Below are 288,358 nucleotides of genomic sequence, written 5' to 3'. Positions count from 1 at the left end.
TTTATCAGAGTGACTGTAGAAGCTGAATAACCAGATTCTTTGAGATTATAAGGCCCTGGTTTTAACTTACAGCAATTCCTGGAGATCCAAAATGCCACTGTGGTCCAGTGTAGCCATAGTAGACATCTATAGAGATGAGATGATTTATGGTTTGGGGTAATTCCAAGGTAGGCCTATGTGCACCTGAACCCATCATGTGATTTTATCCCAGGTATACAATGCATAGTTGTGAGGGACATACTCAGCAACTTGTAGAATACCAAATTAATTCTTTGACCTGTGGGAAAAAACCCAAGAAAAGCCCCAGGACTCTCTTTACCTACCAATATAATAAACAAAATGTAATGCTACATCTCTACCACATCAATGATGTAAAAGATGAAGGAGTGGTACTTCTTACTAAAGATACATTTAGTTTGTCTATTTGGCTTATACACAATGCAGATGGGTATAAGAGAATAAGAGTAGATTATCAAAATTTTAATTAGGTAATGATTCCAATTGCAGCTGTTATCCCAAATTTGTTATTACTGGAGTTTCCAGAGTCTCTTGATACCTGATGCGTAGCAAACATTTCAGTGGTGAAACTCATTAGAAGTTTACTTTCAGAGGAGAGGGTCAGAATACACTGTTGCTGACTTACCTCAGGGCTAAATCAAACATCCAGCCAGTGACATAGTCTAGTCTAAATGGACCTTGACTATCTTTTTATTTTATGAGACATCATGCTTTTCCATTAAGTTGATGACACCATTCTGATTGGATCTGGTGGACAGGAAGGAGAAACTACTCTAGACACCTTGGTAAGACACACGCATACCAAAATGTGGGGAAAGAATTCCACAAAAATTCAGGGCCTTGTTTACACATTGATGAAATTACTAGGGGTTCAGTGACCTGGGTGTGGAGATATTCCTGTGAAGGTGAAGGAAGATTTGATGCATCCAGTCCTTCCTATCATTAAAGAAGGATCATAATGTCTCTTTGGATTGTAGAAACAACATATCCTTTATTTAGGTTTATTACTCCAACCTATTTACTGAGTAACCTTAAAGTCTGTTTTTTATTAGGGCTTTTATTATTTTTACTAGGCCTCAGAAAAAGAAAAAAACTGTGCAATAGGTTTAGACTACTGCATAAGAGCCTCTACCACTTGGGCCAAAAGAGAATACTAATCCAATTATGTTTGAAATGATTGTAGCATATAGGGATGCTGTATGGCACTTATGAACAGACTCCTGTTAATGAATCACAAAGAAGACTTTTAAAATTTTAGAGCAAAGCTGTCCCATCCTCTTCAGATTATTATTCTCCTTTTAAGAAATAGATTCTGGCTTGCCACAGGTCTCTAGTAGAGACTGAACACTTCACGTGAGCCACCAAGTTACCATACAACCTGAGTTACCCTTCATGAACTGGTATTGTTGGCATGGGCAGAAGTCCATAGTCAAATGATAGCAACACATATGTGATAAGGCTTGAGTGAGGCATAGACTGAGACACACAAGCAAATAGCTAAAAGGCCTATGGCCCTTACTCTAGCTCCTTTGCCCATCTCTCTCAGTCTTCACCTAGAGTCTCATTAGGAATTTCCTATGAGTAGTTAACAAGGTGAAAAAAAAAATCAGGCCCTATTTACAAATGATTCTGTAGACAAAAGTAGACAACTTCAGCTTACTCCAGGACCTCCGAATAAAGTGAAGAAAACTCCCAGTAGGCAGAACTTTGAGTAGTATAACTGTTTTGTTGAATTTTTTTTTTAAATGAGAGATTGTCAGAAGTAGAATCTTCATTGATTTATAGTCTGTGTCTAAAGGTCAGAGACTTGGAAGAGACACACTTGGAAAATTGGTGGCAAGAGAATGGGGAAGAGATATTTGAATAGACCTCTCTGAAGAAACACAGAATGTTGACATATTTTTCATTCCATCTATGATTCTCACCAAAGATAGCCTCACCAGAACAAGACCTTTGTGTTCAAGTGAACAAGATGATGTGCTGTGTGACTATCAGTTACCCTCTTTCTCCAGCCACCCATGTCCTTATAGACTGTCCTTTTACACGAAGTGATGAATGTTATACATAGAGTCAGTAATATAGATTCAGCAAGTATGGTCTGACATGGCAAATTTCCAGCCAGTCAATAACAGATACTAACACTTAGCTCCAAATGTGATACCATTGCACAAGGGCATTAATTAGCCACCTGATAGCAGGTGGATTGAATTGGACCCTTCCATGGATGCCATTTTCTTCTGAAAATTACCTGAGTTGTCAAGATTGGAGGTTGTGAGAAACACCCCAGTTTCTAGTTTTTCCTTGCTCTCTATCCCTTCACAGACAGCTTTCTTCCACAACTGCTACCCCTGCTGACCTATAGCCATTTATCACCAACCACCACCCATGAAATTCTATAGAAGTCTGACTCATTTTGAACAAAAGGGTGGTCTGAGAAAAGTCCAAATTACAAAGTCTCCAAGAATATTAATGTCTAAATTTGGGGGAATAAATATTGCCTAATGTGTTGATTCACAATGTAAAATGTATTTTTACATTAAATCTTTGTGGACAGATTCTACATATACACAATCATCATCAGATATTGACATCTATTTTTCTGTATTTCTACACTGTATATGTGTTCAATTTATAGCAATAAGTATTTTATATTATGGTGTTTGTCATAACACCATATGGCATACTCTCTGTAGCTGGTACTCTCTCTTTTGTCTTTGTGTCCCTAATAATACCTAGCTATAGTAGGTACACTGTAATTGTTGGATGAAAAAGAGTGAATTTGTGAATTATCTGTCAGTCAGTCTGTCTGTTTATCTATTTAGATAACTAGCTATAGAAATAAGACCAGCATTTAAGTCATGAAAACATAATCAAGAATTGAAGACTTGTCACAAATTTGGGTACACAGGATGGGATGTCAGGGTTAATATGGGGAGAGGTTTCTCAGCAGAAATTGAGATGGTGCAAGGATCTGTTGCAAGTTAATATTTGCTGATCAAAACAAGACTTATAAAGTTAATCAGGTAAATTATGTCATATCTCATGGGTAAAAGAGAGGAATATATTTGTCCGGATATCCAGGGTAGAACAGGAGTATGGACAATTAATCTTTGAAACAAATTATGAGGCAGAGAATTGAGGAATATAAAAACAACGTCAAATTCATATTAAAATATTTTACAAGTGGAATAGATGGAGAGGAGAAAGCATCTACAAATTTACACAACACATATGCATAATATTGTATTTCCCCAATACTAAGTATTTGATTAGTAGAGCTGATTCTTAAAAGTCTTTACAATATTAACCTCTGTCATATTTTCCCATCAGAAGAATTATGAACATCAGTATGCTATTCTCTGAAAACTGGATTTTATTTTAGAATTACAGTATTATTTCTTCAAAGTCAGTAGTTCACTTTGTAATGGTTCCTTCATTATTGCTAAAAACATCCATAAATTATTCTGCCCAGAACAAATGTTTGAAATGGTTATGAAGGCATGGAATTAACTGCTATGGTCTTTAGGAATAAATTTATCATCAGTAATTTGTTTTCATTGAGAAGAAGTTTAACTTAAAGAACATGTTAGATAATTTCATGTCTCTATAAACATTGAAAAGTAGTCCAGGACTTAGTAATTTTTGAACCATATTTCCAAACCAGGCTATTGAACAGAAAGGCCTAGTGGAGCCTTTAAAAATAGAAATTCTACCACCCTGTACAACCTGATTCAGAGTTTCAGTAGGTAAAATCCTGAAATTTGTATTTTTAACAAGCTTCTCAGGAGATGCTTAAACAAATGATATATAGACTTCCATTGAAACCACTGATACCATATACAACGGCAAAATTCAGTCAATACATATTTGCTCACTGAATATATGTGACCAGCTTTGCAGCTTTGCTAAACGTATCACATTCCAAGGAATGTTAAAATACTTCCAAGAACTTTACAAGTATTTATAAGACAACATAATGGTGATCCTTCTCTTAGGGTTTGATGACCTCTTAATGAAAAGATGAATTGGATTCATAGTCTTTGACCTCCATTTTACATGAATAATATACATGTTTTTTTCTGAGAAGAAGCTTCATCTCATTCTCATTGATTCAGCAAATATTTGACTATCTATAAGGGATTCTTTCTTCTCTCCCCCAAAGGTTAAGAACTATTGCCCTAAATTACTCGTATTGCTGTTGATTTGCATTCACGCTCTTTCCTCCAGGCTTACAACTAACATCATTTAAATTTTAAGCAAAGTGCAATTATCAAGAATCTATATACCCTTAGAATAAAAAGGAAGACGTGTGATCAGAAAAAAAGAAGCCAAATAATGTCATTTTTCCACATTAATATACATGTGGAATAGCCTCAGAGGCTTAATTTTTTTCATCTTGGAATTCAAGACAGATATTTTTGCTTTGAGATAACTTAATCAACCCTCTCAGTTGACTACATTGCAGGAACTTGCTGCCAACAGACATGGTGGAGGATCATAGCTTTGAAGTCCTTGGGGTCCATGTTGTTTCAGTCTGTTTAGTAGCTGTAGTCTGTGTGGATTTAAAGTTGGTTAGTCAACCAAACAAGGACAGAATAGATTTAGTTGATCAATGTCACCTTGAAAGAAAATTAAAAGGCATTTTTTTCAAGACTGAAAAATAGGAAGCTAGAAGAGAAGCTTACTTGTATGCTGGATGACAGAATTTAGCTTTGGGAAATCTTGACGCAGATAAAACCTAACAGGAATGAGTGTAAACAACATTGCTTATATCTCATGATTTTTGAGATATAATTTACAATTGGTAAAATTTACCCTGTTTAGGAATACTATTCCATAGGTTTTGACACTTGTCACTATGAAGATACAGAATATTTCTACTATCCGAAAATTTTCAACATACTTCTTTGTAGTCAATCCATCTCATACTCAGTCCTGGCAATCACTGTCTTGATATCTATCTCTGTTCTTTGCCTTTTCCAGAACATGATATAAACAGAATCATAAAGTATGCAATTTTGTGTTCTTGTGTCTTTCATTTAGCATAATAAATTTAAGATTCTGCTCTATTAGATGTTATCAATATTATGTTCCTTTTATTGGGAACAATATTTAATTGTATGGATGTACCAAGATTTATTTATCCATTCACCAGTTGACGTATCTTTTTCTTGCTTCCAGTTGGTACTATAAACCTTTGTATACAGTCTTTTGTGGAAATATGTCTTCATTCTCTTGGTTAGAAGGTTTTTAATTTTGATGAAGTACAGGTATCAATTTGGTTTCTTTCATGGTTTGTGCTTGGGATGATCTAAAAGCATTTTTCCTAATCCAAGCTTGGAAAGATTTTCTCTTATGACTTCTTCTAAAGTTTTGTAGTTGTATGTTTTGTGTTTAATTCTATGATCCAATTAGTGTTGATTTTTATGTATTGTGCAAAGTATGCATCAAAGTCTCCTTTTGTTCATGTAGATATCCAAATGGTGCATCACCATTTGTTGAGAAGACTATTCTTTCTCCATTGTATTACCTTGTCAACTTTTGTTGAAAATTAATTACTGTTATATATGTAAGCCTATTTTTGGACTCTATTCTGGTCCAATGATCCTTAGGCCAATATCACACTATCTGGATTAGTATAGATTTGTTGTAAGCCTTGAAATCAGAAATTGGGAGTTCTCATACTTTATTCTTTGTTTTCAAAATTGTTTTGACTACTTTAGGTTCTTTACATGCCCATAAGTACTTTCAAATAAACTTATTAATCTATAACAAAACAAAAAGCAAAAAAAAAAAGCGGCTGGGAGTGTGTCTGAAATTACTTTGGATGTACAAATCAATTTGGGAATAATTGATATTTTAATAATATTGAGTCTTCCAAATAAACTTTTCATTTAGTTAAATTTTCTTTGATTTCTCTCATTGATGTGTTAGTTTTCATCATATTCATCTTATACAGGCTTTGTTAGATTTTTCCCTAAGTGCTTCACATTTTTTGATCCTATTATAAATAAAATTTTTAAAATTTTGATTTTCAGTTGTTTACTGCAAGTATAATTTTTATTTCCCCATTTATTTAGTTTTTATTTTTTAAATTGACTATATTTTGTTAAAATTATTCCTATAGATGTCATTTTTCATACTGTTTTAAATAGTCTCTTAAAATTTAAATTAAAAGATTTTTTATCACTGGTATATATAAAAAATGATTTTAGTAGGCCTTGTATCCTGCAACCCTACTAAATACATTCATTGGTACTAGAGAAAATTTGTAAATTCTTTGGGATTTTTCTATGTAGACAATTATATCAAAGTATGAATAAAATAAATTTTAGTTATTTCTTTCTCATCTCTATACTTTTAGTGTTTTGTTTTGTTTTGTTTTGTTTTTTTGCCTTATTTTACTGGTTAAGACTTTTGTTATGATATGAGTAATAATGGTTAGAGAGGACATCACTGCCTTACTCTCCATCTTAGCAGGAATGCATTTGTCAATATTACTGTACACATATGAATATATATATATGATATCAGCTGCTTTTTTTTTTTTGGTAAGTGCCTTTAACCAGGTTGAGAATGTTCCCTTTTATTCCTCCTTTGCTGACAGTTTTTATCATAAGTGTCAAATTCTTTTTGGAAAAGACAAGGAATGAAGTGTTCCTAAAAGCCTCTGGAGAGAGTGCAGCTTTGCCAACTCATGATTACACCCACTTATACTGATTTCAGGCTTTTGGCCTCCAGAAATGTGAGAGAATAAATTTCTTTTGTTTTAATCCCCAGATTTGTAGTAATTTGTTATAGCAACTAGAAGAAACTAATACAATATTCTGGAGGGATATTTAGTAGGATTTGTCTTCCCCCTCATAAAATGAGTTGGAAATTCTCAACTTTCTTCTATTTCCTGGGAGAATTTGTGTATAACTGGTACATTCTTCCTTTAATGTTTGTTAGTATTTGCCAGTGAAGTTATCTGGGCATGGAGTTCTCTTTGTTTGGAGGTTTTTAACTAGAAACTCAATTCCTTTAATAGACACGTAATCAGCCCTGTTATCTATTTCTTCCTGAGTGAACAGTGGAAGTTTCTATATTTTGAGGAAATTGTACATTTTATTTAAATTACTAATTTAGTGACTTAAAATTGTTCATAATTTTGCCTTAATGTCCTTTTAACTGGGGTTTGGCAAACTATAGCCTGAGAGCCAAATCTGGCCCTGTTTTTATACACCCCACGAAGTGAAAATGTTTTTTACATTTTTAAACTGTCACAAAAAGAGTCAAACAAACAAGAATATGCTACAGAGGCTGTATTGTGGCATGGAAATTCTGAAGTATTTATTTTTGGTCCATATAAAGAAATTACCAATACTTGCTATGATGTCTGTAGTATCTAGAGATGTCACTTCTTTCATTGCTGATTTTGGTAATTTGTGTTTTTTTTTTTAATCAATTTTGTGATCAATCAGGCTGAGGATTATTAATTGTATTGATCTGCTCAAAGAACCACCTTTTTTGCTTCATTGGTGTTCTTTAGTGTCTTTCTGTTTTTAATTTAAATGATTTCTGTTCTTATCTTTATTTTTTTACTTCTTCTTTCCTTCTTTTTTTAGTTTTAATCTATATATACCTTTATAAATAAAGTAGTTTCTTTATAGATCATACGTAGCTCAGTCTTGTTTTTTATCCAATCTGATAAGCCCTTCATTTTATCTGGGGTGTTTAGACCATTTCAGTTTAAGTTGATCTGGGATATGATTAGTCAATCTATTATATTAATCCTTATTCTCTGTTTGTACCATCTATTCTTTGTACTTTTTTCATCCTTTTTCATGTCTTTTTTTTTTTTTTTTTTTTTTGCGGTACGCGGGCCTCTCACTGTTGTGGCCTCTCCCATTGCGGAGCTCAGGCTCCGGACGCACAGGCTCAGCGTCCATGGCTCACGGGCCCAGCCGCTCCGTGGCATGTGGGATCTTCCCAGACCGGGGCACGAACCCGTGTCTCCTGCATCGGCAGGCGGACTCTCAACCACTGCACCACCAGGGAAGCCCTTCATGTCTTTTTGTATTAATTATTTTCATGATTTCATTTATTTTCACTACTACTTCTACCTCTTTTTGAAGTTTATTTAGTAAATATTTAGTTTGAAATAATTTCAGACTTACAGAAAATAATGATAAAAAGAAATATAGGGACACCTTCTGTGATAGTCCCAACTGTAAAAATTTCCCCACACCTTTGATTATTTTTTCCGTATATACATATTCTTCTTCATAATATTGTTACTAATCATTATCATTATTATTGAACTATTTGAGGGTAAGTTGTAGACATGCTGTCTCTCAACTCTAAATACTTTTGTGTGTATTTCCTAGGAACAATGATCCAAATTAGGAATTTAAGATTTTTACAATACTACTATATAATTTATAGACATTATTCATATTTTGACATTTGTTCCAATAATGTTGTTTATAGTGAATCTATCTTTGTCTATTTTACCCTTGATATTTTCTAAGAGAGTAGACAAGTTATTTTGTAGAATGTTCCTCTGTCTGGAGTTTTCCGACATTTCCTTCTGACTAGATATAGGTTACATGATTTTGGCAAGAACACAAATGAAAAAATTTTGTGTCCTTCTCCAAGCATTATACCAGGAGGCACAGGTTATTTTTTTTTCACCCATTTCTCCCACAATGCCATTCCTCACCTCTAGCAACCACCAGTATGTTCGCTGTGTCTATGAGTTTGGTTTTGCTTTTTGTTTTCTTTTTTTTTAGATTCCACGTAAAAGAGAGATCATACAGTATTTGTCTTTCTCTGGCTTATTTCACTTAGCATAATACTGTCTAGGTCCATCCATGTTGTCACAAATGGTAGGATTTTATTTTTTTTTTATGCCTGAGTAATATACTTACAATTCGTATCACAATTTCTTTATCCATTCATCCATCGATGAACACTTAAATCGTTTTCATATCTTGGCTATTGTAAACAATGCTGCAATGAACATGTAGTTGTATATGTCTTTTTGAGTTAGTATTTTTATTTCTTTGTATAAGTGGATTTGCTGGATCATATGCTAGTTACATTTTTAGGAATTTCCATACTGTTTTCCAGAGTGACTGCAACAATTCACATTTCCATCAACAATGTACTCAAGTTCCCTCTTCTCACATCCTCACCAGCGCTTGTTGTTTTTTTGTAACAGCCATTCTGACAGGTGTGGGGTGGTATCTCATTGAGGTTTTGATTTGTATTTACTTGAAGATTAATGATGTAGAGCATCTTTTCATGTAACTATTGGACATCTGTATGTCTTCTTTGGAAAAATGTCTATTCAGATCTTCTGCCCATTTTTTAATCTGATTGTTTTGTTATTGAGTTGTATGTGTTCTTTATATATTTGGGATATTAGCTTCTTATCACATATATGATTTGCCAATATTTTCTCCCATTCATTGGGTTGCCTTTTTATTTTGTTGATGGTTCCCTTTGCTATACAGAAGTTTTTAGTTTGATGTAGTTCTACTTGTTTATTTTTGCTTTTGTTGCTCTTGCTTTTGGTGTCAGATTATAAAAGTCTTTGCCAAGACCTATGTCAAGATGCTTACTGCTTATATTTTATTGTAGGAGTTTTATGATTTTAGGTCTTATGTTCAAGGCTTTAATACAATTTGCATGTATGTTACTCATATTTCTTTTCCTTAGTAGTAGCCATAGGGCTTACAATATTCTTCTTTAACTTATCACATTTTACATTCAAATAACATTATACCAATTCACAAAGAGTTTAAGAAAATTATAACAGTATAATTCCAATTATGCACTCCCATCCATTCTACTATTGTTTTCATAATTTTACTTTTATATATGCTGTAAGGTCCACATTATATTTTCACATTTTTGCTTTAGAGAATCAAATATGTTTTAAAGTATTAAAAATAAGAAAATATGTAATTTCTATTTGCATCTTTTTTGTGTGTATTATTTCCCACATTCTTTTTTCTTTGCCTAGATTGAAGTTTCTATCTAGTATCATATTACTTAACATGGTCTGAAAAATTTCTTAACATGGCATGCTGTCAGTTAAAAATGTTCTTTATTTCATCTTAGTTTTCTGTAAGATATATTCTTTGGATGTACAATTCCACTTTGTTTTTATTTTTTGCCCAGTCCTTTGAAGATGTAAAAATCTTGTATTCTGGCTTGCATAATTTCCGATCAATAAGATTATTTTTATTTTTTCTTGGTGTGTAATGTTTTCTTTTCTTCTCTGATTGCATACAAAATTTTGAAAATCTTCTTCCCCCCACACATTTTGACTATGATGTATCTAAGTGGGTAGTTTTTTTATCTGTTTGTTTCTCTTTGTATATATACTGATTAAGATTCTATGGGCATTTTGATCATTATCTCTTCAAATATTTCTTCTGCACCCAAATTTTCTCTTCTCCTTCTGGGACCCCAATTACACATACACTTGACTGTTCCATGTTTTTTCTCTGCTCTTGGATTCTCTCTTTCTTCTTCTTTCTCTCTTTTATGTCCATCTACTAATAAATCCATTAAAGGAATTCTTTGTATCTGGTAGCATTTTAGAATGCTAGTATTCTTATTATTCTTCTTATGTTATCTATCATTTTACTAAACTTTCCTCACACATGTACGTTGTCCACTTTTTCCAGTAGATCCTCTAACATATTAATTTTAGTTATGTAAATGTCCCTATCTCATAATCCAAGACCAGGGCCATCTCTGAGTCTGATTTTGTTGATTACTTTATCTCTTGACAATAATTTTAATTTTTTGCCTTACATTTTTCAATGTCTTATAATTTTCTTGAGTATCAGGAATTGTATGTAAAATAATAAAGACTGAAGTAAATAGTTTTTATGCTCGTAAATGGTCATGCCTCTTTTGTTATGCTGTTAGTGTAGGGGGATGAGCTAATTTAGTTTGTAGTTGAACTCTATTTGGGTTTTGTTATTGCTATTAGTATCTTCAGGATACTATGATGGTTAATTTTCTGTGTCATCTTGACTAGACTAAGGGATACCAAGATAGCTGGTAAAAATAGCTTGTTTGTCTGTGAGGGTATTTCCAGAAGAGATTAGCATTTGAATTGGTAGATTTAGTAATGAAGATTGCCCTCACCAGTTCATCATTCAATCTGTTGAGGGCCTGATTAGAAGAAAGAGGCATAGGAAGGGCAAATCTACTTGCTCTTCTTGAATGGTGTTATCCATCTTCTCCTGCCCTAGGACAGCAGGGCTTCTGGTTCCTGGGTTTTTGGACTCAGACTGGAACACATATGTCTGGCCTCCTGGTTCTCAGTCATCTGGGTTTGGACAGGAACTACACCAGCTTTCCTGGGCTTCCAGTTAGAGATGGCTAATCATGGGACTTCTCAGCCTCCCTGATAACATGAGACAACCCCTTATAATAAATCTTTCTCTACACGTCTGTATGTATATATCCTATTGGTTTTATTTCTCTAAAGAACCTGACTCATACTGATACATATTCTTCAAATTCTTCTAGTAATGGGCTGTTGTTTCCTTGTGTAGAAAATAGGGAGTAGAGAAATAGACATTTTTTAGTGGCCCTCCTCCTCTTTCAACTTTAGTCATTTCTGCACACCTGCAACCATGGATAGGCTCTTTCTACATGACCTCGCCCTTCCTAATGCCAGGCTATTGCTGCCTGTTACTTGTTGCTTGAACTAAGTGGGATGTGGAGATAGTGGTTCACTATTGCCCTGGTCCAGCCTCAGTCAGAGACTAACCTGGTGTTATCAGACTTGGGAATAGGACTTTCTCTGCGTTTATTCTCTTCCTCCTCATGGCAGCCAAGCTCCTCTTTATGACTTCAGTTGGTCTTGGGTGAAAGCTTCTACAATATTCTAAATAAAAATCAGTTCAAATTAAGTATATTATTCTAAAATATTTGCATATGCAAAGTAATCTGTTAAAATTGAGAAATACATCAGCATATAAAATTGGTAATAGCTGCCATTAAATGAATAATTACTTTTTAGTAGGATCTGTGTTGTGTTTTTGCATATATTTAGTATTTCATTTAATCCCTGGAAGAAATCTTCCACTTTATATTATTATACTTATTTTATAGATAGAGTAATGAAAACTCAGAGAAGTTAAATAACTTGCCCAGGGTTACACAGCTACTAAATGGCAGAGCTGGTATTTACATCCCAGATCTTCCTAACTCCAAAACCCTGCTGCTTTCCACTATACTTCAAAAGAATTTAAGTAGCTACTTAAAGCTAAGAGCGTAATTGCTTCATTTAGCTAACATGATGCTAGCAAAACATCAAAGAAGGGAATTGCAAATTGGATACCAATGGTAAAAAAGCATTGATTTCTTTAATCATAAAAGAAACTTGGGACTTGAATATCTAAAATAACTAAAGTGACTTTTTCCACCTAAATTTAAAGATATCTTCTCAGTTTTTCTTTTCATCTTAATTTAGTAGATGCATGGGTTTATTGACAGTAATTTATGATTATAAATTAAACTCAGTGTATCAGAACCTATTAATGAAGAAATCAGTCTCAGAAGCCTCAGCTCAAGTGTCTTTGTTATAGCCTCTCATTAAAGAGATCATAAGCTTACTCAAAGACAAGATTAAATAATCATGATGTTATAGAAGTAAACATAATTTATCAGATATAGAAGTACAAGCAGTAAAGGTGACTACAGAGAAATACTAGAAAGTAAAAATCATTCATATAAGCAATAGGACCCATGATCTCTGAAGTTTAAAGTTACTCTCTGGTAATAAAATAGATGTTTGTTAGTATCCCAAATATATTTAAAGCTAGCATTATGTATAACACAAATCAGAGAAGAGTTCTGTCAACTTATGATATCATTTCCTGGTAAGACATTGTTTACAGTGAAGTCTGCAGCAAAGTCTGATACTTTAAGTTTCACAACTGAGCTTCATCTCATGCATGACCATGTGATATTGACAAGTAAATAAGTAAAGAGTTAGGTCCTGAGCTATTGTTGATGATGATTCACTGTATGTGTCATCAGTGCAAATGGAGGCTTTGTTTTAAGTTGAACAGAGGAAGGCTTATAGCCAAAGAAACTTAAAATACAACCTGTCTCTAGTTACCAGGCAGAAGGCCATTGATACTTTGGGAACACATGGATTCAATGTAGACTCCAGAGACACCATTACTCAGACTGGAGATGGAGGTGAGTTGTTGCAGTTGGGGTGGGGAGGGGAGGTGGAGAAAAAACTTTAGTAACGCGGAGAAAAAAACCTTCAGTTTATATTTCACTGAAGTGAAATATAAACATCCCAGAATTGACCAGACGATGTGGAAAAGAACAATATGGTGAATGCCAGGAAAAAACACAAACTGGATCACAGCTTCTCTTTTATAAAAAGGTTAAATATTATTACCTGTTACTTAATGAAGGGAAACTAGAAATTAATAATAAAAGCCACTCTCCTTTGGAATTCATTGTGTATAAGTATAGTTTAGGAAATTCTACATAGTTTTCATAAACGAGTGTAGATTTACTTATGCTCAATAAATCCTTTTGTCGACTTCAAAAATTTCTGAGTTAAATGAAAACACTTTAATATTGTTTCATACTGATATATGAAACATGTGAATATTTTCTGAATATTAGAATTAAGATTTTGGTACCCAGAATGAACAAAATCAGGAATAAAAGCCCTTTCTCAAACAATCCTGCATTAATGAGCCTTAATTTTATTTGGGTATGATACACCTCGTAGTAGCATTTACTCCTGTATTCTGAAATCTGTATGTACTCTTTGTCTCCTAAGTAAGCTGAGATTTTGGAGGGAAGGAAATCATGAATTATCCATCTTCATGTCTCCAGTGCCTAATATATGCATGGAATACAGGAGGGGCATAATATGTTTATTGAAATAAACTGAATTAAGTAGAATGAATAAAGACTAGGATAAAAGAAGCAATGTGTCATTGCCTAAAGAGGACTGGCATGTGGATTAGGAAGTGGTCTTAAATGGTGACTTTGGCATTAATCAAAGGATGTTTAAAGGATTGAGTTCCTTCATCTAACAATGCAAACCTTGAACTAGATCACTTGTTTTTAAATATTTGGTTTGGTTTTGGTTTGGTTTTGATTTTATTTATAGTCCTGTTCTCAGATTAAAAACTTACCACAAATCCCAATATACAAAAAAACTAAAAAAAGACCTGAACTGGATAAATCAGGGGCACAGGTTATAGAGCCCTGCTTGCTCCTTCCACTGCTGTTTGCTCTTATCCCATACCATCCAACAACAGCAATCCTTAATCAGTCTCCTCAGTAAGAGTTGGAAAGAGTAGAGTTTGAAAACCAGCATTCTACTATGTGATCTTCAAGCAATGAGTAGGTATAAAAAGCACTATATATATAAAATGTGTGTATGTGTAAATAATAAAATATATAAGAATACATCATATGTAAATAAAATATATAACATAATAAAATAGAAGTATAAATAAATAAAATAGAAAAATATAAATAAATAAAATATAAGAATAAAATATATAAAAATAATAAAATAGTGTTGTATAGTTAAGATAACATGCTATCACCATACCCTGCTCTTGCCATGCCTGCCTTGCTATGATTGAGTCAAGGTTTTCCTATATAAACAATTAAAATGATCATTTGTGCTTGTTCTTACAATTCTGTATGACTCCTTTTAATATATCTTCTTTTTAATATCTAATCTAGCTGTAATTGCTAAAGAAGTATATAAAACAAGAAAGGTGATTCAGTATTAAGGATTCTTCCTCAAGTGTGATTCATTTTGAATTCCATATTTTACTCCTCAGCTGCTTTGTAAAAATAATTTCCTTAATCTAAATTATTGCCATACTCATGAATTTAATGAGTACTAAATTATATAGTAAATATTTTCTATTAATTAAATGTTTGAAATATAAATGAAAACTTATTTTAAAATTGCTGTAACAGGTTTATCATAATTTAAAATGGTATATAGATTGTGTTTTACTTTGTAAATATCAAAGTAATTTGATAATTACTTTGTAATCTTGCTTTGATGTGATCATACATATTTCGCTTGTCTCCATCAGTGCCCTTTATACTAATAGTATTTCCTGATTAATATAGTTTAAAATATTGTCTAACTCTTATGAAAATGCAAGATAAAAATTCTTCCGAAGTTATTCACTGCCAAGGAAATAGAATAAATTCTCTGTTGTATGCTTCAAACCCACAATTTAAACCCATCATAGGTTTTATAATTTACACTTGTAGATAAAAACAATTATTTTGACTAGGATTTATATATTCTTTTTGTGCTTATGTATTCTGCAAGAGAACGTTTGTGTAGAAGATCAAGCCAAACACAAGCCCTTGCTTTTATGCAGGCTATGTATATAGTAAGCAAAAAGCAAAAATTCCATTAATAATAATACCCTAAGTTTCTCGAGTGTTTAACTTATGTCAGTCTCTGTTCTAATATTAAAGATGTTAAACAGAAAAGAATTTAGGAACAGACTCATGGCTAAGCCCCTTGGAAATGACTCCCTGAACCTGTCACATCAGGAAATTGAAGGATCAGAAAGCTGCCTCTGCAATTTTTAGCTACAAGAGCACATTGGCTTGCAGTTATAATCAGGAACTAGGAATTCCCCCTCCAGAATGTTGGATTCAGAGTCATATCACTAATCCCTCAGCAGTAGAAAATAATAATAATTTGAACACTTCTCACTCCACTTAACTCATTTCCAAATTCAAATCTTATACTAATTCATTAACTCCAAGATCCTAGCTCCTAAGAAATCTGGGAAACAGTTTCAGCATGCTTGAAGGAGATTGGAATAGGGATTCAAGTGGGCCAATCTACTAAATCCAACAACCACAAATACTACTTTTTTGTGTTAAGATTGTGAATTATTTTACAGATTGAGATTGGTTATTTTTAAAATTGGATCATGACAGAGGATCAAGAAAACCTATTTCTCTCCTCCAAACCTATCCATCATAATTTGGCATAAATGCTATTTTTGTTAAAGGAAAACCAATAGCCCTGGAAACCAAAACTGCACCATAAATAGGCCATGTATTTTGAAAAACTTCTAGGAGATAGACTAGAATTACAATGAGGAAGAAAGAAGATTGAAGAAAGCCCATCACAATGTAAAATACATATAAGAGCAAGTCACTGAAAGGTTATTGTAATTCCATGATATTCCTAAATTAGCGTCAAGAAATAAGTAATCAAGAGGGACTTCTTAGTCAATTCTCAGAGTTAATATTTAATTAATAATGCACCTTCCCCTGAAGTTAAATTTATTACAATAGCACAACTGTCTAAATAGGTTTATAATAGTACGTGTGGGAGGATGCTAAACCATGTACCTATATAAATAAATCTGCATTTTCATTCGGTAATACAATGAATTTTCTATAATTGGGGGGGATAAGTAACAGACCTAAGGAAAAGGCCCAAAGTGAGTGACCAAAATAACTGAACCCAAAAGAAACAGAATAAGTCAAAGAAAATTCCAAGACTGTCATACAGAGTGAAGTAAGTCAGGAAGAGAAAAACAAATATTTGTGGGACCTAGAAGATTGGTACAGATGAACTTATTGGCAAAGCAGAAATAGAGACACAGATGTAGAGAACAAACTTACGGATACCAAGGGGGGAAGGGAGAATGGGATGAACTGGGAGATTGGGATTGACATATATACACTACTATGTATAAATAGATAATTAATAAGAACCTACTGTATAGCACAGGGAACTCTACTCAGTGCTCTGTGGTGACCTAAATCAGAAGGAAATCTAAAAAAGAGGGGATATATGTATACATATAACTGATTCACTTTGCTGTACAGCAGAAATTAACACAACATTGTAAAGCAACTATACTCCAATAAAAATTAATTAGAAAAAGAAAATTCTGAGTATTTGAAATGCTAAGAGCAGTTTTTGGGAAAAATTAATCCTGAAAAAAAAGCCTGTTGTGAAAGAGGAGAAAATATTAAACAGCAAAACACACTTGTAATTTTTAAATACAAGCTAAGTAAGTTTGAATTTGGCTAAAAGTAAAATTCATTGTCTGAAAGGGAAAATCAGAGAAATCTTCCAGTACCTAGAGGATCAGTCTAAAGGAGATTTTTAGAACTCTGTCTAATGTGTTTTCCTTAAGATGAGAACAAAGAAAATGGAATAGGAGAAATGTTTGTTGCTTTTGTTGTTGCTTTTGCTTGTCCTTGTTAGGATTTTTAAGAGGATAATTTGTCTAAAACTAGTCCTTAGATTGCATCTATCAAATGCTGAGAAACAGTTCATTCTTTCCTTAACTTTGACCTATCAATAAGCTAGTAAAATTATAGAAATCTTAAGATAAAATAAAATTTAAAAGCTTCAAGAGGGAAAGAAAATAGTAACTTTAAAGGAATAATAAAATTTGCATTAAATTTCTCCTTTTCAATATTGGACACTAGAAACATAATAATTTCTTTAAATTTCTGAATGAAATTTATTTTCAACTCAGAGTTATATTCCCATTAATAATTAAAATCTGGAAAATGAAACAGATATATTTTTAGTAAAAATTTTACTCACCAAATAATAACTGGTACTTGGTCAGTTTGTCATTTGGAGAGATTTGAAAGAATTTTATAAGAATGTAAGGCAGAATTTTTTTACAAATGTATTTAAATAAAGAGATAGAATACAATAGACATTAGCTACAAAATAAAATGGTTAAAGTGATATTTAAAATCTAAATTATTTTTTACGCATACTGAAAGACATTAAGCTATGGATCACAGTTTGTATTTTTAAAAAGCTGAGAGGAGCTTCAAGATGGTGGAAGAGTAAGACAAGGAGATCACCTTCCTCCCCACAAATACATCAGAAATACATCTACATGTGGAACAACACCTACAGAACACCTACTGAATGCTGGCAGAAGACCTCAGACCTCCCAAAAGGCAAGAAACTCCCCACGTACCTGGGTAGGGCAAAAAAAAAAAAAAAAAGGAGGGAGCTGTGAAGGAGGACAGGTTTCCACACACTAGGAAGCCCCTTCGTGGATGGAGACTGCGGGTGGTGGATGGGGGAAGCTTCGGGGCCGCGGAGGAGAGCATAGCAACAGGGTTGCAGAGGGCAAAGCAGAGAGATTCCCGCACAGAGGATCGGTGCCGACCAGCACTCACCAGCCCCAGAGGCTTGTCTGCTTACCCGCGGGGACAGGCGGGGGCTGGGAGCTGAGGCTCCGGCTTTGGTCGGATCCCAGGGAGAGGACTGGGTTGGCTGCGTGAACACAGCCTGAAGGGGGCTAGTGCACCACAGCTAGCCCGGAGGGAGTCCGGGAAAAAGTCTGCAGCTGCCGAAGAGGCAAGAGACTTTTTCTTGCCTCTTTGTTTCCTGGTGCACGAGGAGAGGGGATTAAGAGCGCTGCTTAAAGGAGCTCCAGAGATGGGCGCAAGCCACGGCCATCAGTACAGACCCCAGAGGTGGGCATGAGATGCTAAGGCTGCTGCTGCCGCCACCAAGAAGCCTGTGTGCAAGCACAGGTCACTATCCACACCTCCCCACCCAGGAGCCTGTGCAGCCCGCCACTGCCAGGGTCCCGTGATCCAGGGACAACTTCCCCGGGAGAACGCATGGCGCGCCTCAGGCTGGTGCAATGTCATGCCGGCCTCTGCTGCCGCAGGCTCGCCTTGCACTCCGTAACCCCTCCCTCCCCCCGGCCTGAGTGAGCCAGAGACCCCGAAGCAGCTGCTCCTTTAACCCCGACCTGTCTGAGCCGGAACAGATGCCCTCAGGCGACCTATACGCAGAGGCTGGGCCAAATCCAAAGCTGAACCCCGGGAGCTGTGCGAACAAAGAAGAGAAAGGGAAATTTCTCCCAGCAGCCTCAGGAGCAGCGGATTAAATCTCCACAATCAACTTGATGTACCCTGCATCCGTGGAATACCTGAATAGACAATGAATCATCCCTAATTGGGGAGAGGTGGGCTTTGGGAGCAATGATATATTTTTTTTTTTTCCCTTTTTCTCTTTTTGTGAGTGTGTATGTGTATGCTTCTGTGTGTGATTTTGTTTGTACAGCTTTGCTTTTACCATTTGTCCTAGGGGTCTGTCTGTCTTTTTTTTTTATTATTACTTAAAAATTTTTTTTCTTAATTACTTTTTATTTTAATAATTTCTTTATTTTATTTTATCTTCTTTTTTTCTTTTTTTTTCTCCCTTTTATTCTGAGCCATGTGGAGGACAGGCTCTTGGTGCTCCAGCCAGGCATCAGGGCTGTGCCACTGAGGTGGGAGAGCCAAGTTCAGGACACGGGTCCACAAGAGACCTCCCAGCTCCACGTAATATCAAACGGCGAAAATCTCCCAGACATTTCCATCTCAACGCCAATACCCAGCTCCACTCAACAACCAGCAAGCTACAGTGCAGGACACCCTATGCCAAACAACTAGCAAGACAGGAGCACAGCCCCATCCATTAGCACAGAGGCTGCCTAAAATCATAATGCCACAGACCCCCCAAAACACACCACCAGGTGTGGACCTTCCCACCAGAAAGACAAGATCCAGCCTCATCCACCAGAACACAGGCACTAATCCCCTCCACCAGGAAGCCTACACAACCCACTGAACCAACCTTAGCCACTGGGGACAGACACCAAAAACAAAGGAAACTACGAACTTGCAGCCTGCAAAAAGGAGACCCCAAACATAGTAAGTTAAGCAAAATGAGAAGACAGAAAAACACACAGCAGACAAAGGAGCAAGGCAAAAATCCACCAGACCTAACAAATGAGGAGGAAATAGGCAGTCTACCTGAAAAAGAATTCAGAATAATGATAGTAAAGATGATCCAAAATCTTGGAAATAGAACAGAGAAAATAAAAGAAATGTTTAACAAGGATCTAGAAGAACTAAAGAGCAAACAAACAATGATGAACAACAAAATAAATGAAATTAAAAATTCTCTAGAAGGGATCAATAGCAGAATAACTGAGACAGAAGAACGGATAAGTGACCTGGAAGATAAAATAGTGGAAATAACTACTGCAGAGCAGAATAAAGAAAAAAGAATGAAAAGAACTGAGGACAGTCTCAGAGACCTCTGGGACAACATTAAACACACCAACATTCAATTTATAGGGGTCCAAGAAGAAGAAGAGAAAAAGAAAGGGACTGACAAAATATTTGAAGAGATTATAGTTGAAAACTTCCCTAATATGGGAAAAGAAACAGTTAATCAAGTCTAGGAAGCACAGAGAGTCCCATACAGGATAAATCCAAGGAGAAACATGCCAACACACATATTAATCAAACTATCAAAAATTAAATACAAAGAACAAATATTAAAAGTAGCAAGGGAAAAACAACAAATAACACATAAGGGAATTCCCATAAGGTGAAAAGCAGATCTTTCAGCAGAAACTCTGCAAGCCAGAAGGGAGTGGCAGGACATATTTAAAGTGTTGAAGGAGAAAAACCTAAAACCAAGATTGCTCTACCCAGCAAGGATCTCATTCAGATTTAAAAGACAAATTAAAAGCTTTACAGACAAGCAAAAGCTAAGAGAATTCAGCACCACCAAACCAGCTTTACAACGAATGCTAAAGGAACTTCTCTAGGCAGGAAACACAAGAGAAGGAAAAGACCTACAATAATAAACCCAAAACAATTAAGAAAATGGTAATAGGAACATACATATCGATAATTACCTTAAATGTAAATGGATTAAATGCTCCAACCAAAAGACATAGACTGGCTGAATGGATAAAAAACACAAGACCCATATATATGCTGTCTACAACAGTCCCAACAGACCTAGGGACACATACAGACTGAAAGTGAGGGTATGGAAAAAGATATTCCATGCAAATGGAAATAAAAAGAAAGCTGGAGTAGCAATTCTCATATCAGACAAAATAGACTTTAAAACAAAGACTATTACAAGAGACAAAGAAGGACACTACATAATGATCAAGGGATCGATCCAAGAAGAAATATAACAATTGTAAATATTTATGCACCCAACTGAATACATAAGGCAAACACTAACAGCCATAAAAGAGGAAATCAACATTAACACAATCATAGTAGGGGACATTAACACCCCACTTTCACCAATGGACAGATCATCCAAAATGAAAATAAATAAGTAAACACAAGCTTTAAATGATACATTAAACAAGATGGACTTAATTGATATTTATAGGACATTCCATCCCAAAACAACAAAATACACATTCTTCTCAAGTGCTCATGGAACATTCTCCAGGATAGATCATATCTTGGGACACAAATCAGGCCTTGGTAAATTTAAGAAAATTGAAATCGTATCAAGTATCTTTTCTGACCACAACGCTATGAGACTAGATATCAATTACAGGAAAAAATCTGTAAGAAATACACACACATAGAGGCTAAACAAGACACTACTTAATAACCAAGAGATCACTGAAGAAATCAAACAGGAAAACAAAAAATACCTAGAAACAAATGACACTGAACACACAACGACCTAAAACCTATGGGATGCAGCAAAAGCAGTTCTAAGAGGGAAGTTTATAGCACTACAATCCTACCTAAGAAACAAGAAACATCTCAAATAAACAACCTAACCTTACACCTAAAGCAGTTAGAGAAAGAAGAACAAAAACCCCCCAAAGTTAGCAAAAGGAAAGAAATCATAAAGATCAGATCAGAAATAAATGAAAAAGAAATGAAGGAAACGATAGCAAAGATCAATAAAAATAAAAGCTTCTTCTTTGAGGAGATAAACAAAATTGATAAACCATTAACCAGACGTATCAAGAAAAAAAGGGAGAAGACCCAAATCAATAGAAATGAAAAAGGAGAAGTAACAACTGACACTGCAGAAATAAAAAGGATCATGACAGATTACTGCAAGCAACTATATGGCAATAAAATGGACAACCTGGAAGAAATGGACAAATTCTTAGAAATGCACAACGTGCCGAGACTGAACCAGGGAGAAATAGAAAATATGAGCAGACCAATCACAAGCACTGAAATTGAAACTGTGATTAAAAATCTTCCAACAAACAAAAGCCCAGGACCAGATCACTTCACAGGCGAATTCTATCAAACATTTAGAGAAGAGCTAACACCTATCCTTCTCAAACTCTTCCAAAATATAGCAGAGGGAGGAACACTCCCAAACTCATTCTACAAGGCCACCATCACCCTGATACCAAAACCAGACAAAGATGTTCAAAAAAAGAAAACTACAAGCCAATATCCTTGAGGAACATAGAGGCAAAAATCCTCAACAAAATACTAGTAAACAGAATCCAACAGCACATTAAAAGGATCATACACCATGATCAAGTGGGGTTTATCCCAGGAATGCAAGGATTCTTAATATACGCAAATCAATCAACGTGAAACACCATATTAACAAATTAAAGGAGAAAAACCATATGGCCATCTCAATAGATGCATAGAAAGCTTTCGACAAAATTCAATGCTCATTTATGGTAAAAACCCTCCAGAAAGTAGGCATAGAGGGAACTTTCCTCAACATAATAAAGGCCATATATCACAAACCCACAGCCAATATCATCCTCAATGGTGAAAAACTGAAGCAATTTCCACTAAGGTCAGGAACAGGAAAAGGTTGCCCACTCTTACCACTATTATTCAATGTAGTTTTGGAAGTTTTAGCCACAGCAATCAGAGAAGGAAATGAAATAAAAGGAATCCAAATTGGAAAAGAAGAAGTAAAGCTGTCACTGTTTGCAGATGACATGATACTATACATAGAGAAACCTAAAGATGCCACCAGAAAACTACTAGAGCTAATCAATGAATTTGGTAAAGTAGCAGGATACAAAATGAATGCACAGAAATCTCTTGCATTCCTCTACACTAATGATGAAAAATCTGAAAGTAAAATTAAGAAAACACTCCCATTTACCATTGAAACAAAAAGAATAAAATATGTAGGAATAAACTTACCTAAGGAGACAAAAGACCTATATGCAGAAAATTATAAGACACTGATGAAAGAAATTAAATATGATACAAATAGATGGAGAGATATACCATGTTCTTGGATTGTGGATTGTGAAAATGACTCTACTACCCAAAGCAATCTACAGATTCAATGCAACCCCTATCAAACTACCACTGGCATTTTTCATAGAAGTAGAACAAAAAATTTCACAATTTGTATGGAAACACAATAGACCCTGAATAGCCAAAGCAATCTTGAGAAAGAAAACGGACCTGGAGGAATCAAGCTCCCTGACTTCAGACTATACTACAAAGCTACAGTAATCAAGACAGTATAGTACTGGCACAAAAACAGAAATATAGATCAATAGAAGATGATAGAAAGCCCAGAGATAATCCCACGCACATACGGTCACCTTATCTTTGATAAAGGAGGCAAGAATATACAGTGGAGAAAGGAGAGCCTCTTCAATAAGTGGTGCTTGGAAAACTGGACAGCTACATGCAAAAGAATGAAATTAGAACACTCCCTAACACCATACACAAAAATAAACTCAAAATGGATTAAAGACCTGAGTTTAAGGCAAGACACCATCAAACTCTTAGAGGAAAACATAGGTAGAACACTCTGTGACACAGCAAGATCCTTTTTAACCCACCTCCTAGAGAAATGGAAATAAAAACAAAAATAAACAAATGGGACCTAATGAAGCTGAAAACTTTTGCACAGCAAAATAAAACATAAATAAGACGAAAAGACAACACTCAGAGTGGGAGAAAATATTTGCAAATGAAGCAACTGACAAAGGATTAATCTCAAAAACATACGGGCAGCTCATGCAGCTCAATATCAAAAAAACAAACAACCCAATCCAAAAATGGACAGAAGACCTGAGTAGACATTTCTCCAAAGTAGATATACAGATTGCCAATAAACACTTGAAAGAATGCTCAACATCATTAATCATTAGAGAAATACAAATCAAAACTACAATGAGATATCATCTCACACCGTTTAGAATGGCCATCATGAAAACAGCTAGGGCTTCCCTGGTGGCACAGTGGTTGAGAGTCTGCCTGCCGATGCAGGGGACATAGGTTTGTGCCCCGGTCCGGGAAGATCCCACATGCCATGGAGCAGCTGGGCCCATGAGCCATGGCCACTGAGCCTGCACGTCCAGAGCCTGTGCTCTGCAACGGGAGAGGCCACAACAGTGAGAGGCCTGCATACTGCAAAAAAAAAAAAAAAAAAGAAATCTAGAAACAATAAATGCTGGAGAGGGTGTGGAGAAAAGGGAACCCTCTTGCACTGTTGGTGGGAATGTAAATTGATATAGCCACTATGGAGAACAGTATGGAGGTTCCTTAAATAACTAAAAATAGAATGACCTTACGACCCGGCAATCCCACTACTGGGCATATACGCTGAGAAAACCATAATTCAGAAAGAGTCATGTACCAAAATGTTCATAGCAGCTCTATTTACAATAGCCAGGACATGGAAGCAACCTAAGTGTCCATCAACAGATGAATGGGTAAAGAAGATGTGGCACATATATACAATGGAATATTACTCAGCCATAAAAAGGAACGAAACTGAGTTATTTGTAAGGAGGTGGATGGACCTAGAGACTTTCATACAGAGTGAAGTAAGTCATAAAGAGAAAAACAAATGCTGTATTCTAACATATATATATATATGGAATCTAAAAAAAAAAGAAAGAAAAAATGTTTAGAAGAACCTAGGGCCAAGACGGGAATAAAGATGCAGACCTACTAGAGAATGGACTTGAAGATACGGCGAGGGGGATGGGTAAGCTGGGACAAAGTGAGAGAGGGGCATGAACATATATACACTACCAAACGTAAAATAGATAGCTAGTGGGCAGCAGCCGCATAGCACAGGGAGATCAGCTCGGTGCTTTGTGACCCCCTAGAGGGGTGGGATAGGGAGGGTGGGAGGGAGGGAGATGGAAGAGAGAAGAGACATGGGGACATATGTATATGTATAACTGATTCACTTTGTTATAAAACAGAGACTAGCACGCCATTGTAAAGCAATTATACTCCAATAAAGATGTTAAAAAATAAAAAAATTAAAAAGAATAAATAAAAACATCACACGTATTATCTCATCTAATTCTTTAAAAAAAGTTGATAATTATAAGGTCTAGAACTGATTAAAGTGATAGTATACTATGACAATATGATTAATTACATGAACAAACTGTAGGATCAATTACCCTTATTTAATAAGGTGAAAAATCTCACCATAATCTTGATTGATAATGAAAAAGCATTCTAGAAAGTTTAACGTGCATTTGTGATTACAAAGAAAGAATAACAAATTTATATTTTACAACAAATTTTTAGTTAATATATATCAGAAATCTATCAAAAACTTCAAAGTTAATGGTGAAAGATTAGATACATTTTCTATTATGGTCAAGGACTGGACAAGAATGATGTTATTACTCAGTACTGTACTAGTCATTTTTTTATTGACTTTATTTTTTTGGAGTAATTTAAATTTCACACTAAACTGAGGGGAAACTGGAAGTATTTTGATAAACACTCACACATTATATCTTTTAAAAAGGAAGAGTTGTAACTGTCTTTAAATGCATCACATAAGCTGGATATGTAAACTCCATAAAAGCAAGGACTATTTTGTCCTCAGAGGCTAGAAATTGCGTTGCATATAGTGGGTACTTAATACATAAGTATTAAAGTAGCCAGACAAAATAATGATGTATAAATGTTGATAACCTTCTTATACAACATAGAAAAAATTAAACCAAAAAAAAAAGCAACAAAGTTATAGAAAATCTAGGAATAAAACTTATAAATGTGTCGAATCCATATAAAGTTATGCTGACATTTTAATTATGGATATAAAAGACAACTAGAATAAATTTAGAATATTTCATATTGTGGAATGGAAAATCTTTGTAATATAAATGTGTGAATACTTGTAAACTTAATGTTAAACTTCAAAAAAATGATAGACTATAAGAAAATAATTGAATATATGGAATGCATTAGTAGCAGAATGTATAAAGAGTTAAAGAATTTTTTTTAAATAAGTCATTGCAAATATGAAAGTTGCTAAGAAGGTAAATCTTCAAAGTTCTCATCACAAGAACAAGTTGTAATATTGTATGGTGACAGATGGTAACTAGACTTGTTGTGGGGATAACTTTGCAATGTATACAAATGTCAAATCATTATGTTGTACACCTGAAACTAAGTTGGGCCTTTAGCTGATCATCACCAAGATTCACCAGAGGTGAATCCTTTCCTTGGTTAATGCCAGCAGAAAGGGAGATGATAGAATTGCCTTATAATCCCTCTCGGAATGCATTTACTATGTATTAGATTTAGTTCGAAGTTTTCTGGGTTTGGTTTTGTTTCTTTTAAGAAACCAAATTTGTTTGTGTTATCCCTCCAAAAGTCTCAAAATCAGATCTTCCTGGTACCAAACATTCACAAATACTAATCTGAAATGATTTTTTCTTCCTTTCTTTTTAAAATTTTCTTGGAGTACAGTTGATTTATAGTGTTGTATTAGTTTCATGTGTGCAACAAAGTGATTCAGTTATACATATACATATATTCATTCTTTTTCAGATTCTTTTCTCATATAGGTTATCACAGAATATTGAGTAGAGTTTCCTGTGCTATACAGTAGGTCCTTGCTGGTTATCTATCTTACATGTAGTAGTGTGTGTATGTTCATCCCAAGCTCCTGATTTATCTCTCCCCGCAACATTTCCCCTTTGGTAACCATAAGTTTGTTTTCCATATCCGTAAGTCTGTTTCTGTTTTGTAAATAAGTTCATTTGTATCATTTTTAAAATTAGATTCCACATATGAGTGATATCATATGACATTTGTCTTTGTCTGACTTACTTCACTTAGTATGATAATCTCTAGGTCCATCCAAATTGCTGCAAATGGCATTATTTTATTCTTTTTTACGGCTAATATTCCATTGTATATATGTACCACAACTTCTTTATGCATTCCTCTGTCAATGGACATTTAGGTTGCTTCCATGTCTTGGCTATTATAAATAGTGCTGCAATGAACATTGGAGTGCATGTATCTTTTTGGATTATAGTTTTCTCCAAATACATGTCCAGGAGTGGGATTGCTGGATCATATGGTAGCTCTATGTTTAGCTTTTTAAGGAACTTCCATACTGTTCTCCGCAGTGGTTGTACCAATTTACATTCCCACCAACAGTGCAGAAGGGTTCCATTTTCTCCACAAAAAGTCATCAAAAAGTCTGAAATGATTATTTCTTAAAGGTGATCTGGAAGAAAGAAAGGAGCTATGAGGCCATTTGTAGGAGTCACCTTTTAATCTCTAGTACTGAAGCAAGATAATTATCTTTCTTCTTTCCACTGGTCTCCCAGATTCTTAGAGAAGTGAAGAAACTGACTTTCTGCTCATAAAACATTTTGGACTTTATAATTCTTAACTCTGCTGTTTTCTGTTCCCAGCTCTCTATAACCCATTGTGTGATTTTTAACTCCCCACACACTGGCAAAACTTTGACTTGAAATTCTGTTTATGTTCCTTGAATTTTATGAATTCCCCTTGTCTTTTTCAATATTTATTTTTTTGTCTAAGTTTACAACTACATCTCTCAATGTTTCATTAACATGAAAGTTCCATTTGCTCACTGACAAATGCAATCTTTCACCACTTTATCTTTTTCACTGCTGTGGCCTCTCCCGTTACGGAGCACAGGCTCCGGATGCGCAGGCTCAGCGGCCATGGCTCACGGGCCCAGCCGCTCCGCGGCATGTGGAATCTTCCCGGACCGGGGCACGAACCCGTGTCCCCTGCATCGGCAGGCGGACTCTCAACCACTGCGCCACCAGGGAAGCCCTACCACCACTTTATCTTTTGTTTGCTCTGAGAAAAGCAAACCTTCTTCTTCTTTTTTTTTTTTTTACCACATTTCTCTTCTAAAAGATATTTTTGATATGTTTAAAAAAATTTTTTTCCATCTTGGGATGATATTGTCATACTAAAATGGAAGTCACCTTGCTCCAATGATGCTTTATAAATGTCAAAAACTGAAGGCTGGGCATTGGAGAGGAAAGACCAATTAATTCTCTTATTAACTAGTTTTTCCAAAAGGAGATCTTGAAGACTACCAAAAGTTTCTGCATATTAGGAAATATAAAATCTTTGTTTTTTTTTTAAATCTCAGAATTTTTTTTTTAGTAATCTTGTTTCTCATTTTTGAGGTTAATTCTCTCTCTTTTTTTTTTTTTTTTTTTTTTTTTGCGGTATGCGGGCCTCTCACTGCCGTGGCCTCTCCCGTTGCGGAGCACAGGCTCCGGACGCGCAGGCTCAGCGGCCATGGCTCACGGGCCCAGCCGCTCCGCGGCATGTGGGATCTTCCCAGAGCGGGGCACGAACCCGCATCCCCTGCATCGGCAGGCGGACTCTCAACCACTGCGCCACCAGGGAAGCCCGAGGTTAATTCTCATATAAATCCTTACTAAGGTGACAATTTTCAATGCTCTTTTTTAAAAAAGTAAATTAAGTGTAAACATTTTTAGAATCAAACTGATAAATATCCATTAAATGTCATAGATATTTTGGGAGAAAACAAAACATGAGTATTCTCCACGAATTTAAAATTTAATTACAGAAATAACATGTGGACATAATACAAAGGAATTTACAATACTATGAAATGAATAATAAATACCAAATGAGGTTTATGGGATAAAAGTTATTCAAGGGTTTAGTGTGGGAACAAATTGCTTAAAATGGAACTTAATCTGCATTTGGAGAGACAAGCACTTGCTGAAATACTGGTCAGCAACTGACTGCTCTAGTGAAATAGGGATGTTTGGCTCATAATACTTGGATATAGAAATATGAAGGAGATTTGAAGGTACTCTTAAGAGTGCTGACTCCTGGTATTATTATGATTGTTTTGTTTTATTTGTACAGAGTAGAGACAGGAGGCTTACTCTAGTGATTTAATGCAGAATTAATAGAAGGAAGGAGGACTAGATGCAATAAGCCAGTTAAAAGTTGTTCTGGTCATTTCTGTGAAATGATAAAGGGCAAAATTAAAACGGTGGCTGGAGGAAATGTGGTAACAATTTGTCAGATTTGGGGTATTTCCTGGATATAAATGGCCACTTTCACCACAGGAAAATGTATACTATGCAAATGTTAAACCCAATCAGGTTCACTTGCTTCTTTCTGCCATTTCTATGTGTCAGACCCTATTTTGAACATTAAAATATACAACATTTTTAATGAAACCTCTTTTACAAATTCAGAAAATCGGAATGTAGAGGGAAAAAAAAAAAAGGCATTTCCAGAAGAGTAACAACTCTATCTGATCACAATATGTGGTACTTTATTAGGCACTCAGTGAATACATGTTAAACATCCTATGTATAAGCATGTAAATATTGGGAAACATGGCCTATATCACATATCAACACTGTCATACCAACATTTTATGACACATATACACATATGTTTCAGGATTTATATTAAGTTGTGACTGACCAATACATACAAACCCATTTAGTATGATTATTTTATAGTAGAGAAAGTAGATCACTGATTATTTGGGGCTTTATGCTTTGGTTAAAAACTATAACCCTGAATTTTTATTAATGCAATAATCTGAGAATTCAAAATTTCAAGTTTGCATGACTAATACTGATTTTAGTCAAATTCTGAATTCTTGTTTAAAATAAACTAGTTAATAGCCTTACCAGTTAAAAGCCAAAGAAAAAAGAAAACTATCTATAGAGTGCCTACTATGCCCCTATACTGTACTAGATGTATAATTATTGTCAGGTTGAATTCTCTCAGTGACTGTGAACTAGATTTTAATTAACATAGTCATAATTCACAAGTAATTATTTATTCCTAGGTAGTGTAGCACAATGCAACATATGTGTCTAGCTTTTTTTTAGATAAAACTATTTTATTATTTTAATGTGTGACTTTCTCTGTGGTTTCAAATATGCATGCACACCATTTGTATACATAAACAATATTATTCCAAATAATAATGTATCAGTCATAAGAGGCTAAATTATATTGCAGAAACAAACAAAAACAGAATTGGATAACAGATACATTTATCAGGTGTGTTCCAAGTGCAATAAAGATCAGCAGAGGAGCTCTGCTCATTTTAGTCAGAGACCTGGGTTGACAAAGACTCCACCTAGACTTGTTCTCAAGGTTACTGTAGCAGGAGAAATAAAATACGTGGAACCACACACTGGATTTTAAAGTTTCCTGTCAGAAAAAATACATCCTGTTAGCCAAATCAATGCACACAGCCACCTCAAACTTGGAAGGAGATTTACATTTATTTATTCACATTTATTTACATAAAAACTTAAATTTCTATGTTTTCTAGCTAGCAACGTAATAGTAAATTGTTTGTAATCAGGCTGAGAAACACTTTTAATCTAATGGATTCGTCTCTATTCTGAAAGATCTGTAATATTTTCACTATTGAAAAACTAAAGATGAATTAGTTTTCACTTTTGGCCCAGTATTTAGCCAAAAAAAAAAAAAAAAAAGACCTACAATCTCTTTCAGATGAACATGAATCACAATGAAGTATTTGAATTATTTATAAAGAATGAGTTCTGAAAATGATATATTGAGATATTTCCATATGTCTTACTAAGTAATGGACAATGTTAAGATGCATAAATTTTAGAAGAACATCTTCTATATGTCTTGATAAATACTTCCTCCAAGTACCCCTGAATTTCAAGTCATCATTTTTATGGATTTGTTTAACTACCATTTACGTACTGACCTCATTTTCTTAACATTCTAAAATCTCTGAACACCCATTCCTTTCCAAAAGTAATTTTATTCAAAGTCTGTGGGGAAAGGTTAGCACAATCAAAATGAATATATTACTTTAAATTTTGTATCTCCTTAGCTCTCCGATTCACTGTATCTGTCTTTTAAGCTCTTGGCCTTTTGACATCCCTAGACACAAATTCAAATAATGTGGAAAATATATTACATTGTAATTTGTGTGAAATACAGAGCAATGCCAGGTTTTTCATGGAAATGAATAAAGTTCTGAACAAGTGAGATGGCTATAATTTTTGAGACATAAAAGTCTGTTTCGGGGCTTCCCTGGTGGCGCAGTGGTTGAGAGTCCGTCTGCTGATGCAGGGGACGCGGGTTCGTGACCCGGTACTGGGAAGATCCCACATGCCGCGGAGTGGTTAGGCCCGTAGCCATCCATGCCCGCTGAGCCGGCGCGTCCGGAGCCTGTGCTCCGCAACAGGAGAAGCCACAACAGTGAGAGGCCCGCGTACCGGAAAAAAAAAAAAAAGTCTTTTTCTAAGTCATTGGGAAGAAAGCTAGACAAATTAATTATATAAATGAGAGAAAAGGAGAGGGAGAGAGAGAGAGAGAAAACAGAGAAAGTTTTGCTTTTTAACTCACCTTATGAGTTTATAGTATTATACAAAGCTAAATATTAGTTCATTCCAAGATTTTATTTAATCTTCATGTTAAATATAAGACCCTTAATAGGAGGAAAAGGAGATTAACATCTAATGAGCTTCCACGCTCTTCTAGACATGATGATAGGCATGTGGCCAAGTAGGTAAGAAATAAGATAGATGATAGATATATGTGTATGCACACACGTTTCATGTATATATATATATATATATATATAATATATATATATTATATACACATATATAATTTGAATATAATATATGTATATAAATACATATGTACTTTGGGTGAGATATTTTCTAGCTATGCTTTCATTTTCTCATTTATAAAATGAAGATATTAATACCTACCTTCCTGACTTATTGAGAGGATTAAATAAGGTAATTACTAAAAGCATATAAGTACTGTCTTCCTTCAATAAAGGTCCCATTTTATGGCCATTATTAATTCATTCATTCCACATTGCATTTTTCTTTTTAAGCACATGCCAGTTGCCAGGTACTGTGCAGGCCCTGGGAATTGCTTGTGCAATAACACACATACAAGATAACTGCTCTTGTGGAACTTGTATTCAACTGACTCCATAACACTTAAAAAGAAAGAAAACTTGCTTGGGAAACTTTTGATTTTATAGTTTTCACCCCCACTTTTGATACTAATTTTTGAAGGTAATGTCCAAATAAATAACCCTTCTAAATATTCTAAAACTGATTTATGGTGATGAATGCACAATGTGGTCAAATCAATAATTGTTGAATTTTTACACTTGAAATTGTGAATTTTATATGTAAAGTATATCTTAATAAAATTATAAAACAGTAATACTATGATGAAGTAATAATGTAATTATTATGAATTAATATATTATTAATGTAATATTATATATTAATATATTAATATTATATGAGCTAAACATCTAACTCAAGAAATTGGAAAATAAAAAACCCACAAAACCAGAATAATATTAAATATGAGCATAAATTAAGCAATTAGATATATAAAATCAGTAGGCAGAAGTTAATCTCAAGGGATATTTTTTTTTTTATTGCAGTACGCAGGCCTCACGGCCTAGGCCCGTGAGCCATGGCCGCTGAGCCTGTGCATCCGGAGCCTGTGCTCCGCATCGGGAGAGGCTGCAACAGTGAGAAGCCCGCGTACCGCAAAAAACAAACAAACAAAACACAAATATTTAGATGTGTCAAAGAATTAATGCACAAAAGGCAAAAAGAAAAAAAAATACAGGAAATAAAGCTGTAAAAGCACTTGAAAAAAAATACACTAACCATATATATTGTTCTCATATTATTAGAATCAGGAAAGCTTTATTAAACAAGGCACAAATCCAAAAGATTGAGAAAATTGAATTTACCTAAAATATTAGTATATCTTTAGAAAAACCTTCGTGAACAGACTCAAATGCAAACATTACACTGAGGAATCCTGGGTAAACAGAATTCTGAGATGGCTCCCATGATTCCCTGCTCCTGATAACCACACAGTTGTATAATTCCCACCCCTTAAGTGTGAGTGGAATTTGTGACTTGCTTTTAACCAGTAGAATGTAGCCAAGGTGAATTAATGTTACAGGTGTAATTAAGGTCCTAGATGACTGACTTTCATTAATCAAAAGGGAAATGAACCTGTCCTGATTTTAAAGGTGAGCTCTTTTATAAAAGATACAGAATTTCCCTGAACAAAAGAGACACAAAGCAGCAAAAATTCTCCTTCTCACCTTGAAGAATTAAGCTCTCAGGTTGTGAGAGGACCTGGGAGAGAGCCCTGTGGCAGGGACAATGGGCAGCCTCCAGGACCTGAGACTGAAAATTTTACTTTGGGAAATGGGACTGAGACTCTGAGCTATACTTAAAAATTATTTTAACCTGTTTGAAATGTTTATCATTGCATATATTACTTTCATAATGGATTTTAAGAAAACATACTTGAAGAGGAAATAACTAGAGTCAGTGCCTATGGACAACAGTGTGAGGAGACTGTGAAAAGAAGATATTAGATAAGGCAATAAGGCAATAATAAGATAGAGATGAGAAATTGAGGGTTTTCTTTATGAGATATTTAATGCTGTTAGAAAAGATACAGAAATTTAAAGAGTTTGAACATAAAAGAAAGTAGGAAATGATATAATGAGAGCTCCAAGAATGAAGAAAGTAGTGGGTATGAAAATACAGTTGACCCTCGAACAACTTGGGGTTTAAGGATGTTAACCCTTTGCACAGTCAAAAATCCCCTTGTGGGACTTCCCTGGTGGTCCTGTGGTTAAGAAGCCACCTTCCAATGCAGGGGATGTTGGTTCGGTCCCTGGTCGGGGAACTAAGATCCCACATGCCACGAGGCAACTAAGCCTGTGTGCTCTAGAGCCCGTGTGCCACAGTTAGAGGAAGCCCTTGCACCGCAACGAAGAGCTCATGTGCCACAATGAAAGATCCCGCATGCCGCGACTAAGATACGACGCAGCCAAGTAAATAAATAAATATTTTTTTAAAACCTCATCTGTTTTAAAAAAAAAAAAATCCACGGGCTTCCCTGGTGGCGCAGTGGTTGAGAGTCCTCCTGCAGGAGACACGGGTTCGTGCCCCGGTCCGGGAAGATCCCACATGCCGCAGAGCGGCTGGGTCCATGAGCCATGGCCCCTGAGCCTGCGCATCCGGAGCCTGTGCTCCACAACCGGAGAGGCCACAACAGTAAGAGGCCCGCGTACCCCAAAAAAAAAAAAAAAAAAAAAATCCACTTGTAACTTTTGATTCCCCTAAAACTTAACTACTAATAGCCTACCATTGACCAGAAGCCTTACCAATAACATAAACAGTGATTAACCCATATTTTGTATGTTATATTTACATGTAATTAACTATTCTTACAGTAAAATAAGCTAGAGAAAAAGTATTAAGAAAATAATAAGAAAGAGAAAATACATTTACAATACTGTACTGTCTTTATCATTACAGTAAGTTTATGTCATCTGTTTACAAGATGAATCACCTGTCAATACCTACATCAATATTGTCTTATATGATACAAAACACTGTAGATGTTATGCATATTACTAACACTAGACATTAAAAATTAAAAGACAATGTGAAAAATAAATTAATATTTATTTACAAGTATAACAATTCATGCATTTACAATATAATGAGGCAGCAATATGATTACTTCATGCCTGCCTAGTATAATTGATGTGATGGCTTCACTGTAGCCTAGCCTATACACTAATAAATAGGTCCTTATAAAATTTTTATGGCATACAGTATCACAGTCATATTCATAATAGAGTATTAGAAACATTACATTTTTAAAAAAATACTTATTTTGATGATAGACTGATATGCATTTTCTCTAATTACAAGACAGAGACACATACTGTACAGTAATGTAATTCTTTGAAAGCAGTTATAAAACAGTAAGAAAACTTACACTTTATTAATTTTATATTAAATATCACTCGCCTTATGCCTATGTAAGGATAGGCTCTCCACTTCAACATGAGTCTTGCACACGATGGTCTACATGGTAAATACTTTGATGATAATGATGATACCAAAACGTCTCATACAGTTCTTGCTGTACAGTTATTAGATTTTCACACAAAAACACATACGACACAACAGATAAGTTTATTAACTGTAGAGCATGATGACAATTTACTCTTCATTAGCTGAAAGTGGATCATCATAAAAGTCTTCATCCTCGTCGTCATCTTCACATTGTGTAGGCTAAGGAGGAGGGGAAAGAGGAGGGGTTGGTCTTGCTGTGTCAGGGGTGGAGGAGGTGGAGGGGGCGGAAGAGATTGAAGGGGAGGCAGGAGAGGCAGGCACACTCAGTGTAATGTTACTGAAATACATCATAATTTCTGTCTGGATTTTTTCACTTTTTTATTTCTCTAAAAATATTCCTATATGTTATCAGCCCCTCATCTAGAAGCAGAATTAGAGACATTGTGATTGGGGGCAAGTAGATCAGTTCAGTGTCTACAGGGTTGAATGCATGGGGTTCTGGGTGTCCAGGGGTGTTGTCCAATACCAAAAGAACTTCAAAAGGCAGTCCCTTACTGACAAAGTACTTCCTGACTTCAGGGGCAAAGCATCAATGGAACCAATGTAGAAAAAGGGTTCTGGTTGTCCAAGGCTTCTCATTGTACAACCAAAAGACTAGCAACTGGTGTTTATCTTTTCGCTTCAAAGCTCGGGGCTTAGCAGCCTTATGGATAAGGGCAGTCCTGATCATGAACCCGACTGCATTTGCACAAAACAGTAGAGTTAGCCTATCCCTTCCTGCCTCAGATCCTGATGGTTGCTTCTCTTCCTTTCTAATAAGTGTCCTTCGTGGCACTTTTTTCTAGAGTAGAGAACTTTTGTCTGCATTTAAAAACCTGTTCAGACAGATATCCTTTCTCTTCAATGATTTTCTTAATGGCATCTGGGAACTTGCCTGCTGTCTCTTGGTCTGGAGAAGCTGCTTTTCCTGTTAACGCTGACATTTTTTAAGCCAAATTTCTTTCTGAAATTATCAAACCATCCTTTGCTGACATTAAGTTCTCCAGCTTTAGATCCTTAACTTTCCTTTTGCTTTAAGTTGTCTTATAATGACTTTGCTTTTTTTCAAATAATATTAGAGTCTATAGGTATGCCTTTGTTATAGCAATCGTGTACCCATATAAAAGCTTCATTTTCATTGTGAGATAAAAAGGTATTTGAAAAAAATGTGCAAGGCTATTGCACCTGCTGGCATAGCTGCAGTGATGGCTTCTTGAATTTCCTTTTCTTTTTTTACAATGGTCCTTACACTGGATTCATTGATCTTGAAACAGCGGATAACCACAGCTACAGACCTGAATTTACGGTACATATCAAGCAACTTGACTTCTTCTTGTAATGTTGTGACTTTTCTCTGCTTCTTGGGAGCACTTCCAGCATCACTAGTGGCACTTCGTATGGGTCCCCTGGTGTCATTCAAGATTTACAAAGTTGCACTAAACGTGGTGAAAAACACGGGAAAACCTCGAGAGATGACTTTTTACCTTGATATGCGATTTACTAGAGAGAAACTGCTCAGGCAGAGATGATTACATGACGTTTTAAGCAGATACACACAGCACTTGTGTTCACCACAATAGCAACAGGAGGTGGCTACAAAACTATTACAGTAATACAGTATGTACTACAGTTAATTTTATGCAATTATGATTTAATACTGCATCTTTATGTTTGTTTACCTTTCTCTCAACTGTGACATGTATGGTCTGTGTGTGTGTAAGTTTTGATCAATTTAACTTTTTTATAATAGATTTGTGTGTATTTTATAGTAGTCAATGATAAGATAGACTAGTATCTACATATATTTTATGCATTCATGGCATAACCAACTTTTTCTTAATTTTTCTATATTTCTAGGCTACTTGGTTCATCTGTAAGTTTTTTTAAATTGTTACAAATCTCCAAAAAATTTTCCAATATTTTTATTAAACAAAATCCACACATAAGTGGACTCATGCTGTTGAAACTGGTATTGTTCAAAGGTCAACTGTAATTCAGTGCTTCATCATTGGGCAATCAATCTTACTACTCGGGGGAAATTCACAAGACTTGGAGAGATTAGACCAATGACACACTAAACCATCAGAAGACAATATCTTTAAACTATTTTCCAGCATTTTCCTGTATGCCTTTTTTCCCCTAACAACGTCATTAATTTCTTCCCAGAAATCATAGCACCGAATCAGAAAGTAGCCTAGAGAGTATGTAGTCCGGTGATTTCCATGCTGAGTTGAAGAAGAAGACAAAGAGACACAGTGATTCTCAAGTGAGAAGAAAGGTCAGAGGGCAGAGTAACAGAATATAGTTGTGGGGAAGTGCTCAGCAAGAGAGAAGATATTTCAAAGAGCTTTCACATTTATAATCTAATTTTATCCTTAAACGTCCCTGAAGCAAGTAAGCTAGGGCTTATTATTTTTATATTTCAAAGGAGGATCTGAGGTGCCAAAAGGTTAAGTGACCTTGCTATATGTCGTTTTCTGCACATAGTTTGGTGATTTCTATCTATAACACCACGTGAAGATGAAGGGGCTTCAATGGTTCTTCTGATGATCAAAACACCTTTTGATTGTTTTTGAGAGCTTAAAGGTTTTATACTCTCTAAACTTTCTTCTCTCTTACCATTAAGTGCAATTTTGTTTTGTGATCCAAAGGTTTCTTGACAGTAGTTATCTCAGAAAAGAAGGGATTATAAATGATTTTTTATTTTTCTCATCTTCATTTTACTACAATAAGCATGTATGAGATTTATAATCCCTAAATTATAATTGTTATACACTTTCAAAATTTATTTTAATGCATTTAAGAGACTTCCTGACTAGCCAACCATGTTTGATTTATCCTTAAAAATATATAATGCAACATGAAATAACTTTTTAAAAGAGTGATATATTTCTATTGAGGACTAGAGTAAACATTTAAAACCAGAGAGGATGTCGCTTAGAGTATGGGTTATAAGCACGGTCTCTGAAACCAGACTCTCTGGGCTCCTATTCAAGTTCTGTGTAACGTAACAAAACTCAGTAAACATTTGCTGCTGATGACAATTAGGTAAAATGGTTAAGGTGCACAAACTTTAGCATCAGTAAAATTTGTAGTGAAAAACTGGCCTCATCATTCTTGAATTTATTACCTTCTACAGAGTACTGAAGCTCAGTGTTAATTATGTGTAGAAGAGGAAATATAGCACTTTGTTTACAAAGTTCATTGAACCAATAATGATTGCTATTCATTATTAATTAGATTGTCGATAACAATAAATTATTGCTATCTTTAATAACTGCAAAGCCTAATTATTTTATGTAACATAATGATACTTATGTAGAATAACTTTCATTATGCTGACTAGGTGATTCTCTGAACCAGCATAATCAAAATCATTAGAGATGCCAGGGATATAAACATAATTCTACCAGGATCAACTAGATATTAGAGAGAGAGCAGTTTCCTTGGTGAGCCACATAGGTGCTTTACATATTTTTTTAGCTTTGATGAGAAGATCCACTGTCTTCCATCCAAAGGGTATTTCAGGGGAAATGTTGAGTTCATTGATCAATTTCAGAACTAGCTTACATACTAAGAAGGACAAATATCAGCTTCTCTCACCCACATATCATTACCCACTGTCTTTTTCATTCAACATATATTGACTGTATACTTACCATATTCCAGTCATTGTTGTTGGGTCTGGAAACACATCAATAAATGAGCAAGACAGACAAGCTCACTTTCCTTGTCAAGCGTAGAATACAGGGAGGAGAAAAAACAAATATGTAAATAAGATCATTTCAGATAGTTTAAGTACCATGAAGGGAAAAAAACCAAACAGATAAATTAATAAACCATAATTTGATAGAGAGTGACTCGGGCAGGGATGAAAAGCAAAATATTACATAGGATGGTCAGGAAAGACCTCTCTAATGCAATGACATTGGAGATGAGATCTGTATGACAGAAAGGAAAAATGCATGAACAGATCAGGGACAAAGAACCTTGCAAGCAGAAGGGAATACCATAAGCAGTGTAGTGAATGAGACTGAGAATGGTATACAGTGAGATTGTAGCAGTAAACAATGCCCAGATTCTGCACAGCCTTATGGAATTGGTCAGGCCCACAGGTACATTTTCCTTTGTTTCTGAGCAGCTTTGGGAAGAGTTTGCCTGTCAGTGGTGGTAACTAGCAGCTGGGGAATTCCACACTGGCTCTGATCAGCAGTGCTGTAGGGACAGGACTCAAATCAAGTACAACCACATGCATTTGTTTGAATCTCAGACTTTGATTTTTAACTGCTGCTATAACTAGTTTAAAGATGTCGGATATTTTGCACTGCTTACACTTTATTCTAAGCGTGTATTATTTTAAAATTCAATAAATAAGTAGCTAGTGATTCCTCTTAAACTAATTTTGTAGGTTAATGGCTTATTTTGAGTCTAAAAGAAGAAATTTTATTGTTTTTCTAAGAATCCCATGATCAAGTATACTCCAATATAAAATAAAAATGAAATTAATTTTAAAAAAAGAACCTCATATTTGTACAATAAATATAATATTAAAAATAATATACTGTCTCCTCCTATGTTAGGGATTTAAAATGTCTCCTTTAACAAGTACTAAATCTTAAATTTAACTCTTTAAGAAAGATAGATTTACCTGGAATGCCCCAGGAAAAAACAGAAGAATATGGGTATAGAATACCATCTCTTATTCTCTATTTTATGATCCATTCAGATGTGTCATTCAACGTAAGCACTAAGTATCATAGCACTAAGGCAAGGGACTATTCATTGAAATGTTGGGGGAAAACAAGGCAATAGCAGACTGATTCTTCCCCTCCCCACAGTTTCCCCAATCTCCCAAGGCAAGAGCCTCTTGAGGAAAAAACATCATCCCCTACAATGGTGTTTGCCAGCAGTAGATGCTGGGGCTCTAACTCATTTGAACCACATTTTGACTGCTGCTAATCTCTCATTAATGGAATGAGGCTTGCTGTATGTGGATAAGTTTTCTTCCTCTAGTTATAGTAGGAAAGCGTGGACTAATCCTATTCTAATTCTTTGCCCTTGACAGTTTACACTGTAATTTGAGTTCAAGAATGTGAGAGTGATTGGCAGTCTTACTTCTCTTTCCTTGCATACTTGTAGACTATCTTTCCTAGTTTACCTTGCAGATAGAGTTGGCAGTTTCACATATTGGTAGTCACGGAATGTAAGCAAAAGTGGTGTCTATCACTTTCTGAACTGACCTATAAACATCTCCTATGTGCAGCTGGCCACACTGTTGCAAATGTCAGATTGATGAAGGCAAGCACTGCAGACCTGAAAGCCATGTATTGAAGATGGTGCAGCCACAGGTGAAAAAGCCTCGACCCCAAATCATCTCATGGAGAGCCATTGCTGTTCTGGAGCTTCATGTGAGTCAGAAACATGTTCCTCTTGTGTCTGAGCTATTTCCTGATACATTGGTCTTGACAGTTATTGTTACCTTAGGGAAACAACAAGTATTTTAATTCAGAAAAAGAAGATATGGAGAAGTTAACTCTTTTCTGCAGCATCAAATGAAGTGGTGTAAACAAAATCAGAAAGTATTTCTAAGAGGATTTGAAACATCTAACATATCAGACACATAATCTTTCAATGAAAGCCTTCCTTTAGGAATAACAAATCTTCGACACTTGCTGGAAAGCCATCTTATAATTATCAGGCCACTGATTGTTGACAGATTTAACAAGAACAGATGAAATTGGGTTATCAGAAAAGTAAAATAAAATTATTAATAACATTTGTTTGACTAAATAAGAGAAATATGTTCACATTAACTAAAAAAATATATATGTTTTGCTTTTAACCTATGTCTAAATTCATGGAACCATGATTTTACATTTTGGGATAATAAGAGGAGTTTAAGTCATGTTTATCTCTAATTATATTCAATAAAAATATTGCATGTGATATTATAGGCTTTGCAAGGGGTGTTTGTGATATTCAGTGGAGCACATTATATAAGTGCTTACGTATTTGGCCTCTGAATTGAAATTTAGTCTTAATTTACAGCCACACACACTTCTATCTAAAAGCTGATATCTTATATAAAGGCAATGGAATAACATAAAAAATCAATAAAAAGAATGAGGGTTACAAGGGGATTAGAACCATAGACTCCAAATCAAGCTTTCTGGCAAATATACAGATGTAATATGGTTCTTCTTTTCTAACTAGCATGTCACAATTTCAAAAAATAGAAAATTAAATTAAAATTAAATTAAACAGTAATTCCACTACATCAACTCTATTCACACCACAAAGAGCATAATCGATTGACACAAGATTGTATTATTTTATTTGGGAGAAGGATTGGTGAGATAACAGAGCATAGCATAGTTATTAACAAAGTTTTGAAATTTGAATGGTCTAGATTTATTCTGTCCTTTAGCAATTTATTTCACATCTTTGGATTTTACTAACCTCATATGTAATATTGACTAGAAATGATACATATAATACCTGTGAGATTTAACAGATAAAATGCCTGCATGATACCTCACACAACATTTGGCACGTTGCAAGCTCTCAATAAATGTTAAACATATTTTCTAAATAATCTTTATTATTCTTTTTTTTCTAATTACAAAGTAATACAGAAAACTTCATACAAGATGGGGAGTACATAAAAACACAATACAATAATGGCAATGAATCTTTGTTGAACATTTTCAAATTACCATGTTCCTTTTAAAGAATTTCCCATGTTTAATTCATTTAATCTTTAAAAGGTATTCAATACAAATAGTATTCACTTTGCATCAATGAGAAAACTAAGGCTCAAGAAAGGTGAAGTACATTGAACAAAATCACAAAACTAGTATCCAAATAAATTTAAATAATTTTCAAGTGTAAGCTTTTAACCAACACACCACACAACTGTTCTCCATAATCCCAGTAACCAGAAATCTCACTGTCCATCTCTAAACCCTCTGACTAGAAATAAGCGCTAATATATTTGACATATGTCTTATTAGTATTTGTTTTGGTCAGATTGTTGATGATGATTTTTAACATACCCTTTGTACTAGTTTCCTAGGGCTGCCAGAACAAGGTACCGCAAACTGGATGTCTTAGAGCAATAGATATGTTTTTCTCTCAAGGTTTTGGAGGGTAGAAGTCTGAAATCAAGCTGTTTGGTGGGGCCGTGCTCCCTTGAAGCCTCTTGGGGATGGGGGATCCTTTCTTGCCTCTTCTAGCTCCTGGTAGCCTTAGGCATTCATTGCCTTATAGCAGCATAACTCCAAACTGCCTCAGTCTTTACATGGCTGTCTTCCCTCTGTACCTGCTTCTTCATATGGTGTTCTCTTTGTGTATTTCTTTCTTCTCTTCTTATAAGGACACTAGTCTATTGGATTAAGGGCCCACCTCAGTTCCTTATGACCTCATCTTAACTAATTACATCTGCAAAGACTCTTTCTCCAAATAATATCACTCTCTGAAAAACTGAGAATTAGGACCTCACCATATCATTTTGAGGAGCACAAGTCAACCCATAACACCTATAATAATAACAGAAAGTAAACTAGTTTCTTAATTTACATACTTTTAAAGTGCTATCAATCATGTATCTGTTAGGAGAGTGAAAAAGAAGATTCTAACGTTTAGGAGATTGTTTTAGACCAAAAATATGTTTTGTCCTAAAATATACCAGAAAACTGTAAACTGTATTAGTGTATGGATATTTTGATTTCCTATTTTCATGAGTTATCTGGATATATACTTTGTTTTCTCTTGGACTCTCCAGGCTACAGACTTTTGCTCATAGAATGGACTAGAAATGAAACCAAAACAAGGTTAATTTCTATCGCTTAGGGTATGAAATTAGATATTAATCAGATTAGAACATAAAAATCCTAGACACCTTTCTTCAGCCAAACCAAAAGTTGCTGAGGAAAGAGAAAATAATTTGAAAGTATTTTTACATTTGTGGAAGTAAGAGAAACAGGTGCTAAGGCTGTTCATTAAGTAAGAACTGGTGAGTCAGCGTTTTCAGATCAGGCACACTTCCTGCTCTATATTTCCTTTGTAACTTCGCTGAGATGCTTCCATATAATTGCTGTAGAACAGGAATATCACAGTAAGCATGGAACCTTGATTTTTATCAGGATATATATCTACAAACGATGAAGGATCAAGAGTGTCCTTCCATTCACTGTCAATGATTCATTAAAACCTATTAAGCATAGAGCATTATACTAGGTACAGGAGGTGATTCCAAAATGAAGAAACTTTCCTAGATCTTAATAATCTAGGAAACAAACTGAGTAAAATTTCAGTCTTGTATCCATGTAATTTCATAACTCTGTAGATTTGTTTAGTTTTATACCAAAAAAAGGATTTATGGAACTCTTAAAATACATATTGTGTAGTAATATTTAAAAAAAATAGTCTTTGGAAAAATAATCTAAAATGATAGAATTTGAATACATTTTAATGTATCACAAATATTCACATGTTAAATATTTCACAGATATTTTTGTTACAGGCTCTAGAGCATAGATTATCAAATGTCTTTCCACTAAAATACAGCCATGCATATTTTTTTCATTTCTAGAACAAATAATAGACCTGGAAGTGATTATGTTTTGAAAATTAACTAGTGCTTAGCATTAGAATATTTATTAAAATAAAACAGCCTACCAGTGATTTTAGCTTTGGTGAGCATTCATTACTGACTAATGGGAAAGCATATTTCTCAAAACTCATCAATTTTATCATTTTTACCTATCTTTAAAATAAGATCCATACATCCAAGATGTTGAATATGTATATGTATATTTCTTTAATGTAATTTTTTTTCTGAAGAAGAATATACATACAGAAAAGCACAAATCGCAAGTGTACAACTCAATAAATTTTCACAAGTTAAATACATCTATGTGACCAGTAGCTAAGTCACAGAGAAGACTATCAGATTCTTCATATCCTTTCTAATTTATAATCTCACAAGTGTAAATACTTTTAGCATAATGGGTTAGTTTAATCAGGTTTTAACTAATGAAATCGTATGTATTTATCCATAGTATAGGATGTAATTTTGTTATTCTCGATCTATATATTGCTATGTACTGTTATTCTCAATCTATATACTGCTACGTATGTATTTTGTATATATTTGCTATATGTACAAAACATATACATTATGATACTACAATTACTTTATCCACTCATATTTGGGTATTGAACATATTAGACTTAACTCTCACAGCTCTGATTTTTAAAATAGTTTTTAAAAGTTAAAGATATATATTTAATGAATACTCTTAAAAACCATGAAAAACTTCATGTATGATTTAAAATATACTCAGTAAACAAATCTATTGTAAATAGTGGAATGAATCTTGACAAATCAGTATTTTGACATGTGGAAATCAGAGTTCTGTTGTACAATCTTCTATTTCAAACTTTTAACAAATAATTGTAAAACTTCTCCAAGGTATTACAGCTTAGAAATTGCTTGACTGTTTGTTTGTTTTTAAACATCTTTATTGGGGTATAATTGCTTTATAATGGTGTGTTAGTTTCTGCTTTATAACAAAGTGAATCAGTTATACATATACATATGTTCCCATATCTCTTCCCTCTTGCGTCTCCCTCCCTCCCACCCTCCCTATCCCACCCCTCTAGGTGGTCACAAAGCACTGAGCTGATATCCCTGTGCCATGCAGCTGCTTCCCACTAGCTATCTACCTTATGTTTGGTGGTGTATATATGTCCACGCCTCTCTCTCGCTTTGTCACATCTCATCCTTCCCCCTCCCCATATCCTCAAGTCCGTTCTTCAGTAGGTCTGTGTCTTTATTCCTGTCTTACCCCTAGGTTCTTCATGACATTTTTTTTCTTAAATTCCATATATATGTGTTAGCATACGGTATTTGTCTTTCTCTTTCTGACTTACTTCACTCTGTATGACAGACTCTAGGTCTATCCACCTCATTACAAATAGCTTAATTTCGTTTCTTTTTATGGCTGAGTAATATTCCATTGTTTATATGTGCCACATCTTCTTTATCCATTCAGCCGATCATGGGCACTTAGGTTGACTCCATCTCCGGGCTATCGTAAATAGAGCTTCAATGAACATTTTGGTACATGACTCTTTTTGAATTATGGTTTTCTCAGGGTATATGCCCAGTAGTGGGATTGCTGGGTCATATGGTAGTTCTATTTGTAGTTTTTTAAGGAACCTCCATACTGTTCTCCACAGTGGTTGTATCAATTTACATTCCCACCAGCAGTGCAAGAGGGTTCCCTTTTCTCCACACCCTCTCCAGCATTTATTGTTTCTAGATTTTTTGATGATGGCCATTCTGACTGGTGTGAGATGATATCTCATTGTAGTTTTGATTTGCATTTCTCTAATGATTAATGATGTTGAGCATTCTTTCATGTGTTTATTGGCAGTCTGTATATCTTCTTTGGAGAAATGTCTATTTAGGTCTTCTGCCCATTTTTGGATTGGGTTGTTTGGTTTTTTGTTATTGAGCTGCATGAGCTGCTTATAAATTTTGGAGATTAATCCTTTGTCAGTTGCTTCATTTGCAAATATTTTCTCCCATTCTGAGGGTTGTCTTTTGGTTTTGTTTATGGTTTCCTTTGCTGTGCAAAAGCTTTGAAGTTTCATTGGGTCCCATTTGTTTATTTTAGTTTTTATTTCCATTTCTCTAGGAGGTGGTTCAAAAAGGATCTTGCTGTGATTTATGTCATAGAGTGTTCTGCCTATGTTTTCCTCTAAGAGTTTGATAGTTTCTGGCCTTACATTTAGGTCTTTAATCCATTTTGAGCTTATTTTTGTGTATGGTGTTAGGGAGTGATCTAATCTCATACTTTTACATGTACCTGTCCAGTTTTCCCAGCACCACTTATTGAAGAGGCTGTCCTTGACTGTTAAAGGGCTTGTTCTGACATCTTAATCAGTGATGCTATATTATTCATGATATGTGTAGAATTAATTTTCTTTGCCCTGGGGGATTGTAAAGAATCATGCATCATGACTGAAGAGAAATTGAACAGTTAAATCCTTAAATACATGTGACAAGAAGTAAGACTACTCCTCTACATTATCCAGACTATTTGGCTGGCTGCCAGTGATGTTCAAACTAGAGGGAGACCTCTAACAAGATGCACTGTCTCTGAATTAGAATGTCTATATTATAGCTGATGATGAAAACACAAATGTCAGTTGAAATGACCCAAGTCTTCGAAACCGCTGACATTACTTTTCCTTTATAATTCAAATAAAATTAATATCTCTTCATCCACTCAGTTGGACATCCAAGACCCTTCTTTTATCTTCAGGATGCCTGGCTGCCTGCTGCAGACTGAGGAGAGGAACTGTTTTTCTTCTCATCACTTCTGGCCCCACTTGTCTCTCCTTTTAGGCCAAATTGGGTGCATCAAAGTATTTTGCTTAAACACAAGTACATTTAATTTAAAAGGAAAGAACACTTTGCATTTGTCCTGAAAACTGCTTACGTCAGTTGTAGTTTTAAATTGCCATTTTTCTTTTTTGCTTCCTTTCTCCATTTCATTGCTTTTTTATAATCCTTTATATTAAACAAAAATCTATAATATAATTTAAATTTTGCCATAAATGTATTTATTACTTTCTTTTAAGGTTTGTTTAAGACCTATCTTCCAACCCCAGGATCGATTAACTCCTGTGGGGATTTAGTTCTGTGCAAACTCCAAAGATCTAAGAACTCCTAGAATTGTTTCCAAAATACTGTAGTAAATGTATTATTTTTTAAATTTTTTTTTGAGTATAGTTGATTTACAGTGTTGTGTTAGTTTCTGCTGTACAGCAAAATGTATCAGTTATACAAATACATATATCCACTCTTTTTTAGATTCTTTTCCTATTATAGGTCATTACAGAGCATTGAGAAGAGTTCCCCATGATATATAGTAGATCCTTATTAGTTATCTACTTTATATGTAGTAGCGTGTATATGCCAATCCCAATCTCCCAGTTTATCCCTTACCCCCTTCATTCCCCCCTGGTAACCATAAGTTTGTTTTCTACATCTGTGACTCTATTTCTGTTTTGTAAATAAGTTCCTTTGTACGACTTTTTTTAGATTCCACATATAAGCAATATCATATGATATTTGTCTTTGTCTGACTTACTTCATTCCGTATGACCATCTCTAGGTCCATCCATGTTGCTGCAAATGGCATTATTATGTTGTAGTAAATGTATTATTAAAGAGGTCCATGATCCTGACATAACATACTTGGATTGAATGTCAGTTTTGCTCTTTATTAGCTGATGACCTTTGACAGATTATTTAAACTTTCTTCCTTACGTAAGAAATGGAAATAATAATAGGATCTATTTGATAGGGCAGTTGTGAGTTGATTTATGTAAGTTACTTAGTGCTTGGCACATAATAAACACCGGTGTGTATTGATTATTATATTAATATTATAATTATTATTAAATGGTCCTGAAATTCCATGTAAAAATATTAGCTGTGATATTCCAAAGTAAAAGAAAATCAGAGTAATGTGGTCTTGGAACCAGGAAGGTTCTGAATCCTACCTCCTTTACACCTGTGAGACTTTAGGCTATAATACAAGCCTTTTGGGCTTCAATTTCCTAATTTGTAAAATGGGCACATTATTCACACCTTAAAGTGTTGTTTCAGGGATCCAATGATGTAATTAGAGGCATGTTCCAGCACGTACATACAAAACTCCCAATAAGTATGCTTCCTTTACTCATTCTGTTTACTTTGATACCTGAGTGGGGCTTGTTTTTTATAGCCTACAGTCACTTGACAAGGGTAGAACAACCAACGTTCAAGGAGTTGGTAGATTACAGGTAGAGAGACAAAATGAATCATCCCACCCTCACATGTCACATTTTATTTCATACTCCTGCTCAACAAAGCAACAGAAAAGCACAACAGTATGAGATCTTTAAAAGAATGAAATCTATTGCACAAATAAAACATGACACATTATATTCCGGACAGTTTCTCTACCACAGCAAGATTTATTTTTACATTCAACCAAAAAGATAGATGTAGCTCAGGTTAAGATTTACAAGCACTGTGAGACTGGATTAAAATAAAATTTAAGCAATGACTTGTAATCACAAGGATTAAACTTATTTCATATTAGAAAAAGATAGTTGAAAATGTCATTTGATCTTCCAATTATTTTCTTTACTGATAGTTGCAGTTGTTGTAAAAGATATGATTGGAGAGAGCCAAAGAATGGTAAGAATTCAAAGCATAGTATTTACTTGTTCTACAATAATATTTTTTCAACTAAAAAAAATACATTTCTAGATATTTCAAAACTTTTATATATCTAATCATTTGTTGGTTACTTACACTAATGGAAAAGAGGGAGAATTATACCAAATTTCATCTAAAACCTCATTTAAATATTCATTTTTTGCAAGAGAAATAAGAGAATAACCAAATATTCACAAATACACATTTTTGATATATAACAGACAGATACAACTGAAAATCAGGCTCTGTTGTTTTTAAAAATTCAAATAAGTGAATGAATAAATGAATGAATAAATATAAGCTAAGAACCACAACACTACTTATCCCTTTAAATTTCTAAAACTATAGCTAGTGTCATTTCTAAATGAGAGAAACAAAAGCAAGAATTAGCTTTGGGGCTCTGAAGTTTCTGAAGATTTTGAATAATGAGAAATCTTTACATATATGTAACATCCATACAATGCATCATTTTTCCTTGAAGTATTTACCACCAAATGTAATTGTCATTCAGATATCTTCAGATTGAAACTCATCTGAGCTTAAAATACAGAAATTTGACTGCCTTGATTCTCATGTATCAGGGCACCAAACCAATTTGTAATTTCAAACTAATGGGACTCTTGTTTTCTAAAATTGTCCTAGATCTAGGTTCTTTGGAGTTGAATCCAACATATAAATTCCATTTTCTGTATGTCTTCCTGTGACTAGCAAAATTAACATGTTTGAGTAGTATAATTTTAGAACCAATCCATCCACCTAGGGGGAAATGTCAACTCAAGAATGTTGGGGAAGTGGAATAACTTTACTATCTTAAGATTTTTATATCAACAATACATTTGTAAAAGACTTAGTGACCACTCTCAGTCTGGTTTTTGTTGTTGTTGTTATTAGGAGGCATCTATATTTATGTCCCTTTTGTAAATAACAGTGTTCCCCCATGTTAGAACTTGAGAATTCATTTCTGTCTCTGACATATCTTCTGATGTCATCCACCTCTACTGCTTCAGGGAACATCCATTTTCTGATTATTTCCAAACCTCTATCTGTAACTAAGATCCTTCAGACCCTCACAGACCTCAAACTCAATAAGACCAAACTCATCATTATCTTTCCCTTCCAACCTATGCCCTACTCCAATGTCCTTGCCTCTAGGAGCCCTTTCCTGAATATTGTTCTCCATCATCCACACTTAAGTCAGTGGTACGAGAGCAGAGTGGGAAAGTTCAGTACACAATTTGCCTTAGAGGGCTATTGCAAAGTGATTAAAATGACTGCCTAAATTTACTGTAAATTGAATATAGCTAAAGAACAGAAAAATCTTTCTGCAACTTGAATTCAGTTTTGTCATAAAGTACGATTTTGCTAAAGAGGAGTCACCATTTTTTTCAACATACCAGGTAATAGAACACTTATATGATTATTTAAAGTGAATCAAATATCATTAAGGCTGAATTACTTGAGGAAATATATATATATATATATATATATATATATATATATAAAGGCAGAGATGTTAAGTTCTAGCTATTATTTGCCAGATTGGTTTAAATTCCAACTTCAATATTTACTAGTGCCATGAATGTAGGAAGTAACTTTTTTTTTTTTTTTTTTCTTGCGGTACACGGGTCTCTCACTGCTGTGGCCCCTCCCGTTGCGGAGCGCAGGCTCCGGACGCGCAGGCTCACCGGCCATGGCTCACGGGCCCAGCAGCTCCGCGGCATGTGGGATCTTCCCGGACCGGGGCACAAACCCGTGTCCCCTGCATCGGCAGGCGGACTCTTAACCACTGCGGCACCAGGGAAGCCCAAAAAAGGGATAAAAATTTTAAAACAAGGAAGAAATATTTAGAACACGAGTAGCAGGCAAAAGGTCAATTTTTAAATCATAAATGTGTCATTCAGATTAGTAAGAACAATATAGTTATGTAAAGAATGAATAATGCATCAGAAATATATTTAATATGTAAAATAGCCAGCAAAAATGGAAATTTTTGGCATATGCTATGCTGGAGTACTGTGCATTATGCTTTATAAACATTACTTCATTTAATTCTTCCAATAATCCCATGAGGATAGATATCATTATTAACCCTATTTTGTGGAGGAGGAATCTGAGGAACAGAGAGGTTAATGAATTTGTTCAACATTAGACGACTTTAGCAGTAAGCATAGATTCAAACCAAGAACTGTCTGAATAAAAGATCTAAATTACTATGGTAGATTGACAATTCCAAATTAGGGAAGTTTATAAAGGAAAAAAATACAGTTCTAAAGAATGTCCCTCTTTTCTGTCGTTACTTTGACACACTTACTTGGGAATCCACAGCTTAGTTAAATCCAACCCTCCACCTGCTCTACTCCTTAGCTTGTGCAGCAGAACGCATTCCTATCAACATATAAAATGATGAAATTTCTCCCATCATTTGCGATTAGTTGATGCCTCATTTATTGGTACTTTTTTTGAAACCAAACTCTGAAGATACTCTTTGTATCCAATTTCTTCTTTAATGTTTCTCTCTTAAATTAATTTATCCAGCTCTGACTTTTCCACTCTTCAGAAACTACTCTTATTCAGGTTGACCATGACCTTTACTTGGCTAAATTCAGTGGTAAAGTTCCAGTCGTCGCCATATTAGACCAATCTGTAGCATTTAAAAGAGAAAGGTACTCCTTTTCTACGTGAATTTTCTATACAGACTTGGCTTTCAGGATACATCACACTCTTGATTTTTCTACTGCCCCCAACATTATTTCTTCTAATTCTCTTTTGTTGTTTGTTCCCCTTCTTATCACTCACTTAATGGTTGAATGCCCCAGGGCTTAGTTTGGGAGCATTGTCTTTTCTATCTAAATTCAGTCCCTTGGATATCCCATCTAGCCTCATCATTTATATGCTGACAACACCCAACTTAATGTTTCCAGTCTAGACCTCTCCCCTGGATGCCAGATCATATAAAACTTCATTATCTTTACTGAGATATCTCATGGCTTTTCAAACTCAACATACCTACAACTCAAAAACAGTGATACCTTCCTTAATTTCCATATCAGGTTAGAGGAATTGTATCCTTCAGTTGCTCAGATAAAAAATATCTCAGGGTTCGGCTTCCCTGGTGGTGCAGTGGTTGAGAGTCCGCCTGCTGATGCAGGGGACATGGGTTCGTGCCCTGGTCCAGAAAGATCCCACATGCCATGGAGCGGCTGGGCCTGTGAGCCATGGCCGCTGAGCCTGCGCGTCCGGAGCCTGTGCTCCGCAACAGGAGAGGCCACAACAGTGAGAGGCCCATGTACCGAAAAAAAAAAAAAAAAAAATCTCAGGGTCAGATTAATTCCATTCTCTAAAAATTTTTTTGGTATTTGTTTTATTATGTTAAGAACACCACATAAGATTTACTCTGAGTGGATTTTATCAGTGTATTTATTGTTAACTATACTTACAATGTTGTGTAGCAAATGTCTGGAGCTCATTATGCTTAACTGAAATTTTATGCCTATTTATTAGTAATTTCCAATTTCCCTCTTCTCTCAGCCCCTAGAAACCTTCATTCTACTCTTTGATTCTATAAATTTAACTATTTTTGATACTTCATCTAACTGGAATAATGCCAGTATTTATTTCCTGTGACTAGCTTATTTCAATTAGCAAAACATCATCAAAATTCATCCGGATTGTCAGTAATTGCAGAATCTCCTTTCTAAGGATGAATGTATACATTCCATTGTATGTAAATATCACATTTTCTTCATTCAGCTGTCGATGGACATTTAGGTTTTTTCCACATCTTGGATATTGTCACTAGTGCTGCAATGGCCATGGAAAAGTTAATATTTCTTTGAAATCTTGATTTTGATTCTTTTGTATAAAAACCCAGAAAGAAGTGGAATTGCTGGATCATATGGTCCTTAACTCCATTTCTCTCAAATCCCACAACCAACCTATCAGGAAATCTACTTTAGCTGTACCTTCAAAATATATCCTGAGATTTGGGACCTGTGAATTTACAATTTTCATCAAATTTGGAAAGTTTTCAGTCATTGTGTCTTCAGTTTTTTTTTCAGACCCTCTCTGTTTGAAGTTATCCCACAGCTCTTCTTCTCTTTTAAGTTTTAAATTCTTTTTTCTCTGTATGTTTTATTTTGCATAGTTTCTACTGCTATGTCTTTAATTTTGCTAAGCTTTTCTTCTGCCATGCCTAATTAATCCCTGTTATCCATTAATGCCCTTAATCCCATTCAGTGTATCTTTCATCTCAGTCATTGGAGTTTTTATATCTAGAAGTTTGATTTGGATTTTATTTATACCTTCTGTGTCCCTGTTTAACTATTTGACAGTATGTAACATAGTTATAATGTCCCTTTCTGCTGATCTAAAATTCATTTCAGTTTTTATTGGTTGATTATTCTCCTCATTGTAGGCTGTGTTTTATTGCCTTGAGTAATATTTGATTGAATGCCAGACTTTATGAAGTTGTTAATCAAAATTTCAGAATCAAAGACCTGATCAAAATAAAGAAGCATTTATTTGGGGTTTGTAAGGACTACAGCCTGGGAGACACGGATTCAAGAAATACTTGAATTATGTTCTGCTGGACTACAAAATGGAGAAAACTTATAAAGGCAAAAACCCTAAGGTCACACTTAGTTACTTGAGTTGTTTATAAAGAATTGTAATTGGAACTAGCAAGAAGTAAGAGTGCTTGTTAAGCAAGGATTGGTTGGGGCTTAAATGGTTGCATAGTTATAAGAGGCAACAACCTTGAGGCCACAAGGTCGAAGCTAGCAGATGTTCTTTTAAAAACGGTTGGTAGTGTCCTTGAGTTTGGTACAGTTCACAGAAAGTTGGAGTTCTCAGTGGTGCAGGGACATGTCTGAGACCAGATGCTCAACGGCCATCCAACTCCATTTTGTATGCCCGAACTATGATTACTCCATTATGATTTCAATCTGTCTAAATTTTACCTTGTAGAGTGCCGGATTTTTTTATATTCCTATAAATCTTAAGCTTTGTTCTGGGTTGTAGTTAATTTATTTGGAAACAGTTTAATCATTTCAGGTTTCGCTTCTATGATTTGTTAGGTAGGTCCTGAGCAGAGATCAGCCTATGGCTAATTATCCCCAAGTACTGAGCCAAGACCTTCCTGAGTTCTCTATTCAATGTTCTGTGAATTATGAGTTTCTCTAGTCCAGCTCCTGAGAATAGACATTGAGATCATCCCTGTGTGAAAGCTGGGAAGTGTTCCCTCTGTCTATTTGAATGGTTCTGTCCCTAGACTTGAGTAGATTTCTCATACATTTACTCTGATGAGTAATTCTCAGAATACACCAGACTACCCTCTGCAGATTTCCAGAATCCTCTCCCTCTGTGCAGCTCTCTCATTTCTGGTAGTCTATACGATGAACTATAGTTAGCTTAGTTTCTCTGGAAACTCAGCTCTTTCTCCTCAATTCACAGAATCCTCCAGGCTCAGCTTTAGTGGTGCCTCCTGTACTATGGCCTGTAAACTCTCTCAAAGCTATAGAGGTCACCTCATTTGCTTCCCGTTTCTCAGGGATTACCGTCCTCCATTGCCTAATGTCTAATGTGTTTAAAAAAATGTTGCTTTATGTATTTTGTCTGATTTTTTTTGGACCTTTCAGATATGGGAGCAAATCACATCCCTGCTACTCCAGTTTCAACAGAAGCAGAAGTTACCTTGTGACTTTTGTAAAAAGAGAAAATAAAAAGAGAGATATAATGTTTTCATATATAGCCAAATAGCACATATATGTGTTTCTTCATACAATACTGACTTCTTATACATTTTTAAACTATTTCATATAGCTTCATTTTCAAATGTATTCTTGCAATGTTTATATTATTTAAATTTTGCTGAACTATATCAAAAAATTTACATTCTTTGAATAAGTTATAGTAAGTTAGAAATAAAAACAATTACATTTTCTTACCTTTATTGGATAGACCAATTACATTTGCCCTTCAAGGATAGAAAGGAAATATGTTATCACTTGCAATCTGAGATATTTAGATAGAAATAGTTTTTGAGATAATTAAAATTAACTTTCATCAAGAAATGACTCTTGTCATCCAATCTAGATATCTAATATTGCATGGCATTTGGGCAATTTACCAAAATCATGCCCAATTTAAATTATTTCATCAAATCCCAGTTGATACTGATATGGATGAATATGAAAAAGGATTATTAATTTTAAATCAGCAACAATACTCCAATGTCTTGCTTCATTTGGCATGTTATTGACTCAGAAAAAAATTTAAAATGACTTCAGATAATTTCCTCATCCTTATGTAAGACTGTCTGAAAAATTATAAAAGAACTAAATAATACAGGCAATACAAACAATACAAGAAAATGAAAGTTAATTACCTACTTTGATTGGTGTTGTTCAAACAAATTAATATTTTATGAACTAAAAATGAAGTGCTTTCTGGAGATTCAGTGGGAAGTCCACTTAACTTGGAAGAGAAATATAAATTTGGGCACAGCATGTGTTTGAGCTTTGGCAGATTACTTAAATATTCTGAGCAGAAGTATCCTTATCTATAAAATCACATTAACTGTTTATACAAATTTGCTGTGAAGATTAAATGAGGTAATACATTTTGCAGAGCTTTACACATGCACATTGATATAATCATTTGTATTATTAAATATTTCAATATTTATATTATAATATAAAACATTAATTAATCATACTATGAGTCATAGCAGCCTGAAAGTTTATCTTCTCAGTGAAAGATTCACTTTAAATTCAATTTCCCTAGTTAAAAACAATTCTTTATGATATGAAGATTCAAATGTCATTCTCACTGTCAATGAGTATTAAAGTACACATGTTGTTCCAGTATTAAACTGTCATTCATAATTTAATAAGTAAGTAACCAATGTTCAATATTCTGCACTGTACACAGGAAGTTATTTATGTATATATGAGATTTATACCACTATAGACTGTAATATATTTTAAGTTATTGTTGAATGTTTCTAGATGCTAAAACTACAAACTTTGCTCAAATAGGAATAAGGACTTTAAAAAAGAAATCATTCACAAAAGACAACCAATTCAATATGGGACAAAGTTGCCTGGGAATATGGTAGGCTAGGAAATCTGAAGGGAATCTTAATATAACTAGATCTTACATAAAATATTTTTTTAACGTGTGCCTGGGCTCCCAAGACGGAAGAAAATCCCTATGTGACATCTTCCCTACTTGAAAAGCAAACACAAATAAACAAAAACCAGTAAGCTGAAAGGTGAGGTAGCCTAGAAGAAATACAAACTCAGAGATTCAACTTGAAGCTGAGTTAAAGTGATGACATTGAACCTATGTATCCTCTATTTAGCCTCTTTAATAGGACCAAGGTTATCGCAGGAAAGTAGTACACTTGGAGGCCTGCAGGACCAAATACAAATTTTCTCTGGAAAAAAGGATACCCAACATGGTTTCTCTGTATTTCCACAGATTAAAATGAAAATTGTTGAACTCATAAACAAGATCACCAAACATATAAGAGAACATGGAACTATCAGGGTCAGAGAAACAAATTGAAGGAATATTCCTAATTAATTTACATCTTCTATAACACTTCAGATAACAGAATATAAAATAGGTAATAAAAATAATTATATGGAAAATATTTTAAAAATAAAAGATAAAAATCACACAAAAAGTAGGAAACTAGTAAGTATAAAAATTCCCAGAGAGATATAAAAATGAAATGAGAATTTGAAAAACATAACCCATAAATATTGATATAAAAATATTATTAGGTGAGTTAAACTGATACAGTTGAAGAAGGATTTAGTGAACTGAAAGATCTGAGGAAATTACCCAGAATGCAATGCAGAGAGGTTGAGAGGAAATTATGAAGGGAAAATAAAAGAATCAATATAAAGAATAGAGTGTTGTATTCTAATGTATATCTAATCTGCCTATTAGAAAGGAGATTAGAGAAAATGGGAGAAATCTGATATTTAAAGAGAAAATAACTGAGTAAACTCTACTGATGGTGAAGGATAAGAATCCACAGACATAGCACAAGATATTCTAAACAGGGTGAAAAAAAAAACCATAAAAAACCTGTATAAACTATAGAACATTAAGTACAAAGAGTTGATCCTGGAGAAATAAGTAATACTGAAGTCAGACTTCTTACCAGAAAGAGTGTAAGCCAGAGAACATAGGAAAGATTATAAAGGGTTTGAGAAACTTCTTTTAAGGAAAAAAAATATACTATTAGAGTAAAGGTGATATAAGTATACTTTTGGGAAAGTTACTACTAACAGAAATATATGAAAAGACATTCTACAAAATGTAGAAAAAGAGGAAATAAATTTGGAGGAGAAGATGGGAGATACATAGATAGAAAGGATAGATATCCACTAAAAGAATAAAAATAGAATGTGTAAGAAAATAAAAGGTATAACCTCTAAACATATAAAAAAGAAAAAATATATGAAAAAAGAAAACTTCAGGTATTGCCCCCAAAAAAGAAAAGGGCAGAAAAGAAAAAAAAAAGCATAAAAAGGGAAGGACAAATAGGAATCAAAAGAATTCACATAGAAATAACTCCAAATATATTTTTAAAACTCTCAATAAACAAAAATGAATTAAGTTTAATATTTAAGAATGAATTGACAAAACAGATTTAAAATATCCAGATACCTGCTGTTTAAAAGCAACTTATTTAAAACATAAGGATAGTTTAAAGTATAAAGTAAAAAGAAGAAAAAAGTTAAATCAGGAAAACTATTTACACAAAATTATATTAAATTCAGGTAACATATTTAAAAATAACCTTTATTAGGGATAAATAGGATCATTACAAAGTTATGCTTATTTTACCAAGAAGATACAATAATTCTAAATCCATTTGCCTCTAATAAAATAATCTCAATTACAGAGAGAAAAATTGATAAAACTAAAGGGAAAAATTGTAAATGCACAGTGATAAATTTCTCACTTATTCTTAGATCAGGCAGAGAAAATTTTTTATAAATATTTATAAATTTTGAATAATACAAGTAACAGTTTTGTTTGAAAAGGTTGAACTCCCCACCCAGTATTTAAATAACAAACATTCTTCTTACACACTAAGTCATAAAGCAAGTATCAACAAATTTAAAAGAAATCTGTATTAAACATAATATATCTTTCCTTAACTTGTTAGAAACCATTCCCCATTATTTTGTAAATTTTTAAAAAGTATCCTTCTTAGTAATTATGAGTAAAGAAAGAAATCATCCTAAAGGAAATTTAAAATTAATTATAATGGAATAATAAAATTATTATGCAGAAAATTTGTGGACTTCAGTAAAAGCGATATTTTTAAGGTAATATATGACCATCAATGTTTATATTAAAAGAGTGGAAAACCTTAAAATTAAAAAGTCCAGTGTTTAAATGAAGAAGGTAGCAAAAGAACAAAAGAATAAAACCTGAGAATCACTGGAAAAAATAATGAAGTTAATACAGAAATTAACAACAAAAAAAAGAAATATAGTAGACCCTCCAGTTTCGGCAGATGCAGAACCCCAGATATGGAGGGACAACTGTAGGTATATGCATATAAAGAGATATCTTCTCCAAAGCCAAAAGGTATTTGTTCTTATAAAATATTAATAAAATTAGAAAACTCCCAGTTAGATTTCTATCGTATTAGAATCCTCATTACTGGCTCGGGACTTGGTTGCCTAGAATAACTGCTACATTTTTCAACGTCTCTGGCAGCTAGTTTTCCCCATGTGATTAAGTTCTGAGCAATTAGACGAAAGTGGAATCTTCCTTATAAGGCACGAGCCACATCCTTTTTCTTTCTCCTTTTTGCCTTCCTTGGGCTGGATGGAAACTTGATGGCTGGGGATGAAGGAGACTTCTTAGTCCGTGAAGTGCTTTTGGGAGTGGAGACAGAGGAGTGAATAATGAGCTAGAAGGGGATAATGCCTATAGACTTGGGGAGCAAAGCCCTTATATCTGTGCTGATCTACCTGCCTTCAGACCTAAACAGAAGTAAATTAATATATTTCTATCTCACTTGAGCCACCTTTATTTTTAGTCATTGCTAATTTGCTGAAAAAAATAGAATTTTGCAGGAGGAAAAAAATAGAATTTTGCAGGAGGAAAATAGAATTTTGCAGGAGGAAAAATAGAATTTTGCAGGAAGGTATCTCACATGAGATACCTTCTATTTCTTTTTCAATTAAAATAAGGTGAATCATTAATTGATAATTAATTGGGTTAGGGGGGATGAAGTTGAAGTTGTGATCAGAGAGGATAAATAATCATTTCAGAAAGTAAGCCTATCAGGAAACAAGTTAGTATTGCCACCCTGGTAGTGGTGACAGTGATTTAAAATTATACCAGTTTGCCAAGTAGTATAACTTTTCTCCAAGATGTTTCAAATGTTTGGGTTGAAGTACAGAGAAGGGTGATAGTTGGAAAGAACCAGGTATGGGTGTTGCCAGGAAAGTATTAAGGCAAAAGGTTGAGGGTGTTTGACAGATATTTATTATAATAAATGGGGCACAGGACCTAGATCAGTCAAAAGGAAAAATAAGTGAAAAGTGAGGAAATGATGGATCTTAATGCATTTTAAGAATTTTGTAGATAACTCAGGAAGAGATATGGAAGTTTTGAAGCTCATTGTCTGAGAGTGAAATTATTTCACTCAAAATGTTCTAACTTCTCTCCAAATGTTCAGTTCAAAGACCTTTTTTCTCCACTGTAACTGGTAAAAACAGGACTGGATGAAAGTTGGGAAAAATTGCCTTATGCAGTTACAGGTAAAGGCAATGTTGTTTAATGAGAAAATTTTAAACATTTAAAAAAAAAAAAGAAAATGGTCTTCAGAGAACCCCATTTCCAATGGCTATATATAAGTTCTTCATGAGGTATAGAACCACTCGTGCCCTAAGAATTATCCTAGAAATTAGTATGAACATACAAAATGCTAATAAAAATATAGACATTCTCATTATCCAAACTCTCATTAGGTGAACTAGATTTCAATGTACTTTTTCAGATTCTTGTGGAGAAAACCATATCCCTTACCATCTAAATTCTTACTACTTGAACTCTCCTTGATATTTGAAATGGGAAGCCAAATATATCCTCGTAGTAAGGGAATCAACTTAGGTATATATGTTACATTTGTCTTTCAATCTTCAATCTAAAGTTTTTATTCCAAATATTTTGTACTGTATTATTAATAAACTTTATAAAAGATTTTAACATTGTTCTCCACAGTTTTTTGTCACCACTCCATTTCTTATACCTGATTAATTCAGTGATATCCTGCTGGCTTCAGTCTTAAAAGTTTTCTACCTCCTCAAAAATTTTTAAGCCATTTCACTTATATTCTTCATTAGGGTTTTTTTAAAAAGGCAATCTTGAAAAAAAACATTAAAAATACATAGAAAATCAGTTTCTGAAATTTTTTCATGCAAAACAGCTCATCAGATTTCAAATAGCCACATATGTCAGAAGTCATATTCAAAGAGTGGTGTTCAATGTGCAGAGGTGGTCAGGCTTGGCTGAGTTGCTACTATTAACGGGTCTCTTTTGTATTTCCCAGGTGGGGTCCACTAGCATTACCAGTGATTTAAATTGGAAAGGTTATAATGAGCATAATTTCAGAGGGTTGAAAGTCGGCAAAGGAAGATCATAAATTGTAATATATGACTGTGGGAGTTAATTTCATTCCAAGTGGAATCAAGATTCTTGAAACAGGCATAAGCTTTAACCTTGTGTTATTTCCATTAAAAAGAGAAGTTAAAAAAAAAAAAGCCATATCAGTATAATGTATAGATCATGAAGAATTATGGATTTTAAGAATTTATTAAAGGCATGATTTAAAATGAGCTACAGAAATCACAGGCATCCATAGGCTCTTAGCCTCGGACACATTAGACAGAGCCTAAAATATAAACCACAGGCCATTATCACTGATGAACATAGATGCAAAAATCCTCAACGAAATACTAGCAAACAGAATCCAACAGCATATTGAAAGGATCATAACGCCATGATCAAGTGGAGTTTATCCCAGGAATGCAAAAGGATTCTTCAATATATGCAAATCAATCACTGTGATATACCATATTAACATAACTGAAGGAGAAAAACCATATGATCATTTCAATAGATGCAGAAAAAGCTTTTGACAAAATTCAACACCCATTTATGATAAAAACCCTCCAGAAAGTAGGCATAGAGGGAACTTACCTCAACATAATAAAGGCCATATATAACAAACCCACAACCAACATTGTTCTCCATGGTGAAAAACTGAAACAATTTCCATTAAGATCAGGAACAAGACAAGGTTGCCCACTCTCACCACTATTATTCAACATAGTTTTGGAAGTTTTAGCCACAGCAGTCAGAGAAGAAAAAGAAATGAAAGGAATCCAAATCGGGAAAGAAGAAGTAAAGCTGTCACTGTTTGCAGATGACATGATACTATACATAGAGAATCCTAAAGACTCTACCAGAAAACTACTAGAGCTAATCAATGAATTTGGTAAAGTAGCAGGATACAAAATGAATGCACAGAAATCTCTTGCATTCCTATACAGTAATTATGAAAAATCTGAAAGAGAAATTAAGGAAACACTTCCATTTACCACTGGCACAAAAAGAATAAAATACCTAGGAATAAACCTACCCTAGGAGACAAAAGACCTGTATGCAGAAAACTATAAGACACTGATGAAAGAAATTAAAGATGATACAAACAGACGGAGAGATATACCATGTTCTTGGATTGGAAGAATCAACATTGTGAAAATGACTATACTACCCAAAGAAATCTACAGATTCAATGCAACTCCTATCAAACTACCAATGGCATTTTTCACAGAACTAGACCAAAATATTTCACAATTTGTATGGAAACACAAAAGACCCTGAATAGCCAAGGCAATCTTGAGAAAGAAAAGTGGAGCTGGAGGAATCAGTCTCCCTGTCTTCAGACTATACTGCAAAGCTACAGTAATCAAGACAGTATGGTACTGGCACAAAAACAGAAATATAAATCAATGGAACAGGATAGAAAACCCAGAGATAAATCCATGCACATATGGTCACCTTATTTTTGATAAAGGAGGCAAGAATATACAATGCAGAAAGACAGCCTCTTCAATAAGTGTTGCTGGGAAAACTGGACAGCTACATGTAAAAGAATGAAATTAGAACACACCATAACACCATACACAAAAATAAACTCAAAATGGATTAAAGACCTAAATGTAAGGCCAGACACTGTAAAACTTAGAGGAACACATACACAGAACACTCTATGACATAAATCACAGCAAGATCCTTTTTGACCCACCCCCTAGAGTAATGGAAATAAAAACAAAAATAAACAAATGGGACCTAATGAAACTTCAAAGCTTTTGCACAGCAAAGGAAACCATAAACAAGACGAGAAGACAACCCTCAGAATGGGAGAAAATATTTGCAAATGAAGCAACTGACAAAGGATTAATCTCCAAAATTTACAAGCAATTCATGCAGCTCAATACCAAAAAAAGAAACAACCCAATCCAAAAATGGGCAGAAGACTTAAATAGACATTTCTCCAAAGAAGATATACAGACTGCCAACAAACACATGAAAGAATGCCCAACATCACTAATCATTAGAGAAATGCAAATCAAAACTACAATGAGGTATCACCTCATACCAGTCAGAATGGCCATCATCAAAAAATCTACAAACAATATATGCTGGAGAGGGTGTGGAGAAAAGGGAACCCTCTTGCACTGTTGATGGGAATGTAAATTGATACAGCCACTATGGAGAACAGTATAGAGGTTCCTTAAAAAACTAAAAATATAACTACCATACGACCCAGCAATCCCACTCCTGGGCATATACTCTGAGAAAACCATAATTCAAAAAGAGTCATGTACCACAATGTTCATTGCAGCTCTATTTACAATAGCCAGGACATGGAAGCAACCTAAGTGTCCACCAACAGATGAATGGATAAAGATGTGGCACATATATACAATGGAATATTACTTAGCCATAAAAAGAAACGAAATTGAGTTGTTTGTAGTTAGGTGGATGGACTTATAGTCTGTCATACAGAGTGAAGTAAGTCAGAAACAGGAAAACAAATACCATATGCTAACACATATATATGGAATCTAAAAAAACAAAAACAGATGGTTCTGGAGAACCTAGGGGCAGGACTTAAATAAAGATGAAGACATAGAGAATGGACTTGAGGATATGGGGAGGGGGCAGGGTAAGCTGTGTCAAAGTGAGAGAGTGGCATGGACATATATACGCTACCAAACGTAAAATAGATAGCTAGTGGGCAGCAGCCACATAGCACAGGGAGATCAGCTCGGTGCTTTGTGACCACCTAGAGGGGTGGGATAGGGAGGGTGAAAGGGAGACGCAAGAGGGAGGCTATATGGGGATATATGTATATGTATAGCTGATTCACTTTGTTATAAAGAAGAAACTAACATACCATTGTAAAGCAATTTTACTCCAATAAAGATGTTTAAAAAAAAAGGTAAACCGTATTCAGACACAAAATGAATATACTTCACATCGGTAGGCATAGTTCTATGCTTTTTAAACATAATGATTTATTTAATTTAAAGTTCTAATGAGACTCAAAGACAAAAGTAACTCTGGGAAAATGTAAAAATAATTCACAGAAGAGGCTACAGGCAAAACTGTGTCTTGAAGTCTGAAAAGGGTTTCAATAGGCATAGATGGATGGAAGGTAGGGCGCGTGGCAGGGGAAAAGGAATCACATACAAAGTCGCAAAGAAGGAGTACATACAACCCATTTGGGGGTCAGGAAATACTCCACTACAGACAGAGGATAAAGTGCTTAAAGGAAAGAGCAAAGAAAAATAGTAAAAAAAAATAGGGTCTGTAATTTAGGATATGGTCATATTATGAAGGACCTTCTATGCTTTGAATTTTTCCTTGAAATGGTTAGCTACTGAACAGTACACTGATGTGATTAGATTTGGATTTTGGAAAGAAACCTCTGCTGAGGAGATGGAGTGTGAATAGGAATGGAGAGAGACGAGGCATGAAATTTGTTCAAGAGACAAAGGAAGGAGAGGCCTAAGGGAAGGCAGCAGCATTAAGGGTGAAGAAAGGGGAAGGTCCAAGGGGCACTTCAGCAAAGAAGCAACAATTTCTTTCAACTGGACCCAGGGTATTTTGGTTGACAAGAACTGATGAAGGTTTGAACATGAGGGTGGGGAATAAAACAGAAACAACAGTGACTATAAGCATTCCCTTTTGACCAGTAGTGTGGGTGCGGCCTCCCAGACTGTCAGTAGATCAGTACCTCAGATACCTTTCTGAGTGGATGGGTGGTACCACACAGGTATTTGTATGGTGGTGAGTATAAGAATTTTCCTGGACGTGAAGGTGTTAATGCATATGTTTCCACAGAGGCTTTCAGATGCCATTCTCTTTGAAATGGCTTCTTAACAGATAACAAAATGAGACAAAACAAAACAGCACAATAAAACTAATTGGGGAGAAATAGAGTGAATACAAAAATCACTTTACGTTCACTGGCAAACCCTGGCAGTCAATCATATGTTGTTCAGGCAAATCTATTTTGTTAAATGGAGACATTGGCTATAAATATAGAGAACTTTAATATATATGATTTTCCCTCTAAACTCCACCACTATTACTTTATTAACAAAATTATTTCTAAAACACTCACCTGGATATAAAATATTGGGGATTGATCACATAAGTTATACAGACTACATCTTCCAGAGACTACTAAGGTGCATATACTTATGAAAGAACCAACAGCCTTCTGAAATGTTTCTCCTCAGTGAGTTTGGCACTATTCACCTGGCATTTATTAGTGACCACGCTGGAGGTGGACATTTTTGGGTTGATTTGTAAATAAGGTACCTCATGTAATCCATATCAAAGTTTACTGATCCAAAATCAAGACGTCAGATCAATTATTGCCACCATCTTCACAAAACCACAAATCAGCTCATTATTTTATGATCTTCACCCATTACGTGAACTCTGGAAATTACCAAAATGATAGTGCTACAGAGTAATGCAAATATCCCTTTAGAAGGAGATGTCTAATGGGTGAATCATACACCTCAAGGGAACCACAAATACCCTTAGCTTATTAGTCATTGCTTTATAAGCAATTGTGTCTCTGTAACTTAAAAATGATTTTTATTGTGTACTGGAAATTTTTCTCTCTTTATACTGTAAGATGATATTCATGAATATAAAACACAAAATTAGATCATCATATTTGCATTTGTTCCCAGGTTTCCTTAACCTCCATAAATGTGTGCAAATAAATCTTGAGAGTCTACTAAAATGCTTTTTCTAAGAGGAAAAGCATTTTAATAACATCACTACATTTTTTTTTTTTTTTTTGCGGTACACGGGCCTCTCACTGTTGTGGCCTCTCCCGTTGCGGAGCACAGGCTCCAGATCACTATATTTTTAAAACAACTTCCAGTGTACAGCTAAATGAGTTAGTCCCATCAAACAGGAGCACTTTGTTAAATATTTATTAAAAAGGAAGACACAACAAAAATTATACATTAATCAGGAACTGAGGCAAATCAGTAAAAATCAGAATATTTTATATATTAAAATTATTCAATAAAGAATTTAGTACAATATGTGGTTGTAAGAATCTAATATATTAAGTTGTGATTGAGTTTTAACTTGAAGTATTTATCCTGGTGTTTTCTGTACATCCTTCCTCTCAGGCATTTTCCCTTGTACCCTTTATATATTAGTAGAGTTTATGTATTCACTTCATATGCAGTCACAAAGATTGAAATCCATGTGTACAGAAATCTGTGTACAGAAAATCCAAGATTTTCCACCCTCAGAAAATAGTCAGTGCTGCACGATGGTAGAGCTGGTGCTGAGGTCCTTTTACCTCTTCCTGGTCGTGTGACACTGGGAAGCTATTTAACGTCACTGTGCCTCAGGCTTCCTACTGGTAAAATGGGCATAATATTACTACTTGCCTCATATTTTCTGTGATAATCAAATGAGTACATTCATGGAAAATTCTTTGTGTAAGTGACTGCCAGAGTGAATCTAGCTCAATAAATGTTAGCTACTGTTGATAAGTATTGAACTACAGAGAAAGGAAGAGAAAATGAGATAGCCTAAAAAGCAAATAATGGAATGGATAACTTCCTATTAGACCAAGAAGACCTCCCCATCAATACTACCTGAGAGCGGAATAGGAAGTCTACTCAGGGCCAGTTGCTTGAGGAACTCATTACCAAACCAGAGCCTGGAAATCAGATCCTGTGGATAGCCAACCATGTGATGATGGAAGATACCCCCAAACACTTCTGATCAGTGCATGATCCTGGTAGAGGATCATGGTACATTGGATCAACTTCATCCTGTGATCGAAGTAGGACTAGAGATGAGCAGATAAGAGATTTCCCTATGAGCATGAGCCAGGTCAGCAGTAGATGCCTCACTTCTGTTACACATGGTTGTGATTTGCATGGTCTGACACAGTTCTTCACTTTTCAATTTGGATATCAACACATTTACACACAGTACAAAATAAATAAATAAGTAAATTTTATCACAATAGAAAAGAGTCTAACAATTAACCTGTTGCTAGTCTTTAAATTTTTTGCTAATTGCAAGGATGATAGAACTTTATTTTAAAATAGAACATGGACCATTTATACAAGTCTGCCTGCCACCTGAAAGCAAGACCATTTTTTCCTCTACCACTGATATCTCCTCTGACTTAGAGATAGAAAGTCTATACTAATATTATCTGTCTGTAGAGGAACTCCCCAGAAAGTTGGTTGGAAACTGGGAAATGGAAATGACACTTGTACATTGCACCTTGAAAAACTTAAATCCCAAAACTTAACTGCTGTGGATGAAGAGAAAAAGACCTGTTGTAACTGTCCCTTCTGGTGATTGGATTTAAAATAATAACAATAACCATAACAATGCCAGTGATTTCTAACATTTATTGAGCAGTCAATATGTACTGGGCACTGTATGTTACCTAATTCAGGGAGTATATGGTAATGAATATAAACCGGATTAAATGTACTGAGGAAGTACAAGGAAGAAGTAATGGTATTGTGGTTAATCTCAACCTGGGAGAAAATAAATGTGTGACTGTTCTCTTCCTGATACAGTGATATAGAGGTGGGGGAAGTCCAGTGGGCTTTCCTCCAGAAAGGACTCAGAATTTCCACATACAAACTTTGTAATTTACCTATATCCAATGTCTGATTCAGAAATAAGACATTTCAGCAAATCATTGAAAGTTCTTCTCTTGGTGACAGACTCATAGTAATCTAAATGTGAAAGTGATTTATAAAATCAGAACAACCATGATGCTAATCTGTAACAACAGAAACTATTTATAGAGACAAGAACATTCCTAGTCTATACACCCAGCACATTGTCTCACTGTAGGCAGACCTAAATGAGAAGCCAAATACTGATGAAGAGTTAGCTCAGTGTGTAAGTGTGATATTGTGATGTATAAGAAAAATATATGTTTGGTCTTCAGATGACCAAAATATATTTCTCACATATATTTGGTCTTTTCCTATGGTTCCTGACTCACAACCCAAAACCCTTAGAATTTCCTTAGTGCTGTGCGTGACAAATGTGTCTTTTGTTATGTTAATGAGGTGACCTGAGGATGGGAGCTGGTTGCCAGGGGAGCCAACCCTGTGATTAGAGGGTTGGAACTTTCAGTCTTATCTCCCTGAGCTCCTGGAGGGGAAAGTGGGCCAGAGAGTGAATTGATTGCCAGTGGCCAAAGATGTAATCAGTAATGCCTATATAATGAAGCCTCCAAAAAAACCCCAAAGGAGAAGGTTCAGAGAGCTTCAGGCTTGGTGAACACATGGAGATTTGGGGAGAGTGATGCCCTAGGAGAGAGCATGGAAGGTCCCTGCCCTTTCCTCATAACTTGCCTTGTGCATCTCTTATATCTGGCTGTTCCTGAGTTATATTCCTTTATAATAAAACTGATAATCTAGTAAGTAAAATGTTTCTTTGAGTTCTTTGAGCTGTTCTAGCAAATTAATGGACTATGTGGAGGAGGTCATGGGAACCTCTGGTTTATAGTCAGTTGATCAGAAGTGCAGATAAAAAATGGACTTAGAACTGGCCTCTGAAGTCCAAGGAGGGGGTCATTGGAAACTCCAATCTATAGCTGGTCTGCCAGAAGTACAAGAGATAACCAGAGCTTGTGATTGGCATCTGAAATATGGGGACTGGGTGAGGGGGTAGTCTTGTAGGACTGAGCACTTAATCTGGGGAATCTGAAACTATCTCTGGGTAAATAGTGTCAGAATTGAGTTGAATTATAGGACACCGGCTGGTGTACCAAGCATTGCTTGAGGGTGTGTGGTGAAACCATGCCACCGCTAACACACAATTTGGAACTGGTACCAAAACACCCAATTTAGTAAATAATCAGAACAAAGGGATATGATAAATTGAATATTAACCTAAATTAGGCTTACTTTGCCTGATGCAACGATCTGACAGTAGGGATGATTTTGTCCATACTCAAGGACCAGGGTATTCTGATGCATTTGCTAAGTCTCTCTGTTCTGGGGCAGAACTAGGATGGACACTGTAGGTGCTTGCTTTAAGGATCTACTTTTGTTAGTCTTCTGTGGCCAGCCAACAGCACTCTGATTGACATTTGTTATTTTGAAATGTTAAAACTTGTAATCAAGTTATAATCTTGTCCATATGATCTGGAAGATATTTTGTCTGCTAAATATGAACTTGAAACTTCCTTTTTGACTTTAGGGTTTAATTCTCAGAGAGAAAATTTAATTCTTTGATTTCTAGTATCTAAGAAGTTGGCATACATACCTAATTGAGTTTTTAAATTTTTGATGCAAAAAAATCTGGACCTAAAATAGAATATTAAGTCAATCATCTAACTAGTAATATGCCTTTCAACTGAGAAGTTTATTGTGCCATATGTGAGTTTACTATGCAATTCTTAGAATAGCCTAAGAATAATAATTGCAATCACATAAAAAGTGAAAACACATGCAGCTGTGATCTGCTTCCTTAGAAGCTTAGCAAGACAAATCCCATTTATCTTGACTTTCAGTCTACAATTGTTATACCATAAATAACTTCTCTTTCTTTGTACATTAGCTTTAAATATGCATATCCATTCATCCCATTATTCTTAACCTGCATGAACAGCTGGATTCATTACAAGAACAGAACTTTCTCTTTCTTCCACCCAGAATGAGATGAGAGAATAATTTTAAACATTTACAACAAGATTTGAATGAAATGGCAAATAGGCAGGATGCGGATGCCTTTCCGGGCTTTCTGTTCCAGTAGCTTCTTGTTTTCCAGTCGGCAGAGTGCTGTGCTCTTCTTAATGAAACCCAAGTGTTCTGTATTGCTTGCCCTATAATTTTCTGGACTGAGTGAGCTGTTGTCTGTGCCAAGAGAGAACTACACACTTCATTATCTTTTCAATAGACCTGAAAATTATTTGTTTAAAAATATTTCCCACTGTCATTTTTAGAGGTGTTTGCAAGAGTGATTGTTATAGAGGTCCCAATAATTATAATTTAAGAGTTGCTTCATATTTATTCTCTCCTATATTTCAATAAGAAACAACGTGAGATTTAAAAATCACCTGTCTTCCATGGCTTTGTTTCTTTTCCCAAGAGTTGTCCATTCTTTATTCATCAATATTTTGATTCACAAGCTACTCCCTTCTCATGAATTCATTATTCCCTTTTCATTCTCATGAGAGCACTTCACAGTGCATCTTCTAAGGGACAGATTGTACCATGCCCTTGATTTCTCTCTTCACTACCCACAAAATCATCACGTAACAGTGCTGGAAATTTATCTTGTATGTACAGCATTTCATTGCTGATGTTTTTTGAGCTTTTTTCCCCACATTTTCCCAGTGTACTTTTCTAAAGTATTTCATAACTCAATTCTACAAACATGTCTACAATTTCAAGAGTTTTATAGAAATTCAACCATGGTCTGTGTATAGACAATTTATATTTTTTAAGAAAACTAGCCCAGAGCTCCCAATTCCCTCTTTATTCTAGATCTACATAACTGCTAATGACAAAGCCAATTTGAAATACTATTGATTCCTGACATTGTCATATTTTAATATCCAGTAAATTACTTTTTTTTCACCAGATAGATTCCACTTCCTGCTATTATCCTTTCTTTCCTAGTCTTTCCACACAGTGGCAGATAAAAGTTCTTGTCCCTGCCTTAAAGAATTAGCATACATCATCTCAAATCACTTTCTTTTTTATACCAGTTTACATTAAAGAGCTCAAAAGGCAATACCAAATTCACCCATCTGCATTAGGAGTAGCAGGAAGGCACCAGGAAATGAGTAGAGATGTAAGTGAAATCCTTTTTCTGCTGCTTAACAGCTTTTAATTAAAAAAAAGACCTATTTGCATGTAATTGTGATTTTTTTTGGTCTGTTTTGCGGTACGCGGGCCTCTCACTGTTGTGGCCTCTCCCGTTGTGGAGCACAGGCTCTGGACACGCAGGCTCAGCGGCCATGGCTCACGGGCCCAGCCACTCCGCGGCATGTGGGATCCTCCCGGACCGGGGCACGAACCCACATCCCCTGCATCGGCAGGCAGACTCTCAACCACTGCGCCACCAGGGAAGCCCCTGTGATTTTTTTAATGTCGTGTTTTATTTGGAGCAGACTTTATACTATATTAAAAATTAATGCTTTATCAAGAATTCGGTGTAATGGTTCTCAACAGCTACTCTACTATCTTCTGAGCATCTTCAATTTCAGACTCACCTGCAGCTAGAGTTCTAGATTTGATTTAGATTCAGACAAACAGATAAACTCACACAAGAATTGAAAAGTGAAAAACAAAAGAATGAAAGGCATCTTCTGGCTGTGAAGCACAGTCTAGGAGATGTGGAGTTTTCTACAGTAATATTAGCAGTAGTCCCACTCTTCCATCTCCACAGGACTTGAAAGCAGGGCACAGGTATTTTCCTGATAATGATAATGATAGTGATAATTAATGATAATGGCAGTTACTTGGTTATGATGGTTGATTGTGGCAGTGGTGTTAGTTCTGGCACCGGTAACTCTCTGATTATACAAGAGGTAACAACTCCCTTGACAGCTGTTCTGCAACACATCTTTGAGAGAATTTCCTAACCTAGAGCTTCTTTCTGCAGTCTTCCAATGAGTCTCTATACAATTCATATGCTATAAGAAATCCATTCTTGTTTTCTTTGGTCTGCATCTTAATGATGATTTTTAAAATAACTGATGGCAAGATTATTTGAAAGTAATGGATTCTTAAGAGAATGAAAAATTGGAGTTGATTCGGTGACCTGGTTTAGTTTTAAGTTGGCAATGTTTCTACTAACATGAGATGGGCTATGGGTAGTCTATGACATGCAATGTTAAATGGGTTACTTGAATTATGAGAGATAGTATATGAGATTGGTTGAGGTCATAGACTTTAGAGATTTATGGCTTACGATTGAATTCAGGTTCTACCATACAATTAGCCGTGTGGTCTTTCGCAAGTTATTTAATTTATCTGCATCAATTTCCTCATCTGTATGATGAGGAAACTTAAAACTTTGTATGAAGATTATATATATATATCTAAAGTGCCTAGAAAGATGTCTGAAAGGGAGTGCTTTTTTGTTATTTGTAAGTATTATCATTACTATCATTTTTGGTAGTTGTTATTTGTCAAGAACTGTGAAGTCTAAGATTATACCCTACATGTAAGCTAACAAGTTAGCCAGCCAGGTTTTCTGAATACTGGCAGGAGACATGAGATTCCTGGGTCAGAGACAGCTTTTTTACTCAAAGCAATAACAATAGCCAGCATATCATGATGTTTGCATATATTTCTTGAGCCCCAATTCCTACAGAAAAACAAAAAGTGTTTCAAAGAACACCTGCTCGATGGGTTACATTATAAGAGAGGAACTTCAAGCTTAGAGAACCTGAATTTTTTATAATGGGCAATAAAACTACCTGACTTATGCCTCAGTGAAAGACATTATCATTATCATACTGGATTATAAACAACTAGACTTTGCTACTGTCTTTATCTTCCAAGGCTGTTTGTTATACAAATGTATTTGAAAAGAGTCTGGGACAGAGGCAGCCAGTGCCTCTGCTGATGAGATGTACAGAAATTTGAGCAACTCATGGAGAATTGTTTCAAAAAGATCTACCTCTTATTTCTACACCATCTTGGCTTCTGGTGAATTTTTCCATGAGTATATGCCACTTTATTGATTCTTCTGATAAATCTGACTGATCGAGGCTTGGATTATATCTGTTCAACTTGTCTCGTACATCATTTAACTAGGGCTATCATCAATTCCTACTCCAAGACGGAGGATGAAACAAACTGCACTATTGACCATAACCATGGTCTCTGAGGTTCTCACACATATCCAGCTGAACAAATCCCATAAAACACCAAGGCCTAACTTAAGAAGCCAGGAATTTTTCTCTGTAAATCTTTGTACTAACGTTTCCCCTTGTCCTGAGCCATTAATCTATGTAAATCAGAGTGTATTAACAATCACAGACAATGGCCTAGCCCTCAAGGAGGAAATCTAGGATGGTTCTATCATTCCTAACATCTCTGGCCAGTGAGTTAAAGATTATCTGAATGTCTTCATGGGTCAAGGCAGTGTCATTTGCCATTTCAGATAAAGTCAGGAAAAAAATTTCCTACCACCCTTTCTAATTGTATGACTCCCATTATAGGGATAAACTGTCCTCAGGATATCTATAAATAATGAGTCAGTTATCCCTCCAGGAAGTCCCCCTGAATAATCAAGGATAACCTTATTTTGGAAAGAGCTCTATAATCTGAGGGCTAAATGATCTACTGGCAATGGTTCCTTAAATACTTGAAAGTCTCTAAAGTGCAATTCACCATGTTTCAAGCAGGAAAGGAAGTTAGTGACTGGTTTCCATGCAAGAATTATAGTCCTGAAGCACATTTGTTCCCTTTGAAAAGAAAGTGTTATTTGCAGTTATCAGGTCCCTCCAACTGGGACCTATATAAATTGAGGGGCACAGGTTGCAATGTTTCCACTGTGGCTGAGAAGAGGAAAAACATGAAATTGTTAGAGGAGGAGAAAAGATATAATTATGAAACATAGCTTCATCATCAGTTGGAAAACAAAGGACAGAAGTATTTACTCATAATTTCTCCCTTGCCCTATTATATATGGACTTTTTTGCTTTTTTTCTCTTCCTTTTGTCCATACTTCACATAGCCTATGGTTGTAGGCATAGGCTTTATGTCATCATAGAATGTCAACACAGAATTGTGATTATACTAATGAATATTGAGACTGAACACCTCCCAGAGAAAGATTCTATGACTGCTAGAATTTGTTTTTGTTTTTTTTTCCTTTTGGAGAGTTGCTGAAAATATTTTCACTGTTCAGTGATGGTTTAATTATGTTTAATATTAGCTTATTGTTATTTCTGTTGTGGGTTTTTTTTTTTTGTAAATTTAAGTATGGAAAGAAGGGTACTTGTGGAAATAGAGTAGTCAAATGGGTAAACTGAGAGTAGGGTGACTTCCTATATTTTAGAAGTTTGAAAGATAAATATTATATAATTCAATTTCTGGCTGATTTATGTTTGACCAATCAGATGCTATTCTGTGAGATTTGAAGACCGATGCAATCTGAAGACTGTGCTTCTGTTGTTTCAGCTGTTTCTGCTGGTAAGGGTGGTAATGGCAGTTGATTTTACTTTGGCAGCGTTAGCAGATATTCCAGTCACTAACCTCATAGATATTAAGAAGAAGGACACAGCATGAATCTTCCATTAAAGACTATATGTGGCACAATGTGGTTCGGGACCGAGGAACATCATACCAGCTTCCTGATTGGGGGGTCTTCTTTTTTTTTTTTTTTTTTAACATCTTTATTGGAGTATAATTGCTTTAAAATGGTGTGTTAGTTTCTTCTTTATAACAAAGTGAATCAACTATACATATATCCTCATATCTCCTCCCTCTTGCGTCTCCCTCCCACCCTCCCTATCCCACCCCTCTAGGTGGTCACAAAGCACTGGGCTGATCTCCCTGTGCTATGCAGCTGCTTCCCACTAGCTATCTATTTTACATTTGGTAGTATATATATGTCCATGTGGTTGTGGTGTTACAGATCTTGGACCAGTCATTCCTTAATTATAGAAGAGAACAGCCGTGCTGGCCTGGTCCACAGTGAAGATATTTTCCTGTAAATTCATCCCATATTCTATTTTATTAACCTTCCTAACAATTCTGTAGGCTCTTTTTAAAACTCTGTAATAAATTATTTCCTGCTTAACATGGGTATAGTGGGCTGTTTTCTGCAACTGAAATCTGATTTATATAGTACCATAGGTTTACTCTATAAAAATAATTATTTTTTATGAAGTAGACAGCTTTAATGCCCTATAAATTGTGAGCACAACTCATATAAGATAAATTCCTTCAAGTTCCTGTATATTTTCTTCTAAAGTAATCTGTAGTCATTCTAATTCCTTCGGACCTAAAATCAAAATCAATCCATTTACATTTGACTGCTTTGAGTTACTGTATTATGCAGGCACTGGATTTTTTTTTAATAGATTCTTATTTCAGAAGTGTGCACAATGTTTACAGAGACACTTGCAGTTTTTCCATAAGTAGTTAATTACAAATAATTTTTTTAATAGCAAATACTAATACGATGGCCACAGCTGCATCTTGATGTATGCAATCTTAAGATGTTTTCTAGGCACTTATCTCTTTAATAAGGTGATTCTGTTTTATTATTCAGTTGAATAATGGAAGATACAATTATCACGGACAATGATGGAAGATTGAATATTGTCACCACATTATCAAGATGAAGTCATTCCCCTTTGAGCTTTCAAGTAAAATTTGGCTGAAGTCAATTGCCAGATTTTCTTTTTAGAAACTCATTCAGTCAGGAAATCTGTTATACATGTATTGAACATTTAGTGTATACAGAGAACTGAAGTCTGCAATAGAGCACAGGAAAAGCAATTACCAGAACATTATTTTGAAATGGTGACACTCACTTGCCGATGCTGTTTTATATGACTGAGACCACATGCAGAAAATTAATCAAACAAAACCTCAGGGGTAGGATCTGAAGGCATCTACTCGACTCAGACTCCTGGGGTTCCTTCCCTACTGCTCTGCCACAGAGCATGGAGTTTCATCCTGGAACTTCCCAGTGGATTAACACGTGATTTTTGTAAAGTTTTACTAAATATCTAAGTAACTTATACTCATATTAATTCCTTTCAAGGCAAGATAATTATAGAATTTAATGAAAAGACTATGGAATTTGAAATTCAAAATATTATAAATATAGTTTTAGGAAAGTTATTTAGCCTTAGCCCAAAAGAAATTATCCAGAATGCAGCACAGAGAGTTAAAGGCATGGAAAACATAAAAGGGAGGCTAAAGAACATGGAGGATAAAGTGGGAAAATCTAACATATGTCTAATGGACGCTCCAGAACAAGAGGGAAAAGAGAATAGAAGAGAAAGAATGTTATTTAAAGAGAGAATGATTGAAAAGTTTTCAGCACTGATAAAAGAAACAATCCACAGATTTGACAAATCTCACTGAATTTCAGTCAAAGCTGTGAAAAAGACGGGCATAATCCCCATAAGTAAGAATATTATAGACTAAAGGGGAAAACAAATATTGAGTAATCCTGGGTCACATAGGAGCCCAGTGATGAGCACAGCACATGCAATCAGGTACAGGTTTTCCACAAAGGTGACTCAGATTTTCATTCAGAGTCTAGGTCAGTGGGAAGGATGTGGAAATAGTACTAGCTTCACTAGATAAAGAGTTGGGTATGAAACAGGACTTCTCTCCTCCAGTGCAATGCCTATTAGTGGGATAGCTGAGAAAGGCAAACAAGAAATGATGTGGAGCCTAATTTTGCTCAATATATGTTTACAAAGTATTATCAAAGTTTGTCTATGCTTTGCTCAAATCAAATAATAAATTATAAATTATTATCTAGTGTTCAGTTCTATTGTTATTACAAAATTAGCTGTAACTCCATCAAATTTAAAGTACTGAAGTTCAATATTATAGAAATTATAATAATGTATGTTCAATAACAAGCCATTAATAGTGACATCCTGTATAAATAGAACTTCATTCTTTTGTGCAGAAAGTGAAATTATAAAATCATTCTTTCAGAAATTAGTACTGTACTACCTTGAAATATGCTAATCAGATAAATTAAGCTTATATTAAACATGTAGGATGTGATCACTATTCCTGTATCAAAATTTCTTATATGGTATAAAAAGCACCCTAATTATAATCTTTGAATAAAGAAGCAGTAATATACCAAATACACATTTAGCTGTAAAATTTATATTAAGGGTAAATGGCAAGTCCTAGTTTGTGGAAACAGGGAAGACCAAGTCTTCAAATCTTGATTGCTACTTATCTTTTCTCAAATTCCAACTTTATTTCATTTTTGTCTATTATACCTATTACTACTGTTACCCAGCATGCATTATGAGCATAATGGGTATTGAAGATAGGAAGATATTCTAGTTCCATTCTTGGTCATCAACAGGGACTTGATTTCCATCATTTATAACACATGTTCCAATTCCACATCAGTTCTGCTCATCTCTTCACCCTTTTGTTTTGATCTTGTTCCTACAATTTTGAATCTGTTGATTGTTTGTAATTGTCCTGGAATATTATTTGCCAGAATAATTTCTGTTTGACATTAATCCTCAGTCTCCTTCCAGTCCTGGATCATTTAAGATAGGAAACAGAGAAAGTAAAGCTTCTAACTCCATAGAACATCCTTTGAAACCTCAGTTCCTCCATTTCTGAATCTGTTAGAGCAAAGGTGATGTAAAAATTGTCTTATATTTGGAATCTAAAAAAAATAAAATAAAAATTTAAAAGCTGAACTTATGGTAATAGAGAATAGAATAGGGGTTACCAGAGGCTGGGACATGGTGGAAAAGGGGAGGTAAGACAAAAAACGAGGAAAAAACGGACACTTATGGAATATTCCTCTCCTACATCTTGTGATAAAAACATACTTTGTTTTCACTTTTCTAATAAGAAGCACTTTTTCTATCAGAATATAAATTCTAATAAATTCCTTTGGTGATAAAAAAAAATTTTGTCCTCTAGGAGGACCCAACTTGTCGGTCATGACGCATTTACCTGAGCCACCAATCAAATTACCTCCGTACTTATTGAGACACTGTGCTGATGAGGCAATTGCGAATGTAGTAAAGTAGATGGCCTGTTAGCTCAGTGTAAACTAGACATGAGTAACTTTGATGATAAAGATGTATATAGCAAAATATATGAAATACATGTGCTCTTTGGGCTTCTACATGTTAGTTTGTATTTTTATGTTATATACACTATGCAGACCTATAAATACTAACAGTTCAATTATAAATTATATCATCCTTTAGTAGTTGAATTCTATCAAGTGGAAAATACAGTCACTTACATGAGTATTGAGTGTGATAGTCTTTTTTCCCCTCTTTTTTATATATTTTTAAATTTTATTTTCATTTTTGGAGATTTTCAAAGTAAAAAAACAAAATTGCTTAAATGTAATAGCCAATGTTTTGAGGTATATGCTGAAGCTTTGCCTCTCTTCAATGGGCAGAGCCTCTCTTCCTGCAGAGAGGTGGGCCCAGCAAATGTGCTTATTATCTTTTTTACTCTAGATCATATAACTGATTGAATGAAACTGATCCTATCAAATTATTTTACTCAAGAATTTGACTTAAACTACATAGGCAGTGAGTCTTGTTACTCCAGCACATTGGTAAAATCCAAAAGCCAGTCCTAACTTCCCTGAGTTCAGGGGATTTATTGCTCACTATGGGACATCTTATATCCTTTCCCTGAGTTCCTTTTGTGCTCAGACTAGTTGGAAGTTGCTCGTGTTCTTAGTCAAAGAAATTGTGGCTAAGATACTAACTGTCAGTAAGCAAGATACGATTTTCAGTAAAATACTCTATCTGAACTTTGAAACTACCTAAACTTACCTAAAAAAAGTTCAATATAATTACGGGATAGGATACCAGAAAATGAAAAAGAGGAATGCAATGATCAGTATGAGGTAAAGTTTTTAAAAATTAGAGAGTTATAAACATTTTTCTCCTCTGGTACAGATTCAGTTGTCTGGAATGGATTGGACTTTGAGAGAAGCCTTAGGGTGACGCTATACACACTCATTGTGAAATCTTCCTGTAAGCTGGTTTAGGGGACAGGCATAATGACTTTAAAATATTGATAAACTCTTTCATTTTTCTATTTATCTGGCATTCCATGTGTATTTTAGTTAGAAAGTAAAACTAGCTTTCAAACAGTAAGTTCAAGAGCTATTCAAAACTGATATGCTTCAATTATTAGTTTACATTTTTTCATTATTCTACATCTTAAGACATGATTTAGAAATTCTCCATAAGATTATTTTTATTGATTCATGGAAGAAATGTTATAATATTTCAAGCCACTTATGGAATAAGCTGTTCCACAGGAGTGAATTTTCCAGGTAAATGAACCCTAAGTAATTAAGCTCCAATTTTTAATTAAATTTTAAAAATACCTATTTCCCTGATTTCTTAAACCAGAACACTGGATATAATTCAACATTTTCTCAAGAGGCAATTGAGGGATTTAGTGCTATTTTTACTACTTGCATCTGGCTTCCCATTTTTCTAGTTTTCTATCTGTATCTGAGAACTTCCAAGAGTTAATATTGGCCCAAGAATATAAAACCTTTTCCATTTGGCAGTGCAACAGTCTTCAAGAATTACCATTTTTGAGTCTTACTGCTTTCTCAGCAGTTTCCTTGGTTTTACAATTTAAAGATGAGGCAAAACTTCTAATGCCGTAGAAAACCAATTGAAACCTCCATTCCTCCCTTTCTGAATTCTTCAGAGCAAAGATGACATAAATGCTTCCATTTATAGAATGCTTTTATTTACATGAATTTGACAATGCCTGGACTATAAATTGATATTGGGGAAACTAGCTGAATGATGTTGAAGAATGTGGCTTTGTGGCTATAATTTAACTGAGATGTGAATTTGAAGTGATAAATATTCACCTCATTATTTAAGTGGAATATACTTCCCTCCAGGCAAATAGTTTAAAAAATGTTAGAATACATAATTTTTTAAATATTTGATTAAAAAGTGTAGGCTGAAAATGACAATTAGAGTGTACCTTTTTAATACATATACTCACATTGTTCATAATTAACTGCAGGTCTATGGGGTAAAAATTAAGAGTAAGAGTAATTTTAATTAATTGATTAAATAGTAAAATTTCAAGAATGCATACTTCATTACATAAATTTGATAGCTTCACTTAAATTCACTATATTTTGTAAAAAACTAATTTGTTACGTTCATTTAACTTTATGTTTGTTTCTTTTTTTCTTTACTAAGACTAAACTTTAGACTAAACTAAGAGCTATAGGAAAAGCAAGCAGAAGTCTCCAAGAAAGAAACAGATTAGATAGAGTCCATGATAGGCTTATAAAATGAAAACATGTTGACACATGGCTGTAGAGTAGAATTATTGGGGGAGTTTAAAAAATTTCTCATAACCCCTCCTCTCTCAAGATTCTGACTAGGGTAGGACGAATGTTTTTTTTCTTTTTTTTTTGGACGAATGTTTTTGAAAAGTCCATAGGTAATTATAAACTGTGGCTAGGGTTGAAAAATACTGTATGAGAACTTACCATGTTGATAAAAAATTGCCTTGTTATTATACCTTTTTGACATCCAAAAGCATTTAATTTCAGTGATATTAGCAATAATAGCAAAGGAACTCATGTCAACTATATTGCGTTAAATTAAGAGAATAGATCCAACAAGAAAACTGCAAGATTTCTGCTTAATAAATAGAATGATGAACTTGAGTCTATCTAAGAAAAAGAAAATCTTATTTATTTTATTTAGAAGTTTCATGTAAATGTGACACTTTTTATGATAGAAGGGAGCTAATTTTCTGGGTGAACTTTTATATTTTCCATAGCACCACTCTCTTAAAGTGTTAAAGAGATCAACATTAACAATTTGTGATACCCCCCTAAAATTTCAGAGTAGGTTTGGACTTTTCCTCTCACCCTATAACCTTTTTATTTTAAAAAGAAATTTAAGAAACCAATAAAATTTAAAATCACTATTACAAAATATTAGTGTTATATCCCAATATAAAAAAAGTCACATTTACAATAAATTCAATTCTTGTAAGCAAACACGTAATGAATGATTAGAGTATAAAAAACACAATTTTCAGATCAAATATATTTAAATTAATTTTAATAAGTACAAAAAGATAATGTTTAGCATTAATCTGCATGTGATTAATTAAGAATGTTTAAACAGCAAGCATACTGACACATTCAATAAGGGTCAAGTTATCTTACATACATAAAAAATGACTTTTCCCAATTACAGCAAGGTCACAAATTACAAATATAATTAGCTTCAGAATGATTTTTTCAAACAAGAAAACTTACCATACAAGCGTACTGTCACCCTGAAAATTTAAAATTAATGAATACTCAAAGTTTAGTTTTGGAGCTTTATCATGCATTATCTATGCATGTGATTGTATTATTAATGTGTAGCAAGAGGAAAACATTCCTTTCCTTTTTGTTTTTTACTTTTCTAATTTAGCAACAAGTATGAAGCTTTCTTAAGTTTCCATGCATGTGACCTCTAAAGGGAATATTTCATGAAAGGTCACATTCCTCTGTTTGGAGCACCCTAAAACCTGAATTTGTATCTGCTCAAGAGAATCTTGAAAAAAATGAGATACCAATAAACCTGAAATCCATTATGGAGCAGGCACCCAAGATCAACAATCAAGGACTTATCCATGGATGGTAATGTTTAATTCATGAAAACTGTAACTCAAAGTTCAGTTTCATTTAGGCCTTTCCAGTCATACATTAAACTTGTTCACATATTATGCTGGGTTTAAAACACAGCCAACTGCTTCAACTACTGTGTTGAATATTTAAAAATAAATAATTGGGAACAAATCTTTAAGCCATTATCCCTAATGTAATTCTGTGTCTAACACTTTTGTTTTGCTTTCCTAATACCATTTGTTTTCATAAATCGATTTTGTTGGAGTTACACTTATCTATCCAATAATACAGGCTTGCATTTGGCAACTTGTTGTGGTAAAATAAGTCTTCTAAAACAAAGCATGAAAAACAAATTTTTATACCAACTAAGCTAATTTTTATACCAACTAAGCTAATTTTTATACCAACTAAGCTAATTTAACACTTACAGTGCCAATAATGGTATTTATATGGTGTCAGATTAGACTTCTTTCTATAAACAGTAATTTGCAACAAACTAATGAAATCAATACATAATCCTTGAAGTTCATGTTTTAAAAGTTATAAAACCAACAATATGGCAAATAAAAACAAAATCTCTCCAACCCCTAACACAAAACTGTCAAAAATTTTTTTTAAAAGAAGAAGAAAAATAAAATAAAGAGGGAAGTGCTTATTATTTTGTGTGCTTAATCAACTGTAATCATTTTTTATGCATTATTATACCTATGGACCAAAGAAGAAAAATGTAATATATTCCCAGAAACTAAATTGTAAACAATATTAGTGAATAGCTAGTTTTACAAAAAGGGATTCTTTGTTGCTGTACAGTTCAAAAAGATATAAAATTAACCAGAGACAAATACAGTAGATGACTTGGTATTCGCAAGTGATCAACAGGATATTAAATTTAATGGAGGCTTTAACAAACCTCCACTGAGAAACTTGGAATTCAAAGATTTTTCTATCTTACCTTATCAGCACAATTGTGATATCATTTTGAATTTAATGGCTCAAAAGAGCCAACCAGAAATACATCAGAAAAATGTTTACACCCTTGTAGGAAGGATATTTTTTAAGAATATATAGGGCTCAAGACTAAATTCCAACGAATGAACTGGTTGGATCTATTGAAAAAAAACTATTCTATTGACTAAATTAATCACTAGTTTAATAAGAGCTATGTTTGGAATTAGATCCATTATAAAATAAATTGTTTAGATTTCATAAATTTCTCAAAATATTCTTTTATACCTGGAAAATACACACAGATACACACACACACACACACACACACACACACACACACACACACACACCCCTACTTCTAATCAAAGCTAAGACCTTATTAAAGGTCCTTTGAAAGTATTACTTTAAACTGACACACAAACCTGTTCTTTGTTCTTCCCTACTGGCAATATTAACTGATGTTATGTATTAACTTCAACGTAAAGTGGTTTGAAGTGGGGTATATAATTACATGTATTAAAAAAAGTTCATCATAAAAACAGGCAAAAATACAATATTTTACCTAAATAAGGTTGAAAACTGTGGTCTAAATATGTTGGATAATTAAGAATTTTTGAGAAAAACGATATAAAATTCTTATAAGAAATAGATTTTCATTACCTTTCCCAAATGCCTTTCACATGAACTTAATCTTAGTATTTTAATCATGATGCTTACCTTGATAGAATCATGACTGTTAAATATCTCTGTATATACTTATGTATGTATAATTTCTCACCTTTCTTAGAAATTAAAAAGGGGAAATGCCTCATTAGGTTTAACTAGCAACAGACATTATTCAAGTGGGTTTTTCTCTTTGATTTTTTCCCCTGTTTTTGAAGTCTTGAATTTGTTTTTGAGTTTGATGAAAATATGAGTGCATAAATATTAATGGAAAAGATTAGTATCTTTCATATAAATGTTGATAACACAAGATTATGGATATTAAGAATTTTATTAAATGCTGAATTTCATTTCTTAAAGCATGAATTCAATAGAGAAAAATATCATAATTTGTCTTGTCCACACTGTTATGATTTTGATTCAGTGTCTCTGGTTCCTAAGTATGCAAGTGTTAAAAATAACCACATCCCACCCCAGTTTTAATTTTATGCTTCTGGATACTTTGGATTAAGAAACGGTAAGCCCAAGGTTCCCATAAGACCTCAATTAAAAAGAAAATAAGTGCACTACAGGGTAGCAATCAGTCAACTCATAACTCTCTTGAAATTCTGAATCTTTTTATAGGAAAAAAATCTGAGAATTACTTCAAACATATGCAGATGGATATAGGAATGCCAGAAGACTAATAACAAGAACACCAGTATAATAAAGCTATTAATATGGTCCCAAAGTTCAAAATAAGTCATAAAAATGTTGATGTTTCACAGGCATTGTCTGAGGGTAACAAGTATGAAGCATTTGAAAAAAAATTCTTAATAGATAATGAAGAGCCATGACTTTGCAGAAGGTGGACCTGAGCTACTTCCCTTATCCTCCCATTGGAATGATGACAGGCTGTGTCAAAGTACAACATCCATAGGCTCCATAGAGCTTCTCTGCCCTTTTAGAACCTATGATATTATGGCAGAGTTGAGTTCCTTCAACCAGCAATATGAAAAGAGCCACATCATAAAAACTTTATTTATATATATATATATATATATACACACACACATATATATGTGTGTATATATATATATATATATACACACATATATATATGTATATATACCAAAAACTGTGAGTGAAGTAATAGCTTTTGTGCTCTTTTTAAACAAACTATGAACTATTCAAAAAAACTGGAAATGTGGCTCAGGGGGATCATTTATCCAAACCTGAGATAAATTCGAAATAGAGAGATCCCTGAAAAGACTACTAAACATGAAGATTGGCACTTTAAAAATCACTGAAGTTTAAAAAAAATTATTAGATGGTTCTATATTAGTTCCATTTTATATTCAAACAAATAGAAACATAAATAGAAGAAAAGAGCAAAACAGTCACCATCTTAGCACACTCATGATCTCATAGCTCAATAAACAACTCTCAGTGCTAAATTAAGTTATATATTACATTTGGTCTTTTATTTAAAGTCTTTATAAGAATGAGATGCACTTTGATTTTCAACTGAATTCTGTGGATGGGATGTGAGTGGTAGTGACACTATCCAGATGGCATGGCTAATAGTAGGAGGTAAAAAATTTTTGTTGAACAAATATTACCTTAATCAGAGCAGTAACTATACAATAATGAGATTATATCTCTATATATGTACATGTATTTATCTACATTTTGTACATACCATAACTCTTTATGTCAATATACAGCTGCATAAAATAGTCATAATATTATGGGCCAAAGAGACAATTGTTAGTTTATTAAAAATGTTTCCCAAAAAATTAATCTTATTTTAATAAATCCATGTAACTTTTTTGTGTTTTTAAAATGATTTATGAAAGGGAGAATAATTGTAAAGACTCTGCTTCTATAATTTAAAATCCTTTTCCATGGAGCATCCTCCCTCTCTCCAGCAAGACTAAAAGCCCCTTTCAATTTATATAAACTTTAAAAGATTAAGAAGTGTGTAAGAAAAAATTCCACGAAAGTAAGAGAAATAATAGAAAATCCTGATCCACATTATTGGAATATCTCAACCGTCAGGATATCATTAGGCTCAAATTAGATTTTAACAGTTGAAAGTAAAAATAAAAATAACAATAATGATAACTTTTCTGGTCAATCTACCATAAATTTTAATAAAACAGGTACCATCAATGCAGGTGCAGCCTTTTGCCAAAGGTATAGATGAGTCTTTTCTGTTGTCCTACAGAAACTGCTATTCACAAATACTTTTACATATGTACATATTTATAAATTTATAATGTATAGTCACACATTAAGGGGGAAATGCAGAACTTATAAGAACAATATTTAAAGTGTCTAACAACACATACCATACAAAGCATTTTTTATTGCTTGTCTTCAGGCATTGTGTACTGTCTTAGACTACCACACCCTTCCGCAAACAGCCCAGAAGAGCTATGATATATTTAAATGTGTAAGAAAATAGGTTAGCTTCCATTCCAGTGTATGAATAAAGTGCACTTTTAAAAACAATTTAGATGACAAAGAAGGTGCTTTTGGAAGGGAATTAAAGAAATACATTAATTGGCTCATGTAACAAATTTATTTTATTAAGGATTATGGATTACTTTTCGTGAGGGAATTTTTAATGTCAAGGCTGTCTTCACCGCAAATTCTGTTAATAAGATGCATTTGTGACCTTGGTATTAATACAATCATGCAAAGCACATAACAGAATCACACTGAAACAAAAGAAAATGAAAAAAAATAAAATTTAAACGAGGCAAAGAAATAGCAGTTTTTGTTGTGATTTTGCTTATTTCCATAAGATACTCCTTTTATTGATTTTATGAACATACCTATTTATGCACTATACTGAAATACTGTACAAAACTGCAAGAAATGCCACTATTTGACTACTTACGTTTCTACAAAAACACCATCATATAGGTGTATCTATTAGTAAAAGTCAACTAATAACTGCTAATGTATATGTGAGTCAAAAGGATTTTAAGTTTGCCCAAAATGTTGAATCTAGGCATGAGACACAACTATTAATTTCTATTAACATATTTCAGGGACATAAAGAGTATTTTTTAAATACTGAAAGGAAAATGAATTTTACTCATTAATAATTAGTAATTATATAAAATTGAAAATTGTGGTTTCTAATTTAGCTACATGTTTGTGTGTGTATCCTAATTGAGCTAATTGTGTGTGTGCGTGTGTGTGTGTGTGTGTGTGTGTGTGATGTCTGTGCATGTGAACTAATCCTCAATCTGTTGGTGATGCTTTAAAGTTTCAGTTTAAAAATGTTCAACTCTTACCAAAACCTCTTCAGGTATACAAAGCTGCAAATTTGAGTCAGAGAAATTTAAAGTTGCAATTTACAAAAGCAGATTTACATTAATTCTTATCTGAAAGAGCTGCTTTCAAGACAGAAAAATGTGCCAATTAACTGCCCTTTCCTTTGTAATTAGTGGCTTCTGAGTCCTGATGAAAAGAAGCCTTAAGGCAGAATTTGCAGTAAACAGGAAAGGAGAGAATCATAGAAGTGCTTATATATATTCTGTGACACCTATGAATTCTCATTGATGGGAGTTTTTGGCACAATTTTCTAATCCAGTATGAATGTTGTTCCACAGCAGCCAAACTGGATGTTTTTTCCAGTCTCCAGCACCAAGAAAATTTAGCTGATCAATTTCAATACAACACATACTGGAAAGAGTAAGACCTAGTTATTGTCTTTTTTTTTTAATTTAAGGTAGTTTCCAATGATTAAAATAATCTGTAGGATTTCAATTATTACTTTCAAATAAACTCTAATGCTAAAAATGTCATGTCCACGACATTCCAATAGTTATTAAATTCTAGGCATAATGAACATCCTGTCAGGGTGACTCATAATTATTTGAATTTGTCATGCTGTAATATGTACATGGCTATGGACACTCTACAGGGTAATTAAAAGCTGATTTCAAATCTCTGGTTTTTCTTCTGATGTGTACTAAGCTTCCAATTATACTAGCAGGGATTCTGAGCACTTGGGAAGGGAACTGATGTTGCAGATATGAGGTTCTGTTATTTAGAGGAATTCATCTTGGAACGACAATGTTACCTTACGTTACAGTTAGGCAACAGTAGAAAATACTCCTATGTAAGACCTAAATCAAAAGGGTCCATAAAATGTGGTGTAGGATCTCCATTTTCATCGCTGTTAGGAAAAGAGAAAATAAATCAGGTCATCTGAAATCCACTTTAAACCAGCTCCTAGGGTAAATCTTTTAAAAAGGCAATGGCTTTTTGGGCATGGGGTGCTTTCTGCCTGCAGTACCACAAGTTAGCAAATGCGTGTCTCTATTAGAGGTCTATAAGCTATGTTGCTATATACATACTGTACATGTTGGTTCACAAATTAGCAGTTATTAGTCAGACTGTACATGGCAAAACAAACCAGGTTTAATGTTGCTATACATCCCAAAGACAACCTGTGTCTAGATTCAAGGACTGACCCCTAATACAGGTTCTCTGTTTAAGTATGTAGCCCAGTAAACTAAATTAAATGTACCAAACAAAACTGGGAAAACTATTCTAGACATTCTGTCAATTTTGCTAACACTGTTGAAGGTTTTCTTGGCTTCGGCTGGCTTGTTTTCCGGCTTCTTGTTGGGTTCTGGCGTGGTTGCACTCTTGGAGATGGTGGAGAGAACTGGGTCTTTTGAAAGATTCGGGGCATAATTGGCAACTGCCACTGCATAAGCATTGTTCTGTATCATGACAGAGGCTTTTTCTTTTTTCTATTGAAAAATACAAGAATTAACAGAATGTGGGTTGAGACTGCTTCTTAATATTTTCCAAACTCCAGTTCAAATTCTGAAGAAAAGTATCTTGATAAGCATCATTATCCATTAGAAAGAAGGAATTTAGGGAAATAAATATAGTTTATTAAGTCCTAAAACCATGAGGGAGAGGAAACCCCCAGAGTAAATCAATGATATCATTTTCCTGGAGAACCATTTTCTTGTTGTTTACATGGAACACTGACAATCAAAAATACAACTTTAACAAATGACACATTTTTGACTCTTACAAGTCACTCAAATATTTGTTGAATGAATGTGTGAATGAATAAATGAAATGTAGACATAATTTAACATGAGGAATGATCATCTACAGTGAATGATCTCAAATTTTGAATTAATAATTTAATTTCTTTAACTTGATAACAAGATTTCTCCCCTTCATGTCAAAATCATACAGTAATGTTTTACTCAGATGGTAGGAAATTGTATCCATATACAGATGTTAGTGTAATAAATACTAAGAACATAGAAGGAAGATGAAATACAAACTTTTGGATTTCTGCCTAGCTCATCCATATGTTTCTCCTTATACTTCCCAGTTCAGTTCTCACCCACTTTAGTCTGGGTCACCGTTTTCTCCTGCCTGGACCAAGCAGCATTCCTTTGTACTCTTCCACTTGGCTTGACCTCATCCAATCATTAGTCAAACTACAACCCCCATGGGGACTTTTTAAAGACATAAATTGGATGGGGTCACCTGTCTGCTTAAATCTCTTAAATACCATCTCATGGAACTTAGAATAAAATCAACACTTCCTGCCATGGTGTCTTTTTTTGTTCGTTATATACCAGTCTCACTGAAATAACTTGCATTTGGAGGACTTCTTTGTTTGATGCCTTTGGCTATGCTACTTCTGATAGGGCCAGAGTAAAGGGACAAAGTAGGTAATTAAATAGTTAATCCCACTAGGGGACTGTAAGTAAAGAAAAAATTATGGGAGACTCCTGTAAGTTAATGAACACTCTAGAAAGTAGGTTTGCTTAGCCACAAAACCAAGCAGGCTTGCTTAGCAAAAAAACCATGAAAGAGAAGCGCGAGACATGCCCCAAAACAATAAAACGATGGTGGCATGAGACCCACATCCTGCCCAGTGAGCTCAGTAAATTAATGTTTCCTAGGACACGTTCCTATATGCACACTAAAAACAAAAATATAAGGAAAGGTGACATACTAAAACCTGAGATGATTTCACATTTTTAGCATAAGTTACTGCCTTTTCGCTCATTTCCATTGAGGCATGACAGTCCCAGCTTGACCATGTAGGGACAAGAAAACTCCCCTGCCTGACATGGAGGAGGAATTGATGATAGAAGCATGACATCTACTCAAGAATGAGGAAGAAGGGTTTTTTTTCCCCCTCCCACTCTTCCTTTGATTATAAAACTGTAGCCTGCTAAGTTCTTGGGGCACAGCACCCTCTGGCCTGCCTGCTTGTAAGCGTCACAAGCATCCTATTCTAATACATCACGTCTTATCTATCTCTTTGTCTCTCACTTAATTCTTTCTGCACTGAGACATAAAGAACCGGAGCTCGGAGTCCCCTCAAATGCCACCTAGTGTTTTCACTTCCTCATCCTGGAATGGCTTCCCGGCATCCCATTTTCCACATGATCAATACCCTCTCATATTGTGGTCTTGGTTGAAGTGTCATTTCCTCAGAAAGTACTTCCTAACCACTCTATCTAATGTCATCCTGGCTCCCCATCTATACTCTTTTAGAGCACCCAGTTTACTTCCATCATGTCATTTTTCAAAATGAGTAAATTCTTTCTTTAGTTGTGTGATTATTTGACTGACATCTTCCTTTCCTACTAGAATCTAAGTTCAATGAAGGATGGTGCTATTTCTGTCTTGTTCACCATTATAACCTTAGCATGATTCCTTCCATGAAGTAGGCAGGTAATATGTAACCAAATTAATGAAACCTGAAAATATTTACTCAACATTAAATAATAATATTTAATGAAACCTGGAAAACTATTTAACTGCACTTCTGTATTAATACAAACTCATTGCTAGTTATCTAAATGCAAACAAATTTGAGCCAGCAATGAATTATCCAAAATAGTGAATAGTGTAAATCAACAGATTTATAGGACCAACTGACCTAGAACAGAATTTCAAGTATCAGTATCTCACAATGTCCAAGTAAAATAAGATAACAAAGGGCCTCTGAAAGCCCAGGAGGATCTGTAAACAGGCCCAAGTTTCCTGTCCTTCACTGACACTGGGTTTCTCCCTCACCTCTTTCCCTTGCTGATAAGGCATTCTTCCAGAACTGGCTGGAGCAAAAAAGGAAAAGGGGTAAGGGATTACCATTTGTAGCTTTATGAAAGCTATAAGACAGCTTTTCTCATGTTACACATGGAGGGTAATCCTCAAGCATCTAACAGGTAGCAATGATAACTAACACCCTGTGAGCCCTAGGATGTGTCAGGTTGAGTGTTAAGCCTAAGGGTGTCATTGCTGACAAAATTCACTACTGGATAAGAAGTAAGTTCTATGTTGTAACCCCAAGTTACAAAATCAGAAACAGAAGCTAAAGAGGTTTTGTGACATGACCAGGTCTCCTGTCTACTAAGTGGCTAAAAAAGCACACAAACTCAAATGTGTGTGGCTTCCAAACCTCTGCTTGGAGCATGCCTCGTGACTTTACCTCTGAGGAAGCTTGTGAGTATCTTTTTCTCAAGATTTTCCAATTGAAGTTTATATTACTAGGTCAACCTTCTAAAAGGACTTTTTAACCCATAAAGTTCTGACATATAGTGTTTATATTGTTATTATTTCAATTATACCTAAACATCACTTAAACTGATATCGAATTGCAGAGATTGGTCAATGCAGAATTCCTAGCAAAGTTCCTGGCACGGGGCAGGCTCAAAAAATGTTTGCTTCATGATAAATGAATGACATCTACTAGAATGATTACTGTGATTATATATATATATATATATATATATATATATATAAAGTATATAAGCATATAATGTATTTTATAGAATACAATAACCATTTATTAGATTAATAGAAATAGATTCTAATAGTGTGTTCTGCAATTTTATTATGTAATTATCCCGAAAGTCCTCAATTTCAACATCTATAGATGTAGGAGACTGAGAAATAATAAAATAAGCTCAACTGAAAAACAATGCTGCGGAATTTCCACGTTTGTGGAAACTGTTTCACTTGTGATTGAGACATATAAGAGGGAAGTGGGAAAATATGACTATACACTAAAACAACAAATGATTTATTTTTATACATTATCTGGGGGAAAAAAGTAAATTATGCTGCTTTAGAATCAGTGGATGCTGTTACTTAAGTGGAATGAAAAGGGAAGATAACCCATCCTAATTAAACTTTCTTTTTTTTTTTTTTGTGGTACGTGGGCCTCTCACTGTTGTGGCCTCTCTCGTTGCGGAGCACAGGCTCCGGACGCGCAGGCTCAGCGGCCATGGCTCACGGGCCCAGCCGCTCCGCGGCATGTGGGTTCCTCCCGGACTGGGGCACGAACCCGTGTCCCCTGCATTGCCAGGCGGACTCTCAACCACTGCGCCACCAGGGAAGCCCTAAAATTTCTATTTTTTAAATGACGTTTTATAAGAATCAGAATATTCTGAGGTTATTACTTTATTAGAGTGTCCAAATATATAATTAAAATGTTAAGTCTGGAAAATTCCTGATTACAGAAATCAAAACATCTTACATCATCGTGGCAAACCAGTTTTGGCTTTCTTGGAGTATTAGATAAAATGAAGTGTTAGTAAATTGAGCAAATGCTCTAGCTAAAATACAGACACCTAGTAGTGAAGTGACCTAGGATATAAATGAAAATAACAATCACATAGTTTCAGAGCTGGAAAGAATCTCAGAGACTGAATAAGGAAATGGAGCTTAGAATAAGGAAGTGGAGCTCTCATAAATACAACACTAAATACAACAGTCTTTGGAGAAAACCCCAGGTTTACAAAGTGGCAAATTTATGCTCTTTCTACATACCATGTTGCTTTTTTACAGTCATTGTGGCTACTAGAAAGCCCATTACTTGTAAAACAACAACATGCTCCCTTGTCAGATGCTATTGTTAACTGTCTGCTAACCATCCTGACTGAGAAAAGTGATACTTACAGAAGATTGTTTGAAGGTTATACAGTCCATCCACTTCTCTAAGTACTCTAAAGTCTTTCCTTGGATTAAACTGGGCCATGAGAAAGCTATATACTTGGACCATATTAGCTTAGCTCCTTGAAGAATTGCCTTCACTGAGTTGTATATTAATGTAATGCCTTCAGCTTTTATTGAAGGGGACTACAAGAAACATCAATATAAAATTCATTACTGCTTTTACTGGGAAAATGTTGACATTACTTGCAATAGCATCCAACTTTCCCTAATATAAAACCCATATGATATTGTTTAAAAAAGAGATTTTTAGTATAGGACAATCGTTCTTTCTGAGGAAATTCATACATCCATTTTTTGGTTTAAGAAAGATAAGTTTCCCCCATGGTTTACTCTCATAGCCAAGAAGCTCAAGATTTGAATCTCAGCATAATCTAGCTATGAACTACAGTTAATGTTCTGGCCCAAATGGTGGACATATTTGCAGTCTATTTTCCTTCATCCTGATTTTCTACTTCTATTTATATCTTATTATAATAATTTAAGTAATGCATTCTTTTGGTAAACTGCCTGAAATGCTTTTGGAACAAGGCATGATGTTTAAAAATGCATATAAATGAATAAAAACACCTGAAATACAATGTTTTCTATGAATTGCATGGAGTGAATCACAAAACAATGGCACATTTCATGTTAGTTTGGATATTATGGTGCTATGCCTATATTTCAAGTAATTTAATATATAGTGTATTTCCAGAGAATATGCTTTTCTTGGCCAGTGTAGAACAACTGACTCAGATTTAGAAATAAAAACAATCTCGAGACAAAAGGTATTTTTAAAAATTTAATTCAAATAAACTATGTGCTAAATGCTATGTCAGGTATTGGCAGAGAAATAATGAATAAGACAAAACTATTATCCTCTTAGATCAGGTAACCTACTGTTAGAAACAGATTTGTTTATAATAAAAGTATAATTTAATGAGGTTACATAAAAGAAATTCATGCCAGGTACTGTAGAAGGATAATGGGAGGATGGCAATTAGATACAATTGGATAGATTTGAAGGAATAAGTAGTTCATCAGTTAGAAAAGAAAGGAGAGGGCATTTTAGCAAGAGGGCTGAACACATCTAATGCCATGGAGATGTGTAGGAGCATGGAATTGGGAGATGTTTTTAATGGCTAGAGGAAGCATATGAGCATGGACTTTAGATTTGTGTTCAATCTTGGATTCACCACTTATTAGATGTGTGATCCTGAGCAAGTAACTTTACTTGACCAATCTTATATTTCCTCATTTCTAACATGGAGATATTCCCAGGCACATAGTAGTAAGTGCACAATAAATAACACACACACAAAATTTCTTATTATTCATCATGTAAACAAATATATGAGAAGGCTACATATTTGGACCATATTAGCTGAGCTGCTTGAAGAATTGCTTTCAAAAATTCATTAAAGAGCTGAAAAATTAAATGAACAGATTTCTGTTTTAGAAAGATAACTCTGGCACTACTATAGAGGATGGATTAAAGGGAGACATGATTTAGAGATAATGAGGAATAAAGAGTCTCAGAATAATGAGAGATGGCAAGGGCATGGTCTATGACATATAGGTAGGAGAATGGACACCATTCAATGACTGATTAGGTCTTAAGGGTAACTTCCAAGTTGTTGGTTTCTGAGATTAGGTTTTGCCATGAACTAAGGTATATATGAAAAAAAAATGTAGGCATTTAGGAGATTTTTTGTTTGCTGTTTCTTTCACCTTTTAAAAGAGATATGTAAAGACTGAAATGTCATATTCATGTAGAAATGCCTAAGGAACAGGTTGGATATATGAGCTTGGAAGTTAAAAGAAAGGTATGGAGTATAGCTGTAGATAATAACTGTGGAAGGTAAGATAAAGGTGTTGGCTGTAGTTGTGATTTGGTTATACTTCATTAATTCATACCATATTTATTGAGCAACTAATATATACTAGGCCCTGTGCGAAGGGACAAAGATAAATGATTTATTAAAATAAACATGGTCATTGTTATCATGATCAGTGAAGGAGGTGGTATATAAGCGTGCAGTTACAAACTGTGGTAAAGAATTAAATGCAAAAAAGCAGGATACTATACACACTTATAAAGTGATCTAATTATTCAGGGGTGTGGGGAGCAAGTGTTCAGAAATTTCCTGAGCATTGGTATATGTGCTGAAGATGAGTGGGTTTTACCTATTTGGATATAATAAATAATGAACAGTGTTGCTGACATTCCTACAAGTATTGTCAGTAAAATCCTTAAAGTGAGAATCACATATGAACAGTAAAAACAAAAACATAAAATAAATGTAAATGACTATCTTTGGGGATAAACAACAGCAGATGCTAAGGAGATTGGATCTACTCTGAACTCAGGCAAAGAATCTCAAAGAACAGAATGAATAGTGGTAGCTGCCAAGATCTGAGGAAGGAAGTTGATATTCTAAGGCCTGTTTTAAAGGCCTAACAGAAGAGAAAAAGTTGCTGACTTGGGCCTGAAATGGAATCTTGGAGTATAACAGTATTCAATGGATTCAATGGGGATCCCTTAAGAATGGAAAATTATCTTATCTGAAAATGTAGAGGTCATTGCTGTCCTTCAGTTATAGGACAATGAATGGAAAGAATTACAGTGAGCTGAGAATTAAACTAGAAGTGAGAATATACACATTATAAGCAATGTTTTCAAAAAGCTTGAATGGAGAAAAAGAGGGTGGAATCTGATAATGGGGGAATGGGTGACATACAATCTGGAGAGAGTTTTGGTTTTGCCTTTATGGTAAATTAAACATATTAAGCATCTTCAGAAACTTAAAGCAAGGAGACAGTTGAAAAGGAGAAGATAGCTTTGAAGAAGTAAGAGAAGAAAATAATAACTGATGCTTCGAGATTGAAAAAGGGCCAAGAAGAAAAGAATCAAGAGATGGGGTGGAAGTCTTGAGGAAGTGGAAGAACACTGGGTGTAAGAGAAGGTTCCAGAAGAACTTGGGAGGTTGCACAAGTAGATATTTTCTTATATGGAAGGGCATAAATATTTGCCCTTCCATATAAGTTGGATTATTTGATCCACCACTACATTTTTAGAATGATAAAATTTTGTTGACTAATTTCACACCTGAGGCTAAAGGTACAGTGTACACACTTGTGCAAGATCACAGAGCAAGGTAGGCTTTGTCTTCTAATAGAGGGCTCAGATGTGTCTTGAATAGGAAGTGAGTGGATTTATTTATTTATTTGCAAAAACTAACTTTAAAGATCAGCAGAGCACAACCTACATGAAAATTGCATGTTAAATACATATCTTTTTCTTTCAAACATATAATATTAATATGAATCTCTGAGTGATTATTCTTATGAGACAAATTAATACTTGCCAGTTAACAAACCTTTAATAACTTTTTATATACTCTTTGAATTGACAGATAATTTAAGTGCATTTACTCATGTTTACTAACTTCAAAAAAGAGGACTTCCTCCAGTCTGGTTAAACTGAACGGATGCCAATTTGGCTGATGGATAAAAACTTTGTATTTCAGGAAAATCATTGTTCTCCACTTAATTAAATCTAAGGATAACTAAAGCAGAGGTAAATTGCACTGAAATATTTTTTTTAGGCATATGTGCTAGTTTGGGGCACTATACTAGATTTCCTTTTAGTTCTAAGGACCTGGTTACTTCCAAGGTAGGTTTAGGAAGGAAATACCTCCCCAGATTCATTTCAATCATGAAAATGGATTGAGTACCCATTGATAAATTCACCACTGTAAAGTTTTAAAAGTCTTTCCATGAAGGCAAAGAAGTCTTCTCATTGGTATTACATTGCCAGATTTAATATCAGAAACTTATTTATTCTTTTATTCAACAAAACTTTCTGAAGTGCCTACTAAGTAACTGGCACTGTGCTTGGCACTCCAGCTGTGGAAAAGTGATTAAGAACAAGCAAGGTGCCTGATATAATGTTCCCTTTAACTTATCCACTGAACTTGAACCACTTATTACTGAAATAATACAAATTTGTTAGTTGTTTTCCTGCAAATTAGGTTGGAACATAAATGATTTCAACCTAGATTTAGCTTCACTATGTGTGATCTGCTATGTGGGTGGAGTTAAATCCAGTATTCATCAGTAGTAGGTTATTGCTTTTAGAATGCATTATCAAGAATGTGTTTTTCGCATTTATAGGTACTTCTCTTTTCCAAGTTCAGGGGGTGAGAAGGCATATTATTTGATATGTCAAATCACAATATCAATTTGATTGACACCCTCATCGCATTAAAAATAATATATCAGTATATTTCTACACAGGGCATTTACACTACAAACCACTATTTATCTTTTGTGACATATTTACAAAGCATTTTATCTTCAAAAAAAGTTAGTATGAAAGTGCATGTGTAACTAATATAAAAAGAAGTAATTGCATAGATAGCAATGGAAAAGCAGTATATTTTATGGGGAATGAAAACATCAATCAACAGTAAAATGCAATGGAAATGGTAAAATAACCTAGAAGTTAAGCGTGGAAAATTAATCAGATTCCCTTTAATATTTACTCATTGGCTATTAGTATACAAAACATAGCTTATAAAATGAAATAAACCAGCAGTCTTATGAGAACTTTTACAGTTTACAAAATTAGGGAAAAAGAGCAAGACTTTTAAACTATAACATCAACTGTTTGTATGCTTTAACTGCAATATTGTCATAGAAATTTGAAAAGAAAAATTTGTATTCAAATAACTGAAAAGGAAAATCAGCAAGTATGTTATTCCAAATTTAATGGAAGGGTATTCAGGTAGATATTTTATTAAAAAGGAGCCCTCCAAGTAGAACTTTTTACTATTATTAAGACTACATTATATCTCATTGTGACATATACAAAACCTCCTCTTAAGACAGATGAATAATAATCTATAGACTAAGAAAGGAAATGGCTATTTATCAATGCACAAAACTCCCACTTCCTTCAGTACTTGAAACCTAAAAATAGACACCTGAAATAATTACCAAAGAAGTTGATCTTCAAAACAAATACTTTTTCTCTTATAGACTTCAGGAGCAACTTAAAATGTCTAGGCATTTCTACCTAGTTACTTATTCCATACAACATGGGAGAGATTACGATGCTGCCAGTCTTTTACATCCAAGCAACAGAGATGGGGGTAGGTGAAGAGTAACTCAGCCCACCTGATAGGGCCTAAAATTCTATAACTGGGAAAGTTAATGCCCACTTTTCTTTTCCAAATCTTTTTCCTATAAACCAGCGTGGTTAAGAGCATGAATTTAATGGTCAGGCAGATCTGGGTTTAAGTATACTTATTAACTTGTGTGAGCTTGAGCACGTAAATAACCTCACTAAGCCATCCATAGCTTCTTCATCAGAAAAAAATGAGAATTAAAAAGAAACCCTAGTTATAAAGTTGTAAAGATTACATGAGAGAACATATCTAAAAAACTTAGCACAGTGCCTGACACACAGAGCTCAAAAGATGCTAGGAAGTGGTTTTAACAGAAGTAATACTACCAGCACTCCTAAAGGATTTCGCTCCTAAAGAGCGTACTTTGAAAGAAATCTTTTATGTTTGAATGTTCTTAATGTCAGTTTTGAGGAACAGTATCTGTTGCAAGCTAAATCTGTTGGAGGATTCTCTTAATCACGGTGAGAAGGAAGTTCTCACTTACCTTGTCATTTACTACACTCTTTCCATCCCAAGCCCATCCTCTTTTGGTGAAGTAATTAACAGTTGCAAATTCAATTAGGGCAGAGAACACAAATGCATAACAAACAGCAATAAACCAGTCCATGGCAGTTGCATAAGCCACTTTGGGGAGAGAATTCCGAGCACTGATGCTTAGAGTTGTCATTGTTAGAACAGTTGTTACTCCTGCAGAAAGATAGGAAGCAAAAACATCAACAAATACCAGCAGGACAGCATTGGAAATACTTTTTTTTTTCTTTCCCAAAGGTACTTTCAGTGCCACCTCTAGCCATTAAAAAAGCAAACAAAAATCTTCAGAAAGAAAACAGTGCAAAGTTAATTATTGTAAATGGTTATTATACTTTTTGAAGTGATGACTCTGAAATGCTTTCATTTTCCATTTTTGTTTGTATGAATCTCCTTTTTCTCTTAAATACCGTTGAGGTTAGAAAGACTGGTGAAACTGAAATAGAATTTCCTATGAGGAAAGAAGGACTTGAAATTGACCAATTGTCCATTAACATTAATTAAAAAAAAATCTTTCACAAAGCCTCACATTAATTTGTTCATCATTTATTTGAATCATTCTAAGCAGACGACCAATCATCCACACTAGTAGTCACAATAGAACTATGATTAAGAAGTTCTTCATTCTAAGTATAGCTACCTAAGGATGAAATTAATTCTGGATTGCCTAGCATTGTGAGGACATAATTTCTTTCATAATGCAGCTTAGAATCTTCAGAAAATAAAACAAGCAACTAAATCCCAAACCTTATAAAATTTAAATCACTAAAAAGGTATATTATATACCTTTGTTGGTTTAATAAATAATTTCGTTCCTTGCATTATAAAGCTTTTCTGCCTATAGTCTGGGAAGTCACAGTGGTTAAGTAAAAAGAAAGCAATAACTCAGAAGCCAGTCACAGTATCAGCAGGTCAAAATGTCTACAATTACCTGTTTTATCAGAGATTCAAGAGAGGATTAATTATGTACATAGGGGATACATTAAATTAATAGACAATTGAAATGTTAAAGAAATGTTCATTCATATACTGAAATTTTTTATATTTTATTTTTTACTTTCCCTTAGGATAAATAAAACAGCCTTTTTTCTCCCTTACCATAGAGTTAGAAGTTCAAAATAGCAATAATTCTATTTAATCATGCGTGAATGCATCTGGGAATATGATGGTAGTAGTAGGGATAAAAAGTAGAAAAATAAATTTATCTCATCTGCTGCTGAGTCAATATTAAAAAACACATTTACAGAAATACATTGTGCTTGCATGCATCAAACTGTGAAAGGTTTTAGATGGTGTCTTCTTTCAAGAATTTGGTAGAGGAGAATAATTAAATAGAACACATGCCAGATACACCTACACATACCCACAAACACAACCATATCCACCTGTACATACACACACACACATATATATACATGGCAATGCAAATGATGAATCAATATATGAAACTATATTTAACTTCACCAGCAGTCAAGGAAAAAGAAAGCAATAATGAGATACCTTTTCAAAACAATATTATCAGCAAAATGTTAGGAAAACTTTGAAAGATTGATACTATCCTGGCATTGAAGAGGATGTGGGGCAATTGACATTCTCTTTAATAGGGATTACAAATATCTAAGAGACTGTTGCCTAATCTGAGGTCATAAAGATTTAGGCCTATATTTTCTTTTGAGTTTTATAGTTTTAGTTCTTACATTTAGGTCTTTGGTCCTTTTTGAGGTGATTTTTGTGTATGGTAGATGTCCAAATTCATTCTTTCTCATGTGGATAGCCAGTGGACCCAGCAACATTTGCTGAAAAGACTTTTCTTTCCCCATTAAATGATCTTAGCACTGTTGATGAAATCAATTGATCATAGATATATGGGTTTACTCTGGACTTTCAATTCTATTCCATTAATCTACATGTCTGTCCTTATGCAAATTTCACAGTTTTGATAACTTACAGGGAAGCAGGAGTTCTCCAAATTTCTTATTCTTTTTAAAGATTGTTTTAGTTTTTCAGGGTCCCTTACACTTTCCTATGATTTTATGGTCAGTTGCTCATTTTTTCAAAAATGGTCACTGGAGTTTTGATAGGTATTGCATTGAATCCCTTGTTTGGAGAAGTATTACCATCTTAACTACATTAAGTCTTCCAATTCCCAAACATGGGATACATATCTATCCATTTTAATCACATATACATATATCATCTCCATTTATTTAGAACTTTAATTTCTTTCGGCAACATTTTTTTTTTTTTTTTTTTTTTTGCGGTACGTGGGCCTCTCACTGCGTGGCCTCTCCCGTTGTGGAGCACAGGCTCCGGACGCACAGGCTCAGCGGCCATGGCTCATGGGCCCAGCCGCTCCGCGGCATGTGGGATCCTCCCAGACCGGGGCACGAACCCGTGTCCCCTGCATCGGCAGGCGGACTCTCAACCACTGCGCCACCAGGGAAGCCCTCGCAACATTTTATAGTTCTCAGTATACAAGTTTTTCATCTTTAAACTTAAATTTATTTATAGGCATTTTATTCATTTGGCTGTTACATAACTAAAAATAGCTTCTTCTTAATTTCCTTTTCAGATTGTTCATTGCTACTATATACAAACAAAACTGATTTTTTTAATGTTGAGCTTGTACCCCGAAACTTTGCTGAATGTATTAGCTCTAATAGTTTTTATGTGGCTTAATAAAAGTTTTCTATGTATAAGAACATGTGATCATGTGATCTGCAAATAGAGTTTTACTTCTTCCTTTCCAAATTGGATGCCTTTTATTTGTTTTTCTTGCCTAACTGCCCTAACTAAAGCCTGAAGTATGATGTTGAATAGAATTAGTGAAAGCAGACATCCTTGTCTTGTTCCTGATGTTAGAGCAAAAACTTTTAATCTTTCACCTCTAAGTGTGATGTTAGCTTTTCTTTGATCCTCTTTGTTGGGTTAAAAAGTCCTTTTCTAGTGCCAGTTTGTTGACTGTTTTTATCATGAAATGTGTTTCATTTTGTTTTTCAGAATCTACTGAGATGATTTTGTGTTTTTTCATATTTCATAAATATGTTTGGTATTACATTGATTGCTTTTTGTATGTTGAACCAACCTTACATTCCTGAGGTAAACTCTACTTGGTCACAGTGCGCAATCCTTTTTATATGTGGCTGGTTTCAGTTTGTTAGTTTCTTGTTGAGGACATTAACATCTATATTCATAAGGGATGTTGATCTGCAGGGTTTTTTATTTCCCTTGTGATTTCTTTGTCTGGTTTTGGTATCTTGGCAAAATGGCTCTATAGAATGAGTCAAGAAGTTCCCTCATCTATTTTTTCAAAGAGTTTGAGAAAGAATGGTGTTAGTTCTTTCAATATTTGGTAGAATTAACCAGGAAAGCCATTGACCTTAGGCTTTTATAGATTTTTTTGATTACCCACTTCATGGCTTTACTTGTTATAGATTTATTCAGACTCTTCAGTCAGCTTTGGTAACTTTCTGATTTGAGGAATTCGTCCAGGTTATATAATTTTTTGGCATACAGTTGTTCACAGGTTCCCTTATAATTCTTTTATTTCTACAAGGTCAGTTGTAATGTGCCCTCTTATTTTCTGATTTTAAAATTTTGAGTCTTCTCTCTTTTTTATCTTGATCAGTCTAGCTAAAGTAAAGACTTGACAATTTTGTTGACATTTTCAAAAACCAACTTATGGTTCTATGTTGATTTTCTCTATTGTTATTTCCTTTCTCTATTCCATTTATCTCTGTTCTAATTTTTATTAATTCCCTCCTTCTTACTTTGGGTTGCATATGCACTTTTTTTTTTTTTAGTTTTTAAGGTGGAAAGTCAGAATATTAATTTTAGATCTAAAAAAAAATAATGTAGATGTTTACAACCATAAAATTCTCTTTGAGAAATGCCTTTGTTGTATCCCACAAGTTACAGTATGTTGTATTTTTATTTCCATCCATTCTAAAGTATTTTCTACCATCTCTTGTGATTTCTTCTATGACCCAATGGTTATTTAGAAGTTTCTTATTTAATTTCTACATATTTGTAAATTTTCAAATTTTTATCTATTATTGATTTCTAATTTCATTCCATTGTGGTCAGAGAACATGCATTGTATGATTTCAATCTTTAAATTTATTGAGAATTGTTTGTGGACTAATGCATTGTCTTCCTGAAGAATGTTCCATGTACACTTAAGAAGAATGTACATTCTGCTTTTTTTGGGTGGAGTATTCTATAGATGTCTGCTAGATACAGCTGGCTTATACTGACATTCAAGTCTTCTATCTTCTAGTTCTAGCCACTATTGAAAGTGGGGCATTGAACTCTTCAACAATCATTTTTGGACTGTTAATTTCTCCCTTCAATTTTGTCGTTATAGTCATGTATTTTTAGACTTTTTTGTTGGGTGCATATACATTTATAATTGTTATAACTTCTTGATTGACTCTTTTATCATTATTTTATATTCTTATTTGCCTCTGGGAAAGTTTATTGTTTCAAAATCCATTTTGTCTGTTGTCAGTGTGGACAGTCAAGCTCTTTTTTTGGTTATATACTATTTCCATCCTTTTATTTTACCCTTATTTGTATCTTTGAATTTAAAGTTAGTCTCTTGTAGACAGCATATAGTAGGATCATGTTTTATTTTTTGTTTTTTATCCATTCAGCCAATTTCTGCATTTTAACTGATGGATTTAATCTATTCACATATAGCATAATTTCTGGTAAGAGAAAAGTTACTTCTGCCATTTTCTATTTATTTTCTATAGGTATTTTATATTTTTATTTCTTAGTTCCTTCATTACTTCCTTATCTTGTGTTAGATATTTTTTAATGTACCATTTTAATTCCCTTGCTATTTCTTTTACTATATGTGTTTGAGTTACTCTCTTAGTGTTTGCCCTTGGGGATTAAAATGTCTAATTTGAATTAATACCAGCTAAATATCAAGAGTATACTAAAAATTGCTCCTTTATAGCTCCATGTCCCTCTTTATGCTGTTATTATCACAAATTACATTTTTACATTGTGTGCCCATCAATATAGATGTACAATTCTTGCTTTGTGCAGTTGTCTTTCAAATCAGAAATAAGGACTTACAAACAAAAAAATACATATTTATACTGTCTTTTATATTCACCTGTTATTATCTATTTCTTTCTGTGGATTTGAGTTACTATCCTTTCATTTCAGCCTTAATGGTTTTCTTTAGCATTTCTTGTGTGACAGTTCTGCCATTGACAAAACTCACTCATTTTTTGTTTATCTGGGAATATCTTAATTTTTGAAGTGTAGTTTTGATGGATATAGAGTTCTTGTTTGAGAAACTTTTTCTTTTGACACTTTGAATATGATATCTTACTGTCTCCCAGCCTCCATGCTTTCTGATGATTCGTTAGCTGTTAATCATATTGAGAATTCTCTTTACATGAGGCATCACTTTTCTCTAAATGGTTTCAAGATTCTCTTTTTTTCCAGTTTGATTCTGATGTATCTATTCATGGGTCTCTTTAAATTTATTCTATTGCTGGTTTACTGAGCTTCTTGAATGTGTTGATTTGTGTTTTTCATTAAATTTGAAAGTCTTTAGTCACTATTTCTTCAAATATTTTTAAAACCTTTATGTCTTTCCTTTCCTTCTGTGACTACCATTATACATATACTGACATGCTTGATAATATGCCTCAGGTGTCTTGGGCACTGATTATTTTTCCTCGTTTTTTTCCTTTCTGTTCCTCATACTTAAGAATCTTAATTGACCTATCTCTGAATTCAGTGATTCCTTCTTCTGACTGCTTAAATCTAATGTTAAGTTCTTCTAGTAAATTTTTCTTTTCAGTTATGGTACTTTTGAATTACAGAATTTCTACCTGTTTACTTTTTATAATTTCTATCTATTGATTTGATATTCTCTGGTGAGACATCATTATTATACTCTTCTTTCATTCTTTAGACATGGTTTCCTTTAGCTCTTCTATTTTAACTAATGTAGCTTATTTAAAGTCTTTGTCTACTTAGCCCAACACCTGGGCTTCCTTAGGTACAGTTTCTAATGAATCTTTTTTTTTGGTAAATGGGCTATACTTTTTTTTTTTAATTTGCAGAACTTATATTTTTGTTGTAAACTGGACTTCTTTTGTTTTTGTTTTTGTTTTTGTTTGCAGTTCGCGGGCCTCTCACTGTTGTGGCCTCTCCCGTTGCGGAGCACAGGCTCCGGACGTGTAGGCTCAGTGGCCATGGCTCATAGGCCCAGCCACTCCGCGGCATGTGGGATCTTCCTGGACCGGGGCACGAACCCGTGTCCCCTGCATCGGCAGGCGGACTCTCAACCACTGAGCCACCAGGGAAGCCCATAAACTGGACTTTGAATACTGTAATGTGGCAATTCTGGAAATCATATTCTTGCCCTCTCCAGGGTCTTTTGTCAATTGCTGCTTGTTGTATTTATTGTCTCTGTTTGTTTACTGACTTTTCTTAACTAATTCTGTAAAGTCTGTATTCTTTTCATTTGGGACCACTTAAGTCTCTGTTTTCTTAGCTTAGTAGTCATGTAATGATTGCATAGATTTTTGCTGAAACACTTGAAACGAAAAAAACTCTCAGTCTTTGTCAGGTGATTCTGTGTGCAGGTTGGGATATGTCTTCATCATTCAACCAGGCAGTTTACAACTCTGCCTTCGCATCCACTTCCTGCTTGTATAGAGGCTCAAGGTCAACAAGAGGGGAGAGCTTTGGGCTTCCTCAGTCTTTTTTTGTGTATTCACATAGCTCTATGTATGCATGTGGCCTTCTAGATTCCAGGAAATATGTCAGTGCTTTTCAAATCACTTATGTACAATTCATTCACCAGCTTTTCCTCTCAAACCTTTTGGTCAGCCCATTGTTTGCCCCAGATGTTATCCACTGCCTCAGGCAGAAGCAGCTAAAATATTTGCCTGGAAATGCTTTCAGTATGCATCCTTCAGATGGTAGCTTTGGCACTGGGGGAATTCTGAGTCAAATGAAATAAAAACAAGCTTTTTGAGAAGATCTTCCAGGGAGGCATAATACAGATGAAGTAATGACAATTGTTTTTGGATGAGCTCCATTTTCCTCCTTCTGGTACCAGGAATTCAGGCTTTATTTTCAAGACTACCACTTAGGTAGGGAGTGGGTATGGGACTAGTGTAAGTTGCAACACCATAAAGATTACTATTCTTTACCAAGATTCTACCATTTTTCTTGAATACATGTACTCAGGGTTGCAAGCTGTTGGCTACTTTCCAAAGTTCTGAAAAAGCTGATTTTAACAGTTTTACCAGTTTCTTATTGCTTTTATGAAGATGTGGGATTTTAGTATGTCTTATTCCACAGTTTTTGGTGATGTCACTTCTAACATTTTGAGGGTCTACCCTGAGACCTAGGAGTTATCTTTCTAGATAAGCCAGGGCAGTATAAAATACTGGATAACAGTATAGATATTTCCTCAGAAGGCCTTATCATCAGATGGCTTGGGTTTGAATTCTGGCTCCATTACTTGCTGCCTGTGTGATTTTGAGCAAGTTTCTCAACTATTCTCATTATGTTCATCTTCAAAATAGAATTTTAGACTATATCTACTTCAGAAGAACGTTGTGAAGGTTAAGTATGCATTTACCACAAAGCATAGGAATTTACCACATAGCAAAGGAATTTATTAAATGTTACTTATTTTAATTCTCTTTTTCGTTGTTATTACTATTACGTCTATCAGAAATCTACTTTACTTAAATGATAGCAGAAAAATATTTAAAGGTAAATGATACACAAGGCCCTTTACATGAATACTGCTTATAAAAGTAAGAAAGTGGCAAAAGTGGCATAGTCAGTGTTTGGTAAATAGTTTAATAAATTGTTGAATACCTACATTAGTAATACCAATACAATATTGAAAAGAATAAAGTTGGGCTATACATTGATGGCAAAAAATCTACAATACATTTTGCTTAAAAATGTTTCATGATTCAAGATTCACGAAAATATACACAAATGGATTTGTGCATCAATATAGATATACTGCATGAACTTAGTAAAAAAAAAATCAGAAAAGACACTCATCTTAAGTTACCACTTTGGTAACTTTAGGGGAGAAGATAGCACATGGTTTGGAATGATGAAACAGAACTGGACTTGTGACTGATTTTTCATTCTTTTACTTTTTTTGGTATTTTATCAGGTAAATATAAAAGGACAAAATCTCTAAGGATACAATCTAAGACAATAATATTAGTTACTTTGGGGAATTAACATTGAAGGAAAGTCATTCTTAAAAATTTTTCCTGGAGTGAACCTGCTTTGCTTCTGTGATAAGAAAAAATACAAAATTTTTGATTTAAACAAGAGATACTTAATGACTTTTAATCTTTTCTAATTCAAGTGTGAATTCCTGGGAACGACTGATATATACATTAGTGTTGACTAACTTAAAGAAAATCTACAAAAAATACATGTTCATATTATGGCCAACTATAAATTTAACTATGATTCTAAGTCTATACTGCTAGCTTAAAATTAGATTTGAGTCTAGTCATTCAAGCCAATAAAATGTTATAGCAATTTCAATATGAATCTGCTATGAGGCTCTTTTTCACCATATTCAAATCTTCCCTATATCTAAATTTTATTTTCTTTCGTCTGATTGTGGAAACTTGACATTAAAATTGTTAACATGGACAATAAGCTCCTTCCTCCTTCCCTCCCTTCCTTCCCTTTTTTCCTTTTACTGGAGGGGTAAGATTCTCATATGTCAGCTTTTCTGTCTGCTAGTTGAGTCTAGCCTGGTCCCATTACACTGTAGATAGAAGAGCTAAGAATTAAAGAGCTGCACTTAGCTAGAAACCTCACAAACCTTCCACAAGCCCATCTCCCAACAATGGGCATTCTTCTATACCTATTAGGGCCTCCATAAATGAATGTTCCCTCAACATTACTTTAACAGACTTGTGTCTTCCCTTATCACCTCTGTGTGACCACCAAATCCCAATGCTTCTTTGGGAAGCCTAAGTTGCTTTTTCAGTAAAATAAAAGGTAGGTATTTTAAAGTGCTTTCAGCCCTAAAATTCTATGCATATATGTGAAAACTATGTGACCATTTCCCATACACAGACAATATCTAATGTATAGCTATTTTATATTCTGACTTTATTCTGTGTAATATTTATTTCAAGGTGTAGGTGCCAAAAACCTCAACTCATAGTAGCTGAGAAAATGGTGTCAAAGTAAAGAAATGCTACGTATTGAGTGAAAATATACACTGAAAGGAGAAAATCAAATCAGGGGAAATGATTTCAGCACAGAGACTGAGACTGTGGGCTCCAAGGCCAGATGCCTGAATTCTAATTTTGTGACCTTAGGGAAATTTCCTAGCCTCTTCATTCCACAATTTCCTCATTTGTAAAGTGGGGATTAGGTATAGTGTTTTCCCATCCTGTTGTTATAGCAACCAAATGAGTTACTGCATGTAAAGCAATGCCTCTGTTATAAAAAAGACACCTCAGTGTGTGTGAGAAAAAAAACATCACTCTGAAAGCAAAGTCAGGACATATTTAAATCAGAAAAATAAAATAAAATACTCCTTGAGACCTTTATCCCCATCAAATGCTTGTTTGTGGTTAGGGTGTGGGAAGTTAGGAAGTTAGGAAGAAGTGTCAGAAACCAAACAGGCACAAAAACTGCAATAGAACAGAAATGTAAGATTGTTTGATACCACCTGCTGGCTACTGCTAGAAATGGCAGAAACAACAGACATCCTGGAAACAAAATGGTGGATTCCCCCCCCACCCCTGCCTGCCCCTTCAGCCCAATGGACAAAAGCAATAATCACCCCTTCCCCCGAAAAATGATAATAATAACATTTACAAATACAGTATAAGTGCAGTATGAAAGGTTGTAATTTTAGTTTATTTCTAAGGTTGAAATTTTAACGCATAACTGTACTACATCTGAATAACAAAAAAGTTGAAACTTCTATGTGTTAGAGACAGAAATTAGAACTTGGATAGCATATCATTGCCCTAAAACCTAATTATCTCAAATTCCACTAATTTAAAATTTGTGAACTATTGATTATAATCTAGAAGAACATGATCGAAATGTTCATTATAATGTAGACAACACTGTGAGGGATTACAAAGTTTTCTTTATGATTACCTGAATACATCATGGATTTCATAAATCAAAACTCATATCCCTTTCCCCAAACCCTTTGTATCTTGATGTCCCTTTCTCAATGAAAGGCCTCTGCGATCAGAATGAAGTCATTTTCATATTCTGTCAGTTTGGGCAACACATGGTTTCCTCTCCCTAGAATCTTTTCCTTGTCACACATCCTTCTTTTTTACCTAGTTAAATCCTATTTCTTCTCTTAAATTATTGAGTACCTACTTACTGCAGGTACTTTTTGTAGGCACTGGGAACATACCAATGAACAAAATAGCAGAGATTCCTGCACCTAAAGCATGCACATTGGACTAATGCTGCAGTACACGCAGCTCAACTTGTTCTTTCTGCAGGATTTCATCCATAAAGGAAAAAAAATAGGCATCTATGACCTGGTCCTATGCATACCTCCATAGGTCGTGTCCTTTTAAAATTTTCTGTTGGTTTACATGACTGTATATCCCCAATAAACTATATGGATTACAGTTTGTTTGTCTTCTTCTCCCCGAAATGTAAAAGTGTGCATAACAGAGGGTAGGAGATCATTAAGTAGTTTTTAAATTAAATAGTTTTTAAATAAATAGTGCATAGCAGAGTGCAGGAGGTCGTTAAATAGTTTTTTAATTGAAACTACTCCCCCAATGATCTGCAATTGATAAGCCTTTATTTATTAAGATAATGGCAAGAAATCTCTTCCTTCTTTTATAAAGCAAGTAGGCATTGAGTTCCCGTTCTGTGCTGGGCTCTGTGGAGCTGTGAATGGAATGCGAGCCAAACCAAATCAGCTCTCTACGAGACATTTTCTCAAAAGAGCACAAAGTAACATAATATCACAAGTGGGCAGGGTCTATGATGAACTGTAACGGGGTGACCGACCTAGACAGGAATTTGGGTCAGACTTCCCCAAGGAAATGAAGGGATAAGTTAAAATGGCCACCAGACAACGGAAGATAATACTAGACTGAGGAAAGAATATGCACAGGACCCAGCCCAGAGACATGGGGAAACACGGCATTGCGAGGCATGGAGAGAATCCTGCAAGGTGGGAAGGCAGAAGAGAAGGGTTTTGTGAAGAAGAGGAGAGAGGGGGAGGCAAGAGCCAGACTATCCAGGGCCTGTTTGATGGTGTTCAGGTGATATAAATTCTTTTCAAGAGCAATGGGAAAGCTTTGTAGAGTCCATTTTAAGCTGGTTAGTGACATGGTCAGTATTTCTTGTTTAAAAGATTACTCTGGCTATTGTTCCTCTATAGTTAAGGTGGTTGCTATTTTCTTTATTTTTCTCCAGCATTTTCTGTTTGCCTTTTGTTTACTGTAGTTTGAATACGATATGACTAGATATGTTTATTGTTTGTTTTGATTTGTTTTGTATTTATCCTTCTTGGTGTTCTCTGAGCTTTTGGACCTATGGTTTGGTCATTAATATTTGGCAAGTTTCAGCCTGTTAATGTCAAATATTTCTTCTGTTCTTACTGTCTTCTTCTTCTGATATTCCAATTATGACTATGTTATACCTGTTAAAATGGTAGCACAGTTCCTGAATGTTTTGTTGTTTTGTTTTTGTTGTTGTTTATTCAATTTTCTTTTCCTGTTTGAATTTCAGTCTGTGAGGTTTGTAATGATCTACAGACAAGCTCAACCTTATTGAATTGATTGATGAGCCCAGTAAAGGCATTTCTGTTATTGTGTTTTTTTTTAAATTTCTATCATTCCTTTTGATTCTTAGAGTTTCCATCTCTCTAATTATATAACTGATTTCTTCTTGGATGTTGTTTCCTTTTTCCATTAGAGACATTAACATATCAATCACAGTTACTTTAAATTCCTTGCCTAATAATTCCAACATCCCTGGCATGTCTGAGTCTGGCTCTGTTGTTTGCTTTTTCTTTTCCGACTGTGTTTTGTTTTTTATTTTTCCTTTTGGCATGCCTTCACAATTTTTCCCCAAGTTTTATTAAGATATAATTGGCATGCATCACTGATAACTTTTTGTTGAAAGCTGATCATGTTGATTTGGGTAATAGGAACGGAGATAAATAGACCTTAAGGGTAGGATTTATGTTAACTTGGCTAGAGGTTGGCTGTGTTTAATGTTTGCTGTCATTATAGGTGCCGCAGGATTCAAGGGTTTTTCTGTGTTCTTGCTTTGGCTTCCCCTTTTGACTTTGGACTTCCCTAGCTACTCCTCCTCCCAGGGAGTCTGTGTCTTCAGCTCTTTCTGCTGTAAGCTGCTGCTCTTCTACGGGCGTCACCTTGGCATGGCGGTAAGGTGTACGGGAGGGAGACTGGTCTACAGTCTTCTGATTAGATATCAGTCTTTTAGGCAGCCTGTGTCTCAGACTGTAGCTTCGCGAGTGTTTCTCCACTTGTACAGCTTTCTTCCCCATTCTGCTTACTCCTTGCAGTGGCTGTAGCATGCCCAGTCTATTTCCTTGATGCTCTGATCTCTGTTGATAGTATTTCATTTCCTCAAACCTCCTTAGGTGAGAGAGTAAGACTGGCCTTCTGTCAGCTGGGATGAGGCTCTGGCCAAGTTCCTTCCCCTGGACACGGGCTTTGGCTATGGAGAAGGCTCTGGATATATTTCAAAAAGCTTCTTCTCCCTTACCCTTTCCTCTGCCATTGTCAAGAATGGATATTTCTCAGATCTTTCCCTTGAGAATTTAGTGGGGTTCCGGGGAGGTAAAGCCCACGAATATGTGGGAATCCCCCATAAGATTGTGGTCTTAGGAGTTTCTTACTTTCACATGAGTACACGCTCAGTTTCTAACAATTCATGACAATGACCATTCAAGTGCCTCTACCAGATGCTTAAGCAGCATCTCTTTCAGGTAAAAAGAAAATCTTAGCTGTGTCTCTCAGTGTGTCTTCCTCTTCACAATTTGGGATGGCAGTTTGCCTGTCACCTTGATTCTTGTACGAATGCAGTAAAAGCGCTTAATTTTCATTTGTTTAGCTTTTTCATATTGTAAGGATGGGAGTGACAGCTTGCAAGCTCTTCACATGTCAGTGCTGAAACCTGAAGCTCAGCGCCTTGATTTTAATACATGATTTTTTATAACTTCCCATGTTATTAGTCATACGTATATTTTTTCTCTTCTGGGTTTCTGGTTGTGTCTGGGTGGTTGAGTTTGACAGTTAATCAGAAAAGCTAGGTAATATTTAGCAAGGTAATGAATCAATATAATATAGACAACCTTCTGGAAGTAAAGAATGAACTGATATCAGCAGATGACTGATAGTCAACAAGGCAAATTCATAAATCTCTGCATTTGGCCAGCACAATTAAATTTGAAACAGATGCTCTAACAGTTCCCTGTGTTCCTGCTAACTGCATCTTAAAAGAAGAAATTTGAAGACATATAAAAATGAATTAAAATGAATTATAAGGTCAGAGTATTTTTATATCACTATATTGACATCATTTAAAAATAACTTGTTAAAAACAGGAAAATTCAAGAAATCAACCAAATTTTTAATCATATGTACCTGATTTATTCAATCAGCTTGCCTAATATCTGTTCCCCCACTAACTGGCTTGATTATATTTTTGGCAAAAATATTACTTGTAAAATCTGGCCAAATTATTTAATGCTTCACTACAAACATAAGCAAAATCATATTTTAAGATTGAAATTAAGAAGAAAATTCAAACAATAATGTTACTGACCCTAATTTAACATCTATGCACACTAGTTGTTAAATTAATAAGATATTAAGAACCTTCATGGGTACAGACTGCAATTTATTTGCAATCAGTGTATGTGAAAGTACATATACATACATGCATATGAATATTCAGGAACTCTGGGGCATCAGTGGTGGAGCCTCAAGCTATGAGGATCAATTAATATACCAAGTCTGTGTTGAGTGCCCCTTCCAGGTTATCAGAGAGCACCCTGAATATTCCCAGAACATAACATATCATAATATAAATCATTGTTTACCTTCCCTTCTCCTCAAACAGACTGTAACCTCTTTGAGTGTAGGAATAACATCTTTTTTGTTTACCTTGTGTTGCTAAGGTCTAGCAAAGTGTCTGGCACATATTTTCTAACTGAATGGATTAATAAATTTAGTTTTGAAGCAAATACACCTATTTGTGTGGATATAGACATATATTATAAATGAGTGGGTATGTTTGTGTGTGTTTGGGGTTAAATACATAAATACACAGAAACAATCTGATACTAGCTATTTTTTTCCCAGAATTCAATGACTAGGGAAGTGGATGCCTTGGAAGATTTGGGATTAAGAGATGTCCAATCATTTAAACAGTTTTAAGTAAATATTTTATGTGCTCCATAAGTCTAATCAAAATATTATATATGTAACATTTTATATATATATACACACACACAAAATAGTGTGTACATAGTATATGGTGTACTATATACTAATATATAATGTATATATATATATAACATATATAGTTATACATGTAATATATACATATATAAAATTACATAAATATACTAATGTTATGGTTAGTTCTTAGAAAAGTTATTAAGCTAAGCACCAACTAAAGACTGTTCTCTGGAGTAAGCAAGTAGGAAAGCAGACAAGATAAAATGAAAGTACCACCTCATCCTCTCTCTCATTTAACAATTGTGGTGGAAGACATCCAAGGGTATGATTGTTGTGGTATCAGAGACCTAGGCTTCCTCTTTCTTGTTTCTCTGCCACTTTTAAGGTAGTGCCCATGTCCTTGAGGTTGAAGAGGGCTTGCCAGCACTTGGCCTGCATTCCAGCAAACAAGAGGGGAGGGAGAAGGAGGGGCACATAAAATATTTAGGTTCTTAATATCTTATTAATTTAACAACTAGTGTGCATAGATGTTAAATTAGGGTCAGTAACATTATTGTATGAATTTTCTTCTTACTTTCAATCTTAAAATATGATTTTGCTTATACTTGTAGTGAAGCATTAAATAATTTGGCCAGATTTTACAAGTAATATTTTTGCCAAAAATATAATCAAGCCAGTTGGTGGGGGAACAAATATTAGGCAAGCTGATTGAATAAATCAGGTACACATGTCTTTGAGAACTTAGTCGTATGGCCACATCTAGCAGTAAAGGAGGCAGGGAAATGAGTGGGTGTGTACATCAAGTCAGTGTAGTGTTCACTTGATGTACACAGCTAGAATTGAGACTTCTAATGTTCTGTAAGTTATTAGGGAATAACTAATCATCTCTGACAGATGGAGGCCTGTGATGCTTTAGGCACAGACTATATAAATTATCTGAAAAATTGGGAAAGGAAGAAAGGAGTGTTTTATATTAACGCTCTAACGTATCAAACTACCTACTAAAGCAAAACTCTACATACCTATGTACACTGGCCTCCTGCAAGTTATTCCAGTGGGCTTGATTTTCAAATGCAGCTTTGAGACAGTCCCAAGGCCCACTTCCCAATAGTTTGGTCCTATCGAAATAGAGATTCTAGACCTACTATTTCCATGCACATTCTGTCTTTTGACCACTCTCTTCTTTAGTTCTCTCTGTAGGCCGTTCGTTACCACTCGTAGCTCGATTGTTCAGATTCCACAAGGTAACATAACTGCTTTTCTACTCCTCTAACTTTACTGTTCTCTCTGGGAAATATAATTTACTCTCATTTCCTAACCTGTTCCTACATGACAAATATCTTTAAGGATGTATCTTATGAACTCCCGTGCCAAATATCTCACTCTGGCCATCTTCTGCATATCTCTAATGAGCTCAATAAAAGTTTATTGAGCTTCCTATATGACATTAATTTTTTTTTTTTTTAGATTTTAAAAAACTAATTAATTTATTTATTTTTATCTTTGGCTGCGATGGGTCTTCATTGCTGTGCGTGGGCTTTCTCTAGTTGCGGCAAGCAGGGGCTACTGTTTGCTGCGGTACTCAGGCTTCTCATTGCGGTGGCTTCTCTTGTTGCAGATCACGGGATCTAGGCACACGGGCTTCAGTAGTTGTGGCATGCAGGCTCAATAGTTGTGGCTCACGGGCTCTAGAGTGCAGGCTCAGTAGTTGTGGAGCATGGGCTTAGTTGCTCCACGGCATGTGGGATCTTCCTGGACCAGGGCTCCAACCTGTGTCCCCTGCATTAGCAGGTGGATTCTTAATCACTGCGCCACCAGGGAAGCCCGATATTAGTTTTTTTTTTTTTTTTTTTTTGCGGTATATGGGCCTCTCACTGTTGTGGCCTCTCCCGTTTTGGAGCACAGGCTCCGGACGCACGGGCCCAGCCACTCCGTGGTATGCAGGATCTTCCCGGACCGGGGCATGAACCTGTGTCCCCTGCATCGGCAGGCAGATTCTCAACCACTGCGCCACCAGGGAAGCCCTAGTTTTTTAATTAAAAATCTATCCAGTCTACTACATGTCTGCACTTTGTTATACTTGAGTATACAAAAATATGAATTATATGCTCAGGGAGAATATAATCTACTGGAAGATGCAGATAATCAATAGGCAAATTTTGCAGATGGTGTAATAAATAACAGAGAAAATATGGGGTGTTCTGAAACTGCCTAAAAAGTACCTGTCCAAGATTTTGGGATCAGAGAAGGCTTCCTACAGGAAGTGATATATAAAAGGAAATTTGAAGAGTCTGAGGAATATGTTCAATGAAGAAAAAACGTGTTCCTGGGTCTAATGTAAGTCCATGTAGCAAAAGGTACCCTCACAACAGGTTAGGTTGGGGAGGCCCATGAAGGCCACATAAACATGGTAAGTGTTTCAGTCAATGGCTGTAACGTACAGTCATGGAAAAGTTTCATTCAGGAGAGGGTTATGTGACTAGATTTGAGTTTTAGAAAGATCACTCTTGCCACACTGTGTAGAATGGAATGAAGAATAGTAAGACTAAGGACAGAGAGCTCAGAGAAACCTTTTATAATAATCCCACACTGTTAAGTCCCATAGAAATCTCAAGTTTTAAACCTTCACAACTGAATCTATAGTCTAAGCCAAAACCTACCACATCTCCCATAATTCTCTATTGTAGGGAATGACGTTACATTTATCTAGTCACTCAAGTAGAAACCTAGGAGTATTCTGCAATGCCTAATTTCTCTCCCCTTCAGATTCACCATGTCCTGCATATTCTTCCTCCCTAGCTTCTCTCAGATCTATAACTCTTTCTCCACCAATATTCATTGTCCTATTCAGGCCTTCATTATTTCTCACCCAGATAATATCAATTGTCTCTCAACTAGTCACCCTCCATCACTAATACCATTTCAATCTATGTATACAATATTCCCCATAATAGTGTTCCCCTACACTCAAATGCCTCCAGTTTACTCCCTCACTAAAATACCCTTCAAGCAGTTTCCACGGCTTTAGCGTGGAATGTAAGGCTGTACACGAACTGGCCTCTGTCTAACCATCCTTACAAACAAATGAATCCCATGCCTGAGATACACCGAGCAGTAATCTGCTGCTCTTCATATGTTCCATGTTGCTTTTGATAATTGCGCACCCTCTGCTTAGAATATGGCCTTTTCCATTATGCTAATTTGCAAGGCTTGAGTCGATTCTTCTTCCCTTGGGGTTTCTCTGACTTCCTCAGATTTAACTGCTTCCTTCTTTTTGCTCTTACCTTATTTTGGAATATTTCTCTCCCAGCCCCTATGATCCTCTATACCACTTATTTATTTACATGTCTCTCTCACTCCTCCATACTCTGAGCAGCCTATAGGCACGTGGAAATGCTACCACCTCATTCAGATTCTGGCAAGAGTAAATCTTTATTTTTTGTTGATTCATCAAATGAAATAATTAATTTAAAAATCTGTGAACAGTAACACTGGGAGACCATATTCACAAATTCTATAAGAAGGAACCTACAGGTTAAGAATAATAAGCTTTAGAATGAAACAGAGGTTTAATCACAACACTGTAATATAAATGGAATATAAAGATAGTGTAAATTGATGCCTTTTCCACTTAAATCGCATATTCTTACATTACTCCAGATAGGATTAAAAAGTATCATTTAGGAGCACCTACTATATGCCACATGTTATTATAAGAACTTTTCATGTATTAATTTGTTTAATTCTCATAACAACCCTGTGAGTTCGGTATTATTATCATCCTCATTTACAGTTGAGGAAACTGAGGCTAAGTGAGGCTGACTACCTTACTAAAGATCACACTGTTAGCAAATAGTAGAGGTGGAATACAAACCCAGGCAGTCTGCCTCAGAAGTCCACACTCTTCACTAAATTGTACTGCCTAGGGCTTCCCTGGTGGCATAGTGGTTGAGAGTCTGCCTGCCGATGCAGGGGACATGGGTTCGTGCCCCGGTCCGGGAAGATCCCACATGCCGCAGAGCGGCTAGGCCCGTGAGCCATGGCCGCTGAGCCTGTGCGTCCGGAGCCTGTGCTCCACAACGGGAGAGGCCACAGCAGTGAGAAGCCCGCATACCGCAAAAAAAAAAAAAAATTGTACTGCCTAGTCTATAAATGGTCTTCTCTTTCAAAGCCAATTATATGTCCATAGAGTGTCTTTTTCAAAATCATGAATCTAACACTTCAGCCCCTAAGCTCTTTATACATTTTAAAGTTATATCGTGTATTAAAATGTTTCGATTGCTTGAGAAATGGCTTATACATAGAGACAATGTGCAGTAAAATCAGGCACAGATTTGGATTCTGCTTCTGCCACAGCAGCTCTGTGACCTTGCTAAGCTTCATTTCCATCTGTAAAATGTAAATGATTTTTCTTTGGTGGGAGGGGGATTATTGAGAGGATAGAGTATGAGCATGTATGCCTGGTACATAGAATTGTCCAACAAATGTTAAATTATCCTCCTTTCTCTCTCCCTCTCCCTGCCACCTTCTCTCTCTCAGCCTCAGTGACTTTATCTCTAAAATGGGAATTATGATATAATATAGTATTTTATATACTTGAACATTAAATGATACATGCAAATGTCCCATTTGGAACCTGTCAAATAAAAAGTGCTATAGCTTCCCTGTTATTTCTGAGTTGTTTAGGCCCCCAATATGTAGATAAAGCAGCTAAGAATCCAAACCAAGGATGCAAGAGCCCCATCTAGTGGTGGTTTAAGAAAAAAATCAAGACACCTAAGGATTATACTGCTTAAATGGTTGCCTAGAAAGCCTTGGGCTATTTTGTTTTATTCATTTCCCACCTTGAGAAATAATCTAATGTGGCTCACAGGGAAAGAGAAAGGAAAGCCTTGAACTGGATTCTTCTGTGTTCTTCCATTGTTCCAAGAATGTCCAAAATCTTTTCAGAATGGATCCACAGATTTCTGGTCTTGTTAAACTCATTATCTTCATTGCTGAACTACTCTATTCCTAGATTTCTAAAAGGATGTGATTCAGCTCCTCAGTTAGGCATGATTTGATAGCCTAATGCTATCATATGGATTCAGCAGTGTCGTTATGACTTAAGACCAATCTCTCCCAAGAACACCCATCAGTCAAAATCTATTACATTTGAGAGGTGACTTCCAAGAAGTCTAGCATATGGTTTACATCTAATCTCAAATGATATCAGGAATGAGGTGGAAGTTCTGGTTAAGGTAAGGCTAGATCTAAAAATGGTTGAAAACAGCCTTTCTGGGATCCCTGCACCTCTGCTCCATTACCCAGGGAAGTTCAATCCAGCGTAACTGCTAAATACCACAGTGATTGTTATGAACTAACTGCATGTTAGTTTCATATGTTGAAATCTAATCCTTGATGTGATGGAGGTGGGGACTTTGATAGGTAATGTGGTCATGAAGTTGGGGCCCTCATTAATGAGATTAATGTCCTTATAAGAAGAGGCCAGAGAGTTAGCTCACTCTCTTTCTGCCACGTGAGGACACAAAGTCAGCAACCTATAATGAAGGAGAGGCCTCTCACCAGAACCCCACCATGCAGGTGTCCTGATATCCAACTTTCAGCCTCCAAAACTGTGAGAAAGAAATTTCTGTTGTCTATTAACCACCGAATCTATGATACTGTGTTAAAGTAGCTTAAACTAAAACAGTAATATTCTGATTTCATAAGTTTAAAAGAAAATAATATATTCAGTATGATGACAATAAGGCAATAAAAGAACAGACCACAGAAAACACTGTCTTGTATAAACTCCCCACTGTTATCAAATCTTTTTATTATTTCAATCTTGTAATTGTATTGTCATAAAATGCAAGGTGACTGTTTAAATATTAATAGTTTTGGTGGTATGGTGGTATCTTATAGCTCCCTGAGGTGATCTAACTAGGGAGATATTACGTTGTTTGTGATAAATAATGCATTATTAAATAATTTTTATCAGAAAAAAGTCACCCAAGTAGAAATCATTTCCTTGAAAGACTAGTAGGTATTTGAAAATAAACAATAGTTTTAATTTTTTTGAGAGTTTAAAAACTAAGAATAAGGCTTCCCTGGTGGCGCAGTGGTTGATAGTCTGCCTGCCGATGCAGGGGATGCGAGTTTGTGCCCCGGTCCGGGAAGATCCCACATGCCGCGGAGCGGCTGGGCCCGTGAGACATGGCTGCTGAGCCTGTGCGTCCAGAGCCTGTGCTCCGCAATGGGAGAGGCCGCAGCAGTGAGGGGCCCGCGTACCACAAAAACAAAAAACAAACAAAAAAAAAACTAAGAATAAATATGCACTCAAAATTTTGCTATAGTGAAAATAAATATTTAATGATCTAAACCTGTTTAAATAGTAAAATAATCAGAGTAGAAAAATCTATTATTTTCCACTTTGTTATTTCAAGGCGTAAGTGAAGAAAAAAGAAAACAACTAAAAAAAAAAACTAAAAAAAAAATCAAAACGAAACGACAGTAACAAAAAATCCTTCTCTTGAAACACCTAAAATCTCCCTTATATATTCTATAAGGTTATCAAGCTTTCACAGATGAGTTCCAAGACAAAGTACATTATAAGAAATGGTTTTACAGAATGCAGTCAAAAGCAGTCATAGAATTCTCCACCTCAGATTAAAATTAAACAGAAGTTTCTAATGACTAAGGTGAACCTATTATAAGTACCTATACTTTTAAAGACCTGGATTAACTAGGTTAATTTTGCTTAAAAATGCCGAATATGACACCAGGACAGAAGAGAACTTTGAAAAGTCATTTAATGCATTAGTTACTATACCATGATGTGACAGTATCAACTTCTGGGCAGGAAATAGGGCAAGCAATCTGAAATACTTCAATAAGCAGCTGCTAATGCCAAAAGTTAACTATTGTTCAAGTCTGAACATTCACCTCTAGTTCTGATCTATGTTTAGTAAGCCTGACTCTCAAACAGAAATTACCTATGTTTGAAGCAATCACCCAGGAGATTTCTGATTTCAAGACCTAAAAGAAAAGAAAACAAAACCAAAAAGAAAGGGAAAAAGTAGTTTGATGGCATAATGGTGCCGTAGAAAAAGTGAAAAGATTAGAGTCAGAGAGTGTGAGGTCAAATTCTTTCTTTGTTACTGACCTGCTGTCTGATAATGGAGTAGTCTCTTGATACTTTTGGACTTCAAAATTCTTGTCTGAAAAGGGGGAATAATTACTTTCCTAACTGGGGATATATTTTTTTCAGAATTAAATAATGATTAAATTTGAAGTTTCTAACACAGTATATAACGCATAAAGGTGCTCCAAAACATGCTTTAAATTTTTTTTCTCATCACTATGACCACATAGATTTCAGTGTAGGAAATGGGATTGGATAATCTGCCCTCATAACTTGAATGGTTATAACTGTATTGAAGTGACATTGGCATGTCCTGAAAAGAATCTAAAAAAAAAAAAAAAATCACTGACAAAATAACAGCATACACTTTTAATTCTCTTCCTGTGCCCTTACTAATAATCCATTCTCCTCAATCAAGCTTAAGCACCTATATTCCTGAAACAACTTCTAAACCTGCCCCTAGACTTGGACCAGCAAAGCTTTCTAATCTTCCTTGCCATGGCTTATTAACGTATCTTGCTTCAGTCACTTTCCTAATTGGCAGTGGCTGACTGGGATGAGTCTACCAGCAGGGAGGAGTGTGGCTGGTGGGCTGGCAGCTTGCTGATTAGCGTGTGCTGCCTTGTGCCAAAGTCAATTCTGGGATGCCAGGTGTGCAGCCTGTTAGCGCTCTGCAGCCCATGCCTTGTGGAAGACAGGGATTTGGAACGAGGTTTGCAGAGACTTTTTTTTGCCCTGCACAGGCTTTCTGTTCATTGCTTTCATATCCTGCTACCACCCAGACATTCTACTCCTGCTGGCACTTTCTCCATACTTTCCAATTAAAACCGTCCATGTCTCCTTCTAAGGCTGCCCCGATTCTTTCGCCTAGATAGGCTGAAGCTGTATCCAGGTGATTTTCTGATTTTCTCTCTCTTTTTAAAGTTCTTTTCAGCTTGATTGTGGTATAATTGGCAAATAAAATTGTAATATATTTAAAGTGTACAGTGTGATGAATTGATATACATTATGAAAGGATCCCCACCATAGAGTTACTTAACCTCATCTCACATATTTACCTTTTTTCTTTCTTTTTGGTGAAGACACAAGTTCTATTCCCTTAGCAAATTTCAATTACACAGTACAGCATTATCAACTATAGTTACCATGTGATACATTAGATCCTCAGACCTTATCCATCTTATAACTGAAAATTTGAACCCTTTTATCAGCCTCTCCCTAATGCCTCACACCCAGCCCCTGGCAACCGAGATTCTATTCTCTGTTTCTATGAGTTCAACTTTCTCTTTGCTTGGAGTTTTTGCTCAATTCTTATGCAGTGCTCTTTCCTATCTCTTCATGCCTTCAGCCATAGACCACTTGGATTCACAGAACATTCTACAGTATCCTTGGTTCTCAGAAAATACTCAGGCTTGCTATTTGTTGAATATATAAGACAGTAAAAATGTATGTTTACTTTAAGATTTAATAAAACCTGTACACATATTGTTTCAGGGATCCTCTTAGCATCCCAATGAGGTAGACAGCATAAGTTTTACATCTATTCATAGTGGAGAAAATCTAGACTTTACAGAGGTTACATGCTTGCTTAATCTAGAGGTGCAATCAGAACCTAACAGAAGCTCTCTTCATTTTTGGTGCAATATTCTTTCAAACATGTAGTTAAGTGCTCAACATTATTTGCTGTTTTATTTAATAATTTTATTTATTATTATTAGTTGTTTTATTATTATTATATTTGTTACTTCAGATCTTGATTATCTCTTTATTAAACTACAATAACCTCATTATTAAGGGACTTTCTGCCCAGTAGGTGACTGGTTTCTCAAAAGTTGAAGTGGAATGTTCTTCTTATCTGCCATTTTTATGATCACCTATAGTATGTGTTTCATGTAACGGGTACACAGAGCCCACTTATTATATAGCTTTCCTGAACTAAATGAAGAAGCATGTTTTTCACTCACCAATTCCACTGTAAAAAAGATATTTCTAATATTAAATAACTTGTCAGACATGCTGGTGGAGGGGAGAAATGCTCCAGAGTAGGACTAATGTTGAGACCTATAGGGAACTAGACAATGATGAGGGCAACAGGATAAAGGGAAGGTAAGCATGAGGGAAGGGAGGAAGACTAGTGGCAATATTGAGAAAGGTATGAAGAAAGCGGATATATTGGTAACTCAAAATGATAGTCTAATAATTAGATATTTAATATTTGGTTTTATAATGTATACAGTTTACATAATATAGAATTTTAACCACACCCAAAGAGAGGTCAAGCCTTTGCTCTCAGCTTCTGGGATGTGATTTCTAGGCCTGGAATGTCACACTTGATAAGAGTGGCTTTGCCTGGAGGCTTCGGTGCAGCTCAATAGTGACAGTTGAATTTAGGGTGGGAGTTTGGGAACATGCCATATCAGCTCTACCTCCTGAGCAGCTGGAAACTGAGATCAGCCACAAGACCAATCAACCATGCCCATGTGACAGAGCCCCAGTAAAGCCTCTGGACACCAAGATGCAGGTTAGTTTCCTGCTTGGCAATATGTGCTGTCACATATCAGTGCCAGGAAAGTACTGCTGTCCCTGACTCCATGGGGAGAGGCCAATGAAAGCTTTGCATTTGGTACTTTGCCTGGACTCGACTCTATGTGCTTCTTCCCGTGGCTGGCTTTAATCTGTATCTTTTCCCTGTAATAAACCATACCTGTGAGTGTAACAGCTTTCACTGTGTTCTGTGAGTTCTTTTAGTGAATTAACAACTCTGAAAGTGGTTTCGTGAACTCCCTGAACTTACAGTTAGTGTCAGAGTGACTGCAGCCCTCTGCCCTGTGTTCCTTCTAAACTTCACAGTTGGCTAACCTATTGCAATGAATAAGTTTTATTTGCTTATTGTTTTTCCCTGTATCCATACAACCTTCTTTTGGAAACAGCACTCTGATTCCCTAATTTTAACAATTAGGAAAGTACCCCACTTGACACTTTTAGTCTCTATAATTTTGCTAACCTAACTCTCGTTGAACTCACAAATGTGCTTATCTATACTATCTATCTATCTATCTATCTATCATCTATCTAAAATCATTTTCCATTTACTTATTGCCTCAGTTTAACCTACTTAATTGGCCATCAGCTTAAAAAGAGGTAAAAATAACTGCCCTCTTGAAATTTAAATTCTTGTCAGGGAGGCAGATTAAACAAAAGTATATATTTTTTCTATAAAATATTGGAAGATGATATGTGCAATGGAAAAAAAAACATAGAATAGGGCCAGCGGGAGCAGAAGATTCAGGATTGGGAAGCAGTTCACGATTTTAAGTTAGATTGTCAGGTAGGTCTCTTCAAGAAGATGACATTTTAGAAAAGCCTGAAGGAAATGAAGGAGTTAGCCACACAGATATCTGGGAAAAGAGAAACCCAAGCAAAGGGAAGAGACAAACCTTAGAGGTGAATGGCTAGTATATTCATGAAATAAGAAAGAGACCTGAGTGGATGCTAGGGGAAGGGAGGTCATAGGAGGGGTGTGAACCTGTCCATTATGATTGTATCAGGGATAAGAATGTGACCCATGTCTAACCAATAAGACTCAATTAGGGGACTTTGAGATGGGATGCACATCTAAGATGTTGTTTCTTATGGATATCTATACAAGCTCATGATTAATTAAGAATAAAATTAACAAAGAGGCTTAAGTCCGCTGGACTTGAGCTTCATTTGACATAACAAAGGAGACTCGATTAAAAACTGAACACACACTGGCGTATTTCACTTAAATACAGGAATATCAAAAATTCTGAAATTCCCTTCAAACAATTGAACACTGATGATATGAATATCAAAGAAGTTGGATAACTGCCCAGGTACGTCTTACCTAGAGGTGTATAGAGTTCATAACTCCCAAAATATGCCATCTTGGGATATCCAACCTAAACTAAAACAAGATCTGACCACTCTTTACCTATTTATTGATAAGAAGGAGAGAATTAAGTATTAGATAATAAATAGTAATAATAATAGCAAACGATTACATAGAATTTACTATGTGCCAGAATTGTTCTAAGTGTTCCATGTGTCTATGAATGTATGTGTGTGTGTTGATTCCCTAAAATACCTAATGAGGTAGATATTATAATCCCAGTTTTACAGAGGGATGAAACTAAGGTACAAAGAAGTTTAAAAAGACTTTCCATAGCTTACCTAATTTGATCATAGAAGAGCCAGATTTTGAACCAAGATACAAACATACCTTGGACATATTACAGGTTTGGCTCCAGACCAGCACAATAAAGTGAATATCACAATAAAGCAAGTCACATGGAATTTTTGGTTTCCCAGTGCATATAAAAGTTATGTTTACACTATACTATAGTGTATTAAGTGAGAAATAGTATTGTCTTAATTAAAAAATACTTTATTGCTTAAAAAATGCTAAGCATCATCTGAGCCCTCAGTAAATTGTAATCCTTTTATAATAGTAACATCAAAGGTCACTAGTCACAGATCACCAAAACAAATGTAATAATAATAAAAAAGTTTGAAATATGGTGAGAATTACCAAAATGTGACACAGAGACATGAAGTGAGCAAATGCTGTTGGAAAAATGTCACCAATAGACTTGCTTGATGCAAGGTTGCCACAAACCTTCAATTTGTAAAAAAATGCAACATCTGCAAAGTGCAATAAAGTACAGTAAAACGAGGTATGTCTGTGCTCTGATTCCAGAATATGTGCTCCTAATCATTTCATGACCTTCATAGCAAACTGCTATTTTTTCTTTTTTTTTTTCTTATTGTAGTAGAAACCACTAGCTCCCAATCCAATATTTAGTCAATCATAATATTGGAACACTGAATTTATTCAGGGTGGCAATTTCTCAGACTCTCCGGTTATGAGACCAAGTTAGGCTAATAATATATAAATAGAGATTGCTTGAAGGGACTTCTGGGAAAGTTCATTAATGGAAAACACAGAGCTGGAACAGGTCTTTTGCCCTTTTGCTTACTCCTTCCTGTTCCTGGATATGAATGTGATGCCTGGAGCACCAACAGCCATTTTGGACAATGAAGCAAAACTCCATGCTAGGGATATAAAAGAAGAAAGATGAAAAGAGACAGACTGCCTGATGCCCATGATATTATCATATTAGTCTTGGAGGATCTACTTGAGGATTTTTTTCACATGAGAAAAAAGAAACACCTCATATAATCAAGCCACTATCTTTTGGATTCCCTAACATAAGCAGTCAAACTGAATCATGGAAATCTGTGATCTAAGTAGAAAAATGAGCAATACAAAAATATCCCTTATGGAGTTTTAGTTACTCCAAAAATATAAGACAAGCAGGTAAGTCACTTGCAAATGCAATGTACTTTGTATGTACAAACTTTGCAGTATAAGGCATTTGAACTCCCTGTACTCTTTTACCAGACAAACATACACCCTAACAGATGTTTGTTACTTGGTTTTAGTTCTTAATAGAAAAAAACTCTCTATTCCATAATGAATATAATATTAAGACAGAAATACCAGTACATATTTCTTATATATAAACTTTATTCATATACTCATATGTTCATATATTAATGTGTAGTAATATATTCATAGATAAACTTACTCATAAATTTGAAAAATGATTTGGCTTCAAATATACAAACAATAATTGGCAAACTCGTTATCACTATTCTTATTTATAGGAAGTTCTGAAGGATGTTAAGCAACTAAAAAAACCATAAGCCACAATTTCACAAAATAAGCTATATGTTTATACAAACACAAAATGAGGTTTGTACATTGCAAATACATTGTTTAGTCACAGGAGGCTTGAAAGCATAAAACCTGAAGTTTAAGGTTAGAAGTTTCCCAAGTGCTTTCTTGTACCGTTGGCAACAGAGAGCAACTACCTCATCGTAAGGGTGTTTGGTTTTATTCAAGGACATACCCCAAGTATCTAGAACCATGTGATAAGTAGGTGCTCAGTAAGTATTTGTTGGTGTTGAATGAACTGGATGTGAGCACTCAGAGAAAGTCAAAGGAGGTTTTCCTCATCTATCATTGCAAGATACGTAGGCAGCCCCTTTGAAGATATATCTTTGAAATATCAAGCTGCCCCTACAACCACAAAATAAATGCAATATAAAAAAAACTGAATAGATAAAACCTAACACAATGGAACAAAGTTTCTAATATCAAAAGGGTGCACATTCTAATTTCAACTCCTCTGCCTGCTGTCTTATTTGCTCTGTTTTCTTATTCTATTGACAGCATAAAGTCAGACCTCAAACGCTGAGAAATTTGGCATCTGTGTCCCAGGGCATATTAATTTCTTAACTGTAATAGTTGTTGTTGTTGTTTTAACTTGGGGGGTTACCCACCACAGAAAGCCTCTGAGGCAGGAGGAGGGCAGATGATTTAATGATATATTGTAGACCTGATTTAATGGTAATCAGCTTGTAGACCTGACTGTGGATTCAGGGAGAGAAGTTTGGAGAGGGTAGACACTTTGCTTAGGTAACTGCTGTGCATCAGTCAGAGAATGATGTTAAGGAGGCAGAAAACAGTGAAAGATAGAATGGGGGTGGAGAATAAAGAGGCTGGGCATGTTTCAAATCTCATTCCACACGGGATGTAGGATTTTTAGCTTTTACTTGCACACACATATACACATACACTCACATGGAATTATATTTATTACAAACGTTACACAGAATAACTTGTAGAGATAATACTAAGAATGCCTTTACCACCTAACTGTTTATATTTACATGACAATATGACTTTTGGGTCCTTAAACCTGTATTGTGAATCATTCATACACAAATGAATTTACACATCCACGTATAGCCTGGATTTTTAACTTTGTATGTGTTATTTTTATAATCAGTCTTTAGAAACTTTTGTACATTTGTTATAGTTGAACCTAGCAGCCTAGATACTAACACATTCTGTTGATTCACTGTTAAATATTTATCCATCTATTTATCTCTCCTTATACTTAGGTAGTCTTCTATTGGTTTTTTTTGAAAACATATTCCTCTCTATGATTTATGCTATAAAATCTGTCTTTATTTACCTCAATGCAATATTTTGTTTTCCTTACAACCTTTATTAAGCAAATACTTCATCATTTAATTTTATCTGATATGCTATATATTTATATATAAATTTAGATCTTTCTGGAATATCAACTCTGTCCTAATCATTTCCTTTCTGTTATTAATTATTATGTACTTTTCCCTGAAACTTTATTTTCTGTATTATTTGTGCTCTGAAAATCATGTAACCTTATTTTTCAAGTCATTTGAATGGAAGTTTTGTCATATTTTTAGCCATGTCAGGTTTTTTTGTCTTTGATTCAATAATTTGCAAATTTTGAAATAGATATCTGAGAAGATTCCTAAATCCTGGGAAATCCTTGGTGTGCTCATCAATTTTTTTTTTAAACTCGTGACTTAAAAATTATTTTACGGAGATGAAATTCACATCATATGCAATGAATTATTTTAAAGTGTACAATTCAGTGGCATTTATGCATTCACAGTGTTCTGCAACCATCATCTCTCTCTAGTTTCAAAACATTTTAATCACCCTAAAACACCCTGTTCTTACTACAAAATCACTTCCCATTTTCCCCTGCATCCATCTACTGGCAACCATTAAACTGCTGCCTGTCTCTCTGGATTTGCCTATTCTGGATAATTCATATGAAAGGAATCATACAATATGTGACCCTTTTTATCTGCCTTCTTTTACTTAGAATGACGTTTTCGAGATTCATACATGTTGTAGCATGTTATCCGTATTTAATCCTTTCTATAGATGAATAATATTCTACTGTAAGTATATACTACATTTTGGTTATCCATTCATCCACAGAAGGATATTTGGGTTGTTTCCATCTTTTGACTATTAGAAATGATGCTGCCATAAATACCTGTGTACAAGTTTCCACGTAAACATGTGTTTTCATTAATCTTAGGTAATACCTAGAAATGGAATTGTTGGATGATATGGTAATTCTATGTTTAACCTTTTGAGGAACTGGTGTCCACAGAAGCTGTACCATTTTATATTCCCCCAGCAATATGAATGTTTCTATTTCTCCATATTCTCACCAATATTTATGTCCTTTTGTTTTGTTAATTATTTTGGCCATCCTAGTATGCATACAATGTACTTTATTGTGGTTTTGATGTGTGTTTCCTTAATGTACAATGATATACATCATTTCTTGTGCTTGTTGCTATTTGTATATTTTCTTTAGAAAAAAGTCCATTCAAGTTCTTTGCCCATTTTTTAAAATCAGGTTTTTGGTCTTTCTGTCTTTGAGTTTTAAGAGTTCTTTATTTATTCAGGATATTAAACCCTTATCAGATATATAATTTGCAAATATATTCTCCCATGCGTAAGTTGTCTTTTGACATTATTGATAATGTTATTTGAGATATAAAAGTTTTCATTTTAGTGAAATCCAATTTATCTATTTTTTCCTTGTTACTCATGCTTTTGATGTCAAACCTAAGAATACATGGCTAGATCCAAAATCATAAAGATTTATCCTATATTTTCTTCTAATAGTTTTATACTTCTAGATTTTACATTAATGCTTTGTATCCATTTGAGTTAATTGTGGTATCTGGAGTGAGGTAGGGGTCCAGCTTCATTCCTTTGCACATGGTGGTCATAGAGCTGTCCCAGCACCATTTGGTGAAGAGACTACTATTTCCCCACAGAATGGTCTTGGCACCCTTGTTGAAAATCCATTGGCCATAGTTGTTTGTTTGTTTGTGGACTCTCAATTTTATTCCATTGGTCTATATGTCCATTCTTATGCCACTACCACACTGTTTTGAATAATGTAGCTTTGTACTAGGTTTTGAAGCTGGGAAGTATGAGTCCAGCGAATTTTTTTTTCTTTTTCAATATTGTTTTGGCTATTTGGAGCCCCTTGCAATTTCATATGAATTTGAGGATTGGAATTTCTGCAAAAAAAAAAAAAGCCACTGGATTTTTTACAGGTATTGAATTCAATCTGTAGCTTGCTTTGGGGATAATTCTATCTTAACAGTATTGTCTTCCTCTCAAAAAACATGAGATGTCTTTCCATTTAATTAGGTCTTCTTTAATTTCTTTCAACAAAGTTTTATAGATTTTAGTGGACAAGTCTTTCACCTATGTGGTCAAATTTGTTTCTAGGTATTTTATTATCTTGGATACCATTATAAATGAAATTATTTTTTAAATTTCTTTTCGAATCATTCTTTGCTAGTATTGAGAATAAAATTGAGTTTTCTCCATTGATAATAAGAATAACCAAGAGTTATATAGCACATATTAAATGCCAGGCATTGTTCTAAGAGCGTACACATGTCTATGGTCTCAAAACACTATAGTCTATAAGATAAAGGTACACTATCTTAGCATGGCCTACAAGGACTTCCCATTAGGCCTCAAGCTATACTTCTATCTGTATGTATATCAACTGACACTGAAACAGCTCACTGTCACTGAATACACTATGTTCTTTCATCCTTCAATGTCACTGCACACTTTATCCTTTTTTGGCTAGGATTCTTGTCCCATATCATCTGTCTGGGAAACTCCTACTTATCCTTCAAGAATTAGCTCGAATGTTGACTCAGCTACTTAATCAGTCCTTTTAGGGAGGATCCATGCTCCTGTCTTTTTTAATGGTATATATGTGCCTCTTTTATGATTTCATCTTGTGTTGCCATTATCTTTCCTGCTTATTCTGATGCCCTCCACTGTACAGAGATAGTTGAATGCAAGGACTGTATTTTATATGCTTTTTCACCTTTAGGGCCTGATGCCATATCCAACTTAGTAGATTCTCAATAAAGCTTTCCTAGATGAATGAGTGGACCAAATACACAAAGGTGATCTACTTTGTCACAAAATGTACTCATCCTAGTTCATATATCCAAAAAGCAGTAACCAAATTCCCCTGCATGGTTTAAATCAAGAAAATTAACTTTGTTATTAAACACACTACTGGTAGCGAATGAGGGAGTCTTTTTCTCCCTCTCTTTCCCTTCCTCCCTTATTCTCTCTCACTTAAAGTACTAAGGTCATTTTTGTTCATCTAAAAACCAAACAAAAAAATAAATGAAATGAAATGAAATAAAATAAAATAAAATAAACATGGCTTAGAAATATGGTACTGTTATACTTTACATTAAAACCTCTAAGAATATTCTCCTTATACTAACATGGAAAGAAACGTTGATAAGCAAAATGATTTAACAGAAAGAAGACAATGTAATTCAGAAGATTTGAGAACTTCTTACATTCCTTTTTAAGAGTGTGACTCTGACTCTGTATTGTATCTCTCTGAGCCTCAGCTTCCTCATCTATAAGGCAAAACTAATACTCCCTGCTCTGCATACCAGAAACTACTGGGGTGAAGATCAAGAGAGATAATGCTTTTGAAAGAAAGCCATGAAACAAAATGTGCTGCGCAGCAAAGTATGTAGTTATTCACTCACCAAACACAGTTCTTGCAGGCACAGATTCTCTATTAAGCCAGAATGACACTTGGGAGAGAATGACAGTCATGATGCAAGGCAGATATGTCTGAATCACAAAATACCCAATTTTTCTTTTCAAGTGGAAATGAGCTGTCATTACGGTATATTCACCTAGAAGAAAAATTTAAGAAGCTTAAGAAACTGTAATAGTCAATAGTTTGAACATTTTGGAAATGGAAGGGATTAGGCAAAGAACAGTCCCTGATTTAAAAAAGGAAAGAATTTGCCCCATATATGACACGGAAAGTATATAACATTAAAATGCCCACTTAGCATAGCAAGAGTATTTAAAAGAAAATTTTCATATGACCAAAAAATTTGAATGGCATGTGTATTGTGTGGAATTTGTTTTTCTCTCTAGGTCATGCTTACTGACCAAGGGATAGAGGATTCATAAATGCTCTGACCATGGATTATCTTACTTGCTCAGGTTCTCATCCCCTTTGGTCCCAACCTCAAGCCTCTGTTTTGACTGTTTCCAGTCCAGTCCTCTCCGGCTCTTTAAAGTATTGATCTCTGGCCACATCTCCAAGACTGATCTCCTGGCCCAGATTTTCTACTTTTAATCTTGTCACCAATTCTGAATTTATGTGTTAATGTCTGCTCTAATATAGTGGAGTCAGTTCTATCTGATACTCATAGCTACCTTCCTTTCTGCTCTCTGGGTTTTTATCTGCCAGATGTGAGATCATTCGTTCATACAGCTGCTTTTCCTTCGAAAGGGCTTTAGCTTTCCCACACAGACCAATAGTAATTATCCATAATCAAGGGTTGAATAGTCATAGCTTATCCAGAATAGGGGGAAAAGAATTAGAAAGTGAGGGGAATTGTAACACTGTGTGAAGGTAAAATTGACTTGTCTCAAAAGACACACATGTTTTGAATTGGGAGCATAAGTTAGACTACTGTTTTTTAAATTTTAATGCACACCTTGGTATCTCCTTGAAATCTTGTTAAAATGCAGATTCTGACTTAGTAAGGAGTCAGGCCTGAGATTCTGAATTTCTAAAAAGCTCCCAAGCACAGTCTGCTGCTCCTTCTTAGGGCACAAAAGGTTTTAAGCAAACTGACACATTTCCAATGACATTCACCCATTAATCTTCTCAGGAACTAGCTTTTCTTTAGACTCATTTTACTAACCTGTACTGGATTTAATTGTCTCCTTCCCAATTGATTGGCCCAGCAGATCATACTGATTTAACCTAGAGCCATCAGGAGCAACTTGTACAGAATCAGATGCATTGTATGTCCAAATGTAAGTGACCTCCGAGGTTGTATACGCATCTGTAGGAAATCAGGAAAAAAATCTTTTTAAGCATTTTAGTAAGAACTATCAATAACATCCAGCATCAAAGGTCGCATATTTCATAGAATTATTGTTTACTATAAAAATTGATATTTTTTAGGGCAAAAAAGTGCCTTTGAAATTTACAACTTTAGTATGAAGGGTGTGAAGCAGACCAAGAGAGACAACCATGACCACAAGAGTATTTTCACTGTAACCACTTTGAGAGATGAGCAAATTTCTCTTTAGAGCCTGCGAAAATCACTGGGCCCTGAGATGGTTAAAACAGCCTCCATATTCGCAAGGTAGTAGATGACGGCATTGCAGTAAACAGGTTATGAATGCCCAAGGCCCATTTAACCAGTTAATTTAGAAATAATAATCACTCACGAAAAACTTATGTCCATGTGAGAATAATGATGACGTGTTTATTTTAGGTATTATTTTTGTAGTTTTGTAGGTGTTTCTTCAAAACGTTCACCTAGTTAAGAATTAAGTGACTTGGGCTTCCCTGGTGGCGCAGTGGTTGAGAGTCCGCCTGCCGATGCAGGGGACACGGGTTCGTGCCCCGGTCCGGGAAGATCCCACATGCCGCGGAGCGGCTGGGCCCGTGAGCCATGGCCGCTGAGCCTGCGCGTCTGGAGCCTGTGCTCCGCAAAGGGAGAGGCCACAGCAGTGAGAGGCCCGCGTACCACAACAACAACAAAAAGAATTAAGTGACTTAACTATCATAGTACAATGCATTTCATTAGAAGAATGAGAATTTTGCAGAATATGCAAAATAATTCAGAATGCTATAGTTTCGCAAGTTGAAAACACTTTTTAAAACCTGTTCATTTTAAAATTAATTAATGCACACAGATCTCACTGAACTATACTTGCATAGCATCCTAATTAAGCTATGGATTGGCAGGAGGAGACAAATCACATACAGACCAAGTATAATTTTCTGATTTATTTGTCCAAGGATACAGAACTAAGCAGAAGTGAGATGACTCTAACGCTGGAAGGCAGGCAGCCTATCTTGTCTCAGTACTTCTCTGGCCCTGGCATTTCCCTTGTGCCTGTAGGGGGAACAGCTGACCTCTCCATGCGGGCAGAGTCTTTCCACAGTTGAATAACCAGACAATTCCAGCTGTACTACTGACCTTTCAAAGAACTTCTTCGCACTTTTGCTCAAGGGAATGTTTAGAAATATTAGTTACTCCTGGTCCTTGAGCAAAACTCAGTATCACAGTCACATTTTCAGTTGAGGGAGAGAAAGAACCAGCAATATCTCTGCCTCTAGCTCTCCAGGACACTGGAAAAGCTCATTTACCTGCCATCTAATAGGTTTTTCTAGGTTAATACCATTGTTCCGGGGTGGTTCTGGTACTTACCTTGATCTAAAGTCTGTGATCACAAATCCATTCCCACTTAAGCATTAGTTACAATAAAGTGAATGCTGTGTCTTATTCACTGTGTGATCTTTTAATGACATACTACAGCGTTGTCTGGTTTTCAGAATGTTACTAGTAAATGTTAATATCAGTGAAATACATGTATACACCTACATCCACAAATAATTATATTATGTGAAACAATTTTTGAAATAGCATTCTAAAAAAGGATGTATGTATGTATATAATTATACATACTTTATATCATTATATGTATATATATATGTATTTGTTTTAATAGCAGATCTATTCCTACAGCTTGCATATGAATGAATTCAGTTACCCTAAGGTCTAAATTTTTATTAATTAATTTCAATTAGTTAATCATTGATGATTCTGCTGTTACGTATAAATAAGTAACATTAGTAATGTGTATAACTAGCAATGCATTTGCAGATCATCAAGTGGCCTTCTCTTCAATAAAATTTCAAATGACACGGAATTTAATAAACCAAAAAGACATCACACGCTCCAGTTCATATTAGAAGGCCTCAGAGTACTCAGTAGTTGTGGATCTTAATAAATTATGAGGTTTTATTTTAAGCAATTATAATAATTCTACTTTTGAATTTTGACATTTACCTTTAAACATAAATAAGAGAAGATGAAACTCTACAAACATAGGTGACATTTTAAAGAAACTAGTAAGAGACTAATGGGAGGGACTCTATCTTACTCATATCTATACGTCTTGTACCTGGCACAATGCCTGTCACGAGGAAAATGTTCTCACTTCATTCTTGCTAGATTAATCAATAAACTCATAATATTTTAATTCTGTTATTTACTGTTATGAAAGATGGAAATCTGGATAGAAGCCTAAGAATATGTTAAAGAAAATGACTGATCCTGCCCATGTCTTTTATAAAAAAGCAATTATTTACTTTCATTTTTTAGGCAGGAATGTTTTTTAGATTGGGGGTCTGATGAGAGACGAGAGAGCAGAAAGTTATGTAATGCAGATTAGAGGCATTTCCTGGCCTACCAACACACATATAAACTTGGAGACCATTGTGATTTTTCAGTGAAGTATAAAAGGAGAGACAGACAAATTTCTTTATAAATTCCATATCTAGATTAGGTTTCCATTAAATAATTTTATTTAATTTTATGCAGTAATCCATTTTGAGTCCTAATCTGCATTAAACATCAAATGCATACTGACCGATTCTTAATATTTGATAACCAAAACGATCCCCAAATCATTTTTATCCAAAAAGAAAATTTATAATTTCTTTTGGGATAATGTCCAGAATACTCTTAGATTTCCATTCAGGAAGTTTTAAATCAAATTAAATAGCAAGGAATTATATAAAGATGTGAGGCAACGGGAATAACGCAAAACGAAACTGAATTCAAAATTTAAATTAGTAGAAAAGATGCTTCTTTTATTTGAGAACAATGATAAAAAGTTCCAGAAATTCTATCATTTGTGGGGACACAAGGGAGTTTTTTAAATAAGTGAGGAGTAAATGAAGAAAAAGTCATGTCTGCTTCCGCTAAAATTTGTTATGCCAGCATTTTAAGTTTTAGGTTGGCTTGTTAGTCTATACACCATGCTCGTGTCCATACTGTTAACACTATGTCTCAAGTACCTACTATTGGCAAGGATAAATAAAAGAATATACAACTTTTTTACTCAATGTGTCAGAAAATAAATATGGAGAAAACTAAAAATAATTACTTCAATAGAAAATGCCTAACAGTAAGCTCTGTGTGTTGCCTGCAACACTTCTAGATACAGAAAACCATATTCTCAAATGTACAATATTACACTACTCTGAAGATGCACTCTAAGGGATTTTAAAATTTCATTTAAAATATTTTCAGGTGTATTTATTTCAAATTCAGAATTGAGACATCATACGTCATTTATATTTGGTATCTTAATGGCCCTAACTTGTCCACTGAAAAATGCCTTTCCTTCTTAGACCATAACTGCATCTTGAATAAATCCTTTCTTTGGTATGAAGTCTTTTCAGTTTTCTATTTAATGCCATTTATGCAATGCAAATGAGTTTTTCTCTGCTGCATCTGCTGCAGTTTTTCCAGCATCATGTTTACTTTGTATAACAAGATTGACTATCTTAAATAATCTTCGAAAAAGTGCCAGTATTGAAGTGATAGTTTCCGTGAAAAGAAAAAAGGTTTATTGTTAAACAAAGGGCAGATTCTCAAAGAAAATAGAGAGCTGACACCTTTCGTAAGATTGAACAGAGCAAACAAGATTGAACTTCTCATTCCACAAAACTATGGCCATCAATAAAATTAGAGGGTTTTGCATTCATATTAGCCACCATTCTTCTCTTTTCTTTCACTTGATACAGTCTGTGGGGAGAAGGCATATTATTCAGTCATACATATGTGTATCAGGTGAGAGAACTGCATTTCTATGCAAGAGACTGAAAAGTCAAAACTGCCCAGAATGGACAAAGATGGAGGTGCCAGAAAGAGCAAAGGTTTCTGAAAAGGTCAGGCTATGGAACACACTCACAAAAGAGAGAAGCTGCTTAGCTGTGTCCATGAATTTATCCTGAACCTGCCCTGAATGCCTTGTGGGCCTAGGGAGATGATTTGACCTTCCCTCTTTTCAATTATTCTGGGAGAGCTAATGCTTCTGCTTGACATATAAGATACAACCTCAGTGACCTAAAGAACAGCCAAACGCACAGAGCCTTTTCTGAAATATTTTATGTACACAGAAAGTGCCCACATGTAGCAATCGAGTTACATCATCTCCTTCAAATTTATTTTAGAAAGAAACTTTCCTTCCATTATTCGAGAGTAGAAAGGTAATTAGAGATCCAGCTTTTTTTTTTTTACCTATTCTCTGTTGCCATTTGCAACAGGTTGATCACTACTTTAACAAATAGAATCTATCCTTAACATTTCATCCTTAGTTGAAAAAAAAGCCATTTATTTAGCATTTTTAATGGGTTAGCACTTGAAAAAGAAGGTAAATGACATAGTCCTGACCTTCAAGGAGCTCCCAGTCTACTTTTTCACATTGATAAAAACACAGGGTGTTCTTTATTAGCAGTAAAGCAAATGACAATTAAACACAATGATTAAGATATGATATTTGAGAGTACAATAGGGCTAGCCAATTGATTACTTGAGGGAAATCAGTATGTTTTTTATTTCTGCATCTTATTGGGCAAGTATTAAGCATCCCATCATATGAGAAGAAAGTATACAATTAAGTTGTGCTGCTGCCTATCCCTGATTTTATTGACCCAAAACATGTACCTTCATCCCCATACTTACAGCTGCCAAATTTCAGAGGACATGAGTGGGCATCCATTGGAAAATCCTCCAAGTGCATTGGACACTCAGCTTGAACTGTAAGCCTAAAAGTCAAAATTCCACTCTTTGTTTACGTAAATTTGCAAGTCAAGATAAATCACTGCTTATTGTGGTCAACAGAATTAATGATGAGGTAGGACCCTCATTAGGGCATCTGATTAGGCTAATTCACATTTAAATATGCTTTTGTTCTTTCCCATTTAGGCGATCCTTCAGAAGACATTTGCACCTACACAATCTGAGCTCAAGTAACAATATTTATTTAAAAATATACTTTAAGCATTTTGTACTATATGGTTAGTTAAGAAGAAGTTATGTACACATTTTTGAAGGTTATTTTCCCATTAACTTCAGCATTAACATTTGAAATCTTGAAGAAAAAAATGAAAAACAAACCTCTGTCATAAAAAGAATGCTATTTTCTCCCAACATTCCATCAATAACCATATAGCAAAATTGATATAGGAATTCAATAATGCCTCAGAGTAGCACCCTTCAAAATTATGTAAATTGTAAATGAATATCATATACTGTATATAGACACATATATATAAATATAGACATAGTTACATATGTAGATATATCTCCTATAAATATCTTGTTGAGACTAGACTATTCAAATTACAGACACAGGTTATGAATGTTAAAGAAATATTTTTTTGTATATACGTGATCACATTAAAGAGTAATCATAGCAAATTTGTTTTAAAGAAAATTATCTACTATTCCATTTCAGACAAAGGTAAATTATATAAAATAGGGAGTAAAGTGAACTTACAGAAGAATCTCTGACAATGAGCAAAACAAATGTAACCAACAATTTAATTATAGCTTATATACTTCCAAGAGAGTATTTAAGTAGAACCCTACACAATATTTTTCCAAACCCCAAATTTCCAATCATTGTCTTAATTCACAGGACTAATTAGCGTGTAAAATCAAGGGGGATACGGCATCAATATTGCAAGATTCAGAGAGAGAAGCAGAAAGAATAGCTAACTTCCATTTTAGGCAATGGTCATTTAGCAATGAGAACTTAAGAGTTTTCTTCTTTAAAGATCAAGACTGTATTATTGTCCCTTCTTAAATAACTTTCACAACTGAAATCCAACACTTAACATTTCATATGAAATAATACATCAAATGCTTCGAATACACATCTGTCTATATACAATGCTGATGAAAGTTATCTATGTTTTAAAGTCTTTATCAAACATTTACCTTTTAGATTATACACCATTTTATTAGATTTGTGATTGTTTTCTTTGTTACATAATATAAGTAACTTATTTTAAAAAGAGTAATTCATGAAAAGAGTTCAAATGGAACAGTGATTAGAGTCAACAACTGTATATTTCTTTCGATAATTTTTTAAGATTGAATCATCTGAACTTGATGTCACATGATATCACTGAGGTTATAAAAGTATTTTTCTCCCTTCATAAGAAGGATTAAAATATTAAATTAAGTGAAACTTGCTTAAAAATCACTTAAAAATTTGATGGGATATTTCATGAGATATTAAAAATAAAATTATGTGCTTGTATAAAGAAAAATTTAAATCATACTATTAAAGTTGTATGTAACTAAAATATAGTATGAAAAGTAAACTGCAAAAAAAAAATCAATTCTTAACAGCTAAGGCAATTTTTAAGCCTTGACACTCTAAGATGAGTGTCAAACTCATAACCTTTATTTTTTAAATATCAAAGCATTTATAAAGTATATTCTGGTTACCTCAATAATCTGTTATGAAAATGTTCAACTTGCTAATACTTGACAGCTAAGTTGGCTGGTTGGTTAATACACAGATTCCTCAGTATTTAATGGCAACATATCAAACCTGAACACATACCTCATTGTGTATAGCAGAGTCCCATCATCCTGGATTCGAAGAAGCTTGTTTGGCATTGTCATATTATGTGCTACTGATTTTTTCCCGTTGTGGAAGAAGGTATCTGGTGTCCAGATTTTGCTGGCCATTAAATTGTTAAGTCGAAGGATGTTCATAGGACCTTTAAATTTTAACCGTTCATCTTTCCATTTTTGTCGAAAGAAAACATCTATTGTATATTCCTGAAATACAAAATAGAATTATTTTGAAAATAATAAATGTTTTAAATACAAAGACACTATAAAATTTCAACAAAAGTAATAATATAAATAGTTTAAAAAGAGAGAAAGCTATTTTGAGAAGTGAATTTTGAAAGATCATTCCTTTATCTTATCAATAAACGTTGCCACTTACAATGGGATAAAGCATGTGTATTTGCACAATTAGCTACATATTATTATGAAAAGAAAATAATAAATTTACTTTCTCTGGTGTCTTTCAGTTGAACAAGGTCTTAGGCAAACTGCTTTACTACATTGTATAGTTTAGAACCACTCGGAAAGGGGGCATGCTTTGGCCGGGTCTGGGTGGATTGTCCCAAATCATTCATCTCAAGAATGAGTAAGGAGGCAAGCAGGCAGCCTGATTCTCAGTAGAAAAAAAAGAAGAAAGGAAAAGAAACAACTATTAAATACACACACTGTGGGATCTATATGACATCTCCTGTTGCCAAAGAAACTATAAAAAAAAATCTTATTGCTTTCTTAATCCTAAAAAAATGGTGAGATGTCATACTGTTAACAAGAATGTATTGGGGAAGATGATTTCAATAAAGTTTATTTAATGAAATTGTAATAAAATACTTTGAAAAGGTATTAGAATACTTAAAATATGAATATTTTGCAAACAAACACCCTCAGGTTAAAATGTACTTTTAAATACTCATACAGACCAGCTAGTGATCAATTCCCCTATTATCATCCTCCAATACGTTAAAAGTTGGTTTATTCAATCTCTCTGTCTCTCACCCTCTCTCTCTCTCTTTTCTCGTTCCCCACCTCCCCTCTTTTTTCATTTTCTCTCTGTCTTTCTTAGGATAAGAGGATGTATACATTTTAGATGAGATATACAATTCACAATTATGATCGATACTGACAATTTTTCAGTATTAAAAATTTTGGTCAGTGTATGTTTGTGCAGACATTTCCATGATAAATAACTAAAATGTTCATTTATGCACCTGAGATTGGAAATTCAGAAACTGTCCTTTGTGCATAAAGCCATAACCATCACATGTTTGAAAATAACAACTTAGCAACTGGCAATTTCACTCAACTAAAATTATGTGTTTAAAAAAGGACATTAAAAAGGCCACATACTTATGACAATAACAAATCATTTATACAAACCTTACTCAAGTAAATGAAAGTAAAAGATTCCCAGGGATCGCTCAAAAGTTGAATGGATGAAGATAACAAGAAATGGCCACAGGTAATGACATATGGACAGGAAGTAAAGAGTGGCTCTGGGCTCCTAACCCTTAGAAGAAAATATCATCATCTAATCCACCCTCACTCTCTGTGGTTTAGTCATTGTTTTTAAGTTCAATTCTATATAAGTGTAACTCAATTTTTAAAAAGAAGCTGGATTAAGAGATGAGTTTTTGCTATCTGACAAATTTTTATGCAAATGTTTCTTCCAACTGTGGTTCTCCCAAATCCAAGCCTGATGTGAACACATTGGACATTTGCTTGTTCAGGCACACTGAATATATTTTACAACTTTCTGTAAAACTTCAAATTCAATTTTTCCATTTCTATAAAATTATGAGATGTTTTATCTGTTTTCAAAAGCTCTTGCTACAGGAGCAAATATTTCCTACAGATCCATCACATAGGGAATACTCAAGGTTTCCAAACAGTAAATTACAGATGAGCTCTTTTTAAAAAGTATTTTTAAGAATACTGTTTTTGAACCTTCGCAGTGTCCCAGGTATGCTCTGCCAACCTCTGCAGAGTGACCTATGCCTTTTTCTTCCCCTCTCTGCAACCAGGTACATTCATGTTATGCTCTGGGCAATTTTAGCAATCTGCATCCTCGCTATTCATCAGATAAAGCAAGTTCCCTACTTGCCTGGGCCAAGGACTGTACTCACAGCCATGCTCCCAGCCCCTTGAACATCTGGAAGAAAGAGTCAGCTGTCTGTATCTTTACTACTCATAATACAGCTTTCTATTACTAAAGATCGTATACTGCAATTATACCTTTGTTCCTCTGCCTTCTGCTAGATCTGCTAGATCTTCTAGCAGATCTTCATAAAAGGCACTATGGCTTTCATTGTGCATTATTTTACTTTGTCTTCAGAGACATAAGAGAGTGCAAAGAATACTACAAACACTTTGTAACCATCACCAGCAAGAATCACAAATATTATTGAAGCATTCTCTCTCCTGTGTATCCCTCCTCAATCACATTCCCCTACTCTATGAGGAAATAATCATCTTGAATTTGGTGTTTATCATTCCCATACATGGGCTTATGTATTTACTATATAAATGTATGTGTTCTGTGTCACATTTTTAACATTTCTATAAATGAGATCATACTGTGTATACTTTTCTGACAGATTTTTTTTAGTTACATTGTTGAGATTTATTCATAGCAATATATCTAGTACTTTGGTTCATTTTCATTGCTACCTAGCATTACCTTGTAAGAATGTTTTACAGTATTCCTCCTTTTTCCATGTTCTTTAATATTTTTTCTATTTCCTTTGTCACTATTGTAAGCAATACTGTTATGAACATTATCAAACAATGCTTTAAGGTGTAAGAGTTACTTTAGACCAGAGGTCGGCAAACTATTTCCATCAGGGGCCAGTTAGTAAGTGTTCTAGGCTTTGCTGGCCATACGGTCAGTATCACAACTACTCAGCTCTTCTATTGTAGTCTGACACAGATAACATTTCAATGAGTCAGAGTGGCTATACTGCAATAAATCTGTGTTTACAAGGAAAGGCGGTCAACAGGATTTTGCCCGTGGATCATGGTATATCCATCACTGCTCTAGAGTAAATGGACAAGTGGGGATACAAAATTTATTATATGTGCAATCAATAACAAGATATTGTCAAAATGAAATTGTAAGAGGTGTATACATTGCAATAAATAACAAGATACTGTCAAATCTTCAAAAATAACAAGATATTGTCAAGTTGAAATCCTAAGAGATGTATACATTTATATCCCCACTAGGTTCTCTACAACTTGGTATAGACAGAATATTTCATTTTAACCATTATGGTTGGCATGAAATGGTTCACAGTGCTGCCATTTGGCTTTTTCTATTAACTAGTAAAATTTAACACATTTTCATATGTTTATTAAATGCTCTACTTTTTTATGGATTGTTTGCTCATGTCATTTACTCAGTTTCCTTTTAGGTTGTCCTTTTCTTATTGAGTTATAGAAATTCTTCATATTTTCTATATACAAATATTTTAGAAAAATACAGAACTCACTAAGAATTATAATAAAGATCACAAAGGTATATAAAAGATCATAAATATACCCCTGTATGTTTCTCTTAAACATGTCAAGGTTCTGCTTTTAACATTTAGGTCCTGGAATTACTGTGTATCATATGAGACACAGATCCAAATTTTTTTTCAAATGGAAAACAACTTTCTGGTACCATTTATTGACTGGCTTATCTTTCCCCACAGCTCAGCAATGGCATTTCTTTCATGTATCTAGTGCTTATATAGGCAGGGATCTGTTTCTGTTTATATTTCAGTCGAAGACATTTTATACTTCCTATTACGGCTTTTTTTTTCTTTATGTGGGAGATATTGTGAAGTATGTTTTTATGATTCCAAATATATCGGTTTCTTTTACTTATATTTTTGTCACTGATGTTTAATTTTACTGCTTTATGATAAGAGATTATGCTCTGAAGATAGCAATAATTTTCAATGTACTTAAAATAGCTTAAGAAAAATTTTTGTTGAACCTGACCATTTCCATCTTTTAATGGTAAGACAATTCAGTCCATTTGCATTTAATGTGATTACTAATATATTGGATATGTCCCCAGGCTATATTGTTTTTAGCAGTGACAAAATGATGAGGATAGATAGGATAACTTATTTAGATGTTTCATGATTAACTGATTAAAATAAATAAGAACTCTAGAAAATTATGGAAGAGGAATCATAAAAGAACACAGATACATGCACACATACACAATGAGTAGAGGGAGAGAAAAGTATCAAACTAAGAGAAAAGAAATTTTAAAAAGTATATAGAGATTAACAGTGTCAAATAGTGGTGAAAGATCTTGAACGCTTAGTGGAAAAAAAGAGTTCAGAAACCAAAATGCAATGGGTTGAGGAGTGAACAGAGCATACAAGTGGGAAAAAGTAAAGTATAAGGTACTCTTTGCCACTCCTGATTTTGTAAAAGCCATTAAGGGAAATCAGAGTTTAACCAGTAAAATCTAGAGACTAACTTATACCATTTAGCTATTGCCGTGTTAAAAGACACCTAAAATGCAGTAGTTTAAAATAGCAACCATTTATTATTAGCTCATAAGACTGAAGGTCAGCTGATCTCACCTGGGCTCAGTTGATCTCAGCTGTTCTTGTTCATGCATCTGTGGGTTAGGCGGCCATTGGCTGACCTGAGCTGTTATTGTGTAGAGACACTGGGGCAACTCAGCTCTGCTCCAAGTGTCTCTCATCCTACTCCAGGGACCACTGGTCTACCCTGCGCTTACATTTCTCATGATGATGGCAGAAGTACAAAAGAACAACCCCCAATGCACAAGCCCATTTCAAGCCATTGCTTGTGTGATGTCTGTTAACAACCCATTGGCTAAAGAAAGTCACATAACTGAGTTGAGTGACAAATACTTTAGCAGGTCACCTCACTCTCAGTGGGAGGGCATGACGAAGTTAATGAAAAAACATGTTGATATTGAAAGGGGTGAAGAATGGGTGCCAGCATTGCAGCCTATCACACTAGCCCTCTGTGAGAGAAAAATAAAAGATTTTTGTGAATGAAATGAGACGTTTGAGAACATCTGAAACTTCATCATGGGACGCCAATGAAAGTTACATGGGTCTAATATTGGGGGGCAGGTTGGTTATAAGTTAGTAAGTATAACTGTAATCAACTGTATTGTACCTCAATTAAGTGTGGGCCCGTGAGCAGAAGCAAGATTATCAGATTAGAGCAGTAGCTTACAAAGTGGGGTATGTACGTCCATTTGGGTGTAGGAAGAAAATATTAGAATCTTTATGTTTATATAGAATTCTTATCTAAATATAAGAAGTAAATTAAGCTTTACTAATAATATATGGAATGATATTGGCACTCTCACTATGTCCATAAGTAGTAGATGATGGTCATGCATGAAAGGCATGCTATGGGAAGAGGAGAAGCCACAACAGGGAATGGTCAAGTGATGCTGAATTCATTTGCATTCAGTGTACTGTGATTTGTATTCAGGTGAATTTTCAAGTTATAATAACTAGTTTTGATTAAACTAACTCTAGTGAAAATAGCCAATTGGCTTAAAAATTATTGCTAAATGACACCATGGATCGAAGAAAACACTAATAATTACACAAGCACAAGTGAAAAATAAGAAAAGGGGATATCACTTCTATGCCTAATATGAGTTCTTCATTAGCCACATAAAGAATGATGAACTAATAAACTCTACAAAGAAATATGCAAAAACAAATTCATAATTTTCAATAAGGCTACTTAAAATATGGGTTTATACCCACTACATTTAATGATGAGCTTCATCTGAAGCACGTGTTGTGCCGTGAAATACTGGTTAATGATAGCATAAGGACTATAAATAGTAAGTTGTTTTGAAAGTAAGTTGTAAATAGTAAGTTGTTTTGAAAACCAAATATCCAGAACATGAAGATGAACAGCTAAACTTGGTAGATGGGTTTTTTAAAAATTGGCATGATGGTTCAGTAATCCGTAGCCAATGATGCACTTCTTAAATTTGCATATCTTTTTCATTCATGGCAATTATTGAGACAAGTATTAAAATAATATAAATTTAGAATCAGACTTTTTTTTTTTTTTTTTTTCGGTACGCGGGCCTCTCACTGTTGTGGCCTCTCCCGTTGCGGAGCACAGGCTCCGGACATGCAGGCTCAGCGGCCATGGCTCATGGGCCCAGCCTCTCTGCGGTAGAATCAGACTTTTGACTGCTATATTATAAAATATTAAAGAAACATATTTAGAAATAATAAAGCACAATTTAAACATATTAAATGCTAAAATATTCTCAGGAATAGAAATCTTAAGTATGAGTAAAAATAAATCTATTTTAATAATGACACAATAATTATTCTTGAAAATAATATGTATTTTAACTTTATCTCATTCTAATTTCTGCTTTTGTGCTTCTCAGAATACCTCAATATATTAGTACAAAAGCATATAGATACAGACATATAGATACATAAACAAATAAATACAGCTGATTCACTAGTTTTTATGGTTTTGCTTTCAAGATTAAAATAACAGGGAAAGGAGACATTTCAATCAAATAATATTCATGTCATATCCGCTAAGTTACTACAGGATTTCCAGACAGATTATTTGCATGTGATTCTTTTAAATGCATATATAACACACATTCTCAGTACTTGAAAAGAATATTTTTGAAAGGTTTCTTAAAACTCAAGTCTGTCATGAGTATATACTAATATAGTAATTATTTGATTTGTGTGTTACAAGAAAATTGCCAGAAAGTACAAAACAATGCAACTTCTTCATACAAATAAGACCTAGTCCCTTGAACCAAGGTTCTAAAAGAAATAAATTATACCAAGATCAATTACAAAATCGCTCAGAGAATACACAAACAACTAAGGAGCACAATTAGAAAGAAACAAAAAAAATTCATAAGGACCTATCAGCATGCAGCTATCCTCTGGCCTGTGTATAGGACACATGAGGCTGTTAACTGAGACTGAAAAGTTGAAGAATCCGTACACTTCAAGATTTGAAAAACTCTTTATGGGAAATTTAATCCAACTTCTTCTTATAGATGGGATTATAGATAAATGTAGTGACTGCCCTGTTTCCAAGCTTGTAAGGGGCAGAACCCAGACAAGGATGTGATTTCCAGCCTAATGTCTTTACTACCACTAAGTGTTATTTCCATGAAATGTATTGCTAACAGGGAAATCACTCTCTATTGCACAGTTTATTGAATAAACATGATTTCAAGGACACATTAATTTAGTGAAGACAGCATATTTTTTAGTGCCTGGCTACATTAATTATAAGTCAGTGCTTGTAGCCAATTTCTGAAGAATTAGATCTACTCACTAAAACATAACCAAATTGCAGGACTGCTCTTGGAGTGATTTCTCATTTACTTTGATTTACTGAGTGTATTTTTTTAAAATTTTTAATTTAATTTAATTTAATTTTGGCTGTGCCGTGCAGCCTGTGGGATCTTAGTTCCCCGACCAGGGATTGAACCAGAGCCCTCAGCAGTGAAAGCACAGAGCCCTCACCACTGGACTGCCAGGGAATTCCCTCCTGAGTGTATTTTAAAGTACCAGAATTTATTTCATTATACCCTTTTGCTATTAAAGGTTAGTCTCTGAGTAAGTTCCTATCAGTGTGTTTCTTCAATAACAAAGAAAAATGTGGTTTATGAAGCATGTATGTAGCAACTGAAGAAATAACACCCTGAGACTATACAAGAATGGGTAAGATCTAACACTTTCAGTTGGTACTCAAAGGGGTGTGAACCAGGAATTTAGCCCAGTATTAGCATTGCAAAAATTGCAAAAAATGAAAAGCTTAAGAACAGATCAGCAAAAAAAAAAAAAAAAAGAACAGATCAGCAGTGTCAGTAAACCCAATTAGTGCAGTTCATAAAATCTTATTATGCAAAGACGCTCACACAGACTGCAGACCACCACAGCTACTGCATGTTCCTGACTATTGTGCAGGCGAGATGCCTGGGCTTTCTCTTTGGAACTAGATGCCTGGCAGGTTTACAAACAAATTAGAAACTGATACTAAAGGTTCAGATTCTAACAGTAAATTATTAAAATATATCTAATCAAAATACTTAAGATGATTAATAGAATATGTTAATTGCAATTCACTTTGATACAAGTTATTATTTAAAATTCATAATAACCTTATTAAATATAGAGAACTATTCCCATTTCACATATTCATTAAAAAAAAGAGGGCTTCCCTGGTGGCGGAGTGGTTGAGGGTCCGCCTGCCGATGCAGGGGATACGGGTTCGTGCCCCGGTCCGGGAAGATCCCACATGCCGCGAAGCAGCTGGGCCCGTGAGCCATGGCCGCTGAGCCTGTGCATCCGGAGCCTGTGCTCCGCAGTGGGAGAGGCCGCAGCAGTGAGAGGCCCGCGTACCGCAAAAAAAAAAAAAAGAGAGAAAGCCAAAATTTGAACTCAAACCTTATGTTTCCCAACATCATGTTCTTTCACTGTACCATATGTAAAAACAATCCTTGGAGGTGGGACATTAAAGGGAAATTTCCTTCTTTATAGACTAAAAAATAGACACTAGTCATGTATTATGGAAAGTTGCAGGCTGAGACTGAAGTTTTGGAATCTCTGTCAAAGTCTTCTTTCCACATTTAAAACTGACTCAAACACAAGATTGAAGGATAACAGCAATAATAATAAGTTGAGTAATGTGAAATAGATGTTAAGTGCATTCAATCTTAAGTCAGATAGAATAGGGTACTGGACCTTTAGCAGGTCACTTAATCTCTCTTTATTTCAGCTGATATATCTGTAAAATGGTGATAATTATACAACTTACTTCCTTAAGGATGAAGTGGTATAATACATGTAAAGTTCTTAGAAACAATTTGGACATCAAAGAAGGTAGCCTGGTATGAATCATCCTCAAAGTGTCCTTCTCCCCCCATTTCCCATACTCAAGAAGGTAGCCTGGCAAGAGAGGGACACCCAGAAGCAAAAGGGCACAAAGTAAAGTGCCAGGGGCAGGAGCTAAGTAGGATGCCACAAGAGGTCCATGAAAGAATAAGCCAGCTGTGCGTCTGGTGTTTTGGATAATAAAGAGGTCTTTGAGAAGAAATCACAAGTGTGCCCCATGAGAGGTCCTGTATTTATCTACCGGCCATTCAAATGTCATTGATTGCCAGGAGAGAACCACCAACAGAATAAGCTAAGTAAAAAGGAATTTCCCCCCCTTTTTATAATCTCCCTTTTTCTTGCTTCAACTCTGGAAGACCCAGAAAGAGGAGAAGAAGCGTAGATCATGGCCTCTCACCAACTGTGCACCCCTTACCTGTGACCACGGCTAAGAAAAGGAGAGAAGCTCTAAATGGCATATGAGATTGAAGTTAAAATTGGACTGGACTGGGCTCTTTGATGTGTGAAAGTGAACAGAAAGCTACAAGATGCACCCCAGATATTGCCATGATATGGCAAAAGAAGATCCAAAGAGTGAAGTGCTGCTGAGTTTGATCAGTTGAGTTTCTAAAGCCTTGGAATGAAGCCCAAATGCTTTCTCACAGCCTCCAAAGCCCTGCAATGACCCCTCCCTCCCTTACTTCTCTAGTCTCATGCTTAGCAATTCTCCATGTATGTTGCCTATAGCAATAGTGATACTGCAGGGCCTCTGACGTGTCATGCTTCACCTTACTACCCAAACTCATTGATCTCCCTTGCAGTCTCTCTTCCCTGTCAACCGCTACATTTGGCAACTTTTACTCCACATTGAGAACAAGTACAAAGACCACCTTCTTCAATGTATCAACAGTATCTATCTGCCCAGAACATAGGAAAGAAGCAATAATTAGTCCATGAATAAACAAATGAGAGGAGCCACTGGAAATTAAATATAGTAACAAGGATTCTGGGCCATAACAGCTCAAATGGTGCACAAGGAGAAAGGCATCAGCAGAGGCAGACGGTAGAAAAGCTCTCAGATACCTTATCTCAGTCCCCTGCATGCAATACCCTAATCCTTAAATTCACAAGTGTGAAGTGTGTATGTTTATGTGTGTGTGCGTCTGTGTAACTATATTAAACTAATCACAGTAGGCTTTTATATGATATTTACTTTTTAAAATATATTGACACATATTAAAAAGTCAGGCTATAATAAGATCTATGGTAACAGAAATCTATGTTTTAAGTTTTATTTGGAGATGCCTTTATGGTGTTTTGGGGCATTTGGCTACAATGATCTGATCTGATTCATGATCTGATTCTAAGTTATTTTCTAGCTTCATCTGATTCATGATCTGATTCTAAGTTATTTTCTAGCTTCATCTCCCCCAAAACCTCTAAGAGTATTCTGGGCTGCAGTCACACTGAACTTTTACATTTTACTAAATTCAACAAGCTCTTTCACTTTGTGCTAAAACACTTTTCCCATTACATAGCCAGCCAGTCCTTGTTTGTCCTCCACTATCTTCTTTTCCTAGAAACCTTCTCAGATATAGATATCCTCTACCCACATCTCCTCTGCCACCATATTAATCCATAAATACTTCAATAAAAACATGACCACACTGTTTTAAAGTGGATTTTTTTTTTTTTATCTTAGCTGTTCCCCACTACACTGTGAACAACATGAGGGCAGCAACTGGGTTATACTTAAGTATTTCAGCTCCTAACACTGTGACAGACAGAGTATGTACTTAGCAAATCTGGTTGAAAAGAACAAACACAACGCATGCCTTCTAGTAGCTCAGACGGCAGTAAAGAAGAAAAACACGTTCAGATTTTTATAATCTAGCGTGCAAAGTCATAAAAACATGTGGTGGAGCACAGGTACAAGAAGGACTGACTCTACTTGGAGTAGCCTAGAAAAACATCAGGGAAGATGAAATGGAGCTTGGCTTTGAATAAATGAAAGCTCTCCAGTTGGCCAAGGAGGAGGGTAGGCATAACAAGAACAGGCAAAAACATCTGCAAGGCCAGAGAGTTGTTAAAGATGATGGCAGGTTCCCAGAACAGTGAGAAGTTCAACGCAATCTTTAAAAATAAAAGCCTGTCTGATAGTTATAATGCCTTGCAGCTACTGCCCCCCGCCTTGCCTTCTCTCCCCGACCACGCTGCTTAAAAATGTTGCCTCCACTCTTTCTCCATTTCCTCACCTCCCACATGCCTCAGCCCACTGCAATCTGGTTGCTTTTACCACGATCAACAAATATCTCCTTGTTCTAATCTAATGACACATTTAAATCCTTTTCTTGGCTTTACCATAATATATGACACCGTTGTTTTCTCCCTACTTTTGTAATGCTCTCCTGCGTTGGCACTAAAACCACAGTCTCCTGGTGTTGTAGTTAACTCTCGGGAAAATGCTCATCATGGGACCTGAGACCTCCTGTGTCTGACAATAATCTACACGTAATGGTATCTCCTGGAGAATGTATGGGAGTAACACCTGTGGTTGGTTTCTATTATTCCTCCTCAAGACATACAAGTTCTGCATAGTTTTCCCCAAAAGACGGTCCCACCCTTGTAACCTGGGGAAAGAACTTGCAACTTCTGCAATTTTTATTTTAAAAAATCACTTCATGTTCAGAAATCCTAGCTGTTTTTTATTTAGTTTTTACAAAAGAATGGAGGAGTGGTAAGGAATGCCCTCCCCTGAGGCAGCCAAGTGAGCTATGACTAGATATATGTAATTCCTACAAGCCTCCCTCCTGCAGAAAGGTAATGGATCGAGTCAAACTAGTTCAACTACCTTTATCTGCACTCTTTTATGGAACTATTACCCCACTCCCTGGGTGAGATTTCACTGTGGGCAAAACCTATGGGTTCATCCCATTACTAAATGAATCATACTTCCTTCAGGATACAGAATCCTACCTGGACAGAGGGCCATAAATTATACAGACACCTGACTACTGAACATTGTTGCATCTGATGAGGAGGGAAAGGCAGTGATCTCTGATGTTTGTTCTTAAGGATCAGAGCACAGTCTAGTCAGAGAAGGGAATGCACCTCCATTTGGACAGACATCCATGGTTGTTCCTTCTCAGATTCCTCTGCAATCTTTTTTATCCTCTTCTAGTCTAGAGCTTCTGTCAGGGTATGATTACCATCTCATCCTAATCTCTTTCCTTGCACAAGTTCATGTATGCCTTCAACTACCATCAGATGGCTCCCAAGCCATCTGCACTCTAAGTTCTCTTGAGCTCCAGGTCTATTCCTGCTACCTAGACATCTCCAATTAAATCTCTCACAAAGACCCCCAACTCAATACATCCAAAATGTAAATACTCATCCCCTAGACACCAAAACAAAAGCAAACAAAACTTTTCTTCCTGTGTTCCATATCCCAGTGAATGGTACCACCATCCACCCAATGCCCCCAAGCCTTCATCCTATACATCTCCTTCAACCTCTACTTCCAACAGATCACAAAGGCTTATCATTTCTGTCACATCTCTTAAATCTTTTCAGTTCTTTCTTTCAGGGTAGTAGTCCCTCTACCCTGACCCAGTCTACAATCATTTCTTAGCTGGCATATATCAGCTTTCAAACAATTTTTTCCTTTCCTTGTCCTCTAATACAAATTATTGGATTGCAGAAAATCTGACTCTTCACATTCCTTCTGTATTACCCCAGTCCTCCACCCATCCTATGATGGTTTTTGGCTGCCCTCAGCATAAAGTCAAATACCTCAACCCTGTTAAAAGGCAGACTGTCATGCCCCACAACAAGCAATTATGATTCCACAGATCGTAGAAGGAACCTAGAAAACCACTTTTTAAATAAATACTCCAACTGATCCCAACACAAGTGTCTATGATTCTCATTTTGAGGAACATTATTAAAAATTCTAGGAGGGTGCTGAAAAATATTGGTTGAATATTAGCTAAGTCTAATTCCTATCCTTCCAAAATATCAATAACTGTCCAGTAATCAACTTCTACATTCTGACTTGAAAGTGAGGAAACATTAACAGATGGCAACTTCTGATAAGTGTTGACAGCTTAAACCCAGTGTTAATTTTCGGCCAAATATCAAGATCTAATAATTCTCTAAAGCTCTCTATGATGTTAACTACTGAACTACATAATATCCCAATAGCTTCTGGGGTTTCTAAGAGTTAATGCACTCTGTGTTTTCATAAGATAGACAAGTACTAACTAAGGGGATTGATATGATCAATAAACCAAGGTCACCACTTACCTGGCTGCCTGTTTCTTAATAGCCTAATGGTAAACTCTAGATCAGAAATCTTGAGATGACTTCAAAGTGTTCATCATTCAAGATCTAACCCTAACACTTAGCAGTGCAAGAGGTAACCATTTGGGCTGAGTTCTTAGTCTAGGTTTCAGTGCAATAGTTGGTGGCTATACCACTTATATCTGAAGAATATGCTCACACAGTGAAAATGCTTACCAGAATGGGAAAAGACCCCCTATATAGACCAAATAAAAAAGTAAAAACTACACACAGAAGAGCTATAAATTGCTTAAATGTGCAGTCAGCTACTACCAACTTTGTCAATTAGCTGCTAGTACATCCCCAAGTTTACCTTCTTACTCATGAATTTTTTTAAATCTTGAAATTAAAAAAAAAACTGTACTTAATTGCTTAAAAAAATTTTTTTAAAAACTGTACTTAATTTGGCTGTAATTACAATCTTTAATTATAATTTAGATCTGCAACTTTCTTTGGACAATTTCACTAGATAATGATTCTGAGACAGCAGTGTGTGTGTGTGTGTGTGTGTGTGTGTGTGTGTGTGTGTGTGTGTGTTTGCTCTTTTGCTTCTTAATTCTTTTTGCTAGGCTGCTTTTTCCTCTCAGGCTAATGTCATAGCAAATCTACATCACTGACCTGCACAGGAGGACTTAGGAGTTTAAGTCTTGCTACTGAGTATGCACACTGCATAGAAATAAGGGTATTAGCTAAGCTACCAAAAGTGAAATTAAATTTATTCTTTACTGTTTTCCCATTAACGAATTTCTTCTGTAAGACATGAATTAGATATCTTCATATCCACTTTTATGTATAGGTAATAATAATGTGGGTATCTTGTACCTCTGCGTCATACTAAATTTCTTTCTCTTTCGAGTCGCACATATAAGTTTCATTTCTTGACCTGGCCATCCATACTAACATATATCAAACTCGTCCTCATTATTTGTTTTGCTTTCCAACAAAAGTAATATCAAGATTGGAAATCACTCCATGTGAGCACCGTGAGGTCCAAGTCATTTCTCTTCACAAAATGTATACATGTTTTTAAATTGAGCTCTGTCTTCCCTGATATATTTATAATATGAGTAAGTGTGTGTGTTTGTGTGTGTCTGTGTTACATGTGTAAATGAATTACTCATCTTTCATTTTCTCCTCTAGATTTGGACACGTATCAAACAGCAGCTGTTGCATGGTCAAACTACCTCTTGACTCTCCCTCAAAATCCTCCTCATATCACACATTATTATGTACACCTATTATTAGTGAATTGCCTCTCAGCTCCAAGTCCACCCTCCTTTCCCCTTCTTTGTGACACAGGAGAAGGGCTCTGTAAACAGTGCTCCTTCACCAGTTCACACAATATTAGGCTTTGCCATTAGAAGGTGCTGGAGGGATACTGCCATGTCATAGCAAGGGAAGAGGGCTTTTCTTTCTGGTTCTCTTCCTGGTTCAGGCGCACTGTCATTCTCTGACACAGCTTCAAAGGACTGCCGAGCTGTTAGTTGTCAGCCAGCAGGCAGGCTATTCCTCTGACCAGCTTCAGCATGTACCCTCATATGTTTCTTCACCAGCAGGAGGTGCATACTCCTCTAACCACAAAGTCCTCTCCAGTGAGCTTTAAGTCTTGGCCTTAGGGGAAGGACTCCTTTACGAGTCCTGAGTTCCTTCCTTGTTCATGATGCTTCACCCCAGAAGCAGATGCTGCCCTCTGCATCTGCTAAATCTATATTGCTTAGAGTCTTCTTTTACATTTTTATTTAACCATCTTGTACTAATCTATAATTCATTCTATGAGATTTTCCCTGTTCTGATTACCGTTATGGATCCTTTCCTCTAACTGGACTCTGATGATAGAGTAAGTAACCCAGTTAGTGGTCTTGCAACTAATTAGACTCCCCCCAACCCAACTATTGGTAAGACTGAGTAAACAAGGTGCATAAAGATGGAAACAAAGTAGAAAATTTGACATGACCAAAGACAATTATATAGGACTATGTTAGGCTAGGTGATTCAAAGAAAATGTGTATTAGGAAAAAACGTCTAGGGCCTTCAAGCGTCTCAAGAGCCTAAGAGATGTTAAATATGTATTTCATTTTAGGGAATTTCTCAGTATACAAGTGCATGTGCTCACATACATACACACACATAATCCAAAATACATAAAGAAAACTAAAAAAATAGAAATAAGTGATTTTTTAATATTTAAATGTTGTCAAACACAATTCTACTCAAGTTAATTCAACCTATATGGCTTGGAATATGAGTGCATTTTCATATTTAATATAATGTCTGGTAGTGTCCCCCAAAATAAGAAAGTCTAACTTGAGCCTGTTAAAATTTCTTTAAATTCTTGGGCTAAAGTCACTGAAGACACCAACATTCTGAATTCAGTTCACAGATGAGTTTAAATTTGCTCTATTGCCAACGACTATATGCCTAACATGAGCTCCCACCTTTTTATTTTTATATATTTATTTTTGCATATAGCTTATTAATATTTATTTCAAATTTATTTCAAAATGACAGCAGCAGACAGGACACACAACTGCTAGACACATTATTACCTGATCATGACTGCTTCACTCAGACACGGTCCTGTCCCAGTTCTGGGACTTGTTGTCCTTAACCTTGAGTGTTCAGCTTCACACATCAGCATTCCCTGCTCTGGGCTGCAACTTGACATCCGTGGATTCCTTATGCTAAGCTTTAATTCTTGCAGGTGAATTATAATGCTTTTTCCCATTTTCTTATTTGATTTTTCCCAGAATTTAGGATTTGTAAAAATATATAAATTTCCCATCAAATGCCTGGAAGAAATTCCTACATGGAAACACTAACTAAACGATCACAGTTTCTTTTTATTTTCCTTTTTTTTAAAAAAAATTCAGCTTTATTGAAGTATAATTGACGAAAAAATTTAAGGTATTTGAAACAATCATAGTGGTGATTTGATATACATAGTGAAAGGATTCCCTCTGTCTAGTTAATTAACATATCGCCTCATATCTATTTATTTATTATTTTGTTTGTTTTTAGCAAGAACATTTGAGTTCTACTCTCTTAGTGAATTTCAATTATACAATACAGGGTTATCAACTATAGTCACCATGCCTTACATTAGATCCTCAGACCTTATTCATCTTGTAGCTGAAAGTTTATACCCTTTCACCGACCTTTCCCTATTTTCCCCACCCTTCAGCAGCTGGCAACCACTTATCTAACATCTCTTTATGACTTTTTTATTCCACATGTCAGTGATACAATGCAATATTTGTCTGGTTTATTCACTTAACATAATACCCTTGAGGTCCATCCATGTTGTCAAAAATGCCGGGATTTCACTCTTTCTCATGTGATATATATATATCACATCATATTTCCATATCTTGGCATTGTGGAAAATGGTGAATAAAAAAAGGAGTGCAGGGAATTCCCTGGCGGTCCAGTGGTTAGGACTCGGTGCTTTCACTTCATGGGTCCAGGTTCAGTCTCTTGTGTGGGGGAACTAAAGATCCCACAAGCTATGCAGCACAGCCAAAAACAACAAAAGAAAACAGTAGTGCAGATTTCTCTTGGGGATCCTATTTTCATTTTGAATATATATACCAGAAGTGGATTACTGAATAATATGATAGTTCTATTTTTAATTTTTTGAGAAACCTCCATACTGTTTTCTATACTGATTACACCAATTTACATGGCTGCTAACTGCACAAAGGTCCCCTTTTCGCCACATCATTGACAACATTTATCTCTTGCCTTTTTTTAAAACTATTTTTATTGAGGTGTAGTTGATGTACAATATTATATATTTCAGGTACACAACATACTGATTCACAGTTTTAAAGGTATACTCCATTTATAGTTATTATAAAATATTGGCTATAATCCCTGTGATGTGCTCTACAATATATCCTTGTAGTTTATTTATTTTACACATAGTAGTTTGTACTTCTTAATCTTGTACCACTATCTTGCCCCTCCTCCCTTCCCTCTCCCCACCAGTAACAACTAGTTTGTTCGCTCTGTCTCTGAGTCTGTTTCTTTTTTGTTATATTCACTAGTTTATTTTATTTTCTAGATTTCACATATAAGTGGATAAGTGATATCATATAGAATATCTTGTCTTTTTGTTGATAGCCATTCTAACAGGTGTGAGGAGAGATCTCATTGTGATTTTGATTTACTTTTCTGTTATGATTTTTGATGTTGAGTATATTTTCATGTACCTCTTGGTCATTTGTATGTTTTCTTTCAAGAAATGTCTATTCAGTTTTTATTCCTTATTTAAATTGGATTGTGGTTTTTGTTTTTTTTTTAATATTGAGTTGTACCAGTTCTTTATATATTTTGGTTGCTATCCCCTTATCAGATACATAATTTGCAAATATTTTTTTCCCATTCTGTAGATTGCCTTTTCATTTTATTGATGGTTTTTTGCTGTGCAGAAGCTTTCAGTTTGATATAGTCAGTCCTACTGGTTTATTTTTGCTTTTGGTGTCAAATTTTAAAAAATCATCGCCAAGACCAATGTCAAAGAGCTTACTCCCTATATTTTCTTCTATGAGTTTTATGGTTTCAAGTGTTACATTCAAGTCTTTAATCCATTTTGAGTTGAAGCTACCAGCTTTCTAAATTTTTCAGTGATCCCAAAGAATGGTCAGAACAAAGAAGAGGAGGATTAGTTTAATCCATTATCACCAGTGGAAAAAAGTCTCTTCATATATTTTGTCAAAAATATAACTGTTTGTCTAAAACCCTCAAATAACAAACAATTGCATGTCTAGAAAAAGCATATATGAAGATTTGTTTACTTCTGATTTTTTCAGGTAAAAGAACTCACTCTGCAAAATGAACAAACAAAAAAACTTTAGCATAGTAACTGTTAGTATTAATATTCACTACACAAAATCTAAAACATTGAAAACTTTGATATTTTGGGTTCCTATAACATTTGCCTTTCTGTTTTGGCTGGTGATAAAACACCATAGCTTACCATATAAGAACCATAATTTATATAATATTCTGCTAATTTTTCAATGTAGTGCTAGACAAAATTCTGACTCTCTGCACTTGACTCCACATAGAGGTTAGGTGCTCATTTTCATGGTCTCTAAGATAGAGAGCATATATTAAGACAAGCTTCACAGAAATATTATCTTTACTGCCAACCAATAATGTTTGGGATACACACTCTTACTAAAAATATGTATCTGTGATCTTTTCAAGTTTGTGTACACTGAAATTAACCTATGGAAAGAGGAGGATTAATATTTCACGTCATGATATAGGATACTGCAAGGGAGGAGGAGAGTTATGTTGAAAAGTGGGATTTTTCCTGTTGTTGCAGAATTGTAGCTAATGCCTGAAGTTGGGGAACAAAAGCACTTAAATCTTCACATTCTAATTTGAAAGAACTTCAAAGATCAGCAGTGTTTGGTATCAACCACCTCCCCAACATTGGGGGTCATCACCCCTCTTCCACTTTACATCTTCAGCCATCCAAGTTAATGTAAAAAAGAACAATGAGGCCAGAGAAATGGCTCTGGGTGGAAGAAAAACTGATTTTTTAGTGATAAAAGCAGCATATCTGCTCCCTAAAGGAAAGGTAGGGAGGTCCCAATAAAATGGATAATTATGGGAATGTAAATTGGTACAGCCACTAATGAAAACAGCATGGAGGTTCTTCAAAAAACTAAAAATAGAGTTGCCATATGATACAGCCATCCCATTCCTGGGTGTATAACTGGAAAAAACAAAAACTCTAATTTTAAAAGACACATGCACTCCAGTGTTCATAGTAGCATTATTTAGAATAGCCAAGACATGGAAACAACTCAAGTGCCTGTCAATAGAAAATTGTCTTAAGAAGATGTGGTATATAAGTATATGATGGAATATTACTCAGCTGTGAAAAAGAATAAAATATTGCCATTTACAGCAACATGGAGGGACCTAGAGAATTTTATACTTAGTGAAGTAACTGAAACAGAGAAAAACAAATAATGTATGATATTACTTACATATGGAATCTAAAAAATAATACAAATGAATCTATATACAAAACAGATATAGACTCACAGACATAGAAAACAAACTTAAGGTCACCAAAGGCGGGGGGGGGCAGGGGAGGAGAGGTAAATTAGGAATATGGGATTAACAGATACAAACTACTATACATAAAATAGATAAGCTATAAAGATTTACTGTATAGTACAGGGAACAGTATTCAATATCTTGTAATAACCTATAATGGAAAATAATCTGAAAACAAAATAACTGAATCACTATGCTGTACACTTGAAACTAATACAATATTATAAATCAACTATACTTCAATAAAAAATAATTGGCTAATATTGTTAATGAGCCTCTGCAAAAAAGGAAAACCTTTAGTTTTGTGTGTTTATCCAGGTGGAAAACCTGCACACTTATCCTTCCCCTTGGGGTATCAGATAAAGGGAAGAAATTGGGAAGAGATGACATGATGGAGAAAGGCCAGGCAAAGCAGGGACAAGGGCATCTCCTCTAATTCTCATTCCCTGACCATAAGGAAGGTGGATGAAAAATAATTTTTACAAAAAAACTTCTATAATAGAGCACTGTAGATAGCAGTAGAAGTGGAAGATGGATTACTAAAATTCTTATGCTTAACCAAGGATTTATCGATGATGTATCTAGTCCACTGATTTCTAACCCAACAGACTAATTTCCGTCTTCTACTGATCTCATTTTAAAGAAAAATAAAGACCAGTTCCATAGAATTCAAGAATGTTAAGATTCTAGTTTTCTTTAGATTAATTTATATGTATGAATGTATGTAGTGTATTTATGTAACTAGGATGACAAGAAATCCACCTTACTCAATGTTAATAGAAGGTTTCCATTTGTAACACCGACTGTAACCACAACCTGTAAGAAGCAGTTATCTATGAAACTGCCCCAGACGTATGGAAGTCAAGTAGGGGCCTTAATTGGACAAAGTGGTTTGGGCTTCCCTGGTGGCGCAGTGATTGAGAGTCCGCCTGGCAATGCAGGAGACACGGGTTCCTGCCCCGGTCCAGGAGGAACCCACATGCCACGGAGCGGCTGGGCCCATGAGCCATGGCCACTGAACCTGCGTGTCCGGAGCCTGTGCTCCGCAACAGGAGAGGCCACAACGGTGAGAGGCCCGCGTACCGGGTTCTCAGTAATATCATTATTTTTATTTAAACAATTGTTTGCCACACTGCAGCTGGGTAGAAAATTTTGAAGATAATATAAAATATGAAGGGTTAATCTGAACACTCAAGTTAGAATGGTGCACACAGATATAAGCAGATTAACAGCCTTAACTCTCCATGTATTTGGGCAGGCTAAATAGGCATGAGACAGATCCAGAATCTATAACACTAAAAATACGTGTTTATTCTAAATTACCCCCCAAACTTCCCATTATATGAAGTAAAAATACTGTTTAATGAAAAACTCACCATATCTGTATCTGAGACGGGGCCAAAACTGGTCACATAGATGTTAGTGAAGACTTCAGTAATACTGTCTGGTGTAAGAAAAAGAGATTGAATATAGACATTATATAATGAGAACCACAGGAGAGAGAAGGGGTCAAGTACATGGCATGGTTAGAAAGTTCTGTGATATTTGGGAATATTTCGGTTTTGCTTTCTTTTCAACGTTCACAACCAACAAAAATAGCTGTATTACTTAATTACTTCATAGGGTCTTACAATCCTAAATGCTTAGAAGGATTATGACATTCTTATTTGGAAACTATACCTGACTAGAGCATTTTGTTTTCAGCACACTGCTCAGAATGAATAGTTTCTCAGAAACTATCTTAAATGTACCACCAGTATGGAAAATAAAGTACAGTTGGTATGGTTACTGTTTGATACAGTCCTGTAATTGACCATTAAACCAAATATTTCAAATGGTATTTCATGCTGGTAGAGATTTAGTTTGTAAATTAGTGTATCTTCTCAATAAAGCACAAACACATTGTTAATCATTATAAATAAACATAATTCATATTTTATAAAAAGCTTTATCATTCAGTAACATAAAAATAAAAGCAAATAACATTCATTAATCACAAGGATTACTTCCAAACAAACTTGCCTTTACATGTATCTAAGAATGCCTAAACCGCAAAGATTAAATTGAATTAGATTTGAAATTTATGTAACTTATAAAGTGTAGCACAATTAACTGGATTGCTTTATTAACCAGGTGATTTAGATCTTTGATTTTAAATAAGCCAAATGGCAATGGGGGGAAAGCTCAAAGGAAAAATTTAAAACTAAAACCCTTTCAGTGTTCTTATAAGAAAAAAGTACATCATTAATTTCTACCATCATGAACTTAATGCCTTAACTGCTAAGTGTCAAATGTGTAATTCTACACAAACAATATCATGAAATATTTTAATATTATACTGAACATTAATTCACAACCATGAAAGAGACAGTAAACTGAGTCTGGAATATTGTATCCACTAAAACAAAAATAAAAAGTAAAAGGATTTTGAAATAACAGAGTCGACTGAATGCTTACTCTTAAAAGGACTTGAAATGTAATAATCTACATGAGAAATCTATGAGATAGATTCTCTGTTATCATCCCAATATATGTGTACACTGATGTACGGGAAGTTAAGGAAGTGTGCCCCGTGACCCACACTCTGTTGGGTGGAGAGAGCCAGGTTTTAGGAACTAAGCACTCTGGCTCCTGAGCCCTCAGGGTAAACAAAGCCCTGTACCACAGTCAAGAATAAATTTAAAACTAAAAGTGTTTTCTTATCAACTACATATTTCTATTTACCACAATACTCTGTGCCAAAAGCACACTTACGGTGTTCCAAACAAATATATTCCTTCAACATTGTTATTTTATATACTATTTTATTCCAAAAAAATGGTATTTGTGAAATTTTGTTGTAAAACTCATTTGAAACTCATTTCTAAAGTTAATTCTCAGCTGCCACCTGCCCCCAAACACTTGCACAGGGTCTACTTCATAGCTATACAATTTGTGCAGTCACAAAGGTCCCTGTGCTCAGAGAAGTCCCATGCCTGGTCTAATGTTCTGTTTTTGCTTCCTTGAAATTCTTCATTATGTTTTGCATAAAGGGCCGTGCATTTTCATCCTGGACTGGGCCTCACAAATTATGTAGCTGGTCCTGGATTATATATGTTTTTTTCCTCTTACTCATACAAAATCAATCGTGCTCTCACATTTATTCAATAAACAATTGAATAAAACGTTAGTCACTATAGATATTGGTTTAAAATGTTCCAAGAGAGAGAAATTTAAATGTTATGGTAGTCTTCACCCAAATAGAGGCAAATGGAATTTATTCTCCTTAATCTGGAGTTGTAAAGTTAGAAAAGAGAGTTGATAAAAATACATGAATATATTCATGCTAAGGACATGAAGAATATCCACTTACACACCAAATGGCAAGTAAAGAGTAAAGGAGAATGTGATCATCCTAGTGGCTGCCATGAGGTGCCAACTAAGAATCTAAAGGGAGAAAAATAAAATTACCCTCAAAGCTCTAAACAGTAAGAGCAACACCTCAAGACAGAACAGAGATAGGCAAAGTTACCTTAAAGAAAATAATTTCAAAGTTTAAGGACGTCATAAACACAGTTAAAGAATGTATGCATTTCAAGGAATACTCTCCTGCTATGCATGTTCAGAAAAAGTAGAGGAAAATAAAGTGTCCCTAAAGCTAGAGATTATAGTGTTACAAAGGCAGCTTACACCACTGCGAAGAAGTGAGTTGCGTACAGTCACTGCTGCTGAGAGATCCAGTAATCTGAAGTCTGGAATATTTACTGAATTTAGAGACCTGGGAGCCACTAGTAGAGTAATGTGTGCAGAGGCCAGCTTGAAGTGAGGGAAGTGAGAGAAGAGGAAGAGCCTAGAGTGATTTTAAACAACCTTTGAGAAGTTCGACTGTGAAGGGAAACAGGACTCCAGCAACAAGGGAAGGTGGGGGAAAAGAGACAGTTTTTGTTTGCTTGTTTAAGGTGGAAGATAGTTAAGGATCTGGCAATGCAGATGGAAGGGACTAAGGGAGCCGCTGAATATTCAGGAGACAAGATCAGTGAAAGAGGAATATTCCTGAGTAAGCAGGTAGTGCATTCATTAAAAGAGATTGACATTATATACATGGAGGGAAGAAGGAGGAGGGAATATCCTTAATTATATCGGGGTGAGAAGACAGAATGTTGAAATAAATGGAAGTAGGTTTTTAGGTCTAGTGGCAGGAAAGTTCCTGGAGAGGAGAGAAATTCTGAGTTACGTGCAAAATATATGTGGATTATTTTTATTATAATAGATGATGATTCCAAGTAAAAAATTTGATAGTATAATTATATTAATAACATTTACAATAGTATACATCCATAGAAGACCAATGTAGCATCTGCTGCCAGTTCTTTGTCCATAGCCCCTTGACAATCATGATTCCTCTACATCAGGGGTCCCCAACCCCCGGGCCGTGGACTGGTACCGGTCTGCAGCCTGTTAGGAACCGGGCCGCACAGCAGGAGTTGAACGGCGGGTGAGCGAGCGAAGCTTCATCTGCCGCTCCCCATTGCTCCCCATTGCTCGCATTACCTCCTGAACCAACCCCTCACCAGTCCATGGAAAAACTGTCTTCCATGAAACCAGTCCCTGGTGCCAAAAAGGTTGGGGACCGCTGCTCTACATGCTGGGATGTTCTGCTGCAAGCTCCTGTGATTCTCTGCCTGAGGGCTTTTCCTGGCTGTGCAGGGCAGAGTGTAATTGCAGAAAAGTTTGTGTTCCTGGGAACGGCCATCAACCAACGATGGATGAGAGTTGGAGGAACTCAGCTTTCTCTCCCTCTCAGTGGAGACAACTCTAAGGCATGCTCTACACCATTTCCCAGATGACTTCAGGGAGGAAACTACAACTGTCCTCAGCAGTAACCTGCTCACCATGGTACCCTGCTTTGGCTGTCCTCCCTTCCCTGTATCACTTTGACCTCCCTCAGCTAGTGCGCCTGATATCCCTTCCCAGATGATTGTGTATCTTAGAGTCTGCTTCTGTGAGAAGCCAAAGCCAACTACAAACATCATTCACATACTCTAAGAAGAAAAAAAAGATAATAATTAAGGAGTCAGGAAAGATATTAATTGTATTAAAAGACATTAATTAATTGCAGCTAACCATCCAAGCAATAAGGTATATCGTCTTCACCCCTGTAATTTAGATATAACACTAATACTAATAAGGACACACACTCATAAGATGGAGAGTAAAATCAAACTGTAAATGACATCCCTTCAAGAAGATGAGGATGCTAATAATTTTGCTCACCATATATCATAAATAGGATGTCGTGCACATATTTTAAGACAAGTTAGCCATTGCTGTTTTGCTTTACTCTCTCAGCAGCAACAAAGACATTTTGCTTCCTGGGATGATTTCTGTTAACAGCTACATGTGCCATTTGTCATCAGTCAAGTTCAGTAAAGTCAACAAATACTTAACCGACTTTTGTGTATATGGCGCTTAGTGTTCCCTATTAAAAGTTGAAAACTTGGAATCTGATCATATAATTTGTCACCATTCCACCACAAAAGAATTGCTGCTGCTTATCCAATATCTTCCTCCCAGTAGACACTTAACACGTGTTTGATAAATATAGTGCCTATAAAATCAGGAAGAGTTAAGACCAATAATAAAACCAATATGAATTGTGTTTTCTTACAATCATTTTTCATGATAGTTCTAAGTTTTGGACTTTAATTCTTTGCAATGATTTGGAAACATGAAATATAAACATATATTGAATACATGAAATTTCCTCTCAGTGTGACTCCTGGTGCTTTTAAATTTTTGAATCTTTGTATATTGTTTGTTCTTGTAGTTTTGTTTATTTACTTTGATTTTTTTCCTACTAATGAAAATGCATTGATTTAAAAAGTATAGCACATTTGGGGATCCGAAACAAGAATCACGATGGCTGTATGTTTATGGACAGGACACAAAGTCCTCAAAGGATAAACTAAACATACCCCATCATGACAGTCACTGATTATGGGTTACAAATGAATGTGACTTTGAAATCACTAGAGGGTCTATCTATCCCCCAATAAGGTTTGGGACTGTTCTGGCCCTTAGAACCATCACCAGGTAGAAGATTTGTAGTGCCTTCTCTTTCTTTGAAATGTCTTTCTTCAGTACCTAATGATTCAGCGTGCTCTGGTGAGGAAGCTGAAGACACACCTCTCTCCCCTAGTAAAGGAAATCAACTAGGAAAGGGAAGAGGAGACTGAATGCACATTGATTCCCATGGATTTAGTGGGACCGTTTGGTTCAATTAACAAATAGCTGCTAAGAGTTTATTAAGTATTGTCCAGAGACGTCCCCTGCCTGACCGACAAGGGAGAGAATGTTTTCAAAGGGAAGCTGTTAGTGGTGCCAGAAGCAATTTATGTTCCTCAAGGTAATGTTTCATCAAGACTTTGCTACATGCTCAGTGTGGGACTCTGACAGGGGAAAGAATGAAGATGTTCTCAAAGATCTCACTTTTACTATCACAGGTTAGATTCTCTTTTGAGGAGATTCTAGTGACCCCATCCCATTTCAAGTTGTTAAAGATGGAATCCAGAGCACATGGGATACCCTAGAACACTAAAAGTTCAAAGTTTAGTCTGAGCACAGGCTATTACATATCTAGTATCCCTGGGTTAGTTAGAAACTTGGAGCTTATTAATCACCAACCTGAAATCCTATGCTGTTGTCTAAGTACTGATAGAAACCAGCTTAACAACTAAGTTATGAGAATTTAAAAATAAAAACTATGCTGATATAAATTTACATTTTGCTCCCCAAATACATATTAATAAAAAATGATTCTTATGTCCAATATATATAATGATAAGCTTTTACCTTTTTAAGATAGTGAATTATTTTATAAATCAACATAAATTGAGCATTCTTAATGCGCTAAGAACTACAATTCACATATATGTGTGTGTGTGTGCATATATATTACTAATACAAAGGATTGAAAAAATTCCACTGTATTAATTTTCTTTCTTATAAAAAAGGTGCATAAGTTAAAGCTTGCTAATTGACTCTTTCTTTTATGACCTTTTCACCATCCTCACAAAATACTGCTGTGGACAGCAATATTTCCGTTTACTTTGCAAAATAATTTTTCAGTTCTTTCTTTTCTATTTTGTAAAAGGAAAGCATTTAAATGTAATAGAAGCATAGACATTGAAAACACTAAATTTCAAAAGCTCATATAGGCCATGGGTTCAAATATTCAAATTTCTGCCTTCTCTATTTCTAGTCTTGGTAAAAGCCACCATCATTTTGTCAGTTGTCAAACTTTTAGTCTCAGGCTGAACTTCTTACTCATATCCAGCATTTTAATTGTTGACTGGGTTCTGTTGATTATATTTCCTACATCGTTCTTGACTTTCCCTTCTCTCTCAATCCTCACTGGCAATGACCTCTGGAATGGCCTCTTTTAGTTTTCCTGTTTCTAGTCTCACCAACTCCTATATACCCTCCATGACACTGCTAATAATAAATCATGTGATGTCTCTTCTCTGATCAAATTTTTCTCAATGACTCTCCTTTGCCTAAAGATCAAGTTCAAAGATCACAGCATAGCACATCAGACCCTTCATGATCTTTGTCTCCTTTCCATCCTGATCCAGCACTGTCCCACACTGTATACCTTAGCCATACCCAACTCCATGTTATTCTCCTTCATTCTTTTTCAGGTGGGGGGGGGGGCGGTGCTTTCTCTTTCCTCTACATAAAATGCCCTCTCATTTAATCCTTGTTCTTAAAAAATAAGTTCAAATAACACTTCCTCTTTGAAGTTGTCCTTGCCATCCCTGAGTATTTAATTAGTCTTTCTGTTGGTTCCAGAAATGTTTACTTCTTCAAATGAAATAATCAAATCATATTGTAACTTCTAATGCATGAGGAGTTGTTAAATGGTTGTGTGTTTCCCCACTCTACTCACCACTCAACAGTGCCCAGGACTTTGTCCTATGTGCATAATATGGAACGACATAGATTATCACAGAAGATTATGGTCAAGGATAAGGCCCTACCAATCCTGTCACACTCAAATATGAGATAAAGTATTATCTTTACACCTATGGATAACCTGCAATAAATTACATGTAGAAAAAGTATTATGATGGTAAATTGCTGAATTACATTAAACATATAGGGAAAAAATTTAAGGCATGGTTTTAGATTCAGATGCTAAAAGCATAAGATCATTTGCCTTTATTTCTAATAGAGTTCAGTTCTCATATTCAACAATCCAACATTTTTCATCTACAACATCCTAAAGGTAAATGCATGAAGAGCCTTGTTGGCAATATTACAAACCTTTGCTATCTTTCCCTGAATCTCTTGGATCAGCTTCAAAAAGAAATTCTGTACTTACAAAATGGAGCTAACTGATATTCTAATTTGATGATAGTATCAATTTCTTCTTAAAAATAAATTTGGCCCAAATTAGTATAAAAGGAAAAAAGAAATCTCCTAAAGTAATTAACTTTATCACCCACCACTGGATGCTGTTTCCTGACAGTGTGTATATTGGAAAATGTTATGATTATTTTACACCTAACATGTAATTAGGAACTTTTAGAAACTTTATGTAGCAACCCTTAAATACTTGTCTTATCTGTTGAATTCCCATTGTGTGATAGTAAAAGGAACTTATTACCTATTAAGCATTTACTATATGCATGGACTGGGTTAAATTTTTATATATAATTTCATGATCACCCTGTGAACTGTGCATAATTATATTCATTTTATCTCATCCAAATTCAACAGCTACTTAGAGAGCTGTACTGAAACATTTTTTGTTACTTAAAAATCCCATGCTAATAACTATTTCAATAATAAAATGTCATTCAAAAACACAACCATTGGAAGAATTTTTCATTTAGTTTAAGATTATTTGGTATCTTTAGTGCCAGTATAGTCACATCATATATATATTTATTACACACTTGCCATGCACCAGTCTAAAGTTATATATTTGAGGAGATAAAATAATGTAGAAATAATAATAAAGAAATCTACAGTCCAGTTAAATAGTTGGTGCTGGTTTTATAAAACATGATGTCATTTCAACTTTTCATTCCATCATATACCTGATGTAATATGTATATGTTACATATTAGTATGTATTAGATATACCTAAATATATATATATATGTATGTGTGTATATGGTTTGTTTATATATGTATTATATATTGTTGTGTGTGTATACATATATATAATAATATGTGATTTATATGTATATATTTGTGTGTATGTGTATACACATACCAATATATAAATTTTGGTGTTGAACTGTCCCATATTTAAATCAAAAGCCTTGGGCTTCCCTGGTGGCGCAGTGGTTGAGAGTCCGCCTGCCGATGCAGGGGACACGGGTTCGTGCCCCGGTCCGGGAGGATCCCACGTGCCGCGGAGCGGCTGGGCCCATGAGTCATGGCTGCTGAGCCTGCGCGTCCGGAGCCTGTGCTCCGCAACGGGAGAGGCCACAACAGTGAGAGGCCCACGTACCGCAAAAAACAAAAACAAAAACAAAAACAAAAAAAAATCAAAAGCCTTATATCAGTCTATCTTAAATCTGGAACTTCTGAAGAGGGCTACATGTAGAAAGATACTGATAAATGGATAAATAAATTTTCTTTCTTTCCTCCTTTCTTTCCTCTTGTTTTTCTTCCTTCAAAAAAATGATAATTGAGGGACTGATTGTTACACTACATCATACACTTAGATAAAAGACAAATAAAGAACATAGTATGTAGCCATCATGGTCTTTGAGGGGAAAGAAACAAGTAAATAGATGACTGTCTACAAAGCATGTGTAAATGGTAAAAATAATCAATCATGCTAAGCGGTGATGCCAGGAGGTAGGAGGTGGCTGATGGTAAGAAGAGGAGTGACTCTGAACCAAAACTGGGGTGTCAGAGAAGGCTTCTCAAGCCATCCTTTAATGCATGCTTCTTTTTAAATATTTTAAAATTTTAAAAGTTGTCTTAGTTTGCTCTCAGAACCTTTCCCTTCTATCAATTCGACTCATTTGATTACATGGTCTCATAGTTGAAAGAAAGAAGGAAAGAAAGAGAGAGAGGGAGGGAGGGAGGGAGGAAGGGAGAAAGAGCTAGCTAGCCATTAACAGTATTATTAATTCTTATGATAGGCTCCCCCCCTTTTTTTTTTTTTTTTGCGGTACGCGGGCCCCTCACTGTTGCGGCCTCTCCCGCTGCGGAGCACAGGCTCGGGACGCACAGGCTCAGCAGCCATGGCTCACGGGCCCAGCCGCTCCGCGGCACGTGGGATCCCCCTGGACCGGGGCACGAACCCGTGTCCCCTGCATCGGCAGGCGGACTCTCAACCACTGCGCCACCAGGGACGCCCCTGATAGGCCCCTTTGATGCAATTTTAGGAGACCTAGACTTCTAATTAGGGAGAAATCTTAAGAAAGTCGATTACAGCATAGGGTTTGGACCTCAAAGTGAGGGCAGAAACACAGCAGAAGGAACTTAGAAAAGATGCACTAGATGCAGGAGATAAATGAAAGGTTGAAAAAAAAAAAGATAACTGTAAAATTAAAGTGATAGTAGAATTCTTTGGTGGTCTTTTAAAATTGTTTTGGATGCTACACCTAGATCTGGTCAGAAAACTCAGTTTAATGCAAGTTCCCAAACTCAGTCTCCTTTGTGATTCATAACATTATTTTACTTTGTTCTAGATCTGTCCCTGAATCCTAATTATGTCTATATATTTTTCAGAACATTAAAATATTTTTATTTTAGACATTTACTACTATATAAGAAGTAGAGATATGAGGAAAAAATGTTTACAGTCAAAATTTTTAGTCAGAATATTTGAAAAGATATATATATATATATGTATGTAATAACATTAAAGACTCATGCATGAAAAAACTGTCCTTTCAAGGATAGTGATTACAGACCGTATTTGAAATAAAAAATTAAATTTACTCTTTTTTTAACACCTTTATTATAGCATAATTGCTTTATAATGGTGTTAAATTTACTCTTTATTAATCTATAGTATACTTTTAATTTCTCAGCTCTGATTGTATATCTTCCATAAAATATTTCAATGCAAATAATCACGTTGCTTCATTCCTTTTTTGATTTGCATTTAAATTTTATCCTTTTTCCTTCTCTGCTCTAATACAGTGTTATGAGCATTTGCTTTTTCCCCACTGTCCTAAATTCAGTTTCCAGCACCATGTCCTATAACAGTATTCGTTATATAAACTTGTAGGTTGATACATTTGGGGTTTTACCAGAAAATGATTCCCACTTTGTCCACCCTTACTTGTTCCTGCCATTCCTGGTAGTCTTTTAAACTGCTGTTTCAGCTCTCCAGGCAGTTTTAAAAGGCAGCTGTTGTACAACCCCAGCTAATAGATCAAAGAGATTCACCCCATGTTTGCCTTCACTGAGCTCAGAACGTAGAACTCTCAGCCTTTTGCTATAAGGGCAGAGAAACGTTGATAAATGAGCCTTTATACCTCATGCAAGAAAAACACATCCAGTTTATAGTCACAGGGACAGTTATAGCTAAATCAAGGTATTTCACTTGTGCCCAATACGTCTCACCCCCAGCTCTCCTGTTTGTAGGGAGCTGACACTATGTGTCTGAACTGTTGGGTCTCGGTAGTTTGCTTTTATTTGTGACTCACCGATTATGATGAAAAAACAGAAATAGTAAGTAAGCTACGTAATTGATTTTTCCTTTGGTCCTCCCAGAAATAATAATGTTTGCTTCTTTTCTCAGTGTGGATGTCTTTATGAATCCCATCTGTAAATGTTCACAAGAATATAAACCTAATACAGAAATGAAATACATCATTTCCAGAAAATATTGTGGCCGCTCTCTTTAGTTCCTTAAGAATATATCACCACAGAAAGAGAAGAACTGAGACTGCCTTTTGCCCATGTAAGAAAAATTCTAGACAGACTTTTTAGACTTATTTAGTCAGGTAATTTCATCCATTGTCCATTTCCATTGACCATAGAGTACTTGTCTCTGTGTGGCCAGAGAACAATGAAGCCAGATCACTACTAAGGCTCCCTAACAAGGGAGACAATTTTCTGCAGTCAAGAAGGCTGTGGGCATCCGTACTGATTTTGGAGAATGGCTGGAGCAGAGTGCCTGGATCAGACAATTGAATGGGGAATGCATAGGCAGAGCCAGACCTAGATCAAGCTGTAAAGTAAAAGAAGTTTCTCTCTGAAAGGTCATATTATGTTTTCATGCCTTACTATTTTCTTTGACCAGTAGCGTTGTCCCCATAGCCCTCAAAGGTTCAACAATCACTTATTCAGCACCAGCTGGGTGCATATCATTTTCACAGTGCTGTCGAGGTTACAAGGAAGCATAAGGGAGTTCACTGTTCTTTTTTAAGTGCATAAAACAAAAAGCCACAAATTGTAAAATAATAATACTCATTACATTTATTACAATGCTTGCTGGTGCTTAGGCTAAAACCTTGTAATTATCTTTGTCTTTTCTCTTTCACACCCACATCCAATCCATACGGAAAACTATTGGTTCTATAATATATCCAAAATCCTGCTACCTGTCAAGATCTTTGCTGCTACCACCTTGGTCTAAGCCACCACCATCTCTCACCTGGATAACAGTGGTCTCCCAGCTTCCACCTCTGCCCTCATACAGTCTGTTTTCATTATATCACTGAGAGTGGGTCTTATAAAACATGAGAAAACGGAATCATGCCATACCACCACTTGGAATTCTGAAAAAACTCCCCATTTCACTCAGAGTAAAACTAAAGCTCCTATAATGGCCAACAACGCCTTAAGTGATGTAAGCCATCCTCTCTATTATATATCTCACTTCATCTCTCTCTATCAACTTGGCCTCCTTTTTCTAGACATACTCCCACCTTAAAGCCGTTGAACTAACTGCATCCCTCCCCATCCTAGAATGCTATTTTCCCAGCCATCCATATATGTGACTCCTTCTTTAAATCCTCATAGAAATGTCAACATCTCATCTTGCCTTCAGTTTTCCCAATACTCACTTCCCTGCTCTACTTTTATTTATTTATTTTTATTTTCTCCATAGCATTCATCACTTACCGTCATACTACATAATGTACTTCACTATGTGTATTTATTTTTGCTCTGTTCACAAAGATGTAAACTTAGGGGCAAGAATCTGTTTTGTACACTTATAATATTCCAACGGATTAGAACTATTGTTGACACATACTTGGCATTCAATGAATGCTTATTAAAAAATAAATACATTTAGGAAAGAATGAATAAAAACAGCTTTTACCACGTGTATACTACATGCCAGGACTTTGCTATGTGTTTTGCATATATTATCTTATCTTCTCTCATAAAACACTGTGAGCTAGGTATTACGCCAAATGCAGAAGCTGACATTTGGAAAAAAATGTGTTACTTGTCCAAGGTTAAAAAATAGTTAAGTGACAGAGCCCGGATAGAAACTCACGTCCAGCTAAAACTTGGAATATTAACCACCATGACATGTTGCAAGTAAACTCTTGTTTCACTACACAGTTCTGCATAATCCTAAATTCTGTTATGTGTAGGAAAGGATTTAAGCTTCCTAGATTGGCAAGCAGAAAGTAATTGTCAAGAGCTTTGTTATTCCAGAGTCTAATCCTAATTAAGAAAAATTTTCAAAGATACTGGTTCATAATTTCTATAGAAAAAGGAAAGAAAAACAGAGGGAACGTGTGAATTTTAATGTGTTCTTTTATTTCATCTCATCATATCCTGATTCTCAATTCTTCCTGGGAATTACTCCTAAGTTTCTCTAATGCTTGAACTCTCTTCTGGACCTTCGATTAACACAATACCCAAACCATTTGGTAAATTCAGCATTTTCAAATAAACTAGGTGACTTTTTAAAAATCATTCCAACTGCTTGTTTGGAATAATGCAAAGCAACCAACCGGTGGAACCGCAGCTGCTCTCAGTGGTTTCTCTTGAATTCAGTTATGGCCTCAAGAATGAAGACACTTGGTCCCACCTTGGTGAAGCACGGTAATCCTTTAACTTCCCTCACTCATGGCACCAGTGTATACTCTTGTGCACATTATCTTATTTCAGATATGAATCTGTCATCTAGTCTTGCCCCATGTATGTCAGACTTGGCACCACCTGTACCTCAGATTCCAAAATTCTTTGGGATGAGGCCTGGATATAATTATACACACTAACTCATTTTATACACACCGTGCAGGCAGCCACGAACTGACTAGACTCCTAATATGCACATTCTGATAAAAATATCCCAGTCTACTCCCTTGCGAGGCACCCTCCACCCACACCGACACTTCACTTTCTCATTTGCCTGGTGAGTCATATCAGTGCTGGGAATTTATATTAAATGCTTCAATCCCAATTTCTTATTTTGTTTTTTGCCAGGATTCTCTTAACCTGAATAGTCCTTATAAATGCAATTGTTCGCTTCTTACAGTATAAACATGGGGGAATGTGTAGTAATCAATAGAGTCCTAGCATTTCGATGTGCTGAACAATATTTTTTAGAATTAAACATCCATCATGCTTTAAAAATACTCCAACAGATTGTTTTTCTAAATGGTGCCTTAAACAGCGGTTGTCCCTCTCTCTGCAAGCTCAGTGAAGATAATATATCCTTTGGGGTCAGGCGATGCTCCATTTTTCCCCCCAGTAGACCTTTTAACTGCAAATAACTTTTCATAAATGGATTCTCAAATTTCTTATTATTAAATCAAAGAAAACAAGAGAAGAATTTTTATGTGCACAAAGCATTCACTTTAGCACTTCCTGCAGGATAGCTCATTTAAATGTGTAGGATTCCTGATACTCTCATTGCCAAAGATTCCCCCCAGGGCACAAGAACCTTCAAATAATCAGGACTGTGTTAGGCACAGCACTACCAGAGCATGATTGGAAGAAAATACATTACAGTCTAATATGCTACACGTTTTCTGTCTTGTTTTTATTTATTTATATTTTTCTGCATTACTTTCAAATACGACTAGGTCAGTTAGAATGGAAGTTCAGTTGTAAGACTCTTTCAAGCCCTTTCTAAATATACACTTCATCAGCTTATTAGACCACTGGAGCTAAATGTGGTTAAAATAGTTTTGTTTACATTCCTCGTCTGTTATTCTTATAATGGTGATGTACTATTACCTGTTCCAAGAGTCAAGAGCCCTCATCTCTGTCTTCATTGAATCTGCTGAAATGTGACATCTCTTGCTTCACATCAGGGACCAAGATCATATCCCTGTTAATTGTTAGCTGGATCACGGCACTCAATGCTCCCGCCCACATCATGCCTCGTGAAAGAACACCATTTCCCTCAAATTCATCCTTTAAACTCCAAAAATCGCTTCTTCAACCACTGCTCTACTGTGTGCCTCAGAAAACCTTAATAATTCTGGAGTTCTCAGAAAATCAAAATCAGCTTTCTACTGATCCGCTTGTAATCTCTTCTCCCAAGACTTCTAATTTTATTCTCCTGTCCAGTCCCTCTCTATGGATTCGCCAAAGTCAATCTACTTGTTGATTTTTTGACTTTCTGGAAATCTCCCGTTCAAGAACCCACTTGCCACCACCTCTTCACACTCTGGCCCAGGCACGAATCAGAGTGGCAATTACTTAGGAGGTGAGGCAAACTCACTGAGCAGAAAGTGGCCACTGCTTTCCAGCTTCCCAAATTTATGGCATCTAACAGCTCCTCTCCTTGAAGTTTATCAAGCAGTTACAGGATTCATGGCAGGCACAAGTAAGTAAGTCTTTGAGGAGTCTAGAGTCTGCATATCAAAATCACTTCTGAGACTCACATAAGCCCTGGGTCTGCAGAGATTGTCACAGGACAATGAGGAACAAATTTAATGGTTTCAGAGTTAGCGTATTCTATTTTCCTAGGGAGGCAAAAGGAACTGCCGCCCTGTGGAGGTTTGATCTAGTGTTAGGGGGAACCCTTATTCCCCAGTCCTCACATTTTCCTGAGAACAGTATTGAAATAACACTTCCAGCCCCATTCCCCACTCATTCATGCCTCCCCTGAAAGAGAACTGTGGCAAGTGAGATTCGGAGAAGGAACTGAACACTTTGTTGGGTTAAGATCTACCTGCCCCAGGAGTGCTGTGTCCTGTGTTCTTGCTTCCTGTGATAAGCATGCAATATCAAGCATAAGCTTTTCATCCAGAGACAGAGCTGAAAGTGTCCCTTTCTGGCTACACTACTGGGGTTCCATACATATGAAACAGTGACTACGAGTTTGTGTGTCTATCTACAGGCCCCAATATTCCTGGGGTGAAGTATTAGGAAGCCTGACCATGATCACACGTGTAAGCCACATTCTCCAATCCAGCTTGGTCAGAAATAAAACTGATATTCTAATCACCGTAGGTCTGCTTCCTGTGTCTATGTTTTCTGTGAGTTTAGGAGAGAAATAAAGGAGTCTTATTACTGGCCTCATAGACCTTCAACAGCTAAAGAGAAGGAATTACACGTCTTTCACCCAAAATGTTGAGTTTCAGTTGATTAGGACTGTGTGAAGTTTAAAGCCCTCAATTTGAATATGAATTCTGTCATTTACTATCTTTATAATATGAGGCAAGTTATTTAATCTCTCAGTGCCTCAGTTTCCTCGGTTGTGGATTCAACTAAGTTTTTTTTTTTTTTTTTTTTTTGCGGTACACGGGCCTCTCATTCCTGTGGCCTCTCCCGTTGCGGAGCACAGGCTCCGGACGCGCAGGCTCAGCGGCCATGGCTCACGGGCTCAGCCGCTCTACGGCATGTGGGATCTTCCCGGACCGGGGCACGAACCCGCGTTCCCTGCATCGGCAGGCGGACTCTCAACCACTGCGCCACCAGGGAAGCCCTCAACTAAGATTAAATGAACACATGGTCTGTGCCAGATACTATTCTAGGATCTGAGGATACACAATGTGCTCACACACAAACAGAATAAAATGCATCCATGGAGCTTTCATTCTGTAAAATTGAAAGAGTTCTACAACATGAGGTCAGTATAAGGATTAAACGAGTTGTTATATAAAATGTACTTACAGTGGTACCCAGAGCATAGTAAGCACTCATCAATTAGCAAGCACTCAATAAGTGATGGTGATGATGATGATGGTGATGATCTTTGCTACATTTAGGGAAGCAAAGCCAACTCTAAATCTTGCTATTAATGCAGTTCTTTCTCTGTGATTGTCTCTGAGCTTCATTCAAGATACCCCATGATGCACTGATGATTCTCACCAAAAAAAATGTCATAAATTCTGATCTCTAAACTCCACTCTCAAACCCTACACTTAGCTCCTTAGAGGATACTGTTATTTAATATGTTATGCTATGTCAGGAGGAATTGAATTTTTCTGACTTTGAAAGTACAGGGGTTTCATTTTTGTCTGTGTTTTGTTTCACAACGTTCAACTAAAACATGCTTTGCATATCATACTTTCAACTTGATTATGGTAGACAACATTGAAAACATTTTCTCATGGCCTTCAATGTGGCAGTAGGACACTGCTAAATAAATACATCTGTGAGGTCGACAAGAATGTGGACAAAACAGAACTGCCATTTCTTTAAGAATATTCTAACCATTTCTCAGTTTCACACACTGGCTAATTAGGAATTCCAGGTGTGCATGCTTGCTGGGTTGGTTCTAGTATAGATGTGGCTACACTAGCAGACTCCTGCCCCTACGTCCATGTGTAACCACCTTCTGCAACGCAACTGATCTAGATTCAACTCAGAGGGAACTCTCTACACACTCTTCTAACAGAACCCTTTCATCTGCATGCCATGCCAGTTACGAGGATCTTATGTACTAGCTTGGTTACTTGTTAGAATTGTCCATTTTAATTCCTACCTAAAAATACGTGACAGATCCATTTATCTTAGCCACATTAATGTTCTCTACATAAGGACTGATGATGAATTGTTTTCACAGGTAATGGATAACTCTCAAACACAGCTCCTTGTCTTAATACATTCATTCAACTATCAAAAAACATGTCTCTTATTTACAAATGCTGTGATCTGCAATTCTGTCTTCATTTTGAAACAGGAAATGAAAGCCTGGAGAATTTAAATATAGTGTACATGGGGTCATAAAGATAATAATGAGTAAAGGCATTAACTAAAATATTTTCCTCCTGACAAAGTCTATCAAACTATAGACACTGGTTTGCAAAAGTTGACCAAAATTTGCCCATTTTTGTGGTAAAGTCTAATAAAAGTCACTCACTGCAAATTTAAGGAGATATTCTGAAACAAAATCCTTATGGGATTTGACATTCTCAGGCATATTCTCTCTACTACTGTTGTAAAATCTAATGCAAACCACTCACTCCAAATTTAAAGAGATAATCTTAAAATAAATCTTAATTGGACTTAACATTCTCTAACAATTTAGGGCTCACCTTCAATTGTGGACACTCATGATATCCATGACAATCACTGTAGAAATGGCACTGTCAGCCCCATCAATTATCAGATGATTGAAAGGTGTCATACCTTTCTTTCCTCAGTAATGTGTTGCTAAAACAACACATCTACAATTGCCTGTTTCTAATATATTTTTAATGTACCAAGTAATATTTAAAAAAATTTTGGTAAGTTCTCTAATTGTTTAGAACTCTATTTTTTTAAAAAAATAATTACTTTCAACAAGGAACGACCCCTCATATAGTGATTTTTATTTTTGTATTACAATACAATGATAAATGAGAGCATGAAAGATCTATAAGAGCAGTGGGAGCTTCCCTCACATCCCTGAAAAGAGAGGGGCAGAAAGAAGAACATCAATGTTCTGATGAAAAGAAGATTCCCTTCTCCTGTCCTACTAGCTCTGGGAGCAGTGAAACCAGATAAAATGCCTTATGGTTCCTTGGGAATCTGATTTGTTCAGGAACTCCAAAATAATAAAGACAACACTCCTTAAAGCTTGAAAAAAGAAACTTCATTAAAAAAAACCCACTGCTTTGCATGGTACAGGTTAACTTACATTCCATCCAACAAGAAAAGCACAGTTTGGAAACAGAACTAGAATTTTTTAAAAATGTAGATGAAATCATTATAATAAACCATAAAACGCTACTAAGTAAAAGATTTAGAATTGTCTCTAAAATTTTAATGATTGGTTGTAAGCATCTGCCATATAGTTGCTGGTCATTATTAAGCGGAGAGAATATAAGCCTTAGCAGATTTACATGCAGTAAAGCAATGGTTTGCAAAAGGACAAAAGATGATAAAGTTAAACTGGTTTATTCGATTATTAAACATTTACTGAGTGACACTCTATGCAGGATGCTGTGTTAAGTGCTGTGCAGATTAAACAATCAAGATGACTTAGTTCCTATATTCAAGAAATTCATAATCTACTCAGGAAGCTAAGGCATGCACAGAAGTCACGGTAGTTCAGATCATCCCTATTTAAGTAAAATGAAGCAGTTTTTACCCATTTGCCTAAGTCAAAAACCTTTGAGATATCCCTGATTTTTCGTCTTCTCTCACCTCATCTGGTCTAACAAGTTTTATTTCCACTACCTGCAAGACATATCGAAAAACAGATGTTTTTTAAAAATGAATAAAGCTGCAATAGATAAGGCAGATGATAAGGGATGGATAATAAATGTAGGGAATGAAAAGTAAAGTATTTCAACAAGACAGAGAGGAGATAAGTGGCAGGGGGAGTATTAAGAAGTAGTGGATACACACTATTATATATAAAATAGATAAACAACAAGGACCTACTGTATAGCACAGGGAACTATACTCAATATCTTACAATAACCTATAATTGAAAAGAATCTGAAAAAGAATATATATATATATATATATATATATACACTTATGTATAACTTTGTCGTACACTTGAAACTAATACAACATTGTAAATTAACTATATTTCACTTAAAAAAGAAGAATTAGTGGAGACAACTAATCAGTAAGCATTAATGGACAGAGCTAGGAGATGTTTACACCTGCAGAGGCAGAGCGGGCATGAGGTCTCTAATCTAAGAAAAGACTTTAGAAAAATGCACACAAGGGCAGCTGAACTCCTGGGGAAAGATGAGACTGCCATCAGGAATGAAAATGTAAGCAAGAAATATTTCCATGTATTAAAGGAGAAAGAAAAGAGGTCATCAGAGAGAAAAGAGGCAGAAACACACAAATACTAACTAAAAAATATGACAAGATAATGGCCTATTTGAGAATATATAATGACATAAAACTAATTTAAAGAACAATTTAGCAATGGAAGGCTTAAAGAAAAAATTAACTTTATTTTATAGAATTTCTAATGTGTAATAGTTTAGCCTTTCAGCTATAAAGTTAGTATTCTGAGAATACTTCATAAGACATTTAATAAAGATATCAAGAACATTAACAACCCTAAAATGGTTTTAAAAGACATCTATTCAATATAAGCAAGGGTGATAAAAATAAAATTAAATGTTATGAAAGTATTAATAATGCACTTTAAAAGTCAGTCATTTTAGAATGTATAATTTTATTTATATTAATGGCAATTTTGAGCCATAACTGACATCTAAAATGCATTGTTGGATATAATTCAACTTTTCCAGGACAACTGTAAGGGAAAAAGTGCGTTCACATACAATGGTTTAAAACTACAACACCCACAGCTGGTAATCTTGTCACATAAAAACTAAAATGAAATTTCTTTATCCCTTGCTAAGGGTTCATAAGATATTCTGTAGATCAAGCGTCACATCAATGTCATATCATACTGTAGATGGCTTGTTATCACCTCCGTGAAATGTTCGTTCCTACCCAATTAAGGGGCATGTAAGATGCCAAAACTTGGAATTAGAGAAATCTAAATTCAAATCTGAGTTATATACCAATAATCTTGTAGCCCTGTGCACACATCTTAAATTGTGCTGCAGTTTTCTTACAGATGGGGCTCAGAATGCTCATCTGACGATGTTCTTGTAAAATGAAATGAAATGACGTCTGTAAAGTGCACTGTGCTTGGCACAGGCTAAATAGTAAAAAAAAAAAAAAAAAAAAAAAAGGTATATTTTAAGTTGGTAATAGAAATTATATTAGTTTTATATTGTTTAACAAATTATTACAAACTTAACAGCTTGAAACAGCATCCATTTAGGAAGTCCAGTTTGGCATATGTGGATTCTCTGCTCAGGGTCTGAGGCAGAAATCACGGTGTCAGCTGGGCTGTGTTCCCTTCTGGAGACTCTGGGGAAGGATCAGCTTCCAAGCATGTTCAAATTGTTGACCTTGCAGCTGTAAAACTAAGGTCCCCATTTCCTGCTGGCTGCCCTGTCTCATCTCCTTGAGGCTGTCAATATTCCTTGCTACATGGTCCTCTCCAGCAGTGGAGAATCTCCAGGTCAAATCCCTTTCCTGTTTCAAATCTCCCTGAATTCTCTATTTCTGACCATCTCCGACCTCCAGAACCAGATTTAAAGGGCTCATATAATTATGTCAGTCCCTCCTGGATAACTTCCTTTCCTTAAGGCAAATTGCCATATAACAAAAACCTAATCGTGGGATTGATGCATTTACAGTCCCAGGGATTACACAGCAGGAATCGTGGGAGATATCTTAGAATTCTATCTACCACAGCATGTGGCAACAGTCTTAATAATTGTCTACTGTATAACACTTTCAATCATTTTAAAAACATATCTTTTTTAAAGTTTGAAGAAATCATAAGTAATTATGATTAGAAACCTCATAAAATCCCTAAAGTTGTTATATCATTAATGTTTATATTTACACACAGAAGATACAACATATTTATGGGAGTTTGAATGGCTAAAGAAAATCTAGAAGAAAGTAGATTATCATTTACTTGCCTACTCATGCTTTCTCAGAGACACCTTATTCCCCTGTTTTGTTCTGTACTTCAATAAATGTAACGTTGAAAACCAGAAATTCCCTTTCATTTAATTCCAATGTGTGACAAAAAAACACCATGCAATTCACAGATTCTGACAAACTTCTGAAGTTTGATTCTGCAACAAGCTTCTACTGGAAAGGCACCCACAAAAGGAAAAGTTTAATCATAGTTAAAGCTAGGGTAAGTAGTTAAAGATCATCCAATTCCATGAATTCTCTTAGAAAAAAATAACTATTCATGTCCTGTTTTTAAAGGAACTCTCATTTAAACTCATTATTTCCTAAACTGTGAACAAATCTCCACATTATGACATATTAGCAAGAATCAAAGGGCAATTGGGAAGCTGGCTACTAAGAAACATCTACCATATGCCAGGTACTTTTATGGTTACATTACACACATAATTTCATTTAATCTTTTTAACGTTCTTAAGAATGTTGGTTATTTTATACCTATTTTACCTATGAAGAACCTGAGGCTCAGGGAAGGTAACTAATATGTGCAAAAGCCATATAACTAGAACGTGTTAACACCAGAATACAAACCTAGGTTTAACAGACTCCAAAGCCTAATCTCTTTCCTGGGTACACTATACTACCTGGTAAGATTAACATGGGTCAAATGGGCACAAAGGAAAATGCATCTAGGAGACAGAGTTCTTGCATTTAATATTCCTTCATTTCTTTGGTTTTTATTGACTTATCCTTCTTTCATGTGCCATGTTCTTCAAATGTGATTTACAACAAGCCAATCAAAGCTGAAATTTATAAGACTGATTGCATCATTGCATTATTAATTCCACAAATAATCTGAGTACTAATAAAGCAATGCTGAAATGATCTACCTAAATGACATGGTCTTCTTGTGTCTTTCTCATTAGCTATTCTTGAGCATAATAACAGCAAAAGCTGTGATTCACATCAAGTAAGGAGTAAAACCAGCAGACTGAGAGGCAAAGATTCTGGCTTTAATTCAGCAATACCCTAAGAGATTGTACTACTAATCAATGTCCTTTCTGTCCCTTCATATCTGAACCCAGATCCAAGTCCAGGGTATATGTCAAAGTCAAGGCTGACCAAGAAATGTGATAAGGAGACCCCCTAATCAGATAAATGAGTGGGATTGCAAACAATCCTTCACCTTCCAGAGGTACTTACCCAGAGGCCCCTAGAGCAGGGATATAATCATTGCTATCCACTATCTCTGTTGCATTTGGGGGTTCTTAATTCCTGATTTATCAGACAAAAGCTCTGGAGAAACATGCATGGGTCAGAATGCACATTCTATCACAACATAATTATGTGATAAAGGGCAAATAAGTGGTCTCTTGCTCTCATATTCTTAAAGAGAGAAAAAAGTGGAGATCATCAAATTACTACCTTGTGGGACTGATAATGAGTATTAAATCATAGGTGAACTGCTTAGCATATTACCTGACACTCAAAACATGTTGGATATTATTATTATTAATTTATTATGATCAGCATCATTTTATAATGTAGCCTCTGCAGGATGACTGCAATGCCTCTGTAGATTTATAAGAGAGCCTCTGCAAGACAACTGAAAATTTTCAATCATCCATATGAAACTAATAATTGTTCTGCATAATTTCAACATGGAAAAACATTTAGACTTATGCTACTCGGTTTTTTGAAATATATTTTTGTAGTTTTGTTTTTGTTTCTATCACATGAAACTAGTGGCTCTTCCAGTGCTTCTGTTTTGGAGTTAGAATGCGGTGCTGAGTGCCCTACAGACAACAGAACCCATGGGGCCTTTGGTTCACAATCATCACTCATATGGTTCGCCCAATGCAGCAACAGTGAAGGCCACAGAATTAGTTCTTTTACTATATTAAATCCAAGCTCATCCTAATAGTTCTAATTCTACGTGCTATTGAATTTAAGGTCCAGCACAGCAACTGAACCTATATGTCAATCAACAGTGTTTCTAAGAAGAGTGACCCATTGGAAGAAATGCTGGAGGTCAAAATCACTAATATTTAAAGATAAAACTCGAGATAGCCTTATCCACCAGAGGGTAGACAGCAGAAGCAAGAAGAACTACAATCCTTCAGCCTGTGGAACAAAAACCACATTAACAGAAAGATAGACAAGATGAAAAGGCAGAGGGCTATGTACCAGATGAAGGAACAAGATAAAACCACAGAAAAACAACTAAATGAAGTGGAGATAGGCAACCTTCCAGAAAAAGAATTCAGAATAATGATAGTGAAGATGATCCAGGACCTCGGAAAAAGAATGGAGGCAGAGATCGAGAAGATGCAAGAAATGTTTAACAAAGACCTAGAAGAATTAAAGAACAAACAAACAGAGATAAACAATACAATAACTGAAATGAAAACTACACTAGAAGGAATCAATAGCAGATAACTGAGGCAGAAGAACGGATAAGTGACCTGGAAGACAGAATGGTGGAATTCACTGCTGTGGAACAGAATAAAGAAAAAAGAATGAAAAGAAACAAAGACAGCATAAGAGACCTCTGGGACAACATTAAACATAACAACATTCACATTATAGAGGTCCCAAAAGGAGAAGAGAGAGACAAAGGACCAGAGAAAATGTCTGAAGAGATTGGAGTCGAAAACTTCCCTAACATGGAAAGGAAATAGCCACCCAAGTCCAGGAAGTGCAGTGAGTCCCATACAGGATAAACCCAAGGAGAAACATGTCAAGACGTGTAATCAAATTGGCAAAAATCAAAGACAAAGAAAAATTATTGAAAGCAGCAAGGGAAAAATGACAAATAACATACAAGGGAACTCCCATAAGGTTAACAGCTGATTTCTCAGCAGAAACTCTACAAGGCAGAAAGGAGTGGCATGATATACTTAAAGTGATGAAAGGGAAGAACCTACAATGAAGACTACTCTACCCAGCAAGGATCTCATTCAGATTCAACAGAGAAATCAAAAGTATTACAGACAAGCAAAAGCTAAGAGAAATCAGCACCACCAAACCAGCTCTACAACAAACGCTAAAGGAACTTCTCTAAGTGGGAAACACAGAGAAGAAAAGGACCTACAAAAACAAACCCATTACAGTTAAGAAAATGGTAATAAGAACAAACATATTGATAATTACCTTAAACATGAATGGATTAAACATTCCAACCAAAAGACACAGGCTTGCTGAATGGATACAAAAACAAGACCCATATATATTCTGTCTACAAGAGACCCACTGCAAACCAAGGGCCACATACAGACTGAAAGTGAGGGGATGGAAAAACATATTCCATGCAAATGGAAATCAAAAGAAAGTTGGAGTAGCAATACTCATATCAGATAAAATCGACTTTAAAATAAAGAATGTTACAAGAGACAAGGAAGGACACTATATAATAATCAAGGGATCAAACCAAGAGAAGATATAACAATTATAAATATATATGCACCCAACATAGGAGCACCCCAATACATAAGGCAACTGGTAACAGCTATAAAAGAGGAAATAGACAGTAATACAATAATAGTGGGGGACTTTACACCTCACTTACACCAATGGACAGATCATCCAAAATGAAAATAAATAAGGAAACAGAAGCTTTAAATGACACAATAGACCAGATAGATTTAATTGATATTTATAGGATATTCCATCCAAAAACAGCTGATTACACTTTCTTCTCAAGTGCACACGGAACATTCTCCAGGATAGATCACATCTTGGGTCACAAATCAAGCCTCAGTAAATTTTAGAAAATTGAAATCATATCAAGCATCTTTTCTGACCACAACACTACGAGATTAGAAATGAATTACAGAGAAAAAAATGTAAAAAACACAAACACATGGAGGCTAAACAGTACGTTACTAAATAACCAGATATTTATTTGAATAAATCAAAGAGGATATCAAAAATTACCTAAAGACAAATGACAATGAAAATACGACAATCCAAAACCTATGGGATGCAGCAAAAGCAGTTCTAAGAGGGAAGTTTATAGCTGTAAAAACCTACCTCAAGAAATAAGAAAAATCTCAAATAAACAATCTAACCTTACACCTAAAGGAATAAGAGAAAGAAGAACAAAAAACCCCCCAAAGTTAGCAGAAGGAAAGAAATCATGAAGATCAGAGCAGAAATAAATGAAATAGAAACAAAGAAAACAATAGCAAAGATCAATAAAACTAAAAGCTGGTTATTTGAGAAGATAAACAAAATTGATAAACCATTAGCCAGACTCATCAAGAAAAAGAGGGAGAGGACTCAAATCAATAAAATTAGAAATGAAAAAGGAGAAGTCACAACAGACACTGCAGAAATACAAAGCATCCTAAGAGACTACTACAAGCAACTCTATGCCAATAAAATGGACAACCTGGAAGAAATGGACAAATTCTTAGAAAGGTATAACCTTCCAAGACTGAACCAGGAAGAAATAGAAAATATGAACAGACCAATCACAAGGAATGAAATTGAAACTGTGATTAAAAATCTTCCAACAAACAAAAGGCCAGGACCAGATGGCTTCATAGGTGAATTCTATCAAACATTTGGAGACGAGCTAACACCCATCCTTCTCAAACTCTTCCAAAAAATTGCGGAGGAAGGAACATTCCCAAACTCATTCTATGAGGCCACCATCACCCTGATACCAAAACCAGACAAAGATACTACAAAAAAAGAAAATTACAGACCAATATCACTGTTGAATATAGATGCAAAAATCCTCAACAAAACACTAGCAAACAGAATCCAACAACACATTAAAAGGATCATACACCATGATCAAGTGGGATTTATCCCAGGGATGCAAGGATTCTTCAGTATACGCAAATCAATCAATGTGATACACCATATTAACAAATTGAAGAATAAAAACCATATGACATCTCAATAGATGCAGAAAAAGCTTTTGACAAAATTCAACACCCATTTATGATAAAAACTCTCCAGAAAGTGGGAATAGAGGGGACCTACCTCAACCTAATAAAGGCCATATATGACAAACCCACAGCAAACATCATTCTCAATGGTGAAAAATTGAAAGCCTTTCCTCTAAGACCAGGAACAAGACAAGGACGTCCACTCTCACCACTATTACTCAACACAGTTTTGGAAGTCCTAGCCATGGCAATCAGAGAAGAAAAAGAAATAAAAGGAATACAAACTGCAAAAGAAGAAGTAAAACTGTCACTGTTTGCAGATGACATGATACTATACATAGAGAACCCTAAAGATGCCACCAGAAACTACTAGAGCTAATCAATGAATTTGGTAAAGTTGCAGGATACAAAATTAATGCACAGAAATCTCTTGCATTCCTGTACACTAATGATGAAAAATCTGAAAAAGAAATTAAGGAAACACTCCCATTTACCACTGCAACAAAAAGAATAAAATACCTAGGAATAAACCTACCTAAGGAGACAAAAGACCTGTATGCAGAAAACCATAAGATACTGATGAAAGGAATTAAAGATGATACCAACAGATGGAGAGATATACCATGTTCTTGGATTGGAAGAATCAATATTGTGAAAATGACTCTACTACCCAAAGCAATCTACAGATTCAATGCAATCCCTATCAAATTACCAATGGCATTTTTACAGAACTAGAACAAAAAAATCTTAAAATTTGTACGGAGACACAAAAGACCCCGAAAAGCCAAAGCAGCCTTGAGGGGGAAAAAACGGAGCTGGAGGAATAAGACTCCCTGACTTCAGACTATACTACAAAGCTACAGTAATCAAGACAATATGGTACTGGCACAAAAACAGAAATATAGATCAATGGAACAAGATAGAAAGCCCAGAGGTAAACCCACGCACCTATGGTCAAGTAATCTATGACAAAGGAGGCAAGAATATACAATGGAGAAAAGACAGTCTCTTTCAATAAGTGGTGCTGGGAAAACTGGACAGGTACATGTAAAAGACTGAAATTGGAACACTCGCTAACACCATACACAAAAATAAACTCAAAATGGATTAGAGACCTAAATGTAAGACTGGACACTATGAAACTCTTAGAGGATAACATAGGAAGAACACTCTTTGACATAAATCACAGCAAGATCTTATTTGATCCACTTCCTAGAGTAATGGAAATAAAAACAAAAATAAACAAATGGGACCTAATGAAACTTAAAAGCTTTTGCACAGCAAAGGAAACCATAAACAAGATGAAAAGACAACCCTCAGAATGGGAGAAAATATTTGCAAATGAATCAACAGACAAAGGATTAATCTCCAAAATATATAAACAGCTCATGCAGCTCAATATTAAAAAAACAAACAACCGAATCCAAAAATCGGCAGAAGACCTAAATAGACATTTCTCCAAAGAAGACATACAGATGGCCAAGAAGCACATGAAAAGCTGCTCAACATCACTAATCATTAGAGAAATGCAAATCAAAACTACAATGAGGTATCACCTCACACCAGTTAGCATGGGAACCATCATAAAATCTACAAACAGTAAATGCTGGAGAGGGTGTGGAGAAAAGGGAACCCTCTTGCACTGTTGCTGGGAATGTAAATTGATACAGCCACTGTGGAGAACAGCATGGAGGTTCCTTAAAAGCTAAAAATAGATTTACCATATGACCCAGCAATCCCACTACTGGGCATATACCCAGAGAGATAACCACAATTCAAAAAGCCACATGCACCCCAGTGTTCATTGCAGCACTATTTACAATAGCTAGGTCATGGAAGCAACCTAAATGCCCATCGACAGATGAGTGGATAAAGAAGATGTAGTACATCTATACAATGGAATATTACTCAGCCATAAAAAGGAATGAAATTGGGTAATTTGTTGAGACGTGGATGGATCTAGAGACTGTCATACAGAGTGAAGTAAGTCAGAAACAGAAGAATAAATATCGTATATTAACACATATATATGGAACCTAGAAAAATGGTACAGATGAACCAGTTTGCAGGGCAGCAATTGAGACACAAGTAGAGAACAAACATATGGACCACAAGGGTGGAAAGCGGCGGGGGGTGGAGGTGATGGTGCGATGAATTGAGAGATTGGGATTGACATGTATACACTGATGTATATAAAATTGATGACTAATAAGAACCTGCTGTATAAAAAAATAAATAAAATAAAATTCGAAAATTAAAAAAAAAACTACCTCCAATCACACTATTTAATATTAAGGCTAATTATCAATTATTTGAAATCTTTAAATCATTGATAAAAAAATAAAGGTAAAACTCATTGTTAAATGCCTCAAATGTATATGAGAAGCCCAAATAAGGAGCTACCCAAAGTACCAACAAGTCTATGTATTTTTATGTATATGGGCATTGGATTCACATACATAGTCAATTGACAGATAATGAATTCTATTTATTCTGCCAGGCACTGAGGACACAGTAGCAAACTAGAAAGACATGGCCTCTGCTCCTCATGCATTTAATTCCACTGTCCCTGGCAATTACTGTCACAGAGGTTTGAGATTGCAGGCTAGCACTTCAGACTATCTCCTCTTAAATCCCTGCAATTTGAGCTCTGGCTTCCCAGCCCAAACGGCAAAGCTCTTTATGCCTCGGAGTTGGGGAAGAAGGTTTTGATGGTGTATCATATCAATTTGTCAAAAAAGCATAACAATGAACTTGTAAACACACTAAGCATGTTACCCACAAAACATAGTTCCTGAATTATATCTTGAAATAAGATATGACTGTATCACCAAGCAGTGCATATTATTTGTCACTACTGAAGATGAGTTACACCCTGAGAAATGGGTACTTCCTGCTAGGAATGGTAGTCATTACGCTGCCAAATATCTCCAATTCTTCTACTCCTGAGTTAATGGTAGAGTTGTACTTCTCTGCCCCCTTGAAGTTAAGCATGTCTATATGCCTTCCTTTGAGCAAAGAATCTGAGCAGTGACATTGTGTCACATGTGGGCAGAACTTTAAGTGACAATTGCTCCTGATCACATGTCTTTTCCCTGACCTGGTGACCAGCGATACTTTAGATGGTGGAGGTCCATCAGCCTGAGACCCTAAGGGATGATGATGGGTAGGCGAGCCCAACCCTTACATACCCGTCGCACCTCAGTGGACAGTGTTGTGTCATGAACAAGATAAATAAGGGAGAAATAAAACATATTTTAAACTGAGAGTTGTTACTGCAGCATAAGCTAGTTAATTCAGACTAATACCTTAGTAAGGAAACGTAGGTCTCTGACCCTATAAAATTGACAGCCATCTCAGAACAGTGGTGCACAAAAGCTCCTCTTTGAAGTTATTGAGGCAAATGCTAGCCAGACTCATCTGGTGACAGACTGATCTTACTATACACATTTATTTTTCCTTTTTAATTAAAAGGTTACAAATAAAGTCCTATGAGAGAAAAGAGGAAAACACCATCATTTTTAACCAGAAACTTATAAATAATTCAGTCCAGCACTGGGACCTCCTGCATCAGAATCAAGAACATTTGATGAAATGCAGATTTCTGGGCTCAAACCAAAACTGACTGAATTTTTGAGACTGTGTTTAATTTGCATTTAACAAATTCTCCAACGAATTCCTTCACACCCTTCATGAGAAATCTTGGTTTAGGACTAGGGCCTGCAAACTAATAATACTCAGGTGTGTGTTGTTTGCGTTACACAAGATTTTGTTTTGACTAGCATTAGAATTGGTTGGTCTTTAAAATTAAGAAACTTCCCATGAAAACTGATATTTCCAACAACTTGTGAAAAATAATTGGAGTATCTAGCAACTCTAATCTCAAACACTTATACAGCAATAATCAGATAAAACTTAACCCTCTTTAAACAAGGAATGTACCTGCTCCAGTTCTTCAGTTGTCATAATGTCAACCCATTTTTTACCTGACCTGCCCAAGAAAAGCATTAGGGTTTGGGTCCCCTTATTCTGGTTTCTGGAAGCTATGTTATACAGACTGGAGGTTATGCTCTGGAAAGTGGGGAAAAAAGAAAGCCATTGGAGAGTATTGAGCAAAAGAATTACACAACCAAATCTAGTTAAAAAGTAAAAATCAATAGAGAGAACAGGGTAGGGCTAGATTTATATACACAAGTGTTTTGGGGGACAGCACATTATTTACTTGCAAGGTAGGTAACTTAACTGAGTGACATGAGCTGAATGAGATCTCTGGCTAAAGGTGGAGGACACACCTCCTGTAACAGGGAAAGCCATTACTTAGTTTCAATTGCTGTCATCAACTCAATTTCAATTTCTGGCATAAAGAATTTTGGCCTAGGATCACCAAATATGCCATTTTTGAAAGAGAAAGAAATCCACGCTTTTATTGGAAATTTCCTAATTTTTAAATGTTTTAAGCTAATTATTTATTTAAAAACAAAAATAAGTTAAACAATCAGGTTAATATCTGTATATTTGAGGATCGCAGAATTGGAGTCAGGAGACTGGAAAAGAGTAAAGAGAATTTGAAAACTCATTCTCAGATGGATTTTTAGCTCTTGTAGCTTGACAAATGTAGATTACCATTAGCCATGAAAGAGAACCACAGGAAGAAAAGAAGTTTCGGGTAGAAAATTATGAATTCAGTTTCTAGAAGTTTGAGAAATGTATATATGAAAAGGCATAGTTCATCAGTAGTCTATTCAACAATATTAATATTATTAATTCATCTATTACAACAAATATTATGATTACTATCTACCTTCTAGAAGCATTACACATAGAACAGGGGCTAGAACAACAGACAAGGAGTCATAAATCTCTGACTTTAGGAGACCTTAGATGCCAATAGGTAAAATGGGAGTTACAAGAAAGTATGTTAATTTTATTCCAAGTATAGTAATGGGTGATTTGTTCAACAGAGATGTGTGTGTGAGGGGATGATAGTCATGTAAGGTTACTAGAAAGTATGACGTCTAAGCTGGAACCTAAAGATTCCCAGTAGACTCAACAGCCTGTATAAAGGCCCTCAGGCTAGAGAAAGCCAAATGCATTAAAAACTGAAACAAGATCAGTGAATCTAAGCCACTTCATGCAAGATAGCGATAAATAGTGAGCAATAAGGCCAGAAAAGTGAACAGAGGCCAGAGACTGTAAAGTCTGCTACGTTAAATGCTCTGGACTTGATCCTAAAAGTAGTGCGTGGTCATAAAGAGAGTTCATCTGGGCAATAACGAGCAAATTTACATCAGAAAACAGCGGCAGGATGAGAGAGAATCTACATATAGGTTAACATATAGGTTAATCTACATATAGGTTAATTTGAGGCTATGGAATTGAATGAAATTCTTCTGGGAAAATCATGAAAGTGAAAAGCAATAAGAGTTAAAAGGACAGGATCTTGGAGAGCACCCATATTCAAGAAGAGAGAAAATAAAGAGGGACCAAGGACTGAAACAGATGAAGAAATGTGGAGAGACCAAGAGTCAGGAAAGAGGTGGTAGATCTATGTTACCAAACAGAGCAGAGAAGCCAAAGAGGGTGAGCTTCGAAGAGATGTAGCCATTTACATCACAGAGAGAGAAAGAGAGTGTCCAGCAATGTCTAGAACACGGGCAATTATAATTTGGCACATTTATCACTACCTCACTGGTACCAACCACTTCCTAATCAACCTTGCTCGGCTTTAAGAGAAGCTCTTAATTGGCATTTTTGTGCACTAGGAGTACCTACTTCTGTACAAACTCCTAATTGCTAGGAGTTGGAAGACCAAACAGCCTTTATTCTCTTAGTTGGCCATACTTTATAGAGGCCTAGCAGCCTTATTCTGCTAGCTTGTATTCAGGCCCATACTCTATTTTTCTACAATGAAGAAAAAATTGGCTTCAGATTTCTGTTCCAAGAACCTTATTTTCTACTCTATTTGCCTTGAAACAAGTCACAAAAGGATGGGAGAAATTTTAGATGGAAAGGGCATTGCAAGTCATTGCTACAGTCTCCTTACCTTCATGTTTTGGAAACTGAGGCACAGAGATAATAATTGGCCTTTTATAAAAAGAAAGGGCTTTTTCATAGATAAACTAGTGTTTTTTTTAATGCTCTCGTACACTGCTTTGCCCTCACAGCCTCTTCTGATCAAAGCAAAGGCCCTTTCCCCTCTTCGTGTCTTTAAAATAAAAATTTAATCAGTTATTTAAGAACTTGGATCCTCCAGGTTTATAATCTGGTCTCTGTCAGGCACTCTCATACAAACCATGTATAATATTTTTAAAAGGAAATTACAATTTTCATCTGTCCAAAAAGAAAATTTTGGAGCAATTTAAATAGAACATAAAATAATTTAAAGAGAGAGCTCTATTATTTTTCTGCCCTCAAGATTACATATGTGGTAAAATTCTATTTACCACAATACAATATTCAGAATTAAATCAGTTTTATAATCAATTATTTTATAATTTTATAATCAATTAATCAAATTGTATAATCAATTATCTATACTGGATTAATTCACAAGCTCCATGTCAATATTTTCTTTCCCACAACTAGCTAACTGTAATATCCAACAAATCTTTTGAAGCAGAGTTCAAATATCATCATGGCGTTATCACAACATAGCTTTAATTTTTTAAATATATATAGAGATAGGGATATGTTCTTATTTATATAGAATGTGACAGAATTAGAGTGTACTGATAGCTGGATAGAGAAATTGTATTTAACATACACCATAGACTTTAACGGTCAATCTAGTATTTACTGGCAATTTTGTAAAAGTGTATCATAAGGAATAAATTTATCTATGATTATACTCTGATAAAAATAAGATTTATCACTGCAACCTTTAGAAACATAAATTATGAATTCCTAATTATCAGAGTAAACCAGAGGCAGTAATGATAATAATAATAAGTGAACACTTAGCCCTTCTTGTCATTGCATTATATTCTGTATGAATGCTCCCTGAGGTTGTACAGCATGGCAGCCCTAGCTGAGTACTTTCTTGCTACTGAAAATGTGACCCAAAGACCAGCAGCACTGGCATCACTTGAGGGCCTGTTAGAAACCCAACATCTTGAGATCCACAGAGATATATTGAATCAAAATCTGCATTTTAACAGTCACCATCCAGGTTATTCATATGCAAATTAAAGTTTTAAGTACTTTAGGTATATTGACCCATCATTGGAATTAATATTTTCTATTTTACAGAATAGAAAATTGAGGCACAAAACGATTAAGTAACTTTTATTAGCATTAGTAAATGTGGCAGGCATTGCCAGTAGCCTACTGAATAGCCAACACAGCTTCCTTCTTTCTAATAAATCCTCAGTTTTATAAGGGCAGAAATGTGCCCAACCCCAGGTAGGGCACTCATTTTCCCAGATACTCTCCTAGCTTGAAATAACTATGAGATAAATATAGAAATCGGCTGCAAGTGCTGGAAGGGATTATTTTTCTGATAAAGGGAACTAATGGAACTGGCACCATCCCTTCGTTTCATTCCAGCCTTAACCATGGATATGATAGCTGGAGCTGCAGCAGCCATCTTGGGATCAGAAGGTAACAACATAAAGGACTAAGTCACACTAAGGAAGAGGAAGTGGAAAAATAAATAAGTCTCAGTTCTTGATGTTCTTGATGCCATCACTTAAGAACTCAGTACTAGGAGCCACCTACCTCTAGACTTCTTGTGAGAAAAACTGATTCCCCACTGAAGTCACTGCAGATAGATTTTTCTGTTGCTTTCAGACAAACGCATCCTTAACTGATAAAAGCTACCATGAGGGGGCTTCCCTGGTGGCTCAGTGGTTGAGAATCTGCCTGCCAATGCAGGGGACATGGGTTCGAACCCTGGTCTGGAAAGATCCCACATGCCGCGGAGCAACTGGGCCCATGAGCCACAATTACTGAGCCTGCGCGTCTGGAGCCTGTGCTCCGCAACAAGAGAGGCCGCGATAGTGAGAGGCCCGCACACCGCGATGAAGAGTGGGCCCCGCTTGCCACAATTAGAGAAAGCCCTCACACAGAAACGAAGACCCAACACAGCCATAAATAAATTAATTAATTAATTAAAAAAAAATTTTTTAAAAGCTACCATGATATTCTTCTTTCATCTATGTTTTATTATTTTATTCCAATGTTATGTTGTTCCAACTGGCATTAAATTTGCACTATAAAAAGCCACTGGGGATTATGATATCCTCTGCTAATGTCTTCTTCAGACAGAAGTATGTAAAGTGTCACATCACCCTCTCTGAGCGGGTGGGGGAAATTACAGAAATGACAGGCTGCAAAACAGTTCCCTAAAGGGAAAGGATTTGATGAAGAGTCACTTTCCGCCCCACTAACCTTCATATCCACTCACTTAAACATGAACCTGAGTACTTTTCCTTATCTGCTGATAGATTTTGCTTAACCTCCCAGCTGTTCCAAAGCGGCGGCAACAGTGGCAAAGATTGCAGCTGCCCCTACAAATGGTAGCAGTCAGATACCTGAGAGTGAAATGCTTGTATTAGAAGCTGTCACCAGAAATGACAAAGACTAAATTGGGTGTGGCAGCAGCTAAAGGAGAGTGACAAAGGCAGGCAACATCCGTGTAACAAGCAGACCTCCATCTACACATAAATAGCTCCATCCTGAATCAGCAACTGGGCCCCACGTGACTTCTCATCAGCCCCCTATTTCACAGATAATAATGGAAATGCTCAACGACCCTCCCTGCTAATGCTATGAATCAGATCATCAGTTTGGTGGCAGCCAAAAACACCTCCAGGAGTTCTGCAGATTATCTGGGGATCTTGAAAGAATGAGAGTGGAAAGGAATTCTTCTGCTACAGAGATATTCTCCTCACTACTTCATCTGCCTGGTGTTCTCCTTTAAGAATTCAGACACTATTATTCAGATTTATATGTTTTAACAAGTCAATTTTTTTTTTTTTTTTTTTTTTTTTTTTTTTGCGGTACGGGGGCCTCTCAGTGTTGTGGCCTCTCCCGTTGTGGAGCACAGGCTCCGGACGCGCAGGCTCAGTAGCCATGGCTCACGGGCCCAGCCGCTCCACGGCATATGGGATCTTCCCGGACCGGGGCATGAACCCGTGTCCCCTGCATCGGCAGGCGGACTCTCAACAACTGCGCAACCAGGGAAGACCTTAACAAGTCAATTTTTGATATTTAATCTATTTTAAATGGCTACATACTGTAATATAAGCACTACTGATCATACAGCTCAGTGTATAGCTTTCCTGTTAGTTCTCTTTGATCCTGTAATTTTGTAATCATTACTAAAGCAAAAGCTACTCAGAATGATAAACGGATACTCAGTTTTAGTTTTTAGTTATCAAGGGACTTTGTTCTCTTAGTAATGCTCTAATGGCAACTCCCTTTAAAATCGCTGGACACTCACCCCCATTCCATTATAACATTTTCACCACCTAAACCCACCCATTCACTCTCTTAAGACTCTAGAGTTTCTCTTCCTCTAATAGCTGTTGGATGATTCCTTTGCTATTCTCCAAAGCACAGTCATCAGCTTCACATTTTTTGCTTCGATGATTATCCTCTCACATGCCCTAGATAACTAATTAGATCTACCCTCCCATATTCCCCTCTACCTGACCTGAACACCAGCCACGCAATTCCATTTTCTTTTAATTAAGACTTCCTCTCTCTTGGTATCCAAAACTTTAATCTTCCTTGTAAACCTGGCTAGCATTTTAGCTCACTATTTCCTTTCTTGAGAAATTGCAGAGTTTATGCAATCATGCAGCAAAAATGAATTTGTTCCATTTACCCTAATTCTCTGCCTATGGCTGATTTGCTTATTTCTCTCGTAAAGGCTTCAAAAAATTCATATAATTGAAAAACTGTGGACCCTCCAGCCTATATATATGAGTAGTAACTCATCATTTTTAAAGCTTCAAAATCTAAAATCTTCTCACCAGTAAATAGGAGTAAAACGGAAGCCTCTCATCTTTTTCTAAAACATTCCATGACGTTTGTCTTCCTCCTCCAAACCACTCCTCCAGTTTAAGTCTGGAGCTCTCTTCGTCCAGGGAAGTTTTTAACACACACACACACACACACGCACACGCACACACACACACACACACACACACACACGCATGCACGCACACACACACACACACACATACACCATTCTAAAAGCAGCTGATCCTTTTACGTTCTTAATGGAAGTCAAATGCCTTCCCAGTACTTACTAAAATATTTATGTACCACTACAAAACATAACCTAAACAATGGGTTTGGGAATGCTCTTAGGAGGCATTTATAATTTTTATCCTCTCTTCAACCTTCCTTAACTTTGTGGCATAACTCTATTCCTCTGCTCAATAGACAAGATCCAATTGTACTACTCAATATATGATATTCCTCAAATATTCACAGAATTTATGAATTATTAACCATCTCCACAAAATAGCTGAAGATAGCAGTATCTTCTTTTTGACATATTTTTCCTCTGGATACTATATCAGAAGAAGAAAACCTTACCTTTTCTTTTATTATGTTTTAAATCAACTTAGTAATATTCCGACTGAACATGTCCTCTTAAGAATCCTGCAATACTTTAATACAGAAAGAATAATGCCACACATACTACTGGGACAATCTTTGTGCTACATTTTGCATTTATTCCCCTAAAAAGGAGCTACCATCCTGAATCTTAACAAAGATATTTATAAAAAGAATGCTCTTATAACAGAGTACTGTATTTTTGAATTTTGTGCAAAACCATTTTTTATGTTCTTAATGTGCATGTTTTAAATATTAAAACAAACAAAAATTAAAAAAATAAAAATTGACATAACTTAATTCATATTAAATTAAGATGGAAATGGAGTCATACTTTTCCATATGCTAGTTTTTTCATTTGTTAAAAGGTATAATAATAACATACAGAGACATCAAATCTACCTTAATGTAAGTTACTTAAAATGCAAAAACCCAATGGAGAATTTGAAGGGATTATATGTACCTTATAAGTTGATATCCTTAATTTGATGAGTTTCTATATGAAATCCCTTTAGCTTTAAACATTAATTTTATTCTTATGCTAACTTACTCCTAAATGAGAAGATCTAAACCTTGAGGAATGAGGGTATTTCAAATTAGAAACAAGTTTTCAGAATTCTGTGTTGGGTCAGAAACATTAAAACTCAAAGGAAATACACTAAATCCTCATGATATTACAACTCATATCATTAATTTTTTTATTCCACAGTTCATGTCTAGTTATCATTTAACTCATCTGTAGCTCAAAACAAATTAAGATGAGGCAGAAAATAAGTTTTCCTTAGAAAGAGAACTGAGGAGTATCCAGAAGTTTCGACTGGAATAAACACTTCCCTTTCTACCTCTAGGAATGCCACTCTTACCATAAATACTCTCAACACCCCTGCTACAGACACAGAAAGACATGCCCTCTGGATGTTATACTCTTCTGTAGATATCACAGTTCTCAGCCTGACAGTAAGTATATCAGAAATCTCTCTTCTTTTTATGAGAAAAGACTTACACTTCAATAAAGAAAAACATACAATAATTATAGTTGAAAGGCAGAAAGAGCCAAAATATGATATCATATGAATCTCTGCAAAGACTCAGTCCTGTTCGGCATAGTATTTGCAGCATTTACAGCAGGACCCAGCAAATCCTTGGCCCTTAGAAAGAAACAATGGAATGAATGAACTAGGCTTATAGAGACAGAAATTGGCTAACTCCAGTTGTATGATGCAAGTAAAAGTGATTTCTTTTCTTTATTTCAATAGCATGTTCTTATAATGGAACACGTGTTGTATTGTTTCGAGTCATTTTGAGAATCACAGTGTACCTACCTTATCTGCCCTCCAAGGGGCCTCATCCCCTGGAGACCAACACTACACCTTGTACATCTTTATATCCTGCAGAGTGTCTGGCACGTCATAAGTCTTCAATACACATGTGTTAGGGAACAAACTACTAGAATAACTTCATTTGACTCTTTTCAGGTTAACACATCAAAAAGTAATGAATTGCTGGCTGGCCAAGCTGTTCACTTGGCCATCTCCACTACCAATATAGATTTCTACAATATGATTGGAGATGTATCAATCAAAAAATAACACTAACACAAATGGATCCGTCATGCCTATGGTCCAATTTATCCACTGTGTATTAAGGAGTGAAAAAAAGAAAAATGTTCATTGCACCTGAGCTTAAAAGCTGGCAGGAAAACAACAGAGTGAGTGGGGTGTGCTTGTGCCCGAAAAGAGCAAAAATAACAATCCCTCAAAAGTATGACTAAGGGCAATACCTCTCTAGCAGCAATGGTTGAGAGAAGAAGCCGCTATTTACCAAAACTGTTTTAAGGTGAAAAAAAAAAAAGCCTTAGCGTTAGTTCATTGAAACATGGGTAGTATTCTCTGGGTCACTCACTTCAGTGATGCTCCCTTGAATTTTGCAGGAGATGCTGTTTGGGAAGAAAATGCCACCATCCAGTCTAACGCAACCCATTGCTGCCGTGTACGCACTCGGTCTGCCTTTCCTATAAAATAATCACAAGCTATATATATAGTTAAAACATCAAACTGAGAAAGAGTTCTGCAAAACCTCACTCTAACCATTTCTGAAGAAGCCGGTCTTAGCACCATTCCCTAAGAGGGTAGGCAAGCAACACACAGCTTTAGAGTGAGGGTGTACAGAAACGCTAAGATGTTTCTTAGTCGGCTTGTGATACTAAAAAGAATCCAAAAGTCTGCACATAACATGACTGTGTTTCTCGTTTTAGCTAGCATGCACTGTGAGGAAGCCCGTACTATGAAGGAAGCCCATGTCCAGAGTTTCCAGCCTCCCAAACAGCAACCCACTTCAGGCACCTAGTACCTTTCCGTGTTCTGTTTCATGCCTCCCACAAAATAATTTTCAATAAAGAGGAAATGAAAAAACCTTGATATCCATTATTTACATATTTACCCAAAGCTAATTACACACTTCTGTGAAGTCATCCCAATTTATTTTTATTTTCTCGCTCACGAAATAATCAAACTCGGTGTTTCCTGTGACCTTTTCGCAAGTGCAAGTGGGTGGAGAAGATCTGGTGGCAGAGAGTGAAAAAGGCTCTGAAATCTTCTTATGCCTAAGAAGGTTATCCCACTCCAGGCACACTGGGGGACCTCAGAAGACCTAGTCAGGAGGGAAGGGAGAGTAGATTCTCTGCTGCCTCCTGCCTCTTCAGGAGCATCAGCCCCAATCACAGCTGCTGAATGAGGAGAATGCCGAACATCAGAGCTGTTACGCGGAGGACCAGTACCTGAAGTTTACCCCGCCTCCACCTGAGACAAGAACTTCTTAAGGGCTCAGCCGCTTCCTTTCTGCTCAGCGCGCAACCCACTTGTCCCCTGCCCCTTTCAATTACGTATAGAGATTTCAGATCATTCTCAGTGCGTTATCTCCTTCCTGATGCCTATACCACCCCTCACCTCATGAGATGCTGTCAAGCATCAGGCACACACCCGGTAGCTGCAAGACCCAGAGCTCGTGCCATTCAAGTTCCTGGCACATCCCAGGCTAGGATGGTGGACACGCTCAGTTTCATGTCCCTAAAATCATCATCTGCATCTCATAGTGAGGTTTTCATTCTGTAAATATGATTTTGTTCTTATAGGCAAATTCAGTATCATGAACTGATGATGCCCAATTGTTATATGTTACAATAATCTGACATATTTCTTTTGTGATTGGCTTTGTTTCCAGAGATTCTGTACATATACAAAAGTGTACTACAAAATGAAACTAATAGCATGAGAAACATACAAATATATCTTTTCTCTGTGCCACACATTTATCCTTTTCTAGAAGTCACAGCTTTTACAAATTAAAGAAAACATGGAGTGATGGACTCTATTGCATTCATAGTAGAAGTAGTAGTAGAATCGACAATAACAGCAATAATGTCTACAAGTATTGAGTTCCTACTCTGTTTGCCGGACGCTCCAAAAATTTTTTTTTAAATTAAATACTTAACAAACCAATAAGTCACATACTTTTAGCCCCCCGTTTTACAAATAAAGAAACCAAAGCAAGGAGAGGTTGAGTGAAAAGTTTGTACTTCATATAGTATGGCAACAGAATTCAAATTCAAAGATGCCGGTATTCAGAGGCACTGATCTTAACCACTTCTTTATAAAATAATACGATGCTATTTTGAGGTCAGACTCCCTCTTAGGTTCTGGGAGAGACCATATTTTTTGTACTAATTTTTGCCCACCGAATATCCTGTATTTTATTTTTATAAAATTGAGAGTAGTAAAATTCATAGAAACATGTTATCATCCATCTCTCTACAGCCTGAGGAGAAATATCCAAGAGTGAAGTTGGAAACTGACCCTCAGACCCTAAGTCTATAACCTGACATCACGTTTTTCACGGCTTTAAGCATACAGCTGCTTCAGGTTTTAGAGGACAAAACAAGAGCACTATGTACCAATTCTATCTAGACAAGCTCCTTGAAACAGCTTTTCAAAATGCAGTTAAGCACAGTACTCTATCTAGATTTTCCAGACTGAATCTATAATTTAGATACCAAGCCTTGTCATGTCTAACAGTTGTCATTGTTGAGCACTGTGAATGTTAGCTGTTATAAATATACGAGGCCTGTCTACACTTTCCTTTTCTTCAACGACTTTCTAAACACAGTCCGCAATGCAAATGTGGCTCCTTTTATTCAGTTAACAATTTGAAAGCCTCTTATGGAACATCAAAATCCATAGGTGGTACCTGAGTTGTTAGCTCCAATGACTGAAAGGAAGACTAAAGGAAAAATTGATTCAGTTATAAGTTCTAGCTAAGCTGAACATATGGTCTTGGTAGATACATTTCCAGACTTACAAGGGACTAAGCCAACCAAATGCACAAGACCTACCAGTATTTTCTTGGCATGTTTTCAAGGATACTACCTTATGATGTTCTCCTTGAAGTAGTCTCCTCTGATATTCCTAATGGTCCTAATACCTATCAATGCATGCCACATTATGCTTTCTTATTTGAACCATACCATATTATTGTGAGACAGACAGGGTAAGTAGAACCTCCCCTCCAATTTCACAGGTAAGTAAATGACGTCACAGATGGGATAAATGAATCGCCCCAAATCCCCCAAATCACACAGTTAGTTCAAGGCAGAATCACATCTAACATAAGCCAGGAGTTGGAATAATCGTAGTGATTGTTTCCATTCACCAAGAAGTCAGCCTAATACGCTGGTGCTAACAGTGAAAGGCCAGTACAGTAATTAAATGATAATTGCTCTGATGATTTTAAGGATAAGGTAAGTTCTATAGCCGATTCTTTTCATGGGAGCATACTAAGTAACATAAAATAAAATAAACGAATAAAATAAAATTCATTCAAGAAATATTTAATTCCATGCTTACTATGTGCCAGGCACTGTTCTAGATGCTTGAGAACCAGACAACAAAACAGACAAAAATCCCTAATCCCAATTAGCCTTCATTCTAGCAAAAGAGACAAAAGTAAGCAATTGACCTAATGATTTTAAAATTATCTTGTATATTAAAAAATAGTAAGTGCTAAGTAAAAACAGAAAATAAGGCATAAGAAGGAGCAGTATTGTTAAAGGATGAACACATAGTATTTATCACATTGGTCAGGGTAGGCCTCGTTGAGAAGGTGAGCTCAATGGGTATCCAGGGAAGAGGGAACAGTTGGGGAAAAGCTCCAAGGAGTGTGTGTGTATCGTGGTGTCTTCATGGAACAGAAAAGAAGCCAATGTGACTGTAGCAGTCTTAGCAAGAAGGAGAGTTGTGTGGGGTGAGGCCAAAGAAGAATAGGGAAACAGATTATGCAGGACTTTGGAGACCATTGAAAGAAATCTGTGTTTTATTCTGACTGAAGTAGAAACCATTGCAGGATTTTGAGCAGTTGAGTAATGTGATCGGGCCCTCAGTTTAAAGAGGACCCATAGGTCTGTACGCCTTAAATGTTTACAGTGCTATATGTCAATTTACCTTAATAAAACTGGAAGAAAAAAAACAAAACCCATAATTAATTATTAAATACCTTAAAATTTTATCATTCGACCTATTGTACAATCCTTTTCATGTACAGAAGTCCCAATTTATCCTCCTCCTCTCAGAATAAAATGCTAATATTCCCATTTTCCCTAAGAAGATATCAAGGCTCAGAAGGTCTAAGTAACTCGTCTGGGATAAGAGCTAGTAAGTTGAAGAGCCAGGTGAAAAGAATAGTTTTTCTAACTCTTAATACAAAACTGATTGCTCTTTCCTATGTACTCATTTATACTAACGTTACAAAGGAGAAATAATAATAATTGAGATTAATTATTCAGATTATCCATCAATAGAGATGTTCAGTTTGATATATTAAATTGAATCAAACCCATTTTTCCCCTTATTATTAATTTCTGGGATATAATGATACAAATAATTTCCCTGAACTTTCTATTTGAAATGACATATGAACATTCAGGCTGAGAATTTTGGACAGAGAAGAAACCGTAATAATAACTGAAACTTACAACAGTGTATTTACAAAGGTTTTCAAAGTCTTCTAGTCATTGTTATGTATTAACTCTCTACTATATGCCAGTCACTGTGCTAAATCCTTTGCATATATCACTGTATTTAATATTCATCAAAAACCCTAAGAATAGTAATAGTAATCCACGACAGACGTAGCCCCAGAGAGGTAAAGTACTGAAAGGCCACAAGACTGCTCAGTACTCCATCTAGAATTTTACCTAAATCACCACAGTCTAAAGTTAGGTTCTCTTCACTCAGCCACACCACCTTCCTGCAGCAGGATGCACAAAGTATCACCTCAACATTCCCAACTGAAAGGTCAGCCAGATGTGAGTAGCTCCATTTTCCAGATGATTAACTGGTCATAGAAAAGTTAATCAAGTAATCAATATATTTTGTTAGAGTCACCATATGCAAATCAATATTTAGTTAGTGACAGTACAGAGCATTTAAGATACAATACCTTGCCTCAATAAGTTTACGATCTTGTTAAGGTAACAAGAGACACATAAAAAGGTAATAAATAATCCAAGGTAGCACATAATACGTACCAAATGAGATACAAAGCCAACAACAGCCAAAGAAATTCAACAGAGGGAAAATTGAATCTGGGTGCTTCAATTCAGTTAAGAAAGGTTATTACTGAAAAGGATCCACATTGAGGTGGTCTTCATAGGAAAAGAGAGAATGAGGAAGAATAATTCCAGTGAGAGGGGAATATTTTCCCCTCAAAGGCTAAGGGAGAAGATGTGAATGGATTATCAAGAGAAAATGAATAGATGTGTTTGAAGTACAGGATAGATGGGTGGCAAAGTAAAAATTAAGCCAGAGAAGTAAATTGTAAAATCCTTGATTGTCATGTTCGGAACCTATGGAAGGAGGGAAGGAATTGATTGTGTTTAACTGCTAGTATGTTGCGTGTACACTGTAGTTTATGTAATCCTCTCAACAACACTATAAAGTAGAAATACATCATGTCCATTTAATTTATTTATTTTTTTAATTTTGGGAAGGTATAGTTGATTTACAATGTTGTGTTAGTTTCATGTGTACAGCAAAGTGAATCTGTTGTACATATACGTATATCCACTCTTTTTTAGATTCTTTTCCCATATAGACCATTAGAGAGTACTGAGTAGAGTTCCCTGTGCTATACAGTAGGTCCTTGTTAGTTATCTATTTTATATATGGTAGTGTGTATATGTCAATTCCAATTTATCCCCCGTTTACCCCCTGGTAACCGTAAGTTTATTTTCTACATCTGTAACTCTATTTCTGTTTTGTAGATAAGTTCATTTGTACCCTCCTACATGGGAAAGGAAATAGTCACCCAAGTCCAGGAAGCACAAGAGTCCCATACAGGATAAACCCAAGGAGAAACATGCTGAGACACATATTAACTGAACTAACAAAAATTAAATACAAAGAGAAAATATTAAAAGCAGCAAGGGAAAAGCAACAAATAACACACAAGGGAATCCCCATCATGACCATTTTAAATGAAAGGAAACAGCGATTACCTGGCCAAGACACAGTTTTGGGTGTGTAGATGGAGAAGAAATTCTAATCTAGATCCATCTGCATGCAAGGCCTATATTCCTTCCCCCCTACCCCCTCATCACCATCTACAGAAAGCGATGGGGAGCTATCAAAGGTATTTGATCAAGACAAGAGAGTAATATATGAAAAGTATTGACTACAAGAAGACCAATCTGACTGTGAAATATTAGCACATGTCCACTATCAGAGAAGGATTGGGGAAGGAAGACACTAGGCAAGAAGAGCCACTTTGTCTATTGCATTAACCTACAGAATGAGTGACAAGGATCTATATTCGAATGCTGATGACCAAAGTAAAAAGAATGGAAGAGATATTTTTAAAGAAATATGAAGAGATAAATGGTAATATCCATGTCCTTTAACAGGTAGTTTTTACTTCCCAACTATACACCCACAGTGTAAACATTTCTCTTAAAATCTCATAGACAAAATCCAAGATCTAGCTTAAATATCTTAAGTCTTTTTGACAGCACATGATTTATTTAAAAATAATAAAATCTAAGCCTTGGGAAAATATCTGCTTTAGTGCAATCTACCTCTCAAATCACCATCATGAATTATGACAGCCTCATGCTAGGCATACTTCTGTTGTATGAGTTTGACATTAGCTCCTTGCTATATATGCTAACATGGACAGTAATGCCTTCTATTCATGGTCATTAGAAATGTTAATTACTAAGAAAATATTCTTTTCCTTTAGTTTTTCCTTATTTTAACTTTTCTTTTAACTTTTTATTTTATATTGGAGTAAAGAACTTATTTACAAAATGGAAACAGACTCACAAACTTGAGAGTTTTTCTTTTAGTAGACTAAGTGTATATTAAACAATTGAATTATCTCTGAGAGATACAATGCATCATACTTCTGAACATTATTCTTCCCCATCACTTCTCTCTTGAAATGCAAGGTACCACTCAGGATTCAAGTCCAAAACCACTATCAATTAAATGGCATATTATTTAAAAACAAGTTGGGTCTTTTCCAACCTTTTCTGACTCCTGGGCAATGCAAACCATACAATTGGCAAATATGTATAGAATTAACAACCAGCTACATTTTTCAAAGACAGTATTGACATAAACATCCAGGCGTTTAGTCACTACACATCTTTTCAAGCAATTTAATATTGCAAAGTTGCCAACCTGGTAATAATCAGGCTAACTATATAAACCTTCATTCAGTACCAAGCATTCAACTAATTCATCTTAACTTTGAATTAGTTATTAAACTGAACATCCTAATTAGTATAACATACATTTGATAAATGTGTGCATGCAGATACATACATACATATATATATATATATATATATATATATATATATATACATCTCATGTTAGAATTAATGAGTAACAATATTTTCACTCAGAATCCTTTCAGGAATTACACACCTATCTTACTTGTACATAATCTCCTTAGTATCACCCATCTATGCTAAAGGATAATTAAAATTTAACACATTAACCAAGCCTAGTTTCCTTTACCTTTATGGATAAAAATAGATCTGTTTTTCTGAGTTGAGAATGAATGTTTAAATTTGAAATCAAACTGTGCCACAGGTCAATAAATTAGGCCTACAGCTGAAGTATACCCAAAATGTCTTTGAAAGTTTCAAGAATGCCAAACCGGTGCTATATTTTAGAAACGTCACATGCACGTGTAAAGATATATCATCACGGAATCCTGTGATGATTGCTAAAATTTATCTGGTTGCTAAAATTCAACCCAGATACTCTTTTATATTTTTATGTTTCCCATTTCTATATATCTGTACTAGTGTGAAAGTAGGCATCTGCAAAATTCAATGAAGGAAACGAAAGATACTATACAAGCATATCTGCCCAATAATGTCACGCTTTCACATAGTCTAAGTTTGATAAACTTAGCCATTATAAATAAACTAATTTAAAAACTATTCATGCACAAAGTCTGGGCTCTATATGACTTCAGGTAGTCTATAAAAGGTATGGTAAATACATTATATCTGTATAAAAGGAATCAGAGATAATGTTTATTTCATATACCTTATTTTCTATTACCTATGTTTTTTAATATGTGACAATGCATTCATGTGTAAAATGTATTAAAATATAAATATTACCCTTAACTTTTAAAGGCATTATTTTGTGAGCATTTAAGAAAAGGAAAACTATTTTTACCTCCCAGTCCTGGTCTAAGCCGATTATCGTAACCATCCAGAAGTCTGTCTAGAATTCTTGTAAAGATGGTAATGTTATTTTTAGCCTCATCTTCTTGGATGTTAGCCAGCACCAACCTAAACAGATAATTTTACAAGCTGATATATATACATACGTGTGTTTTGCAAGTGCCAACATGCTCTTCCTCCTTGATTTGAATTTTAAGGCTCCCTGAGCTATTAGTGTCACCCGTTTTCCTCCTTTTTTTTTTTCCACTCCTTTAAATGCCAGTATGTCTATAGGGAAGGTAAACATGCTGTTGGAAATAGATAATAAATACTAGCTTATCAGAAAGTTTGATGCCAAAATTATTTCAGATTTCTATCACTTCGCATTTTGTGTGACCTATTCAATTTTTCTAAAATGCACTCCCTAGAATATATTATGATGGTAGATTATCACATGCAGATACTATTAGTAATGTTGTTCTGCATTTGGAAAGGTACAAAAACCAAAGGGACTACTGAAAGAATTCTTCAGTGATTTGAATATTAATTGGAAAATAAATTGCCTCCTTGGAGGCACAGAATTTTTCCATCTTTCTCAGAAATGTCTTTTCTTTTTATGTCTTTTTCTCTTTTAAGCCAAGATGATTTTCTAACTTTGGGTATACCTCCACCCAATGGCCAAGTGCAATATAGACATCAGGGAAACTCCGCTGGCTGTGTTCCAGACTCCAATGAAGTCAGGAGGTGGAGGTGGGCTCTGAAAGCATCAGCAGCACAGACACAGCTGCAGAGAGCCTTGGAGGAGTACCCCTCCTGACTGGTCTCTGAGGAGAGCAATAGAGGTCATCCAAAGATTAAAATGCCCAGCTACTTTGTGTGTGTGTGTGTGTGTGTGTGTGTGTGTGTGTATGTGTGATAAATTTGCGGAAAGAATAAGTGGTCTTAAAATATCACCAGAAGAGGGTTAGAAACACTGATTTTCTCCATTATTTCTCCATCAGAAAGCCAGACACCTGGTTTTGTGACATCCAGCAATTTGGTGCAGAAGCAACTGGATGTATAAAACAGAATGTCCCTTTTCGCTGCCATTTTTTTCCCCGGAATGATTCAGAGATTTAAATTACTGGTCCAGAAAAAGAATCATTTATATAATAGAATAAAATACTGACATGAGCATTACTGGTCAAATATAGAACAGAAAACTAGTAGAAGAAAATATGGTTAAGTACTGAGGATTTTCGATGATTATTAATGGACCACAGTTTGTTCACTCCTCTAAAATCAAAGATTATATGTAATTGCATTCTGATCAAGGTGTACTGTGTGAAATATCATTGACAGAATTCATTTGCATTTAAATGATTACACAGCTAGTAGCTAAAAATAGTCATAATACATCGAAAAATCAGTAACCAACTTCAAGCAAATATCCTCTTGGGAGAAGAGAAAATATTAAAATATTGATATAAAGATAAACATTTAAAAAATTATGTAAGCAAATTAGTTCATACCTCAAGCCTCAAAAGTTTTTATGTTGCCTTAAGCTAACTTTAAAACCAATCACTAAGATCGTCATGAAGTTCCACCTAGAGATTTTCACTGGAAAGCGTTTTTTAATCACATGTCACATTTTCTTTCTAAACTCAATATTAAGATATTAAATGAGGAGCTATTTTCCAATTAAAAATAAGACTTCATAAAGAGATTTCTTCTCAGTTCTAGAAAGTATTTTCAAACTTTGACAATTACTGAGACAGGAAAATGAAAATTTTAAAGGGAAATAAGGGTATCATAAAATCAAAAACAGTAATTTTTTTAAAGGAATAATTACATGGACATTATTATGAATCATATTTTAAGTTCTCTGGCATTTTGAAAACCATACCCTAAATTTAGGCAATTAATAAAAGCTGCCCACTGATGATAAAAAAAATCAGAAAAGACTACAATTAAGATGATGCTATTGAAAACAACAGAAATTAAATTTGATATTTGTAGAATACAGGCAAAACAGAATTGGTTACATTTTCAAAGTAAGTACTTTTTATGACAGTACCATTTTAGAAGTAAAATTTTCTAAATCAATAATATGAAAAGTTGATTAATAAATCAAGCTTTTGTTTTATTTGTTTGTGATTGTGAAGTTGTATAGTACCTCCACCTAGAGGTTTCAGATCCACACATCATTTAGGTTTTCTATGTTGACTGAAAGAGCCAAGACCAAAAGGAAAGAAAGACAGAAAGAAAAAGAAGAGAAAAAAATTAACACTCAAATCATTTTAGCTTATGCTTTTCTGTTGGGCTTAAAGGAAAACTGATGGTTTCTTTACTGAACTTTGTGTTATTATAATCGCATATAACAACCACTTCAATTCCTTGCAAAAATATGCCATCTAAAGGGCACTCTTTTCTTCCGTGATTTATTTTTTTAGAAAATGTTTGTATTCACTTTTATATTTTATCGCTAAAAACAAGAAGCAGCGAACTTTTAATAGTCTCTGTCATTTAATAGTTCTGTTTCTTGGTACAATATGTTTTCATTAGAAATGATCCTTCAAAATACTTCAGCTTCTGAAAAGCCACCTCTGCATTGATAACATTCAAGAAACACACCGTCACCCTGAATTTAAAATGGCAAATACAGTAAATAATTGTCTCACCTGGCTGGGTCCCACACCAAGAAAACAAGAAGCAGCAACTGCATGTTGCAGATGTGCAGTTTCATCTTCATCACCACTCTTTGTAAAGTCATGGAAGAAAAACAAAATACACTTAAAATTACATTCAGTCCCACCATCCAAATAGCCCAAAAGAATGTCATTTCAACTGGGAATTGGAGTTAAAGATATAGAGATGATTCCAGTGGAGTGTGTGTAGGGTGTGATGACTGGAGGAGGGTCTTTTCTTTTCTTTTCTTCTTCTTTTTTTTTTTTTTTCTCTTAACAGAATGATGACCAAATAATCAGACTTTGCTCTGCCAGGAACTTCCCTCAGCCACATCGTCAGCAAACACTGTTTTGTGGACACACACACGTATTAAGAACACACGGGACCCTGCACTGACATTTGAGCTAGAGATAAGAATGGGTTGGAGGGGAGAGTGAAAAAGGGGAGGAGAAACGGGTATTTCGTGCCACATCCCCTCAACCAAGACCGCCTCCGCGACCACAGCGGGAAAAGCAAGGGGCAGCCAGCCCACTTTTTTCGATTATTCTTCTTTCATTACAATGAACTGCAGTCCTCACGTCTTCACTACTTCAGTCCTTTTAAAATAAAATAAAATCACCTCCCTCCCTGCCCAACCACAGTTGCCCAAGACCACGTCTTGGAGGCAGCCGGGTTCGGATTAACTGCTGCGAAACAACGCGTTTGACAGCTGTTCCGGAGCCGAGGACCGCAATCCGAGCCGGAGCGTGAGGCTCCGGGATCCAGCGGAGGCAGGCAGGCAGCGGCGATCACAGCGTGCAAAGTTAAAAGACTATAAAAGAGCCAGGCTAACGTGCTGCCGGGCGGGCGTCTCGGATCTAATTGTAGTTGCAAATAGGCTTCTGGTGAGGAGTATCGAAATTATTTTTTAAACATGCTGGGGAGGAGGGGGCGACCTGAGCCGCTTCGGTTTCCAGGGACCATCGGAGAGTGAATGGGGGGAGATGAGCCATGCACGGGAGGCAAAGGTAAATGGGAAAGCAAGGGTCCCTGTTGGGACCAACGTGTGCGACCTTACCTGAAACGGCAAGCAGAATTGGGTGTTTTCCTCCCTTTGCCCTGATCTAGAGGAGATAGGAAACTTGAGAGAGAGAGACAGACAGACAGACAGACTGCAGCAGCCCGGCGAGCGGGGAGCGATGGGCTGGTAGCAGCCGAAGGAGAGCGCGAGGAGTGGCGGCGGCGCGAGGAGTAGAAGGAGGCGAAGGCGTCCGTAGTGGCGGTGATGGGCGGAGGAGGAGGAAGAGGAGGAGGGGGAAGCGTTGGCAGGAGCTGGCTGGGTGCGGGGGGGACGCGAGCAGAGGCGCGGTGCGCGCAGGCAGCGGCGGGCACGAGCCCCACGCCTGGAGGAGGAGGAGCCAGGCCCGAAAGGAGGGCTAACGAGGTTCTCGGCAACGCAGGGACGCCCCCCTACCCCCGCCCAGATACCGGGTAACCGCCCACCGCCCGCCACCCGCCAGGCACCTGCCAGGGCACATCCCCAAGCGGCGGCGAGCGCCTCTCCCCGCGCCCACGCCGCGCCGGAGGAGCGGAGCCCACTCGCCGCCCGGGACTGCGCCCCGCGGCCGCCCTCAGGGACTCCCTGGAGGCCCCGAGGTTCCAGGGGGCTGCTGGTGGGTGCTGGTGCGGCTTCGGGGACGCGGTGTGTTCGTGCGGCCCTAGATCCCCGGGACCTCGCCCTGCCGCCCGCCCCCCAGCGTGCCCTGGCTCCGGAGGGACGTGGCTGCCGAGGAGAGGTACAGCTCCCGCTGGAAGGCGAGGGGACTCATCACGCCTGTACTTGGTCATCAGCGCATCCACGCAGGACCAAGTTCGAGGCATGTTGCGTGGAATCAGACAGCAGGAAGTTTCTCTGATTTCCTGAGCCCTTCTGCTGTACCACTCATTCCTTCACACTCCTGCAATCAGGACCAATTTCCCTTCAAAGCTCTGAGGGCTGGAGACTTCCCTGGAGCTGGTCAGTCAAGTCATCTGCAAATTATTGGGAAACCCGCTCACTCTCAGCAATTCTTTTCCCCCATATCTTTTCACAAACGTCCTCCCTACCTGGAGGACAAACTCAATCAACCGCTCCAAAAAAGTTTACGTACTCCCCACCCTACCCACCTCCACCCCCAGCAGAAAGGAACCTGCTGTGCTTCTACTACCTCTGCAAATTCTTTCCGCAGCGGGGCGGGGTATGTAACATGTTTTGAGGTTTTCCCCCTTCAGGGGTTTTTGCTGGTGTAGAGACCTGTTGTAATTTCAGTCCCATCGTACACTTTCAGCCTTGTGCTTAATTTGTCTCATTTCTCTTCTACTTTATCTGAGGCGATAAAATCCAAACGTGCAACTTGAACAACAACAAAAAGAGAGACATTTTCCTCTTCGTACTGCAGGTAAGACAGAACGTTATGCACATCCTTCTAAAGCAAAGCAGAACGGGTGTTGGTCTCTTCAAGAAGTTGTAATAAATGGTAGACATTTTAAACGAAAAAACAAAAAGTATGCTGATATGTTTCTGTCCTTTTGCATTCAGAGTCAATATATGCCAAACACTTCAATTTTGTTAGATATGAACCCAAAATTCAGATATTTTTCCTAGATGGTACAGTTTTCATAACAACAGGCACTTCTAATCGCCGGTAAATTTTAGCTTTGCTTTGAAGATTATGTGAGGACAATAAAACCTTTACATTGCAAATTTTTCAAGCTGTTCTTTTTAACCTATTAATCACCACTTTCTAAATGAGCATTTAATAAGCTACAACCTAAACAAACATTTGCTCTACTTAGCTGCCTCTGTGAAGAATGGAACACCACCCAGCTTTCTCCTCCATCATTAATATTCCCTTCCTGACTTGCCCACTGCAGAGTCTAATTGAAATTCACAAAGATAAAGGCATGCCATTTAAAACCTTGCAACTAGGGAATCTAAACATCTTCTACTTAGTGTGAACACTTCACTTCCTACTGTATTTTCCTATTTTCCATTTCTATGAGTCAATCTTTATTAAGATCTCTATCACTTCGCCATTTATATTACTACTAAGTTGTTTATATTTTGATAATGAAAGTTGAACATCCCATGGTTTCTTCCCAACCTTAATTGCTATGCTACAAAATTTCTCCTTCATGGATGTACAATTTTTGTAAATATCTTCATAGATTATTTTCTTACCACTATAGTCTTTTCCTTGGGTGCCAATGATGAATTATGGATTGTAGCTTTAATTGTTTTATCTCAAAATTTGTATTTATTGGAATTTGTTCTCAAAAAAAACACCTCTACCATTAGCACCCTTAATAAATTTGTAATCTCACTGCCGTATGACCCGTTTATGTGGAAGTTCACAAAGTTCAAGCTGTTTTGGATGATTTTCACCGTTTGCTTTTTAAAAAACTATGTTAGAACAATCTATAGATTTGGATATACACTTACTTGAGAGAGACTCAGTAAAAGCTAGATTCAAAAAATTCATTATAAAACCATGATTTTTAGTTCTTCCCCACAAAATGCTTTGCAATTTTATTGAAGCCGGATAGCTGTGATTTAAACTTCAAAGTACATTAAAGGAAATGGAAATCAGAAAAGCCGATTGCAAGCACCGGACCTCTACTTTTATTGCTATATCTTCACTGATATTTCACTGTGTTACTAGTCCAGTCAAATTTCTTCTAGGATTGTCCAGCTTCCACAAATATCTGAAAAATCCAGCCTGATATCCTTCTTTCCTCTCTGTGATGGAGTGCAGCGAACTGCCTGTGATTTGAGAGCCAGCCTGCGTAGGTCATGACTAAGCTCTTCCTACCCACTCCTTGTGGAGCAGGTCCTAAGGCAACCAATCCTGTAGAAGAACTGACAACTAGTCGGTTACCAGTAAATCCAATCCCGCCCAGGCTAAAGCAGTGCAAAACCTTCTGTTTGAACATATTTGAATTACTCTCCCACAAATTGGATTTAGGGGGGCGTCACTTCTTATATAGTTCCCATCCCTAACAACCAAGTCCCTAAGGAGATTTCCACATGAGGACCAAGAAAAAAAGAAAATGAAGAATTGGGAGATCATGATTTTGTCTCCTGATATCTCACAATATTGTATAGTTTTAAAATTCATTTAAAATTTAAAATTCACAAAACTGTTCGTGTTTTTTAGCAGATATTTTGTAGAGCTTCCTTTTTTAGGGCTCAGTTATATTGAGACTTGGCACTACTGCTCCAGGGAACTACTACTCCATTATCTATATATAGGGGACCTAATGAATCTTTAGGTTCTATAAGATGTGTATATAGGTATATATAATATATGTACATATATACATACATACATGCATACAGATATACAGATATTTATCTGTAGAAAGACAGATACCTGAACTAATAAAATAGGCATAAAGATTTTAATGAGAATAACATTTATATAATACATTTCTACAAAATGCTTTCAGTCTCACTGTCTTAGTGAGTCCAGTCATCACTGGTCTTAGTGATGTTTATATACCTTGAAGAGAAGTACCAGAATTACTTCAACAAGAATAGCATCTCACCATATTTACAAATTTTTAAATATCGGCATATATTTCATATAATAAATTTATATACACTTTACATTCTTATGAGTCATTCATTCAAATGAGAATATATATTTGTGAAAAAATAGAAACTAAAGCATAGATTATCCTGTTTTCACAGAATTAAATATTATTCTGTACTTTTCCCCAGAATACTTTACTAATTTCAAAGTATGCTTGGAGTGCAAGTCTGTTCTCACATATTCACCACATTATCATTCAAAAGAAGAAAAAAACTGGAGCAAGTACCCATTTGTTAATTCTCAAGTGGAAACCATGGCTTGGTGAAGCTCCATTTTTCCCTGTAAGTTGAATTTAGATAGATAGTTCTAATATGTCCACTAGACTCCAAGATTTTGCAAGAAGAGACAGCTGGAAAGTGGGAGTAACTAGCCTTATAAACAAATAATTCCAAAACTACTCTGTTACATTAATGTATCTAGGTCACATTTCATTACAGCTAAATATATCACATACACTAACTTGGATACACTAATGCACATTACCTTCTTCAAACAGAATAACTCTCTGTTTATAAAATAATTTTACAAACCCTTATCCAACTTGCAAATCAAATATATCATGCATTCTAGTGCATTTCTAAGATATTAAAAGCTTAAAAACTAAAATCCTAGTGATTTCTAAGATTTTAAAAACTACTTACATCAAACACAGATACAAAGTAATTTGAAAGGAAATCCTTTTGCTATCCTACTTCGTGAAATTATAGGCAGAATATTTTCACGTTATTCAGTTGCTTCCTAAAACAAAGAGAACATTTCAGTAATGCAAACCAAAAACTCCCTCATTGCAAAATACACTGTGCATTTCATTGAAGGATAAGCTGCTACATGATTGGCAGCTTTTGCCTGTGAGGCACGTTCCCTAAATAATAATCATTGTAACGAAAATAATAAATGTAAACCTATAATGTCTTCATTAGTATAAAAGCTTAGACCCCATTCTAAATACTTTGCACAAATTTATTTAATTAATCTTCACAAGCAAGAGGTTATTATTATTCCTATTTTGCTGATGCAAAACTTGAGGCACAGAAAGGTTAAGCTAGCTCAGGTATTCCAGTTGGGAAGCCAGGAGTAGAGCCCAAGCGATATGGTTCCACAGTCTCCACGTTTAATTATTATTCTGTATTACCTCTACATTATTCCTTGACAGCCAAAATTTTAACTTCTCATGTGTAATCTCACCATTGAAACTTTGGACAAAACATTTAACTGTTGAAGTCTTGGTGTCGTCTGAGTAGTGTAAGTCTGTTAATAACAGCCGTATATTCATTTAACAAGTCTTATTTAGTGTCTGCTGTGTATGTACAAGACCCCATTAGATACCACTACTCAGGATATAATTATGACTAAGGCATGGTCCCTACCCTCATGGGAGCTTATATCAAATTGAAAAGGCATAAAATAATGTATGTTGTTAATTGTAAACAAATTAATGACTGAAGCCTATACATGTACTCTAAAAACTTTGTTTGTAAAACAATACTACTTTTACTAAGGGTAACATACAGCATAAGAAAAAGAATGCGACATAGGGAGTGTTTCCTTTAATAATTTACAAATCTAGATGTTACCATGTAACAATTAATAAATGGATTCTTATTATTAAGAACATGATTAAGTACCTTCTTAAACAAAAAAAAAAGCCCCTAGGCCCAGGAAAATTTTATATCCAGAATAAAAAATAATCTATTTTATGGGGATATTTTCTGAATAATAGCACCTCATCAGGAAAAATCATGCAGAAGAAACCACTAACAATAACAACAACAAAATCAGAGGACAGAGGAAGTCCAGGACCTAATTTGAGCCTATGTACATACATCTCAGGTAGGATAATATTGGTCTCAACGAAGGATTATTCCAATATCATTATTTTTAGCACCAAAGCTCTTCCATCGTGAGAGGAAGAGAGAATATACATATTGTGAAGAAATAAGTGAAATACAATCAGGCTATGATTATTTCATGGTCAGTCAGAGAGACATGAAAGAGAAAATAGAAACCAATTATTTCAAAGAAAAATATGAATAATACCATGGCAAATTAAATATGGATACCAAATAATTTTAAATAATAATATGTAGACCATTTCTACTTTCTAGAGACCTCTTTTATTTGCCAGAGTGACCTGCTCATAGATGCCCAGTAAATAACTGCTGATTTCTTTGTAGAGTTAAGCACTTTGGAACACAAAGTGGGAGCCTTGGTTCCAGAGTTTAAAATGTCATGACCTTTGGCAGTCACAGCTGTGATATATGGTAAATCTTGAAGCTCTCACCATCTCTCACCGCTCCCTATACATCACTGGAAGTCACCTTCTTTCCTCAAAAGATCTCTTCTCTGGTGTCCTCTACCTTACCACCATCCTCCCACCAAAATTCTGAAAAATGGATTCCCCGAACACCCACACATTTACTGTTGCTGAGAACATACCTCCTATCTATCCCCATCATCTGACCCATTCTACCCATTACCAGTCCCATCTCCTGAGCTCTGTCCTCATTTGGACTACTGCAATGCCAATACATAGTAGCCAACTGGTTTCTTTACCTCCAATCTCAGTTTTTTTCAGTTTGTTTTCTATAAGACCAAGAAAAGAGTCTTCCAAAACCAATTCGATAGTGTCTGTCAATCATTTAAAATCTTTTGTTGATAAAAGTATAAGGTGCAAACTTTTACACATCACGTATGATCCCTGTTTATATCTCCAGCCTCAACTGTGATCTTTCCACAGACACCTTGTCACACACATGCACATGCCGGCACGCACACACACACACACACACACACACACACACACATATCCATAATTAGCATTCATTTCTCAACATCATCCCGTTCTCTACACTCCCTACAAAGGAAAGTGTTTACATTTCTGTTTCTCTCAACAGCCGGTAGTTTCATGTCGCTATGCTTTTGGTTATCATTGCCCCTTCAACTGGAATGCCATCTTCACATTGTCTCCCTGGTGAGCACGTCACGCCTCAGCCCTATAAACTATTTCTTACCCGTCTAGATACAATTGTTCATATTGTCCTTTTGTGTGCCTGCTGAACTTAGCACAGGCATTTAACACGAAACCTGGACTATCCCATTTAACTTATTTATTAACTTTTCTATCTCACACCTGTGAGCCTCATCGTAATCATCTTTACCTTCCTGGTGCCTAGCATAAAACCAGGCATATATAATCTTTCAGGAAATTCTTGAGGAATTTATGAAAGAATGAATCAGTGAATGAATGAACAACCTGATGAATAAATAAGAGAACACATGAGCGTCTGTGCCTTCGTATGTATATGAGAGACAATATTTCTTCAGAGGAAATGAGATGCAAGAGAGTAGTGGTTAAGTGCTCAGACTCTGGTGCTAAGCCTTTCGGTTCAAATCCTAGTTCTACGGCGTAATCACTATGCAACCATGGAAATCCCTTAGCCTCACTGTGCTTTAGTTTTCTTACCTATAGAATAAGGAGAATTGTAAAACCAACTTCACAGGTCTTATGTGAGTGCTCTGAGTTGACACACGTGCACAGAATAGCAACTGGATCACAGACAACACTGCAGTGTTTGCTGGTATCACTGACATGTTTGAAAGCCCTTAGTTCACTGCCTCGGCATTTAGTAGGTGAGATGAAGTTACACTCCTCACCCTTGAATTTATTGCATTTTTTAGTCTTATCTTTCCACTGTATGTTCCCATCCACTTTTTCTCACTAACATTCAGGTTCCCACCTTCACAGAATAATCAGGCAGAGCCCTCCTCATATACCTACATTCTCTTATGTTGCCTTATTTTTGTTCTTATGAATACATGGTTTCCCTCATTCTCTTTCTTTTTTTTCTGCTCTTTTTTCCCTGTCCTCCTTTTAGTACACCATGCCCTCCTTTTTATTCCAGCTCGGCCTGCATTTCCATCTTTTGTTAGTTCCCTAATGTCCCCTTTTCCTCCCTCTTTCTTGATATTTATATATAGCATAAGTCTGCTTTTGTGCACACACTTGTCTAACATATGGATGAAGGTGTGTTTATAAGAGTGCATACAGGCAGGGAAGTGTTTATTTTGTCCAGTGGGAATGTGAGTGTCTCTGCTACAAAGGTACGGGCAACCCTGTCTGTGTTTCTGTCTGTCGGTCTCTCTATAAACCATGCTATTAAATTATTCAAGTGCATTGTGTGATTCATTATAGGAACTGAATAGAAAAGTCAAGTGACTTTCTCTTTTGAACTGGCTACTGGTTTTCCTGCAATAAAGAGATTGCCACATGTTGGATCATTTGTTTAAAAGAGGCCCATATCTGTAACATCCAGAGAGCCAAAGACACTAATCAATGTAGAAGTTTTCAGCCACTCTGCCAGCCATGCCCTAGATTAAAATATGATTAGAAGTTGCTATTCCTTTTTTGTGACTTCCAGGTCTCTAATATTCCCATGCTACTCAGCTGGAAGAGAAAAAAGTAAGAGACATTTTTGTGTTAGGAGTTAGGCGTTAACAAATTATCTTTAAAGAATATTTTTTTGGGGAAGCTATTGTAAAAGTGGCTTATGACAGACATTAATGCTGTCTGGCAAATAGGGCCAGTTTCCAGCCTAGATGTATGAATAGACAGAATTTCATTACTTTCCTTGAAATTAGAGGTGACAATGGAACTTTCTCTGACCAATGAAAGTTGAGCAGAAGGGACACAGGCCATTTCCAGATGGAGGCTGGGTGAGCCTGTGTTCATTCACCCTGCTGTCTCCTCCATCATCTGGTCGTAGCCAGAGATGCTCCAAATGGTACCTTAGTGGTTCCTTGAGGAGGGCATCCTCTGAGCTAAGATCAGAGCTCCTAGCTGACCTGCGATGGACATACAGAATGAAATAGAAATAAATATTTGTTGTTTTAAGCCTCTAAAATTTAGGATGGTGTTTAACTTGGCCTCTCCTGACCACTGAAGGATGAAGAGAAAAGGAAGTTTTGTTGTGTTTTCTTTTTCTTTTAATTTTTATTGGAGTATAGTTGATTTACAATGTTGTGTTAGTTTCAGGTGTACAGCAAAGTGAATCAGTTGTACATAGACATATATCCACTCTTTTTTTTAGATCCTTTTCCCATATAGGCCGTTACAGAGTATTGAGTAGAGTTCCTTGTGCCATACAGCAGGTTCTTATTAGTTATCTATTTTATATACAGTAGTGTGTATATGTCAATTCCAATCTCCCAATCTATCCCTCCCCCACCTTATCCCCTGGTAACCATAAGTTTGTTTTTTACATCTGTGACTACTTCCATTTTGTAAATAAGTTCATTTGTACCTTTTTTTTTTAATTCCACATATAAGCGATATCATGTGACATTTGTCCTTCTGTGTCTGACTTCCTTCACTCAGTATGACAATCTCTAGGTCCATCCATGTTGCTGCAAATGGCATTATTTTGTTCTTTGTTATGGCTGAGTAATATTCCATTGTATATATGTACCACATCTTCTTTATCCATTCCTCTGTTTATGGACATTTAGGTTGCTTCCATGTCCTGGCTACTGTAAATAGTGCTGCAATGAACATTGGGGTGCATGTATCTTTTCAAATCATGGTTTCCTCCAGATATATGCCCAGGAGTCGGATTGCTGGGTCATATGGTAGTTTTTAAGGAACCTCCATACTGTTCTCCATAGTGGCTGTACCGATTTACATTCCTATCAACAGTGTGAGGGTTTGTTGTGTTTTCTTTTTAATATGAAATATTGAATGATGGAGTGGCATACAAAATATTTTCTGGCAGGGAGACTTTCTTAAACATCCTGAAATCACAGCATATAAATAGTTGCTTACCGAAGTCTGAACCAATGGATTTCTTTGATTTGGAGTAACACTTGTTCTTTATTTCCATCTCTTAACGGTTCTTCGCTTTCTTTCTCCACCTAAACACTCAGAGGGGTTGAGACAAAGTCTAAGGTGGTTCCTGACAAACAGTTTCTCTGAACCTCTGCTTCGTCCTGCCCCACAGCAGCACAGACACTGGATGTGGTGCATACAGACACTGGATGTGGTGCTGATGAGGACAGAGCATGGTATTCAATGAGTGCCAGCAGGAGCTCTGATAACCGAAACATCTGTCAGGTTCCAGAAATGGGATGGAAAAATGACAAAAAGAGAAGGGATAAGAAAAAGAGGATGACTGGGACAACAACTGTTAGATGTTAAAGTGAATGAGAGGTGGATAGGAAAACTGGTCCTGATGAGGAATTCATGTTAGGAATATGTCTCTGTGTCTACTACATAAAGAATCAACAAAAGAAATTGACTCTGACCTAAATATAGTGAGAAAATTTTAAAGCCATTTGCAGAGATTTCCAACCAGGTAGAAAAGGCAAGTTAGTCACGATCTTTAATTCTATTGTTGTCATTATACAATTCACAGGAGCAAACATTTCTAGATTCAAATTTCTTTTAGCCAATCAACTTCATTCAAGTACAAACCATTGCAACAATGTAACATGAGAAGAAAAATATACTTGTCTTGAATAAGCTCTTGAAAGACCCAGAAACTATGATTTATCTCTCTTCTTATCACTCACTGTAGTTCTCATATTGTAGATGCTCTGTAAGTGTTAATAGAAGAATGTAAGGCTGTGTCAAGGAGTTCATATATGTTGTTCACTGTAGCTCATCTGTTCTCCCCTGATCCATTTTGACCCTCACTAGCCTGGTCTCCATGCAGTAGTCTGAGTTGTCTGTCCAAAATACAGATCTGTTCATGTCACTGCCTAACTTAAATTCCTTCACATATTTCCTATTTCTCATAAGGTCAGGACCAAAATCCTTATCATGGCCAAAGTTAGTCCCAGATGCCTTGACGCCTGCCTGGCCTTGAACCATTGTTTCCTTTGCTTCATCAACCACAGCCTTCTTCAGTTCTTGGAATGTACCAGGCTTCCTACTGCTATTTCTCCTCCTGCCATAGGTCACTGTAGTACCTATCTCCTCTGCTGGAAAGTTCTTACCCCTTCCACTCACCTGATTTGCACCAATTCATATTCATATAAAAAAAATAGGAAGCTCTTCCTCAAGAAGCCTTCTCTGACATAGCCTCCCCACTTGTCTCTGTTAGGTTCCTTTGTTATATGTGCTTTCTCTTAGAGAACTTGTCTCAGTTTTTTTATTGATATATGATTGTGTGTCACTATTTGGTTAAAATCTATTAAGCAATCATGCTGTATATTCCATGAGCTCAGGAGCCATGCTTATTTTTACTTAACGTTGTACCCCCTGCAATTAGTACACTGCCTGACAGAGATAGTTGTTGAAACAAATAAAGGGATAAACAGATGTGTAACAAACACAGGTTTAGATGTATAAATGTTGCTTTCAAAACTAGCATCTCATATCCTTATACATAAATCTGCAGTTCAGTAACTTGGATTGTTGCCACATTCATAAAGAGTCTATGGAGAACTAATAGCTGAACTTCAGGTCACAGCCTCTCTGCATTTATGAAAAATGAGAAGGGACACAGTGTTTGGACTGAGAGGGGAAGTGGAGTGGCTGGGAGAATTAATTCAACCAAGGCAGGCCAGCAAGAGGAAACGATAAGAAAGATAATGGTGTATTGGTTCACAATGAGGAAAGCTGTTTCTGCTCATCCAGTAGCATTTGGTAATGGTGGAAGCCAGTGGATTCCTTACGTCAAAGAATAAGACATCAAAGAATGTGGAATACCTAGGTTCCAGTCTTCAAGAATTCATCATCCCAGCTTATCTGGCCTTAGTATATTCTGCCTGGAATGGGATGATTTATCCTTGTTTAGTTTGAATGCAGGACTAATTAGCAGCCCCATATGAACTATCTGGATGTGGGATCTATAAGTATTCTAAAAGGATTTTTGCCATATAGGAGTTGTAGTGGATGGAATATAAGATACCTTTTATTTCTTATATATTCTTATATCTTGAAAAGTCTGCTTATCTACTAACAGAATAATTTCCCTAGGAATTTTATTACAAATGGGAATTTTCTTTTTGTATCAGTTATTCCTAACTCTTAAGTCAAATGAACTGTTTATCTGTCCCATATCCCTATAAATCCAAGTGTATGCTCAGAGAAATGTATTTTACATATTATAAATATAAAATGAAATTAATATTTGCACATATATATATATTTATAGCACAATCTGAACTAATCAATTAAGACTCAGGGGTCAGTAAATTAATCAGCTGCTGCACAAATCTGCCCTGCCACCTGTTTTCATATATAAAAGTTTACTGGGTCATAGCCATGCCCATTTGTTTAGGTATTGTCTGAGAGCTGCTTTTGTGCTACAATAGCAGATGGAGTAGTTCAACAGAGTCTATGTGGTCTGCAAAACTTAAAACATTTCTATCTGACCCTTTAAGACAAAAAGTTTTCCAACCTCTGAATTAAGTCAGAGTTGCACATAGGATCTGAGCAGCAATTTAGAAAAATTGGGCCATATAACAGGATGGTTCTTACATCCCTTCCTTAAACAATTTCTATTTGGGAGGCACCTTTCTAGCTCCTATGGGAATATGTTCAATTAGTATCAAAAAATGCCTTGGTGAATCAAATAGTTATATTTTTTTCTGAAAGAATTGAAAGATATTTTAATATACAATTTATAGAATGTAAAGCACTACCCTTGGTCCTATTTAAAATTAAAACCAGAAAAAAGCGGGACTTCCCTGGTGGCGCAGTGGTTAAGAATCCGCCTGCCAATGCAGGGGACACGGGTTCAAGCCCTGGTCTGGGAAGATCCCACGTGCCGTGGAGCAACTAAGCCCATGCGCCATAACTACTGAGACTGCGTGCCACAACTCCTGAAGCCCGCACGCCTAGAGCCTGTGCTCTGCCACAAGAGAAGCCACCGCAATGAGAAGCCTGCGCACCACAATGAAGAGTAGCCCCCTCTCATCACAACTAGAGAAAGCCTACGTGCAGCAACGAAGACCCAATGCAGCCAAAAATAAATTAATTAATTAAAAAAACAGATTCTTAAAAAAAAAAACAGAAAAGAACAATGTGAACACCTTCAAGAAACAGTTTGATAAAAGAACATGAGATCTGCACCAAAAATCTAAAATAAGAGGTCTTGTGTGCATCTTCCATTTTGGTGAGTGTTCTTCCCCTGTGCTCCCATACCATCCTCTGCTTGCCCACACTATACTACAAAAATATGTTCACCTATCTCCACAAGAGGAATGTGAACTCCTTGAGGATAGGAGCTAATGATGTATTTCTGTACCCCCTTCTGGGTAGTACAGTAATGAGTTCTCAATAAAAATTTGTTGAAAGAAATGATAAAATGAAATATGGATAGATGGCTAGGTCAAATAAACATCGTTATTCTGCATGATTATACCAGTGATTCGTCATAAGATACTGAAGCAGGTTGAGCTGGAGAGATGAAAATGTGTTTTGTGGAGATAAACACCTTCTTACTGATGATTCTGTGAACACGCATGTTGATGTTACCTGTTATTGTTACTTAGCAGAGGAATTTCCCAGTGTATCAGCACAGTTTATGTCTCAGGATTGTCCTAAACATTTCTACTATTTAACTCACAAAATGTACTGAACTAAACAACCACAGATAACAACCACAACTTACATCCATTGACGTTTTATCAAAGTACCTGAAAGCAGAGAGAAAATGAAATTGAATTTAATTAAGAAGAGATTGGATTCTTTATTCAGGTATCATTGCCTACCAATGATCAAGCAATTAATTGTCTATGAAATCAAATTCTAACGTATTGGTCTCTCTGCAGATGATTGTGAACTCTTGGGCATTGACTTTTGTACTGTTACTTGGTAGAAATTATGGGTATCTGAACAAAACATGGAGGTGGCTCTGGAAGAGAGAGAGATCTCCTTTAAATGTACAGTAGGAACATTGATTTACTGCGTGAAAATATCAGTGCAATGACTTAACTATTCTTAACACTAGTTAAGAATTAACAAAACTTTGGAGGAAAATAAAGCAAGATGGTGCCATTTTGTTCCTGTAATATTTTTCGTCGGTTATAACTGCTCCCAAGGATGGATCCCACCCTAAACTCTGAAAATAACTAGAACAAAATAATGTAGAGTCTCCTGGAACCAGTTTAATTACAAGACCTCAAGTCAGTCTTGCTGGGGTTCCATTCTGTCTGTCTTTGTAGTTGTAGTAACAGAGTCCTTTGGTTGAGATTAAGTTCCAAGCAATTCTTGGTTTTGGTAAGTGGCATGGCACTTAATTCTTCCACACCTGACTCCTGCTCTGATTCCATCTTTAATATCCCCTCTCTTTAAATAATCAGTTACTGTTTCATTTCTCCTAGTCTTCCTGGGACCTCAATCACAGTTGTGAACTCTGTGTCCCTCTAGCTCTGTTCTCATTTCCTTGTTTATTCTCTTCCTTTACATTTTCTTAGGGTTTTATCTAACAGTGAAAAAGGACCTGGCCCCTTAAACAGCACTATCCTGGAGAAGGCTGACAAAGTTTAATGGATAAAGAAGTGTTCGGACTTTAGAGAATCATAGACTCAAGTGTTAACAAGGGACCTTAAATGCCCTCTAAACCTATCCTCCCATCCCCTTCTACCTAGGACCATGACTGATCTATAAGGCTGAATAACTTCAAGATCCTATTGATTTTATTTATTAAGTCATCTAGGAAATCAGGGAAGAATCTTCTCATTACCACCACCCCAGAAGCTGGTTTGTTCATTATATTTTCTGGTTGTAATTAACTTTAAATGTTTCGGTATCAGTGGTATGACATATGTGTATGGACAAGTTAAATTTAACTAACATTCTAGAAGAAGTTAATTACCCTAAGAAATGTCTCAATATGAAGCAACCCCTTTGGGTTATTGATTTGCATAAGCCTTAGGAAAAATAACGTTTGTTGATGATAGCAATGGGATTTGAGATATGTGAAAAGTTAAGAGGAGTTTAAGAGGATCCAATATCCTTGCATGAACAAGATGCAAGAAGTTCAGCAGCAACCAGTGTCCATGGTGCAGCAGGCCATGTCTAAATTCTTTGACCTGGAGACACCTCGCCACTGGATCCACTTACAAATACTGCAGATCCTGCCATCAGAACTTCCTGTGTCCCCTTCAGAGCAAGTGTTTTTCATGGATGATGCTGGTCTGTGAACCTGTGGGCAAAAGAATAAACCTCTCTGAATTGAACTAAAAGGAGTTCTATGACTGTGCCTGCTTATTAATAAATACCTTTTATTTGGGGCAGATTTTGGCTTAAGAATTACTTTCATTGTAACTTAACATCTGATAGAGAGGTTGCAGGGTAGGGGCTGCCTCTAACCAGGGGTGGTTACTGATGTTTGCCGGAAGAACCTGACTTTACTAAAGGACCAAACTGGTTCTGGCACAGTTGGGTGATTTGAAACTGTTCACAGGAACTGTAGAGTTTGAAGATGAGAAAACAAGGAGTGAGCAGCTGATATTAAAAAAAATGTTGCCAGGGCTTTATACTTGGCGTAGGGTTAAAGGTAGCAATAGTGACACAGTTTGGCTGGAATGGGTACAGAAAGCTTACTCACATCTGAGCCTAGGCTCTTGAACTTGGACAAGGCCTCCCTGGGAAAAGAAACTTATAGTATAGGTAGGAGAGCTTGGGGCAGAAAAAATGCCTTATTTCTAGAACACTTACTGATAGTGGAAAGCAACTCTTGAACATGGTTGTTGGTATATAAATCAGAGCCAGAGATATTTTAGGTCTTAGCTTCCTTCCCCAAAGAAAGCACACCATGCTAGCATGGGTACGACTGGAATTGAAAGATTACCGATTTATAGCCATGGATCAGAGCTCAAGAGAAAGATGAAAGTTTAGCACGTCTAAAACTAGCCAAAAAAGTCATTAGATTCTATTAGATCCTCTACTAGGGGGAGGGCATGATTAATGAGTTAATAACCAGGGTTGGGAAGGCTAGAACATTGCAAGAACAGGAAACCAAGCACAGCCTTACACCATCTGGCCTTGGGAAGGTCTATACTGCCCCCACTCACAGATTGACACTTATGTCAGAGCCTATTTGGAGAAAATTAACGTCCAGTCCCCTCTCTCCCCTCATTCCCCATCTTCTCTTTCTTAAAAAGCAGCAGATTAAAAAAAGAAATGCTTCTACTTCTTTCTTTTGGGCTGAAACCCTGCCTGCAACCACTGGGTGCCAGGGAAGGGGAGCTACCATGACAGACTTTATTTTCTTTAGTCAATTACTTTTCATAAGAGTTCTATCACATTTAATATGGTAGAAGTAAAGAGTTTATAAACAGTCTTTTTTCAAGTTAAAATAAGTAGTCTATAGTCACATTTAAAGAATTTGGGGGAAAATGTAATTTTTCACTCATTTATAAATCATCCAAATTAAAAAAAAAATGTAAATGGACACCTAGTCCTTGTAGTACATGGGCTCTGCATAAGCGAAGGAACCTGGCTGTATAGCCCAAGATATTTCCATTTAATGGCTAAATAATTAAAATAAGCAGTTAATTTATTACATTATCAACTATCTTTACAAAGAACTTTTCTTACTGCATTTGACAAACTCTCAATCAGCTTCATGCAGTAGCCATGTAGCGAGCATTGTTAAAAGAAAGTGAAAGAAAATGCGAGAGCAAGATCCTTAGTTCATTTTGGCTGCAGTAATGGAAGCAAGTTCTCCATTTTTAGTAAAACTTAATAATAACTCACATTTATCAAACCTCTACACTGTGCATGACACTACTCAGAGAACTTCAGATACAGCATCTCACCAGTCTATCATAACAGCCCTTTCAGATATTAGCTCTGCTTCAAAGATTAGGAGAATCAGGTCCAACCTGGCTAAGTTATTCATTCAAGGTGACAGGGCCACTCAGAGCTGTGTCATGGCTTTCAGAAGCACTAGACATTTTTTCCTTTGTGGGCCCCTTTGTAAAAAAAAAAAAAAAATTCAAATAATAATAATAAATTAAAAAAAAAGAATATTTTGTTAATTGAATAAGTATAAAGATGATTATTACCCAGGCTGGATTCACTGTTACATGTTCATTATTCTTATATTAAGTTGTTTCTTTCTGATTTTAAGAGAATTTAAAATTAAAATAGACACCATGCCTACTGTGCCTAAGAAGTAAGTTGGCCCTGCAGACAGAGGATTCAAACTCATATCTATGGAGTAAGTTAAAAAAAACTACATCCTAAATCACCAACGTCACCTACTTTTCCACTTCTCCCAAACTTTAAAAAAAATGTATATTAATGTAACAGGCTTAGGCTAAATTCTATGAGTTTGTAGAATTCCAGTTTCTTTTCTTCCAAGATAGAACACTCCAGAATTAGTTCGGGAATGTACAAAGAAAATTGTCACCACATTTGTAATGCTGCAAAGTGAAAGGAAATGTTTTGTTCATAATCATATGAACTCTTCAAGCCATAAAGAACAAAGATGCTTAACCTATCTTTAACATTCATTTCTGTGTTATTGAACCAAAACTGCCTGCAGGTGCATGTGGCTATTTAAAGGGAATTGTAAATCGCTTTCATATCTTACTAATGTAGTGAGGATGTATAAATAGTTGCACATGGCAGATAATTAGTTTATGCCAACACATTATTGTGCTTATGAGCATCTGGATATCAACTACTTGGCAAACCATCCAAAGGAAGTTATTGCTAACAAAATACTATGAAGTCATTTGCAAAATGCTGAGGGGTGAATATTCAAGTGACAAAAGGAATATGCTAAACTTGTGCTAATGTATATTAAGATTTAATTTAAATAAGGAAATTCAGAGAAAAAGTATGCTTCACAATCAGGAAATGGTGTACTTAATATTTCTTGGGACCTGTTTTCCTTTTATTACTTTCTTGTTAAATAAGAAGAGAACAAATGCATACATAAAAATACACATATTATATAAATTGCACTTTTTCTACTTTACAGAAAACACTTAGAAAAACATTGGAAATCTTTATTCCTAGAAAAATATATATATACATACATATATGTGTTTATGTTTATTATGCCATACTCTTTAAAAATTCTAGAAGAAATTCTAGGATACATTGTCATTCTTTCTCTTGTCAGGCAGTCTGAAATCTGTCCACCCACAGAGAAGGCTAAATTGCCTAGAGCCCTTGTAAACTGTGGGCATTGTTTTCTCTTATACCCCATGTACCACTCAGCTTGGAGGTGGCTAGGGCTCCTATTTGGTACTCATTGCAACATCCAGACCATTCTCTTCCCTACTATCAAAAAAACCCAGCTTCTTTGAAGCCACTGTCTTCAGTATGTAGCCTCTTATCCACTTTTGCTGCTAATATTTTCTACCTTTCACCGCTTTTTATTATCACCTCAATTCCCATCATTCTGCAGGTAGGTAAGACCTATTGACACTGGAACCGTTTCACCGAACACACTCTTGACTTTTCTTACCTGACTCAGATTCCGTGATGCACCATCTTATTCATTGCCCTACCTAGACCCCTTCACTTACCCCTCTCTTACTTTGTTGAACTAATTTGGGAAAACCCCAATCCTCTTTGAATCCAACTCTCGACAGACTTACTTGGTGCCGGCAACTGAGTAGCTGCATGTGCCTATAGAGAAACACAAAATGTCATGATCAAAACCCTCAAGTGGACCCATAGTGCACCAGGGTAATCCTATTGTATTTCTTTAGACAGCTTTCTCTCACTCTGCTGCATGATTATTTCATACCTTTTTTTCAAAATTTTTATTGGAGTATAGTTGTTTTACAATGTTATGTTAGCTTCTACTGTGCAGCAAAGTTAATCAGCTATACGTATACATATATTCCCTCTTTTTTTGGATTTCCTTCCCATTTAGGTCACCACAGAGCACTGAGTAGAGTTCCCTGTGCTATACAGTAGTTTCTCATTAGTTACCTATTTTATATATAGTATCAATAATGTATATGTCTCAATCCACATCTCCCAATTCATCCCACCCCCTCTTCCCCCTGGGTATCCATACATTTGTTCTCTATGTCTGTGTCTCTATTTCTGCTTTGCAAATAAGATCATCTATACCTTTTTTTTAGATTCTACATATATGCATTTATATACAATATTTGTTTTTCTCTTTGTGACTTACTTCACTGTGTATGAAAGTCTCTAAGTCCATCCATGTCTCTACAAATAACCCAATTTTGCTCCTTTTTATTGCTGAGTAATATTCCATTATATTTATGTACCATATCTTCTTTTTTTCTTTTTTATTTTCTTTTATTATTTTTTTAACATCTGTATTGGAGTATAATTGCTTTACAATGGTGTGTTAGCTTCTGCTTTATAACAAAGTGAATCAGTTATACATATACATATGTTCCCATATCTGTAAGATATCTTCTTTATCCATTCATCTATCAATGGACATTTAGGTTGCTTCCATATCCTGGCTATCGTAAATAGTGCTGCAGTGAACATTGGGGTGTGTGTGTCTTTTTGAATTATGGTTTTCTCTGGGTACATGCCCAGTAATGGGATTGTGTGGTCATACAGTATTTCTATTTTTAGCTTTTTAAGGAACCTCCATACTGTTCTCCATAGTGGTTGTATCAATTTACGTTCTCACGAACAGTGCAAAAGGGTTCCCTTTTCTCAACACCCTCTCCAACATTTATTGTTTGTAGACTTTTTGATGATGGCCATTTTGACCAGTGTGAGGTGATACCTCATGGTAGTTTTGATTTGCATTTCTCTAATAATTTGTGATGTTGAGCATCTTTTCATGTGCCTCTTGGCCATATGTACGTCTTCTTTGGAGAAATGTCTATTTAGGTCTTCTGCCCATTTTTGGATTGGGTTCTTTGTTTTTTTAATATTGAGCTGCATGAACTGTTTATATATTTTGGAGATTAATCCTTTATCAGTTGCTTCATTTGCAAATATTTTCTCCTATTCTGAGGGCTACCTTTTCATCTTGTTTATGGTTTCCTAAAAGGAATCCAAATTGGAAAAGAAGTAAATCTGTCACTGTTTGCAGATGACATGATATTATACATAGAAAGTCCTAAAGATGCCGCCAGGAAACTACTAGAGCTAATCGATGAATTTAGTAAAGTTGCAGGATACAAAATTAATACACAGAAATCTCTTGAATTCCTATACACTAACAATGAAAGATCAGAAAAAGAAATTAAAGAAACAATTCCATTCACCATTGCAACAAAAAGAACAAAATACCTAGGAATAAATCTACCTAAGGAGGCAAAAGACCTGTATGTAGAAAACTATAAGACATTGATGAAAGAAATCAAAGACGACACAAACAGATGGAGAGATATACCATATTCTTGGATTGGAAGAATCAATATTGTGAAAATGACTATACTACCCAAAGCAATCTACAGATTCAGTGCAATCCCTATCAAATTACGAATGGCATTTTTCACAGAACTAGACCAAAAAAATTTACAATTTGTATGGAGACACAAAAGACCCCAAATAGCCAAAACAGTCTTGAGAAAGAAAAATGAAGCTGGAAGAATCAGGCTCCCTGAGTTCAGACTATACTGCAAAGCTACAGTAATCAAAACAGTATGGTACTGGCACAAAAACAGAAATATAGCTCAATGGAACAGGATAGAAAGCCCAAAGATAAGCCCATGCACCTCTGGTCACCTAATCTATGACAAAGGGGGCAAGAATACACAATGGAGAAAAGACAGACTTCAATAAGTGTTGCTGGGAAAACTGGACAGCTACATGTAAGAAATGAAATTAGAACACTCCTTAACACCATACACAAAAATAAATTCAAAATGGATTAAAGACCTAAATATAAGACTGGACACTATAAAACTCTTAGAAGAAAACATAGGCAGAACACTCTTTGACATAAATCACAGCAAGATCTTTTTGACCCACCTCCTAGAGAAATGAAAATAAAACCAAAAATAAACAAATGGGACCTAATTAAACTTAAAAGCTTTTGCACAGCAAAAGAAATCATATTTCATACCTTTTTGTCTCTCCTCAGACACCCACAACTCCTTCCTGCCTTTCTCTCTGCTGATTATTTTGCTTCTCAGGGAAAATAGAAGCAAAAAGATAACAGGGAGATTTTACATGCTCCCACCAACAAATCTAAAATGCTATGTGTACTCATGTCTTCTACTTGTACACTGGCCTCTGTTCCATCCTGTCTCCCCAAGAGCACAACTTCACTCATTTTCCCAATTTGATTCACAGCATGAATTTTTCCATGACTACAGGCTCATTCCCATTAGCAGACAAACATACTATAATATACTTCATTAAAAATAAACAAACAATAGCCAAAATCCTTCTCTTGAACCTGTATTCTCCTATAGCTACTGCCTAAAGAATTTGCTTCTCTTTTAGCAATATTCCTCAGAAAAATTCTATATTCAAATTTTCCACTATTTGTCTTCCAGTTTTTTTTTCTTGGACTCATTTTGGCCCCAGTTATGAAAAGCTCATGTTAATGACACCAATGGCCTGCATGTCACCATTTGTAAGGATCACTTACTTCTCAGAATTCACTTCCTTCCTCAACAGCATTTGAAATAGTGGCTCACAACCGTCTCCTTGAAATACTACCTTTACTTGACCTCTTGGGCACCACTTTGTCTACTTATTCTCCTACTTCTCTGGCCATCACTTCTTTGTCTCCTTTGCTGAATGCTTCTCATCTTCTCTACCTTCAAACTTCAGAGTTGACAAGACTCCATCCTCAGATTGTATTTCCTTGCTCTCTGTGCTCACTCTGTAGGTAACCTCATCCATTCATGGCTTTAAATACCATCTATACATACACTGAACCTCCAGTCTATGTCTCTACCTTAGAACAATTCCTGAATTCCAGACTCATATATCTATGTGGTTACTTAACATTTCCGTTTGGATATTTAGTTGATCATGGCATTAAAGACCTAAATGTAAGGTCTTTACATTACATGAAAAGTTGATCGCATCCAAAACTGAACTCCTGGTATTCATCCCCCAAATATGTTCTTCACATAGTCCTCTCCAGCTTCATAAATGGCAAGTTCATTCTTTACATTGTTCAGATCCAAACTGCAGAGTCCTTTATGCCTCCTCTCTTTTACCCATCTATCTGCAAAACTTCTATTCTTACCCTGAAGATATCTAGAATTCTTCCCATGCTCACTAGCTCTACTGTTTAGTCCAAACTAAACTCTGTTACTCGGACTATGAAAATTGCTGATAAGTGTTCTCTCTACATCTATCCTGGCCTCTCTACAGCCTATTCCCTACACAGCCACATCTCTGTGTAAGAGGTGCTTCGGCTTTCCTCCCAGCCACTTGGAAGCTAAGCTAATTGTACAACTAGCCCTCAGGGGATAAGGAGTGGACCCCAGATCTCTCTCTATATATATATCATTCTGACCAGTTTTCAGCATTTTTCATTTTTTCTAAAGTCACTCAAAATAAATGGTATTTCCAGCCAGAGTAATATATACATATTTAAAACTCCAATATTAAAGAGATCTGTACTGAAAATTTAAACTCTGCTTCTCACCCCTAAGTTGCTCCATCTCAAAGGCAAAAATGTTTAACCCTTTAACTGATTTCTCTCTATATATATATAATATTCCTCTATATACAGGTAAAATGCATAGATTCGTATTTTCTGGTTATTTGATTTCAAATATTATCTACAGAGTTCCTGCTCTGACGATTTTAGGTCTCTTAAAACTCAACCCAACTTTCTATCTCACTGGTCCTATTTAGGTTTTTTTTTTTTTTTTTTGGTCCTATTTAGTTTTATCACTATTTCTAGTTGAATGAATAAATATTGCATATGTGATTATGCCTAGGTAAATATTTTGCCCTAGAGAGCCAAGTAGAGTAATTCTTATTCCATTTTATTTCTTTTACAGTATTTTCTTTTTCCCTAAAGTTTTAATTATCTTACATGTTCTTGACTATATCCTGAAATGTTTTTTCAATCACTCATGGTGTCAGAAATTCTACTGAAGTCATCTCTCTCTTTACTTTTTTTTTTTTTTTTTTTTGCGGTACGCGGGCTTCTCACTGTTGTGGCCTCTCCCGTTGCGGAGCACAGGCTCCGGACGTGCAGGCTCAGCGGCCATGGCTCACGGGCCCAGCCACTCCACGGCATGTGGGATCTTCCCGGACGGGGGCACAAACCCGTGTCCCCTGCATCGGCAGGCGGACTCTCAACCACTGCGCCACCAGGGAAGCCCCTACTTCTTTTTTCTTTTTTTAAAAAATTTTTAGGTGTTTCCAGTTTTACTGAGAAGTAACACACATCACTGTATAAGTTTAAGGTGGACAGCATGATGGTTTGATTTACATGTATTGTGAAATGATTGCCATAATAAATTTATTAAACATCCATCATCTCATATAGATACAGTAAAAAGAAGAGAAACAAGTTTCTCCTTGTGATGAGAGCTCTTAGTATCTACTCTCTTAATAACTTTCTTATAATATCATACGGTGGTGTTAACTGTAGTTGTCATGTTGTACATTACATCCCTAGTACTTATTTACCTTATAACTGGAAGTTTGAACCTTTTGACCATTTTCCTGTAATCTCCCCTCCCCTTAAAACTTTTTTTCTCCTAAAGACCTCCCTGCTGGAGTCCTTATTCTCCTCATCAGTTCTACACTGATTGATAGGATTTTTGACAAAAATATTTATTTAAGTTTCATTTCATCACCTGTAACAAAGAGTTAGGACAATTTTCTACATATCATGCTGGGTTATTATGAGGATTAAATGAGCTATATAAGAAAATACTCTATCAACTACATAGAGCTAAAAATGCATGATAACATTACTACTATCATTATTAGAATTGCCATTCTCATGTTGAGTTATCAAACCAGCTTCACAAATACAAGATACTAAATTCAAGACTTCAGAGCGAAGAAGCTCTTCCATCAATAACTGCCTGGCCAACCCAGGTTAGTATCTGGTTGGTAGGCAGCATAGCGTTTAAAGGAACACAGTTTGTTATGAAAAGACATGGATTTGAAACTTGGATTTTTCACTAACTGACATTAGTTAAGTCATACATTAGCTGTTGTAACAAACCCAGGAACATAATAAAAGTTCACCTCTAAATATTGTTTTTATTTTCTCTTGTGATTTGACTTGAATTTTAGATTGAAAACTCTGATTTTTTTTTTTCCAGCTAAGTATCTTGAAAAACTTTCTCATTTAGGACACTGTGGGAAACTAGAAGAAACACCATCTTTTGACATTGTGAAATCAGGCACCCAGGATGGGAATTTGAACATTTTCTTTTTTTTTTTAATGATTTATTTAATATATTTCTTATCTCTCTCCTACCTTCTTCTAGCCCCTCTGTTTGCTGAGATATCAAGTCAAAGCTAGCATGTTATGTTTGAAAAAAAATTATGAAGATTTACTTTATTAGTGAGTTTCCTGAAGGATCTGCTCTGGACAAATGTCTTAAGTCTCTTCTCAGGAAACACTTACATCCTATTGCTGCTCACACTGGTTGCCCTAAAACTCACTCCTGGGGTCCCCCATCTTCAGTGCTGCTCAGTAAAATGTCAGTTTTAATTACCCCTAAGACACTTCTATCCGGCCATTCATTTTAACTTCTAATCCCTGGTGTTTTTTTGCTGCCAATAAAATCAAGAACTATTGAGTTCAGTGACAAATTTAAAAAACTAATTTATTCAACATTATTGAAAAAGACACTAAATTTTTGTTATCTCTCACTCAGGAGTTTTTTTTCTATAGAAACCCAGGTTTTGTTTTTGTATGTTTGTTTTCAGGAATGTTATATGAATTTCCTCAAAGAGGCCACACTTTAATAAAACCAGGCATGTATTCAAATGTATTTTCAAAATAGTGTACCTACCTTTTACCTAATAAACAGTAAAATGACTCTCTGAAGTGTTTTTTGTTTTGTTTTGTTTTTGCGGCACGGGGGCCTCTCACTGCCGCGGCCTCTCCCGCTGCGGAGCACAGGCTCCGGACGCGCAGGCTCAGTGGCCATGGCTCACGGGCCCAGCTGCTCCGCGGCACGTGGGATCCTCCCGGACTGGGACACGAACCCGTGTGCCCTGAATCGGCAGGCGGACTCTCAACCACTGCGCCACCAGTGAAGCCCTGCAGTGTTCATTTTATCATTTCTTTTCATCAGGAATTTCTCCTGAACTTAGGAGGGAGAAGAAACAGCCATGCTTTCTGGCAGCTGGTCACTGGCCCCTGTTAATATCTGATTTGGGACTTATGCAACCTCTAGCTCTTTCCTTTTACAAAAGAAAGTTGTTAAGAAAGTTAATCTGATAATTCTCTGACCCACAGATAAGCAGCAGAAAAATGCATGTCACCTTGTTCAGCCCAATGGAACCCTTGCTGGTAGCATGGGCCATGACAAGACAGGACAGACTGGAGCCACTGGCCAGGACTGAAGGCTGAACACAACTCCATTTCTCCAGGACAAGCTCCTCTACTCAGTGTTTCTACAACTCTTCTCCAACTTTTTTTGAAAACTGATAATAACAATAAACACTACCTGACATTTGCAAAGAACCAGAACTTTTTTTTCTTTCATTTTTCATTTCATTTGACCTACTCTAGGGAAGACAGATAAATTTACTCCCAGTTTACAGAGGAAGAAATTGAGACATGAAAAGATGTAGTGAGACAGTGCAGGATATCTACCTGGAAGGATTGATAGGAGGATGAAATGGGATTAGTATAGTGCCTATAGAGTAAATATTCAAAAATGCTAACTATTTTACTGGAGACTCATGATAAAGCTCAGCTTAGAGCTGAACTACTCTCTTTTCACTAAGTCACATAAAAGTTCGCTAACAGATTTTCAAATTAAAAAAAAACTCCTCTACATGACTAGACACAAATACGTTTCATTTTGAGAATTTGAAAATGAAACAGGGGCCATTTATTTTTCTTTGTAGTTCTTTCTGCTGTTTCTCTCTTCTTCTGAGTAGATTTTCTCCCTCTCTCTTTTTTTTTTTTTTAAACTTAGCGGTTTCATTTTGTGTTTACCAAATAAGCACTTTAAATTAAATTATTTATATTATGTTTTTCGAAATTAAAATAAGAAACATACATATTATTGATTTTATACTGTTAAAGCCAAATTTGTAAAGTGTACCATACATATTTTAAAACTTTAGTTAAAAAAATATATAATGACAAGAATAGGATGAAAGGTTTGGAAAGATACAGGTAACGGATTTTTTAACTCTTTCATCATAATAAGCTATTTTTGCCTGGGTTGTTTTGCAGCAACATTGCCCTTTTAAAATAAAAAATAATCAGTTATTGTAAACCACAAATATATACATACACAGAAACAACACTATAATAAGAAAATCAGTAGTAGATATAAAAGTCAGTTTTATAGTGCATCTAATAAAAAAGATACATACAATTCTTAAACATTTTAATTTAAAAAAATACATGTGCATTTACTTGCCAATATTTTGATATAGAGAGGCTGATGTGGCATTTTCTTTGAATTTAAAGTTTTATATTATACCTCTAACATGAATCATATCCCAGATACACCATTTACAGTTCCAACTTATTTCTTTTTAATTTATTTATTTTTCTTTCTTTACGGATTTCATTTTGCATCCCTTCCTACTTCCCTCTTTTCCTTCCTCCCAATATAATGAGAGCTTGAAGAGGCAGGTAAAGCAATTGGATTCAAAACTTGATTACCATTCAGGACTTGGGTATAATCCTTCATTAATCTTTATATTTTCACCCTAGTTTTTAGCTATCTTGTTACTGAACTGAATTTGGTCTGCTTGCCTGTGCACAGCAAAGCCAATCTACTGACACCAATCTACTGGTTTTGGTGAAGGAAAGTACAGTGTTCATTGCAGGGTGCCAAGAAAGGAGAATGTGTAATTAATGCTCAGAAGACCTGAACTCCCCAGTGGCTTTCAGGGAAGGATTTTTAAAGATAACATTTGGAGTGAGAGTTACAGCTCATAGACTTTCTTCTCATTGGTTGGTGGTGAGGTAACAGGGTAATGTTTTGAGATCTTAATCATCAACCTTCTTGTTCCAACCAGTCTGGAGTCTACATGCTCATGGTCAGCATGTAGTCACCATCCTCCAACTGGGTGGGAGTCTTGGTTTCTGCAGAGCAACTCAAAGATATGTATCAGGTTATGTCTATCCCTTGAAGAGAAACTAGGACTCTGTTTTATCCCTGAACTATTGTTTAAGCTATCATTACTTCACTTCCCGAATTAGTAACTGCTTGAAACTGCTCTTTGGAACTCAGGGAAGGTCTAGGAGAGTAAAGCCTTTTTCTACAAGAAACGGGGGACACAGAGGGATCTTTGTACCTGAGAGAGCCCAGCAAGGTCCTGTTCAGTTTCAATCCTCTCTTTTCTTTGATACTCCTCAATCCTAATGGGAACAGGGGTGAGACAAGAAAGGGAATAAAGTTTTGGGTAGAGAGGTTAATCATAAACTCGGCAAAGGAGCTCAGTCTGGGGGGACTAGGTTTCAATCTCTTCAACATCAAATTATCAGAATTATTTTCGCAACCCACATTCATCAACACTTAGCAATGCAGTATATTCTGTTTTCATACGATATCAATTTACAAATATTTCAAGTTAGCTATTGCCCTGATAAATACAATTGGCACATACAGGTTGAGAACAAATGCTATTTTGAGAAGCATCTTAATCCAAGAAGGAGCAGAAGGGCACAGACATTATAAAGAGAAGACTATGGCTGGGAGCAATTGCTGACGAGGGTCATGAGTCAGTGCATTTTAAGGAGAGAATGGGAAACATTCAAGCCAGTTGTCAAGAGGCCAGATAAGAAGGAATTTTCTGTAATTACTTTCAAAGCATTTATAAATTTTTAGCAAAATTGACCTTAATAGGTAAAATATTCTTCAGAGACTGGGTTTGAATAAAGCTAACACACACAGTCCAAACATCTGGGCCATCCATGGTATAGCTCCTTACCTATGTCGTAAGGTAAGCTAAGTGTGGGTAAGTTAGCTAACTTCCCTGGTGGCGCAGTGGTTGAGAGTCCGCCTGCCGATGCAGGGGACACGGGTTCGTGTCCCGGTCCGGGAGGATCCCACATGCCGCAGAGCGGCTGGGCCCGTGAGCCATGGCCGCTGAGCCTGTGCGTCCGGAGCCTGTGCTCCGCAACAGGAGAAGCCACAACAGTGAGAGGCCAACATAACGCAAAAAAAAAAAAAAAAGAAAAGAAATGCTTCCTGAGTTCCAAAGGTTTGTTGTTGAGGAAAATATACAAATAAATACAATGCACTGTGGTAAGTAAAATAGTAGAAATATAGCCCTATAAATGTTTCGTAAGAGTCCAAATTGGGAAGGGCTTATACTGAGCCAGTTACAGCTGAGTTGGAGAAGACTTCACAAAGGATTCTTGTGCTAAATTAGTCTGTTAGCTAAAACTCTATATAAAGTATGTCTTTTAACTTCTCAAAAGAGTGACTTGATGAAGAATCATAATTTATTTTTAGAAATTATAAATTATTCTGTTGAAAACTTTATCCTAATTAGTATTCCTTCTCCTTGACAGATTAGAGACAGATAGTTTTTCATGTTGGTCTATCCAAGGGAAATGTAGGAAAAGAATAATGTAATTAGTGAGGCACAATATGTGTCAGAAATCTGACATATTCTGGGTTAAAATTTTTTTTAATGTTTGCACAAAACTCATTAGGCATCTGAATAGTTCAGGGAATTTGGATGTTGTATGTGTAGCACTCGGCTCAATTAAGCAGATGGTATAGGTTGAAAGAGATTTTAAGAAGGAAAAAATGAAGAGTGAAAATATTTTGGTGACATTACCTTTCTATAATCTTTGAGAAACTATTTTTGAGAAGCAGTCTATCACAAACAAAATTATTTCCAAGTAGCATTAGAACACCATCCTGTGTTCTTGTTCGTATATATTCACCTTAATTACTTTGTCTATGCATTTGAAGGAAAACTATAAACTGATGGATGGAGATAGTATATATAAACCTAATTAGGATCACAATATAAAACATGCATTTTGAACTGTTTCTTCCAGTCCACCTCTCTCTTTCTCCCTCTCTCTCTCTCTCTCTCTCTCTCTCTCTCAAACCCACACACACACATACACACACACAAATATTTTACCTGGTTAATTAAAATGTTTGCAATAGCTTTAATGTTATATTGAGTAGTTTAGTGTGCCAGAAAACTGCTAAAATCTCAAGTTCTTGTACACGCTATCTTAACTGATAACTAAATTTTGACATGTAAAACCAGAAATGCTTCTTTCTACCATTAGAAATTAATTTTTCATTCATATATTCCAGGTAGAGGAACACATGTTCAAACTCACCCTCCAGCATAGCTGACTGGCATTAGAACACTTCTAAGAGCAGGTTTTGACATAGCTTTGGGCATCTGGAAGGTTTGAAGTCAGCTGGGTAGGTGAAAAAAAGGAACAAAAGGAAGAGGTGAGGATAACTGTGCATAAGATCTCTCTGTTTTATAAATTGGCTAAGGAAGGCATCTAGTCTAAAATTTATTACTTTAAAAAGGTGCCCTAGAGAAACCTCAGGGCTTAGTCATAGCCAATATTGTAATGCAAACAATATATATAATTTATGGTCATTAAGACTATTAAAATGTTCTGGCAGAGGATTCCAACCACTAATGAGCTGGTTGGTATCCCCCAGAGTCAGAAAGTGCATTAGCCTATTTGATCCTTTGAAAATGTATAAGAGAGATAGGTGCGTTGTGGCCTCTCCCGTTGAGGAGCACAGGCTCCGGACGCGCAGGCTCAGCGGCCATGGCTCACGGGCCCAGCCGCTCCGCGGCACGTGGGATCCTCCCAGACCGGGGCACGAACCTGTGTCCCCTGCATCGGCAGGCGGACTCTCAACCACTGCGTCACCAGGGAAGCCCCATTGCTTACCTTTTTGAGAGGGTTCATTGCTAATATTGTGTTTGGATCTAAGACCAAAGATTGTTTCTTTGGCTAGCAGACATTTTCACTTTGAACATACTGAAAAGCCTCAGTCTTGTTCTGCTATCCATCCGTTCATCTCATTTGACCAGAATTCTTCTGGAACCAAGATAAATGTAGTAATATTATCCTTTCTTCCATTTATCGCTTTAGAGGCGGGCATGTAATCCAGTTTCAACTAATAAGACACAAGAAGAAATCTGCTAGGGGCTTCTGGAAAAGACTTCTTCACTCCCAAATAGAGTCACCAAAGAAGAAATGATTCTGTTTCTCCCACTGAACACTTGTGGTATCTCCAACAAAGAGATGAATCTTTAACAGCCATTTTGCAATTAAAAAGAGACTCAGCCTGAGGGAATTACACTAGTATAGTAGAAGGCATGAGAACAGAAAGATAGAAGAAATTTTGCCCCAGATAACATCCTGATTTACAAATTTAACTAAATCTGAAACCATTCTATCTCTGAACTTTTCCTTTTTTTTTTCTTTTGGTATGATTGTTTCCTTATTATTGAAGCCATTTTTGTTACTTGCACCCAAAATCATGTTATCTGTATAGAATCAAAGGGAAGAATCATGCACAGCAATAGTTCTAAAAATGCATTATTAAATTACAAGGCGCAAAACCCAAGTTTATTCACTACACTCAAACTGAGATTTCTTTATTCCTAATTCTCACACCCAGATAAGGAAATGCATTGCAAACATGTTGCAGCTGCTGAATGACTCAGCCTGGCACATTTCCTGTCTGGAATTATGTGCTGCTCTGAGTACCTCTCATCAAACATTCACCCCAGGAGCATAAGTATGTGCATTCGACAGATATTTATTAGACACTCATTATTCAAACTAGCAATGATACGGAATATAGCAGAAGTTTAAGACATGGTATTTTCTCTCATGATGCTGACCATCGAGTTAAGAGAAGAAGGCATGAATAAGTAAAAAAAAAAAAAAAAGACAAGAAAAGGCTGTCGCAGATAGTATAAAACCAAATGTTGAATAAATGGTATCAAAAATAAATCCCACAAACTGAAAAGGGAAAATTAACATAATCTGGAGCACTCAGTAGAGTCGATGGAGTTTACATTAGGCCTATTAGACAAGTAGGGTTGGGAGATTCAGGAAGGAAGAGGCAATATTTTTCACCGTTATTCTTTGTGCATGGTACCTTATTGGGTTGAGCAAGGTATGTCTAGAGAACATGAAACAGAAAGGTGCTGTAAGAGAAGAGTCAGAAATAAGAGAAGCAAGTTTGGACACACTCTGGAAGCTTTGAGCATCAGGCTAAGAAATCTGACCTTGACCCTGTTGGTGAGAAAATCATTGGAGGTTTTAGCAGGGAAGTACCACGGTGAAAACATTCTTCTTGAAAGAGAAGTCTGTTGTCTGGGTAAAGGATTGGAAGTGAAGAATTGAGAGCAGAATGTCAGCAAATAGGCCATTGCAAAAGTCTCTTCTTATGAGGAAAAGCTATACTCATAATTCAAATCCTTAGGCAACGTTGTCACTTAGAACTAAATTGACTTGAATGAGATTGACAATTCAATCTCAAGGAAACCTGGAGCAAGGTATTTGATACTACGGAGATTAATAACAAGATATTGAACGAATTTTTCTCTTTTGGAAACTATCATTATTTTGATAGAGCTTCATGTTCAATGTAGGAGTTTCCAGTTGATACAAAATGAGAAATGGAGATCAGTGGCATATTGTCCCTCATTCCATTGTTGCTGTTAATCGTGATTGTAGGATCTGCCCAGAGTAGTCAAGGGAAATGTAGCTCCATTGTTCCATAAACAACAGAAATAACCTTCATTAGCCAAGTTGGAAAACAAGGATGTCACTTCTTCCTAACAAGATTTTTGTTACTACTTACAGTCTTTAATTATGAGATTCATTTATTCAGCCTTTGATTATACAGTCTTTAATTATGAGATTCATTTATTCATCCAAGCATTTGTTCATTCATTTATACTTGTATTCCACAAATATTTATTGAGCGCCTCTTCTGTGCTAGCTGTTCAGTGCTCATTACTAGAGATATTTAAAACGTAAACAAGATAGCCTCATCCCCCTTTACAGGCTGTAGTCTAGTTGGAGAAGGCTCCCATGAACTATAAAGTACTATAACCTACAACTGTAAGCTTTATGATGTGATCAATACAGGCTTCTTTGAAAGCACACAGGAAAGGAAATGAACGTATCCTAGAAGTCACAGCAAAGATGATATCTCTGTTCTATTTCTAACACTTAACAGCTGTGTCATCTTGGGCAAATTAATTAACCTCTCTACATCACTGTCTTCATCTGTACAATTGTACATCATTTATGGGGCTATTGAAAGAGTAAATTTCATTCATATACGTGTGTGTATGTGTGTGTTTGTGTGTGTGTGTTTATAAAGACTGCCACCTAATAAATCAAACACTCAATGAATGTTAGCAATTATTATCATATTATTGTTATTGTCATCATAATTATCATAAATATTATGCTGAGTCATGAAAAATGAGTAAGGCTCACCTAGGAAAATGAAGCATAAGGAAGGGAGGTTATTGTGAAATGGAGCAAGGCCCTATGGTCCTTTTCCCCCAAGTCCCCCGCCTGCCTTTTGCCTGTGGAGAAACTTGAGCCAAAGCATAAGTTTAATCAGAGAAGTGAGAAAATGCAGAAGCAAAGAAAAGCAGTCAAACAGGACAAAACAATAATTGTTTAGTCATTAAGCAAAGTTAAGGACATTTAGCTCCTCTTCATGGACTACAGCCATATCCTGTGAGCTACCCTGTAGATACTGAAACCCCACACCAGATGGAAGAAGTTAACTGCATGATGACCAGACTGCAGTCATGACATAAGCTGCCACAATTTCGAGAAGTGGGCTCAAAGAAATGGGAACAAACCGACCCTGGAACTGAAAATTAATTGTACTTAAAACAATCAAGATGGCACTGGTCAGACCACTGCATGACCAATTTCAAAATGACAGTCAAAGCTGACTGTGCTGTTTCTGCATGTAGCCCCTCCCTCTGTCTATAAAAGCTCTTGCCCCCTGGTTGTCAATAGGGGACAGTTGACCTTTGGACAGAAGTCTGCCCCCAACCCCCCACCCCACTGCTGGCATCCAAAATAAAGCAAACTTTCCTTTCCACCAACTTTGCCTCTTTTTTGGCTTTTGAGCAGCGAGCAGCAGAACCTCCACTTTCCATTACAATTGCATGCAGATGTACAGAGGCTCTAACTGCGGGGTGGAGATGGGGGAATTTAAGAGGCAAGGCTATGGAGGGAGGACAGTTCTTTCCAAGGAATCTGTTCATTATTTGTGTTGCAGCAGTATTTTCTCTCAGTTTGCAAGGGCTTGCTGCTTTCTCCCTGTTTGTCTCTGTGTTTCCTGTTCCCCAAGCAACAACCTCTGTGTCTCACCAAGCCCCGGCAACCAAAGGCATGCTTCATGGTGTTCACCATATAATGAATGAGAAAGTGATTATGGTTCAAGGTTAAAACAAACTCCCATCGGGTATAAATCTGAATGCTCAAAGCCTTCCTATGTATTACTTTTTTGGAAAACTGAAATGTATTAACATATATTCATTTCAGATGTACAACGTAATGCTTCACTATTTGTATATTTGTGAAATGATCACCACAATAAACCTAACGAACATCCACGGCCACACATAGTTACAATTTTTTTCTTGTAATGAAAAATTTTAAGATCTAGTCTCTTGTTATGTATTAATTTTAATCAGACTACCTCCAACTTAAACCACAAACATCCCAAAATTATATGCAAATATCTGTCTATATCCACCTTTTAAACTTTTTCTCAAGAAGAATAAGTATTTTTCATCAGATTTTCAAAGGAGTCTTGACCCCTAAAAATTTGCTATAAAAGTTAATGATAACCCTGGGCCATCTTTTACTATAACTATGGATAAAGCATAATTTTCCAGCAACTTTAAAATGATTTACATGTCTTTTATACCTATTTAGGTTTTCAGCTTATGGTATCTTCTGGGACATTGAATTCCACAAGGATACTCTCCATTATAGAAAGTAATTATTTCTATTTTCTTGTACTAAAAAATCCTTCAAGTATCAAGCTACATCCACAAGTTCTAGCATTACAGAATCTTGGGAACAAGTCCCCAGTGAGAATCACTTTATGGCATTGCTTCTCAAATTATCAGTAAGAAAAGATCTTTTTTTTCTTCTTCCCTCTGATCTGTTGCAGAGGTACACTGTTGTAAAATAAAATTTTTAAGTGCAGCAATGTCATATTTCTGTAAAAACGTCTAAGTGCATACTCTCAATTTTTATACTTACTCGAAATAAGTAAAAATAGTTCAGAGACTTGCAGCAGTTTTTGGACCACACTTTGAGAATCATATTATAGGATCCCAGAGATAGAATGCATTCTCTTCTATGGGCATTTTGTTTTATAAGGGAGTTGGTGAAGATCGAAAGGCCCACATGTTTCAGAGAAGCTATTTTTTTATTGTGGTAAAAAACACATAACAGGGGCTTCCCTGGTGGCTCAGTGGTTGAGAGTCTGCCTGCCTATGCAGGGGACACAGGTTCGTGCCCCAGTCCGGGAAGATCCCACATGCCGCGGAGCAGCTGGGCCCATGAGCCATGGCCGCTGAGCCTGCGCGTCCGGAGCCTGTGCTCCACAACGGGAGAGGCCACAACAGTGAGAGGCCCGCATACCGCAAAAAATAAACAAAACAAAAAAAAACACATAACATGAGATGTACCCTCTGAACACATTTTTAAGTGCACAGTACAGTATTGTTACATATAAGCCCAGTGCGGTACAACAGATCTCTAGAACTTTTCCATCTTGTGTGAATGAAACTCTATACCCATTGAACAGAAATTTCCCCATCTTCCCTCCCCTCCGAAACAAATTATTTTTAATGGTAAAAATTCAATTTACGAAGGAGATAGGAACAACGGGCAAATTCCCAGCCCCACCTTAATGTGTTTATAGAATGATTAAATCAGGTAGTACATGTAATCAGATGACAGACCTCAACAAGAATAATGAATGCAATAAAGTGAATTCTCTTTCTCTTCCCTTAGCAGGTCTGAAAATACCACGATGATGGGAGTTGCTGTGTTTTTTGTTCACTTAAAAGATCAGGTATTACCTTATATATAGCCTTCATTTTTATAAACTTTCTTATTAAGATATGCATATGGCACAAAAGGCACATGAAAGGTTGCTCAATATCACTAAGCATTAGAGAAATGCAAATCAAAACTACAATGAGGTACCTCCTCACATTGGTCAGATGGCCATCATTAAAACATCTACAGATAACAAATGCTGGAGGGGGTGTGGAGAAAAGGGAACCCTTCTACACTGTTGGTGGGAATGTAACTTGGTACAGACACTATGGAAAACAGTATGGAGGTTCCTTAAAACACTAAAAATAGAACTATCATATGAGCCAGCAATCCCACTACTGGGCACATACACAGAGAGAACCATACTTCAAAACAACACATGCACTCCAATGTTCATTGCAGCACTATTTACAATAGCCAGGACATGGAAGCAACCTAAGTGTCCATCAACACATGAATCGCCATAGTTTCCTTAAAAAACTAAAAATAGAGTTGCCATAAGCTCTATTTTTAAAATCAGGATCTTAATGCAACTCTGCTTCAAATACATTTCTTTTCATCCTTATCTTATGATCAATACTTATACAAGAATGCATGAAAAGTGAAGTCAAATTTCAAGGTGATTGCTGTGCAGCCAGACGGGAAAGTTAAAATAAATCCAACACGAGGCATTGTAGGACCAGCATCTTATGAGGCACATAGAAAATAAAAATTAAAGATGTTAAAGGGAAGAAGAAACACTTTTTTCCTAAGGGTTGGGATGAAGGTTAATGTAAATAACTTTTTATTTGTGTTGCTTCATTATTGAGTTATCTTCTGCATTTTAATCTTTGGGGGAAAATAATTTATTATTTTTTATTATGAGACACATTATGCATGTGTGTCTCATAATAAAAAGTGCACATGTTATGTGTGTGAAATGCACATGTTATGCATTTCATTGCATAATATGATTCAGAAATTATAGACCAGATATGTTAAGAGTAGAAGCAATGAGATTGAAGATGTTAAAATGAAAAGATAACTAGAGGACCAGATCTTGGAGTTGTTCTGGAACGGCACATTTTCAAAACATGTACCTTATAAATGGACAGAAGAGAAAATCTTAAAGTGAGTTTATCTTAAAGCAGGGTAAAGATTGGAGATGAGAGAGATCACACCAATTTTCTTAAATAAAACAGGCAAGATTGAGAAATCCACTTTAATTTCCAAAGGAAAAGGCAATGTGATAATCTGAAAGAGACAGGTAAAGGAGGGAGGTGGATGAAAAGACAACATTTTAGAATAATTGTTACAGTGAATGTGTTGCCAAATTAACAAGACATGAATAATGTAATTTTCATTGAGAACCCAGCTAGAGCCAAATAGCACAGTTCAGCTCTGGTAGTCATCAACACTGGGGAAATTCCCTGAACTGATTATGGGGAGATTCCCTGAGTCATCTTTAGTGTTACTAAGGTAACTGAAACATTTTTCTACAGTTGAAAATGCACAAAATTATGCCTGCATTTCTCTTCTGAATAAACATACAATATGATTATATAAGTGAAGGAAATGACTCAGAGTCTGTATGCATGAGATTGAAAGTCTTGGTTGTGAAATGGTTTATCTCTTTGATTAGATTTTATTAAAGATACACTTAGATTTCTGTATGATCATAATGATCAGTTTCATGAAACCTATCCACTGGATAAAAATCAAAAGCAAAATTAAAAGTAGTTATCTGATCAGATCTTGTCATAGTCTAACTATTTATAACATGGTGAGTTGGCAGCTTCCTCCTAAGCACTAAGGGCACAGCTCTGCCTACTGAATAAGTGCTACCTGGACATCCCGTCAACCCTTCAAATAAAAGAACAAAGCATTAGTTTATTATCTTCCCTTCTCCAGCTTTTCTGCTTCCTGTATTCTCAAATTCTGTTGATATCATTTGTATTCCAGGCATTCAAGCTGGAAGTCTCAGAATGATTTTCTATTCTTTCTTTTGTCTTGACATTCATAGCCAATATGCTGTCAAATTCATTTGATTTTGCAATAATAATAATGAAATGGGCAATCTTTCTTGAGCGCTGACTATGAGCCAGGCTCTATGCTAAAACTTTGTATGTATTGTTTCATCAAATTCTTATCCTCATACCAATCTATAAGCAGTAGTTTTGTTATACTCATTTGTAAAATGATGTAAAGTGTGGAGCAATCGAGCAACTTGTCCAAATCCATGCACCTGGTAAGCAGGGGAGCTAGGATATGAATTTATGCTCTTACTAATATGCTGTCTCCTTCACCTCCTTTCCACACAAATACATTCTCCTCATTCAGTATTTTAGCACTTTTCTATTCCTTCTGAAGTTTCTCATATACCACTGCCTAGCTGATCTTTCTACAGCACTTGCTTCCTAAAATATCATAAATATATTTCCATTGCTTAATAAAAGCAACACAAATTTGACAGCCAAATGGTCAAAACTTTCATTCTTTGGATCCAATTCATCCCTCCAGCCCCATCTTCCCCCATTTCCAACCATACAACCAATATTCCAGCTGAATTATCTCTTTTCCTCAGGGGACTATGCACAGGCAAAATCTGGAAAGAGTTGAGTGTTTGAGGAAAGGAGAAGTCTTTCCTGCAGGATAATAGAGACTAGGCTAGAAACATGGTGGTGGCCAGACTGCAAGGGAATTTGAGTCTCATGCAATTACATTTGACTTTTGGCCTGGAGTCAAATGAGCTTGACGGTTGGTAGAGGTGGGGGTGGGTGGAAGGAGTATAAATTTGGGGGCACAGTGTCTGTTCTTACAAGGTTTTGATGATATTCTCTGAAGAAACAGCTATCTCTATTTTTGGTTTACATCAGCATGGTTAAGGATATTAGAACGTATAGCAAGATCAGTTAGTTTAGTTTGCTTCTAATAGCTCTACAGTTGATGTGCGCTGTGAGACTGTCTTGAACCAAAGTATTTGATTTTCTCAAGATTTGAAGAAGTAGAAGGGTGAAGGAAACGTCAAAAGAACTTTAAACAAAAGCTAGCAATACATAATTATGTACAAAAGATAAAAGTAAGAAATAAAGATTAACCTAGAAGTAGTTGCTTTGATGAAATCTAATAGCTAAACCAACCTATTATAGGGCACAAAATATGATAGTGGATAATTAGCAGATAATTTCATTAAACAATTTGGAAATATAACTTAAAAAGTTCTTATCATTCAAAAATGGTTTTGATCAAACTGATCAAAATCTTCGCTCAACCTTCTTAGAAATCTTCACTCTCTTAGAAAAATCCAAACATAAGAGGTCTATCTTTGCACATATGTGTTATTATACAGGATATGAAATCAAACAAAAGATCAAAATATCTCAATAAGCAGCCTCACATTTTATATTCTAAAAAATGACTATTTTTCTTTTAGGTTTTATAAAAACAATCTATTAAAATATTATAAACACAATAGTAGGTTTTGTTGACTTTACAAAAGCAAAAGAGCCAGTTATTTTACCAACAAAATGAGTTCTTTTCAGGAATAGCAGAGAAATTTCAATTTGGGACAAGCAAGCTATAGGTAACCATAGACAAGTCCAGAGAACAGAGGAAACGGTCTTGCTTTTACAGAGGGAAGGAGGAAATTGTGGAGGGCTATGGTGGTTCTTCATTGGTTGCAGGCAGTCGGCAGCTTGCTGTTGGGTCAGAGCAGTCTTTTCTTCCTGCTGGGGTCTGTTAGCTGTGGTGAAGGATACAGCCCTGAGAGCTCCCCCTTCAGGGGCTTCCCGACTCCATTTTAAATGAGGCTTCCTTTACTCATTTTCACAGTTTCATTAAAAGAACGCTTTCAAAGCACCAAATAGCTTCTATTGGGCAATTAAAAAATAACTTATATACATCAGAAGAGCAGTCCCTCTCTTGCATTCCATGCATGTGAGAAAGAAGTCTGAAGCCCAGAAGTGCATGTAGTTGGAAGACCGAGCATTTGATGGGCATGACATTTTCTAGCCAGATAAAAATACACATGCATATGTCTGTATGACTCATTCCACACAACTCAAAATTGCTAGAGAGTGGGTGTAGCTATGAATATTACTGCACAATGTAGTTTTCAAAGAAAAAAAAACAAATTTGGCAGCTTCCAATCTTCCTGAGTAACTTTAGATTAATTGAAATTTTAATTAATAAAATGCCCAACTAAAAATGCATCAAAGGCATGTCAAGTGCTAAAGAACAAATGAAGAAGATGAATAATACAAACCCAAGGTGGTAATTGTTCTATAAATGCACATCTTTTTTTTGTCTGTCTATCTGACTGCATCTTAACTAAGTTAGGCCATGTCTCAGCCAGTAAATTGAAATAAGCAGTTGATTTTCTTTTACCAGTACTTCAGTTTCATTGTATTTCATATCCAGATTGAAAGATCTGAATTGTCCAAATAACTTTTTTCAGTTTCAAACATCTCTTTGTAAACTGTGACTTGATTATTTGTTGTGAATAAGCTAGGTTTAATAGATAAGAAAAATAATAGCAATAGCCTTGATAGCTATCATTTTCCCTTATATGTTTCCATAAGTGTTTCCAGTCACTCTGGAAAGTGACTTTACATGCATTATCTCTTTTAAACCTAAAAGAAAAACATATGAACTTCTTATTATGATTATCCTTTTTTTTTGCAGGTGAAAAAACAAATAAATAGTATAGCATATTCTACACAACTAGTAAATAACATAGTCAGGATTCAGTCCCAGGTTTGTCTGATGCCAGATTCCTTCTCTAAACTAGCATGATACTGAGCATCTCTAAAAGAGGAGTGCTTCAATTTAACAAAGGTTACGGGCCATTAATAGAAATTAAAATGTAGGTGAAAGTGATGGTATAAAAGCATGTCCACAGAGGTTTAAACATGTATGTGAAGATCAATGTATAAACAATTATATATTTACATAAATGCAGCTTATTCACTGCATATTCTCATTTTATATAAATTGTCTAAATAATTTACTCCACTCTAATGTAGCAAAACCAATATTATTTAATTTTTTACACAAAGGCATATACAGACATAGTAGTGTACAAAAGTTGTGTAGGAAGCTTGCTGTTAAAAAGTTTATAAATGGACTAAATTTTATCCATAACAGAGTCCAGTGCACAGATTTTTGTCTTGGTAAATCACTTCGTAGAAATTTTTAAAAACTAGATGGTTATTACAAATTCAGTCCAACCAGACCAATAGTGAATGAACCTACTTCATGAGGCCACAGCTGTGTGGAGGAGAGAAAATAGGACCAAGGTATAGAAAACAGCCTCCCTGGTTCAGTTCAGCACATCTTAATAGTCAATGCCAGTCAATGCTATTGATTATGAAATTGGCATTGTGAACCCTAAAGGCTTCGCTTGCTGTCCTGACATCCATTTTATTGACTTAGGCATAAGTGAGCTTCAATCAGCAGATATTTGCTTTGTGCATGTTGAATAAAGCAAAAAGCAAACAAGAAAGAAGCATGACTTTTCTCTAACATTGTCTGTGCTTTTTTAACCTAGCCTCATAGGCTTCATTCACAAATTCACAACTGTCTATAGGTTTGCGATCTGCAAAATAGTTCACATTGATCTCACCTCTCCTGATTTCATATAGCCAAGTTAATCTAAATAATACGTTTAGCTTTTACTATTAGTCAGATTCGAATTTTCCAGTTGTTTCACAGTTGTTCTTCTTTCCACAGATAGTAAATCCTCCCCAGATGGTAAATATAAGCTTATTAAGGGCAGAATGTGTCATATTAATTCATTTACTCATGCATATAGGCATTATTTTATTCATACAAAAGGATTTATTATCATAAAATTATTCAGCATTAGCACATCCTTTTCCTGTTTTAAGCTAGAAAGAGTTACTCAACCATGCTGAGCATCCGTTTTCTCATCTCTAAATTGTGGATAATCAAAGTGAATTATAATGATAGTGAAAATTAAGTGAGAAAATTTCTGGAAAGTGCCTCAGACATGGTCTGGAAGGGGGTCAGCACATGGTGGTTCCTGTATTTCCTTGAGTAAGGTCTTGGTGCATGCTAAACTGGATGCTAACATCTAATTTCATCAAAATAGTCAAATTAATTTTCGGTCTAGACATAGCCATTTATTTCTCTAACTCCTTCATAAAATTGGAGTTTAAAAATGAAAATAAATTTTGGTCACTTGATATAGTCAGGAAAATATATCAAATGCATTGTAGAAGATACTTTTGGAAAAGGAGAGAAGGAAGTGAATGAGGTTCAAGGGTGGAGGGAGTATAAAACGGGTGGGACCTTGCACTGACCAGTGATAACTCTGCACCACAGCCTGAGAATTATGATTTAATTAATGTCTCATTCCTGAGAAATTGGGAGGGGAGAGGGAAAATAAACAAACAACAAAAATACATTCAACTTGTTTGTAGGCACCAATAAAAATAAATAAATATAACATATCCATATGTGAGTAAAGACAGTAAGTACCATTGACCCTTGAACAAAAAGAGTTTGAAATATATGGGTCCACTTATATGCAAATTATTTTCAATAGTAAATATTACAGTACTACACGATTGGTGGTTTGTTGAACCCGTAGACATGGAAGAATGGTGGAGAGTGGACTATAAGTTATACACAGATTTCTGACTCCTTGAGGGTTAGCGCCGCAACCCTCACACTGTTCAAGGGGCAACTGTACATGTTTTTATAGAGTATATATAGTTTCTCTCTCTCTCTCTTTCTGGCTATTCATGTTACTGCTAGGTGTGAGTGATACAGGACAGTTAAAGTATGGTCTTCTTTAATTTGCACAGCTATTTTAGTCACATTGGCACTTATCTTCTACTTTTCCCTAGACTGCATATACAGAAGATAGACTAGCAACTATTACTTCAGCTTCCTCTAAACAATGATGTACATCAATTTTATTGAGAAAAGAAAAGTGATGTCTTCTAACATGGAATTTAAACTAGAGAGTGAAATGTATAGATTCCATCATAAAGGATCATTTATACTTAGATAAAATATTTTGAAATCCCACCAAAGCTTTAAGATGGAAATACTTCCCTTTAACTCAGAAGTTTTAGTGGCATTCCATTATTTATAATGGGGAAAGCAAGATATCTTGGCAATCAGATTGGTGTGGGGATTGATTTAAGATTATCTTGAACAAAAAAGAATGCATTTTATGTCAAATATAATAATGATGCTATTTTTATATCTCTATGAAGAGATTTTTAAAGCCAAACATCCATGATCTACATTCTCCTATTGATAAAATTACCTCATTTATTACATTTATAGAAATAAACCTCCTAGATTTCTACTTTACTTAACATTATATAAGGTATGTTCTTTAGCAGAAAAGGACTATGTATACAGGCAGAGTAGTAGAATATTTCTGAGAAGAGTTTCCATCATAGCTTTTTTCTATGCTGCCTTTTTATCACAGAACATCTAGGAGACAAAACCTTAGAACAATGAGCAATGCTCACTGGTTTTCACATGTTAGTCAAAATGAAATCTTAAATACCCTCTTTCGGAGTGTAGAGAGATCACTCACTGTCCACAGAACATACCTTGAATAATATTCCTTTAAAAACATATTTAAAATTTAGAATTTTATATTGTGCCAACTCATTTTCAGGGAAGAAAGAAATTTAAACCAATGTCTTGATAAATATATAAAATCTAAGGCATCGAGGCAAAGTTGTATGTGTTTTAATCCTTAGGTTATTAATCTTTTATTATCTCCTTTCTTAAAATCAAAAACAGACTTGCTAATAGGCCTCTGAATAATTTCAGTGAAATTATTCACTAAATAAAGAGAATGGATTTATACAGTGAACATATTGATTTGCATGGATTTGGGATTTACTTAAGTATAAAAATTATAAAGAAGTTATTATACCACTAGATTAATAATAAGGAATAAAGTAGTCCCTATAAAATTATGATTTATAATTTCAGAATTATGCTCTAAATAGCAGAGCTTTCTATTTTTAATATTTGATAATAAATTGGATAGGAAATTTTGCATCAATTTGTCTATGGAGTAGTGAGTTTTTATATAGTTGCCTGTAGTAAGGCAAGTTAGAAGGTGACATGTACTCAATGGTCTAGGGACAATGTTCCTTCACGTGAATATGGGGCACAGATGCTTGGGATTCATGCATGAAGACCCCCATTCACCAGACCTAAATGCAGGACCCTCACCCAGATGATTCTGGCGACTACACTTAGAGAAACTGCTTTAGAGTCTGACTCATCCTCACAGACTGAGAAAGCTGAAAATATTTAAGTACAAGTATGGATCTATCAGTCTGGATCAGATGTTTGTCACCCAAGTGGACAGAAAGCAATATATATAACAAAATGCTAAAGTATACGTTAAAATGAAAACTGTAACTCATGCAAGGCGGTACACTTAGGCTACTAAAGCAGGCAATTATAATCAGAAAGCTGCTTAGAAAATATAGACTCGAAGCAAGATAATCTATGAGATTCAAATAAAATGACATCAAGGTACAAATTGTTATTGATTGCACAAAAAATCCTGTAAGTTATGCAGAATTGTTTTTGCCATTTCCATTTTTATGAAAAATATGAATAGATAGAAACTTATAGAGGACACAATAATCCTTCACATTTCCATCACTCAGAATTACCAAATGTTAAAACTTAGTGTATTTCATTCTTAAATACTTGAATTCCTTGATACTTAGATTTACATAATTTATGTTATACATATGATAAATGCATATATTGTCCCTTAACTTATTTAACATTATAAAGTCGCTGGTGAAAACCCTTTAGTCCCTACTCTCATTTATAGTATACTGCAAGTTGTTTTCTTGAGTCACGCATGAGCTGTCAGAAATAGCGTTCATCCATACAAAAGTCCTGAGTGTCTGTTGCCATACTGTCACTGTCAGCTGTTGACTCACTATGCTGCTACTGTCCATTTAAAATGCATCCAGGGATATTGACAGCATGCTTACTCAGTATAGCAGTCAGAAGGATATGTTATGTTTGTAGATACAAACCAACAATATATGAGGAAAATATCACATAAAGATATTACAACTACTAAGTCATTCCAAACACATAAACAGTAAGAATTAAGCAAATAATTAGAAATGTCACACCCCCAAAAGAAGTTTACATTTTAAACAGAAAAAAAAAGATTGACATATAAGAGGATATAAACTTTAGATGGAAGAATAAAAAGTTTGCATGTCTACTATGGCTCTAAAATAAAAACATAATAGCCTAAAATAGAGATAATTAAGAAAGGCTTTCTGAGAGAGTGGGATTTTGACCCAAATCACAGTGATCATGGGCAAAAATTGGTGAAGAAAAAAATGGAGATATTCTTTGCTGATCCCCTCCAAAATAATAAACTATTCTACTTGGGCACTGCTACCTACTCTATGCCCTCATGGCAATTTACAGTTTTACCATATTGTAGTTCTATGGGGTTGTGTAGCAAAGAAATGTCTTCATATTTGTTCACTTAAGACACTGGACTCTTTTTCAGATGATTCATATTTTTTTTTGGTTTCGTAAAATTTGCAAAAGTTGGTGGGAATGTGTACAGATTCGTGAACAAGTTTGCATCATGGTAAAAATCATCCTTCAGAATCTGGAACCTGGTGGAGGAAATGTGTGGAGGTGGAGAGGGGAAAAGGGAATTGTATCAGGAAATTGGCAGGGTGGCCAGTGCCCTAGTGCAGGTGTGAGGCAACAAGGATGAGACCTCATGGTACAGAGGAAATAAGAAAAAGTGCAATCTGTGATACAAGGAGGCAAAGGAAAAGAACATATTGATTGCTTGGATATAAAGTAATGAACAAAAGAGAGGGACAAAAACTGGCCCTTGTTAGTAAAATCTTACTAGCTTTTTCTCTTGATTATCTTTAAAAGGCAGAAAGGGATTAAGAAGTCAGTGGGGGCAAAAATAAAGTTCTATGAGTGAATATATAGGTGCTATGCAGAATAAAAGTAGGATTAATAAATTCAAAGAAAGTGGAATTTAGTTAAATAGGAAATTAATCAAGAAGATCCATGAAAGTTGGGTCATCCATTATATATATATATTTATGCACTATTTACATATATCTAAGTTCACCTTATCTGTATTTTATATATGTATGTATACATATATATGTAGTATATACAGTCAACTTTCTATAGCCAAGTATTCTGCATATGCAGATTCAACCAACCACAGATCAAAAACATTCAGGAAAAAAATTACCAGAAAGTTTCAAAAAACAAAGCTTAAATTTTCCAGGTGTCCTGCAACTATTTACAAATCATTTGCATTGTGTTAGGTTTTATAAGTAATAGAGATCATTCAAAGCATACGGGAGTCTATGTGTTGGTTATATGCAAATACTATGCCATTTTATATAAGGGACTTGAGTATCCCCAAATTTTAGTATCCTTGGGGTGGGGTTGTCCTGGAACTAATTCCCCATGGATACAAAGCGATGATTGTATACACACATATATTAATAGTATGTTTAACAATATTTTTATGTTTTTGAACTGTAAGGACTGGAACTCAAAGGAGATTGTAATGTTGAGTTAAAGGACATATAAACAGAAAAATATACAAAAAATAAATATGGGAAACATATACTAAAATTTATAATTCATGAGTTCGTGTTCATAGGAGAAAATGACGTTACAATTAATTTTTCTTAAAGCCTGTGATGCAACAAAACGAAAGGAAAAAATAGATTCTCTATCCACTGCCTATACTGGCGTCCTGTGGAATGACACAGTAAGAGAAGTCAGGCAATAGTAATTTCAATCACTTTCAAGATTGATTTATTTTCAGTTGCAAGTTCAGTCTGGTGAAAGGTGTTATAATGGCAGCTTGAGATTCTGGAAGTAAAGTAGAACATGAGAAGCAGTAATTTAAAGTGTTCTACACGTAGTCCTCTACCTTGACCGAGAGAATCACTGCAGGCATTCAATTATTGGACTCTATTTTTGTTTACACTAATGCTACTTAACTTGAATTTTTTTTGTAGAGTGAAGGGTCCTTTATGTAATTTTTATCTATGCCTTTGGTAGATAAAATATACAGTGTCTTGTTCTCCAGTTACAATAATGTGACACTGGGCCATTGTAATTATGGCACTAGGAAATGTGAGGTATTTATGTAGATGACATTATCACCAATATGTAAAGAATTTTACCACTTTACAAAGTTCTCCACGTTGTTATCTCATTTGATGTTTAACAATAACATTATGTTTAAAATTACAAAAAATTGACGGAGTGCTTTCTCATTACTGGGCCAAGAGCTATGTAGCTATCTTCTTTACAGCAGGATTTTTCAACCTTGGATCAAGTGTAGCATCTTGTGTCTGTAAGTTCATACAGTACTATTTAAAAATTTTTCTATGTCATTTTGTTAATCAACAATATACCTCTTCTGAATTATCTGAACGATCATCTTATAATTGAATACTGATACATTTCAGGTCCTGCTTTGGAATTTAAATTTGCAGTCATACGTTATTTACTAAGTGAGACCCTAAAGTAATAACATTTAATATTAAATGCAATACTTCTCACTGAAGTCCAAAGCTGAGACATCTGTAGATATATTCTTGGAATGCTGAATACTTGGGGTTCAGGTTTCAGTTTCAGAGAGCAGAATACCCTGAAGCTCGTTTAAGCAGGAAACAATGTAGTATAGAGAATCATCAAATGATTTTCAGAATCCCTAGGAAGTCAAAAGAAATATGGTCCTGCAGGAATGATTCCCAAAGATGCTATAGAAATAGGAAGTCAAAGGGCATGCTGCTACTTCACCATAAAAGTGCTGCCTGCAGAGCCAGCAAACTGATACTACAGCTCCTGGCTTGAGAAGAACACAGCCTTAGCTAAAGACACACAAGCACTTAAGTGTATTGTATCAGTGTATTGACAGTATCTTTGTGTGTCTAGACAGAGTTTAGCATGAGGGAGATAATCGACTAATAGTTATTGAAGAGATGAATGGGTATTTTTTTTCTCCTGTATTATGCTACTCAAAGTCCATTTGGGCAAATGGCTACAGCAATTCAGGAAGTTAACTATGGCCATGGAGAAAAGCTGGACAGCAGTATTGTTAGACATATTGTTGCAGACTTTTTATATTATTTAATGTAATTAGCCACAATGATAAAACATAATTCCTGAAACTTCAGTGACTTAAGAGAAAGGTGGTCTATTTGTTATACTCAGGTGAACTTTACAGGCGTTGGGAGGAATGAGAACTACCCTGCTTGATAGCTCGTTCACGGACCAGAGACACTGGGAGCAATGCATTGAAGATAGCTAAACCTGCAGCCTGGATCAACAACCAGTTGGTGTCTGAAAAGGTGAAGGTGTCAATGGTCCAGGCCTTGAAGTGGCCGCATAACTTTCATTCACCTCCCATTGACAAACAGTCATCCATCTCCATCTGAGTACAGTGAAGACAGGGAGTACAGCACGATTGTTTATTTTATCTCCAGGAGGAATAGAAAATAGGGTTTTGATGGAAATAACTGACTTTGTGACAGCGTTGGAAGGGAAACCATAGCATTTGGTTTATAAAAATCATTATGTTAAATTGTATCATGAATGCCATTTTTGAGAGACATTCATGAATATTATAGACAAAAACATTTTATCTGTAAAAGCAGTAAAGATAGGACTTTAAATATCTCTCTGTGACCACACAGTTGAGAGTTAATACATCTTTGGACAGCCAATAACAGTTTGTGAGGGGAATTCCCTGGCAGTCCAGTGGTTAGGACTCTGTGCTTCCACTGCAGGGCGCATGGGTTTGATCCATGGTCAGGGAACTAAGATCCCGCATGCTGCAAGACGTGGCCAAAAATAAAAAACAGTTTTTGAGATTTTTTTTTCCCACATAACAGACCAAGGTCATTCCCATTGCACCAAGCATCTAAACATTTTTCAAGGGAAGCAAGTCACAGTTGCTGCCTCTCCTTAAATAAGGTATTTTTTGCTTCTTGACAAGTAGTGTATTCCTCCTCCACCAATTATTTGTGTTTCATGCAAGTGTTATTTAACTGACACTGATACAAAATTGTTATCTCTAAGTTGGACCCTTAAAAGAGATTTATGCTGAATCTAAGTGATTGTATGCAAAAAACAAAAATAATAAATAAGAATGGTGAAGAGTTGCAAGAAATGCAAGGACATGTGACAGATGAAGACTTTTAGAAAAGGGGCAAAATTCTGTAGCTGACCTGAACAATACGGAATTTGCATCCTTCTATATATTCTCATTTTTCTCAATGTCTCAAATCTAGTAAAATAATTTCTGACCATAGCTGGTTTTATATATTTTTTAAATGTCATGTAAAAAAAATAGTATAGAAAAAAATACACAGGAGTCAGAGACAATATTCCCAAAACTATAACTTGAGAAAGAAAATCAGATCTTACTCCTTAGGAATAATGCGTTATAGGAAACTTACTCTTTGATGAAGACAGGAATCTTATCTGTGCTCCTCCTAAAAGTAAAGAAAGTTCAGAAATGCCATAGGCAAAAGGTTAAGTTGCAAAAACTTAATTTTAGTTTGGCTTCAAGAATATGTAATTTTCTCCCATTAGCAGTTAAGAATTGAGAATATTGTACACCTGAAACTAACACATTGTAAATCAACTACAGTCCAATATAAAGTAAAAATTAAAAAATATAAATAAAGATCACACTTTTTAAAAAAAAACCACAGGCTGCAGAAGGACGACCCCACCCCAGACAGAGCGGAGATCAGGATTGGAAAGAATCCTGAAGACCTCATGGAATAGATTTCATGTGCTTTGGTTGAGGCAGGTACAAGTACGTTATAAATGCCCATGGGAGCACTATGGAGCTGTAAGATAAATGGGATCATGAGTGGAGAAAAAAAAGGAATTGAGCCTATCATTCTCATAACATAAGATATTTCAATATCTTAAATGTATGTTGACAACAAATGTTATCTCTGTAACAGTTATGTTTACATGTCTTTCTCCCTCATTTTCTAAAGATTTCTTGAAAACAGTAACATTTTCATTTATCTTTGCACAAATTAGATGTCTAATGAATGTGTGGTGTTGGTACTGATTAGGCATAAGCACATATATTTTGTCCTTCTATCATCGGTATGTTGTCAGAAAAACAGCATTATAAGTACACCCACAAATCATATGATTTTGCAAGGAAATTCTTAATTATTTTCACTATATTTGCTTAGTGTGCCACATTTACCTTCAATCAGCAATAAATCATGTCAGTTGTAAGAACCACTAACTTTTTTATTGTCACTGGCACAGTTAGATTAAAAATTCAAGTGTCGATAGATGACTAACATAAACTTAGGGATTTTGCTGAGCTAGAGAGACTTTCTCCAGCAGAAAGATTTGGCTTTTCATTGGGATTGTGTAAGATGTCAATGTGTATATAGCATTACACATTAATGTTATAATCAAAATGATTTTTATTCATTCAGTGTGTGTGTATATAATGGACACACACACACACACAAATCTTTCACCATCGTTTCATCTTTAGCAACCATTCTCTGGTCTCGTGCTAGGTTGGAGGCCTCCAGAGAGAAAGCACTTATCTGGAACTAATGATGTAAGACTATTCTTAGGTATTCTACATATGAGTTATTTTTATTTTTATTAATTTTCCACAAATATGGCTATCATATCTATTCGTTTAGAAATTTTAAAAATACAAGAAAGTATAAAAGCTAAAAATGATCTTAAATCCCAAACCTACAATTAACTACTATGACGATTTTAGTTTTAGTTTTAGTTTTCCTAGTTATTTAGAGTAGAAATAAAAGTTTAAAACTTTTTTCATAAAGACTTAAAGAGTAAATATTTTAGGCTTTGTGAGTCATATGATTCCCATCATGACTACTCAGCTCTGCTGTTGTATCTGAAATCAGCCAAAGACAAATGTAAATGAAGAATCATGACTGTGTCTTCAATACAGTTTTATTTATGGATGCTTAAATTTGAACTTCATACAATTTTCATGTGTCAACAAATATTGTTCAACCTTGTAAATATTCTAAAGAGCATTTTTAGCTGGCTGGTTGTTCAAAAAACAGGCAGCTGGCCAGATTTGACGAGGGCCATATTAAGCTAGCCCTTAGTTTAGACACATAGATGTAGATACAGCTATATCCATCTGTCTACATATATATGCATGGTATAAACAACTAATTTTAAAAACCAGGACCAAAAGATATTACCTGTTTTAGAAACTTTTAATTCTCACTAATTTTTGTCTTATTCTATGGCAGGCGAAAGGAATACATTTTCCACCTCTTTAGCAGTTACCCAGAACCATATGGCTGGTTGAGTTTACTGGGTGAGGTATTGAAAATTGGGGGTAAACCCTGATGTCTCACACTGAGCTGGCAGGGCCACCACATAAAAGTAGATGAGGCCTTGGTTCACCACTTGCACAGCAGATGTTGCATGAATGAGAAATGAATCTTTATACTTTAAGCCGCTGAGCTTTTTTGCAGCAGGTCCTAATCTAATGCAATGTTAATTGCATCTAACTTTTAGCCTTTAATAATATATTCTGAAAAAACATCTTTGAAAACAGCACGTTTATGGAAATATAATGGTTCATTACATGGGTCCACTATAATGTGCATAACCAATCCTTTAATCACTTTTCAGACTTGAGTTCTTTTCTGATTTTTGCCCAATATGAACTCAGCTGTAGTAAAAAAAGATTTGTAGGTAAATATTTATATTTTATTCTTATTTATTTACAAATTCTGGAAATGTAGTCATTGAGATAAAGTACTGAATATTTTAAGGACCACTGATATATAGTCACAAATTATTCATCATACAATTTGTGACATTTTAAACTCTTGCTGGCCATATATGTTCTACAATCATTTTATTACCATTGGTCAGTATGGTTTTTTACATCTTGCTTGATTAGATAAGGAAATAGTATTTCTTCATACTAGTTTGCATTTCTTAACTAGTAAGGTTGACTTCTTTCCATGTTTTTATTGGTCTCTTGAGTTTCCTTTTTTTTTTTTTTTTGCAGTACGCGGGCCTCTCGCTGCTGTGGCCTCTCCCATCGTGGAGCACAGGCTCCGGACGCGCAGGCCCAGCGGCCATGGCTCACGGGCCCAGCCGCTCTGCCGCATGTGGGATCCTCCCAGACCGGGACACGAACCCGTGTCCCCTGCATCGGCAGGCGGACTCCCAACCACTGCACCACCAGGGAAGCCCCGAGTTTCCTTTTTTATTAAAAGTTTACTCAGGTCCTTTCCTCCTTCTTCTACCAAGGTATTCATCTGTTTCTTACTTATTGATAATGTTATTTTTTAATCAATAATGATATTTTATTTACCCTTTGCCGTATCTGCTGCAACTATTATTCTAGGTTTTCATTTGCCTGTTACTTTACTTAATGTGGTATATTGTCCCCACGTACATAGATTTTAAAACTTGGTTTAAGACTGTAAGTCTCTTCTTTATGATTTCTTCATTCACTTTTATGCTTACAATATTCTTCCCCATCTGAAAACAGATTCATATCTGCTAGTATTGTTTCTTGTTCTTTTGTAGTTTTATTTTTACCATTTGTGGGAGATAGAATATGGCCTCTTAAAGTTGTCCATGTCTTAATCCACAAACCTATGAACGTGTTATCTTAGATGGCAAAAGGGACTTTGCAGATGTGAAGAAGTGAAGAATATTGAGATGGGGAGATTATTTGGATTATCCAGGTGGGACCAATGTAATCACAAGGGTCCTCATAAGAGGGAGACAGTAGATGCAGAGTATGAGAAAGAGATGTGCTGATGGAAACAGAGGTTGTAGTGATGTGGCCACTAGTCAAAGAATATAGGCAGCCTCCAGAAGCTGGAAAAGGCAAGGAACGAATTCTTCTCTAGAGCCTGTAGAAGGATGCAGCTCTACTCACAACTCAGTTTTCTCCTTCGAAGGTCTATTTCAGACTTCTAACCTCCAGAACTGCAAGAAAATAAATCTGTGTTGTTTTCAGCCACTAAGTTGGTGGTAACTTATTACAGCAGCAGTAGGAAACTAATACAGCATTTGATCCACTTGGAAGTTATAGATACAAAAATGAGAGTTATTTTTATAAGAGCAAGAAAACAAGAAGGGTCTCAGAAATAGCTTATGTACATATGAAAAACAAAGAGCTCTCTAAAAAGCTATGAGTGTCTGTTAAAGTATGTTTTTAGTAAGAAACACAGTGAGAATTTTGAGGATCTGGGGTGTCTATACCCTGTAACCCAGTTAGACTGGTTCAGGGACTTTAGTCACAGTGATATGTTACAAAGAAAGAGAGAGGTGCCTAGGGAACCCCTGCCAGGTAAAGTCAAGTCTCTACTTGCTCCCAGCAGAAGTTCTACTTCAGGATAAAGTACTCTCAACTGGGGCTGCTATGAAGGTGACCTGCCCTCTGAAATCCTCGCCCTCTGAAATCCTTCCTTTATCCTTCTGACTACCGGTTATATATTTCTACCAAAGGTTACCTACAAAAGGATCTAGAAACACTAGCTAAAAACAGAGAATTTTAGAAATATGTTTCAAAGCTCAATTTTATTATTTTGTGATATCCGATAACAACATCGGAAGTTGCAGAGGTTACTGTTATTGGTTTTGGTGTCTGTACTTTTCAACTTTCTTAACTATTTGAACGTGGTATTTCTCCCTTCCGTTTTGGGGTGTCTGTGTGTGTGTGTGTGTGTGTGTGTGTGTGTGTGTGTGTGTGGTGTGTGTTTTGTGCCCATTCTTTTCTTACCTATGGTCCTCAATTAATTGAAATATTCTTCCTCAGCAAAGGAGCTGTTTGCAGTGGTTGAGTGGAGTTTTCGAGTCAGACTGCCTGGTTTGAATCTTCCTCTATCACTTAGTCTGTGACATTAGCAATATACTGACCCACTCTGAACCTCAATTTCCTCTCCTATAAAATGGAGACCATAATAGGAACTACCTCATAATTTGAAAACAAAATAATTTGAAAATAATAAGTGGGAAATATTTGGGCATTGTCAAATGCAAAGTTCCCACCCAAAGAATTTTGATTATTTCTTCTTCCTTTCTCCTCATAACCACTTCAAACCTTATCTACCCTTCAATGCCCAAACTAACCATAATTCAAAATTTACTTCTGGCCACCACACATCATAACCCTCTTTCACTCCTTGGAACTTGTATAAACTACTGTATTAAAAGTCAGATATTTTTACCTCATTGGATTCATAATAATATACTGCTTAATTAAAAAAATTTTTTTACATCTTTTTATTTAACAAATGTATGTTCAATAGCAAGCAATTGTTGGGATTTTTGTTTCTCAGTGTCCTACTATATAAAGTGGGGATATTAATATTGGGTTGGCCAAAAAGTTCATTTGGGTTTTTCCATTATATGGTACAGAAAAACCCAAATGAACTTTTTGGCTACCCCAATAGTATTTACAGGCTTATTGCGAAAACTAAATGAGTTTATGCATGTAAAGTGCTCAGAACAAAGCCTGGCACATGGGAAAGGCTAAATAAATGTCAATTTTTACTAGAATTATTACACGCAAACCACTATAAAATTATTTAACGTTATAAAAAGATACTTCTTAAAAAGCCGTCTTGCCTATGCCTTCTTTATAGTACACTGTAAGTTTTCAATAGATATCAAGTCAATGAATGTGAAATGCAAAGATGAATTGTGGAAAATTAATATTTGGATATAGAGTCATTTCAGGGAAATTTTGAGGTGTGATTGGACACATGAATGTGTATATATATATATATATATATATTTCAAAAGGAAAAAGAAAGAATGAGGAATGTAGAAACACCCTGTTTTTATCTGCATACAACCAACTGAGAGGATTTTGGCTGCCTGCCCATAAAGGTGATAGGGATGAGGGCAATAAGAGCGACAACAACTGATCTATACAAGAGATAGCTAGAAATGATCTGAAATGGCACAGGATTGCAGGGTGTTTATTTGCACGCCCATGCTAACACTCTGCAACAAATTCAATAAAAAAGATGTGACAGAGCTGATAGGATTTGTGTGTAAGGAGGAATTTAGCTTGTAAAATATGAAAGAAGATCCCTTTTCTTACAATGTCATAGAAAAGCAGAAATTTCTCATAAACTGAGAAATTTGGCAGAAGTATAATTTGGGAAGAGGCCAGAAAGGAAGTTTTGTGCGATAACAAAGGATATCACTCAAGTGCATGCTAATTATCAGTGCCCAGCTATTTTTAGGTGAAGTTTCCTCTGGAAATTCTGTCCCTTTCTAGATATATTTGCCAGTCAGAAGTGGGGGAAAAATAAGAAGAGAGCAATCCAGCCTCTGGGAAGTTCCCATTCTTACATATTGCAGTATATATACATTCTCTTGCGGTGTGAGATTATTCATCTGAGTATATCATTTTCAAAATCATTCATTCTTTCATTAGTTCAACAAACATTTATTCAACAAGCATTGACTGAGCACTCTTTTATGACAGCATTGTGCTAGATATCCTGGGAATGTGTTTGTGACTAATAATAATAGTTATTATAGTATACTTTATAGAAAACTTACAGTGTATTTACTATGAGTCACGCTGGGGATTGTTCTCAGCATTTGATTCTCACCAACAAAAAACTACAAAACAAGTAGTAATAATATCCATGATTGACAGATGAATAAATGAGGCACAGAGAGGTGAGCGACTCTCCCTAGTCCATAAGCTTGTAAATGTCACAGCTGGCATGACTCCAGTCTGTCCCCTTAGCCACCATGCTGAAGATGCTTCTGAGATGACCTGGTGCTCTCAGAAAACTTATAGACTGGTGTATTGTTAATATAAACAATGTATAATTATAAATAGTTATAATAAAGTGTGACCAGAGCTGTACAGGGGTACTTATAAAGTATTGTGAGAGCACATAGGAGAAGTGTCCAACCCAGGGAATCAGAGCAGGGAAGAGCTCATGTAAACTGTTCCAGGGAAAGGAAACAGTATGAAGTCCCTAAGGTGAGGGAGGATAAGATCTGGTCCATTTGAGAAATGAAGTAAACTTCACTAGACCTGGAGGAAAGGGTGATGAGAATGAGCCAGTGATTTCAGAAAACAGTCAAGATGCTAGAGCTGCAGGTTTCATCCTGTTCATTTAGGTCTTGCCAAAGAGATGATGTCTGGCTCACCTTCCAAAGCTGTACTTGTAATAAAAAGTGCATGCATATTTGGGTGGCCTACTACTTTGTCAGGCAGAACCATTCCAGGCAGATTTAATGGGAAGCCTGATTCTCTGCCTCAGCCCTTGGCCTTCTGGCATATTCTCCTGACTGACTTCTCTTAGAATCAATAACAGACAATCTTTGCTTTGAAAAGAGTCTGTAAAGGTTTTTGTAGGATGATTTTAGAGCTAGAGGAATTAACTTATAACGGTGAGTAGAGGATGAGATGTTAGAACAGGGAGAACTTATAGGAGGATTGATTAAGGGAGTGAAGTGTAGATGCCCTTTTATGATGTCAGAGAGTGATTGGAAAGCTAAAAGTGATGTGAAGAATGATTTTAAAAGGTTCTGAATAAAAACAAGGCTTTCAAGAAGAAAGTCAATATTCCATAGGGCTACAGAAACATTTGGTGGAGAGAGCAAGAGTATTAAAAAAATAAGCATAAATTAAAGCTAAAATAGCAAGATTCAAAATATAGGTGAGAGAAATTGTCTATCCCATCAAGGTAAAAAGCATAAATAAAATGTCAGACAAGAGCAAACTGTCAGATAGAAAACAGAATATAAAAAGAAAAGAAGGTTCAGATTGGTTTTAAGGTATTAAAAAGAGACAATAAGATGATACAGAAAGAGAAATTAGAAATCAAGGAAATGTCCTTTAAGACAAAATATTAGAAGTCACATAAAAGAAAAGTAATGTGTGCCAATACCGAGGAATTAGAGGTTAAAAATTATTCTACAGCAAACAAATCAACTCAAAAATTGTGCAGAGTGATTAAGGCAGAATTTGATATTTCTCTTGGGTTTGATATTTGATGGTTTTCTGCTGAGTTTTACAGCCCTTTAAAAAGGAAATCCAAAAAAGCTTTGTATTAAAGGTATATGAATAAAAAGTGCAAAGGCCAGTACAAAGGAAATTACCAATAATAATTATTAGGGAGAGAGGAAAAGCATTAGAATCTAGAGACCACTAACCTTGATCAGTAGATCACAAGACTTATGTAGACATCTTGCTGCAAGGGTTGGCCAGCTTAGCAGAAGGCAGGACTCACAGGGCAAACGGTATGCCAGACATCCAGAAACAGCGGATTGTGAATTTCAGAGGCAATCTGAAACAAGCCAAAAATAGAGAGGTGGGAAAATTATTAATTAGTTTATTAAAAATATGGCTTTGATGGTTAACTATAATTCTTTTTCTAAATTTAGATCCAAAATAGCGTTTGCCAGGTTAGCTGCTGAAATAAGTGAGGATGTTATGTATTAAAGTGATCCACATTCAGTGCTCAGTGGGTGGGGGATGAAACAAATTAGTGTGACAAGAAGAGCGAGGCAAGTGTACCCACATGGTCCCATATTTTCATGTGTGCTCTGTAGACCCTCTCGAAAGACAACAGAAATAAACTGGAGAAAAGACAAATGAAAATGATTTAAAAGAGAGATGCTATCCTAGGTTAATAAGCCTAGCTACCTTATGCAGATAGCATCCTCTTGACAATGCAGATAAACCAAAGATGAGAATATTTAAAATCTATAAAGGGTATTCCCAGAAAGCTGAAGCAAGAGGCACAGTGCTATAAAATGAGGCAAAGAGAGACATGATAATATTGAAGATATCAAAGTGCTGGCGGGGCCACTGGCAATGCTTAATTTGCTTTGGACAGGTGGAAGATGCAAAATGACATTAGGGCAATAAAAATAACAGCAAAGAAGATTAAAAATAAACATAGGGGATTTGAAAAGTATTAGAATTCAGGATACATATAATTAAGCTTTGCCAAGTGCCAAATCGTATTTGCACATTACAGCTCCCACGAAATGCATGCAGCTCCTTCATTGATGAGTCATTTTAACATCCTTATAGAACAAGGGCAAAAAAAACTTGACAGGAGGCTCTTTATTTCTCACGAGAGGATGAAATGATCAATGTCAAAGTATTTTATCAGTCAATATTTTTGTCTTTCAAATACATGAAGGCAGAAGGTGGCAAAAACTGGGAGAGATGACGAAGCACAAGCACAGCACAGCGGGGAAAGCACCAGCTTTGGCAGGCTCGGAGCTCTTTGACATCAGGCTTTTAAATCATCAGCTGTAAGGCTGGACCAGTTACCCAAATGGAGTCTGTTTTCTTTTCACATGTAAAATGAGTAAAACAGTTGTTTATCAGTATTCCAAGGTTATGGTGGAAATTAAATGGAGTCATTATGTAAAATGCTTAACACATAGGCACTCAAATACTGTGGTAGATTTTAGTAGAGGTAGCAGTTTTAGATCTAAAGGCTCAGGGTGGTGGTGGAGGGACAACACTGAAATACAATAGGTCTTCTACATCGCGGGTCTGCACTTGTGGATTCAACCAACCTTATATCCGCCGTTGGTTGAATTCGCAGCTGTGGACCTGTGGACAGCGAAGGCTGACTGTACTACGCCATTTTATTTAAGGGACTTGAGCATCCCTGGATTTTGGTGTCCGAGGGGGGTCTGGAACCAATCCCCTGTGGATACCAAGGGAGACTGTAATGAAACAAATTTGAAGAATTGGAAAAGGAGAGTTTTAGAACTGTTTCTATGTAGCTACTAGAAATCATTGTGATAAGGAATGTTTTGCAAAAAGAAAAAAAAACAAAAACACAAAAAACATCTCCTAAGCATGAGAAATGTGAGAAGAGGAGAAAATACAACACGATGTGAGGGAAGGTATTTGGAGCCACTCGGCTATGGAGGAGGAGAGAGACAGGATGACATCCAGTCAGAACTACAGTGTTTATGGGACAAATAGCAAAGAGAGCAAACAAAGGTGGGAAATGCTCTCAAGGGGGAAAGAAAGAGTGGAATATTATTCATTCATTCATTTATTCATTTATTTATAGATTTGACAAATATTTACTGTGCTAGGCATTAAGAAATAGTTAAAAGAAGAACCAACAGGGAAAAGAAATTACACAGAAAAAATAAATTGCCTAGAAAAAGAGATTGATGAGCACCACACACTTTTGTTAGCTTTATATTAAATGATGATATGCTTGATGGTGATTGCGGCAGGATAAAAATCTACAGCAAGACAATTTGGGCACTACAGATTTGTTACAGCCTCACGTGAAAAACGCCTGATGTGAGTTTCACAAATTTGAGAGGAGGGTTTTCAAGAGTCTGACTCAACCCATAAGTTGCACTTGGGGAATAGAGGGAGGGAGGTGGGCTTCACAAATCTTTCTCTAATAGAAACATTAAGAAAATTTTCTCAAAATTAAAAAAAAAATTGATTGGACAAAATAATAACTTGTCAGCCAGACAGCATAGTTGAGCTAATCAAGTTACAGGCCACTTTAAAGATTTCTTCCCACTGCAGCAAAACTAAACAAGAAAAAAATAAAACAAATATTACCATATTTAAAAAATATTCACAATGTCACATACAGTTTCTGTAGTTATAACATTGCTATCACTCAGCGAGTGGCTGAATAAATTAGAAACAGAGCACAGTATTATCCATTTTTTAAAAATAACCCAACACAAAAGGTTGCCAAGATACTGAGCTTTTATCATCTCTAAAGCTTGTTCTCCTGGTTACTTTTGTTCTGTCTACTTTATGTGACAATGTTTGTTGCTATAGTTAAATCCAATTTTCATTTTTAGTGCTGTTGCATGCTGCTAAGATGCACAAAAGGTTAACAACACTGTCTTTAGGCAAAATTTCTCTATCAGGGTGCAACTGAAGTTTATTTCCCATAGTAATTTTTAAAAGTCTAAATGCCGTCAGGATTGCTTAGCTTGTGCTAAGATTTTTCCAGACAAAATATATTCTCACTTTTCTGGCAATTGTGTTATGGGTAGAATTCTCCTTTGCATCCTCAGGTATTTTTATATAATGTGAAATACTGACTGCATGTTGAAGTGCTGCCTGGTAGGATTTAATACTTAAAGGATCTTACCTTCACAGGCTTCATCTTTTATCATGGGTTTTATAAGCTTGATATAAAAGTGTTTTGAAACACTGATATTACCTTACATATTCAAGGAACTTACAACATAAAGGGGGAAGGGCACAGACAAATAAATTGTGATGATTATGTCTCAGAAGTAGAAATGGCAGGGAAAAAGGGAAATTTTTTTTATTATTTATATATACTTATATATAGTGCATTGTTAGATAAATATATATGTAATTCTGTGACATAAGTATATAGATAGATAGGTAGATAATTAAGATCAAACATGCTTTTCTATGCTTCCAAAATTTTCTCTAATAAATTGCTTTTTTGTTCCAGAAAAAAAAAATACATGTCAAAAACTACAGTTTGAAACTGGTATAATTGTGGTCTAAGCTGCTCTGAAGATAAATCCACCAATATTGAAAGAGAGAGTGCAAGGAATATTTCTCAAAGAAAGTAATATCTCAGCTAAAAGCTGACTTACCGTAACTCAGTGCTTTGCATCCTTCTAACCTGCATGCCTTTTGCTAATTCCTATCTCCATGCGTTTCTTTCTTCCATCCTGCCATTAGAAAATATTCACTTTGTATTATTACAGTGTTCATTATCTTTCAAGCTTCAGTTCACAAGACACATGTCCATCACTGTTTCATGAGTCAACTGGAAATGTCTTTTTTTTTTTTGGAAGACTATCCTGAGTATTCACATCCTATTATTAAATTCTGCACTTAGTTTTAAAAAGAATCAACTGCAAAAATTTCAGGTCAGAGAAAACCCAGATTCCTATCAGTATTTGTGTGTCAAAATTGTAATGCACCTGTCAAAAAGTAATGCATCTGTGGGCTACTTCTTAGGTCAACTTCATAGAATTGTAGGGCCTAGACCAAGGAAGATAATGGTGTCATTGGGCCCAAGATTTTATGATTACTTTTGAAGTATTATAACTGTCACAATGATGTATTTAAGCATTCATATAAGAGGGACCAAAATAATAATAATATGGAACTCTGAAGAAAATGAGAATATTTAACCCGAAGAAAAGAAAATTGAGGGCTTCCCTGGTGGCGCAGTGGTTGAGAGTCCGCCTGCTGATGCAGGGGACACGGGTTCGTGCCCCGATCCGGGAAGATCCCACATGCCGCGGAGCGGCTGGGCCCGTGAGCCATGGCCGCTGAGCCTGCGCTTCCGGAGCCTGTGCTCTGCAACGGGAGAGGCCACAACAGTGAGAGGCCCGCGTACCGCAAAAAAAAAAAAGAAAATTGAGATATATGATCACTTTTTTCATGTATTTAAAAAATTTTCATGTGAAAGAGGAAATAGAAATGTTATTTATGTCTCCAAAAGGAAAGTGTTAGGACCAGTGCGAGGAATTGATAAAAGATACGTTCTCAGCTCAACATGAAGGAGAACTTTCTAATAATTAGAGATAATGTTAAAGGAAAATTATTCTGACACTTGTTAAAATGGTAGGGAAGACTTTATTCAAGACTGTTACAACAGGGGAGAGAGACTGGGCTCAAATCCAAATATAGCAAAGACTGCTGAGGATTTATAGCCAATGAGTAGAGTGAGGGGCATCAGTAGATAGAAAATTGCTAAGAGGGGACATCAGGAATAAGGAGATTCTTACTAAACTTACTTAGGATTTTTACTGAAGATAGGCCAGAGAGATTATATATCATGAATGGGGATGAGGAATTTGATCAGCTAGCGAGGGTGATCAGATATTAAAGGTGGGAGATTCTCACTAAACTGACTTAGCAGAATTCTTGCTAAGACTGGGATTGGCAAGGATGGACACGGAAACCTAGTGGAGAAGAGGGCTTAAAGGAGCCTACCTAAAATTCAGTCAAGGAAACAATCTCTCAATAATAGTAATACTAATAGTAGTCATAATATTTTTGTAACAAATGATGAAATGAAGTAACCTTCCCAAAGTCACTCAGCTAGTGAGCAGGAATTCAAACTCAGATGGGTATAACTCTAGAGTTCCAACTGTAATCCATGGCACTCTTCCATCTGTTTATTAGAAGAACCTGCTTTATAAGATGGAGAGCTCCTTCTCAGGGTTTATATTCAGCTACAGGTTATTTAATCAGTGATCTTAAAAAAGAATTCCTAAAATGGATAGAAGGTGAAGTGATTGCTGAGGTCTCTTCTAACTTTAAGTGTCTGTGGTTTTATGATTCCATTCTGATGACTGTTTTAATTTTTAATCTGAGCTACAAGGAACCTTAAAGCAATCTAACTTCTCCCCACTTACCAACACTTATTTCTTGTCTTTTTTATAATAGCCATTCTAACAAGTGTGAGGCAATACCGCATTGTGGGCAGCAGGGTGAATATAGTTAATAATACTGTATTGCATATGGGAAAGTTGCTAAGAGAGTAGATCTTAAAAGTTCTCATTACACGGAAAAAATTGGTATTGTGTATAATGATGAATGTTAACTTGACTTATTGTGATGATCATTTTGTAATATATACATTTTTGGAATCATTATGTTGTACACCTAAAACTAATATAATGTTATATGTCAGTTCTATTTCAATTTTAAAAATCAGTGCATATATACAAACCTAAAAAAAAAATCTAACTTAACACCCTCACTTTAGAATGATAAAACCAAAACTAAGAAACATAAGTTGAATTGGTCATGAAAATATAGTAGGTTTGTGACAGAGCAGAAAATAGGGAAAGTCCACTGACTCATGGGTCTGAAATCATGCTTGTTTATTATTTTGTAATGGTCTAATCCATACCCCAAACATCTTATTGACTAGTTTTCCTTTAACAGTGTTTTTTACGCTTGCACAAAGAAGTGTAGTTGTTGCCTAATACATCCAGTACAAAGACTGCTTGACTTTCAAGATCCTAGGAAGTTTGGTCTTTAACTGTCCTCATAGTGGATGAATTTTGTTCAATGTCAGGAAAAAAAGTAATCTGATTGAAATATTTTTCCAACTAAGGCATTAACCCCTTAATTGGTCCAGGATATTTGCATTTTAAAAGAGACATGCAAATCCAAATGAAACTGGAAGAGGAGTATCTGTTGGTAAGACTTTGCTATCTAAGTGAAAGGAGCTATTTGGGGATAGAAGCAAAATGAAATAGCTCATCTTCCTGCATACACTCAAGTTATAGATCCAGAAACCTAAGAACCACATGCACCACGTTTTCTCTTCACAGCTGGCTCTAGGTAGACTGAGATAATTCCAGATTTTATAAGCTTTTCTCAATGTCAGCTCTACCTAGATTATTTTATTCTCCCGGGGGTTATGCTATGCAGGTATGGACTGTTTGGGGTTCCAATCAACTGTTTCAATAGGATGCTGCTAGAGTTTCATATGCCATCTCCTGGGAAGTGAGCTAAAGTCTGGAGAACTGGACTATGGTCAGAGCAGACCTCTGTACAAGATGCTAAGCCTCACCTGCTTATGGATGTTTGCTTTTATATATTGCTAATCATGAAATCCAAACATCCAGGTTCAATTAAACAAACTAAGACTGCTTTTTCAATGTGAATTGTGGTCATTTATGAAGCTAAATTATTTAGCTAGTCTTAGGGAAAAGAAAACCACTAATAACAATGGCAATGAATTTCATTTTTTTGTTTTTTTTTCCTAATAAATAATTTATCTTGTTTTGACCAAAATCCAAACATTTGGTGGTAATTTCACAGTGCTGGACTGAAGTAAACAAAAATAATTTGTAAAGTGCCTACTTGAAGAATGGGACCTAAAATGTTATTTTTAATTATAGCTTAATTTATTCCTAATAACTTAAGGAAGAACAAGAACAATACTGAAGAAGCTTTTATAACATTGTGACAAAAGTTTACAAGTTGGGCTTTGTTAAAATATGTGACTCATAGGAACATGGGATAAATTATGCCCTTCCAGCCCCAGCGATGCTCAATTTCAAAGCTAAAATAGTACTTTGTATTTTGGATGAAATGATGAAAGGGCTACACAGGCACTTCTTTACTGCCTCAAGGAAATGTTTCTCAAAAGTAATAGAGAAAGAAGCCTGAAGCATCCCTTATGAACAAACTATCAATACTTCTGTGTTCAAGGCAATAAGTGGACTTTGGGTAGGAATAAGGAAGTCAGGAAGCCAGTCCAGGTTGGAGAGTTAGATTTATCTGATTCCTATATTATGCTCTCTTCAGGAATAATTAGAGAAACTTAAAGGACTTTATCAAATGCTATGCATGTATATATGTTGTTATTTACAAAAGAGTGTATGTGCTTGGTAAAAGATCAGTTAAGAAAGTGGCAAGAACACTGAGTTTGGAGAAAAAGGATAGACCTGGCTTTGAACTTCAGGCCTGTCATATTCTAACAGGGCACCTTTGATAAATTTAACATCTTCTTCCTCTACTCCTTAGTTTTTGTCATCTGTAAGAAAGAAAGAGAGAGACAGAAAGAAGGAAGGAAGGAAGAAAGAAAGAAAGAAAGAAAGAAAGAAAGAAAGAAAGAAAGAAAGAAAGAAAGAAAGGAAGGAAGGAAGGAAGGAAGGAAGGAAGGAAGGAAGGAAGGAAGAGAGAGAGAGAAAGGAAGGAAGGAAGGAAGGAAGGAAGGATGGGGAAAGGAAAGAAAGAAAACCAATATTACTTATTATGTAATTTCCTGTAAGAATCAAATGAGATACTACAGGTGAATCATAATTTATGAAGAGTTATGCTAAATCAGTTACTGGATTTTTTAAGTATTTATTTTATTCTGAAATGTCCTAGTATTTGAAATAGTAGGTAATAGAACAGATATATGTATTTAGTGACATTTTTAAAAGCCTGCTATTCTCCTCAATCTGCTTGTTGTAATGGCCATACCTAGTTTTCATTGTTTCAAATTCAACTCATATCACTTTCATCCCAAATATAGTGGTTTAGGGTACTGGTTCTGAATCTAAACTTATGAGTTTGACTCTCAATTCTGCTACTTATTAATGATCTATGTTAGTTCATTTTACTTTTCACTGCCTTTGGGGTTTTTTTCCCTATAAATGGGAATAATGATAACACTTCTTAACCAATAAGGTTATTTGGAGGATTAAATGACATAGTATATGTCAAGTTCTCAGTTCAGTGCTTCACACGTAACCAGGACTCAATCTATGTGGCTATTTTTATTATTTTCACCCCAGCCCACAGAGTCAAATAAAGTAGAAACACTTATCTCACCTAGAGATCCCTTTACTTGTATCTAATTCCATCTACTTCTGGTTTGTGAATGACCTTGTTTCTTTTTACACTTATTCCCCCCACCCACTTTTTTTTTCCTTGAAAATCTTTGATTTCCATTGCTTACTGTGTGCCATGTATAAACCTCACAAATCTTCTCAATTCTCTTTATCACTAAATGACTCTTTAGACAGACCCTAAGAATGGATACATCGAATGAACTTTTTCCATCCTCCCTATTCTTGCTCTCTCTCATACCTCAGATAATTCTAAAGGAGCTATCTTTGGGGAAAAATATCAATTTAGTAATAATACATATGTCTAGTGTATATGCATATCTAACTTCATGATTCTATAGCTACCTGCATCCTTCTGACCCCTTAACCATGGCTTCTTTCTTAAATTTCTTTCATTTTCACTGTATGTTTTGTCTCAGAGGATGCATTCATTTTCTTGGCTTTAGTGATAACCCCAGTTCAGATGACTCACAAATTTCTATCACGCGATCTGATCTCTGATCCAGGCAGGAAACCTCTAACTTTTCACTGAATGGCTCATGTCAAGTATAAAAAACTAACATAACTACTCCAAACATAAACTTTTCACTCAAAATTAGCCCTCCCTTCTAGTTTACCTACCTCTGTCCATGGTATTTCCATTGCCCCAGCTCTTCAGATTTGGAACTGCACAGTCTTCTTTGACTCATTCCTCTCCTTTATTCTCTATATTCTGTAAATGATCTATACCTCCATATTTTTACTTGTAAAGAATTATTTTGTTCTTAACCTTCTTCTGATCTCCACCATTATGGACCACATTTCCCTCACAATTAAATGACTATTACAGCACTTTCTTTAGCTTTTCCAGAATTGCTGTTCCTTCCTCACTCAATTAATTTTTCTGACTTATAACAGGCAAATTAGTTATCATTACATGTATTTTCATCTTGTGACTCCCTACCTAAAAGCCTAAATGTTCACCAATGTTACTACATCAAGTCTAAACTCCTATGACTAGTGTTCAGGCTTCCCATCACCAAAGAAAAGAACAACATACAAATGTTCATACCGCACTTCTTTGTAATACTTATGTTCTGTTCAGGGCTGCCTTTCACTGGTACTCAAAAACATCTTGCATCTTTTCTTTACTTTACTTTCTTTACTCACATCTGCTATTGTTATATGAGGATGTGTCTCTCCTTCCACCAATACAGATCCTACCAGTCTGTATCAGTCTACAGATTCTTGTTGTAGAGGGCAAAAAAATCAACATGGTAGAGGCTATTAAAGCTTTTTCTCAGAATTGTAACATTTCACATCTGTTCACATTTCACTAGACAAAGTAGGTCACTTGGTGAAGCTTGATGGCAGTCGGGTGGGGATGAATCTTTTCCTCAGATGGAGAGGCACAGAAAATCCCATGGCTAAGCCTGATGCCAACAGAACCGGGACATATAATACGTCCAAAAAGGAGCAGCTAATATTTTGAAAATTTATGAAGTCTACTACAGTCCACTCTCTGTCACAAATATTTACTTTCCTCCCTTCTGCCTGTAAAATATACTCATTCCCTCTCCAAGGGAAACAACTCAGCACACAGCATATGAGACCAAAAACTGACCTGATGACATTCTATATCTATATCAGGTCAGGATATAATTCCTCTTGAGTTATATATTTATGAACTAAAAAGACAAATTAAAAGCCCACAACATACCCAACCAACAAACCTAGCAAATTTTCACATTCAGAAAGGACAAGGATAGCTGGCACATGGCAGTGATGGGTTGACAGTCATGCTCTAAAGTTGCTAGAGGGACTTCTGAGGCATGTTACCCCGGAGAGGAAGTGTGTTCTTAATCAGACCCTGAATCTACTCCTTCAAAGCAGCTTCTTAGTCCACTGTTCTCCTATCTTTTCCAAAGCATACTGACTTTCCTCTTTTATGAAATAATTATTTCAAACTACCATTTTATGAATTCATGGAGTACTAATATTTTTATATATTTATTTTAGACATTCTGATATTATTTTATGTATTTAACATTATCTCTCCAAAGAATTTGTAAACTTCTTGATTTAGGGAGACTGAATATTATCAGTGTTTCCAAAAAATGCATTATTATGCATGTAACAGCAATTGGGACAAATTATTAAAAATACATGAATAAGGACGGTTTGATTCAGGCTAACACTTTACAAGGATAAGCAGGTCCACCAAAGGTGTTGCAGTAACAACTTTATAGGAATTTTAAAATTATGAAAAATTATGAATTATGAAGAGTATGAGGGTTCATCCAATACGTTGACATTCACAGTTACTTAAATGCAGCCATGACCATATGGATGGTTTCTTGACTTCATGCGTCTTTTATAGGCTTAGACTTTGTTTGTGTATTTATTATGGAAACATTATTGGCCCAGGGAAGTCCTTGGAGCATTCAGTAAAACACCAACAGACAGTTGTCCTGGTACCTGTCTGGCCTTCACCCTATTATGGGACTTTGAAACCTGTAATAACTTTATCTAGGGCTCTATTTGTAGATCAGAAAAAATATGCTCTGCCCTTCACTGTTCCAAGGTGTCATGAGAATACCTGAGGTGACATGATCAACTGTTTTGAGTTTGTAGTAAAGAAAACTTCATTGCAATTATTAAAGTCATGCATAGATAAAGCCATGAAGTAAGCAAGTGTGCCTTGAAGTTCTTCTGTCTTTCTGCCCTTGCATGAAGTTAGAAAAGAGAGAAGACTGTAGAAGTAATTATCTTTGGTTTTGTTGGTTAGGGAGATGCTTTTGGACAAGGGGGATTGATGACTTCCTCGAGAAGTCACTTATTGCCATGTAGATAGCAAAGAAAAATATCTCCCCACACAATCCTGTGTGATATAGATGTTAAGAATTATTAATAGTGAGTGCGAAGACCTAATATTGACAATTGGTGTCACACTATTCAATAGAATTTAGAGTGAAATGCACTGAAAGGCAGTTGGATTGTGACTCTAAATTTTATCCCTCTTCTTCATTCCAACTTGGAATCTTCATAAAGCTCATGTTTCCTACAGTTTTGTTATCTCTTAATGACATTCCTTAGTTTTATTCTGCTCTCTACTATATATATATATATATATATATATATACACATACATACATATATATAATGCCTTCTACTATGTTCTGGGTATTGCCACATTTTAAGAGATGGTCTGGGGACTTTCTAGTTTAGCATCTGATGTGGACAAGGCATATGAGAAGTGAAAAAGTTATCACACTGGTCTAGAACTGAAGAGTTTTTGTGTGTGCATATTACACATTGGGAAAATACATACAGACTTTAAATATTATGAGATGCCAGGCAGTCTGGGAAGATTGCGGGCTGTAAATTAATTGCTAGTACTTTAGATTCTGAAATGCTAATAAAAAAATAACACTCCCCAAGGGTTCAACATTAAAAGTCAGCCTTTTGGTTAAGGACTCTTGCTGTTTCTTATAAAAGTGATACTAATAATAGCTAACATTTGTTGAAGGTTTCCCATGTGTCAGGACCAATTCTCAGCACATTGCGTGCATTAACCCATTTAATCCTTATAATAGCACTATGAGGGATGTATTGTTATTATTCTTTTGAGATGAGAGACTGAAGCACAGAAAGATTAAGTAATCCAGTCAGGGTTATTCAGCCAGGATCCAATCCAAGCAGTTTGGTTTTATAGTCTGTGCATTGACCGCTATGCAAAATGGCTTTCCAAGGGATAAGAATTATTTTAAAAATAGGAGCAGAGTAACTGCTGGGAGCCTGGATACATATTGTAATGGTGGCCTGAAGCTCACTGTTATCTTAATGAAAATCTGACTCTTCAGTCAGACCTGAATCCACAGCCAGCCTGTTTGCAGGGGGCTCCAGGATTCATGGGACATGTAAAATTTCCCAGAGGTCTGTAAGCCAGACTGTCTTCTCTGTGTATCACTGGAAGCCATAGTACAATAAGGAGGCTGAATTTATGTGGAAAAAGTAGCTTATTATTAGATGAATTAACATTTCATTTGTTGAGACTTCATCATCTGAAATGTGTAACACTAAAAAATCTGTAGTTTTTTATTGTATACATAGATGGTGAAAACTCTGCAAGGCAAATGAATAGTGTAAATAAGTTTTTAATGTGAATATTTAACACTTAGAACAGTAATATACACATAGGAATTAGGGAGGCTAATGTTAATTATAGGCTGGCTAAAATCTTATTCTTGCCTCTCCAGATATTATCACTATTACCTGATCCCTTAGCCAATGTTCGTCCCAGACTTTTCATTTCATCATTCTAGACTCATATAGCCAACCTCTCACTGTGCTCTGCTCACTCAATTTATATATGTTGCTATCTGGTAAACTGTCATCCATCTTCTTTGTATCTCTGAAATATATACCTGCTCTCATTATGTTATGTCTATAACCCATCTCTTCTCTGGTTATCTATTAGTTTATACTTTGCAGCCAGATTTTGCTTCTCCAGCTCCTTCCCTTAAAAAATTCATTGGGAATGCCGAATGATGTGATGCCCCTCAGCCATTTTCATATCAAGGGACACATAGGAAAAGATAATCTTCGTATATTCTAGGATCATTTAATGAGACTGCTTGTGTCAGAGGCAATAAGCCAGGGATTCCAGTTGCCTCAGGCCATGTCGGCTGACTACAGGACTGAGAGAATCAGTATAACATTTCACCTTTAATGTATTCTTGCACTTATTAGGAAGCGCTGATTTAGGGGAAAGAGTATGTTGTTGTGACCAGATAAGCCAGGGTCTGCATTTTGACTTTGCTATTCCGTAGCTCTATGCTCTTGATAAAATAACAATAGCCTATCTTCTGCCTTCTAAGCTATAAAATAGGAGTAGTAATATTGAGAGGGAAAGGACACTTCTGAACCTTCTCCCATTCGTCCTAGTCTGCCTGTTCTTTTTCCAATTCTTTTCTGGAAGAGAAGTTGGCAGTTCAACTGGTGAGACTTTTAAGATGCTCACTGGATCATATTAATAGCAGTTGAAGGGAAAGGAGGGAAGAGAGGGGTAAATTAGGAGTTTGCGATTAACAGATACACACTATTATATATAAAATAGACAAACAACAAGGGTCTACTGATAGCACAGGGAACTATATTCAATATCTTGTAAACACCTATAATGGAAAAGAATCTGAAAAAATATATATATATGTATAACTGAATCACTTTGCTGTACACCTGAAACTAACACAACATTGTAAATCAACCATACTTCAATTAAAAAAATTTTTATTTAAATAGTAGTTGAGGTCAAAGGGCAGGAACACATCCTCTGCTTCCTGCCTTCCAATCTGTCTCCACCATGAAGTCAGGCTAGAACTTAGAAAGCTGTTCATGGGAGGAGAAAGAAACCAACTCAGAGGTCTCTTCCCCTTAAAAGCTTGCCTGAAAATTGCATTGGATTTGTTAAGAGATTACTCCTTTAAATGCCTTCTATGTTGTAGACATGATTTAAATCATGGCGGATTAAAAATAATGAAATTCAGCTCTGTTCACAATGAGCTTAGCGTACAGCAAACAAGAACAATCACTGAAATAAAACTTTAAGTGCTGTGATCTAAGTGTGGGCAGGAAACCAGATTGGCAATGTTAGAAAAGGCATTCTAGGAAAGGAAGGCTACAACACCATTAAGATGGCCTAGCATGAGATTTTAATCTCTCCCCCCATTGATGTCTGTACCATATTCCAGGGTAGGAGATATTTCTGCTGCTCCCTCCAAAAATCTGAAATGAATAGAATTCTGTGAGGCTTAATGCCATCACTGATGCTCTCCTGGTACAGTGTCCTATTTCGCCAAGGACTTTACTCCAAGTTTACCTTTATCCTCAGCTATACCTTGGAAGGTGAGGAACACATTTCCTTCAGTCCCAGATTCTTCAACCTTATTTAGAGTTTTCTTGTGCTCCCACAGCGGGGAGGAAGGGTACAGGACCCCTTCTGAGAGTCATACACCCGCAGCTCCCCATCTCGCTAATGTTTCCACTTCCCATTTCAGGCAGCTTGGCCAGTGTTATCTTGTCCCTCTGCTATCACTGTTCATGGCATGCACCTTGTACTCTGATTCCTAAAAACTTAATGATTGACAAACAAAAGGAAAATTTCAGAATTTGAGGTACTTTCAATTCTAAAAGCCTAATTCTCGCAAATCAAAAAGCCGTGCTTTTTAAATGTCATTTTTGAAACTCAGAAGCATTCCTGTTATAAAGACATGAATTCTTCTTGAGATGTTGGAATTGGGGAAGGTATCATGTTCCAGGGAAATGTGGAAGGTGAGTTTGGGAGAGAACTTTGGTTGATATTCAAGCATCTTCTCTCAGACCCAAAATATACAAAATAGCAGAATTTACTGCTGACTCCCAGGAAGGCCAAGCCATGCTGAGCTTGTAAGTTTTTAAGTAAGTTTTTAAGAACTGGGAGGAAAAATCAATACAAGTGATTTTTATGGAAACCAAGGTAGAAGTAAGTTTCAAGGAGATAGTGTTCAGCAGAAAGAAAAAAAAAAAAAAGAAAGACAAAGGACATAAACAGTCTATTCACAAGAGAAGAAATGCAAAAGGCTAATAATCATATGAAAAAATATTCATCTTCAGTAATAATGAAAGATATCAATAAAAATAATAATCAGGAATAACTTTTCCTCATCACTTTAACATTGTTTTTAAAACATGGCATTATTCAGAGCTGTGAAATAGGTATTCCTATTCATTGTTGATGAAAAAATATAGAAATACAGCTGCTTGGGAAAGTAACCTGGGTAAAATATGTCCAGCCTTAAAATGTATTTAACCTTTAATCTAATGTCTCTATTTTTAAATATTTGTAAGAATAAAATGACATGTTAAAAAAGGATTTCTGCATAAACACATTTATTTTTGTGACTTTTTATAACACTTGAAAAAAGCTATCATGTTAAAGTAAAAAAATCAATCATTTATATACACTTATATCAATTTCTATAATTTGCTTTATACCCAACAGTTTAATGTATATTATATATTGCATAATGCATATCATATGAGTATAATATATACCATATAAAGCATTACGTGCTTATTATATTCATCACATATACCATGTACATATGTATAATGCACACTATGTGTGTATACAAAAGTTAATTAATTACTCCTATATGGTGTTTTTTAAACCAATTCCTTTATTTTCATCTTTAAGAACAATTTGTGTATTCCCCACATTTTCTAAAATGACCAAATCTTATTTCTACAATTAAAGGTCATTACAGGGCTTCCCTGGTGGCACAGTGGTTGGGAGTCTGCCTGCCGATGCAGGGGACACGGGTTCGTGCCCTGGTCCGGGAAGATCCCACATGCCGCGGAGTGGCTGGGCCCGTGAGCCATGGCCGCTGAGCCTGTGCGTCCGGAGCCTGTGCTCCGCAACGGGAGAGGCCACAACAGTGAGAGGCCCGCATAACGCAAAAAAAAAAAAAAAAAAAAGTCATTACAAAGAAAGAGAAAATGATGAGCACAAGTTTTTATATGTTGGAGTAAACGGAAATAAGGGTTAAAAGTGTTGATTATATTTGACATTTAGAACATAACTGATGACTTTTTCCAAAGCAATTTCAAGATTCTGGCTAAATTTCATTGTTATTTCAGTCGAGGTGAGACGAGTTCATGTAAATCTCATTTTCAGTTTATTCATCTTTTAGGGTGCAATTTTAATAGGTACTTGAGCCCAATATCATGGAGTGGTGATTCTTACTTTTTTTCAATATCGATGGCTTTATATCCCCAGATTTTACCCCCCAAATCATGGTTTATTTCGTTTAGCAATGTAAAATGCAATGTAAATAGATGAGGCACAACACGGCAACGGTTTATGTACAGACTGTCTATAGAAGTAGGCATGGCATGCTACAGTGCCACGTAGTAGATTAGCAAATTCTTTTGGAAGAACAAAACCCAGAGGAAGAAGATCAATGCCACTTTTCTAGGCAAACTGTTTAAAGGGAAGGAGAGAAGACCATGGTGTGAGGAAAAGAAAAACATAGTTAATTTTTAATATTTTTGCCTAGGCAATTCATGTGTTATGTAACTTAAAGTAAAAATGAAGAAAAAAGTATCTAAGATTTTGTCCCCTTTTTTCTTAGATTTTTTTCTGACGGAATTCATGTGTTTCAGAGGAATCAAGAATACAGGCCAGAAATTTCAGATATCAATACCTAAAAGATAGGAATTCAAGTGATCCACTTATGTCTCTGTTGGATTAGAAGTAAAGAAAACTTAAGCAGGGCATAAGAAGGAAACTGGCACATCTGCACCTGTGATGAGCAAAATGAAGAAAATTTAAAATGCTGGAAATTATTTGTGTAGAAAAGGGACTCAGATTCATATGTCAGCTGATGGTTTAATGCTCTTATACATTTTAAAAATAAGGTTCTTAATGCTATGCATTTGGCTAAGAATTGTACCTGATTTCATTCATTCAGCAAATACTTTTTAAGCATCTGCTTAAAAAAATCTGCCTGTCTACCAGGTACTCTTCCAGCAAAAGAGTACATCATTTGCACAAGAAAATCCCATCCCTCTTTTAATTTAATCCTTTAAGTGAGACGTAATTGTTCTTCAAAAGTACCCACCCTTTCATTAACGTCAGTTTGTCCACTGTACACGTTAAGTCTGGGGCTATGAAACAGGTAGCAAATACCACAAATTGCCTCAGTATCATGAAGTCGCTACTTTTGTCCAATTCATTTCTGACTTCGATGCTGCCGCTCACAACCCTTGAGCCTTAGTGTGTGTCTGATCAAGTTCCTGAAGCCAACACAGCATCATCCCATGGCTGGTCAAGAATAAGTGGCTGTCATCTATGCTGGTAGAGGTATCTTGACAAACTGGAGTCTGGCAAGACCCCAGTATCTGAGAACACTTTCTTGACTCATGCTGTCTGCCAACACCCAGTGTAGTTGAACTTGAACTGAAGGAAAGATTTCAGAAGGATCAGATGCAAAGCTGAAAGAGATTGTAACAAACCCGAGTTGAAATTTCAGCTCCCATGGATTCACATTAAATACCAGTTTGTTTTGCCATTGTTTCTTGTAATCAGTTCCATTTGTAAAAAGGATTACTCTCTTACTTCTGGTGTACAGAGACCATGTTAAGAATAAACATATTTCACATTGCTTGGTGAAAACTATATATATATACATATATATATATATATATATATACATACATACATACATATAATGTCATGTTGTAATATGCCCTGAGGAAAACCAAAGAACAATGTAGCAGAACAGATGTGATGTTAGGGATGTTAGGTGGCTATTATTTTAGATTGGATAAGTCAAGAAGAATAGCCTCCTGAAAAGGTGAACATTTAAATAAATCCTTGGATGGAGTAGAGGACAGGAATTAAGAAATAATTCAATAAATAATAGCATAACAATAAGGAGAATAATCAAAGGTGATAATCTGAGATTTATGCACCTATATTCTGGCATGTAATTTAAAAAGTCTTGCTGTTTCATGATAAAAATGCTTCTATTGAAAGGAGAATAGAGGTTGGTGGTGAAAATCGTCCAAAAGTGTCAAGTGAGAAGAATGTGGACAAGTCAATCCATGGAAGTCCATTATTTTTAAATTTCAACATTTTTATATTGAAATAAAAATGTATATAGAGACACAGATCCTCCTTCCACTCTCTGAATGTCTTTTGTAGGCTACCTACTATGGGAGGAGAAGCAAGAACACCAAGAGAAACCTACCCCTGAGGTCACACAGAGACTACCTAAGACGACAGTGAACTACCCCAACATCAGTTGGACAAGAACAAAGTACCAGCCATAAGAGTCTAACATTAGAGGAGGGACAGGTGTGGTATAAAGAATTTCAGGCTTCCAGTCAGGGCTGAAACTGGGAGTGGAACACGGACTTTGAGAAAAATCCTCCACCAGTGACCCGTTGTTGTTCCAACCACAGAATAATAGCACTGCCATAGAAATATTTTTTATTAAGGTAAAATTCACATAGCATAAAATTCACCATTTTAAACATTTTACAATATTCAATTCAGTGGCTTTTTATTATAGTCATAATATTGTGCAGCTATAACCACTAGCTCATTCTAGAACATTTTCATCACACCAAAACGATACTCTATACCCAATAAACAGTCACCCCACTTCTCCCAGCCCCTGGCACCTATTCATCTGTTTTTTACCTTTACAGATTGCATATTCTAGATATTTTATATAACGGAATCATACAATATGTGTCCTTTATGTTTTTCTTTCACCTACATATAGAGACCCAAAGGTCAACAAGAGATGAGAGCTTTAGTCCTTCCCAGGTCTTGCCTCAGCGTACATCCAGCCATGAGTATGTGCGTGGCCTTCTAGATTTCCAGGAATATGTCAGAGTTTTTCAAGGCCCTAGGGCCCAAAACATCTCAATCACCTTCCTTTCCTTCCAAATTTTGGTTAGTCCATTGTTTGCTCCAACCGTCATCCATTTCCCAAGGCAACAGCAATTAATATAATTCCCTGTAAATGTTTTTCACAAATGTCCCCTGGGTAGCTGCCTCAGCACTGTAGGAATTCTAAGTTAGGTGAGTTAATGAGTTTAATTCTAAGTTAAAAGTAAGCCCTTTGAACTGCTCCTTCAGGAAACCACCAGACAAGTCAACACAACAGCGACAAAGCGACAACAAGAGAAACAAAAACTAAACACATTTCTTTGCAAATGAGGTCTATTCTACTTCCTCCAGCACCATAACTTATGGTTGTTTTCTTTAGGGCCACTTCTGAGTTAGGGAGCAGGGGATGGGGCCAGAGTATGTTAAAACACCACAAAGCTCACTGTTCTTAACGGAGATTCAGCTGGGTTTTCTTGATAAAACGTTTCACCAGGGACTACTGGCTTTTGATTAGTTTCCAAAGGTCTGAAAATATTTTTAGTATTTTATTGAAAATAAAACCATACTATATCCACATTTATTTAATATGGCTAATAAATTTAAAAATTATACTATTAAAAGCTGTTATTATAAGTTTCAAAACAATGATATTAACTTCCACCTTAAACTGGAATGAGATGAGCAAACAAAAGTCAAGCCAAACAAAAGGAAGATAATATTAAGACAAAAGTAGAAACAATGAAGTTGAAAACAGAAAAGCAACATATAAAATTAATGAAACCAAATGCTGATTATTTTTAGACATTAGACACATTGCTTAAGAAAAAAAGAATGCAAAAATATACAGTATTAGCAAGAAAGAGGGTGATATTCCTACAGGTCACCCTAATATCAATAAATTAATAAGGGAATATTATGAATGATTTTATGACAATAAATTCTGAAATTTAGATAAAATAGACAAATTTATTAAATGATACAATCTACCAAAGATTACTTAAGAACACATATGTTACCAGAAGACATACATTACCAGAATAATCCGGTATTTATTAAAGAAATTGAATTGTTAGTTAATAATTTTCTACCACAACTGCCAACAATAGCAACAAAACAAGCAGAAATGATTTTAGGCCCAGTGGATTATACCAAACATTTAAAAAACATAACATCTACATTATAAACTACTCCAGAAAGTAGAGGGGTAGAGAAAAAGTCTCAATGCATTTTATAAGTACATGACTACACTGATACATAAGCCAAAGATATTGCAAGAAAAGAAAACTACAGACCAACATCCCTCATGAATATAGACATAAAAAGCTTTTGAAAATACTACAAATCAAATCCAGAAGTATATTAACATCATAAGTGGGTATTATCTCAGGAATTCAGGGCTCTTCCACATTCAAAAATATGTAAATCAATTAAATTTGTCCTTTAATAAAGTGAAGAAGAAAAACATATAACCATCTCGATAATATAAGATAATATCTTTGATATACTTCAAGAATTCATTTCTGATAAAAACATCTTCACAAACTAAGAAAAGAAAGCAACTCTCTCAACCTGATAACAGGCAACTATAAAAACAAAAACAACCAACAACAACAAAAACAACAAACTACCGCTAAATCATACTTCATGGTAAATGCGTAAGGGCTTCCCCTCTTACATCAGGACCAAAGCAAGTGTGTCTTCTCTTACCACTCCTAATCATCATATTAGTGGTCCTAGCCAGTGCAATAATGCAAAATATATAAAGAAGAAAGAGAAAGAAAGAAGGAAGGAAGGAAGCAAGGAAGGAAGGAGGGGAAGGAAGAAGAGAGGGAAAGAAAGAAAAAGAAAAGTGACTATATTTACATACAACATGGCAGTCTACATAGAAATATCTCATAAAGACTACAAAAAAGATGCAACTAGTGCCAATAAGTGAATTCAGGTATAACAAGGTATAGTGGCAATATGCAAAAATCGATTTTATTTCACATATAAATAATGGGAATTAAAAATTGAAATAGCAATTATCATTTACAATGGCACCAGAATCACTTAGATGTATCTTTCACATCCAAATATATTTATGTAATATATTCAAGACTTGAGTACTAAAACCTTGAAAACGTTGAAGAGAAATCAAAGACATAGATAAACGGAGAAATGTACTGTGTTCATAAATTGAAAGATTCATTGCTGTTAATGTTTCAGTTCTCCCCAAATTTATTTACACAATTCAATACAATTCTAAATGAAACATGAGCAAAAGTTTTGTTTGATTGGTTGGTTTGGAGAAATCAATTAAGCTGACATTAAAATGTATATGGAGAAGCAAAGGAACTAGAATAGCCAGAAGAAGGAGGAGGAGAAAAAGGAGGAGGGGGAGAAGAAGAAAGAAGATGGGGAGGAGAAGAAAAACAAAGTTGAAGGAAGAATCACACTACCTAACTTTAAGACTAACTATAAGTAAGGGAGTGTAGTACTGGCAAAAGCATAGACTCATAAATCAAAAGAACAGGAGAGTCCAAAAAATAGATACTCACATATATGGTCAATTAACTTTTGATAAAAATGCCAAGGCAAGTAAATGGAGAAAAGATGGTATTTTCAACAAATGGTGCTGGACCAATTGGACATCAGTAGCAAAACAACCCACTTCAACTCATACCTTGTACCACATACAAAAATTAACATAAATTGGAAAACAGACATAAAAGTAAAAGGTAAAAATCTAAGGTTTCTTGCGAAATATTGAGAAAAATTTTTTCAACCTTGGGTTAAGCAAAGATTTCCTAGATAGGACACCACAGGCATGAATCATAAAGAAAAAAATGATAAATTAGACTTCATCAAAGCTAACGTTCCTGCCCTTCAAAAGGCACTATTAAGAAAATAAAAAGATGAACTATAGACTGGAAAAAAATATTTGCAAAACACATCTCTTATAGAGGATTGGTGTCCAAAATATATACAGAATCTCTTAATTCAACAATAAGAAAACAAGGTCACAACCGAAAAACAGGCAAAAGGTTCAGACAGATGTGTCACAAAAGAAGATATATGGATGATAAAAAAGCACATGCAAAGATGCTCAACATTACTACCAACAGGGAAAGCAAGTTAAAACCATGATAAGGTACCACTACACATCTATAAGAATGGATAATAAAAAAAAAATTTAATGCAGTATCAGTTGTTGTGAGGGTACAGAAAAACTGCAGTTTTCATACATTGCTGATGGGAATGCAGCACAGTACAGTCACACTGGAAAACAAATTGGTAGTTCTTGTAAAATTAAATATACATTTACTATCCAACCCAATGATCCTGCTCCTAAGTATTTATCTGAGACAACGAAAACAGTGTGCACTCGATGATTTGTATGGAAGAGTTATAGCGGCTGTAATCATAATTACCCAAAACACAAATTCCCTTTAGTTGGTGAATGGTGAACTGTGGTACCACTATACAGTGGAATACTGCTTAGCAAAAGGATCAATAAAAAGCAACAAACTACTGATCCATGCAATATAGACAAATCTTAAATGCATTATACAAAGAGAAAGAAGCCAGACTCAAAAAGTTGCATACTGTAAAATTTCATTTCTATGAAATTTAGCTAAGTAGTTGTCAGCTTCTGACTTTAGGCAGAGGAAAGTGACTACAAAAGGGCATAAAGACATTTTGTGGGTGATGGATATATTCTATATCTTGATGATGTTGGTGGGCAAATTTATACAACTGTATACCTAAAAAGGATATATTTTCCTGTAAGTAAATTATACCTCCATGATCCTGATTTAAAACAAGCAAACAGAACAAAGAAACTTATTGGAAAAGAGCATGGAGAAACCCGTGAGAGTCAAGCTAAAGTATGGTATGTTCCTTGACAACTTCAGAATACAGTTTTTATTGGTTGAAAGTGTGGAATAGTAAAACTGGGGCTTCACGTAGCTAATCTACACAGAGTTATGGTAATCATAAAAGTCAGGCTTCACTTACCAAAATCCAAGTTCAGTCATTTATTTGTCCTACTTTATCCCAATTTCTAGTGTCATTTTAAGTCTTGCCTTTCTTGAGGCATCCTTATTTATACCTGGTTTAATTATTAATAGCATCCTGTTTTCCTCTCCAAAGTGTCCATATTTTGGCAATAAATCACATGGTCACCCTACTTAAATATGTAGCCTGTTAGGCAACTGAAAGACAGGTAGAAAAATGACTTTCTCTGCATGGAGTTTCTGGGAAGAGGTTCACACTGAGTGCTCTTGAAAGAAAATGCTCTGTCAGACTAAAGTTTAATATTATCATTACAAAAAAGGAAATGTGCAGGGTTATGTACTTGGCATCTTTCATATGCTATCACACATCAATTAAAAGTTTGCTGAATATACTACAAATCTTGGTCAGCACTTTTTTTTTTTTTAGCAATTTGGTTACTTTTTTAAATAGGGAAATTAAGCCATTAGTGAAAATGAAGTCTAAAAACATACTTAATGCTGGCACCTCTCTACTCTTATCCACAGAGCATCAGCAGAGAGCCAAAAAAACAAAAAAAGAAGAAGAAAGATGAAGTCAATGATGAGCTCTTCTCCAGGATTTAATGAGATCAAGTTACAGATTCTTCCCTGTTCTTAGGTCATTCCTCCAAGGGTGGAAAGAAAATTCAAATTAGTGTGGTATTTAAACTATCTGTTAAAAATTCCATTGAGAGAGAGGCATGGCCCCATTTTATATTTTACTCTATGTCTTAAAGAAATAAAATGAACTTGGAACAATTACTGAATTCAAATGAAGATTTGTTCTGAGATTCACAGGGATGACAGAGCTGGTGTTTTCTCCCCACCGCTAAACAGGTCCCAAAGACAAACACCAATGAATTAGACATTACTCTTCTGGTGAGTGGAAGCTAGATAAGGCAAATTGAACTATTGAGAAAATTACATTTCTTGGGTGGATCCAAAAATGGATCAAAGCACATTTTTAATGACTATTATAAGAAGTTTCTGTGTAAATATAAAGATACTCATTCCCTTTCCCTTCTTTGAGTTTTATTAAACCACACATGATAATTCACTTATTTCCTTTTCTAGGACATAGCAAATCATATTAGCATGAAAAATTAATTCTCCAAATTCCTGTGAAACATCTGAATCTTTCCATCTGTGGATCTAAAATAGCCAGAACTCAAACTGCAATTTAAAGAATTAAACAACCATTAGTAGAACAGTTAATACTCAGGAAGAGCTGGCATAATTCCAAAGCAATGTTCAAGTTGAAAGCTCCATTTGGGATATTTTACTCATTGTTCAGCTATTCTCAGCCATGAAGTAAGAAAGGCAATATAATTTACCCCAAGAAATAGGTGAGTCATTTTAAGTAGAGCAGATATAGTAGTAGAGTGTTCCAGAAAAAGTTTTGAGGAAGCAGGATCTTGGAAGAAAAATATAATAGAAGCTAGATGGCTAAAATATGTGCTACTTCTATGAGAAAGCAGCCTTTTTTCATCACTTAGACTCTGATACCTACTTGCAATCTAACCTTGTGGGAAAAAAAATTGGATTCTCTATTCTATAGGAAAATGCAGGGAATAAACCAGTAGTTTTTTGCCATGTCAGTTAAGGAATATGACAGCACTGAAAAGAGAATCAACATTCTTTCAGTAAATAAACCTTGGCCTTAAATAAGTTCTCCAAATACCAAATATTCCATTTTAACATAAAGTTCTTCCTAAAATGCCACCACAGGATTCAGTTAAAACATCATTTCATTCTTTAAATAACAACACAATATCAACATGTTGGATAGACTCTTTCACATACCGTACATTTGTATCATTTGAATTTGTATATATGGCATTGTATTATTTCATTTTGGATTTTATTATTCTGTTTTATATGCATCTTAAATTTTGTACTCTATTGATATATACTCTATTAAGCCCATCTTTGTAAGATATAGACTTTTTTGTATTCAGTCAAAAAGAAAAAAACAATAAAATGTTGAAAAATATTTGAATAAAATAAAACATGAGCAATATTTGTGCTAATTTTATAATCCCATCTATTAACTAACTAGGTCACCAAGTGAGTCTTTTTTCCCCCCAGCTGATTAAATTACTACTGTAGTATTCATATGATCAATATACAGCCATAATAATGAGGTGTCAGACTGTGTGTCAGTATATTCAAAGTGTATCAAAGCATCAGGTGATTCAAAAATCTTCTTAAAATACAAGATTTTGACAATTCGACTTCAGTTCAATGTTAGTTCTTTAACAAGTGACTGTGAGTATATGTGTGTATTTGTGTTGTGTGACTTGTGATTGAATGTTTTTCTAGACCTTGCAATTTTCTGTATCAGGTAAGTATTATCTTCTTAATCCAATCAAAATAAACAAACATAAAATGACATGGGCTCTGCATGTTGGAACCTGGGCTCAGTGATGAAAGGAACAAAATTAACTTCCCCAAGTCCGTAAAAAAGTTTCAAGCAAGCTTCCAGCAGTAAATAAAGGCAGAGAAATCAGGCAGTATGGTGGAATATAAAAGCAGCCTACCAAGAGCTTAGTGTCCAAAGAGTGCAGCAGGAATCACAGACACAACACCAAGAATGGGTCTCCGAGATGACTCCATTTCTCAGAGGGAGGGAGGACTAGGTAAGCAGGTCCCTTGTCTCAAGAATTACCTCAGAACACCATACCCCAATCAAGACAGAAAAAATAAAATCAGATAGTAATAGGAGCTGGGCATGGAGAAGGAGAAGAACATTTATAAATTCCAAGTTGTTAGAGACAGACAAATCCCAAATCACCAAATGGCAGAATCATGTTCTAACCGAGCATATTCGAATCTCTACAGAAAAGACAAGTAACGTCAGTTCCATATACCTATGTAGAAAAACCCTGGAAGTGATGAGAAAACTGGCACTTATATGGAAGGATATTATTTGCTCCACTTAAACAATTTCCACTAGACCTATTCACTAATCTTGGTCTTAGAACTCACTTCTCTGAAATAAGAAGAGGTTATTCTCAAGTTTAGATCAGTGGACCTTGACAAGCATTAAATGCCCCCATCCTAGTACTACGGAGATTTTC

The 288,358-nt window shown here is 35.7% G+C and overlaps 1 protein-coding gene across 2 annotated transcripts; it reads right to left on the bottom strand.

Moving 5' to 3' along the window:
• Positions 1–84,504: 84,504 nt before the first annotated feature.
• Positions 84,505–206,990, bottom strand: GABRA2 (gamma-aminobutyric acid type A receptor subunit alpha2). Of its 2 annotated transcripts, XM_033425495.2 has the most exons (11): positions 206,769–206,990; positions 205,705–205,782; positions 203,058–203,173; positions 157,375–157,442; positions 136,693–136,913; positions 134,799–134,881; positions 129,948–130,091; positions 128,766–128,918; positions 96,625–96,827; positions 90,913–91,092; positions 84,505–86,717 (listed from the first exon to the last, which is right to left on the bottom strand). In XM_033425495.2, exons 2-11 carry the CDS (start codon positions 205,773–205,775, stop codon positions 86,421–86,423), a joined length of 1,536 nt encoding a protein of 511 aa, XP_033281386.1. In that variant the 5' UTR covers positions 205,776–205,782; positions 206,769–206,990; the 3' UTR covers positions 84,505–86,420. The 2 variants fall into 2 exon arrangements, with proteins under 2 accessions (XP_033281386.1, XP_004268351.2); XM_004268303.3 differs by lacking the exon at positions 90,913–91,092 and having other exon boundaries at positions 206,769–206,975.
• Between the last annotated feature and the right edge of the window lie 81,368 nt (positions 206,991–288,358).

Source organism: Orcinus orca, chromosome 4 (assembly GCF_937001465.1).
Source record: "Orcinus orca chromosome 4, mOrcOrc1.1, whole genome shotgun sequence".
NCBI classification, from domain to species: Eukaryota; Metazoa; Chordata; class Mammalia; order Artiodactyla; family Delphinidae; genus Orcinus; species Orcinus orca.
This window is presented reverse-complemented; position numbering and strand designations above follow the sequence as displayed.

Excerpts from the sequence above, each read along its gene's own strand:
- GABRA2 (XM_033425495.2), bottom strand. The coding sequence starts at position 205,775 with ATGAAGATGAAACTGCACATCTGCAACATGCAGTTGCTGCTTCTTGTT. Across the intron at positions 157,443-203,057 it reads GCTTAGACCAGGACTGGGAG|ACAGTATTACTGAAGTCTTC; the intron begins GTAAAAATAGTT and ends TTCTTACACCAG. Across the intron at positions 86,718-90,912 it reads TAACCTTCAAACAATCTTCT|AAAAAAGAAAAAGCCTCTGT; the intron begins GTAAGTATCACT and ends ATTTTTCAATAG.